This window comes from Nipponia nippon, unplaced genomic scaffold, assembly GCF_047370975.1.
Source record: "Nipponia nippon isolate SJK-2023a ecotype South Korea unplaced genomic scaffold, ASM4737097v1 scaffold_1, whole genome shotgun sequence".
NCBI lineage: Eukaryota > Metazoa > Chordata > Aves > Pelecaniformes > Threskiornithidae > Nipponia > Nipponia nippon.
The window spans coordinates 82,313,391-82,585,922 of NW_028262290.1; the positions used below are offsets into that span (position 1 = coordinate 82,313,391).

General features: G+C 42.1%; 1 protein-coding gene across 1 annotated transcript; it reads right to left on the reverse strand.

The window, feature by feature from the left end:
- Positions 1 to 4,746: 4,746 nt before the first annotated feature.
- Positions 4,747 to 178,221, reverse strand: MYO10 (myosin X). The gene is made up of 41 exons (XM_087761123.1): positions 177,900 to 178,221; positions 143,597 to 143,695; positions 101,955 to 102,113; positions 85,212 to 85,399; positions 78,115 to 78,249; positions 76,999 to 77,123; positions 76,082 to 76,095; positions 75,873 to 75,957; positions 75,101 to 75,204; positions 72,795 to 72,924; positions 71,754 to 71,872; positions 70,869 to 71,015; positions 70,589 to 70,689; positions 70,289 to 70,355; positions 68,824 to 68,916; positions 68,007 to 68,075; positions 67,739 to 67,821; positions 66,184 to 66,292; positions 62,970 to 63,050; positions 39,388 to 39,512; positions 39,114 to 39,228; positions 35,655 to 35,761; positions 34,441 to 34,650; positions 34,099 to 34,138; positions 32,766 to 33,668; positions 31,345 to 31,468; positions 29,783 to 30,026; positions 27,441 to 27,536; positions 23,904 to 23,997; positions 23,060 to 23,115; positions 20,481 to 20,623; positions 19,834 to 20,028; positions 18,535 to 18,692; positions 17,165 to 17,288; positions 15,089 to 15,386; positions 13,264 to 13,471; positions 12,528 to 12,664; positions 11,445 to 11,565; positions 8,458 to 8,910; positions 7,888 to 8,079; positions 4,747 to 7,604 (listed from the first exon to the last, which is right to left on the reverse strand). Exons 1-41 carry the CDS (start codon positions 177,918 to 177,920, stop codon positions 7,494 to 7,496), a joined length of 6,183 nt encoding a protein of 2,060 aa, XP_087617249.1. The 5' UTR covers positions 177,921 to 178,221; the 3' UTR covers positions 4,747 to 7,493.
- Positions 178,222 to 272,532: the final 94,311 nt, after the last annotated feature.

The window sequence follows — 272,532 nt, forward strand, 5'->3', positions numbered from 1 at the left end:
CGTTCGAAGTGGGAGTAGGTCATGGATTTAAATAGTTTCATAACAATGCTCTGTGGTGTGCTTTATGCCTTTTGTAATAATTTCTAATGTCTTCTTTCCTTTTTTCCTTTTCTCCCCCTCCCCCCCAGTGAAAAACTTTGAAATGATATTTTCCTGGACCTATTAAAACATCACAATTTTGTCCCTTAGTGATAACGATCAGTTCAGCGCTTGTTGTTGTATGGTCAAATCTGGGATTGAGTTTCCCCCTTCCACCTCACCTGCCTACCTTTGTCGACTTGGAATTTATTCCACCATTTTACCGGACAGTTGCTCAGTTCCCTAAAGTCACGCAGTTCTTTAGTCTGCCCTTGTCCTTACTTTCCTGGATAACTTGATGTCATCACTAAACTTTGAGCTTGCTGTTTGTCATTTTTCCAGTTCACTATTGAATACTTCAAGAGCACAGAGCTCCTGCAGAACTTCGTGGTGGTTTCCTTCCCTTGTTGAGAGTGGACCATTTGCTCTTTTTGTCTGTTCCCTGTCTTCTTGCCAGTTATATCTCCACATCAGGACTTCCCTTCTTATGTGGCTACATAGCTTCCTTAAAAGCCTTAGGTGGTGAGTTTTGCCAAAAGCCTTTTGGAAATCCAGGTAAACCAAATTGCCCTCATTCAGAGGTCATTGACTCTGTTGAAGAACTTCAGCAAATTTCTAGGGCACAGCTTTATTTTACAGAACCTGTGCTGCTTCTCCCAAGTAGATCATATTTCTCCAGGTGTCCATGAATTGTATTCTTTATTATAATATTTACTAATTAATATTTAAAGCCTTTAGTTGCCTGGATCACTCAAACTCTTTGAAGACCGGTGTCGTATGTGACATACAGACCACGCACCTTTCTTCAATCCTATTTCTGCTTGAAGCTTCAGGCATGTTTTTGTGGACTTTCTCACAGGCCTCTTTGCCAAACTCTGATGAGTTACTGTGTAAGTGCAGAATAATTTTCGAATTAATAATTGGCAGTTTTCTCCTTTGATGCACACCCTCTTAGCCTTTCAGCATCCAAAAGGCGCATTGCTGAAACTACATCCCAGACTGTTTATTCTTTTATTTAACTGTAATATATCATAAACTATGGAGCAGGAATGTGTTAAGTGTCGTCCTACGTTATGCAAAATGCAATTAGGACTGTGACATACCTTTTAAAGTATTTTACATGCAAGTTTGTGTACCAGTTAGAACAGCAGGCACTAACAGTCCTATTCTACTCGTCCCCTGCGCCATGCTTCAAAACCACAGCATTCTGTTTAATCCTCCAGGGTCTGGGCTTCAGTACAGCCACGTGGGTTGTTGCAACGAACTAACTAACTAATTAATTGTAGTTAAAGGAAATGCAGGGAAATTCGGAGGCGTAATTGCCAGTTAGTCTGAGGGAACATCAATCCAGAAGCACTTTATTTTAGAGGCTGCCCTCTGCTGTTCTCTCAGCCATCAGCCTTGCTTCTTCCTTTTTTTTTTACCTTCTTGAAATAAACACAGGGTAGCAAAATGAACATATTTTTAAGTTTTGTGTGTCAAATCCGGCAAAGTACATCTTGTCCCAAATTATATTTTTGAAAAAGAACTTTAGTCACTAAGGTCTTGTTTGGTACTGTATGAGGATTGTGTGTTGTTTTTTTCTTATTGTCTCCTTATTTTTACTTCTCATGTGTTCATAAATCTGTGTTTTTATCTAAAAAGGAAGGGCAATTTATGGGAGAACTTAAAAAAAAAACCTCTAACACCTTGTCATCAGCAGAATGATGCTGTTTAGAATGCTTTCACTGCCTTTGCTGGCTTTTTGAAGTCACACTAATCTGGACAATAGAGCACTTGCCGAGAGTGAAGAGACCTGCATTCTCCTTCAGTGCTCCCGCTGTTCTGCTGCGTGAGAGGGGGAAGATTGCTTGTATCTATCTTCCTGGTGCGCTTAATATTCCTTGTATCTTCCTGACCTGCTCTTTGTCTTCTCTGTTTGATTGAAGTCTTTACAGATGGGGGGGACCTCACGTGTTTGTGCAGCGCCAAGCCTAAGCAGGGTGCAATCTCAAACAGAATTCCCAGGTACTTTCCCAATATAAATAAAGAAAAAAACATGAGAACTTGTAATTTACAAATCAAAACCCTGGTTGATTTATAAAACGAATCTTAAGAAAGGTCTGTGCTTGCAAACGCTTGTAAGTGACCTTAAAATGAAATACTTAGTTGTCTGAGGTTATGAGACTGCTTAGCATATAGATAATTATGCTGGATTGTGGTAGACAACATTAGCTGGTAGGACGAAATTAAAACTTGGTGCTTTTAACAGTGGATCTGCAATGATGTATATTTAGAGGAAAAATACATCCATGAGCACAGCATGCTAAGCAAAATTAAAGTTTCCCAATTCAGACTTTTGAAAATGCTCGTATGTTACACTGAAATGTTTAGCTGTTGGGCAGCTGGAATTCGTGAGACCTACTGGCCTTGTAAGCTAAAACTACCGGGTGGTACAAGATGAAAAAATGTAACAAGAGAGTAACAAAATTATATGAATGTTGATGCTGCTTCTTATCCAGAAATATTAATATTTAGGGTGTTTTTCCCTCTCTGCTAGGTTATGCTGCTTCTTAATGCCAGTGAACTCAAAGCTTTAAGAGTAGAACCCAGCAGTGAAGTAATATATGGAAGAATCATGCTTATTGTTCTGTTTTAGCTTTTCTGCAATACAGATCATGACCAGGATGCTCTGATACCCCTGCATCAGATATTCCTTTTTATATGGTTAATGTGTGTGAGAACAGTAGTAAATGTTCCATTCTCAAATGCAGCGTTGTTCTTTTCTGAATCCAGGTTTTATAGCATTGAACTAGTATAACTATAAATTTCTACGTTTTGAGTTGTTGGTGTGGCATTAGATGGATAATAAAGACAGATCAGCTTTAAATTAGAAAGGACGATATCTCTGATGTAACTAACTGTTTAGGACCTGAGACAAAGCAATTTGCAGAAGAGAAGGGTATTAGTACTGTTGTTACAAAGCAACAGTAAGGTGTTTAGAGCACTGTATCATTCCCACCTCCTTTGTTTTTAAAAAGAACTTTAAACTGTAATAAATGCTGATTAGGGAGAATGGAAAACATGCTTTTGAGAAACGTTTATTTAAAAAAAAAAAGTTTTAGCTTGAGTAGTCTTACCAAATGAAGGCTGCAAGATGACGCAACTACTCCTTATAAAATGTATTGGGACGGAGGAGTGGGCAAAAATATATACATGGAGGAAAAATTACACTACAGATAGAACCTCTCTCAGTATAGTTCACTTCTTTGGACTGCTGCTGCCCTCTTCTGCTTGCTTCCTCTGACTGTTGTAGCATGTGTAGTTTTTGATGTGTTGCACTGTTGTGATGTGTTGTGGGAGATATTCTCATTGGATTCCTTCAAGATTAAACTTTATTAGATGTTTGCTTGTGATGTAAGTTTAGCTTAACATTAATAACTCGGTAGTTTTGAAAGTAATAGGGGTAGATGGAAAGTTCCATGAATGAATTGCAAATGCCTGTTCCCACGATCTTGCCCACCTTGCAGCCGTGTGTGTGAAAGTACGGTTGTGCCAGAGCACAGCTGGTAGCTGTATTCCTGTATCTGATGGAGTGAAATGCCTTGAGTTTCTAGGGCTGGGCACCATGCAGAATTAGTTATATTCCAGACAGCATCATCATATTTGGTTAGTACTCTTCTGTATTTACTTCAAAAAGCTGTAAATGATCTGGAGTGCATGTGCTGTGAGAAATAGCCTCTCAGCACTGAAGAAGCTGCTGCTGTTCTGCCCGAGTTGCTGTAGAATGGACTTACGCCAGCACGACTTGCAATGCTGTAGCATGTCTGTTAGGTGTTTGTACTGGTGCAGACCTGTGTGTACCTGTTACTGCTGTATGCCTCAGAAATGTGGGGCTTGAAACCTAGGTTTCTGATGCAACACTTTTTGGGTGAAGCCATTTCCTGTGCATAACTCATGTAATTAAGTTTATTAAGAATTCTGGCAGCCAGACAAATGGATGTATGCGTATTATGAGGCACAGGGAAAGTGCTAGACTGAAGCCTGAGGACATAGGTGGAATTGAGGCACGGCCAGCTTTGAGGCGTGCTAAGACGACGACACACAATTGTATTTCCATTGCAGCTGCCACTCTATTCCTAGGCCGGACTGCATAGTTTCTGCCCAGCATGTGCTCTTGCAGTGTGCTTGGCTGGTGGGGTCCCGGGGCTTTTCTCGCTGTGGCTGTGTTCGACCAGGCGCAGTCAGAGGGCGCGGGAAGCCGCCGTGCCCTGCCGAGGGTTTTCATCAGGGTCAGCGTAAGTGACCGGCAGCAGTGGATCTCCCTAGGCACCCCCAAGTGGGGACCGGTCCCGAGGGCAGGGACGGGCAGTGGGGCCATGCGAGCTGCGTGGCCCAGCGGCGGGAGCCAGGCAAGGGGGCAGGAATGACTGCTCTTCATTCTCTCAGAAAATATACGATAGTTTCAAGTCCTGAAGACCACAACACATAGAGTAAAATTCCCATTCTCTCTAGAGGGACTGGACGAGGCATGGCGTTTCTCCTAGAACCTTTTAATGCCTAATACTCAGTTCTTTGTGATCTCTGATGCACTTAACTTACAGCGTGTAGCAGTTGCAATACAATGGCTCATCCAGAAGTACCGATCTACTCTTCCTTTTATAAGTAGTGGTAAGCGTCTACAATGTGTGTTCTTTCAAAAACATAAACCTTTATTTCAAAACAAGAATAAAAGTAAAAATGTGTCCTGATTTGTGATGAAAGACCCTCTCCTCTCTTCAGACACACTCAACTGCTGCTGTAACAGAAGAGATCATAGGCAGGAAAGAATTTCTGGCTCTAGCAAGAAATTTCATGTATCCTTAGAATAAACTTCTACTGAAGCAAAACAATTTGCAAGAATAGATTACCTCCTCCATCAATTTTAAAATATGTTATAATTTAAGGAACACTGTTCTCACTCCCAAACCCAGGTATATCTAGTATGCAGTATTTATTTTGACAAGCTGTGTATTCTTTCTTCTGAGTATCAACAATTATGAAAGCTTTTATTTGCCTCAGCAATAGTAATTGAAGAAAGATTCGCATGGCAGGTTGGTAGAATTGGCATGAATGAAGAGAAGTTCTTAGATGTAGTGACCGGCACTTCTGTGTATTGACTAAGAGCAAACATCCCTGCTAATGGTTGATAGCATCCAGAAGTCAGTCAGGAGGTAAATGAATTGGGACGGGAGAAGTGGTGTCAGCTTCTCAAGACTGTGACCCTGAACAAGATTGTCACCTTGTCTATTCCTGTTTTTCGGATCAATTAATGATGATGATGTGGCAGGGACTTCTCTGAGCATGTCTACAAACTGCACCGAGACAAACTGAACCCTCCTGCTGCGCTGGCTGAAATGTATAAACTGTGTCAGTCCAAGGATGCCTTGCTAAGGGCAGCCAAGTTCTTTCTAAACAACTTGTATACGGAAAAAAAGCAGAAATGTTGCGGTCTCAGGCACTCTCTGTGTGTGTGTAGCTATACGTACTGGAGTTACAGTTCTCTCATTTTTGTCTTCCTTAGATAAGTTCACCTTTGCTGGGAGGGTGGGGACATGAAATCAGTAGTGTTATTTAGCAAGATTTTAGGGACTGAGGGGCAGTGTCACCGATGGAGTGACTAAAAGTATCTGCCAGTTGGAGGAAGGTGGAGGATTTCTCACAGCAAGCCTTGCAGTCGGTAAAGGCTATGTACACTTACAAGGGCAGCGCACGCTGCACTACCATGCTGCGGCTGGCTAGTGAAAACAAGCCATCTTACATCAGGGTTACACAAATAGTGAAAGCTTTACTTGCACATTCCTTGTGGAGAGGAATTGCTCAGCAGTCCTTCCCCTCTATCCTGATGGTGTAACTGACACGTATCACATGATCAAGGAGGTAGCTGTGATCACAGACGGAAACTTGCCCCATTACAACACAAAGCACGTGCAACTTTCCAAGCAAAAGCGTATGTATAGCCTACGCTGTGTTCCTGGCTTGGCTCCTGAGAAACAGATGAAATTAGGGCTTTGCTGCAAGTCCAGCTCAGCATGAAGTGACAACAGAGCACATCACATATTTTCTTTATTGCTGGCCTTTTTTTTGTTGCTGTTTTTAGTAAGTAGGCACGATTCCTTAAAGGCTGAGGTTTTTAATAACAGTAAGTTTTTTCAGGTTTCTTTTTTTTTTTTTGCTGTGGACAAAAAGATACCTTTGATCAAAGTTTTGCCTTATATTACAGTATTTCTGTACAAAAATAAAAGTCCAAAATCAACTTCTTATTAGCTGATATTCCCCAATGTATTTACAGGGTACTGTCAAGAACCTTCATCAGGCAACCAGGTAAAACAGAGAACTCTATATTAAAGCAGTTCCGTTGTGTAGCTTCGCGTTCTCTAGTCAACTCCGAAGGGCGCTGACCTTTAGCAGTCAGTCTGGGTTGGAGAGTCCAGCCAGAAATACGAGAGTGATGTCTTTAAAAGAAAAACTTAAACATTAAAACATTAAAAACTTAAGCTGACATTATGGAGTACTGAACTGGTAATTGTATTTCCATATTAGGGTAGGCTATAAATATTCTCAGCTACATCTCTCTTTATAATACAGCAGATACAGAATGCAGCCTTCTGCTACTTATACGGTAATACATATTTGCAATAGTAAAATCAATGTATGAAAATTTTGGAATTTACTTGTTAATAAAACTGCTTATAAAGTAACCATACAATTGTAACAACTATAGCTCTGAACTATTAAAATGTACAGAAAGACTGTTTACACCATTGCACGTACTTATTCCCTTTGCTTCAAGAGACTTGTGAAATACAGAATAAAATTAGTCAAATTTTACTGACAGCTCAAATACACATGCACAATGTGCACATCCATGGAAGCAAGGGGAAACAAAATGTTGGCGTCCATCAGGAAGGCTGCCAGCAGCTCTCCAAAAAAATATACCTTGCTCTTCTTCCCTCCCCCTTCCCACATGTATACAGGCTAGTAGATTAGTGCAGAATTGATGAATATAACTTTGTTTTCAGTGTTCTGGAAGGACAAAAAAAATCCTCTTGCCTTTCATCAGCAATTTTAGGTCAATGCAAGTTGGGTTTAATATTGTAAGGCACTTATTACTGCTTGTATTGCAGTGGATCAAGTCTTAAGGCATTTGTTACATCAACTGAAGATAATAATGCTTTGGAAAGTTTTGAACGAGCCAGCAGTTCTAGTATGTGACTATTTCAGCTGATTTTCCCCTCCCCACCCTGTGGTCTTTCTAAAACAATGTTTGAAGATATTTTCCGTGGAAACTCTGGGTCTTTGTTAGCTTGTCAACAGACATGATCAGTATCATCAGGTCGTTTTGAGGCCAAGCAGTGATATGTTCTATTTAGAGCACAGCAGAACTGGTTTTCTTTTCACCTGGAGCTGCCCTGACTTCCATGACTACTCACTGATCGAGAGGTGCTGTAGCGTTTTTTCACGATCATACTGATGTAAGCTTTCATCAGCTTTGCAATGTCAACCACCTGCCAAAACAGTACAAAGAGCAAAGTTCTTAGTAGGGTAACAGTACGTGAATGATTTTCTTTAGACGCTAACAATATAAAACTGTTGAGCTTTCAACAAAATCCTTTTCTCGTTAAAGAAATAAAAATACTCAGCACTTCTATCCATCTCACTGTGTGTTCCCTTTAGCTTTACAGGGATCTGGAATAAATCTGTAACATTTGCAGCAGTTACTTAAATTACTAAGTAGCCTGGCTATCAGAACAGGAAGACCACAATAACAAAATTCCTTCTTGCTCTTACCTCACTAGTTTCAAAAAGCAGTTCTCTCTCATCCACCACGATCTTGTAGGTGTTGGCAAGCGGTGCACCAAATGACAAGATATGTTCATACTGAAACACCTCCAGAGGCCTTCCTTCCCCACGCTTGTAGACAGAAACTGCATCAGCGCTGACTCCAAGCCACAACTCCTGTGGGAATCCCCCTTCTTTACACTAGAGGGAAAAACGTAGGTTAACAGCAAAGAGAACAGCGGGAGCCACACACCACTTGCTGTTGAGGTTCTTGTCTGTAACCATTTTTTAAAAAGCGCATATTGCTTGTCCCTCTTTGAACGTAGCCTTTTGCACTTCTAAACTTGTTTGTAACCCCTCAGGCTAGCATTCTGTCCCTCTGTATTTTATGGTTAACTAGTGGATTTAAATGGCTACAGTGCCTGCTAACAGGAGTATGCTGTTAATATCTAACACTTTATTACATCAGCTGTTTGAGCACTGTGATACTGCATTTATGGTTTCCCTACTCTGTAATGAAACCACCATCTATCTATACAGTATAAACTGTAGTTTGAGGGTTCAGGAGGTCATACTCACCTCTACGTCAAAGAGTGTTGAGCCATAGCCAGGCCATTCCTTAATCAAAGCCATATACTTTGCCATAGCCTGCTCCTGGTTCATCCTCTGGAGTTTTTTCCATTTGTCAATAATACTAGTCCTGGAAGCTGAGATTTCCTCTTTGACCCACATGTCTAACATCTGATCCTCCTCAACCTTCTGTTTGCTGACAGAGCCGCTGCGAAAACTCCTCCGCAATGTGCCTTCAAGAAAGCTGGCTCGTTTCTTCTCAGCCTTCTCTGCGGCAGTAAATGTTTTGGTAGACTGTGTAATCCGAGACTTCAGCTTTTGCAAGGGATAGACTTCCTCCATTTCTGGTACAGTGGTATGCAGAGTGTAATCCCCCTGAAGGTACTGAAGACGCAACGCTGCAAGGACCTGGAGGGTTTCTTCGGGAGCAGGATAATGTCCTCTAATCACTGCTTCATGAGCCTATCAAGGGGAAAAAGATAGCTTTTTATGTACAAACCAGTTTTTGAAAGGACTGAGAGAGAAACGGGAAGTAGATTTACTGCCAGGCAAACCCAGGATCTGAAATAAATGATCCATTAAATAAATCAAATGCCGTAAATCTCTTGGCAAATTTGTTAAACTGGGTAAAACGGGGTTTACCAGAAGAACTGCAAGGCAATCGAGGAACTTGCTAAACGGGAATTACTGTTACTAGTACAGCTCTTAGTGAACTCACATATATAAAAGCAACTACATTCCTAAAAAGGAAAATAAAATCTAAAGGGGAGAAAATCAGGATCTAAACACCTGATGATTGGGAGGAAGCCATCTATGTTCAAGGGCATTTGGAAGAAGCGGATATCTAGTTTTGCTTACTGCTATCACTAATCTGGCTGTGAAAACTGATGTTTCCAGCCAAACAAGCAAAGCCCTAGGACAGCTTTGTAATAAACCTCACTGAGGGAAAACAGTAAATCTTCAATGGATCCCATATAAAGTTAGTAAAACGTTTATATGTTATAGTGGTCTGTAGCATCAGGGATGTGATTTTGAACCAAGACGACTCTTTCAAATCCTAGCTCTTTGCACACCCGTTCAAACCTTCGGAAATGTGCAACAGCTAGGATTTTGTTTTGTTTTGATATGACACTAGTACAGGAAACAAACATGCCTCATGTCTGGAGATGCAGGAATTGCAAGCAGTTTAGTAAACACACAGAGAAAATTCACATCTAAGTAAGAGCTAGTTTCATGTAGGTGTACAATTAGGATGGAGACAAAATGTGCCTTTAAACATGCAAGTTGGTTTACCTGGGATTGGACACATGCAGAAGAAAGAGCTGTCTTGTGGAAATGGAAGGACAGTATTTTTAATGAGAAAGAAGAACTAAAAGATTTTCTTCACCGCCTTATGAATTAAAGCATTCAGACTTTAAAATAATGGAGGTTACAGGACTGAAACTGATGACAAAAGGGAACTTTCTTTATTGGCTAAAAAAGGTCGATGACAGAAATCAAAAGCAGACAATTAGAAAAAAAGAACAGAACGGATGTTAGAATGTAATAAGTCACCTCAATAAGGTATTGCTGTAATACTAGTTGTAGGGATTGGATGTGCCGTGCTTTATAACTGAAATACTCTTGGTCTTGGCAAGACATAAAATATTTGGCTAAACACCAGTCAGCCCAGAATGCTGTATGAAAACAATCTGCTTCAGCGAATGTGCTTGTTTTAGTTGTTCATATGGAAAACCAGCTAAATCTGCCTCTTAAACCAATAATGTAATGTAAAATGTCTGATGCAGAGCTCTCGTGGATTTTCTTCTTACTGTTTAAACTTCATCCCAAAGCAGAGGCATTAACTGGCTGACTCCTCTCAATGTAAAACCAGGCAGACAGTCAGAATGGCAACGTTTCTAAGCCCAACAAAGGCAATCTATTGCCCAGATCCTTCAGCCAGCAATAAGCAGCTCTGGATTGAGCTACAGTAGTAGGCTCTGGAAGGAGACTTTTGGTAGACTCATGACGTAATATGGTGCCTTAAAACCTAAGCTGTGAACAAGGAAGAAATACTCTGTTACAGTGAAGATGTTTCTGATCTTGTGGAAGGGGAAAAAGCTTCATACATATGAAAATTGAAATATGTCAGTTCTTGATCACATCGGGCTTGCTTACCAACAGAACATCAGTGTCTTGGCATTGCAAATAGCCTTACACAGAAATCTTTATCTGTCTCTGGTGCCCACTTGAAAGAAGCTGGAAGAATTTTTAGCCATTTGCAATATCGTAGAAAAGGAGAAGGTAAATCAGCAATAATAAATGCCATCAGTGAGAGCTTCTGAGCAACTACAGGACTTCGTATAATAGAAATCCAACTGCAGATGCATTTAATTTTCATTATAAATCAATTTCACTTATTTTATGTTTTGCAATATGGTCTCATTCTGAGCTCAGCACATTCATTAAGTGGATTTCTGCTCATCATAGCTGTCTTATGGTTACTGCTGAGACCGGACTGATTTGTTTTACTATGGTGCCTATGAAATACCAATCAGTTTTTAAAAAGAGAAAAAGCTATTGTTCGATTAGTTCTGTACAGTTGCCAACATGGGCCTCTAATCATTAATTTTCTTGCCAATTACATATTTTTCACTTTATTTCTTGCACTTTCTTAAGAAAATGGTTTCATAAGAGCAAAATTAAAAGCACGTATTACCCTTTTCTTTTTTATCCAGCTTGCACCCAGTTATCCAATTTTTTTACTGCTACGCATAAAACAATTCACAAGTAATGCAGAGGTAAGAAAAGTCGTAACACTAGCTAAATCATTTGTGCTTCACTTATGTCAGGATAGGCCTATTTTGACCACTGAACTGCTTTCTTCGCACTTGATGCTTGAGTAGTAGTGCATTTAGTTAAACGGAAGCATAATCAAAATTCTATCTGTGCTGCCTAGATCTCTTGCTTTTTCCCTCCTCTTAAAAGTGTCTCAAAACAGAACCTTTGTTCTTTACCTGCTCAAACATAAAGGCAAATTCCACACTATCTTTTGGGACATTTTCTGTGTCCAGGAAGCAGTAGAGCTTGAAGTAGAACTTCCAGTGCACCTCTCCAGCTTCAGCAGTGGCAGCAAGCCTGCACAGGCGTATAAAGAGGGAGAGAGAGAGCAGATCTGTGAAATCAAACTCCTTTCTAAATTTACACCTCAAGAATCTAAGCAAGGGATCAGCTGAATTTTGCTTTGTTACACCTGCTATCAATCTGGTATTGTTGACAGGAGCTAATTGTTTTCAGCAGTATACCTGCCTGATGTCATATGGAGATATGTATCTATGTATATATAGAGAGATATAGATATATATGGGGGGTGGGTGTGTGTATTTAGGGCCTACAGCAAAATCAAGGACTTACAAATGTTGAGTCAGTTCTCAGTCAACTGTTTCCAAGCCAAACTTAACAAACTTTTATTTGTGGCTCAGTCAGGTGTTGATAAAAGCAACATTATAAAGTCCTGTTATAAAATGTAATTGCACAACACTTTAGACACTCCTTTTTCCCCCCTCGTTATTATGTGGGTAAAGGAGGCTGACTGCCATGTATATACCATAAGGATAGCAAAGAGGTATTTAGGCTTGTATTACATTTTCTTACTACGGTGCTATGGGTGGTTTCAATTTTACTAGTAAGAAAAATGTTGTGAGCTGCACTGTGGTGACTTCCACGTGAAGTTAGGCAACGGGTAGTCAGAGTGGCAATGACTGCCTGGAGTCCAGTTCTCCCAGTACTGGGGCAGTCACAATGCTAACAATGGTGGAAAAATTTGTACTACTGGAAAAGAAAATGTGGAAATAGTGGTGAGAAACATTACTCTACTGGTGTCAGGACAGAGGAAAACCAAACACAAGTGAATAGGTGGCTCGTTAATTCCTTTAAGAAAAAAAATAAAGATGCTTTTGTTCCAGAAACGGCCATGTGTGTAATTCAGCTGCATCATCGCAAACAAGCAAGAGAAAGAGAAAATTCAGCATTATTGACATTGGAAATTTATTTAATTGCTACTTATTAGAGTGGTGAGAGAGAAGGAGAGGCGCACTCACTTTTCAAACTTTGCCAAGACATCAGCCACAATGGTTCTGCTTTCAATTGCTTTATCAGTAGTTCCATTGTATTCAAACAAAGCAAACATATTTCTGCTATCCTCCATGGCCAAGCCACGAATTAACTTTTCAACCACCTAATGAAAAACCATGAGAAAACCATAGAATGGAAAAGCAGCACCACAGAGTAAGTCAAATAATTAGAAGAAAATTCAGAGCTAGGTTTTACATGAGAATAAGAATGTTGCTATCATGTTCTCATCATCAGTATTAATTGTTGTCAAATTCCACTTTAATTTTTATACTAAATAATGCTGATTCTTTTAGAATATGCGTGTGCTATCACCTGGCCAGATATAACCCCTGTATTTCACCAACTCAGCAAGAGCCTTCCAGCTTTAGGAAGCAACTTGATTCTCAAAAAGACCAATATCTGCTGAAGTCATTCCAGTAACGCCTCTACTGAACCGCTTAGTCTTTCCTGTAATTTTTCCTCTAAGAGGGAACTATAGTTAGGTAATCCTCTAAAGAATAAAGACAGTTTTTATAGCAGGGATTTCTTCAGAACGCACTGGGGTGTTGGAGGAACAGCTCTGTAAGCTTTCCCTCCCCTGAAAGGGGGGACCGGTAGGGAAATCCCTAGCGCTTCCAAAGTTTAACGCTACTACTGGCTGGAACTGGCACGTAAAGGGACAGGCTGATTTTGTGCCAAGGCCGTTCTGTCTCCACTTCTCACCTCTCCGGCTGTAGTGTGTGAGTTGATTGTAATCTTACAGGAGCCCCCACCATGGCAATAAACTGTGGATGTCATTTCCTGCCTGCCGATGAGAGCTTCGATTTCATCCCGCGATGGCACAAACTCTCTGCATTTGGTTTTCTTCAGAGATTCGTAAGTAAAAAGTGCATATTTCTCCATTTCAGTTCCTGGAAACTGGTCACGAACCCTGTGAGATAAATATTATTACTTTAAGCTGCCCGTCTGTGAAATAGAAAGCTTACTTATTTGAAAATGGATTTTTTTCCTGAAACTACTTATGTATCCAGTAAGCTATTTAAGGTTTATCTTCACTGCCAAGGAAAGTGTACCAACTTGTGAGTTACTGTGGGACAACTTATACGCGTTCATCATTTTGTTCTACAAACCTAATGGAAAGCAAAAACTGAACTACCTTTATAGCATTAACTACCAGAACCTTGTAATGGCTCAGATTTGACAGCAAGATAACTATAAAAATCTTCTGTAATCAACTCCCCTTTTTGGCAACAACAGTTGTTGAATTTCCATTCAACATCCACAAAACTGCACGAAGGTACTTCAGAAAAAAAGCAATAAAACATATTCTTGACTGTTCAGTTTTGTGGTAGTGTCACTTAGGATACTTGATTCCTGTTCCTGATTTTCTTGAAGATTCTCTCTAGACCTTACTGTTCAGCAGTCAGTATTATGAGTATTCACTAACAACTTTAATGAACTCAGGTCTTAATTATTGAAAACTGTTGAATTCAGGTAGCTTTCAGCACAGAGTGTTTCTATAATATTTCCAGTGATAAAATACCAGCTTCTTAGAGCTACTAAGGTTTCATTTATGTGAAGAAGTACAGTGATTCGTGATCTACAAGGCATAAAAAGATTGCTGCAGGATTACAGCAATGCTGCAAGATGACTATGCACCTGTAATATTGAAACCAACCTACAAATTTTGTGTCAGCTGCAATTTTTTTATCTGGGAGACCAGTTTATGAACTGATTTAAATTGAGAAAGTGAATCAATGCTGGGTTTTTTTCATTTTAACAGTTACATAAAGTGACTGATGTGTTTCACTAATCTTACTTTGGCTGAAAGGTATATCTTCAATAGAAGCATTTTACAAATATTTATAAAATAATTACATTTAGCAAAGTGATTTACAAAGTCCATGCTCTAGTACACACACAGACATGACTTTTACATGATTGAGAACAGTTTGTTGTTAGTGGTCTAATGACACACTCTTTGCATTCTTCTGCTGCATCACAGCAAGAGGAACTAACTCCACATTCTGGTTAGTGCTGAACTGTCAAAAAGGATTTCTTTAATTTTTTTAATGGTCACTAATGTCTTAAAATTAGATTTGCAAACAGTCATTTCTACCTCAAAGACATCTTTAAACATTCTAATGTGCTTTTATGTGCATGATGCATACCTCACCAAACTAAGGTAAGACTTTTTAACAGGTTGGACAGTTGAGAATGGGACCTGGGGGTACTGGCTGCAAGTCACTTAAGCAACTTTATACAATCACAGAAAGCCCCTGCATTGGTCAACGTTAACAAATTATGTATTCAGTTTAGTGGGATTTTGCTTGATTCTTCAAATGAGAATAATTCCACCTAGATCAACACATACACGCTTTTCTTACAACATTGTTTTTAGGTTCATTGTTTGGCATAACCAGTTCACTAAGAGAATGCATCTTCCAAGTCTCACTTCAAGATGTTTAAACACTGTTACAAGTTGTGGGGAAGAAAACAGTGAGTGAAGAAACTTCTTTTCTTGCTCTAGTAGTTCAAAGCTTCTCACCTTTTGAGATGGAACTTAAGGTATTTGAGGATGCTGCGACTCGGCAGAAATGTGCAACTCATGCAGGTGAGTATCTGCCAGCTATACAGGTTCCCCACGCTCCCAGGGTTAGGCACTTTATTGGTCTGCTTGATGAGCTGACAGTAGAGCTCATCTCGAAGAGGTCGTAAATCGTGTCCTGTTTGGAGGATACCTTGGATTATAGGGATGGGATCAGACATAGACTCCAGCTGCTGTAAAGAATTAAATATCTTGATGGCTTCATCCTGCAGAGTTGTGTATCCTTTGTCTTGCAGCACTACAAAAGAAAAATAGGGAGAATGGTGCTTAGACTGAGATATGAAGGAGAAAGCACTCAGGCTTAACGTAGGAATTGCTTAATGCTATTCTGTGACCCTTATTATGCAGGATATTAGAATGGATATTTTCCATTTCAAACGTATGATGTGAACTCGTTTTATGAGCTATTTTGCTATTGAGATTTGATCCAAATTTAATGAAATCCCATTTTGACATTTTCTGACAACATAACTCAAAATGTGTTATCTTGCTTGATCTGAGTTTTTTTGATGGAGAACCTTCCTTCCAGAGCAATCCACGCTGCTGAAGTGTCTATCACTTTTCACTGTCACAAGAAAGTGAAAATCTAATCAGATCGTAAGTGAGGTAAAGCATGACTGCATGACAGAAAGTGACAAAGATACATGGCATCACTTTTGTCTACAGCAGTAGCATTTCACTTCAACCCAAACAATACTACTAAACTAAATCATTGCCATGAAACTGCAACTTGCTTTTTGAGTGCTGAGAAAGGTGGTGATTGTTTTTGTACTAAAGGCTATTCAGCACGGGCTAACAACTTTCACAATCTACTTAAAAGCACCATGCAGTTCTTGGGTTCAAGAGATGGAAGAGATTGCTCTGATGTCTGAAACCATCACAGCACAAACCAGTACAGATGTATGCTATGAATACTAAGTTTCTAACCTGACATTACACTATTACAGAAAATAACTAGAACTCAACTACCAGTCAAGGCAATAACTGAGCATCAGTCCACCTGTGGAGCTACATTTAGTATGGGAAGACTTTGGCAAGACTTCTGCCTCAGAGGGCCCTAGCCGTTCCTGTCCACGGGGAATAGAGAGCAACCATGCTGCACTCCTGCATGGGACAACCAGCTCAAGTGCCGAGAAGATCAGAACTGTCCCTTGGCACTGTACAGGAGGAGGAAGAGGGGGAAAAGAAGGGAAAGGTTTCTGCTAGGATTTTCCTTTTCCTTGTCATTTGAGCAGAAGGATATCACTTGAGTTATCAGGAAGCCTTACCTGAAATACCTTAGCTTTTAATCAATTGTGACCTCCCACCCTCCTCCCAAGGATGAAACTTCTGATCTGAGTCATATCTTGTTTACTACGCAGTTGCAAAATAAGATAAGCAAATCCATTTAAGGACACCAATTTCACAACCATCAATAGCTCTGAACCATTCATTCAAAACAGACTTCTCAGTTAGTGATTGAGCCAAGGATATTAAAAGACATGATTACACCTGTTTCAGGAGTAAATGACCCATTACTTTTTAGAATAATGTCCACTCAAATATGGTTTCACATAAATAATGCTTCCCATCACAACTGATGAAACTTACACTTGTTGTTAATTGGAAGTTGTGGCTGCTGCAGCTCCCCTCATAAGGTAGGAAGCAATAATAATTTGAGAAGGAGAATATGATTCAAGGAGACTAAATGAATTGGGTTTAGTTGCTCATTTCAGTGCAAGGTTTTTCAAATTCGGTGGTCTTAACTGCGGTGGTGAGGCCAACGAACTTGTATTACAGCAGCAATAGCAACCTTCCCTTCTGTAACACCCCTGCAGGGGCACCACAAGCCCATGGCTCTATGCTAGACAAACTGCTATCCTCTACCTCCCGAAAGAGAACAGGAAAACATGTCTATTTGTATCATAAAAATATATTTCACCTACCATTAGTTCACTATAGTCCATTGACTAAAAACTCCCATCCTCTGGTTTAGTCTTTCATAAAGTAAAGTGTTTCTATGACTGAAAAACTTACAGTTTAGATTGATGTCCCCATATGGCAGTGGCAGTAGTGGCGAGTGCAACGGATGATGAGTGTAGCGGAGGATAGGGTTTCTCTTATATATCTGTTCAACCACATCAGCATTCAAGCAGTTTTCCTATTGGGGTAAGAAAAAAGCAGGATTTGGGGTCCAGGATTAACAATAATGCAATGCTTTGTGCCTTTAGGTTGGCTGTGGAAAAAATTAGTCATCAGTGTTACCAACACTATTTGGTGCTAAATCCAGCTGTGGGTGCTGTGGCTCCCGTGGCACTCTGCGGGCTACAAATGCCCAGTATCTGCTAACCTCAGGCCTTGCATAAGCTTACTTCATCTGTGCCGTAAAAAACAAACCACAGCAGAGCTACAGGAGACAAAAATGTAGTTTTCATTAAATTTTTTGAAGTACGTTTTCATTTTACAATCATTTTTACTCCAGTATTTCATAACTGGAATTAAGTCAACTGTATTCAAGTTTTATTTAAAAATATTTCTCCAGCATAACTAATTGGCCTTTTCAGTTAGAATCTACAGGAGCTACCATAACAAAACAGTCCAGACAAACTGCTGCTGTAAACCTGATGCACCTACTCTGACATCTAAATACTGTTCTTTCTTAGGCCAAGTTTGACAGATGTGTGACCGCTGTCTTCTACCAATCCTGAACTTCCACACATTTCTACTGCTCTGAAGACCAGCCTTCGTAGTCTTGGAATTTAAGACCTGATACTTTTTTTTTTTTGTTTGATCTCTTCTGAGAATCATCATCCTGTCTCCTGAAAACAGATTAGCAAAATCTCCAGAAATACCTTCTCTGGCTATGCATGCAATGCCTTCAACAGGACCATAAAGCAGTAAGCATTAATTGAACATGTTTCTCATCACGCAGAGACACGAGAGGTTTAGCTTGTGCTATCACAGAACAAGAAATGCAGCATAATGAAAAAAAAAAACAACCTGCAGGAGCTGTCTAGTCCACATCCTAGTGTGCTGCTCACTGAGGACATAGCCAAACAGGTCTGCTAACTCATAAACCTCCACACTGCTCTACTGCCTGCTGTAGCAACTTCGGTCAAGTTACACAAACCAGTAAAACTCGTTACTGTTTTCATGGAAAAAAGTTTTCCCTCTTGCCCTCCAAGTTGCACTACATATTTTGCTGTTTTACTGTTTAGATAGAAATTCCTTTATCAGGTCAGTGAATACATTCAGGTTCCACAATTTCAGTCTATGTCACTGTGTGATTAAAACGCACATTTTCTGCTTTTTTACCCCATAAGGCAAAGCCAACACAAAAAAGAGACTGATTTCAAATATTGAAGCAACCATTCTTTCCCACCCCACGCCCTCCTGTTTGTGCCTACCTTAATATCCTGAATAAGTTGCTGAGTTGGAGTATCGATTGGCGCTTTTGTGTCAATCACATTCTGGATGGCACTTGACCAGCGGGTCGCCTCATTAAGCAATTTTGTATAGAGACGGTAGCAATGTTTGCGTCCATATACAGTTACATTCCAATAACCTAGCACAACAGTAAAAATTATTAATCATAGAAGCTGTATCTGCCCCAACTTCTATCTGAAAACAGCTGTAGTCCCATCAGCCCTTGAGTGCTGCATTCTGGATCATGGTGGCAGTTTTTCAGGAACTAAGAAGGCATACAAGTAATTAAGTATCACAATATAGATACTATGGTATTAAAGGAGGATCTCTCCTTTAAACAAGCCTAGGAGTAATCTCTGAGTACAGCCACCATCATGCAGCCTCCCATTTTGTCCAGTAATCTTAGTAAAAGTGACCATAAGACAACACTATGGAACACTGTTAGCTACCTGTGGCTTGTGGGCCCTACTTCTCCAGTCCTGTCTGTAACAGGAAAATCTGAGACAGTCTTGCTTTGTATGCGAGAGTCTTTCATCGTCTGTGGCACACATACAAACACGTATAACGCATGAACTACCTCTTCTGTAAAACAGTCATTAATTTCATACCAATGAAATGGCAACTATGACAGGAAGAGCATTTCAGTTCGGTTTCTCTCTCTGCATCAGTGTATAGGCTTTTTATGATGCAGATTCAATTAAAGAAAATCTATTTCATCTTTCACTAGCGAAAGCCTCTTTGAAGTGTCAATGACCCCAATGAGATTATGTAGGGCTGTCAACAGTTGCGTCTCATTTGCAAATGGCCAATGCCGAGTTGAAAACCAGTTTTGAAAATGCACAGGAGAGCTGACTCAGATGTAGTATGTAGGTTAGCACAAACTGGACTCTTACTCTACATCTCCCTATATTGGCTCCACCAATGTTAGTCCTCACAGTTCCTCAGCACATAAAATAATGTATGAGGAGAGCGCTACCCATGTCCCATGTGTCTTTTCCCAGGTCTTTGATGTGTAAGCGTAAGTGTTCATGCTAACTTAGCAGCAGTGTGAGTCTACAATAACTTGACTGTTGGCGAGAGCATGATTTACTCCTGTATACATCATTACCTCTGTTCTTTGCCCAGTAATTCCCTGTAAGATGCCTCAGTGAATTAGGAACTCGATTTGTTCATCAAACTGCAATCATAATAATCCGTTTAAAATGTTCTTATGCACCATTTGTTACATTACTAGGACAGAAGGCAACTGAAAGCATATTTGAACAAAAGCAAACAATTACCTGTCTCTTTGAAGATTTTTTCATCAGGTGGGACCACTGAGCAGAGGCTGTTCAGGACCAGCGTGCCCAATTTCAAAGCATTTTTCTCCGAACTTTTGTAGTAGTCCAAAGAATTGTGCGTCAAAACAAACCAACGCTTCTTTAGTTTCAATGAGGACATCTTTGGATTGTTCTTTACTTCCTTGTGTAGCCACCCTGTTAAAGTCACAATTTGAATCACACTTTTTTTTTTTAAAGAGTTGGACAAAATTAGGGTGTTAAAAGTTAGTTGTATACTTTCAACAACAACAAAAATATGATGTGAATTGTTTAGCCCACATATTAAACAACTTGGGTAAAATTGCCAAACAATGAAATGAAGATATAATAAAATTAATATGAAAACTTTTCAACTTTGGTGTTTACCTGGAAAAATTATTTTGTCAACTTACAAAAATGCTTTTGTCATCATTACAGTGTTTTCTTACATGGCATAGCAGGAGGATAATTACAGCTGTATTAATCTGTGAGTAAACACCACCATACAAAGATGAGGCTCCAAGACTGCCATGCCATGCTAGCATATTACCCAGATAGTATTGTGGGAACAATCTCTTCGAAGATTCATGGATGTTAATTACTTTGGTACTGCCCCACTCAGTTCTTACCCCTCACAATGAATTCTTGTCCCTCCACTCTAGTGTCCCCCTTCGACCTTTGCAGCAGGGTTATCCAGTGATGCATCTCTTCAGGAGTGTCAGCATTACAGTGAAGAACACGATTAGCAGTGATGATCACAAATGAATTGGGCCTATGAAAATAAATAAAGGTTGAAAAAGCCTTTACAATCAACATATGTACTGTTTACCTCACTCACCATAACCATAAACACTCTCCGTTGTTTGCATTTTCTATTCAGACAAATACTTCCACCTCTAAAGCATTTATTTCAACACCACTAAACCTAAAGAAAAAATTAAGCATTTGGAAAGACTCAGTTAGGTTGGATTCACACCAAAATGTTAGGGCTCTGAATGGTGGGAAAGTTTACATTAAATTGCAACTTGTCCTGTCTCGAAATAAATCTAGGGTGAGAAAAACCTCCAATCTTTAATCAGCTTTGGATGTGAATCAGAACTCTATTTCAGGGTCAGATCTATTTTAGAATGTCTGCTTCAGCAGATACATTAGCTGAACCCAGCTACAATTTACAAAGGTCTATAGCGAAGCAGCATGTGAACACGGATTCTTTTATTTTTTAATGTAGTGCAACCCAATTTGCAGAGAGTACAATCTATTTTTAATGAGAGTCTGGCTTTTACCCAACCCTACCTTGGGATTCACTGAAGCATGAAGAACTAGCCCAAGTGAACTGTGCTGATGGCTCTCTGGATTAGAGAGGCAGGTTTTTCAGCCTACAAACACTTGCTTTAACCCTTTACCATTAATTTTTTCATCCTGGAACACACACAGTTTTTAAGAACTGTATCAGATGTAGAAAATGGGAAAGATGCAGTCTGGGCCACCCCATGCACGAGAAGCTCACAGGCCTTCCCTTTACAGTGCTTGCAAGAAGGTAACTGGGTAGAAATTAGAACCAATCAAAAAATTGTTTATGGGGATGGAGAGGTTCACCCCAATATGATGCCATTCTCCAAAAACAGTGTGTGCCATGTAAAAGCTAGATGGATGACAGGATAAAGAAAAAAGTCAATAAAATGATCAGGAGGAAAAATTAGAAAACTGTGTGAAGGGAGGTTACAGTAAATCAAGTAACACGAGAAGTGTGTAAGTTATCTTAAAAGTTATCTAAGAGTTACCTACAGCTCGTGCTCACCAGTGCACAGAAGGGGGTAAGGCAGTGATCAGAATCCAACCTTTTGGTCACACTCACTGTGGTGCTGAAGAGCTATGTTATTCAGGAAGAGTGGTGGATGAGGAAACAAGTGGGCATGTGAACTGAAGAATTTTGTTGACCATTTTTTAAAATGTGTGAAGAGGAGGTAGCTTTAGACTGAGCTACACGAAGCACGCTCTAGAAAGGTGGATAATGTGATATACAGGACAGAAGCTATAGCTGTAGTAAGAGAACTGAAAAAGGAGAGCACTAAGGTATAAGCTAAGGTAGATAAAGCTATCAAACAGGAGGTTATGATCAACAGTGGCCAACGTTCCAGGCGTCCCTCGCCTCCTCCCCAGTTTAGGAAAATAACAGAAACCCCGTTCTTGGGATTCTTTCTGAATACAGCCTCAAAGGGCTCTCTGCTCAGCTTCTCTCCTTTGAGCTTGCAATAGTGGGTTCATGTGTGTCAAGATAAAAATAATCGAAGTCAGTCAATTAGTCAAATTTGTTTCCTAACTGAAAAACCTTCCATCACTGATTTAGACTCAGAGAACTAAAAAAAAAAAAAAAAAAAAAAGAAAAAAAAAATCTGTCTCAAAAATGCTTACAGGAGAAATGCGTTTCTAACTTAACATTTTGAAAGCTCTGGACATTTGTGTTATATTGTTTAGGAATCCTGGGCTTATCATCACACTTACTTGTGGTATCAGTGTCTTGGCAGGCCAAGGACAAACCAGTAACTTAAACCCAGCTGTTTCGCACATGTGCAATGAGGCGACTGGAATGAACTCCTACACTACAAATAATACCTCACAGCCAGTAACCTGATAACCAGCGTCATAGCCTGAACCCAGATTACTTTTTATCCCCCCAAACACTGTTACTTGTTCAAGAACTAAGAATATCCTGATGGTTATAACTAAGAATATCCTGATGGTTATTTTTTATGCTGCATTGTCTTTTTTGTTATAAGACACTTTTATTCTGGGAAATAATTCTCATCCCTGTAGAATATAACATTCTTGCATGCCAAGCTGAACAGAAAAATGTTAAAATGAATTTTTTTGCCTACTGTATTGCTAAAGGACTCAAAAATAAGCTGCCATTTTTCATGAGCATTACTTATATAAAGAAATATACAGTCTTCTACTTTTGGATTACTTTAGTAGATGAACAGTTCATATATGAAGCAGTGTCGGGGAAGTTAGTGAAGCCCCCACAAAAACCACTGCCATTCCTATACCGTGTTTTAACATGTGGTGTTTAGTACTATTGAAAGGGAGACAATAGTGAATCACTTTAATGCAAGGTTAGTCAGTAGAATACAGAGACTAAAGTATAAAGCATCCAATTTTGGCTAGAGAAAGGAGAAAAAGAAAGTCACCAGGCATGGTTCTGACTTACCTGTCTGGATTGTCAGCTGCACAGACAGAATCAATTAGTCCTACATCGAGTGTACCCTATAAACAAATATCCGACAAGAAGAGGAGGAAGACATTTAATATTACGTTACTCACAGTACTCCTCTCAGAGACAGGTGAAAGGAGCAGCAGCTTTGATCAAGCAAAATGAACTGCAGATTTGGGCATCAGTTTCTCTTAACCATTAAAACTGCTGAGGGGAAAACTAAGATGATCAGATAAACAGATCCAGTAAAAGACTATCTCTAGTTAAGCTGGAGGCAGCTCAAAAACTGCTCTTATTTTTCTATGCTTCCAAACCTGCTTGAATTTTTCACCTAAAAGTGCCATCCCAATATAAATGGCATCCTCTCAGAACAAACTTCTGAAGCCATTAAGCAGAAGTTTTTATTTCCCTTTGCTTGATATTAGGGTCCAAATTTATCTCATTAATTCCCAGTGTACGTTGTACAGAATGATAAATGCAGGACCAGAGAAATCTCAATTTTTCTACTCTTGGGTTTTTAATTTGCTCATTAACTCTATCTTTGCAAAACTTCAAACTCAAGCATACATTGTGGTGTGATAGGGAACTGGACCAGAAAAAAAAACAGTCCCCAAAACAACACTCATTTTTCATCAAGGTGAATGACAGGAGAGGAATCAGAAGTCAGACTCTCCTCTTGTATAGCTACAGGGTCAAGGACATGGAGCCTTTAGCCAGTGTCACAGCTATTACCGCATTTGAGGAAACCTAGGTTGTGACTTTCCAGAAGCTGTGGCCACCACAGTGCTCCTTGTTTTCTACAAAATATTTGCTTTGAAAAGTTCTTCAGATTTAGACTTACCACAGCATTCTGTGGATTTGCCTGCTCATCATGCATCTCTCGGATCTCTTGCTCTGTGGACGCATGGACTTGACTCAGTACACTAAACCACTGGCTGTGGAGAGAAAGGCAGCAGCGTAAGTAAAATGTTGCTTCTGCACAAGCCTTTTGTCACCTTTGTTCTGCAGAGATCTAGCAGGTTCTGCAGGTTTTTGAAATTGCTTAAGATTCCTTTTGTCAATATGCATAAAAGCAGTAAGGCTTTATGTCAGTTCAAGTAATACTGGGTACAAACAAGCCCCTCCAGATCTCCCATCCAAGCTCAGGTCATACCCTTCTTCCTAAAGACAAATACCTTATACAAAAAGTGGAGTCTCTGAAAAACTGGCAGCAAGCACACTGAAACATCTGAGTGCTTAGAGAGTATTTATAACACATTCCACACATTATATCTGGAAAAAAATACTAGCTACACAGAAAGCCTTTAATGAGAAACTCAACCTTCAGATTATAAATTCTGCTGCACTGATAGCATGACTGGTGATAGTTTCTTACAACGATACTTCTGCAAAGACCACCTGAGTCCGTCAAGTCCTCTGTAGAAGCACAACTGAGAGGGGAAAAAAAATAAAAACCCCAAGCAAATACCTCTATATTTTTTTGTTCCCTATGGAGCATTGGAACATCCAGCTGCTGGAAGGACCAGTGAAGTTGAACCAGAGCCAATCTGTGCCACTCCAGTAGCCTTGTATGTATCCACAACAGGAAAACTGGCAGAGAGGTTTCCAGTCCTTTGGCCCCTAGTGCTGAGCAGCAATTGCAGAAGGATTTAATTCCAACCACACCTTCTGCTTCTGGGAAATCTCTACCCTCTTGGCACTTGTATATGATAAAGCTCAACTGCTCTAAGCAATCCCACTGAAATGTGAGGGCAGAGCTTGGCCTGTTGGGCAGGTTCCTGAATGCCAGTCTTTGAGATACAAATTTGCCATTCTAATGAAAACTACCTGGGGCCAAGTTTTCAAAGGGCTCAAAAGCCCAGCCTTCAAAACAGACTCCTCACTTTTCTGCAGAGGCTTCTCCACCACCAACCAGGTTGAGGAAACAAATGCAAAACTACCTGCTTTAAATATAAAGCTATCTTTTCTGCAAGTGCTTATAGTCATGGAATTTAAGCCTATGACACCGAAGTGCTGTCTCCTTAACTCCAGCAGTCAGAAGCCAGCTGTTGCCCATAATGTAGGTATCTGGAAAGCAAACTGCCAAAATAGCTTGCGAAAACCTGTGTAGTCTGTCAAACAGTACCCTCGCTGCCATATCCTAAACCCTTTCTAGCAGCTTATGCTTTCATTAGAAAAAATGCAAAGCATGAACTAAACCGAAGGTTTAGAGCACCTGACAATAAAGGAGAACTTATTTAGTTCCGATTCTTTTGTTAAGACTCAGAGATACCCACAGAGAGGCTGTGCTTAACACTTACTTTGCTGGATGTAAGATGACGTCACAGAAAACCCCTCCAAAGGAGGGAAGGGACATCTAAAGAGAAGGAGCCATCAGCTGAAGAAAACTAAACCTCATCTACCAAAAGATTCCCACAAATTAAATTCAGCTTCCCGTTTTGGGCTCAGGAATTGCAAATATATCTAAATGTCAATCTTCTATTTAAAAACAAAAGAAGACTTCATAGCACTGTATGCACAGTTAGCAACAATTTATTATTATTGACTTTAAAGAACAATTCAGAGTTTTCAGAGTTTCATGTAATCTTTGTGTAAACAATGAAAAGAAATTAATCACGGCACTTTGCAAAAGACAAAGGCAGATTTTACTCTCCTTTTGCTTTCTTCCCTCTCAGGGCCTCCTTTGGTTTTCGGCTGAGTCCTAGAACCCAGGAACAGGGAAGAAGACAGACTACGGGTTTGAAAGGAATAAACCCTCAGCAATGGCTGCCCAGTGAAGCATTACTTCTTTCCTCAAATACATTTCCACGATCAAAATAGTAATTCCTCTTCTGGGGGGGGGGGTCAGGTTTCTCTTGCTTTTTCCCGTCATTTGAACAAAAAAGCAACCTCAGATCATGATCTAGCCCATGTACAAAGTATTTTTTTTTCAATAGCAGATGCAGAACCAACACAGTCCAATTATTTTGTACTTTACTTTTAACAATGCGAAACTTTAACAACGCTTTGACTTAAGCCCATCTGCAAATCCTGACACATCCCCTCATGAAAGTTTTCTGGGATGACTGAGAAAAAAAGAAACATGAAATACACTGGTAAAAAGTATTTAATCTGGATGGTGTGTTATGTGTACTACACACAACAACAGTGTATAGTGTCTCCTCCTCCACGTTTAAGAAAAAAAATGAGAGGTGCATGACAACAGAGAAGTCTTTATGTTGACAATTTCTTATTGGTCCCTAGGGCATGTACACAAGTCTAATGGAAGAGACTTTAGCTAAGCCGCCATTTTAAAATATACTCACATCACACAAGAATCTTAACAATGAGTACTGGAAGGCTCATACTTATTTCAAGGGTAATTTTAAGGATGCCTAAAAAATGAAGAATGATTCTGCACTGTAAGCATTGCTAAATTTATGCTCAGGATCCTGTGATATAGAAAGGTATTACACCTTTAAAAAGAACAGAATACGAAGCAACTTTCAAGGCTTCAGAGCAAAACTAGCTCAAGTAATGTTGACATAGGCATCCTGTATTCTGGCCTTGGGGCAGTAAGGCAGTGGATAATAAGCTTTGATTACTAAGTTCGCGTTATTTAAATACTTGATTTTTATGGGCAAGCATATTATTATCTCACATGAACTGTAGTGTGGGGATTTTTTTTTTTTTTAAAAAGATGCACTACAATGGATCTGACAAGTCAAGCTTGCTCCTCACCTACCAGCCTCCCCCTACAGTATGATATGGATCCTTTAGCAACAAAAGCAAAACCCTTTTTAAATCAGCAGAAAGGGAGACACTCTGTTGCATGCTCTTCTTATTCATGAACATGCTTTCACCCTAAAATCCAGTGACCACATTACAAATTTTATCTGAAAAAAATTTAGGCTCTCCTTAGGCAAACAGATCCCAACCCTAAAGAACAGTACTTTATTTCAGGCAGATTACAGGGTCTTAAATATTGATTTAATCTACGCAGCTAAACACAGCAAGGTTATGCACAATGCATCAATGGCTGACAACTGCCTCTCTACAGACATACTGTATTTCAGAAAGTTGCTAGTAATGTATGGGTAACAGCCAAGTTCTAGGCAAATTCTCATTGGCAGTCTGACTCTTCCCAGGAATGTTCTGCCACAAGATTTTCTCCTCAGCAGGCCTTTCAAAAAAAGTGTTAAATGCAACGTGTTTAACACAGCCTGAATATTTTGTGACTGGGCAGACAAATTAATGACAAGCACAAGTCAGAATGGCATAGAGGTTAAAAAGAAAAAGAGACGAGAAAAAAAAAAAAGACGAGAAAAAAAAAAGATGAGAAAAAAAAAGACGAGAAAAAAAAAGACGAGAAAAGAAAAAGGCCAAATGATTTTCATACCTTGCATCCTCAGGAGACTCGGCAATTAAGTGGTAGGTCCTATCACCCATTATTAGATCAATACCATTTTCTTTGCCTGTATTATCAACAATCTCTCTGAAAAGAAGAAAACGCCAAGACTGAGTATTAGGTATTGTCAACATTTTGAAAATTCTGTTCTGCTGAGAGGCTCGCAAACTACTGATACTTAAAATAACAGCAGTCAGCCTTAATCAGGGTCATTTGCAAGACTCACAATGTGATTTATCAGAAAGTATTAATTCACCAAACTATAGTTGTTGTATTTTCTGCCGATACGGTACAAATATTCAAACCACTATGAATACCACTATACCAAGTTGACTATTCTGTTATTGTTTTAAGAAGAACTAAAGAGAAAGCATTATCAAACCTCAAGAGAGGCAAGGATAACTGATTTGACAAATGGATATATTTCTGAACTGATTGCATGCCCAAGTAATTTTTGGAGTGGTAAAAAGAAAGCTCTTGAAGATCAAAAACGAAAAGCAAACAAAACCTAGATTGGTGATTCTGTGTGGTTGTGAGTCAGCATAAAGGCAATTCCAAACATGATTTCTAGAAAAAGCTGAGCACTCATCTGCTGAAAAGTTGTATATTTCTCATTTGCAGTTTGGACATCTAAGTATCAATATATTAAACAATCATGAACCACAAAGCCCAAGATTTTTAAGGAGAAATTTAAGTATTACATCAGGTTTTCCTGAAGCTTAAGAAATCAACTTGATTTCCTTTTTGCTGTTTTACTGTATTTGTCCAAAGCTTATTATCCTTAACTAGCTATACTTCCTTATCAGCTATACTATTCTCACAAATCTCTATCCTATAAACAATATATGCAAGCTCTGCTTATCCGACTCATGAGGACAATTTATCTACTATTAAACCAAAAAGCTGTAATTCTGTACTGTTTTAATTTGGCTCCCTTCCCTCCCAATAAGAGTGTCCAACAGAATACCTCCTTGTTCTGTGTTTTAAGTGAATCAGCCTAAGATTTATTTAATTTGAAGGGGGTCCCTAATATGGAGTGGTGAAATACGTAAGTCACATGATATGTTAGGAATGCACTCAGTGAATATTAAAGTTACCTAGAAAAGCTATTGCTTATTCCTCATGACATACAGCTCTTTAAATACAAGTACCCTTTGTTTTAGCTATTTTATACACAAACAGTCATTGATTGAACCTACAGTTCAAGTTAGGTTCAACAACCTTTACCTGAAAATTTTAAAGGTATGTTCAGCAAAGAACTTGTACAGGGCACAGCCCATGAAACAACGTGGTGACACATGAGACAGAGTCAAATTCAGTTTCAACAAAAAAAATTGTGGTGGGAACGTCAGTCGCTATTCAGAGATTTATTTGACAGCCAGCAGCCCATTAGTTTTACAAGAGCAAGTCAGGAAGCTCACTGAAACTATCTACTTTGTCCTGCTTGAAATCAGGCTCAAGCCAGGACTTCCAAAGGAAAGATTAATCTAAACTTTCAATTTAGTTCAAGTACTTTGTTAAATTAACAAAATAAAATGGATAGTTGCAGATTACAAGGAGCAGAGTGGAATCAAGTGTTACAACCATTTCTATTTTTCTCTACCTTGGAAGAAAGTTTAGGTACACTTCTGTACAGAAATGAGACTAGCAACGTAAGCACACTCTAATTTTTAAGTTAGTTAGATAATGCATAAGTTCATAAAGCATACTGACTGTTTAGAAGGCAAAATACTATCCCTTAGAAAACTTTTTCGATGCATGGTTCAGGAAGCATAGAATTTCAAGGCATAAGGAACTTTAGTTAGCAAGACATAAGTTATTCAGTTAGGTTTAGTAATTCTATTCTTTTCAAATGAATATACGCATTTAAAGACTTTTCTACCACTATCACAATTACTTCAAACATGAAAAAAATCATAAATGCATACAGAAGATACAGCTTTGACCCATGCTAACTTAAATATATTCAGGGCCTATTAATTCCACCCTCTCCATTCTAGGTTTGCCTGCAGCTATGGACTTGGCAACATGCCTCAAATTGCCTTGGGAATCATTACAGACTAAGTAGGGCCTCTAGTCTGGGAGAAAGCATAGATGGGTTCATTATAGCAGCAGTTTTCTGAAGTTTTTGGCACTGTCTTAGCTCTGGAGCACTCCGTAGACTTAAGAGAGAGCCAAGTAAGGACAACACTTGCTTTCAATAACTTCATCACACACACTCTCATGCTTGCATTCACACAATTTGAAGGCAGGGCACTCAACATCTTCCCAGATTAAACCCCAAGAAGTATTTAGGAGGAACTATGGCTAACATATAACACATATAAACATACTTGGCTGTTCGGACATCAATGGCACCCTTTAGCTTTTCTTCACTGTCATTTTCAAAGTACATCAACCTGGACTGTCTGAGAACAAACCATCGTTTCTTCCAGTTCCTTCTGGAAAGTGTAGACGATCCACCTCCCTTTTTGTGAAGCCAGCCCTGCTTAAGTGCTTCCTGCTTGGAACGAAACCACAGGAAGGTCTCATCTTTCAGGACACACCAGCGTCGCTTCCATGTGTTTATTAAGCCACCTGGCAAGAGAGACAGATGTGGGCTTATACATAGTTAAGACAAACAATTATATTATAAAACAGAAGCTGTGACCAAACCAACGCTGGAAGATGCTGACCAACAATGCTGTACTTAAACTGAGTCTCTGCTGCAAGCCAAGAGACCAAAGATCTCATTTTTGCCTATCCTTAAGGCCATCAATATTGTTGGCAATCTAAAGACCCTTAAATTATAAATTATAATAAATCTCTAGATAACAAAAACATATACGTAACATATATATGATTTTCTATACTTATATATAACATATATATAATAAATAAATTCTTTAAAAGTCTTATTGCATATGAGAATCAGATCTTCAAGACTGTTTCCAATGTATCTCTATAATCTAAGAAAAGCTTGGTGTTAAACTCTTTCGTCTCTCCAGGTTATTAGGAGGTAACAATGTTCAACTCAAAACTGGAAAAGCTATACTTAGAGTAGGAAATATACCAGCATGGGCTCAGTCATACCAAAGTGTGGCTATACTGTGTAAACTTCTTGTGAGTTTTGTTACGGTAGACAATACACCTTGCACTGTAGTTACATCAGAGTCATAAAAACCTTAACCAAATCAATTGACTCCTTTCATTCTACAAAAACTCACTGATAACTGTGTCAGAAAGCAAAAGCTATGCTAGTGATGACTGCATTATTTTCACACAAACATAGCTGTGCGCACATTCATCACTGTTCCTATTCCAGGAAAGTAAGTTATGCTACAGTGATGGGTATCATACAAGGTTTCATCTAGATTATAATTTACTGTCAATCATCAGAAGATAAAACCAAGAATCTTAACCAGAGACCTCCTGTGTATATTCTTTCAGAGTCTCTCATGCCCCTTTGCTACACATACCCTTCCTTGTGTCTTTTGGATCCAAAATGAAAGTCGACTGAGGTCAGTAAAACTGGCCTGCAATGTAGAATGCTGTCTATGTTACAAGGTTTTGGGAGGAGGAATCCATTTCCCTCAAAATTTGGTACAATTTGACTTTGTGAGTTATTTTGCTCTACTTATACTGGATATTCCATTGTTTACAAGCCAGCAAAGATGTAAAATGAAGCAGAGGCAGCCCAAAATGTTGATGTTCCTTTGCAGAGGGGAAAAACACCACTAGATATAAGACACTGCAAGTAACTTAATTTGAGAGCAGCTCAGATTAAGTTAAGTTACTTTTCCATCACCCTTTGAAAAATAAGAAAATAGCTTAACTCTACAGGAATTGGAGTGCAAGGTATAATAAACATTTCTGGTTATTTTGTGTATTTAGCGAATTCTGATTCACCCAGTACCTTTCATGTACAGAAAGCTGTGGAAGTAGGGCAGGCTGACACAGCTATAGACTGAATCCCTCCGGTAGGAAAGTTCATCATCTGTATCAAACCTGGAGTCAAAATCTTCTTCACTGTCTTCAAACTACAGAAGAACGGAAATGAAGGTGAAATGATCTCTCAGGAAAGAGGTTGGATAAAATTGGTTTAGAAGCCTTCAGCTAAAACATTTTATGATGTATTGGAAGAACATGATTCCTCGCTGGTTTTCGTGCAGCTAACGAAGGAAAGAGTACATCGTAGTAAGTTGCAGCCTGAACTGTTTGATTACACACTAGCCCTAATGTCATGTAAGAAACATATGAAACAGCTTTGTAGCTGCTCAGGAAAGTTATCGCTTTGCAAGAGCATGGTCAGGGTTTGCCACCTTGCGCTGCCTCCCTCCATCATTGAAGTTCTGTGGGTAAGAGTTTAGAGAAGTCTTGGAAAAGAAACATATTCCACAAGCTGCGGTAATAGCTTTCCTCCACCCTCACCCCAAATAATCAGAATTTCTGTTCTGTATCTGACACACACCCAGAGCTGTGCAACAGGAAGGAGTCCTCAACAGAGACAGCTAAAAGCATTCTCCTTCTAGGGAAAAACTGTCAACTTATCCCAACAACCGTGATGGCTCTTTGACTGGTTTCCATTACCTCAACTGTAATAGATATTTTAGCGTTAACATTTTCCTTCCAAATAAGTCAGTGTTGCTGAAATACTTCTTCAGTTTCCCAGCCATGTAGTCTCACAAAAGTATTCTGTGAGTGGTCGAGGAAATCATATTCTTCCAAAAATATATGTCAGAGTGAAGCCCACAGCATACTCACTAAACAGCACTGAAAAAGAGCTCTTCAGTATGAGTGTCTGCCTCGCTAATTCTAATATTTGCCATCATGCAAAATTTACTCTCCAAGTCATCTCAAAATACACCTGGCATTTCAGGGACTTCTGCAAGCAGCTTATTCCATACTGTTGCAACTTGCACGCATAACTGAATCTGTTTTTACTGAAATCAATTCCCCACTATGCTGTCTGGTGCCTCCCCTTGAAAGACACACACACACATAGAAGAATTTTGCTTATGAATCGCATCCAAGGCCACGCACCGAGCTCCTCACCAACTAACATGCAGTTCTGCATTAAAACTGACGGAACCATATCCTGGCATAAGCCTAGGACTGCAAGCAGCACCTGAGCTGCCTCTAACTCTGATGCACTCACTCCAGTGGCATCTAGATGGCAACAGGCAACTGTGTCCATATGCAGTCTAAGCAAGTCTAACTACACAACACAGACATTTGTATGTACAGCTACAGCGACTCTATGGCTGCAGAGTGAAAAAAAAGAAAAAATCAGAACACACATATCAATTATTAGATAATAAAAACAATGATACTTACAGAAGACTGAGCTCCTTCAGAGCTAAATCGGTATGCTCCAGAGCTATTGTATGTCCCCACGGAGCATCGGTAGTCTGGTGACCATTGGCTACTGTGCGAATTAGAGAAGGTCACACTGCTACCAGAAGTAATAGCACCATCTTCATAATCGTCCTGGTCGTAATCGTAGTCTCCATCGGGAGAAATAAGTTCCACAGAATTTGGCGGTCTACATGATACATTTTCTGGCATGCAATATGTGGATTCACCACTTGAAGAGTTGTGGAGACTGACTGTATCATGGGTAGGAGGTATAAGCATGGTGTTGCCAGCAGCAGGAATTGTTGGCACCACAGTATCATTCATATAGGGATCCTCTTCTGAGGAATCATCGCTTGTTCTGATGCCACTGGTCCTTTGATCAGAATGGCCATGCTCACTTGGGTTGGGCGAATCCTTAAATGCATCATCATCAGCTTCAAAGCCCTCGTCTACCTCCTCCTCAGGATATGGCTGGCTGAAGTTAAAATTGGGCTTTTCACTGCAGGCATTTCCAGTCTGTTCAGTCAGCTCAGCAGGATACCCGTTGCCCACAGAGAGAGACCGCTCAATGTTTCGGACACATTCATCAATCTCGTCAAAGTTCAGAGACTCCAGGAACTCCTGGGCTGCTCGACATGCTTCATCCTCAAGCCGCCGGAGTTCCTCATCTCGAAGCTGCTGCAGCCTCTGTAATGAAGCCTCTGTCAAGGACAGCTCCTGCTGCTTCTTCACACGCTGCAGGTCTTCAATTTCTTTTTCCAGACGCAGGATTTCTTCCACCTGCCTGCTTTCTTTCTGCTTCTCCACCTCTTGCTTCAGCTCTGCCTCCTTCTGGGCTTTCTGAATGGCAGCCAGTTCCTGCTTCTTTCTTTCTTCTTCAGCCTGCATTCAAAATAAAATAAAAATAAAATAAAATAAAGGCCCTCACTGCAAGATTCCTTTTAAAAATTTATTTATTTCTAAAGCACTACGCTCCCACCATGCTGTTCATTTCAAAGAAGGACCCTTATGCCTACATCAGAAAGAACAGAAAAGGAAAGAAAAAGAAAAAATGAAAGCATGATTACATTTGCTCACAGATACTGGAAAGCTCAAGTACGTGCAGAAAATTCAATCTTTGCCAGAAATTAAATGAAGCATGAGGTGAAAGAAATTTCCATGCAAACAACTGTATCAAGTTTCTTTTGGCTTTATCTGCCAACTCCTGTAATAAGTTTAGTTTAAATGCCACAGATGCCTTTTATTTCTTTAATGGCTGGGTTAAGAAACTCAAATAAACAGGATGGCTGAAAGCATTAAGAATATCATTTACCTGCTGGGCAAGACGTTCTGCTTCTTGCCTTTGTCTTTCCCTAAAAGTGAGGGAAGAAAAGAAGTTAGTATATCAAGCTCAACATAAGCTCATCACATACCTTTGCTAGGGCAATAGCTCAACTTACAGAGATCATCTGCCACATGGAAAAGACAGCCAAAAATAAGGTCACCAAGGATGTGTTTGTGAATATGAAACTACCATGATAGCTACATGCATCTTTTAGCAGAAGAAGCAAAGGTTTCCAAAATCACTTGATCAAGAATAGCCTGAATCAAAGGCTATTCAGAGCAAAACCTAATATGGCACAGGCAGGAGAGTGATGTGAACAGCATTTTGCACCTTTCTTCCTCCTCTTTTCTTCTTTCCTCCTCTTGTCTTCGCTTCTCCTCTAGTCGCTCCCTGTAAACACGTCGAGCAAGCTGGCCTCGCCACTGCTTCTGAAGGATTATGGCTGCTTTCTTCAGACACAGGAACTTCTTCCTACTGCAGAATGCTCTGTAGTTCTTCTGTATCACAACCACATAGTAGAGAACCTTTCTATACTGCTTTCTGGGAGAAAAAAAAAAAATTTCTAAGGAAACAAGGAACTAACGAGCAGTCGTGAGAGGTCTTGCTATGGTGACCTGCAAGAGCCCATGGTAGTAAAACAATTTATTATTTCTAGCTCTGTGATTGTTTCTCCATTGTTGTTCACATTCTCCTCCCTAGGAGAGGAAAGAGATTGTCTCATTTCTATGACAGTGCTGTCTGTGTCTTCATTAAGGAAATGCACATTACTTGTCTTACATGTTATTATGCTCCTGACAAGGAAATGCTAAAAGGACAGCTCTGTGTGTGTGCACACATGCAGAGAAAAAATATACATAGATAGTCATCCCACATCTCTGAAAGGAAAGATCATGAACAGCAGGATAGCTCTGTCATTAAAAAAGGAATATAGTTTTTAAGTAACATATGGGTCAGAATATAAGGACAGGACTAATGAAGAGAAATTACCTCATTATGCAAACAAGTTTCCTTAAACTGTCCTCAACTGATTTGTAGAAAAAGCAGAGAAATAAACAGATGGGATGAGCAACTCCACCTAATACATAATGCATGAAGCCAGGTAAACAAGCGAAACATTAATCAGTTACCAAATGTCATGGTTCTTTAAGAACCAAACTGATTAGTTTTACTTGCCTTCTCTTTTCTTACCATGACAAGGCAAAGATAAAGCTGAATCTCAGCTGGTAACTTGCAGCAGTCCTACTAGGTGCCATCCAGCTAGAGTTCCTACCATGGATCTAATGCCGTGATACAATTATAGGGATACTGGCTGACCTCCAAACTTCCATACTGTCCTATTCATTATATTAAAACAATTCAAGCTCCATTTTGTTTTATTCATGGGTCTGGCAAAGATACCAGCTGGTATTTTCAAAAGCCACTTACAGGACTTGGATGCCTGGTCCCTAGGAAAAGTTAAGAATTGTGCCAGAAGGATTTAACTCCATGACACCCCACCCATTTATTCCAAGCTTAATTATTAATATTCTCATTTAGTCACTTACCGGGCTGCATAACCTAAGATGTGCGCTCGGATAATCATTGCTGCCTTGGTGACTTCCACCTCTCGCTGTTTCTCCAACTTGTGTTCCAAGGACTCCCGCAGAAACACCTAGACAAGAAAACTTCTGGCTTAACAACTTGCAGAGAGCATCATATGTAAAGGACAGCCAGGCTGCTGCCAATGTCAGTCCGAGAAGCAAGCCTCAGCTTGGAATTCAAAGACAAACCTACCATTTCCTCAACAGAAAAGAAAAAACCAAAACGTACTCTCTTAAAAAGAAAATACCTGCAGATGATCCTCTAACTTTGGATTTCAGTGGGAAGAGCCTGATTACAGTAATGGAAATTGTAATTAGGAGCAGGGTTTTTCCAAAAGCAACATAATTACTGGATTCATTAAACAGCCTTTCCCACCAAAGAGTAACACAGGCCAAACAAGTTACAGGACTTAGCCTGAGCTTCCTGATTTGAGGGGCAGAAATAACCACACCGATAATTTAGCTGTTTCACAGTAACATCAAGCTCCACAACCCCTTACAAGCCTCACTGCTTCAAATGACATTTCTATAATCCCACAGGAGTAAGCAGAAATGAGAGTGGTTTCACATTTGGGTTGATTAGACTGTGTTTTCCTGTCGTAACACGGGGAGGCAGCTGCTGGGCCCAGGCACTCACCGCAGCCGGCCGCCCTCCTGCAGGCAGACCGCTCCCCGGGCTCTCATCCGAGCACTAACCTGCATCATTCGCCCGGGCTGCCTAGTGCCTCTTACAGGCAACTTTAGCACGCGGCATTGACATATATTGAGCTAGCCCAGCTTATTTTGCCTTAAATGAATGAAACTGCTTCCCCAGCCTCAAGCAGAGGCATGAGGGACGCAGCTTCATTCTTCCACCTGCCTTGACGTCTGCTCTGTACTGCACGCTCAAAGCGGTGAGCTGTCTGCTGCCAGCGCTTTTTCCAGGTCTTCTCAGCTCTTCCTTTTTGATGGCTAAGTCTGCCGGTATCAGCTATAGGTGGCAACAGCCTGGCATGCTGCTGGCTAAGACACAGGCAGCTGGAAATAGCCAGTTCAGTGACACTTCGATAATCTGATGACGATGAGAGCCAGGCTGCACACCACAATGTGGCGATGAGGAAAGTGCATGGATAGCGTAGGCTCTGCTAAGGGAGGAGGGCTGCAAAGACGTCTAAAAGCAGGAATGCTTCCTTGTAGTGTTTTGGGTTTTTCTTGCTGTAGAAAAAAAACAAAAAACACACACAAAAAAAACACCCCAACGGACTTTTGAGGGTGTTCAAGTAGGAAAAAAAGGTAGTTTTCCCCTCTGTGTTTAGGGGGAAAAAAGCCCATCAAAGCCAAAGCAGCAGCACTCCTGAGGAGAGGCACAGTTGTGAGTTTTGAATATAGCTAGAAAGGGACTACATTTTACCACAAATTACCCAACACTAAGGAACATAAAAAGTCCCAGAGAAAGTCCCAGCATTCCAGTATCCGAGTTGCACTGGGCAGCTCTTTCTATACAAAGCTTTTACTTGTGGAAAAAGCCTTTTCTTTCACCCAGGGGGCAATCTTTCTTTGCTCTACACACACTGGCTTTAAAACCACACCGAAATTCTGCTTCAGAAAGGCATTCAGCTACTTCCTGAACAAAAATGGATGTTAAGCACATGTTGAGCCCAGGCTAATGCCTTTTCCTGAGCAGGTGCATTGCAGCTTGAGATGTAAAAGACAAGAAAAATTCACGCTGAAGCTAAATCGTCGCAATGTTGTTATTACCCCTTTTAAATAACATTGGCAGGATAGTGCCCCATCCCGTGTTCAGTCTGAAACCAATGCCCTCTTGTTCTCTTCTACAATAAGCCATTTATGAAGACTCGTACAAATGTGCAGGCAGCTCCTGGAGGGGGGTGAGCCCAGGCCCCAGTATGCGAAGTTACAACAGAGCTCTGGCTCCTGACGAGGTCCTGATGAGCAGCTGGGTAAAACAATTTCGGGTTCTCACAAATATATGTCCCTAACATGCCCAAGCACTGTCCGGGGTCTGTGTATAAATATTGCTAATACACTACATCTGAAAGTATAACAGGAAACACAGCCTAGCTCTGCGGGTGAATGTTATCACTGTATTATTTTTAAGCCATCGTCTACAAACATGGGATGAAAGATGACTTCAACTGCCATCGGAATATTTCCGATTCTATCTCTTACAATAACTGTAAAATGATTAAATCAACTTTCCCAATAGCATCTCTGAGACTCCTCAAGCGTGGAGAGGAATGGAGGAAACCCTTCAAAACTATGCAGTTGGGAGGAGAAGAGGATGAGGAGGAAAGGCATTTCACACAAAAATCAATCAGATTTTACAAAATATTTTTGCTACCTTATGGTAATGAGAAAGTTTTTTCACAATTCTAACAATTGACAGGAAAACCGCAAGTGTAACAGATAATTCAGCAAACTTTACTTCTGGATCTGTTTTTCGTTCTCTCTCCAGGACAGAAGCCCTGGGAGCGCCAACAAGAGTTACCCAGAGCAAAAAAAGAAGAGAAAGCCATCTGCAGAGGCCTGGAGGATGATCCTTGGCAGTGATGGCCTAATGTTTGTAATCCACTCTCTAGTACTTTGTGCCAGGCGTTTTCAATATTTAGGATATCTCAGATCCTGCAATGGGGAATCTTCTCCTGAGTACACAATACTTTCACATCATTTGTTAAGTCCAAGAGCACAAATTCGCAAGAGGGAGGGTAGCTCTGCACACAGCTGTCGTCCAGAATCAAACTTGCAAAACAAACATGCAAAACCACCTGAACTGTTTTGTTTCTTAAAATAAAATTCCATTCTTTTAATTAAAATAATTTGAAATTTTTTTGGAAGAAAAAAGTTGTTGGCAAAGTTCAGGTCGGCCGGTAGGACATGTATCGAGGTCTAATATAGCTCTGAAAAAGACTCTCAGACTAGGATGGCAAACACATTTAGAGCTCAACTCTGCTACATGAACACTGGCTGAAATTCCTCCCGCTGATTTCAGCCACTGAGCAGGTATCATGCAGGTGGGTTTACTAGTATAAGTGGAGCTCTCTGCAGAACAAACGTGTTACCTCACATGCTTGATACTTCTAAAAATGATAAAATCCAGCTACCACATTTTAAGTTCTGATCCTCACCAGCACCATCACTTGCAAGCAGTGGCAGCAAATTCAAGCGGACTCTTTCTCCGTAAGTGAAATCACCAGTCAGTGTCTAAGACAGTGTCTAAGTTGGCCTTAGACAGCAAATTCCGCAGCACAACCATTAATTGTTGCTATAAGGGTTTCAAGAGCACCAACAGGCATGCGTGGCTTCTTTTAAGGACAAAAGTAATTATCATTACAACTACCTCTCTGCAGCTGTGCAGTCTAAATCCTGTCCCCTCAGCTTTGTACAAGCAGCAGCCCCACAATATGCACAGTCAGATTATTTTACCTTATTTTTTCCAAGCTGCCATTCAGTGCTTGTGTTGTCATACAGACGAAGTAGGACGGCACATTTCTCATTTAAATCTTCGGGCAGAGTTAAGTTTCTCATAAGGACTTTATACCTGGCAACCAAAAAGTATTTATTACTTCATTCAAGAGACAAGTTCTATTTTTGCCATATACCTTTTTTGTTGTTAGATTTTTCACTTTATTCCTCAACACAGGAATGTTGATTTGGTACTCGTGACTCACATCTGAAGCGCTCAAGTCAGTGTGTTTACCTTTTATAAAAGTCTTGAAAGGGCCTCCGGACCGGGAAGCCAGCCCTCCGAATCCTGACTGTTTCCAACATCCCAGAATAGCGCAGCTGGTTAAGCACCACTGTCTGATCAAACTGGTCTGGCATCTAAAATGATCAGGTTCAAAACAAGGATTTTAATAGCAATGGTTAGAGATGTCAGGGGAAATAAACAAAAAAGGGCAAATTATATGAATCTGAAATGCACAAAGGCTAAAAATTAGCTACACAATGTTTTAAAGGACATCAGCAGTACAGAACATAAAATGATGGGAATACATGGGTAATTACAAAATATAATTTCCATAGACAGAGCATTTACAGCCATTCAATCCAATCAGCTATCTTTTTCCATTTCTCATATATTTGCAGGCCATTGCTGTGCAGAAAAAACATCAGAAAGATGCACAGGCAGCTAACAGGTCAACAGCTACAAGCTTGATTATTTTGTTTCTTTAGCAACTGAATTTACCGTCCCTGTAGATGATTCCAAAAGTTGAAAATACATAAACACAGTAGCGTGATACAATTTTAGAAAAAAACAAAACCAGAAGGTCAGAAAAGATCTAATTTTTAGTCTAGTAACACTTCATCTGCTATGGATAGAGATGGAAGTTTGCCAATGCTACCTCAAATCTTAAATAAGCTGTATTTCAATGAATGTCTGTTTGCTGCTATTCTGAACAGCAGAAATATTTTCATCTGTAAACAGAAAAAAAAAAAATCTGCTTATCTGAAATAAGCTTCCCTTAGTTTGCACACAGTTCTTTCAGCATCATTTTTTATTTAAAAAACAGATAACCCCAGCTACTCAGTCATGAAAACCTGTGAATACCGATCAGTACATTCCTGCCCTTGGGAGCCTCGGGGATCCTCTCGTCCCATCTCAGAGTCCCTGAGTCACCTGTGCTCTCACCACGCTTTGAGGTAAACCAGCCACAGCCACGCAAAACTACTCAAGATAGTTGACAGAGAAGTTGTAGATGCCCCATCCCTGGAAATATTCAAGGTAGTGCTAATTGCTACCTTGCAAAACGCTGGCAACCCTGATACCGAAATACCACCACATGTAAATACACCATTTAATTCATCAGCCCAAAAGTCCACTTAAACACACCAGTTGGCCATCCGGCAGTCATCTGCAGGGCTGGAGCACAGTGCTTCGTATTTTGCAAGAAGTTTGGAAGCCAAGATCCCATAGATAGAGTCAATGGTTTATAGAAGATCTGAAGTTCTTCAGCTGATAGAAATGACAGCAAGATCAAGCCCTGAGCAACTGTAAATCAGAGGACTCTCTTGGTATTTACTCACTGGCTTTAATCATGCCTCTTGTTCAACTTAGCAAATAAATGACTCCTCAAAATTTTAACATTTCAAAAGTAATTTCAGGAAAGCACAGACTCAAAAGTTAATTAAAAATATCTAGTCTAAACTTTTCCATCAGCATCTTTGGCATAAAACAAAACACTGTGTGCCAGTGATAACTCAGATTCATTAATTAGGTAAGTTCAAGAGTATCGATAGATTAAGCTTCTACCTCCCTCCTGTAAAAGGCAAGATGTCTAAACCAAAACATTGCTATTCTTCCTTTCATTAATGTCTTTTCTGGAGCAGAGGTGGGAGACTTCTCTGTAGGTGCAGCAGCCCTTCTGCACCCAGCTGTCACAGCGCCGCACGGGCAAACACTTTGCCCGCACTCACCGTTCCTCCAACAGCGAAAGACCTTCCAACCCCTTCCTTTGGTACTGGGGCTAAAATTCATGTGGAAAAACACCACAGCCCAGTCCTTCCTCTGCAGTCAATAGCACTGAACAAAAATGAAAACAATTCATGTTTTAAAAAGTGTCTGGTCACCGTGGTGAGCCCTGCCCTGCCCGGGGTAATTAGCGCTGCGTGCCGGCAGGACCTCATCCAGCCCGAGCAGGCGGACGGGGGCTACAGAGAAATTCAGCCACCACCAGCAGCTGCTTTTGCCCTCCCTCTGAGACGGGAGCTTTGCATCCCAGGGAGACTCAGGAGCTACATCCACTGTGCCGCTCCGGCCGTTGTTACGTCAGTGGCTCTGTTACAAACGTGACTTAACAATTTATTTCCATACCAGCACATATAACAAACTAACGTTCCAGAAGGGGGAAAAAGGCCTTTGCGAATGATGCAAACTCCCTCTTTTTTCTTAGCGATGTGTCTCATTTGCATTTTGCCACCACCAGTAAACTACACCACAAGCAAAATCTTTGTATTTTACTGAACGCATGGTATGAATGCTTACAGTAAAGGTATCAATACTGTCATGACTGGGATTGCCAACAGTGTTTTCCATACGTGCCCACCCTAGGGCAGTCAGGTGCGTTAGGGAACTAGAGCCTTGCAAAGCTGCCCTTCAAGTGTCTGTGCACTCATCTGCCTGCCTGCTCCTGTGCAGGCGCCTGATGGAGCCAACAGGAAAGGGAGGGAATGGATGCATACACAAATCCCGAGGAAATACATATTCACTTTTCACCTTGCGTAACCCAAGGCTGATATGTGCCACAAGCAGACACGGTCAATATATCGTTTTTCTTCAACACTACACCTGCTTTTAGTCCTTTTACCCCACCCACACTCATTGGCTTAAAAGGTGACGTTCTTCGCAAGACTTGTGAACAAAACTATTTTTGGTGCGCTGAGGTGGGGAGGCAGATGCATGGATGGGAGTGGGGATAGACCAAAGCCAGGCAAAATCTGGACGTCTCTCTCACAAGGCAGCCTCTTAATTTGCAAGGGAGCACCTCCTGCTTTCAGAGCCAGATGGCTGCTGCACCACCTAATCCTTTTATTGCCAGCCCCAGGCACTTAGAAAGTCAAAAGTCAGCCACGCGGCTGGCTTGAAAGCTCATGTTACTTTTTAAAAAACTGTCTCTTTCCATCCCTGTTTTGAGTCGCAGAGGAAGAAGCAACATTTTCATGACCTTTTCCAGCAACTACAGAAGTTAGAAACAGCCCTGCTCTGTCACCAGAAGCTGGGACTGTCACACAGTCGCCTAACTTCAGAAGCCTGCATTTTAAAGAAAAGCATGAAACACTGCAAGAGATGTTAACACGGTATCACAGCACGTCACCATAAAGACCATCGCAATTTTAATTTCATAAGCATACTCCTTCACTTTACATTACTAGTTTTAATTACTCGCATACACATGAGGCTATTAAATTGGAGGGTCAAATCCTGCCCTGGCATATCACTGGAATTACATCTGCAACAAGCGTGGCTGCTTTGAGTAAACCGCGGGTGGTGCTAAGAGGTGCGCTGGACTCCTGTTCTACACTTTGAATATGGAGTACCAGAAGATACTCCCCATCACCTGGGGGTTTTTGACGGAGCCTTCACAGCAGCTCTCCAGTCCTCACCCACTGAGGAGAGCTGCAGCCAGTCAGAGAGGCAGCCGAAATCCTAAACGCTAAAATGCATCCACGGTTTCCCACGTCTTATGAAAACCATCAGGAGAAGTAACAAATGCACAACACCACAGCATCCAGCATATCCAGCATATCCATCTTATGACTTGGCGATGCATTGCACCTCAGGTAGATGAAGACAATTTCAGCCTCAATCGTACACACACTTGCAGACAGGGATAACCTGAAGCATAACTTCCAGTCAGCAGGACTCCTCATACTTAAAAAATCAATTGCATGTGCATTTATTGAACCAGAGTGCAAGTACTGTATATACCCGACTATTAAACTGCAGATGGCTCTAAGACAGAGAATGATGGCCACCTCCACTTGAATGATGCTCAGTGCAGCACTAAGGAGTTAAACTTACAACAGTATAAAATCTCCACGCAAAGGGTGACCTATGCAGTTGATGCTCAGTCGTGTATCATTACTGGTGCTCCTTCAGACTTCCTGTGGTAAGCAAGGTAACTTTCGGATTTACACCAAAGTAACACAGGAGAGGACTCATCTCTGGGGTCTGCTAAATTTTTACCAGTGTTGCTGTAAAAACTGGACTTGTTTCACAAATGAACACTTGGGAAGAAATTATATTCTGTGGGAAAATTTCACATAGACAACAGAACCATAACTGATTTTAAAACAATATGTCTTCCAAAGTAAAAATTTGAATTAATTGCTAAAAGTAAGACTCCTGCAAAGTAGGATCAAATTTATGAAAGAGAAGGCAACAGAAAAGCAAGTCAACTGATAGCTTGCAAAATAGTCTGCGAGATGCAATCAACTCAATTTTCAATAGATATTTCACTTTTATCAAGGAATGGCAGCACTAAACCACTCTGTCATGCAAAATCTCCAGACAACGGCTGGACTCACGTGGGTCACAACCACGTTAGGGCACTGAGCAACATCGACGTGAAATTAATAGCTACGAGTCAGGTCTGTTCTACTTGATAAAGGTGGTTTTGTGATGCACTCTTTCATAGCACAACTTGCAATTTATCATATTCTGAATCCAAAAGTCTCCACTGAATTTGCACCAGACAGCACTGAAGCCGAGGCTTTAATGCAACCTGGAGTCTCTGCTGGTGAGACTCTAGCTCCTTAAGCTGCTAAATGCTTGCTCTGATCTGTTGTGAGCCTCCTAAAGGGTAAAGCTTCTGCCTGTAATCACAATTAGAAGCAGCCATTAGGACAGACATCTAACACCTACACATAATTTTCATGATAAAATAGTTCCTTCAATTACAGTCTGACCAAGGCCCGAAAAAGCACCATCCCTTTTCCCTGGACAGCACCCTTAGTGGAGACCCCAAGCATCCAAATAACACACACAGAGAGCACAACATTTTTTTGTTCTGCACATCATTTGCTCCATTCAAACACAGAGGATACCTGACTTCGCCTTGCAGAAATCCTTCTGCCTCCCTGAACTACTGGCTGCCTCAGAAGAGTACAGGCACAATAACGGCAGATTACAGTAGCCTCATGGATTTTATGTAGGCAGGAAGAACTTCACAGAGATACCGGGAGGGGAAAAAAAAAGAAAGAAAAAACCCCCTGTCCCTTGTTCCCAGGTTTCTCTGTGAGAACTTGAGTAGGACTATGTCAGCTTTGTTACTGTGTCTTAAAAGTGTTGATTTTCCTGGCTTAGGGAAGTGTTTTGTGGAAGACAGGTACAGAGAAAGAAAAGATTAAAAACAGGTAAGAGGATGTGAAAAAGTAAATTTTTATTTAAAAAACAGTAACTTTTCTCAACGTCTTAGTTTTTTAAATCTGCTCCTTTACTCCTAAAATGAAGTCTTGGCAATTTTACTCTAAAGAAAAGCAGCAGAAATTAAAAAGAGGTCAGTCTTCCCCTGCTTTAGAGTGGGTTTTGAACTTGTTTTCACATCCTAACATGTACTGATAATTCTTCAGAAATAGCCAGATCTTTCTGAAACAGTCCCCATGGTCTTCCGATCTCAGTTACCAGCTCCACAAGTCAAAACCAATGCCAGGCTTTCCTCTCAGACAAATTTGAAAAGCGTGAATAAATTAACTTCTAATATATAATCTAGCTGAACTGATATGAAAATTTCTGCATGCCCATTGTTTTCCTTGTTTAAATCACAGTACTCTTAGCAATTCCTATCCATATGTACTGCTCAGCAGCCTTTACTCATGCGGAGGATTCAAGCCAGTAACCTGAAAGACGTGAAAGGGAAATGCCTGCACTTGCAATAGGGAAATGCACTGTAAAGCCAGACGGGCAAGGCGAGGGCAACCTCCCTGTCAAAGCCAGAGACCTCAACTGCAGTGCCATGTTGGTCACCCTCTTACCTCCCACAAAACCTTTTCATCCCCTGCTCTTTTAGCCATCATTTCTTCAGTCACTTGCACCGTAAACTTTGATGGCATCAGCTTATTCAACAGTTCCAACCTCAGAATTGCTGCGCTTCCAGCACAAGGAGCGTGAAAACCTGTGTGTGTCCTGTCCAAGGACCTGGAGCTTCACGTCCCACTGACCTAAGAGCACGTGTATTTCGAAGAAAGAAACACTCTACGGTCTTCGCCAGCATGCAGCTAGCTGTAACTGGAACAGGTTCAGGTTAAAACATAGACAAGTTTGATGCCTGCTTTGTTTTTGAAGACATTCCCTTACTGTCCCAGAGCACTTGTGTCCACACAGAAAAACACCATGAGAGTACAGGAGAATAAAAACAAAGAATGTGCCACAGCTAAAAAGTTTATTTGGTATTTCTACTGTATGGCACTGGCCAGTCAAGGAATATCTGGATAAACCTGAAATAACAGTGTTTTGCATGTCCGAAGTTCTCCTGGCCTTTATCCACACACCCACCTCAAAAACCCCTAAAAAGCCTTCAAAAATTACTAACGCTGCTGGTGATAACTTGCTAGAAAAAGAGCATGGGTATACTGCAACAACACTTGTGCCTCAAAAAATTCTGCTGCACACTCCAGGCCAGATTTCACTGCAAACGCACTAATGATATGCTGGCTCTTTTATACACTCTCTACAGGTCTGAACATGAAAGTAGTGCATTTACCAACAGCAAGCATTTACACGATTAGCTGATCTTCTCTTCAACTCCAACTACTGCATCTGACCTGCGTGACTCATCTTCCAGCCCCGAGTATTTCAGATAAGAGACAGGCTTCAGAATTAGCCACTCTCATGCCACAGCTTAGAGTTGCCCGTGCTAAAAATAACACTGTATAGAAGCAACACTGTAAATTTAGAGTTTTTCCACTGTACCAAAACAGTCCAATGAGGAGACTCAAAAAACAAATAGGAAAATGCTTTTGTATTTATATTCAGCCTGTCATACAGCTTACTTTATAAGCAAGGACATCTCAAGGATATTTTTAAGACAACAACCTTGAAGCAATACATTACCACAGTGACCATTTGCACTAGTGTTTAAGGGTTTCAACTAGGTCAAGACACTGCTGAGTTAGGTCCACCTACAAAGCTGCTGTAGTCGTATTTCAGGTCCTGCTTGTCTATATATAACAAAGATAAGAGCTGGAACTAGCTTCACTGTTGGAGAAAAGATGCTCAAATGATTCTGACCAGCTTGCTGTGATATCATGCTTTTGTCAACAAGGATCAATAAACTCACAATCCTTGAGCAATTTAATCTACTTTTTATTAGTCGTTGTCACTGTACTCTTGCATTTCAGAGGAATCTTTTTGTTTGTTTGTTTGTTTGTTTGTATGAGCTAAATGCTACCCCTGAGTAAACACACAACAGCCTCTTTGTGAACCTTCCTTTCTAAAGGTATATGGAATTTCTTCTAAAGGAAGACAGAATTTGTCTACCTCTCATATAAGCCCAGAGGAATGCCACCTCCTCAAAATGACAGTGTAATTTCTTACACGCTGGTTAAAACTTCATGGAATAGGAATGGATTGTTAAAGGCACAGGCTTGAACACCGGAGATATTTAAGTTTTCTAAGTGCATGTTTAGAGGTATCTATGTGGTTGCCTAATTTTTCAGCTGAAGTGAGCCCTTGTTGCTTGAATACATTATGCAGAGAGTCCATTGAAATGCACAGCAAGTCTCACCGGCCGGCCGTTTGTCCCAGAACAGCAACTGCAGGACCAGCCATCTGAGACCGACAATGAAGAGCATTTGGGAAAAGAGGGATTTAAGGTTTCAAGCCGCTCTGGCAGGGTCTCGGCGTGCTGACAGAAGGTGCGACTCACAGCATGGACCCCAGCTGGAACTTTTCACGGACCCTCCTTCTCCACCTGTGAGTAGTCTGTTGCCATTTCATTTGAGGTCATCCTCACTAAAGCCTCCAGTCCCTGCAGACTAAACCCCGATCTGGCCTCATTCTCCCCACACTGTGACCGGTCAGCAGGCTTCTCCTGAAGAAAAATCAATCAGGCTGCCCGACAGCCACAGACGTACCATGGAGAAACACACTGTGAGGTACTAATTGCAAGGACAGCTGTCCTTCCTTACTGACCCCATGTCCAGATAGCCAACACCGACATCACCACTGTTTATTACAATGGTCAGGAAAACACCTGTACACACCGCTCCATGTCTGCTCAGGCTGCATACAGACCAACTGCAGATGGTGAAACCCTGACCTTCCAACTCAAATAACTTACATAGACTGAGACTCCACCCTTATTTTTTGTTTTGTTTTGGGTTTTTTTTTTTTTTAGTTTTTCCACTGTACTTTCACTCTTCCATGCCAGACTTTTCATCCGCACCTTACAAGTTTTTTTTTGTTATTTGACAGTTTATTGGCAGGCTGGGCATGTAAGTTCATTTCTATACTTAAAAGCAGTAAATCATTTTTTAGGGTGGTTCCTCTTCAGATAATGGTGTTTGGTATCAAGCATTTATTCCTGGAAAATAGGAAGTTTCATCAGAGGATAGAAAATTAGGATGGAAATACTTGAGAACCTGTTTAAGATGAATTTCATCTTGCATGGCCAAAGTCAGACACAGCTGTAGAGCCTTGTCTTGTAACAATCCATGTAAGAACCTAATCCTGTGCACTTCTAGTACCTAGTGTAGTGTTACTACAAGTAATCTCACCCTTGAATATGTGAAACCCTCCATGTAGCTAGTTCTCACTGAAATGCTAACACAGTATCACTTCAGCAGTACATCCTGAAATAGTATTGCAGATAACTTTGATCCACATTATCACAAGTCTCCTTGCTTTCCCTGGTGATACAAAACTCAGCAACCTTTTTCCAGACCGCAGCTCCGTGCGGGGAGGGAGAGAGGATACGGGGATGTTGCCTCCTCTTCTGCATTGCAGGTAAGTAGAAAGAAGGAGGTGGAAGAACCCCGCTTCCAGCCACAAGAGCTCGCGATGCACGGGTGGAGGGAGCCAACATCGCACTCCACACAGGGACAACAGATATCAACTCGTGGAGCACAAGGAGAGCAGAAGAGGACTAAATCCAAATCTCACTTTATCCTCTGCTTCAGTCCCGGGCACCCACCTGCTGCTTGTCTAGATCTGCTCACAGCCTATTCCTTCAGAACCGCATGCCTGAATGCCATTTATGTCTTGAGACTCTTCTGTTTTGGGGCATTGCTTTAAAGAGAATACTAAAAATTCTCTAATATTTCAGAAATCAGTTTAGTGTTTCGTGGGCTGTCCTGCGATCCTCAGCTATGTGACTGCTACTGAAATGCTATGTCCAGTTTTGGAGCACAATAAAGGAGACCGCTACACTGGAAACCATTTAGATAACAGCCATGAGAATAAAAATCTGGGTAAAAAAACCCAGAAAGGACTTCAGTGAAAGCCTTGAGGAGCTCATCAATGAGAAAGCTGAGGGGCCTTGATAGTAATCCGTGAGCTATACCAAGTGCATACATTCAACAACAATTTCTAAAATACAGCAGATAAAGACATGAAAAGCATGAAAATCAAAGCAAAACATATCCAAATCAGAAGGCACACCTTTTTCTCACTGAGTATATTCATTGGAAGAGCTTACCCATGGTGGTGGGACCATCTACAGCCACCAGACACTTCAAAGAAAACACGGGATGTCCTCCTCCTTCCAGCAGGCATTAATGGTTTCCTTACAGCTTGCCACGCAGTGGGTTAGACTATAAGATCTAACCAGTCCCCTTTCACCACTCCAGTTGTGGAAAAAATACTACTTTTGTTTATTTGAAGAAGCTTAGTGCTGACTTCTATAACCTTTGGTACCGGGACTCCCAAAGACCAACTCTGCACCAGAGAGAGGAACAAAACACACAGCTACTGGCCTGAAGCACACGGTGCAACCCAGAACCACGCTTCCCACATGGAAGCTTCGGCTTGGCAGGAAAAACGTTCATTACTTATGCAAGTATTTGGCTGTCCAGCAAGGGAAGTTTGGCTGAGATTTTACTGTGGCTGGCTGTCTGCAAAGACACAGGCTGCAGCACTGTGGACTAGCTTAGATTAAGTCATTACAAAGCCTTCACACATTCACCACGAAATAATAAAAGACTCCTCCACATTATCAGCTCCAATTGTTAAAAATGGGAAAAGCCCTGCAACACCTGTGAATCGCACTTCTGCAAACTACAAGGTTTAAAATAATAAAAAAGTTTGAGTTGTCTTTAATTGATTTAAGCGTAGAGTGTACATGTTTGTTGTACGGCCACGAGGGCCAGCAACTTCCTAGCTCGAAGTCAAAATCAGATTCAAGCAATGTTAAAAAGTTAGCAGTTGATCGCACCCCTTTTTCAATATTGAGGCCACAAGCAGTTTCTCCTTCTCCAATGCATTTCGCCCCCTGCACATGGTCCATTCCCTCAGTGGCCGATAAAAGACGCCTACAAGCACGAGGCTGACATAAAGCGCAGACTTGCTTCTCGGTGCTCTCTCAAGCAAGGAAATGTTCCAGTGCAATTCCTACACTGAAAAAATACATGGTTTATAAAATTATCTCCTAAGTAGCCCCTTCTCCTCTCCTTCCTGTATTGAGCCTTTTGTTTGAAAGCCGTAATGGGAAATCAGCCAGGCTTAAATCACAGCCAATATCTGATATGTGTAAATGAGGAATGCCACAAAATATTCAGCCGAACAGCTTTGGGTTGCTAGGACACCGGAGGTCGGGCAGCACTGAAAGGGCAGATTATTCCCACCCCGGCGCAGGCACAGGGCTCCATTCACGGCAGGGCTGCTGCCTCCGGGCCGCTGCCTGCAGGGGTGCCACGACCCAGCCTTCCCGGAGCACCCCTGCCGTCTGGCTCCCCCGAGACTCCACACCGAGCCCCGCCAGAGCGGCTGGCATGGGGGCCCCGCTGCACCAAAAAGGCCCCGTCGGGCTGCGCGCGGTCCTTGCTGTTTTTCATCATCGCCGAGGGCTTGCTTCAGCCTGGGGGCTGCCCAAGAGCTATGCTGCAGCAGACTTGCAGTGGGTGGTCTGGGGATCTGCGTTAAGTTTTAAAAGTATGGGGAAACCCGTAACACTGCAGTTAAGATACTTCTTAAGTCTAGAGAGGGGAAATTCAAGTTTACAGAAGGTTATGGGGATCCCTGTGATCAGCACAGACTCTGACAGCAAGAGTTGCATGATGGCCCAGATAAATGACCCAGCTCAATCCCATGTAATCAGTATGTTAATTACCCCTACATCTTATATCTCAGCACATCTCAGATAGCATCAGTGTAACTTCGGCATTTTTCTGAGAATTTGGTCCTTTGAGATGCTGCTCTTGTATCCCTACACATTTTTACATTATAAATTCAGGACTTGCCCTGCAGATCTGCAACCAACCAGATAAGGAGGTATCAAGACTAGTGAAATGTGTATGTGTGTGTGTTTGGGGGAAAGGGACAGAAAATGAAGGTAGTTGTTTGTTCTTGTGTACATTCATTTCACAGAAAAAGGCAAGACATATGTTCTCCTTGGACTGCTTTCTTATAACACAACAGCCCTGTCCCATCCTGTCCCATCCCCCCATTAAGAGTTGGAAACTCTCCTACTCGAGTTCTTTGATGTTTCCGAGAACCACACCAAAATCAAATTAGATATTTCTGATAATCCTGAAATTTCCATCCTAAACCAAATAAAAAGCCCCTTTACTAATTTCTTCATATATTACACAAACACAAGACGGAGGAGCTCCGCAGATCACAGCTATCTGTGCTGCCACAGAGGCCATGCTGAAGGCACAGGTGAGTCAACATCATCTTGGCTCAGGTAGCCAACAGCAGGTAGCTCCTGTGCTTCCTGCAAGCATTTGCTAATAATTGCATTTGCTAGAGGAAAAAAACATGCGATCTCATTGCTATAGATTATATATTGGCAATCATTAACACTTGCAATGAAAGTCACCATATATTTTTCCCCTCACAAAAAAATTGCACAAACTACTTGTTTGTTTCAATTCCTATACATCTGTGAACTAAGAGTTAACTATAGAGCAAATTAACTTTGCTTCATTAGCATGGTGCAGAGTTACCCAAAGTGGATGGCAAGAAACCTCCCTTAACACCAGTATGGTTATCAAACTGTTAACTGATCTAACTACACACACACACATATACAGACAGAGAGAGAAAAAATGAATTACAATAGATGGTAAAATTACATCAGGACCTAACTAATTTAACATTCAACCACCTTCTGCGTGATTTAATTGTGATGCCACTGTTCATCTCCACAAAGCCTGCAGAATTTCCAGGCAGGGATGCTGGTCAATGGCCCTTTGTTTCTCTAAGGCAAGTTCCGTTTTTTCTTAGTTACATGAAGCACACACTTAGTTGACTCTATTTTTAAGATGATCCTGTGGAGAAAAATTCTGCCCTTACTTATGGTTTTACAACCTGCTGTGTCACAATTAAGTGAGAATATGGCTCTTTCTGCCCCAGAAGTGGATTTTTTCTGTCCCTCTTCCAGATTTTCTGATCATGGTGAAAACACGCTGTTGAGGCTCCACGATGAGTTAGAAGCATTTTCACACCAGCACTGTGCTCTGCTGGGACTGGCCAGCAGCTCCACGCCACTGGAGCAATGGATGTAAGGAGTCTTCCCTCCTCCTCTGCACAGATGGGTCGCAACTGTAGCCTGGACAAACAACTGTAAGAGAGCTGTCTCACTCCTCTTCAAAGCTGTGTGACAAGAGGGATCGCGGCTCCAGGTACGCTGTTATGTGCTGCCCAGCACACCCACAGCAGCCTAAAGCCAGTAATAACTTAAGCAAAGCATTTGGATGTGCGCTTAGAGCTCATCGAGGCCAATGAGATGTACATGCCCTTTAAGAATCTGGCTGATTTGAGATGCACTAGGTTGTGCACGCCAGTGGTCACAGGGAAATGGCAGTTTTGGATGGCTGAACAGCCATTTGTCCCCTGAGAAGTTCCTAGGCTGGATTAATATACAACAAAACATAGCCTTTAATGTTTGAGTCAGAAAGAGACACTGAAGACAGAATCAGCTTTCCTAAACACGACTTTGTTTGCTAAGTGAATTGTTTGCTTATATTAAAAACTTCTGTGAAGCTAATTTAAGTGCTAAACCACTTTTAACAAAAATCATCATTTCTTCCTTTGAAAGACTACTTAATTAATGAGGCTGGACACTGTTTCTTTTTGGCTAAATATGCACAAATGGTGTGGCTGGCAAGCTGCAGATGGACATACTCATCCTTTTCATGCTGAATCTGGGGCAGCCATTCATTTGAGAAAGCCAGTATCGCAGAGGATTTGGCATTTATCTGGCTTTCCGAAAGCGGATGTCTTCTTTCAACCCATCTACTTTATCTCTGCTTGACTATTAAAAGTTTTTAGAGCCCCAAAAGCCCCTACTTCCCATATAGTTAATGTTGAAGATTTCTAGATCTACAGAGAGTAAGTTTCAAAAATGCCACGATAGATATAGATCTCATCATGTAAATGGTGGAAATATAGCATAGCACTATGAGTTTGGTGACAAAAACTTGCCTTTTCTACACGGAACATCACACAGTGTTCACAGGTGTGTGTGACTATCCAAGGTAGCAGCCAAAACAAGAAACTTCCCAGTGTCCTGAATGATTTACATGGTGCAATGATCTTCTTGACTCACCAGCAACTTCACAGACCTGAACAGAGTGTACACTCACCCTGTGCTTGGGACTGAACAACAAAACTAATACTGTCTGCAGAGCCTGAGGAGTTGTGGTGCTACCACCTCCCCAGCAAAGGTCCCGTCAGTGGCATCAGCGGCCCAGATCCCTGTTGCCTGAATGGTGAACGCGCATCAGGAACGTGGAGGAGACAAACCAACAAGAGCAACCTCAAACCTCATCATGCATCAGCCAAAAACTTTCTGTAGTTTAGGCTGACTGCCGTCACACAGCTACGACTCAGCTGATGTCCTGAAACACAGACTTTACAGTTACTACACTCCACTTCATACAAGTGAAACCACAACCTCACTTCTTTAATTCTAATGACAGCGTTAGGAATGGACCTGCCTTGCTTCTTAGGCTTATAAACTGCCTAAAACCACCAGAAACAGTAAATTCTGAGTGTAAGTTAAACAACAAAGAGAAGATGCTTTGATGCGCTTTCAGCAAATATTTTATGTTTCAAGTTTCATCTTACGAGGTGACTGCAGATGTTCTGAAGTGTACTTAGTCTTTACAAATTCATCACAGTGAGGTTTTCCCCCATGAAGTCTTTGCTTCTTCGCCACATCCTGTGACTAAATTAAGAAAAGCCACATATATATCTATACACATAAACAGACACAAACAATTTAAGAGAAGAAAGTTTAGCAACTGACCCAAGTCTAGTCTTAAATAACATTACCTTCTGCTCTTGACATGGATTTTGTGTTCTGAGGGTAGCTCTGACAAAGATCTGTGAATAGTTGGGACACTACTATAACTTTCAGATAATTCCTAGCTGTACTGGAAAAAAATCATTGTTGTTAGCTTCCATTAATGTTACAGGTTGTAAATACATTTTTTTTAATAAGCCAACAAATAAGAAACAAAACAAATCTTATCTTTTTTGAAACTAAGCAGTTTTAGCAAAAGAAATACTGAATACATATCATTGGTGTTCCACAAAACAAGAATACCTACATTTTGACCTACCACTGCTGTTACCACTTGAGGTTTAATACAACACATCTTAACATCAGTGAGAGAACAACTACAAGTTAGGAGAACCCCCTTTCCCAGTCCCATAGGCGCTTTATCAGATCTTATCTCGTCCATCTGGATTTGCAAGGCAAATCTAGGGTTGCTCTTCTTGAGACCAGAATAAAACTCCCATAGACTTCAATGATGCAGGATAAAACCTATTCCCTTCATAAACAGGTTCTCTCAAGCAATTTCACCCTAATTTTCTACCCTGCAGCTGAATGCTAATGTTTGCAGAGGCAAGCTCTTTAAGTGGGAAAGCAAGGAGCAAAATGCAGATCCCAGGAGCAAAGGCAATCAGTGGTGAAGAACAGAGCTATTTTACCTGCTGGGTTGGGGGGTTTATTTCAGCGGGGGTCAAGGGGGGAGTTGACACAGCAAACAAAGTCAAAATATACTGCTTTTATAATATCTTTTCCATTACTACTGCAATTAATTTTTTTTTTTTTCAGGCATATTCCATTTCCTATATTTCTATGGTGAAAGAATTACTGTCTCAAATGTGCCCCATCAAGTTTCTCCAGTAAAACTACAAAATTAATTTAGACTTCTGGGTGCTGCAGATATCTTGCTGGACTCCCCCCACCCCCCGACACACTTGTCCCCAGTGTCACTTTCTTATCATGTAATCAAAGCAAAACTACAGCCTTGCCTTCTGCCTTCATAAATTACAGGAATACTACAGTCCTAAACTTTACATAGCTGGTTTTCCTGAACCTATGCCATGGATTGCTGAACAACAGAAAAGATCTTTCTCCAGAAAGCAGCCCATCACTACAACACGTCCCCCCTCCGCACACACAGCTCTACTTCTGCTGAATTTTTCCCTGCTCTGTGAGCAATCACTCCTTTAACTTTCAAACAGAGTGTGATATATTAAAGCAGATCGCTTCGCAGCAAATCTCTCCCGGCGTTCGAAAATATGATTAGACCAGTAAGATTAGTCGTTTTTTCATAAACCTGATTCTGCATGCATTTACCCTCTTTATAAGAAAATACAAGCCCAGAAACATTTCCAGTACAGCTTGCTCAGCCAAACTGCAGGCGCTTTCTTTTCTCTTTCAACAAGTCCACTGCAGCTCCAAGTATGCAAGATTAAAATTATTAAAAAACCTGCATTAATTAAACCCCTTACCTTTTAAGGCTTTTTCACCCTTCAGCGTTCGCCCATTGTGAAAAACTCAATCTTTAGCAGTTGCAGCTATGCACACACACACAGACACACACAGAACAGGGCTTTCTTCAGCTCACTGGTATTTCAAGTCTTTCATGTGATATCTTTGGCTGTACTTGCTTAATTCATTCCTGGTGCTACTCAAAGGAAGTCAAGCCTAGCGAGGGCTGGCTCTACAGCAATCGCTGTAGCTATTCCTGACTAACAGGACACGAGGGCTAATCTTACCTTATAGGCATCAAGAATGTAAATATATTTCACAGCCAACAAATTCCTAAACCTTAAGCGATAAAATGCACAAAATGCCCTAAGACACAGTTTAGGAAGGGAGTTGCGAACATTAAAGTTTTTGCTAGAGAACAATACTCTGTAGCCCAGCTATGCTTCTGGAGCTCTAAGGATGGCTATTTATCATGGACTGTGCATATTCCCTTGGAATAGTTACCATGAGAACACAGCAAACAGGATTTGAATGTAAATTGCCATCTAGAGATGTGGGGGGATTTTTTTTTTGTTGTAGTTAAAAAAGAAAACTTCCAAAGCTTGATGAAGTACACACTTTTTCCATGCATACATTTGCATGACAATGCTAGCAATTCAAATACTTGGTGGAGTGCACAAGAAGGAAAAAAAGCCAAGTTCTTTGCTTGGTATTTATAGAAAGCAAATACTTCAGACTTGGACAAATGCCCATCCATGTCACACAATCACATATGAAGGAATTCATAAAACACAAAAAATCCATCAGGTGGCACAAAATGCAGAATTATTGCAGTGCCTGAGGTCAGCGGGAGGCAGTAAGACCCTCTGCTGCTGACAGATCAATTGCTGCAGTAGTCAAAATTCTTCTCACGTCTAAATATTACACTGAACCACACAGCAAGTGTTGCACTTTACAAATACCCCACCCCTAGGCATTTTATTTTTCCCCAGAATTGTTCTGGTACTTTGCTGTTTGGGCCACCTCCTCACAAGTCCCTCCTGAAGCAGCGTTTGCTCCCCATGTGTCCGTGTCCCCCCTCCTCCCCTTACAAGAGCACACCGCCACGGTTACTGAGATCCAAAAACGACTCTCACCACTTGTGGACAGACTCCTACCAAATGGTCTTTCTGGGAAACTTGGCAACTGTGCATGTACGTGCTGCAAAACATGCAAAAAATCTGTTTGCCAGCACTGCCTGGAGTTTGATGCAATCTTTACAGCACAGCATCTGCTCCCTCCCCAGCATCTCAGCTCTGTATCCCCAGCTTTCAACACCTCAATTTTAAACTCCTTACACCACGGTCGCTGTAAGACAAACTCTAATACACTTAGCAAAGAGATGCCTAGTCAGCCCTGCTTAGCAAACAACAAACCTTGATGAAGAAGGAGGACATGCCTGTCTGGGTGATTGCCTGGAGAGAGGAGTGACCTACTTCAGCCCAGCGAGCAGCAACGCTCTGAGATGGGGACAAAGGGAGAAGCCAGCGGCTCCCGGGCAGCGTAACCGACGCGCTGCACCGCAGAAGTGGTGGGAGCGATCTTTCGGAGGCGACACAGAAGACTGGCCCTGCCTGTGCATGTGCAGCATGAAACTCCTTGCAGGAATCGTCTTGTTCTTTCAGCCAGGGATTCAGATCCACACGTAACATTACTGCCGGCACTTTGCGAGCAGGAGCGATTGCTTTCCTCACACCCACTATCCTTATCACTTTTACCTAAGGAGTCTTCTCGCGCCTGACCTAATTACCCAAGTGATGTGCCAGAAAATGATGCAGCTGGGACATAATCCACAAGTCTTGATTTGAAGCTATGTAATTCTGCAAAACCCAAGGCGACAAGATCCAGGTAGCTGAATTAAGAGGCGTCGGCTGGGCACGATGCCGCACCTTATGACTGCACCTTCCTGATTACAAACAATAAAGCCTTATGAGCTAGTTAAAGGGCTAAGGATAAATAGTTTATATTTGGCCCCATGCACTTGTTGGCCTACGAGATCAGGCCAACACGCTATGTTTTTGGGAAATGGTTGCTCTCCTCACAAAGGATAAGCCTGAACAGCAGCTCCCTGAGCCTGGCCCAGGCTGCCCCAGCAAGCCCGATCTGTGCTCAGAGCCTGTGGCTCTGCTTCCTCCAGAAGCAATGACAGCAGTAATTGGCAGCCAGAAAGCCTTCTTAAAACAAGTATTTATTGAGAACAACTGAGATTAAAGAGAGATTTTTAAAATAGGCAGTAAGGATCTCTAATACATGAGCTGCTTATACAGCTGTAAATTACTACTACTAGACCTTAACTTTCTACAGATAGTACCGCACATGCCCAGTAGCTGTATGTGGGCCATATAATCTCTCCCCTCTACTTTCAAAGTATGACAGAGTAGCTATTAGCGTGATGATCAGGCTTTCTATTCCCATTTTCTTACGGATAACCAGTCAAATTTACCCTGTGATCTGCTAGGTCCCAGCACCAGAGAACATTGCAGCTTCACTACAGAAGGGCTACCCCAGGGCTCTGCAACTAAATGAGGAAACCATAAAGACGCCTCCATTTAGGGCCTAACACGTTTTAGCTTTTAACTGCTGGGCTCAGCATCTTTAAAACGCCACAAAGGCACCTACTCTCCAGTAAGGAGACCCAGAGTCTGCTGAGTGACTGAGGTTGGTGTATAAAGCAAAGTATAAAGTAAAAGTTGCGGATACAACTGCAGTAGGATGTTCGTAGAAGTTTGAAGCCGGACCACTTTATTAAGGATAAGTTTTTAAAATAAAGTCTATTTTTAAAAGTAAAGTTCTATCCAGATGCTTAGCAATCCTGTGCCGAAGGTATAGTAGAATATCCTTGAAGCTCAGAGTCTCCCTCCCTGCCTCTTTCAAGGTTTTATGTCAGTGCTGTTCTCAGTGCAGCGGCATTAGACTTGCCCTGTCCTTATCCGTATTTCTGCAAACTCAGTAATTCATACAGTCAAGACTCAATACGACAATACTGCAATTCCAGCTTGACAACCAGTTCACATACTGCATTCACTGAACTTGTACCTGCTCCACACCCTGCACACAATCATCCTCGCAGATGGGGCCAAGCTGTTCTCTCATTGTTCCTTTGTACCGCAGTCCGAAGCTGTACTTCTAACTGGTGTTTAGGCTGATATCATGCTATACTTCCCTTTGTAATGATTCAGAGCTATTTTAGGAGCACAAGTTTAATTCAGACGCCAAGTGAAATAGGTTTGCATCTTATTTTGTATTAGGGGACACACTGCTTGCTATTCCAGGGTGTCTCATGGCTATTAATGACCTGTGTCTCAAAGTACATTGCAGGTGCCAAGAGCCATACCTTGATCCCTTTAAATGGCTCTGTCCCCAGAAGTGATGTTAGCAATCTTACTGCCTTGACAGTAATTTTCCCAGAATGAATATGCAGCATGATAGGACTCCTAAGCAGTAGTAAGCCTCACAAAATTCATTACAGACCTTTTTCTACCAGTCTTCCTTTGAATGGTGAAGTTATTACTAGTTTCACTTTTTCTGTTGCTCCCTGTAATCCCTACCCTGCAGTAGGTTTAAAATACAGGTTTAATTTTGTCTCATTTCTTTACCTTACCTAATTAAATTTTAAGATTAAAAAAATTAATATAAAAAACCTGCAGAGGAACAGAATTGCCCCTTCAGAGCTTCAGAGCTCAGAAGCATCAGAGAAGGCAGCTTTCAGTGGCAAGACCAACACAGGAATGAGACAGACAATAAATGAGCAGACAAGGAGGTGAGTAGAGACCCTGCAATCCTGTTCAGGTGGCACACACCAAAACAGGTTTTCTAAAAAAAAGTTAAATTCTTGTCTACATCAAATATTTCATGCTAGCTCTAATGAAGCCAGGATTTTGCCCATCAGGACCAAACTGGACTTCGATCTGTAATCAAAAGAGATGGGCATGAGGGAACAGCTATGTCTGAACCTGTTGAAGTCTCAAGACCAGGGAATTACAGAAGCAAGCTGTAATAATTGAGATTTTAAGAGACCAGCACAGATGAGGCCATGCAGATGCTAGAGGTAGGGGCCACTCACAATGATTATGCCAATATTATGCCACTCGCTAGGATTATGCTAATATATATTTTCTGAAGCAAATTCCTAAATGGAGAAGGGAACTTGAGAAGGCACTTGACCCAGCGTGCCTGAGGCTGGCTCCTTCTGGCCAACAGGAAAATTTCTGCCTCTGAAACAGCTTGCATAGGAAGTTCAGATCTAAAATTTACCCCCAACTGTCTCCTGAGAGGCACCAAGGCTTAGCAACTTTATTAATAGCAGCAAGCTGGAAGAAAGATGCAGCTCGTGGCTGTAGCAATGGTTGTATTGTTGTTTTAAAAAGACAGTCTTTTTTGGTTGTTTGTTTTTTTTTTTTTTTGTGGTGGTGTTGGTTTTTTTGAATTTAAGGTGCACAAAAAAGGATAGATGGAGATCAGAAAAGGCAAGGTTGCAGGGAGGAATCATTATCGAATAGAACAGGAGGCAGGAAAAGAAACATGAGACCAAGAAACAGAGAAAGATGTGTCAAAGTTCAAAAGGATGAAATGATACACAGTTCTGCAAGCTGCACTGAAGATAAGGGCAGTTGAGGAGAAAGACCCTTCATTAGCAGAAAATACTCATTAAGCATACCAAGTGGAAAAGTTTCCACGTTATGGCTAGTTCAGAACAGACTGGAAACTGTGAAAACAGATACACTGATTGTTCAAGGGTCTCCCAAAGATTAATGGGTCCTCTGTTCTTCTGTCTGAGGCCTGCTCGTTGAAATGTCTTGTGACAAAAGGTCATGTACTCTATGCGCTCCCTTTAGGAAATTGCTCTAATGAGTGTAGAACCTGCTTTGATATGTAAATGTTCAGTGGTTTACTGCATATGCTGAGTTGTTTTTGCTTGCCACTGTAACATATCTAAAAATTAAGCTTTTGATCAATTAAAAATCAAATAATTACTGTAAATTATCACATCTCTTATCCAACATGAATACACTTTAACGTCTAGAAGAGTAGAGGAAGTACTGTCTGCTGCACGTTCTGCTTTTCAAAGGCTTGCATGTGTCTTCCATCTGCTCAACCTCATTCACCTACAGAATTCAAACATCCAGAGTAAAACAGGTCTCAAGCACCACCACCTCCTCCCCTCCAGAGTTATAGAGGATGCTCGCTGAAGGTGTATCACCTATTCGTACCCAACCCAGAGAGCAATGAGAAGCTTGAGAGGCTTCGCTCCTGATAAGACAACTTCTGCTCTCTCCTTACTGAGTCTCTCTGGTCCAGCTCTCCTTTAATGCTGCATATTTCAAAAAAGCAATTAAAACCCCCTTTCTTTCACTTCATTTGTTATTTGGCAAGCACTGTTTAAGTACCTTCTGAAGAGTGACATTTTATCATTCCGTATCACCATCACTGCAGAGCAAAAACTATGGATGGAAAACACAGAGGAAAATGCTCAGTGAAGATTTTTACTTTCTTTCAATCCCAGTTTCTCCGAGCAGCTCATCTGAATGTTTCAAGCAGTTACGTTTCTAACCAACCCTCCACAGTGAGTCACGTATGCAGTAATCCCTGGTAGTCCATGCGCGGCTAACGTGTCTCTGAGCCACACTGGTTCCGAGCTATGCAAACTGACCCACCTTATTTTCCTTTGTCTAACTGAAAAGAAGCAACAAGTTGTATGACAGGATAACCTATGAAATGTTTAACGTGATGTGCATCCGCAGAATCCAGCTGAGCTACAGAGCAGCCAAATGCCATTCATGTGCCTGCTTCTGTACCTGCACTGCTGCAGAAGGAGCAACACCAACAACGTCACAAGATTGGCACTAAAAATCACTGTGTCTGTGAGACATGGGGGAACAGAGAGAGCAGTGCACAGCGGACAAAACTTAAAACAGTGAATCCCAAAAATGCTTTTTGAGAACGCTTCCTTGAGTGAAGGATGCCATCGACAAGTATTATATATGGCTTTCCTTCTCATTTTCCATCAAGTCTTCTACTGAATTCACTACAATAGGTAAACTGTGTGACCCTTTTCTCTACTGTTGTTCTTCATATAGAATTTCTTACTTGGTAAAGCCGTCGAATCAGGTTAAATTTGCAATCAAATCAAAGCAAATGGAAAACAAGGACAAACATTTTTGTGTAAGATTTCAGTGACATTTTATACGTACTTTGAAAGGGATCATCTGCAGGAATTTCCCAATCTGTTCCTGCATACACTCCCGCAATTACACATGGTTTCCTGAGACTGAGGCTGTCTCAAGCTCCTTCTGCTTGCACAGCTGCTAATTCTGTGAGAACTTTGTTTTAATGATAGTAAAATATATGTGCAGATACAGTAGCATATGCCAAATCTGTCAGGGATGGAGCATTCTAGTGGGAAAAGACTGGTAGAGCAACAAGGAACATGGGAGTGGGAACTCTGGTTTCCTTGCTATGGAAATGCAACAAGCACCTGGTTCTTTCATCAACCACAGCAAATCCTTGTGACTTTGGTACTGTGGAGATGAGCCTTACTCGGATGCAAAAGGACAAATAAGGAAAACGTGTGAGCTATTGAAATTCTTCTCATAATCCAGTGGCAGCAGGTGGGCTTTAAAACGGTCATGGGGCTTCCAGGCAGAAAGAGGAGCAGGGAAGAAAACAAGCCTTTCAAAACTGCCCTCTCCCAGTGATCAGGGGCTTTGCTACACACATACGCTCATTGACCCCAGCTGCTGGGCAAGGCGCTGTCATCCTTGTGGGGTTTGGCTACCTGGTGGCTGCACACCTCAGAGCACCAAACACTTCAGGACGCAGAAAGCAGGTTGACTTCGCTTCCTGGCTGCTCCCTCTTGCCAAGGTTCCCGCAATCTGCATGTTATTTGACACACTAGGAGCAACAGTGCAAAAGCGGAGTTAAAAACAGTTAGCAACGGAAAACATGTGAACTCGAGGATGTACCACACAAATAATACAAAAACCTGCAATGCAATCTGCCTTGTTTGATGTTTTAGTGTCCTGATTAACAAGACATGCCAGAGAAATTAATATGTAAAACTGGATTTATACCAAAGTCATTTATTTCTCCGTTGCAATGTGAAAACCATAAATCAGATTTGTTAGCACCCCTGCCTCTTGCATTTTTGACCTTAGCAGATCATACTGAACAAGAGTATAAAGCCAGAAACAGATGTGCAAAATCCCAGAACATCAGGACCAGGCTAACAACATTAACTTCAGCAATTACTATACCATACTTCTTCTTTTCTACAGAGCCCTCCAACATATCTAAAGAAGTCTTGACATTGCCTTTCATTATCTGTGACTCAAAAACCAAATCAATAGAGTAAGCCTTAGTTTCCAAGTCTGTTTTAAAAACATAAGTCTGTAACAGAACAAAACAGCCAGCAGGAGGACACCTAGTATTGTACATAAATTGAAAGACTAAGAGTCTGATGACAGGAAGTTGGTCATTCACACCAGTTTTGCTATATGCACCACCATTCACCTCCTATCATGATTTAAAACAAACTCTGTAGTTTTGACATTTTCTTCCTAAAAAGGCTCTCAGAGTTGTCAAACGTGCAGCGCAGCCTTCTACCTTCCTTTTATAACCATCCTTAGAGCCAGTCATTTATCAGAGTTGTGAGCAATGACTATTAAAAAGGTGCCCAAAGACACAGCCCGCCTGCAAATAAATCAAAAGCCTTTCCTGGTGCCTTCACCTTGCAGAGCCTTTTACAAAGTCAGTGAAGAACGCTAGCCTCTGCTTTGCACAGTGGTAAATAACCAAACAGGCAGCGAAAGATTAGGCCTGAGACATACAAAAGATGCGTGTGATTTTAAATCTTACCTTCTGCATATTGGGTTTGATGCACCGCACAAAGAAAGGATTTGAAGAACTCAGCGTCGCCATTAAAGAATGAAGTGATTCCTAAAGCACAGGTAGAAAGAAGACAGCACTTCACAAGCTGACTTTTTGTACAGGCAAAATACCCTGGCTCTTAGCGTTGCAGACCACATCTAACTGCAACACCTAGTGGTTCACACTAGAAATTACCGTCCTACGTAAGCTCCTGCTATACAGTGAACATACAGAAGCAATACATGCATATTTGTTTCTTCCACTGGCCCTTCTGATCAAAACTATCATAACCACTTTACAGTGAACAAGACATAAACAAGATATACAGAATGACATGAAGCAAGTTATTCATAAGGAAACACCAAACTGGAAAGTTGCTGTTTCGGGGATCTTTTGAATGACTGCTTAAGACATAGGATGCACATTCCCAAATTGCTACAAGTCACAAGGAAGGCTAAGGGGACTAAGGTACAGCAGAAGTAACCACAAAACTAGATCTCCTCTTTTCATTTCAACGACCCCATACCCACTCATTTTCTGTTTTCCCTGCCATCAGCAGCATTTTGTGTATAGGGGTTTCCTCTCTCCTGTGTGGTTCTCAACCTTTCTTACTAAAAAGACACTCTGATAATAAATTTACATCAACAAGAGGATAGAAAAAATGATAAAAATTTATGAAAAAAGGGTTAGTTTAGAATACAGTAGCCATTGTTTTATCAATACTAGATTTTAAAACACTCCCCTCCCAAAATTAACAAAAATTGAGTCAAGGATAGGGTGGTAAAGAAAACACATCTTACTGAAAGACAATGCTAGCAGCATTAAGCAGACGGTTTCACAGTTATTTCACGTTATAGCTAATTGCATTTAACAGTGAAAAGGGAGATTATAATGTTCAGTTTAAAAAAAACATAGAAGAAAACATGGGGTTTTTCCTAGTTTTAGAACTCTGAATGACCCAATACACATTAGACTATCAGTTGTCTGAACCTCAGCCTGCAGATAAAAATCACAAAAATCCCTCAGTCCTTTTATGATTATTACTTTAATTACACATCCGCCCCTTTCTCTCCTGAGCCGTCATTCCATGTCTTATTCCAGCTTGCCTCATTCTGTGTCATTACCATTTTGAACTGAAGTCTTGCATGTACTTTGTAGAGATACAAATGAGCGTACAGCAGCAGAGCCCAGGCTGTGAAGAGCCCAGAAAGCTAGCAATGATAATGTTTCACCCCTCAAAGGTGGCACTGGGTGCCAGGCAGCAGAAAGAATACAGAGCAGGCTGCCAAGGAGACAGAAGATTCCCTTTTCAAAGGAGCAACACTGTGTGTCCTACCATATGTTTTGGAGCGAAACTGCCAATGGCAGTCTGTTACAACAAATTCTTGCTTTAATCTGCAAACCAAGGGCTTTCTTGATGATTAAACATGAAGTGATAAAGGCAACAGGCAGAGTTGTGTCTGTGCACAGGAGCTGGTACAGAGCAAAGGGAGCAAATGGTGAAGTGACTGGGAACATAAAAGATAGCTCTTGGTTCATTTGCCTTTGCCAGCCTATGGGCCAGGAGTCGGGGGCAGCAAACGTTAAACAGCCAGAAGATACAAAGACAAATATTTTTGTGTGAAGACAAATATTTATAGCTTCAAAAAGTAAAGGCTTAATCTGTATTAAACCTGTGTGAACATTACAACATCTATGGACAACCAAGCCAATTCTCAGACTTTTAGCAACACAGGCTACTACTTAGACTGGAAAAGTTGGTTGGTCTACAAAAAAATTATTTAATCTGTTTTCACATCCATCTGTGGTTCAGACAGCCAGATTCTGCACAGTGCTGAACACCTCTAAGTCACTGTCAGGTGACGAGATAATCTGAAGTTTGTCCTGCTTTAAGCAATAGGCTGAAGCAGATGGTAAACAACCTCAGCTGTTCTGCTTGCACCCCCAGGCCCACATTAGGCAGGCTGTCAAATGAAAGGAAGAGTTAACCAACCTATCATGAGGATAAAACTGTGAAGGCAAAGTTCTTCTCTTCAGTTGAAATGACATGGACTAACCCCTGGAAAGCTTTAAAACCTGGAAAAACCACCCAACCGAATTCTTTGGGAACAGGATGATGTGAAGGTCAACCTCTTGTAAAGCAGCTCAGCTGGTTAATGGTCAGTTACTGCAGCTTTAGATAAGAGGCAACAATATCTTGATTTCATGTTGTATGATGCTTTACGCTAGCCAGGGGCCCTGACGGAGAACAGAAGGAATGCTACACTGTGCTCTACCTTGCAAAGCGGGTGCAAAAATATGGTTAATTTTTATACAGTAACATCTTAAAGGTCCACTTTGCACAGGTATCCCAGAAGGCTAGCAAATAATACCACCTTATCACAAGAAGTGGGTCTTGTCCAAGATGAGCAATGATAGCACAAAGTAAGGTGTCCAGGGAACATAACATTAGTGTTTCTTAATAAAAGAGACTGTGTGCCCCAGCATTTATTCCTTGCTGTTCTGTCCAACAGTCAGCAATAGTCTATTAGGATAAAATCTGCCCTCAAGGGGTTTGAGTCTGCTCCCTTTTTTATAAAAAGTGAATTAACAGTGCAAATGTATTTTAAGTCAAACAAAATGAAAGACAACTAATCCAGACTTGCACTCATGCAATTTAGAGAAGGTTTTGTGCCAACCTTTCTCTTTTAAATAATTTGCAGATAGACTTTATGCTAGATTTCAACTTCGTGCCATTTTTGATGGCAGGCCTATAAGGCCTCATAAAAAGATATTTAATAAAAATGCTTTCCAAACTTTAAGTTAAAAAGCAAGACAACACCTTAATGAGGTATTTATTCAGTATTCATTTTTCTTAGCATAAAGCACTGCTGTAAGGCTTTCTGCCATTTTGTGGTTGATTTTAGATTAGAAAGGAAAGCCAAGACCAGAGAGACCAACTTCATAGATGAGGTTTAAAATAAGAACAAGTAAGCAAATGGAAAGCAATAGCTTTGTGTGGATGGTGTGATGTGAAGGTTAGTTTCTGCTTGAAGCTAGCTAGTATGGCCAATCAATTGATTAGTTAGTGCAGTTTCACAGAAGAAACAGCAATGTTTTGATGCTGAAGTTTTGCTTGTTTTAATCTTCAACTGTTCCTTACTGAACACAGGGTTTATCTATCACTGATTAGCTACAGAGCAGAGACAACACATTAACTAACCTTGAACTGGAGACTGACAGTGGGTTTTCGGTGCTTGCTTCCACATTTAAGAGTGTCTTGATTGTTGCGACTTGAAACATGTTCAAATAGATCATAGATGAAATCAAGACTGAAATGGGAAGAAAAAAGAAAATTGCTAAAGTATATCTTAGCAGACTGCAAGGTTTACCACTATAGAATGCAAAGAAAATAATGTCCCTTAGAAAGCCGCTCCTCCATCCAGAAAACGCCTGTTGATTTTCTCCATAATCTTTAATAAGCAATAGATCTTGCCTTTGCAGAATTTATGCAGGGGAGCAAAAAAAAGAAAAACGAAACCAAACCAAAACAAGGAGGTTCTTTCTTCTCCATTCCCAACACATCATTAGGGAAATGAAGTGTGAAGTCCTAGAGTCCTTACTGGATTTTACTCCACTCACTCAACCAAAACTCCAACTGACTATAATGGGAACTGTACCTGAATAAAGCGTAAAAAACAAGACTTCCAGTATGTCTGGGGCTGTAACACAGTAACCACCCACACGAGCTTCACTTTCAGATACCAGCTGTGTATGCTGTTTTCTACACTTCCAGTCTGGTACCCTCCTCTTACCACTTCTATAGAAATGCAGACCTTTTAATTTAAATGGAGTCGCTCCAGAGAGACGTTGGTGCAAGAGCAAAGCCAGGCCCAACAGCTTTAACTCATTTCTTACTTTTACCTCCATACTTCAGTTGGCAGATGTTATGTCAGATACATCACAAAACCAGTACAAACAACACAGAGAGGGAAACGCTTATTAACAGTTTCCCCTGCACAGAAGGGCTTAAGGGATTTACAAACAAGCAACTCCCACAGCCAGGCAGGATGACTGGGCGGGACCCGTGAGGGCAGCAGCCAAGACAGCGACACCGGGGCTCAGCTCCCTCCTCTTCTGTCCCCCTCTGTGTGTCCTGGAGTCTCAACCACACGCCTACAGAAAAGGACATGGTACCGCTCTGGCTCGCAGGGTACCACTGTAAGGATCCTGAGACCTTACACAGCAGAATGACAGGAGGCAAGCAAGTACCAAAGACATCCCAGCTCAGACTTGCAGTAACACAAATCTTTATAGAAATTCTCCCTTTTAAGCAATTACTATATGGCAATTTGCACTGTAATAGGTCCTTGACACTAAGCTTTCTCCCAAAGTAGGGAACGCCAGAAATACAAGCAAATCAGGCTCTATATGAAGCAAAAAACCCACGCATGCACGCTGCCTGTGAGGCACCCTGAAACAGTTAAAAAACATCACCAGCTTTCAGCATCCTTACCCACCACTGAGTAGCAAGTGAGCTCTCTAGCAACCCCCTGGACTGAACAGGGATGAGGAACTGTACAACATGGGAAAACCCGTGAGTAAGGACCGATTACAGTCAGATCTGCTCACAGGCACCCCTGATATTTCTTCTATGCTCCTTTCAACTCTGTCAAGAGTTGATCCTATGCAACATCTAACATATTCAAACCCTGGTAGAATTAGGTGATATGACACCCCTTAACATCATGTCCTAAACAAAAAACACAGAAACGTACCTGCTTTCACGTAACAAGTTCAGGAGATCATCTCTGAAAGTATCTCTGTTCTTCTCCAGGATGCCCCTGACATCATACTGGACCTAGCAGGAAACAGAGCTGACTCAAACAACAAGCCAAGCAGTCAGGCACCTCTCACAACAGCGGTACTGTAAAAAGCACTGAGGGAACAGAGTGCTTTAGTTAATTTTGAGCAGCCTCAGGGTAAAATTAAGCTAATGAAAACTCTGTTTGGAATAATTTCAGCAAATAAAGAAAAGAAAATTACCTCCCCAGCATAGTGCTTCACTCCGAAGTTGTGAATGGCAACTCTTGGTTTCACATAAAAAGGATTGTTCTAAATTGGAGGGAAAAGAAAAGAGAAAAATATTTGGGGGGTGGGGGGGTCAGGGAGTAGAGTAATACAAAGGATCACATTATCCTCTCAACCCAGATCTAAACAAACCATTGTCTTCCAGTGAACTCCATGGAAGATTAGTGCTCCAAAAGCAAACAACCAACATAATAATAGGATTTGTTAGTCTGGGCTGTTTCAAATGCAGTAATAACAGATTTATAGTATCTAAAAAGGCATTACACTAAACCTGAACCCATCTGGCAGAACCATCTATTAAAGGCACTTTGAAAAAGAAGGCTCTGTCTTAAACTGGCAGTTCTGAAAATTGGTGGACATATGCTTGTATCCCAGAAATTCTCGAAAATAAGTCTAGTATCACAAATAAAGGTAACACTAATCTGAACAGAGGAAACAGCAACCTTTTGGTAAATGACATCAAGGTGAATACTTCATTAAATCAAGGGAAACTGAGGATCCAAATAACCTGAGTTACTGCAGGTTGTCAAAGCTCCAACTAAGAGCAGAATCTGGCTTATTCACCAATACAGAAACTGGACAGTAACAAGGATATGTTCTTCCAGGTAACTGACTCAGTCTTGACAGCAAATGATATGGATTGCCATGGAAGTAGGATCACATCCAAAATAGCCTCTACAACTATGCACCCGTATATTGCTACATTAATTTCTACAGAAGCAAAGAGACCCTCCATAATTTGCAGAGAATACATGAGCAAAACGTCACATACAGCATGTTGGGTATTCAACTTCTCCAGCAAGGTGGAGTCAGTAGCTTGAGGAAAATGGCTCTCTTCATTGATGAGCGCCAGCAGGCCCAGTTTCTAGAACAGCAAGAACAGGCAGAAGATTAATTAGTGCACAGATGGACACAGACCTTGTCTCCAGTTTGGAAAAACCACAAAGTTCTTGAAGTTACTGTGTGCAGAGAGGTGCAAAACCACCTATATATGACTAAAAACCCACTCTCATAGAGGACTGCCATCCTGTTTTTCTGGCAACACTCCTTTTGAAACATATAGCATATGATCTGTGGGCAAAATAAAGAAAAAGAAGCTACTGAAGAAGCAACAGTTCTCCTGACAAAGGGAGTTTTTAGGTGCATACAATGAGATTGCCCCAGAATACGTCCCCAGCCTCCAAGATCTCCAGTGATCAGGAGTCCCTTAAATCTGAGAGGTTTGTGTAAACAGCCTTTCAAAAATTTTTCTTCCATAGAATTATCTACTTCCTTGTTGAACCAATGCAAACTTTTAGCACCCAGAGGGCCCAGGGGCATAGCAAAAGACACACAGTTTAACTACACAGTGTGAAACGCAACCTCCCTTTGCTTTGCATATGCTTCTGTGTAATTTCCTTTGATGTTCCCTACTTGTCATACTAGAAGAGGCTGTAAACAAAGCAAGCTACCCTGCAGTTAATGAATGTGTCCAGCAAGCTTCAGGTTGCTACAGCCTCTCAGAAAAACACGGTTCTCCAGGTGCACATTTTAATAAGCCACTTCCCATCGGCCCAGAGCAGCTCCTGACAAAGCACACCGTCCTGACTGCAGTCACGTCCTGGCAGCTGGATCCCCTGCCTGCTGCCATGAGTTTCTGTGGTCGTCTAAACTCACACAGCCTCACACCCTGCTACGGAGATAAACTCATGCAGCCCATAGTACTGCTGGCAGAAATGAACATGGATGAAACTATATATAACTTTGGCTTTGCCATCCAAATTAGACCTCATCTGCCCGTCACCGCTAACATTCCTACCAAAAACTCTGCAGAAACTTCATGCTCTTTTGCATCTCTCCTTAGTACAAATCAGAGCACAAACAAAATTATAGATGAAGCAAAAATTGGCAGGCAAAAAATGAAGATTACTCACATCTCAGGAAAAGCCATTATGGGAGTAAGTCACTGTCATTCCTTCTGCCCCCCCTTTCTATTCTTTTTAATCATCTCCAAATATTGTTCTTGTATACAATCATACACTGTTAGAAGTTACTACAAGGAAAGATGCGTATATTGAACTTACAAGATAATGTAGAATACGCTCATGCATGAAAATGATTTAATTAAAAGATCACTATTTTAAACATGCAAGAGCCACCATTCTCTTCACTTGTTCTTTGTGCTAGCAAGTGTTTTAAAAACCTATTACCTCAAAACAAAAACTAAAAATAGGTACTGGTATGAAATTTTTTATTACCTTTTCAATAAGATCCAAGCACTCTCCATTGTCTGTCCAGTCAATATCCTCCCAAACTAGTCCTTCCCTAAGGAAAATAAGGAGGGCCATTTTATTGACAACTACAAACAAAAGATTGTAAATACAGAAATAGGAGGAGCTGATGTATTTGTCTTGCAAAATACAGCAAAATCAGCTTGTTTTAAAAAATGCATGGCCCCAGACTAGATTTTCAAAGGAAGGAAAGGTAGCTGGGAACCCAGATTTCAAGTGAACACTGATATTTTCAAAATTCTTTCACAGTTCATCTATATCTGTTACCTGCTGTATTCCAGTTGCTCCAAGGAAAAGATGTGCTTGTTGAAATACTCCTGAAGCTTTTCATTTGCATAGTTAATATTGAACTGCTCAAAACGGTTTACCTAAAGAGACAAGAAATCTTCAAAAATGCATATGCTCCAAGTATTTTACTTTGCAAACAAGGAACTGGTTTAAGTCGTAACATGTTTAATAATCAAGTTCCAGTGAAGATGACAAAGATATGTAGAACGATGAAGCATAAATATCAGACAATCCATCTGAACAATATTTTAAAACCTACCTCAAAGTTTTCAAATCCAAATATGTCCAAAATTCCAATGGACTTGAAGTCTTCCTTGCTTCTGATTCTGCTGTTGATTTTCTTAATGACCCAAGCAAAACACTGAGAATAAAGTGCCATAGCCATAGAATCTCTGCTGTCTATTGCCTGCATTAAAGAAGGAACACACAACTCATCAATCACCCCTGTGACTGTGAACTTACCAGACTTTGCTGGACAGTGTCCCTTGCACAGCATACAGCAAGGTGTAATGCAAGCAGGTTTGTATTCCTATGTACCTTGACAGTGATTGTATTAACAGTTACAGAGAGTCCCAATTTAAGCTTTAACAATGTAAGTTATAACAGCTGTACACCTATGTGGCTTTAAAATTACATTTCAAAACAAAAACATTTGAAAATTAGGAAAGTGTTATAAACTTAAGGCGTGGAGGAAGAAAAGAGAAGGGTAGGAAATAACACCTTAATTTACCCCTTTCTAGAGGTAAGCATAATGTTATGTATACCTTTTTCTAATCCCCTCCTTGTAAATAACAAAATTATTTTTGCTGAAAGTTTTCAAAAACACACACGTGACACAAATGTCCATAATGAAAAATATCAGCCTACATGATCAGAATTTGGAAAAAAAAGCTAAGCAATCAGGCTTAATAAGAATAACAAGATCCAAGCTACAAGCCCTGGCCAGAATGATAGGATGCAATACACAGAAATTTCTAGAAGTCCAATTATACCCTTTCCAAAAAACTACCTAGTATTTTTGATAGCAACTCTGATGCATGACCTAAACTTCTGTTCCTGAGCAACCAATGACTTCACTGGACTCAAAGTCCGAGCCATATATTTAACAGACCCTAAAAACGTGTCAAAACTGAGATGCCTTTACCTGTTGTATACTAAGAGGCGTTAGGATTTCTTCTCCCCTGAGTATCATTGACCTCTGTGTCAACGCTTCAGTTAGCTGTGTGGAGTCCAGCCCCAGTAGTTCAGCAGATCTACCCAGAGCTGGTAGAAGAAAGAGACAAATACAAATATGTCCTTAAACGTATAAGGATATGAAACAAATTATTATTATTATTAACACCATTTAAGATGCTTCTAAAATGATGGGGACTGGAGATAGAAACACAACTAGATAATCCAGGATATGTTTTTGCTGCTCGTGAAAAGGCACAGTATCATAAATACGCACAACTGAAGGAATTTAGCAGTAGAAATCCATAACAAGTAAGTCATAAATATTTGTTTTCCTCTTAATGTCAGATGTGAAGGATTCAAACAGTTTACTGCTTACACTGACATACTTTTCCAGATAGAAACAGTAACTCAGTCTTTGTCCACATGAATGCATTTCAGCTTCCCTCAGGATGATGAGGATAAAGAGAACCAGTGAAATTTTTTTGTACATGCATAATTTGCAGTTTTGCTGTAATGTGGTATATAAAGCAGTATGTAATGCTAGTCTTTATTGCCGTATTTGAGCAAACATTTAAAATGCTCACCAGCCCAATCTTTAGACATACCAGCACATACTTTCAGATTTGTAACTGAGGTATTGAAAGCTCTAGCAAAAGATACCTTCAGTGGAGATCTCTGTTAAGGAACATACTTAAGCACTTATGTTTTATCAGTTTGCAAATATTTCAAAGAAGGAATTAGATTAAAAAGGAATTTCACTACTATTGATGGAATAAGTATGTGCCCAAGGTCTTCCCTAATTCAGACCTAGCATCCAGCAGCAAACTAATTTTACTTATCTGTCAAAAAAAAACCCAAAATAGTATTTTAATCAACATTTACATATGCTAAAAAGCAGTAAGACTCTTTTACTGTTTGTCCTTGCTATGGTCAGATATACTAGCAATGAATATACCTTTCACAACCTCAAGAAACATTTACATACTACAAGGAAGCACAGCCTTCTCACCTGTTTTAAAGGACACCTGTGCCCCACCAGCAGTGATGAACTCGACATTTCCTAGATGCAAAATGCCAGCCAACAGCCTCAAAACTTCTCGCACCTCCTCCTTGCTGAACTGCATCACTTCCATTGCAGTCTGGAATGACATGTGAGCTTCCTCAATAACATGCACACTGACTCAAAAATGGGGACAAGGACAAACCACCAACTGTGTTGTCAGGCCTTAGAAAGGCAAGTCGGGACCAACAGAGGGCTGGCAGGAGGTAATTCCTTTGGTGTCATCCCAAATTGAGTACACCGTAATACATCACGGGGACAACTTGGAACATGCAAGTATCACTCTGGTTATAAGAAATCTTCTTTTCCTACTGTAAGGATCCTGTAATTCACTTTCGAATTCTTCTGTATAAACATTGAAATGCCCTACTGAGTTATGCATCGGATGCAATTTCACTAATTTGCATGAGTAACTGATAACCTCTTCTGTGTTTTTACCGAATTTTGCCAATTAGCCTTATAGGTAAAACAAGGCATGGGGGAGGAAACACTGCAACAGGTAAGATTTGCTCATTTGTTGTCTCAGCCATGGAGAATCCAGAGGTGGCCTTCTGCAGCATATTCTGGGCAAATCCCAAAGCCCAAACACACATCTTACCAGTGCGGTCTGACATCTTACAGCAAAACTGAGCAAGAAAAAGAGTTCTATATAAAATGTGTTGAATTTATGAATAACCACTATTGCAACAATCAAGGCTCAACTATGTAACAAGGAGAACGGCAAAGCCCTATCTAAAGAAACATTAAAACAGGAAGAGGAACATACACCTTTCTCTGACATAGATGGGGTAAGTAATTGTATGCCCCTGGAAATCACCAGAATTTCCCAAATTTGCGTCTAATATGAGGCTGTCTGAGACCAGATCACAGTTTTATACCCTTACAGCTAGATTCATCATGTTATGGTCGCTGCAGGTGTCTGACAGATGACACAGGACACATTTTATCTTTCACAAATCATCAGTTACAAATGGAAAAGCCTCAGACTCATCCCACAATTAGAAGTAGAGAAGAGATAAAGGTTGAAGGTGTATTTTGTATAGAAGACCTTTCACAACAGAAAGGCGGCAGCACTGTGAGTTCGTCTCCACGCTCACCGTGCAGTTCCTCCCTGTCTCCCACAAAAGTTTCACTTAAGCAACATTTCCAGCACTTAAATCACAATAAAAATAGGAAAAGGGGATGACTATAATAGGAAAAGACAGGCGAGGGCGAACTGCAGGGTTTCTGCCTGCCTCCTGCTGTGGGCACGCAGCCTGGCAGCCTCAGCCCCTGCTCCTGCTCCGAGCCTGCCCACACTGCAGGCAGCACACAAGCGTCACCTGCCCAGCTGATTTCATGCTCTGCCTACCCTGGGATGATTAGCACAAATTAAATGTCAGGCTAATCAGCTTAAGCCGTGTGACTATAACGTAGATAAGTCATAAACTTTTCCAACACCCCTCCGCTCCCACCATACTATAGATGAGGATGTTTTACACTAAAAAGAACTGCTGCATCCACGACACATTAACTTGTCAATTTGGCAAAGAGATTAACATGGCTAAGCAAAAACATTTTGGTGAAGGGCATAAAAACCATTATTTTGACTGATTTTTAAAATCTAACACATATCACCTCAGTGATATAGTAAGCAATTAGCAATTATCCTGTCAGTATAGACTAATTGCTGTAGCTAAGTGGGGTGGGTATAAGACATAAAGCCATTCAGAGAAAGACTCCATCAGGACCTATGGTTTTTAATCCGTGTTTACAGTTTCTTCAACTCTCTTGTGTAAGTTACTCCATACAACTGGATTTCCCAGCTGCAACTTAGAGAGTCACAGAAGCCCAGCTGCTTCGACCCCATGTGCTGCACTGTGGACTTGACCCAGTAGATGCTACATGATTTTGCCAAAACTTTAGAATGGAAAAACAGCGGAAGCAGACATACCTGTAATATAAAACCATGTAGGCAAGGGCAAAGGCACGTAAATGCCTTACTGTCTTCCTAACTGATACTCTTTGCATTTCAAACCTTAAACATTTCACTAAATTATAGCACACTTTGAAATGATAGAGTAAAAATCAAGTATTGGTAAGGAAGGTAAAGAAAATGTAGGTAAGCTTAGTTCTTCTGAGAGCTGCACATAGAGGCAGAACGGCAGAGAGTGCAGGTAAGCACAAGAAGGCTTTGTCCCCTGCTCTCTCAATGGGCCCCAGGCACCTGCACCTCCAGCATTTTTAAAGCATAAAGAACTAGGGAAACAACTCACAATGACTTCCTTGAAAGAATCCTTGTCATTGATTGTCTTATCCGCTATACATCCAGACTGATTCAGGTAGTGGTAGTTCTCCGGTAGAGATAAGTAAAAAGCATCTAATGAGGAGAGAAAAGAGGACGACTGAAAAAAAACCCCAAAACAAAAGCACTCCACAAATTACTATGTCAGAGTTAAATAGTTCACAATTCATTTGCTTAGAAATCATGATGATGCACAAAACAAAGTTTAATATTAAAATCAGATATGGGGTTTTATTTTGCTGTTTTTTTCCTTTCTTTAGCTGCACAATGGAGTTTACTTTTTTAGCGTGCAAAGACAGCAGGCCCAAAGGGAGATGCTGAGACAGCTTTAGGCAATTTTGCACATATACAAATGCCATTTCTTTTTTTCAGTGTATTTATTCTTTATGACAGAGGATTAGAGGAACCAGAATTATTTCTCGTTGTTGCTGTGGAGTTATTTAGTACCAGCAAAAATATTCAACTTGAACAAAATGAAGCATGTTTGTCCTCAAGTAATTTTCCCAGGGCCACAACGGAAGCTTGGAGAAAAATTACCGGCAGCTCGGTGACATTCTTCAACGGAGCAGGTTGCTTTATCAAGCTGAGCTCAAATTCACACCCATTGAATCCCAGCTGAATAAATAACCTATTTCTCTGCTTGGGTTAGCGGGTTTCTGCAGCTAAATTCTCCACTGCTGCCACCATGGCTGACTGCTAGCAGAGAGCCACTACAGTTGTGTGACTTGTGCTTTGGCACTCACCTTTCTCTCTCTCTTCTATCCCTGCCAGCAGAGCATAGAATATATGATAATTCCTTTCCCCGGGGTTTTGTCTTACTACACGATTCTGTCAAAGTAAAAAATAGTTTCCATTTAAGCAATCATTTTTAAGGAGAATTTTTTTATCCACAATTTCAAAGAAAATATTAAATCAAACAAAATTAACTGAGCAAAAGCAAACATCAACTTACTTTTTCCAATAAATCTATAGCCAGGAAGAAAAACTTCAGTCAAGGAATAAAGTAAAAAGCAATTAATGCACAATCTATTTATAATCTTCCTTAATTCTTTCATTTGAGACAACCAGAAGAGCATCATGGTCTTTTCGTACAACATGCCTACTGCCATAACAAGATGAATAAAGTGGCAACAATGATAATATTGCAGCAGTTCTAATACCAATGTGTTCCCACACCTTCTTTTCCTCCACCCCATCAAAACTGGACTTCTCATGTTCTGGAATTTAAATGGCATCTGCTTTCCTTTACTTTTCCCTAAAGCTTGGGAACAGCTTTAAGGATTAAATTTGTCCCACTGCAAAAGAGGCTTATGTTCAAAACACTAGGTAGGATCACCTTGGTATATTCCTTATCCCCACACCTCTGGTGCTCTGGTAGAGCTGGCTCACAGTCCAATTTTGCCAAATGCAGGACAAATCCAAGGATTTGCCCCACCCATGCTCACGCTGCAGAAATTCAGCAGCTCCGCTCTTTCAAGTACTTTTCCAGAACTAAGCAGCTGATCTTTAGATATAATAAATGAGGGCAATAGCTGACAACTGAAGTTATCCCCAAAACTCAGGCTGTTTTAGCTCACCACGTAGGAACACACACATGAGCCACGCTAGCAGTAGCAATACAAAATCCTGGTCCTCTGAGAGTATATACATCCCACCCCGCCACAAATGCATGTGTGCGTGTGCACAAATACACGCAGAATTTGTTGTTACTGCTTCCCTTTCCCACCTACATCAGCTCAATTTAATTGTGTATGTTTCAGGATCGGGTGAAAGGACAGACAAAGTTGAGCCAGTTCTCTCTCAGCCCTCCACAGAGCAGGTACGTGGGGGCTGCCCACAAACAGGGGTAAAATTACCAAATGAGGATACAATCTATAATTCTTCCTCCCTGAATGTTTCCTTTCTGACAGATGTTCAGCTGAATAAACTTCCCAAAGCGACTTGAGTTGTTGTTGTAAACAGTCTTCGCATTGCCAAAAGCTTCCATAATTGGGCTGTGAAAATACAGAAGAACGACCAGAGCGTTAACATGTGACCAGCATGCCAACAGTTTCACATGGGACTGGTGAAATGAATAGCACTCTGAAAAGCTCGCTTCTGACACCCTCCTCAGCCAATGCCTACATCCTCAGTGTTATCCTCAATTTATTAACAACAGGCATCTCCATTTTCTATCAAAAGGTGCAAGTATTCAAGCAACAGGAAGATTAATCGTACTGAACTACTCTGCAGCTTAATCTGTCATGGCTCAAAAGATGCACACAATTCTCATTGCAGTACTCAAATTATAGAAATAAGAAATCTCAGCACATGCAAATTGCTAGACAGATGTAGGGAAAATAGTCCTTGTCCTAAGGCGATTAAAAAAATAATTACATCAAGCTACAGCAGGTAAAACAGAGATGAAGCATGATAAACAAAAGTAATAGCATCTCAAATTGTCTTTGTTTTTAAACAGTATAGAACCATGTGTTACTTCATTTGAACACTGAGGGTTTTTTTTTTTGCTTGCGTAGAGTGTGCCTAATTTATCTGATGCAGTGACTCATCTGTCTTATCAGTTCTCCTTATCCTCCCTTTCGTCAGCATGCTTTTACCACCTGCATACTTTATCCTCACCAGGCTGTATCTTGTTCTACCTTATCCTCAGGCTATACAAACCAAACCAATGGTTTCTCCCTCCCATCACCCATTTTCCTCACTCTGATTATCTGAATTCAGCCCCAAACAAAAATGAAAGCCACCACTAAAGCGTCGTCCATCGCAAAAGTCTGCATCTTTTTGCTTCATTAAGATATCCCACTGTGCTCACAACTCTCTAGAGCAGCCAGATAATTTTGTTTAATGGAAAATTGCCCCCTTTCCAATTTTCATTTTATTGTTCAGTAAACACACCCAGATCTTTAATTACATTCCAAGCTCTTATTTCAATGACAAGGCTTATGTCTTCTGGAAAAAATACCTGTGTATTGAGAGATCTAGTACCTGCTCTCAAGAATAGCTTGCTCCACACAGGAGGTCTTCTCTCTGCAGGACAGCTCCAGCGAATGTTGGCTCATTGCAGACAAGAACTTGAGAATCAGCTTAGTGCTTTCTGTCTTACCAGCACCACTTTCGCCACTGAAAGAAGAGGAGGAAAGCGTTTGCACAGTTCCAGCTGCCAGGCGAAAAGCCCTCTGTCTGGCCAGCCCTCCAAACTCTAAATTACTGGCGGTCAGGAAGACCAGGGTGATTAGAAATGATACTGAAATGGCAGCAGGATACCCCTTTAAGCTTGCTGAATGTGACATTCAACACAAAATGCAAGCTATCTTTAGACTTCATATCACTGTTCAGACAGCATTTCAAGGCATTGATTGTGTAAGGATGTACAGAACACCTATGAGGCAACTAAGAGCTCCCTGAATACAAACAACTACCCAACAATTCTGAGCAAGGTGGAAAAACAGTTAGAACAAAGGCATGGCGACGGTCGGGGAGAAAGTCCAGAATATGAATTAAGCTGGGAAAGTTTGGGATTATATTGCAGCAATCTTGCTAAGGAGGGAGCCCTGCTGTGAGAAGGAGGCGGTTAGGGACACCAATGCATATTATAACACATAAAGGCTACCAGTATAATTAATACTGATATTCTTAGTGAGCTACATATTCTTTAAACAAACTTTTTATATGCCCATCCAAATAAACCAGATTCATGAGTTCAAAATATACAATTTTCATCTCACATCACCATCAGAGAACTAAAACCTCTCATCTTCACCCACAGCAGAACAAAGCTGTTTGATAATGCTGAATTGATATTTTAAAAACAAACTGTTAATAAGCAATCTTGCTGATACAAACAGAAGGCAATATACTCAATTTCTCTTCAAAACTAACACTCCAAAAAAGGAGGGTATAAATTTACCTCATTTCCCCAATATTATTTCCCTTCAAATATGTAGCCTTATAATCAAAAACACACCGTGAGCCATTAAGAAACATAACTTGTGGTTAAAGTTTGTCTAGTTTGCTTACTTTTCATCTGCAGTCATAGCATTATACCCTAAGCTGCAGCCTAATTCCTAGTTTTCCTAATTAAGCTGTGCCTAATTCCAGTTTACTCCCAATGAAAGGAGGTACATTTTGGTGTTATCCTACCCTTTTCATTGTAGCAAGCGTGAGTTTTGTCACTGACTTTGATGGAGCACAACTGGGCATGTGGAGCAAGCTTAGTTTATTCGACAGTCTTTTGTTGTGCCGCGGCTGAGTGGTGACCCTGGTGATTTTAGGTTACAGCAAAGTACAGTGATGCTTTCTAGTAAGAAGCAAAGAAGAAAGGTACAGCCCAAGAAAGCGGCATGGAATTTTCCTGCAAATGAATGCCAACAATTATAAAAATAATCAGGGAAGAGGCATTCAGAAAACATAATGAGACACAGAGTTTTGTAGCTGAGATTTAAGTGCTTCCCAAGAAGAATCGGAGAGTCTTTAAAATGTTTCATAAAACTTCATACAAGATATGCTACCTGCTGATATGTTCCAGCGAGTATGATTCATCCATCATACCATCGCAAACACATTCTGTAGTATTTTTCATTTAGTTTTACCCTTGATGTCTGGCTTTTTTGGTATTCATTCCCTTTCTCTTTACAGGCCCTCACCCACTCATGCTCCTTTGCCAACAAAGCAAATATTTAATATTCCCCGTATTTAATACTGGCTCCTCGTACACTAAAGGACTAGCAAAACATTTCTACTGCTAGTTTTGAAAGACCTTCACAAACCCTTGTGTTATCCTTGCCTAGTGCAAAAAATCATCGAGTGATACAGACCTCTTCCTGCCTAAATTCTCACCCTCTGAGCAGTGTATAGCTCAACAGCAGGGACATGGGTGCCAAGGAGAACGCCAGCTCTTTCACTGACACCATCCCTCCTCTGCCCCCGCCCTCTGTCCCACACTCTGGAGCATCTGTACTTCTACGGAAGCTGAGAGATACCCCACCATAATCAAGAGCAATTCTACAAGTGAGATATTCGAAGCTGATGGAAAAATATTTCCTGTGCCCATCTCTGGTACAGTTGGTATTATACACAATTGTATGTTCTTGATTTTTTCTTAGAACAGGAGCGGCTCAGAACCGGGTCAGGCCGAAGATCTACCTGCCCAGTGTCCCGTCTCTGACAGTTGCCAAATGGAGATGGCCAGGGAAGACATGTGACACTCCCCTTCTCTGTTCTTCCAGCTTCCAGCTGGAAGCTGTTATTTGCTGTTCAGAGGGTTCCTGATCTAAACCTGGTTTCTATGTGTCTTGTAACTGTTGACGGGTTTATCTTCCATGAGTTTCTAGCCATGCTCCTTTAAAAAGCATATGAACAGGTCTTGTCATTTCAGATCTGCCTCCTCTTAGCTTCACTGGATGCCCCCTAGTTCAGGTATTGGAAGGAGAAACCAACAACTCATCCCAGCGCTCCCTCTCTCTGCTGTGCATGACTTCATGGATAGCCTCCCCCGTTCAAGTTGCCCGTCTCTGTTAGCCATTCCCACATACGGAGCCATGCTCTACTTTCGATCACTCCTTTTTGTTCTCCTCTGAACCACCTCCAGTTCCACAAAGTCCTCCTGGATATCAAGCAAGGGGGAAAAATACTCGCGCAAAATACTCCAGATATCAGCAAAGGATGAACTTACCCAGTGTTCTCTATTCATTCACTAGTAACTGCTCTGTTCTATTTAGTTTTACAACTACTATTGAGCACTGAGTGGATGGGTTCCTGGAGCCCTCTGGCATGACAGTAAGATCTCACCCCTGCATGGTGTTACTCAGCTCAGGACTCATAATTTTATGTGCATCAAGTTGGCTCTGCATTTTTCCTTTACAAAATGCTTTATAAAAGACAGTTGTTATTAATGAGATGACAATCAAGAACATGCATGCTAAACTTTAAAGCTGTTTATTCAGCCCTACAGTACACACACTAATGGTAGGTTAAGTGAGATCAATCTTTCAGACTCCTTAGAAAGCCTACGCTTAAAAGAAGCTGCCAAGGTCAGTAAAAGGGTGAATTTTTTTAGTGCACAGCCAACCTTTCCAGCAACCTTTCCACCCCATGAGTTTAAGTGCCCAGCTCATTCCACATCACTACATTCAGTATTGTGAATATATTAAGTGTGACAGCAACCCACAAGGCCCCCACTTAGGAGATCTTTAGACTTTCTCCATGACTTGTTCTATGCAGGGCATCTTGCTAAGGGCACAGCAGCCCGGACTCCAGACTGCTGCAGTGGAAAAAAGGGTCACAGAGAGACTCCTCACTCTGAAGGATATAACGCGAGTGAAGCAGTATCAACACTACTCTAAATCACTTCTCAGTTCTGTCTGCTGGCTTTAAAACCCCAAAGACTCATATGCACAGACAAAATAGGCTTCTTCAGCAAATATAGTTCTTAGACACACATGAATTTTGATGTGTCAGTCTCATAAGAACGTCTTCCCATCACAAGTCTGGGTCTCATCCAAAGAGTACTTTGGTTCATGTTGATTTTCAAGCTGAACAACAACAAAAATGTCAGGCCATCATATGATGACAGAGAGAACAAACTGGTGTCAGACTGTGATTTACCACTCACAGCACTGACTTGAATGTAATTCAAGGTGACTTGCTGCTCCTTCAACTGCTCTACACTTCTTTTTGAGTACTTTAAAGTGGATCAACTGCTATTGTATCTGAGAGAAGAGCATGTGTTTGCTTGTGCACGGACTAGACCACCTTAAACAGAGCAGCAACAAAAAAACCGCCTAAAGATATTTTCCTATTCTTACAATAAAGGGATGGAGGTTTGAACTTGATCCCAACTTCCAAACATCAGCTAATCATGGGGGAACTCAGTCCCTTCCCTACATCAGGACAAGCTGTTCAGCTATTACTTGAGTGAGATGGACTCCCTTCATGCTCCTGCCACAGCACCCAGCTGAAAAATCAGATGTGATTTTTTTTTTTTTTTAACATGTCTGTTGTAGCATCAAATTTAACTGTTGTGGGCTTTTTTTTTTTTTTCTGTTTTAAATGAAACTGGACTCTGAGGTAAGGTTCAGATCAACACAAAACCGAGCATTCGTTAATGTAGACATTTTTGTCTACATGAAAACTCTAGTTCAATAGCCAGATAAGCAATTTTAACCTCGGAGAGTGAAAATACCATTTCACAACTGTGTACATATTCTAATGCACAGGTTGTGTGCAGCTTCTTCAGTGTGCCATTTTCTTGACATTTTAGGCTGCTAAGTCATTTTTATGCAGCATTATCATGAATTAAAATAAGCCTGTGTAACACAGACCGATAAATAAGCATCTTCGGATGACTCCATTTTATGTCCTGTCTTCTGTGTTTCTTTCCTTTTCACCTCTGGTCTGGGTGGTTATACTGGAAAAATTGTCTCGCATTTATATTACATTTTGAGTCACTACTGATGACAGCTTTTAATTCAGGTTCTTGCCTTAACCCTCTCATCTTACCCCACCCAGACAAATATCCCAAGCATTTCAAAACAGCAGAAGCTTTGTCACAGGTTTTTAACCCGATGCCTCAAGAAAGCAGCTCCGAAACAAAGCTGAACTAATTCTGGATGCCAGCAGGGGGCACTTCAAGTCCAGAGGATGATAAGAAAGCGGTCGGTACCTTGCTTCATGGGGCTGTCACAACTTACTGCCGCGTTTTTAGACCCCAAAGTCAGGAGCTGGGAGCTATCAGAAGAGCTGATATCAGAACGTGAAGCCTACACGAACAATTCACTCATTTTAAATGGATGTAACTGTGTATTGTGGTTTTGTGAGAGAATAAAATTTTCCTTTTTATCATCTCTTACATTAAATACAAGACCAGAATATTTGCCTGAATTCAGACATTACAGAGGTCCACTTGACCATTTTTTTTCAAATGCCAGTAGTAACCAAGAAAGCCTGACAGTGTCCTGTTGCAACATCTAATTCTAAGCCAGTAAAAGACGCAGGAATGACCAGGATGCTGAAGATGACGAGCACACTGTTATACCTCCACTTCTGAAGCCCAAACTAAGTATATGATCACAAGGGACTTTTCTAAACCTCATGAGGGCCACTGAAAATCTTCAGTAATTTAAAAAAATCCTGCTCTGACTCCTTCACAGATACAACAGATAACAGTGTTTTAGCAAAGTAGATTTGACTTTTTATTTTTTGTCTTGAATTGCGTGTTCCTTCAATTTCTGTAGAAACAATCTACCCTTATTAGGTTGTAGTACGGCACTTGTCTGAAACACTGAACTTATACAAATCATTAATCCATGACCACAATAAACAATTTTAAAAGGAACTGCTAATGCAAAACTTCTCTGTATTATAGATTATCTGTACCAAGGCACACGGTTTACAGAGCAGGGACTGCTGGAGACTCCACTGGAACATCAGAGACTTCTGCTTATGCCCTTTTTAGGACACAACCTGCTTCTCTCTTGGCAGCTTGTGGGGAACTGGAAGGAAAGGTAAAATGCTTGGGCCAGTATAAAACGGCATTAATGAAAATAACAACGGCCACCTTCTAGGCAGCAAAAATTAATTTGGCCCCCAAAATTTGGGTATGTGGGCTATTCACAAGTTATTACCAGACATTACACCATGAAATCATGATTCCAGGCTAGCTATTTTGCATGACAAAGATCTCTGTGCATTTCATTTTTTCTCGGAGTGACACCTGGACTCAGCTTTATATGTACAGCACTATGTATTAAATAAAAAAAATTAAAAAAAAAAGGAAAAATACAGTTGAAGAAAGCTGAAAAACACACACAGCCCCCTCTGTCTTTGTGCCACTGCCAGGCAGGACCTGCCTAGAGGTGAGGGCAGGCAGGGACTGCGACCTGAGAGCTTGCAGAAAGTTGGAACCAGACCTAGGTGTGTTGCATCTGATCCACATTTCTAACAACAGCTTGGGTGCTGAACTACATGCGCTAAATCGTCCTCTTATCCAGGAAGCCTTGCAAACTGGCCTGTAATCTTAAATGCCAGTAGAAACTGCCTATTGCAAAAGCTGCTACTCTCACTCTGCCTCATCTCCTCGCTGCCCCATGGGCTGCTCCGTGCCATGGTCCCGCGGCTGGCACAAGGGCTCCCATGGAGATCAGGAGACAGACAAAATCATGTCATCCTGTGTCTGAAGAGCTCTCCACATTTAACTTGTGCTGGTTGGCTGCAGGAAGATGAGAGCAAACAGGCTTAATCACAAAAAGGCAAGAGAGGAGAGGGAGGGGAAACACAAGCTCTCTCAGTCCCCCAGACATCACCCCCGCCTGGGAGACTGATGGCTGGTGCCACACACTGCCATCACCACCGAGCTGCTGCTCCTAATCCGGCGGGCAAGGCTTCGGTTTTCGCTGCCCACTGCAAGCCAACGCAGCTGAGCTGGCAGGCAGAGGAAAGGGAAAAGAGCTGGCTGCATTTTTGGCTCCTCTGGAGCAAGAAGGAAGGAGGAGCTGAAAGCAGTGAAAAGCTATTGAAATGCCAACTGCTCTCAACGTACATTCAGCAGCAGCGAGATCCTGAATACCAGCGACACAGTGGATCAAATGGGAAGCTGTTAAATCACCATTAAATTAAAGCACAACGAGATTAAGTAAGGAAGATAAATCAGGCTGAAATGAGGAGGGTTTTCTCTTTTGCTATTGTTATTTATCGCATTTCTCAAGACTGGTGGGTTATTTTTTCTTTTCCTTTAGATCTTTCAGGGTCTAGTGGTGACAAACTACTGAGCTGCACAAGGCCGTTTAAACCGATGGGGAAAGCGCATTTAGGGTAGAATCAGATGTGTGAGTAGCAAAAAACACACAAAAATACAATAGATTTTTTCACTAAATTAAACTGTAAGGTGCGTAAGAAAAATTAACATTTTGTTAGAGGTCCACAGAACAATACAGAGCACATTCAGAAATTTCTCCCAAAACTCTTGATGGTTTAAAAGCCTGCTTTCTTTGGGAGTTCTCCTCTCCACATGGCCCAAATCCGTGTCCCTAAATCATCTCGAAAGGCTCACCAGCAGGGATAATCAAAGCAGCAGCAGCATCATTTACCTGATGAGGATACACTGGTTGTCATGGCGCTTCCAGAGGCAGCGGTAGCACTCGTTGGCCACAGCGAAGATATGAGGTGCAATCTCTCCCATGTGGTGCTTGCTGTATCGCTCCACGGCGGCGCAGTCGTACAGTCCCGCGATGCTCTTGTAAGGGTTCACAGAGGCAACGATCGAACCAATGTAGGTCTGCAAGCACACAGCCCCCCCCCCCAAGCTGTTACTACACACAGGGTGGAACAGATTAACACTTCCCAAATGAAAGACAACAAATACATGTTTGCAAAAGCCTAGCAATCCTTGGATAAAGGTGGCTAGTATTTTTCCCTGCTTTCTTCCTTTCATCAAAAGCAACAGAATGGCAAAAGTTGTTTCCACCTCCGTCGTGTTTTCATGCTTACCCCACCTACAGCACAGAGCTGCTTGGCTGCTCGAATCCCTGCCTTAACACCACTTACAGCTGCACAGCAACGCCTACGAGCGCTGGTCTACAGCTGCTTCTCACACGTTCTTAGGGACTCACTGAACTTACTAAAAACCTGACTGTGTCCCAAGTATTGGTGCAAGAGTCCATATTTCCATGTAGAGTATCCAAGTCCTTCTCTGCTACTTATTTTTAAAACAGAAGTATCAGACATTATGGTAGACACCAGCACCATTATATGGTAGCAGGCCCTAAGAAAAGCACATGAACTGGCAGGTGTTCCCAAAACACTGTGTTTCTGCAGCTTAATTTATTACTAGTTTGATGCACAACAGCAGCTGACAAGGCATTTATTTCCATCCCATTGCAATGAGAGAGCACATCAGTTAAAACCACCCAGGTAGCAGCTTACACCCATTCCCATTGCCTTAACTCATTAGGCTGTGGTAACATGATCATTTGCAACAGTCTCTTTGCAATGCTGTTCATTTTCTCAGTCACCCTCTATTCACTTCAATATATTTTTCAAATAAAATCAAATTAAGTGAGGTAGGAGGTAACATTAAGCATGTTATCTCCAGAATTTCCAGTACATTTCTGGGGCACGTGAAATTAGTTGATATATCATATGGTGTGTAGGGTGTTACCGCTGTGATACTAATTTCATTTTGTTAAGCACCCTTTCTGCGGTTACAGGCAGGAAGCTGACACCTGGCTTCAAGAGCCCTGCTGTGGACTTGCTAAGAGCCAGGCTGCAAAGCCTCCAGCCCTGTAACATGGTCCCCCTGTACAGACAGATGCTTCACCAGCAGTCAACCCCTTCATCGCCGACGGGAACCAGCTGTGAAGTTGACAGCAGGACTGGAGCTTTCTTCACCTCTGCAGCACCCTATCCAGAAAGGGCTGGGTAAGGGGAGCAGCATCTTGCACGCCACAGAAACGCAGCCCCACGTGCCCCTCCTGCAGCTGCCCCCTTCTCCAGCAAGCCACCGTGGGGGCACTCACTGAGACCCAGGGGCCATCAGCTCCCCCATGTTTTCCCTTCCTCTCTGTTAGTCTCTTCCACAGCACTTACATTCCACATCTACCTGCCTCCCTCTTCTCCCTAATTAACATGTAATTATCGCTGTGTAGCAGCTCTCCTTTCTCACTGTTACCCTGCTGTCATGTTCCCCGTTATCCACCTGTTCGTCCTCCATCGGACGCAACACAAGTAGCAGCTTTGAGCTTTTGCTAAGGGGACTACAGCAGCGTCCTTGAAATTATGACAATTTTATTAGCTGTGAGGGGAATATTCCTCCTCACTGTAACTCAAGTACCTTTTACAGAGCTATGAACTTTCAATGTGTGTGTTTTATAAAAAAAAAAAAAAACCAAACATGCTGTGCAATAGCTCAGAAGGTTCCATCTAGAGGAAAGATACGATTTCAACGCAAGATCGTATCGCAGGGCAATTACAGCACTGAGACAACAGCTTAATTTCCTGGGATCATCCCCTCTTGGGTTCTTAAATAACTAACGAAGAAGTCTCCAAGAACAAAATTCCTCAGTTTGATACGTATTTCAGCACAGATTGCATGGGCAAAATTTGAAGAGATTTTTTTTTTTTTAAATTGCATGAATACAGTGCAAGCGTGACCAATAAAACAGACTGCTACAGATCTTCCTCTTTACCTTATTAAAGGCTGACTAAAGTCTTACTAAAATGTAGGAAGAGTAACTTGAGGCACACCATCACAACAGATGCCGTAGCAAAGAAGCAAATAAAAAAATCCCCACGAAACATGATACCATCTAACTTTAAGCATCCACTCTATAGCTTCTGTGTGATCAAGTACCTGACAGAACAACATCACCACACTCCCAGATCTTGCTTGATAAAGCACTGGCAAAACTGCACCACCACTGGCTACAGCGTGACTTTTCTTGCTTCTCCTATTTCAAAAGGTAAATATCATAAGAGATGACAGCAGCCCACTTCTGCACAGACTTGCTTAACATGAGGCAGTCTTTCCCATGGCTTAAGTATAACTTTTTAAAAATAAACACTTCCAAATATTAGTCATTACTGCGAATAAGAAAAGTTTTTTATTAAATAAAGTCAGCTGGCTTCATTGCCTTGTAATTCATGTAAGGTATCATAGAGAAACAGGTAGTGTATTACGGCAATAACAGAACCCTGGTGAACAGCAAAAACAATGCTGGTGAAAACAATTCCTATAACACCTCATGGACTAATGCTTAGGACATGTCACTATTTTAAAAATTCCTTCTCTCTCTCTTTTTCTTTCAGCAAAAACGTGAAGAACCGCAACCTCTACTGAAATAGCTCCGATTTTGTGGTTCCAGTCTTCTGGTGCTTTGAGTATGTATTACCTCTTCGCAGAACAAGTTAAATGCGTGCACAGATTGCCACCAAATTATAATGATACAAGACAGAAGAAACTCAGGCCCTCAAAAACCAACTTCCTCATCCCAAGGCAAGATCACAAAAAAGCTAAATTCTTCACAGACACAGTGGATCAGATTTATCATCTACCAAGTGTCATAACCCAACCCAGGAGCAGCCACAACTAGATACCTGCACGGACTGACTACGAATTAGCTGGCCCACGTGAAAGTTCCACCTTAACTCAAGGTAGTTCAGCAAGGTATCGATGAGCTGAAGCAGCACCATTATTAAAAACTATTCCCATTATTAAAAAAAGTTCCCATTGGAAGACAAATCTTCCCAAAGTCTTTGTAAATTTCCCCTGGGATACTCAACAGCAGCAAGATCTGCTGCAAGAATAATTTCCTACATCACTTCCAGGCTTACTACTTTCCCCATCCAGTAACTGTCACACACTCTTACTCCTAGCAGTATTTTATAAACAGTAGATTCTACTCCTGCTAGCCTCTACCCTGGCACCTCTAAGAGCCACAAAGCCAGGGATTTGAGGCATGGCACGACCTGCACCCATGTGCAGAAGAGCACTGCTTCACCACCTCCCTGTTTGCAGGGCTCTGCTTTCCCTCCCCTTGGGGACTCTGAGCAGCCGCCCAATGCTGCCCCTTCCTTGGAGGGCAGGCTTGCTGGTTTTGCAAGTGCAAGCAGCTTAGCAGCAAGTTAAATGGGACTAAAGATACACAAAAAACGCAGGGCTGTTCAGTGGATGGGTATTGTCTCCTGAACGCTATTTCTGCACCAGGCATCATCATGTGGCAAATTAAAGCAGTTAACAGTCAAGTAGGATCTCTAGATTACTTTATTATGCTAACATCACAAGGCAGCCGTTTGGATGAAATTTCAGAAAAGGTATTTTCACATAAGAATGTCACTTCCACTTTGCTTAAAAGAGAGTGAATTAAATTTTCTCTTTGTTCTTCACAGTTTCTAATCTGACTCTTGCAGTCAATAATTACTTATTTTAATGAAAGCACTCCAAAGCAGTTATGAATAGGAAAAATGCTCATGCATCTGCCAGAGCACTAGCAAGCGGACAGGATTTCTAAAGATTTCCAATTGAAATAGTTTGAGGGGTATTTCAGAAAAATACTGTGTAGAGCTCCTATCACAAGCCTGACTTGTTAAATCCGTGGCAATGAACAGGACAGTTTACTTTTCCTCTGTTAAATGACCAACTCAACAGTTCAGATAACCACACGCAAACTCTTGAATTACTTTGTTACAGACTAAACCAGCAACAACTTGTTATCAGATCACCGCTAATATATCTATTTAAACCCTAAAATAAATGAAAGTTCAGCCTGAATCCCAACACAGTGCTTTGGTTACCGTATTAAAAGGTTGGGCTCCTTTTCCACTTCCAAATTTTTACTGAAATTTTACATTGATAATGTATCTCCCAAAACACTTTTGGTCACAAACCACAGAAACTCCTGCTCCCCCTTTTAGCACAAAAAGAGGAAATAAGATTGTTTGCTGATCCTGTAAGAGGACTTTCAAAATTAGAAGCTCAAGCTCTGTCTTCTCAGCTAGACATTCAGCAAGGCAATGGCATCGCAAGAGTCAAAATGAAAGATGTACTTGAGAAAGGAAGAGGTTTTTCATTAGTTCTCCGAATACTTTTTTTTTTTTTTTTTTGCTTGTGGCCTTCTGATAGCAATCAGCTTTGAACCTGTGTCTTGAAATCACCCCCAGACTTCTTGGAACACTCAAAAACGATTAGCTCTTTAACAAGGTTCAAGAGCTCACAAGGATTTCTGATATCCACAGAAATACTCTAGAAAAACTTGCAATGGTCAGAGTAGTCCTGTCTAACATGAAGGGTTTGGTTGTGTTTGTTTGGTTTTTTTGAGGAAGACACAATCATTATAGTTTAGTTTGATGCCAAACAAATGTAGATTAAAAAGCTTTATTGGTTAAAATACACTTTTTCAAGTTAGCTTAAAATTAGAGGAAACAAGTTTGCAATAGATGCACTAAAGACGGTTTGAAATGTCTTTCCTTCCCATGTAGAAAAGGCTTTCGGACTAAAAGAGGAAAAAGTAGAGTAAGAAATTCCCCCTTCAAAATTTTTTTCAGGTTCTCTACACAGAAAAAGCAATGAAAAAGGAAATTGCCCTAATGCAAGATCACTTCATTAATCCTATAAACCAAACATACTAAATAAACCGGGACCACCTTGCTCTCCATCTTTCCCCCTTCACAGATGCTTTTTTGGGTATATCCTTTCGGGTTTGCTCCATATCCAGCAACCATCCACCTTCCCCTTCCTCCCTTTTATGTCAAGACTTCTGCATTTCCACAGTAACTTGTCTATTTCTGAGGATCCTTTATGATTTCTGTGTGTTGCCCAAGCTTGCTCTTCCCATGTAAGGCCATCAATTTTACCTCACACTGTTTTTCTCATGACCTCCTTTCAACCCTCTACATCAAGGTACCCCTCTGTACTTCCCAGACTTCTAGCATCTGAGACATCCCATTCCTCCTCCTTTCCTAAATAAATAAATAAATAAGGGACAAAAAGTGGGGCAGGGGAGCATGAGGGGAGGACTTCTTTCAGGCTTTGTGTATCTCATGCTACAGGGAGGGTGGGAGAGAAGGCAGCAGCAGGCTGGAGAACTCTGGACTAAGCCTTTGATCAACAATCACAACAGAAGCTAAAACTGCTTGCGCTATTAAAACAGGCACAAGGAAACTGCATTCCTTGGTTTCTATCATTGTGTTTCTTCAGAGACACCAAAAATCAATATACTCTTCACAACCTGATACTAGACATGTCAGAACTGATCAAATACAGAATTAAGATGTTTTGTTACAAATATATATACTAACATTGAGAAACAACACTTTGTCCAGCTCTCTTAAGAGCACTTTCAAGACTTTCTGCTTTGGGACAGGAAAAATCTGTCTCATTACAGAAACAAAAACATGTTTACAGATGCCTCAAAAACGATGTTTCTGGATTTTTTTTGAGCAACCCCTGACTTCCCTGGAGTCACTTAAGGAACCGATTCTGTGTCTGAAAAGTAAGGGTATTTTTTAAAAAAAGGGGTATTAGTATCAACCTGACAATTTATTCAACAAGTATTATTTTCTGGGCTTACCCTTAATATATGGGAAACTTAAAATAAAACGGCAGTGCAACTGGCTGACTAGAAAGCTACTTATATGTCACTTCTAGAGAATGTATGGGAAAATATTTTTATCACTGTTCCACACAACTTGCATGTGTCTCATACCTTTAAATCGTCACGGCTACAGTAACATTACCAAATTACAATGCCAGTGCTTTCACAGAACACGCAGAGGCAGACAACATTTGAAAGACCACAAAAGAGCTCTCAAACTTCGTTATGTTTTCAACACCAAATTTCAAGGCATCAGGATGCAAAACCTGGGAACAGAAGAGCTTGCCCCACACTGCAGATACAGCCTTCATCGCTCCCAGTTCTCTCGGGTAAAGGGATTGACGGTAATCATGACTGAGTTTATTCTGAGGCAAAGATAACTAGGTCAACCACCACATACACGTCAGCATAAAAAGGAGAAAGACGGCTGGGCCATATTTTGCCACACTTTTTAGGGGAGGCAGCAGAAGGGGCAAGGGTATGCCATAAACAGGATAATTAATGCCCTTGTTCTTGGTAGGACCTTGATATATCCTCTCTGTGGTAAGTATACCCCATCTTTCAGCTAGTCCCATGCTAATTTCAGTGGGATCGAATCCAGTTGTCTCTCTAAATTATAAACTAAAATATCTGAAGCCAAGCTCCTTTCTTAAAAACCATAATCAAAGTGAAGTACTAAACTACAAGTTTAGATGTTGTCAACCAATCAAGCCATTTCTAAGATGGAAATGTCATACTCTATAATCATCCTTACATGCTTAGGCTTCTGCAGCCCTCGCCATGTTTGGTGACTCACGGTGGGTTTTCAACCGCCCAAATTTACATCAGCTTTGCTTTGCTTTTCTTTATCTCTGTGTTCCTTGTCAATGCGCACAACATTACAACCCCTAAATTGTCCTTCTTTCTTCTTAAGGTCAGTTGTAGAATTGATTGCAAAACGAGCCGTTTGTAAACACACAGGCCACACTACAAATTCGAGCTAGAGGACCTTTAGAAAGGAACTAGAACACGACAGAGAATGTCACTAAGATCAAGTGCCAACAGGCAGCTAGCTACCTCCAAGACCCACCTGCTAAATATTCTCCTTGTCGTTGTTTTTGAAAAGTATCTTCTCAGGCACATTCACGCTGCTTAGCTGCACTTTCCCATGTTCTTCAGTCCATGATGTAAGCTGCAGCAGTCTCTTCTACCAACTACCTTCCTGGTAGCCTTTTCCCTTCATGTGCTGAGCACAGATCACATCCAAGGCATGACAGACCAAGGCATTTTCAAAGCCACGCTGTATGCTTGTTTTCACTGGCAGAGCTCACAAGAAGATTTTTGGAATAATTTTGTTGTTGTTTTTTTTTTTGTTTTTTTTTTTTTAAATTCGTGATTTCAGATGATCAAAGGCAACTGTTGGGCAACAGGATACCCTATATAGATGCATCCTTGCCTGTTACGTTGACCCTTCAATCCAACTAATGTGACCTTAAGCCTCCCTTGGGACAAGAGCATTAAGCAACACCATCCTGTTCCCAAGCCCCTCCAAGGGCAAAGGCTACGCTACCTCTTGATGAAAAAAGTGGTACTTTGCAACCCAGCTACCTTAACTTCTAAACTAAGCGAATACTTCCAATCCCTACAGCTTCAGCCTTGCACATTCATAGTGTCCTTGTCCTAGGCAGCTAACTGAAGCTGCCTAGATCTGTCTGTTTCTTAAGGGTGAAAAACTGGGTCTTGGTCACCTTAGCTGCCAATGTAAATACCCAAAACAGTGCACAGAGGCAGTCACATCTTTCAGCTTAACTCCACAGAAGGCTTGGAGATGGTGAAGAACCTGCACAAAACTAAGAGCTCTCCACCGGTTAAGAGATACACTCATAGCTTAATCTCATCTTGTTTTCCCATTAATTTTCTCCTACTGAACAGACTGTTCCATGCGGATAGAGATACTCAAGGAAACTCTATAAGTGTTATCCAGAATCTGCACAAAAAAATCCAGTTGGGAATTATGAAATCAATATAAAGAAAAACTGATAAAAGAGCACTGTTACAGCCAAAGCTAAAAAACAAAACAACAGACAATAATATTGATGTCAGACATCTTTCCTTATTTAAGAACTTCACAGGTTTCTGGCAGTTTTTCTCCTGTATAAAAAGGACCGAGTCTCTCTGTTTTTATTGTTTTCTTTTGCCGACTAATACAATACAATCTCTACCATGTAGCAGTCCTATCTACTGGATGTCAGCATAATGATCTTTTGTGCATAGACTGTTTATATAAACAGTTATGGAAGAGTATCTCTCTTCACGATTGCCAAGTGGAGAGAGGGGGTGACCTCCTGAACAAAAAAATGCGATCGATCAGAATGAGACATTGATTTTTGTCATTTTCATGGGCTGCGATACAGCATGTGAGTGTAGGTTTGCACATCAGACTGCAGCAATCTGTGCGCATAAGTGCACAGCTTAACTCTAACCAGGCAATCTCTAGCTCAAATCAGAAAAGGCCCCACAAAGAGCGGAGACCCCACGGCTCGTCACTTCATTTCAAGGCCTGTGGCCACAGACTAGTAGTTCTTCCTGCTTTATTATTGCACAATGCTCAAATGAGTTTTTCAAAGCTGTCTGAAGGTCATCTAATTCACCCTCCAGCAAGGAAAAGACAAAAATGGTCTTCTTCCTTCCTATAGATTCATCTTGGGAAGATGAAGGGGCCTTTCAGAGAAAACATACGCAGATGAACACAAAATGCTGGTAGATGATATACCAAAAAGCAGTCTCTCTAGAACACCGGAGAAATATTTTTAATATAAAGCTTTGGAGATCTGTTTCATTCTGCCTGTGTTTTACATACTGATATCCAGATTTTCGTAACTTCCATCGTCCTTTACCTTTAATGTTTTAAGACCTCTTCTATAGAAAGGGTTTTTTAGGAGGGGGGCAGGAAGAGCAGGAATTACACTTTAACAGAGCATGAAAACAGAAATCAAAAGCCAGCATAACTGAAATCTAAGTCTATGCCAAGTAGTTTGTTGGATGGCACTGAACTGCTGCCAAATAGCCGTGGGTCTAGAAATCAGCGCTAAGGTGGCAAATGGTATTAGCAGTCAAAAAATCTGCTAAATGGAACTTTTGGACTCCATGTGCTTTTAAAAGGAAAGACTGACAGACATCAAAAGGAAATAGCTGAAACTGCTTGTGAGAAACTAACTACATCTTTTAAAATAAAAGTAACAGCCTGGCTATGAATCAATAGTTCATTTACGCAGGTAGACAATAGCTATAAAAGTAATTTAATTCATTCTCAACTTAAGTGGGTTGTCTGTGGCCTTCCTAGTATTAAACTGCTGGAATAGGTGAATAAGGCAGTTGGACAGTGTAGCACAAGCAGTAAATTTTGTGCAGCTCGCTTTACAGTCAAAGCCTAACTTACATAAAGAAAACACTTGCTGGCGACAGACAAGCGGCTTAAGTTTCGGAGTCCAAATTCCTGTCCTCCTCTCAATGCCTTTACAGGACTGGGAGCAACAGACCTTACAGAAAGAAGCCAAAGCTTACCTGCAAGCAAGGCAAAGGCGCACACAGAACCGTTCAGCACCATTTGCAAAAGCTCTGACTGAATGGCACTAAGCTGCTGCCGGCACTTACACAAACGACTGAAAAAATTTCCTTTTGATTCTGGTCTCCTTTTGGTTCTCAGCTCAGTTAGCAGTGACATTCAATAAACGTGTGGGGAAAACAACGTGCAAACAAGCCTTCAAATCTGAGAAGACATTAGCAATATATACCATCACCAATGACAAAACCTGCACAAGATGATAGATCTCTTACTTTGCAGTTTTCGATACGAAGTTATCATTAAGTAGGGCTTAGGTATCATTCAAAACTCATGGAAGTCAACAGGAGCTGACCCTGTTGACCCTGCATGTATTATTTATTCTCCTACCAACCAACCAAATGAGAAGAAAAATACTGGTATAGAGCAGACAGAAAGAGCAAGTTTTTTGGTGTTTTAATAAAACTTTGACCTCCTCCGCCTCCCCATCTGTCTCACTGAAACAACCCACTGATAATAGAGGGTAAGATCCCTATTGCAGCATATACACACAGCATGTTACCAACAAGCACCTAATGTGCTGCAAACCATAATATAAATTTGTGTTTGTGTAGCCGTTGCTTACATTGCAAAGTGTTTGTGTAGCTGTTGCATACGTGATAGCATACTCAGTTACACAGACCTTTCTGAGCAGCTCCCTTTTTAATGATATGCTGATTGCAACACCTCAAGCCAAAATATTTCCTAAGATCTGAAAATATGCACCTTTAAAATCTCTAGTATTTTCAGTTGTGAGGACAAAGTTCAGGCAAACATTCTTTATTGTTGTTGTTGTTATTAGCAGCAGTCCCACAAGTTCTGCAGTACAGAAGAATTCAGAAGCAAAGCTGGTTAACCAACCGATGGCATTTGTTTACTTCTCATATCATTACAGCTACATTCTTCCTCTAACACGTATTAAAAAGAGAAAAACAAATAAAAAATAGTGATAATTGGCCCTTGGCAGACAATTGTTGATCTATATAACTGACCGTCCTTTAGAAATAGCAATCACCCGAAATAAATTCCACTAGATTTCCAATTAAAAGCCTGCTGTGTTTATATAGATCTTTGTCTGCTGCTTTCTAGTAACAGATGTGAAATGGAAGTTGTAATTAATGCTTGGAGACAGGAACTCACTTTGAACTACATTTTGAAAACATTATCTGATGTGTGCAAGCATAACATGCTAATTATGGAGGTAAGTAGCTACGTACAGACACTTGTCATGCATTCTTAGCAGCGGCACTTTCTGCTCTCTGCACCTCCACTGAAGGAGCTGGTGGAGAGAATTTTCCCCATCTCCCCAGTAGCATAGAAAGGCATGAAAAACACTGATTCATCAGCACACTTTTAAAATGTCTTTACTGTAAAAGCAGAGCAATTAAATAAACAGCAGTTTCCTTAGTGACCATAGAGCAGATCCTGCAAACCGGTTCCTTGGGACTGCTCTAGAGCATTGGATCCCTGTGGAGAGGAACTGTGCAACCACAGCTGGGTTGCAGACAAGACCAGGATAAATGTAGTTCTAGGAGCTAGTGTAATGACTAAGGACTTGGTCTAAATGTACACGTACAATATTTATATATATTTTATGGTACTAATTAACAACACAATTTGTGTGTACCGTTGTTTGGTTTTTTTAAAGTCAATGGCCCACACTTATTTATACCACAGAGCATGACAGGCCAAAGACAAAGGCTTTTGAGCTGTCCAGGGTGGTGTATGGGTCCTTGATACACATCCTTTTTAGGTTCAGTTTCTGCAGGGAGTGCATCCAAGTTTTTCCGTTTAAGAAATCAGTCATTACAGTTTTTGTCTTTATAAGTAAACACTTTGGGGTTATTGTCTTCTACCGATCTTCCTTTGTCTCCCTACTTCCACCTACAACTTGTGTCTGCGGTAGAGGACATCTGAACAGGAGTGCTTTCAAAGTGTATGAGTTATGTCTGTCTATCTGTATTTAATTAACCATGACTTTAGTGTGCCCTGCTATTTTCTCACTATAACATGCAGCAACATCCACTTCCTGCTGACCATCGTAACATGGCACAGAGCAACTGCACCGGATCTGAAATGAGTTTTGCTGTACTCAGAAAAAAACGAATATGCAAAAACCTAGACAAACAAGTCAGAGAGAGCAACTGACCTAGATACTAAAGTGACTGTGTCTGCAAACAGAATTTAAAAAAACCCCGATGGTGATTATTGATTAATACTGCACAAACATCAACTAGTTGCCTCGGGGAACCTTCATGACTTTGAGGGACGTAAATTATCCAATTACTGCAAGTTTAACAAACTACAACTGAACATGCTGCTGAAGTAAATAAACACAAATAGATTTAAAAATTGATACATAAATAACTGAACATACCTCTTAAGAACAGATAACTGAGCATTCAGTGTAATGAAGTGGCTAGAAGCTCTGCAAGCAACCTTGTCAGAGAAGAGACAACTTTTCTAGTTTAACACCTTTTTTAAAAATTGGAGAAATGTTGCTTTCTCATCCAAGTTATTCCATGTTTGTTGCTTCAGCTGAAGAGAGAAAGGAAACCAGCACGAAAACTGAGCTCCTAATTACCGTCATCCTCCCTCTGATGTGGATGTGGCTGGTACAGCACTACATGTCTACGTGGCTGGTACAGAAGTTTTTATACATATGCACACAAACCTAACAGATGGTTATAATTACCAGTGGGCAAGCTGCAGTCGTCCTAATTTGAAAGAGAGCAAAAATAGGTTATATTCTCTCTCACCCTTCCTGGCCACCACACCCAACTTCTGGACCACCTGGAGGCCACTCTCCCCATCAGGGGAGGGCAGCCATGGGACCGCCACACCCCACACGGCATGCCTCTCTGGGCACGGGTACACATTCTCCACCTAAACAAGACAGGCACGCGTCAAATCATCACCACTTCAAAGGGGAATGTGCCTGCCTGGCACTTCAGAGCTTAATTCAAAAGGAAAAAACTAATCGGATGTGCTTTGAAACTTGTTTACTGCTTGAACTCGGGCAAACGTGGGTGGATCTGATGCTGACCTCCATACTGACCTACAGAATGTATACTGCAGGTATTTCTAACCCGCCTCTCACCTCAGCAAAAGCTGCTCTCTAATCCTCTGGTCTGCTCTTCTGAAATTCATTCGCCTGCATCAGTAACTAACCGCTGGCCGCAGGGACAAGACAACCGCAGCTCATCCCGGAGCCAGCTCGAACACCATAATTTGTGCGTCTTGCAGCACAATCCACGTGGTGTGGTTTACGGTGTCCTCTCCAAGGCTGAGCCGGTCTCCCCCACAATGTGTACTTAACTAAAAGTAAACAGGAATCAACAGCTTTGGAAACAACTCGCCTTTGAACAGCGACAAGAACGGCCGCCGCAGCACTTCCCTTCTCCACATCGTGCGCCCCGTGCTGGCCCTGCTTCAAAGGCGATGAAATCCCTCATTTGCCTTCACAAAAGGCTCAGTTTTCAAATGTGGGCACCTTCTGCTTTTAGCACTGGTGTTTATCTTTCCATATTTTGCCACATACCAGCCTAGCACGCAAGTTAATCTGAGCATTCACAGACAGACATTAAACCTCGTATGCCGATGTTCAGAAGCTGGACCTCCCATATCAAGTTGCTCCTGATGGACTAAAATGGGGGAGAAAGTAGCAATGAAAACCCCTGCAACATATGATCTCTGCTGTCCTAACTCGGCTCCTTTCCTGGACAACAAAAGCGGTGATAGCCCAGAAGCAAACTTTTAGACAGAAGCAGTATTAATCAAGAAACCTGAAAAAATACCAGACAGGAGCCTGCTTTAAGTAATCAAGAAAGGGCATGTACATCCCATGCTTCTCACAGGCCAAAAAGGGAAAGTGTGCACTCCTTTCTTTTATGGAAATTCAGACAAAAACTATCACAAGCAGATGTCAACAGGCTTGACACTGACACAAAAAGATGGTTGCACATAGACACAAACAACTTTTGTCATTCACCTTCTCGCTAACAGCACAGATTCAGCTAAGAGCCTCAACTCATTAAGTACAGAGCCAGGCATCATTCACGCTATGAACATAGTCTGTATGCTAAATCAATATTCCTCCCTCCCCACAAAACAGCAAGAAACATAGAAAATTCTCTGCTGACCCTTTATAGCTGCAGTTGTTGGCAGCAGCAAAGAAAGTCATTGACATGTGTGACAAAACTTCGCATCCAGAGCAAATATCTTTACAGTATCAATCAGGAAGGAGTGAAGAGTTTAGGAACACGGGTATGATTATGTGAGACAAAAGTGTTATTAAGTAAAGGAAGATTAAACTGAGCTCCAGCTTCTGAAGATATTTACTTAAGTGCTCATTGCTGGAGAAACAGCTCTTCAAATACAAACACACACATTAACAGTGGAAGATTTGCATAAATAATTGTCTTCCTGAAAAAGCAACTGTTTAAATTTCTTTTTAATTGTTTCTTCTGTATTTTTTCAATTATATATACTTTAAACTACAATTTAGTATATTGCACTTCATATAATTTGTGTGTGTGTGTGTGTGAAGAAGCAAGCCCGAAAACTTACATCCTAATTAACTGCATTCGTCATTAAGCGTACAAAGGTGCTTCCCGGTTTCATTGCCACCGACAAAACTAACAAAAAGCTGCCACACTCAAGAACCATACTAATATGCTTGTAATACTACGAGCATATAACTCAAAAAATGCCAGCATAACACTTTGCATACCTTTTCCCCCCACTCAGGTTGTGGACAAGGAGGTACACAGAGCTGAAGTAAAGAGAGACAAAAACACTTGTGAGCTAAAAGCCAGGACACGGGAATTATATGTTGGTTTATATTTGGGGATGGCAAGAAGTCTTTCAATGGGATGACCAGTCCCTAAGCTCAGCGTGGAGGGGGGCACATGCCTTCCCAATTTATCCCTAACGCGCAAGGGACAGATACAGCCAAGGTGCCGAGGTGGATACAAGAGACAGTTATGTGCTCTACACTGATGAAGCAATTCCTGGCCAAGGGAGAGGACTTTTTGGAGGGAAGGGAGAAGGCAAATGTACAATCTGGAAAGTTTTGACTGCTCCTGGCATGAACTCCAATAGCTTCTACTGTACTATACAAGAACTAGTTTGGTCCAAAGCAGAATGACCAGGAGCTTAATTTCTTCAGCTGCAAGTATGCCTTCGACAAAGGTAAACTTAATGCACTTTCCAGTCCGTTTTTTTTTTTTTTTAACATCAAGCATTAAAATATCTTTGAACTGTTCAATACAATTAAGAGATTTTGGCTTGAAAAGACACGTTCATTTTGCAACAACAATACTTCCTCCTACAACACATGCTCATATATCTATGATGTTTCACAAAATTATTCAAGCTACTTAAATCGGCTTTTGCTGGGGTTTCTGTTCCTGGAGCCCTGTCCTGCTAAAACACTATCATTGGCAAAGCAGGAGTGGGGTACCAATAAGGAGGGAGAAAAGATGCTTCTTGCATCAGGTCTCGGTTACATGTATAGGACAACAGAGAGGCTTTCATATGCATTTCAAAACACACCTTTTTTTCCCCGACCACCTTTTCAATAATTTTTCAGGTGAGGTGGACTCAAAAGAGTAAACAGTCAAATTAGCAAAACTGAAGGGACAATGAGTATTCAGCGGCAACTGAAGATGTGTCATCATTAACAGCACACAAACCTGTTTGTCTAGAAACGTACACTGCACTGAGCACCAAGTATCAGAATACCCTAAACTTGCCTTGACAAGCTAAGAAATAAGCTAGGACATGTCTCTTCAGAACAAGGCTATTCTTTGCCTCTACAACAAATCACGCCCTTTTACACACACGCTTTTTAAAATGGGGAAGTGTCCTCCGTCTGAGTACTCATAATGGCTCAGAAATTTTTTTTTTATTTTGACTCACGCCGAGTATTATATTCTAATCTGATAACACTGGTGGAAAACAAAACTCTTACCAAGTAGCTATTTTTCCCTGCACGTGCAGGATTGTTCATACATGCTATTCATTTTTTGTTCACTGATTTTTCTGAATGGAAAAATGGTTCATTTGTTTTGAGGAAAACACATACATAAAGACTTCTGTAAAGAGAACTACCTCAACCTTTAGGATTCCCCATACTAGCTACTTTAAAGGTAATGTGCAAAGGAACATCATTTCCTTGTGCCCTTTTTTGATTTTTATCATGAAGAAATTTCTAAATACAGGGAAAGTTTATTTTTACATTAAGATATGTTCATGTTTAAAAATAAAGAAGGCAAACTTAATAGATGAAGCTTGGAATAAAGCATGTATATGGCCAAATCAAGGGCCTAGACAGGTGATGCAAACAAAAATAATGTTCTGCAATTATTAATTAAAAAAAAACAAAACCCAAAACCACCAACCATCAAACCACTGAAAAGTGAGGTTTCACAATCTGTAACAGCCACTAATATTCCTTTTATCTTTCTTACATTTAGTGTAGTTCCAGTTTCAGGGAAGATTCATATCTAGTCAGTTCAAGATTAATGGAAATATTTAAAGAGCAGGTAAATCTAATTACAAAAACTTCCATTACAGAGCTGAGGAAAAGAATGTTGTGTGGACTAATTCCTAGTTTTTGAAACTGACGAACAGCTGCCTGTTCTCATATACCCCAAATTCTGACTATCTGTATTTAAGAGCACAGGTTCTCAGCTTGACGATCGTAATACCATCCCCTTTCTACTACAATAGAAAAGGGGAAGCTGATCAGAATTGGATCTTGGCCTGACAGGATCTCAGACAGCAGAGAGAGACTAAATCCCACCGCACCCCTTCTGGTGACGTACACAGCACACACTGTTGGGGCAGAGAGTCTAAAGGAGAAGGTAAAAACAAAAGCCCTTTACACAACCCCGTTGCTGGAAGTGTAAAAAGCATACAGAGCACGCCAGTTTTTCAAGGTTTCCAAGGGATTGCCTGGCCAGCCCTGAGCTACCTTCTCCTTCCACTGTTGTTGGCAAGAAGTCGCTAAATGAGGCACGCTTCGGCTCTATGTGGATACACAAAGAACTGGAGAACATTAGAAGGGGACATACCACAGAACAGCAAAACACACACAGCACTTATGCATTCAAAAACATTCCCTCTGGATATTTTTCTTAATTTTAGAAGAAACTTACATAGATTTTATCTTGTTGATATCGCTGGAATAAGTTGTGCATAATGGAGCCTTCATGGAGATCTACGAGTGCTGCCATGTCTTCCACGCTCTCTGCGCTTGTTTGATGCATAGGCGTTACTTTTTGGCGTGTGATTGTGCTCTGTTTATAAGTGAATACCTGAAAGAGGGGAAACAAAGAAAATATAATAATCAGAGCACACATTCAAAAACTCCTATCTGAGAACGGAGCTTTCATACCCATTCATATTCCCTATCCAGTTTATCAGTGCGCAGACTTGTAAAATGTAATAGTCTGCCAGTCATACCTTCTTTCGAAAGCTTCTCTGACAACAATTGAAGCCCCAGATATGTACAGCGGGGTCATATGAAACTAGCATATACTGACAATGCACTGAGGACTATGAGGTTTTTTCCTTTTTAAGGGTAAAGGTAATCTCATTTTACACTGGACTACTGTTGGACTTTATCAGGAGAAAAAATAAACCAAGCAATAATTGTTCCCAAAAAATCCAAACCCAAACAAACAAAAAACCACTCCTTACGGTAAACTCCACTTATACTCAAATTACTCTGGGAGGAAACGTTTTACAGTGCAAAGCAGCAAATGAAAATTATTGCTCTAACAGGCTACAAGTGTTTAAATGTTTGACCTGAAATCCACTTAAATGTTTCCATTCAATTCTCCAGTCAGGACCGCTATTGGGTCAGGTCATTACTCGTAATCTAAGTAGCACACTCAATTCAGTCTGCTGCAGATATCTGAAAATGAACAGGTGAACCAATTTCTAATTTATGGACTTTTGAAACGAATTTCTGAAGCCTGTTTCAAACAGACAGTAAAAGCTCCAAAAAAAGCCATCATTTAAATACTCAGTCAGAAAACACTTCTACATATCTTCTGTAAAACTATCACAAATACGCTCAGAAGACGTACACATGCCAAATCTAGTTAAACTTATAGGAATACTAATGACATCACGAAAGACTATAAAACAATAGCTTTGGAATTCAGCTTCCCATTTCCTTTTAATTTACATCTTGGCAGGTCATCCTTACAGACATACGCCTGCATCTCATAGCCAATGCTACTGAGGCAATATTAGTCCCTGCTAATGGCACCATTTCAGTGTATGAAAGTCAGGCATGGGGTTAATGCAAATATTTTAATGATGTGGAATATTCTAAAAAAACCCTTCCAAAATCCTTTGAAATAATATCTATAAAACTGATGGAAGAAGTGCAGTAACCGGCAGCCCAAGCGCTGGTGAGCACTGCAAGATTGCCGCTGCAGGCTGGGGATCACACAGCACTGCCCGAAGCACGGGGCAGCGCAAGGGGCCGTGTCTGTGTGGCGAAGAGAAAATGCCTCAGGGGATTTCAGCACAAAAACGTATGTGTGGTTCTGGTAACGAAAGACTGAACAAGGACAGCTGTGTCATCATAGGAGGCCATTCAGGAAAACAGTGATTTTGTCTGTCTTGCTGAGACAAGTGAGAAAAAGAAGCTGAAGAAGCAAGAGGCTGAATGCAGACCGCGCTTAACATCGAAGCTCTGTACTCAGATATCCCACCAGCTGACAGAGGAGAATCGCCTGATGAAATTTGTTCATTAAAATCACATCCTGGGTGTACTGAATGCTGGCACAGGCCGTTGCACCGTTACAGCTGTCACTGGCACCAGCACAAAGCGTACTGGGGGAAGGCTGGGGGAGAAAGGAGATCTGGGAAACAGATTTCTCACAGGTGCTGGAAGGCAGCACAGATGTCAACAGGACACACGAGCAAACATCAGAAAGTTCCTACAGATTCAGAGCATCCAAAGCACAATCCCTACCTAACTACAGGGAAAAAGACAGACACTGAGAGATCTGAGCCATATTTTGTGGTAAACAACCGTCAAGATGACAGGACAAGCATTTGTACAGGGCAGAGAGATGCTGGCCAGGAGGGAGAAAACAGCCACTTGTACATGATCCAGGTCCAGATATCTAACAGACAGAACGAATGTGAACAGCATCAATTGACAGCAAAACTTTTGGGCTGAAAACAGCGTTAGCAGTCCCAAGACTAACCACACAAATTGCAAGGCAGCACTAGAGGTAATTACATCTCAAGAGTAATAAACTGCAGTTCCTAGTCACAAGAACCACAATAAAAAAAAGAAAAAAAAACAAAGGTCATACTGCAGAACAAAATATTGTAAACTGGAAGACTTGGAAATAATAGGGATTTAAGGAGAGCAAATCCTAGAAAGCAAGTTACTTAACAGAGGACATGTATCCGCATGGAATTAAAACAGAAAAATAGACACAATATGAGAATTAGGAAACCAAAAGGGGATGGCACATATCCTGTGAGTGCGGCTCATGTGAACACAGAAAGGAAACAAAACATCACTTCTAGGAGGAGAGTTTTTGTATTTGTGATTTCTGTTCTTTGACATGTGATGCACAGGTTAGCAGGGTAGGCAGAGCACTCCACACCTCACTAAGCACGTTCATTAACATAAGGAATTAATAAAAATGCACTGAGAAAAACAACGTGACGATTGACTTGTGGGTGGCAGGACTACTGAAGATGGGCTTTGCAGATTCATCCTTCCCACTCAAACCCACTATTTTCTCTTCTTCAGGCGGGTTGTTCTCACACTTCCAGCTCTTCCACGCATTGCCTCCTTGTTTGGGTGAGGAAATGGCTCTGTGAGCTGACTCAGAGATATGCCCGTGTGTCGCCCAGCTAGAAAACACACTGACTGGTCATAAGGGCTGCCACCCAGACCAGAAAGAAAGAGGGTCTTCTTCCCCAACGCTAGGGAGTTACAGAGTTAAAGGAAAACCATCCTTTACTTTTAATTTTTACCAGAGCTATGCAGCCTTCAGATTACGTAAACCCACTGTAAAACTTGGTCAAAATCTCCTAAGAAGATCAAAGTCATCAGACAGGGCAGAAGGATCACATGCGCAGACCTTATTTCCTTAAAACAGGCTTTTAGCAGTCCTGCTGCTCAAGCCCTGAAAGGCCTGCTTCATTTTATTTCATCTTCACTAACGCCTTTATTAGGATAAGGATGTAAAACAGCTACCTTGAACTTTATCGTTACTAATTAGAAGGTCACATTATGAAATATTACAGCAGATGAAATTCTCAGGAAATGGGAACCAAGAGCCATTCTGCAGGGTCAGCATGCAGAAGAGGAAGATGAACAAGTTGGCTCCTGAACTTCAAGAGGAGTCCGTTCGCAGAGTGCAGGAGCGTCCATCCTCAAGGATCTTGCCAGCATTTCTGGAAGGTCAAGTAAAACATGCAGGAAACTTGGAATAAGATTTAAGACAAGCCTAAATGAGAATTCAGCAAAAACTTCTTTCCTCTCAAGATATAAATGGTCCAAGATAACAAACATGCTGAATACATGGAAAACTATAAATTAAACCCTAAAGAGACAGCACGCAAAATAAGAACTCTCGAAGTTATTATGGAAGTGAAAATTAGAGGTTCAGATAGGAAGGAGTAATGCAAAGAACAACATAAAAAGAACAAGCTCAAGAAATACAAGACAAAACAGCAACCTAGCTAAACAACAGTAAAGAACATTTCACTGGGAAAGGAAAACAACACTTCAAAACCGCTCGACTGTCCCTACCACAGCTTACTAGTGCTGTGGTGAACAAGCCAAAAATGGACTCAAACGAGGAAGCAACCTGAAAAGCCAGGGGACCAATGCTACCAAGTTCCCCGGGTAACACGAAAAAAAGCTCTAAGAGGCACTCTGAAGTTCAAAAATAATGCAGGAGGGAACTATCGGACACCCAAATATTAACAGCTTGCTAAAAGGGGAACCCATACCCGAGGGCTGGAGGAGCACTGTTTAGTGTGTCTTGAAGAAGAAGAGCAAATACGACTAGAAAAAAGTAATCACATGCTCCTGAGTCAGATTTCTTTCTCTAGTAAAAAAAGAAAGATTGAAGACACGGGTGAGTGAGGACAGGAATATTTGAATGAACATTAAAAATAGGGTGACATGCAGAAAGTGTGAAAACAAACCATATTGGTCTGGTTGTGAATGCCCATTTCAAAGCTTTGATGAAATGACCCCATGTCCTGATTCATGTCAGTTCAGAAATCAACAGGATTATAAGCCCAATTCTATTCTCTCCAGAAATGGGTAAAATTCCTCAGCGCTGCTGTGGCAGGGACATACCCAGAGCAGTGCCAAGGTCTGCCTGCTCAACCATCGTGATACCTGCAGCACTTGCCAGATCTGCTTTAGGACACAATGTTAAGCCCTAGACAGTGAGAGTGAGAACTATACTCACACTTCCCAAAAGTGCTACCCAGATGAGAAAGGTGGAGAGGTAGAGAAAATGAATTCATTGTCTCACAATGAGAACATTAGCCTTGGGCATGGGACCAAGGAAAAAGAAGTTAGCAAACATATATATCATTTTCCTTATTCATAAAGGCCATACCTATAAATACTGCTGCGTGAGCAGTGCAATACTGTACTCCATAATGTGCACGCATTTGCTAGATGAGTCTGTATCTTTATATTCGGTTCATAAAAGCATTTCTTGTGCTCCATGCAGTTTGGAATAACTAGTATTTTACATGAATACACTCTTTTAAATCTACTAGTGAGCAAGTAAAGAAAACAACCCAGCAACAAATCAGGAGTTTGAGGCATATGACTGCAATCAAATTAATTTCACTGATGCTTTTAAAAGAGCATGAAAACCACCAGCATGAAGACCTTAATATTCCCTACTTCTTTATGTTGAAAATGACGTTTTTATCCTGTGCAATTAATCTGGCATGACAAAAAATACAAAGTCTTTAAAGAATTCCATTTAAGGGGAATATCACAAAACAATGCCTAATTAATTTTCTGCACTGACAAATTACCCCTAAGCTCAAGATCTAACGGTAATTATATTTTAACAAAAGATTAAATTTGTAATACAATTTATTAACACCAGGAAAGAACGTCAGACTGGGCCCTCAACAACAGGAGCACACATGCTTTCTCTCGTACTGGATCATTTTGTGACATGATGCCAAGTGACAAAAATCCCTGCTTGAATAAGGTCATTAAATGGTATCAAGGGATTTCACAACAGCTGAGCCAAGTGAGTTTAGGAAAATGCTGAATTAAATGCTTAGGTAAAGTACACCAAAAAGCCCCGCACAATTCCCATTTCTTGTAAAAGCTACAAGTCACAGTTAGGCTTTTCCGTCTGCACCGAACCAACACAACCAAATTTCTCGGGGTGTTTTTCACAAGCAGCTGGGATTTTGGTCTGATGCTGATGATCAATATCGGATGGGAGGAAGGCAGAAGGTCCTTTAAAAGTTTCCTAATCAACAATTCAGTATTTGACTGATGACTGAATCTTCATCGTTTTAGCAAGATTTCTGTGCAATTTTTATTTAAGGGCAGAAACAGCTTTGCCTGCATCTTGGAAGCCTTGACTAAGCTAGATTGTTACTGAATCTGCTCTCTGAAAATGTGCAAGATCATCAACTGAAAAGTTTACACGTTGTGAGCATTTTAAAACAGCCCCTTCTATACAGAGACCTGAACCCTCACCCCTCCCAAGCACAACTCCCAATCAGTGCAGGCTCAGGTCTCTTCCTTTAACCGAAAGATTGAGATTTGGATTAGAGCAAAGGGTGGTGATGGGCACTGGCTCCCCACCGCCGCTACCTCTAGACGGGGACGAGACGCCTGCCCGTGGCCTTGAGGCGGAACATCCCTCACAGCCATCGCCCACCACGCGGGCAGCAACCGCTTCAGCCGGTCAAGTGCCATCAGCTTCACCATCGACAACACATGCCAGACCTGGTGGCGTCTGACTGATGCCAAGTACTGCGTACTCCGGTGCACAGGAACGGTTATGCAGCTTAGCACAACCCTGTCGCTGGTGGTGTTGCAGTAAATCAAAAGGGTTTTTTTCGGTAGGGGTAACAGAAAAGGAGAAACCAACCTCCCTCCGCTGCCCATTTCTACATAAGAAAACTTCTAATGAGCCCTAGGTGTACTCTACAAACTGCAGGGTATTACAGAAGATAACACTGATATTTGTACATGGAAAACAGAAATATCAAAGTCTTGTCACGCGCTCGGTTTAAATTAAGTTGCTCAAATCCATATAACCAGAGGGATAATGTAAAATATAGTAGTTTAAACATAAAATTCTGTGAGATAGGGAAGGAGAAAGCAAAGAGGTATTGTACAGATGTCATCTGGGAGACAGGCTTACAAACAGTAGAAGATACAACAAAACAATCAAATTTTTTTCAATAATGCCTACGATACTAGCAAACCAACTGCTACAGCACCTGGCCAGCCCACAGACACCAGAAAGCAAAGCTAACCATGACCCAAAACCTGAAGTAATCAGCCTTCCTGTCGTTGCCCCAGGGGCTGCTCTATGTGAGTTCTTCCACAGACTTAAACCCAACCACCACAGTGATGCCCACGAAAATCCACACGACAGCAGCTCCAGAAGACTTGGCTCATATGTTCAAGACATCAGCGCCCTCGGTTTTCTAAGGCATCTTTTTGCTTACGATCACTGACACCGCAGCAGAGAGATGAGCATAGCCCAGCAAAATACACAGGACTGTACAGAGAAACATCCGCTTAAAAATATAATTTTTTTTTCATTCTCCGCTGTTGGTCTGAACTGAGGATCATCATTTGTGTTTCCCTCATATTTAGAAGTTAAAAGAATGCAATAAATCTTACAAAATGTCTTTATACATGAGTCCAAGCAGAAAAAAGAGGCCTTGGGCTCACATTACAAGCTGTGGAATGCAGCGTTCCAGGGAGAAAAATAAATCACGACAAGCCCAAGGACCCAGAGATTAAAAACAAAAATAAAAATCTGGTAGTTTACTCTTTTTTCCTGGAAAGATCTACTGTCTAAGTAGATACTTAAAATATAGGACAAGGAGAGTCTCTTATAAATCAAAAGCAATTTAAAACCAAATGTAAAGCAGATTAACTACCGACATTTTCAATTCTACAGCTAATCATGACAAGAGTGTGAGTCAAGTAATGTTTTTGTCCAATAATTTACTATTTCTCTGTAACAGCTGACCTTAGACATCCATTCCATCGTCCCAAAACAATCTTTCAGGCAACAAGATGCACCAGGGCCCAAGGCTTGCTTTGATGCAATGTAATTTAATCTTTTTCAAAGCAACACAAAAAACTACAATGAAGTTTCTTATCTATTAAACTATGGAGGAAAATGAAATAATTCTATATAAGCCATTTATTGATGTCAAGAAAAAAAATATTACCAACTAAACTGACGTCATTACTACTGTGACTAACACTGGCCTTTTCTTCAAGCAAATATCCCATACACACATCAACTGAGCACCAGCGTATTTCCCATCTGTTTTGTAAAATTCCTCCCTATTTACCCTGGGAATCACCCCACTCCCCAGCCTCTCTTCCCAGTTGGATGTTAATCTTTACCTCTAATGCAAAATGTGTAAATGTCCACTTTGCACGTTACTGGACCTACCAAATCAGTTGAGTGACACACAACCCAGAAATTGTTCATAATCCTCTATTTTGTCCCCTGCTCACTTCGGTTCCAGCCATTTTCAGTCTTCGTTCCTCCTCCTATCAATCAAACCTCTTCCAAACCCTTCCCCTCAGTCCCCCTTTCATAAGACCTCTCAGACTTGCCGGGGCCTGGGACACCTGGGTCAGGAGCTGCTCCCAGGTTCAACTGCTGGGAGCCTGCCCTGGTGTCTTCCCCCACCCTCTCCCCAACCTCCAGTGGCAACAGCATTAGCAATGGTTTGCAGCACCTCCCCTGAACAGCTTTCCTACTACAACACTCAGGTTGTCACACCCATGCAGAATATCCCTCTTTCCTCCTGAGCTCCACAGTGTGGGGAAGCACGCTGCCAGGATCGTAATCCTGGTCATTGCTGCAGCAGAGCTCAGCAAACCCACTAAATCGCACCTCTTTGTTGTTTCCCGGTGTGTTGACCGCTGTCAATAAGCTTGTCTGATCAAGACTTCCCACCTAACGCCTGTTCCACAAGAGGTATTTCAAGGCAGTTTGTTCCACACGCCGACCTGTTTACGTTCGCAGACAAGCTCTATCATCAAGTACGAACAAGCTTCCAATTACAGGCTCAGTGCTTATGACCCTTCAATTGGGCTTGCCTACACAGACAATAAAGAAATTTAATTCAAATTAAACACATCAATTTTACCTAGATTATACTATAGTAAGCCTCTAGGCAGTCCATGCTTATTCTTACAAGAAACAAAAAAAGTGCATCTTTAATTTAACTTTCTTTGCAAGCGACCTTGCATAACCTATAGTTATACAGCACCTGAAGACATCGCAAAACTCAATTTTTAAGAAGTCCACCCACCTACAAATACCACGACCGGGGCACTGCAAACAAGGTGAAACATTCCTGGCATGTCACCAGCGCGTGCTTCAGCATGGAGAAGTGCCCCTTTCTCTCTGTGAGCCGAGAAGTGGAGAGATTGCAGCTGCCCAGGCTTTCCCAGAAGGCCAGACCAAGTGAAGTAGTCCGAGGGCAGGACACAGGAAACGTACCGCAAGACGGGCCTTTGGCTCCCTGCCAGGCAGCTGGTCAACAGCAGGGTCTCAACTGGAAGCCAGCTTTGACGGCGCAGCAAGCCAGGGAAGAGGCCCCCGACCTGCAGGGCACTGAGAGACGAGGCAGAGAGCAAATCCCAACGTGTAGCAGAGGAATGGAGGAAGGTCTGGGCCCACCACCCCCATGGGTTCAATCCTCCGTCTGGCTTAGGACACCCCACCAAAGGCACCCCAACTCAGTGTTATCGTAAGCAGCACCCGGTAACCAGGCATAATAGCAATACTCCTTTTGCTTTCAATGCGTATCCCCTTAGCTAGCTCCAAGGACAAGGGGGTGAAAATTGATGGTTTCCGCTTCTCGGAAGGAAAACCAAAACACTAAAAAAAACCCACAAAAAGCCCCTCACCCTTTATCCATCATTTTCCACATAGTGGAAAGTGCATCTACGGACAATGTCAGGCACTGAAAGCATTAGCTTGACTGTCAACATCAGTTAGAGCTCAAGTGAAACTTTCAATTTCAAACTCATATTTATTCCATGATTCATATGAGATAAACAATGACTATTTGCAACTGAATGAACAAGACTGAGTTTGAATAAAATGCCCCACTATCAAGAACTGGAACAACTCTGTTCAATAAGCAGCCTACAAATTACACCAGCGTTTTTGAGTCACAAAGAAACTAATCTCAATAGGTCTTTTTCTAAAAAAAAAGAGAAAAGCCCGACAGGCAGCTGAGCGGACTGCCTCCGAGTCTAAAATAGGAGCAGCTTGTGTGCAGCGCCACAGTAATGAAACGAGAGGCAATGCTTATGTGGGAGCTGGAGCTCCGAGGGTCCATCCCTGCAAAGCAAGCCTTGTCTTGAACCTTCAGGCTCACTGGAGAAGGCAGTACTCCGACGCGGCCCTCCAGGATGCCAAAAAAAGCCCTGAGCAACACCAATGTGTGTCTTTTGGCCTCATCCCTCTACCTTCCTCTCAGCCCAACACTTCGTATGAACGGACCCTGCCCAGGCTGCTGGTGCAGCCACCGCGGCCTGTGGGTACAGATGGTGCCCAGCCCTTGCAGGGACTGTCCCGCCTGCTGCCAGCCTGGAGGCACATGCAGGGGAGACCAGGGGGCTGCCTGAAGAACAGCCGCCAGGCACAGCTGCTTGGTGGGAAGCTCTTGTCAGGAAAGCCTGCGGCATTTATCACCATCGTATTATTACCCAAACCAGGAAGACTCCACCACAGCACCAGCTATCAAGACCATTAGGTCCTTGCAGCGCCCCAGCTCCAGCCGGTCCCCCCCGCGAAGGGGGACCACAGCTGCTGGGCTGGGGCGCTCCCTCAGCAGGGCTGCTGCAGAGGGCTGGGAGGAAAGAAAAAAGAAAACAGAGCCAGAAGAAAGGTTTTTACACAGAAACGGATGGTCTTGCTGGCAAATTTCAATGTGCTGAGACAACATAGGGCTTAGGTTTCCCTCACTCCTCCTGCCAGGTAGCAGCCAGCCCCTCAGTTCTGGTCAGTCGCAGCTGGATACCGCAGTTTTAGCTCCAGCTTCACAACTCCCTCATCTGGTGTTGGCTGGGGGTCGCTGGCTGACAGACCCTCTGGGGCTGCTCCACCACAAGCTGTGAGGCAAGCGACACGGCCAGGAGCCGGGCTGGAAAAGGGCCAGCACGGGCAGCACACAGCTATTGGCCGCAGGATCTGGCATGCTCCTAAGGCAATGCACCGGTCAGGGAGGCGTGCGAGGTCTCGCAACCCAGGACTACCTCTGTCCTGACTACCTCCGTCCTGAAAGCCATCACCCACAGAGGCTTGAGCAGTGACCCGCACGGCCCCAGTTCCCTCCCACCTTCTCCTCCTGTGGATCTTACACCACTGGCAACGTAGCAAACCATGCTTCTCCTCCAGGGCTTTCCAACAACAACCATCTCTGCGTTCCTCCTGTGAACCTCCCTTATTTGCATTCATTTCTCCTCCCCATTACATTCTCAGTTTCCCTCCCTTGCCTCCTGGTGCCCTCTCCTGCTGCCACCTCCCCACAGGGAGACCCGTCCCTTTGAACCCACCCTATCCCAGCCAACCCTCCTGTGCCGGCCAGCCTGGCAAGGCAAGAACTTGCTTTCCAATCCACGCCTGCATTTAATTTTGAATTTAAACTGCCCAGTCCCTGAAACGCATGCAGAGGTGCACATAAGTTAACTGGTTCCCTGTCTGTCATGCCCACATGAGGAGGGTCCAAGGGAGGACCTAACATTACAGGTAATGCACCAGTGCTGGCAGACAACGAAGCAGAGGTCTTACTGAAAACAGAGAAGTAAACATTACATGAGGTGCCCTAAAACATCAGGGCAATAAAATAATATAAAGCAAGAGAAGGATACTGGCAGGCATTATTCACAAATCCAGTGCTGAAGGCAAAAATGCCCACTGCATTGAACATTTCTAAAGCCATCTGTGAATTAAAGACATGACAACTTCCAGCTGCACGGAGGAAGTTCATATACGTGCAATCTCAGCTTTCAGATCTCCTGACAACATTTAACTACAAAACTCTCATAAATTACCTATGTTTCCATTTTATTGTCATTTCTCCAAGCCTTGGCTTAGTTTCTCTTACTGTAAACACTGCACACCTCACAGCAACAATATTCAATTGTACTCAAATCCCTTTTTAATCAAACAACATTTTGTTCAGAACAGCAATGTGCCTGCTTCAGTAGGGCTTTCGCGCCTTTATTTAAAAACCACCTTTTAGATCTTTCCATATTGACAGGTTTCCAGAGAAGCAGAATAGGCAAAAGGTTAACATGACAGTGAATTGGCAGAGCTCTGAAATGATCTTTTTAGGGACTAATTTCCAAGATCATTTGATGCAATTCTGATGAAATTTAGATAGGAATCTAGTATCATCTTTGCTTGTTTAAAAAAAAAATAGTTTTAGTTTTCTTTGCTTTTATGTTGCAAGAATAAAAAAATCTGAATATGTGAGATCAGCACAAAGCTCTGTATGAGTTTGTAGAGATCCTTTAAGTGGAAACCTGAATTGAAGCATAAGCTACTCGTTTTAATGGACGACAAAGGCATTTTGATGATGAAACCTCCTCAGAAGATATTAAAAAAAAAACAACACCATTTTTTTTCTTACTGTATAGAAATTCAGAATTATTCCAGGTTCTCGCTCCCTTCCCCTACCATTCACCTGTCATCTACTACTTCTGCCAAGTCATATGAGAAACGGTAGCAGCAGAGGGACCTTTCTCCTTTCTCCTTTCTTTTTTTTTTTTTACAGTAACTTTTAATGTTTTTTCTATACTATCACAAAATAACATTTCTACAGTATCACCAATTGCCTTGTAAAGACAAGCCAAAAACCCCACTTCACTGGCAACCTGCACTCCTTGCTCTTATCCATACCCTTGCCACTACTTACTGTTGCTTTAACCCAGAAAATGGGAGCCAGGTAACAAGTGATCCCAACACTGTGCAAACGCCCTAACTTGAACACAGTCTCTTGCTTACACTCTTTTTGTGTTTTAAATGATCAGAGGGACTTTTCATTAAGACAGCGTTTACTACCTGTTTTATTCTTGCAGGTTGCCTGCGGTATGAGGTTTTGACACAGCCATACTGCTACCAAGACAGCCAAGGACATATTTTATTCACAGCTCAAAGCTTCTTCACTGAAGCAGTCCTTTAACAAGGTAGCTGTCTATTCAACTCCCCTTCCCCAAAAACGGTAGGTGTATAATGGTAACTTACATAGGAGATGAGAGGTAGAAAGGGGAGGAACTCAAGCCCTGAATACAGTAAGCTCCTAAGGACATCTGTCTATGAAAACAAATATGTACATGATGACACATAACACACAACGGAGAACATTCAAAGCAGAATTATGGGTAGGTGAACTTAAAACATAGCATTTTCCCCAAACTTAAGTGTACAGTACAGTTTCTATGGTAGCCTTGTTTACAAGGCTATGCTATTTCAAAGTTAACTTTTGTCACGCATGCTGATCTCAAAAGAATTCATCAGCCTTTCAGGAACGGGCTAACTGAGGAGAACACTGCAAGGCCACTCCCTCTGTCACTATAGCCATTAATTCAGTTAAACAGCAATTGGGATTTTTTCCAGCTCTGACTGAAGATAACTGGAAGATGCCCTCAGACGACAGTGGGAAGGGGTGACCCCTCCTTACCTACATGGCTGGTTCTGACACGCAGAGGTAATTATAGTGTAGAGAGCGACAGATCAGCCCTCAGCAGGTCTCCAAAGCTGCCTTTCAACCTATCCAAGTTAGTGCTGGGTCTCACAACAGCATAGTTTCCCCTGCCCAAGAACCCACCCCAAATATCAACAAAATTTTTTTGCTAACATGGAAGTACTGTCAAATCAAAAAACAGGTGGAGGTAGTTTATCCGTACTCAGAATTACCCAGTGCCATTTGTGCGGCACATAAAACCTATATAAGCATTGGCAAGAGCACAGTCTAGGGGCAGAAGATGCTTAGCTGTATTTCACAGCCTAGGCTGGAGCTAAATCTCAGCTGGCACCATAAAGCGCGAGCAGTGTTTTCTCCGAACAGTGTGTGACCCAGGACCCTGGTACGTAGAGTCCAGAGACACAGGAGAGTCTGTGTGTGGAACCAGCCTGGGTCTAAGAGGGGATGGACCGTTCACTCGGCTTCGCTACCGATCTCCCCGGACCCAGCAGTAAAGCTCACTACAGCCCATGGCAGCGCCAAAAGGGGACAAGGAGGCCGTGAGGGCAGGTGGCTTCATGCAGCACACTGGAAAGATTTACTGGCTTTGCCACAGTGCAGCAGAGATGAAGACAAGCAGCACAGCTTCAGCTCTGCACCGCAGTGAGCCAGTCATCCTGGAGCCTGGGACACTGTGAACCGCAACACCCCGGTCCACAGTGCTGTCTCTGTGGCTAGGAAGGGCTACGCTGCTGCTCTTCCCAGCATGTCCTGCATGAACCTGGGGTGTCTCACACTAAATTAGACATCCCAGCTTCCATATGCTGGAGAGGAACCTGCCAGTGTATGATTTACTGCAGGGATGACTGCCCAAGTCTGCAAATCCTCTGAAATAATAATTCTGCAATAATTCCTCCTGAAGGGCGCTGCTCTCACATGCCCTGCTAGCAGGGCTGTGACAAAGGACTCTGTGTCTGCAGAGGGAAGGAGCAAGGGACCCTGCCTCCCTGCCAGCAAGCAACCATGGGGCACTGCGCTGATCGTGTGGGCAGCATCCACTGGTCTCAGGAGGGACGGGGGTCCCTCTGCTGCTACCGTCTCTCAGACAACTTGGCAGAAGTAGTAGATGACAGGTGAATGGTAGGGGAAGGGAGCGAGAACCTGGAATAATTCTGAATTTCTATACAGTAAGAAAAAAAATGGTGTTTGTTGGTTTGTTTTTTTTTTTTCTTTAATATCTTCTGAGGAGGTTTCATCATCAAAAATCAGCATAAAACTCATTACTTTCAAAAAGCACAAAGCCACCTTATTTTAAGGTCTTACAGAGTGTATTTTGCCCTTAGATTCTTGCTTTTCTCCAGGCCTAGTGCGGTTAGACAACAGCAGTAGGCTCCAGCAGATGACCATTGGCAGCTCCAGGAGAAGCGCTGCTGGTCAGTTAGTATCACTACACACATCAGCTTCTTGCAGCAGGGCCTTGTTTCGCTCTCTTTGACCACGAGGTTCTCCTAAAAAGCCACCGAGGCACTTTGCTAGCTATGGGACAAAGCAAAGGTTAAAGCTTCGAGACACTCGGGGCTCTCACATTTGCATGATGTTCTCGCAACAAGGCGCCCACCAACATGTCTTGTTAGGTTGAACTACCACGGAGAGCCACAACCATTGTCAGTGAGGAAATCTGAAACTTATTAAATAGGTATAACTGGGACTGGCTCTCCATCATCACCACCCCCCAGCACTGTTCACTGCAGCAGGAGGAGAGCTTGCTGCAAGAAAGAACAGGTTTGGACAAGCATGAAACAAAGCTGCACGTATCTTAAGATAGCAGCTGAGTCGGTTGAGCATTTTTCATCACAACCACGAAACCCAGATCCACGCCCTGAAAGCCCAACCAGCTCCCATCGACTGAGATCTCCCGTCCCTGCACATGGCTGAAGTCGGAGGGTTCCTGCAGCCCCATGCCAGCCTTCACCAAGTCAGAGGAGCCAAAGTGCCCCTGACAGTTCATTTATATCTTCAGATTTTCGTGTTGTACCTACTTTTTTTTCAGCTGTTTGTCTACTTTTATGGGTAAAAATCATCACACAAATGAAGTTTTCCAGACCTCCTCTGCCCAAGAATTGCTCTGGTTTAAGATCAACAAAAGCAGCTGAATATTCCACAATGCTTCAAACATCATGAAACTATGGTGAAGAGAAAGGCAAGCAGGGGAGTAAGAAGAAAAGAAAAAAAAAGGAAAGAAGACAGACACATCAAATAAATAAACCCCCCTCTATTTTATCTTGTTTTGAAAAGGTACAAAAATGAGAGGGAGGTTAGACTTGAAATGTGTGAACTCACACACATTTAAGATTTTTGTGTATTTGTCTGGACCGCAAGCCCACATGCAACTTTCATTTGTAAGAAAATACTGCAGTGGGCATGAATGCATACTTATCCCAAAGTCCAAAATCTTTAAGTTCAGACTGGGAAAAAGAGAAACTGCTTAGTTACAAGCAACACACCACAGTCATCTTCTAATTTGTACTGAAAAGGAGCATTAGTGAGACTGATTACATAGTCAGGCACTAATTACTTAGGTTCTCTCAAATGCATGCTAGTAAATTTGATTATTACTCAAATAAAGTATACATTGTTAGGTATGCCAAAGTGAGCTCTTTCTTTGACTCAAAGCTTTTTAGGAAAAAAGCTACCTCTTTGCTATAAAATTTTACAGTGTCTGGCACAGAGATGGAAAGACCTCTTGGAGATACTGAAGTACAAATATGAAAACACTACTGCATTTTAATATGTCTGGTTTGGGGAAAAACAATATTATGTTCTTTTGCTTGGTTCTGTTACAAGGAACAAGAATATAGCAGGCCCAGGAGCCATAAGAGATTCACAGAATGGCTTAAAAAAAGCTTTTCTTCTGCCTTTCTCAGACCCACCACAAGTTCCCCTTTTTACATCCTTAGGGACAATACTGCATGTATTATTGTTAATTTTCTGTTACTGTGCAGGTAAGAATCTCGTTTCATTGCACTTCTGAAGAGCCTGTGGATGTTAAATATGAAACCTTAAAGCTTTTATTTGGGGGGGGGGGGGGGGGGGGGCGGGGGAGAAATGCAACAGGTAGAAGGTTTGAATATGCCCAGTCTGGGCCATACTCCTGTAGTAGACTTAAGAAAAAGATAAGTAAGTGGTGCTGCTAAAACTTACCCAGGAGACTGGAGCACCCATCAGTCATTGCAGGGCATGAATCAACAGGTATGGGCAGATAGAGTGGTCAAGAGACGCAATACCTTTCAAAGCCACGTCATAAGTCTTATTGTATGGCATGGATATTGCTTTGACATGTGTGAGAACACGCATTATATACCAATAATGAAAAGAAGTTTATCTTGGCTGCAAAAGTTTGACAGACTGTTCTCTAAGTCACTCCCATAAAATCAGCATACAAACTGTCTGGTTTGCATTTGAACTATGAACCTCCTGCCTTGCAAGAAGCAAAAGAGCAAATTTAACACATAAGAAGGTGGCCCGCTTATTAAAACGTGTGTGTGCAATTTAATTTTCCACAGCTAGCCTGTGCTTACATTTGAAAACCACATTTGTATTACATACCAGATAGCGTGTACGTGTATGTTGGAGAAGCCCCATTACAACTGGTTCCCATGATACAAGCCAAGAGCAATTCATAGCATCTCCCTCCCCGCCCCCCCCGCCCCCCAAGGGCAGTACTTCTTCAGTACTTGTGTCAGAATTATGAAGGAGGCAGACAAGAAAGATGTCTTATATTCAGAGAATTACTTGGTAGCTTTACACATAACCATAATATTTATAGTCCTGGAAAGAAAAACCCAACCTTTTGCTGCAAAGAAAAATACACCAGCATTTTTCTGTCTTTGTAAGGATACTGTTGTTTATTTTTGAATTTGCCTTGACAAAACTCAAGCACATGAAGCTGTAAAAGCCCCAGTCTATATTCTTTAAAATGAGGGTTGCCCCAGTCTATATTCTTTAAAATGAGGGTTAGATAAGTTCAACAGGAAATATGGTGAGATTACCCTGACATGTTACTAAAAACAGATTAGAAAAAGCGGATTAAAATTGGACCACCTTTTCTGAGTGCTTGCATGGGAGGAAAGGTTGTGGGAGATACATGGACACGGCAGTCTTGCATATTAGCAAATAGTGTTGCCCTCCACTTACCTTCCCAGGCTGCTCTCAACTATCCAAGCAGATTTATTTTACTGTGTTTTCTGATAAATATCACATCTTAAAAGTCGGCTTTAGAGATCAATGGGGAAAACCCTCCTGCAAGTGACAAAAGGTTGTCTCTTCCTATACCAAAATCAATGTTCTTTTCCCCTAAAGACATGACCCCTCTCACCGCCCAAAACACGCTCGGCTTATTACATGCACAATCTTTTCAAGGGTGCAGTCCTCCTGTTAGCATACCAACTAGCTATTCTTATTATCACAGGCACTTATAGCACATAGGCCTTAACGTGAAACAGGCTCAGAGAGCAGGGAATAAAGCAGCATGTCCACCTGGGACAGAACTGAACTGGTGGTGAATAAGCCCAGGCAAGCGTGAGTTCTGACGGTCCGCACCACAAGACAGCGGAGAGTGCGCAGATTGCCTGTCTTTTTACAGCCCAGCCCCCATCCCTTGAAACGCTAGAAATCACTGTAAATTTCAAATAGCCTGCAAAGTTCATTATGTTGTTCATTATGACTTCTGGTGGAATGCAAGGTGAGCAAGGACTTCTATTTAATTTTTCCTCATTTTACAGTGAAAGGAAGGAAAGCAACTTCCGCTGCAAGGGATGTAGAAGAAAAAAAAATTACTGAGTGATTTTTGTCCACATAACTTACAAGCTGATGAGTGCATTTTCCCTAACCTATTTCAGTACAGCAAACAAGCTGTAACTTTGAAAAATCCTCCTACAGAAAAAACAGCACCAGATTAGAAAAAAAAAGGACACATTAAATTACCATTTCATTTAGCTACCCAGGGCCCTAAGTAATGTCACCTTACCCTAAAAGTATTTACCTAACATTAGCCAAGCGATTTCTGCCCCCTCTTCTGTCTCACCTGTGGATGCTTTAGAACTGAGACCAAGGCTTAGACTCACTGGCCAAGTCCAGCGACTTAGTTCTACACATGATTTTTGTTACATGTATCTTCAGCCTGGCAGATTAAATCAGAAGTTTCTAGAAACAAAGGCATGGTTCAATCCTACAGCCAAAAGATTATAAAGTTAGAGGGACCGCTATGATCTTTTAATCTGAGCAGCTGCATAACAGACATACCTAGATTCAATTTCTATTTAGCAAAGTCTCAGCCCTGAAATATTGCAAATCTCTTTCCTTCGCCCTAAAATATCTTGCATTTACTATCATCTGTTTGGATATTGCCTTTTATTATGCACAATATTAATTTAAACTAGCAGTAGAAACTTTTCTGCAGGCACAGACATTTCTTGTACAAGATTTATGGCTCCCAACTCTTCTCCCACTGATTTTTAAAAGCCTGGGTTTAGCAATGTTTTGTGTGGTACCCAGCCTCACTTGTCCTCATCCCAGAGCCATTAAGCCCATGGCACCAATAACGTACCACAGTATACAACATGCAGGGAAAGCCATTATTGTGGTGTGGAAAGTAAAGAGCCCAGGACAGACATAACTGGACAGTCATATACAGCTGGTGGTACAGAGGTACCACCTAATACCGAAGTTTGAGCGTGGCCATAGGACAGCAGTTCTGCTTAGTATCAAGGCAATTACAGAAACCTATCCTCACCAGTAAAGAAAGATGCCTGATGAAGCTGCAAATGAGCAAAGCACATCTGCAGACACTGCAGTGCAAGACTGGCTCTCGCTACACCAACACGTGCAGCACATGTGGGCTCTAAGAGAGACATAATCTATTCTCAAAACTCAAATGCTCTGGATTAAAGGCTAGATTTGTGCCTTCAAGTAAGTGGTTACGCTCACCATATCTAGGACAAAAACATGAAAGTAAGTCCAAACAAGAAGGACAAAAATGTGCAACACATTAGTAGGACTTCCATACACAAGCATCTCCAATAAGTATTTTATCTGGAGTCATTTTATTGCCCTAAACACTGCCTGAAGGTATGGAACTGAGGCGTAACAAGCCAATTCAACAGAGGGTCATGCTTCCTGTTAACAAGAAAGCAATAGCGCTCAGTGACTTTGGAGTTGCAGTCCCAACTAGTATCTCAGAATATTAAAAAAAAAAAAAAAAAGAGTAAAATGATATGACAGATTAGTCACGCAGTACTGAGCTGACTCACTACCAAGTGACTCATAACTAATGACTGACTCTGTCAACCGCAAAATATGAAAAATGCTGTGATCCTACAAAAAAAGCCTTAACATATGTATCACAAGCTCTTTCATCATCAAAACACGCACCGGCACCAGCACTAAAAGCAGGTTTCTTCCACCGTAACACAAATGTTTATAAAGTATTTAAACTGCAAAAGAGGAGATTATTTTGTAAAAGAATCCATTGAGTTATATACATTCCTTCCATTCAGCACAGTAGAACGCTTGCCAACTATTCAAATAAAAGATTCATTATTTATCTGTCATTCTGCATTACAACAGCAACAAATACAAATCTTTATACTGGTATCTTCACACATTTTTCTTTAACGTCCACACTGATGAATGAGAAATGAGTGACCAGGCAAAGCAAACAAAGTCCTGCAACAGTCAGTTACATCCATGGAAGTTCAGCACCAGTGAGGAATTGCAGAATCATAGAACAGTTTGGGTTGGAAGGGACCTTTAAAGATCATCTAGTCCAACCCCCCTGCAATGAGCAGGGACATCTTCAACTAGATCAGGTTGCTCAGAGCCCCATCCAGCCTGGCCTTGAATGTTTCCAGGGATGGGGCATCTACCACCTCTCTCGGCAACCCGTTCCTGTGTTTCACCACCCTCATCATAAAAAATTTCTTTATATCTAGTCTGAATCTACCCTCTTTCAGTTTAAAACCATTACCCCTTGTCCTGTTGCAACAGGCCCTGCTAGAAAGTCTGTCCCTATCTTTCTTATAAACCCCCTTTAAGTACTGAAAGGCCACAATAAGGTCTCCCCACAGCCTTCTCTTCTCCAGGCTGCACAACCCCAAATCTCAGACTGCCCTCATAGCAGAGGTGTTCCATCCCTCTGATCATTTTCATGGCCCTCCTCTGGACCCACTCCAATGGGTCCATGTCTTTCCTGTGCTGAGGACCCCAGAGCTGGACGCAGTACTCCAGCTGGGGTCTCACCAGGGCGGAGCAGAGGGGCAGAATCACCTCCCTCGACCTGCTGGCCATGCTTCTTTTGATGCAGCCCAGGACACGGTTGGCCTTCTGGGCTGCCAGCGCACATTACCAGTTCATGTCTAGCTTTTCATCCATGGGTACCCGCAAGTCCTTCTCGGCAGGGCTGCTCTCAATCCCTTCATCCCCCAGCCGGTATTGATCCTGGGGATTGCCCTGACCCAGGTGCAGGACCCTGCATTTGTCCTTGTTGAACCTCATGAGGTTCACATGGGCCCACTTCTTGGGTGGTTGGGCCAAGACCCACTTGGTTGGACCCACCCACTTGGCTGGGTCCCTCTGGATGGCATCCTGTCCCTCAGGCATGTCAACTGCACCACTCAGCTTGGTGTCATCTGCAAACTTGCTGAGGGTGCACTCGATTCCACTGTCTATGTCATTGATGAAGATATTAAACAGTACTGGTCTCAATACGGACCCCTGAGGGACACCACTTGTCACTAATCTCCATCTGGACATCGAGCCATTGACCACTACCCTCTGGATGTGACCATCCAACCAAGTCCTCATCCACTGAACAGTCCACCCATCAAATCCATATCTCTCCAATTTAGAGAGAAGGATGTTATGGGGGACCATGTGAAAGGCATTACAGAAGTCCAGACTGATGACATCCGTAGCCCTTCCCTCGTCCATGGATGTAGTCACTTCATCATAGAAGGCCACTAGATGGGTCAGGCAGGACTTGCCCTTGGTGAAGCCGTGCTGGCTGTCTCGAATCACCTCCCTGTCCTCCATGTGCCTTAGTATAGCTTCTAGGAGGATCTGTTCCATGATCTTCCCAGGCACAGAGGTGAGGCTGACAGGTCAATAGTTCCCAGGATCCTCCTTTCTACTCTTTTTGAAAATGTTTCCCTTTTTCCAGTCACTGGGGCCTTCACCTGACTGCCATGACTTTTCAAATATCATGGAGACTGGCTTGGCAACTACATTTGCCAATTCCCTTGGGACTCTGAGATGCATCTTGTCAGGTCCCATAGACTTCTGTATGTTCCCATTAATCAGGTGGTCACAAACCTGATCTTCTCTTACAGGGCAAGGGACTTTGCTCCCCCAGTCCCCGTCTTGTGGTTCATCTGCTCAAGAAGTGTGGGAAGAGTGGTTGCCAGTGAAGACTGAGGCAAAAAAGTTGAGTACCTCAGCCTTCTCCTCATCCATTGTTACCAGTTTGCCAGTTGTTTTCATTGCAGGAGGTATCCTTTCTTTGACCTTCCTTTTCTGACATACTTATAGAAGCCCTTCTTATTCTTTGCATCTCTTGCCAAGTTCATCTCCAGCCACACCTTGGCCTTCCTGACCCTATCCCTACACAACCAGGCAGCATCCCTATACTCTTCCCAGGATACTTGTCCCTGCTTCCACTGTCTGTGCATCTCCTTCTTGCCCTTTAGTCTGATCAGCAGGTCTTGACTCATCCATGCTGGTCTCTTCCCTTCCTTGCCTGATTTCTTACACCTGGGGATCGAGAGTTCTTGCACTCTATGGAGAGCGTCCTTAAAGATCTGCCAGCTCTGTTCTGCTCCCTTGTCCCTGAGGGCAGTTTCCCAGGGGGTCCTATTGACTAACTCATTGAAGAGCTGGAAGTTTGCTTTCCTAAAATTCAGGGTCCTGACTTTACTCTTCACCTGACCCATATCCCTCAGGACTGTGAACTCCACCAGTGCATGATCACCCAACACCTCATGTAGCTCAAGACAGGTAGGTACAAGAAAATCATACTTGTTTCTGGTATGGTTTGAAAATTAACCTCTATTAAGTTATTCTCAGGAGACCTTTGTATTGTAAAGACTATAAAAGCTACTGTTATATTGGAACTATTTAATTCTGGAATTCACTCATCTGAAAAGCTCAGTTGACCCAACAAATTTGCTGACACCACCATCACAAAACCTTGCATGCCTAGCAGATGCAATAGAAATAGACGTTCTTGTGCTTTTATGCACAAATATTACTACGCTATGGGGAGGAAAACACATCCCACAGGATCATACCTTTAGAATACCCACTTGCAATAACCTCACAGGCATAAACGTGTGTTTCCAATGTGCCAAATTAAAAGACGGTCCCCATGATTTTGCATCAGCTAGATTCCTTTGTAGCTGAAATTTTCTGAGAAGGAAATGGATCAAAAAAGAGAAGGAAGGCTCAAACTCAGGTGCTGGAAGTCAAGCACAAAATCTTAACATGAAGTACTGAGCAACTGTAAACAGCTAGGAGGAAACTTAGCATCCCTAAAAGCAAGCTATGCAGGTTCCCATCATTATCTAAATTAAAGCACCTGATTTCACTTACCATTATTTATAGGTTTTGATTTAACTGATCTGCCCAAGACCAAAATAGGTACCCTTATCAGAGGTTGCATAAAAATTGAGAATTCCCACTCCACCATAAGACCATGTCCATTAAACACTGCTTCACATTCCCAGGCAGGGAAACAAACTGCATGCAGCCCAGGTACCAGCAGAGGAAGCCTGTAGTCTGTTGGTGAGGGGAAGGTTTACTGCTAGACTACCCGGACACACTTCTCGAGAGGACAAGTCAACGAAAGCACATGCCTGGCGTACAACCTTTCAATTAGATTAAGTCACATAAAGTTGAAAAAGCACTCATTTTGATCCCCTCCATCTGCTGCAGCTCAGAGCAAGGTAACTCAAGCACTCAGATACATTGGGCTGCTGACAGAGCATAAGCAGGCACTGGTCTCCAAAGAAATCCACTTCTCTATGTCAGAGGCTTTTCCCGTTAAGACAGGTCTGCACTAGACCCTGCTGATGCAGCCCTGTGAATCACGAATACGGGAGGTTTTCCTAGCAGAGGCCTTTGACCTCAGCACAATTACACAGACGGTGCTTTTTTGGTGAATTTTCTTTTGTTCACAGGGCTACTAGGGTTACTTGTTTCAGGGTTAGCGGGCTGTCCTCTCAGCCGGGAAGTGCTAGCTCATCTGCCAAAATCTTTTTCCAGGCCCCTTGAGGCACAGTTCAATCCAATCAAAACATGCACAAAAGTAATAAAACTCAAAAACTATTCCCTTGGTGCTGTGGCCTCCAGCAGTCCAAAGGTCCTTCACTCTACTACAGCACCAGCAACTGAAGTCAAACCCCTTCCAACAAAGTTGTTTCAGCTATTACTGACATCCCTTCAGCTTTTCCATGTGCATCTGAGACTCAAACCATGCTGGTAGGCTGGGGTCCTTGGAACTGACAGGATTTTTCTACCCCGTTGCAAAGGAACTGAGAATGGCTTTGCCTCTGCAAAATTCAGCGCTTAACTCCAAGCACGTCCTTTTGCTGACAGAACCATACCAATGCAGTTAAACCACTCTGCTGCATCAGCTGAAGTTACAGTGGTATCAGTGCCCACACAGATATTTTTATTTTGACTTTGTACAAACCGCTTCCCAGAAAGTGAAAGACAAAAGTGCCGGGAAGAAAAGGGGTGGGGAGAGGGGAGTGTTAAATCAAAATAAAACACTAATGTCAGATTTGTATCACCGTAGCTAAAACATTCATAGTCACAATTTGGCTTTCAGCTTTCTTCAGACATGCCCCCGGTGTTCAGCAGTTATTCTGTAAAACATCCCTCCAAAGGAGGTGCTCGCATTTGGCAGCAGCTGCCATTTCAGCAGAGAATCAAAGAAAGAGGTGTATTTCCCTCAGACGTGAAGATCCTCCACAAAGGACCCAGAACACGGACGCATGTTCACCTATCTGATTTGGTGAGAAAGACAAAGCTCCTTTCCAAACAGTGGTGCCAAAATGCGAGTTAGGGTGCAAAGCCTCATCAACTCAGCGATGTGAAAGATGTTTTGAACTGTCGGAGAGACATCCCCCTGGAGCACAGCGTGACACGCAGATGCTTCAAACAGGATACCGACTACAGGGAACGCAGATTTCTTAGTTCAAGCTATTGAGGCACGCACACAGCAACCTGCCATGGAGGAAAGGCGTGGGACAGGCTCCCGAAACACAAGGGAGTTTTACATGTTCCCATCTCTGGTTCAAGATCACGAAAGAAAACACTGCTGAGACGAGTTCAAACAAGTGCTCCCCACAACTGCTGCTGGATCGTAGGACGAAGAAGCACGTTCAGATCAGCAACCAGCAAGTGTTCATCGCCAGTGGGAAGAGGCCATCAGGAGTACAGACTCTGGCTACTCTAGCAGCCGCACTCAACAAGCTGTGCTCACATCAGGTACACAGCTTTCACCCCGGCTGGATGCTTAACCTCACCAACCCCAGGCTCGATCCAACCCGCGGGGAAGGCAGCGGGAGTCTCTGGCTAAACCCAGCGCATGCACGTGGAAACGCAGCACAGGTACTGCCCAGGGTATTGCTGCACATACAGCTGCTAAACTTACCAGGAGTTGAAAAGTTCCTCTCAACTTGGAACGAGGTGTATTCGTTAGTATTTTCTATGAAGAAAAATGCTTACACTACCATGATTACAGTCTTGTTTCTGACTATCTGCAATAAGAAAAGCTGCAATACTTCTCAAGTGGAACGTAAGAGCAAAGAGCACAGTTTGGGGACGGTTTGGGTATTTTTTTTCTTTTTGACCCACAGACCTATTTTCAAACACAAAGCAAGAAGTGAACGACAGGCCTTTTAATGCTAAATTTCTAGTCCCAGAAACTAAGTTTTCCATGAGCTCAGAGACCAAAACTCAGACACCACCACAGTGTAGTTCAAAACACTTGTAATGGATTCAAGAGCTTCTAAAAGGAAGTTCAAATTCCATTTGTACTCCAACAGTAAGAGCTGGCTTTTCTTCCAAGCCTCTTCGCAAACCTGTTGTTCACTAATGAGCTTTCAAAACGATGTCTAATAGTAAAATTCATTGCTCCCTTTATACTCATCTTATTATTCTGGCCTCTTGCTGTGCTTGCTCCTTTTAACGGATGGAACAAGTATTAGCTTGATTTCCTACCACACATCAAGTTTTCAGCTGAGCTTAGCAATATACATCTTTAAGAACTGGTAAGATCTCTATTAATTTACTATTAAATGCATAAAGCTAGAGATTTTATTTTTGCCTTGTATCTGACAGATAGTGAAAGCACACCTTACTTTCCTGACATGCTGTAACTTCTGCATGCAGGCGCAATTGGTAAGAGGAATTCAAATCAAGGCCAAAATTCAGTTATCATAAAACAAGTGAAATGAATATATCCATTTGCATCCATATGTAGAGGACCAAAAAAAAAAAAATCAGAAAGAAGAGCCCCAGGAATACTACACTCGATGCATAACAAAAGACATTTTTAATACCTGAAGTTAGCAATAGCACACAACTTGATGAGAAAATGAAATCAAAGGACATGGCTGCTCAAAATATGGCTTGCTGAGAAAGTTAAAAAAAAAGTAAAAAAATAACTTTCTTACTAAGCCTCTCAGATTTTATATTCCTGAGACCCTGCACATTCAGACAGGGGTAGCCAGGTGTGAATTCAGGTGAAGCAGCATAAAAGAAAACGTGGAAGGAAGCTGGAAGCGGTGCTGACGGATCATGGAAGTCACACCACTCCGGCTGACTCCGAACTCAACAGACGTGCCAGGACAATGTTACTAGATGCTTTGCTGTTGGCAAGCCTGTGCTGACATAGACACTAAGAATTTTTCAATTGGTAGACCACTAATTTTTTTCTCTAACAGAAACGTGGATCGATTCTTAAGTTTCACAAGTGGGAATTAGCAGATAGTATTCATGAACTCATTTCTGCCTCAGTCACCCCGCATCCTGCGGTGCCTTTGGCTGAAGGCAACAGCCAGAACCTGCCAACCACCTAAACGCTGGAAAAAGTTAAAATCTTGAGCATGAAAAGCCTGGTATTCTCTCTAAAGCTAAGGAATCCCTCTCCTGCAAGTCCACGGGAGCAAGAGCCAGCCCCTCTGCCAATACGTATGTGTACAGCATATTCCCTTAAAGGAAAATGCCAAAGAGGAACTTGCTCCTTACAAGCACAGCTGATACCAGGGCTGGCTGCAGGAGCCCCAGCCATCCTCTCTGCTACAGCTCATCCTCCCCAACTGCAACACAGGCAGACGCTGGCCCAAACCTGCCGTGAGTTTTCCAATTGATCCGGCACTACAAGTTCCTCACTTCTGCCATTTGCCTTTATGCACTACTCGGTACAACGGTGTAGCAAATGGATGAGGATCTGCACATGTTACTGCTCTGCAGTAAACATAAAGCAGCAGTAGCTGTTGCACACATTTACTTGTATTAAATATGTACTTTTAAGTACCCAAATCTTTTCGAAGAGTGAAAAAGAATCACCACAATCATTTTCAGAATTCCTCCCTACTGCAAGGACAAGTCTGAGCCTATCCGTACCAATCAACCTCATTTTAAATAAGCATAACAGCCCCCACAAAATTTGTTTATTGAAATTAACTGTGGGGCTGGGGATAAGTTTGGTTTATTTGCTGCAGTAATTTGCAAAGACAAAGCCGTACACTCAAACTATTAAACAAAGCGCTGGAGTCAGCAGGACCCGAGGTCCAACTCAACCACCAATTCACCGCCTGACCTTGAAGTCCATCACCTTGTCATAAATCTGTCGGCCCAGCTGCGAAACTGGATGAAAGCAGGACTTCCCTGGAAAATGCATGCTGCGTCTAGCTTGGCCTTTTATTAAATAAATATGACGCCCCCTCAAAACAAAACTGAAGAACTAAACAATGTGTTTTTTTCTATATACAAAGCATTTGTACTGTACAAAAATGGAGTACTTCAGCAAGTGGGAGGGAAATAAATGCAAATATTTACACATGTACTGCAAAGAGCTGTTACTCACTCTAGGGAAGTGTACGCTGGCAGCTGTGTAATTCAAGAACTAGATCAGCATAGTGGGGGTGCCTTTGGTAGGCAGAAATAACATGCTCAGCTCCAGAAAGCATCCACTGCACTAAGAAGGGTAAAGAAAACCTGACATTAAAGGGACAGTTTCTGCCAAACTGGAAACTAAATTAGCTTCAAACAAAACAGATTCAACAAAGCTACAAGTGCTCAGGGCTTAATTATAGCAGTAGATGAAACTACTAGGTGAGCATCCAGATTTTTTTCCGCTTTTCCATCATCTCACAGTCTCTTCCTAAAGGCAAGTATATTTTGGACTGGGAATTAAGCCTGGAAGCACAGAGGGTAGCTACTTCTCCTTATGCAACTTATGCTTGATTGCCCTTTACACTTCCCAAGAAGAAAAGTTCATGCAAAGATCAGGATGAGAAGGGCCACCTCAGCCAGTAACTTGGCTGCTTCAGTTGTGTCCTGGTGCAAAGGCAAGACCTGCTACTTTACATCCCTCCGTATGCAAGTTCCTACAGGGGTTACAGGACACTGTTTTCAGACTGACACTTCTACTACAGTATTTAGATTGGTGACACATAAGTCCAAATGCAAATTAAAAATGGATATAAAATCTGTGCTGTGGAAGGGAATTAGGTTAACTGGATTCCCTTTCACATGGCAAAGTCTGGCTCCATTAACTCATGGGTACTAGCAGCTCAGGACTGCAACTTAGAAGCGATGAAAAAGTCTGGAACCAGGTTCCAAAAAGCTTCCTTATAAGTTAGTTTCATCGTTCATTATAAAAATAAATCTGTCCATTCAGAAACCTCTCAAGAAAAGAGAAGTGGCTACTGTTTTCCATTGCTATCACTTCAAAGGTAAACTTGTTTTACAAGCATCAGTGTAGTAATGTTTGCCCCTAGTTTGCTAATCACTTGCCCATTTCTAATCAGCCATTTCTTTCCATTTTCATACATAAATAGAGGAAGCATTGCTTGTAACTGCATGCCTGAACCACATCTGATAAACTGCTTAGTATTTGCATAACGTCCACACTGAAACTGATAAGTACATCACGTTGCACACAGGTTAAAAGTCATGCAAAAAATGCATGACTCGAGAGCAGCTTCAGCAGCTCTGAATCTCTGTGGTGTCTGAATCTTTGTCTACTTCAAGCTGCCTAATCTGCTCTAGGGACATCAGGTACAGCAAACAGTTTGTTCAGCTTGTGGAAAGTCAGATTTAAGGATTTCATATTCAAACAGCACTGACCCAGGTAGCGATGTTCAAGGACTTTTCAAAGTGCAAATGCAGAGCTTATCAATACCACAAGGTGAACACTGCTCTACCTACCCGTGTTTTCTTTAGCCGAGCCCTGGGGTTTTGTTTTAATCTAGCATCAGCATGGTATTATAACTGAAAAAAATCAGGCCTTCCCTCAGAGAATTTCTGTAGGCTGGTGCTGTCCAGGATTTCATCTACAGAAATGGACATGCATGTGATGCAGAGTACACACATTTTAAGACCGGTGTTTTTGGGAAGCAGTACATGTATACAGCTGCCTGAGCACCTACGCACACATTTCACCACCTCATCATCTACACGGCATATGTACACATGACTTAACACTTTCCAGAAGAGCCATATCAAGCTATTAGAGGCATTAAGATACTGCATTGCATTGCAATAGCTCTGCTTGTTTCTGAAAGCATTTGAACAAATGCATTTGATACATACACCGCGGGCATGCCTGGGATTAACAGACATCAGCAACTGATTCGGAGTAATTGAATATGCACAGCAGTGTCTGGTCTGATCTGTTAACACCATCATACATCTGGAATACAAGGCAAGCATTTTAAAAAATGCCCAGAGAAGCAACCCAGAAGAAAACCGAGGGTGATGCTTTAGAAAATGCGGACCCCTAGCAGCCTTCTGCTTCTTGGCTTCCCCTTCACCTTCTGCACAGGCTTTGCTGGATGCAGCTCCTGCCCACATCGTCAGTTTTGTTCATGTACAAACTCCATGCAGCAGGCACATTCTCCTTAGAAGTACACGCTCGTATGCTGGACTTACCAAGCCTTTGTCACGCTGCTGTTGCTTTCCTGATCGTGCAGAAATACTGCTCCGTCTTCCCCCCCACCGAGGACATGTGAAAAACATTAACATATCTCAAATGCCTAGCAGACCTTGAAGTATCCTTGAGAGAACTTTACGTTTCCTGGGCAAATCTTGTGGTGACAGAAACCCTGTGTAATTGCGTTTAAGCCAATGATGATGCACAGATAATGCCAACAAAGTCTGGCCATCAGATTTCAATGTATATTAAATGCCTGCCTGAAAGCAGCATTAATAACAGAACAGATTTTATTATTTACTTCTAATTAGAACTCCTTGTTGATGCTAGTGAAAAAATGCACTTTCAAAAGAGAAATAATCAGCAGTAAAAGACACATCGTTATTTTCATTACAGGCTTGTGACACTTCTAGCAATTAAGATTGCTCCCTCCCAAATCTGTTTTCAATGGCTTACAGTTCTGCTATGTGTGGAAGGCTGCAGACAAAGCATTCAAGGGCAGGTAAACATCTTACTAGCAATGCATATATTTTCAAATGAGCTTATTTTATCACCATAGGCAAAACAGTATTTTTGTCTCGTTCAGACCTACAATAATTCTGGTGATTCGATATGTGAACACTCGACCAGACTGTTCTTTGGAGAAGGTAAGTTTAATTTAAGAAGGGAATGAATTGTTTCCAAGAGGCAAGATTTTATCTTTCCTGTAAAAGTCATCAGTTCGACAAAGTTATAAATCACTGGAGAAAAATCCCACAGTGAGTGTTCAGCAGAGCCTCAGACATTTAGCACCTAAACACCTTGGGAAAGTCCGCCTGCCCTTGGTGTGCTCTAGCCGCTGCTGAGCGAGACCTCCCCGTGCTTCCCCCTGCAGCTCCGAGATGCCACTATCTACGCCAACCCAGACCAAAGCATGTGAAAGGAGGACGGGAAGACCATCTGACCCTTCTGCTTCTCATGAGCCGAAGAAGGCTTGCTGAGGTTTTGTGCTTGCTGAGGTTTGCTGGGTTTGCAGGGATGTGCCCGATACCCAGGGCTGGGACTGCCCCAGTGCCCCCCCAGCACACGTTACAGAAAGCAAAGTTGAAGCAGAAGCTTGGAGAGACCAAACAAGTGAAAGCACAGGAGGCCATGCATGGAAGACAGGACAAAGGGTAAGTATGAGACATCAAAGAAAAAAAAAATCAAAAACAAAAGAAAGGGCTATTATGGCGCTTTCAACAAGCACCCTTTACTTCCACCCTCATATATACTCATCCCCATAACCCTTACAACATCCAGAAGTTGCTTAGAGCCAACTAATGCTGCTGCCCCTGGCACAGGTCCCTCTCTGCCATGCGTGCCACAACCACCTAAATGCGGAGGGGCAGTACGCTGCTTTTCCTACAGTGCAAAAAGAGGACTCTGCAGTATTTCCTAACTCTCCAGGGCTTGACTTCGCAACACTGGTTTTTTTCCACGTAGATTTTATGATTGTGCTTAGTTAAGTCAGCTTGGATAGATAAATCTCCTTAAATCCTCTCTCAGCTCCATCATGTGTAGGCTAAACAGGACCTGGCTTGTTTTACAAAATAAAGTGTGCTGGACGAGGAAGAGGCATGTGACTTATGCTAACATTTTCTTCCCCTCGTTTAGCAACCATAAAAGCACCACTATGAAAGAACACTTAAAGTTCCTTTTGCAACTAATGCTGAAAGAGTTTATTATCACATTGCAGAAATGCTTTAGAGGAAATCTCGCTCTGATAACCTTCTCATGAGAAAGCTTGATGCTTTCAAACAACAAGTCCCTTTGAAATGTTGAAGACTGCAAATGTCATGCAGCTCCCGAAGGTGCAACAACACATTTTATCCCACTGGGAAGCTCCTGTGTTCCTTGCTAAAAAACCCTTAAGTTCTGCGAGAAATATTTTATCTTGCAACCAGAAAGTATTTAAGACATCAAGCCTTGAAAGTAATCTGGCATCAAAACTCCCATCTGACTGCACAGATTTAGTTTGTGAACAAAGTTAACTTGTGCAGTGAAGGGCTTCTGGAGACGCGGAGGATCCCCCTTTGTTTCCGTATTTCTCAGGTACACAGAGGTAATATAAACCTTAAGAACCACTCGAGTGACCACAGGGGAAAGATCAAATGAGCTTTTCATCTACAGAACCGGCACCAAGCAGTCAAAGCCACCGCAGCCTTCCCCAGAGGACCTGCCAGTGGACACTGCCTACTTCCCTACGCATTAATTACCCCCACCTCGCGATGCCTGCTAAGGGGATGTGGGCTAGGACCACCGGCACACCTAACAGTACCCTACACACCTGTCAGATGGCTACATTTTTTTAAACTACTCACTTGGTTTGAAATAGTAACCTAAAAGGATATTTCTCAGCTCGCACCTCCAAGCCCAGCCCTCTGTCCCCGACGGAGCAGCGGGGCAGGAGTGGGAGGTGGCTCTGCCAAACAGCGGCTCCTGGGCGGCAGGACATCACGGAGAGAGAGGGTAGCCTCTTCTCACAACTCTCAATACTTTTTAAAATGGTTGCTCGCACCCATGCTAGTGTTTTCTCACAAGCCCTCATTGTGTAAAAACCCATCCAGAATTACCCAGTCATTTCTTTGACTTTTTAATTTAAAAAATAAATAAAGAATAATAAAATAAATAATCTATAATAATAAAAAAAATTAGGGCACTCTATACTACTCGGGTTTTGCTCAGCTCTTAATGGGGATAAGTTCATGCAGAAGTTGATGGGAGTCTTCTCAAAGTAGAAATCTCGGTGCCCATCCGCCATTTATCTGTGCTGTAAGATACAAAACCTCACGAGACCAAAACTGAGCAGCACACTGTTGGAGAGCAAAGTATCCCAGCGCATAATTGCGCTTAACCTAAACCACGTGTTCCTAAAAACACTGACAACACTGAACAATGAGACCAGCCCCACATCCGAGGGAATTTAGGAACAAGACAACGACTGAAGTGACAAGCTTGCTCATCACAATGCTACAGATTCATCGTTGTCGTTTTTTGGCAAGATGCAGACTGAATTCCTTCCCATGTTTTGTGAACAGCTGAACTGTGTTCCCTTACAAAAGAAGTTAATATGGCAGCCTGTGTACATCTGCTTTAATCTTAAAACAAAAGCAGTTTTGCTATCTTTAGTACAAGCACAATAAAAGCATCAAAAGCACAGATGGTTTGGATTTTCTCTGCAGAAAGCAAGAGAGAAGACTGACATCTCAACTGTTTCCGTAGCCACAACCCCTTATGTGGCCACAGCAAACCAAGGGGGGACACAGTAAGTACCTCTTTGTCAGCATCTCAGATTCGGACTGCTTTCAGTCAGGTCTTATAAAAAGCATAAAGCAACTCTCTGCTCAGAGATAAATGCTGTTGTTCATACAGATTTAATTTATATTGTTAGTGAAACACTTAACAATGGCCACACTAGTGCCAAACAAATTAATTTCAGTAAAGCTAAAGCAAACACTATCATTATGTTTAGGAAACACAGAACAAAACCCTTGAAAACCTAACATTAAAGGAGTTATTTATGGTCATTGCTCAGCCCTCCTGCCCCCATCGTTTGGTGCGTTAGAAGTCTCCGGGCTGCTCACGTGCAAACTCCCTGACTTTCTGGTAGCCAGAAAGTTCATTTTACAGGGATAATACAGTCAACTTGGCAACTTGGTCTGGCAGTCAGGGTTGGCTTTTTTGGTTTGGGTTTGGTTTTTGTTTGGGTTTTTTTTTTGCTTTTTTTTTTTTTTTTTTTACAATTCAACCTTTCTTTTAAAATATCTCACTCCAGGATTAAAACTTTCCCCTTCCTGGAATTAATCAGTCTGATGGTTTTGGCAGAAAAGGCAAGTAACAGGAAAAAAGTAAGGACAGCACATGCTCAATGTATCCAAGAAGTACTTCATAACCTGCTCTGTATTTTTTATGTAATCAATACACAGTAGTTCAGACAAACACACACACAAAAAGAGGCTTTTCCCTATCACTCTTTAACAAATATTCAGAGAATAGCAGTCATGTAAAAATAGCGCTCTCTATATAAAGCAGATAAAAAGGTAAGCTGAATTAGCTCCTGAATCAGGAAAAAAAAGTTTTCTGCTATGGATACTGCTTTTTTCATTATGAAATGTCTTAGTATTTCTATGCTATGTATTTCTGTTAACATCTTGGAGAATTTAAGAGACACAAACTAATGATTTTTCCAGTTAGCAAGTACTTAAAAAGTAAAAGACGGCACATCAGAAAAAAACTTGTTCAATTTATGAGCACTTTCACTTGAACCAGTGATCAAACATCGTACTTGTAAGTAACATTTAGGGGTTTGAAGCAGCGTTTCCATTAAGGAAAATGTTTGCTGCGAGGCCCTGTGGTTGCATTAAATCCTTACTAGGCACGAGGAGGCTTTTGTGCATTGCAATTACACTCCATTCAACGCTTCACAGGAGGGCCGGGACGATGCAGCTCAGTGGGCTTGCGGGACACGTGTGGGCTTGCAGGACACGTACAGCCTCTGCAGTCTTGCTTGGTTCATAAAAATCTCTTTCTAAAGAGCAGAGGACGGAGAAAGCATGGGCGAGCGGGGCGCAGCCCTCCCTCCTTGAAATCCCTTCCAGGCGATGCCCCAGAGGCTGGGGAGCCAAACGCCGCTTCCCCAGGGACGGCGTGAGCGTGGGCCCTGCGAGGCGGGGAGGCCTGTCTCCCTGCGAGTGCTCCCGGCGACCGGCTCTCATCTGTCACGAGCTCTGTTTACAGGCGCGTCAACAGATGCTTGCAGCGAGAGACGCTGAACTTTGACATCCCACATAAAGATGTAAACACTTCTCCACAGAAGATAAATCCTGACTACTAAAAGGCACTCCAGCTGACTTCTGGCCCTTCCCATCCCCAGCCCATCCCCCAAACCCAAAATTCATATACACATCCCTTAAAAACAATAGCAATTAAAAAAAAAAAAATCAAACCGCAAAAAACAAGCCAAGAAGCCTATGTTCAAATAGCCACAGCACCAAGCTTTTTAAGAACACCAGAAATAATGAGAATTACTACACATATGCCAAATATAACTAACTGCAGAATAAAATGAACTTTACAGTGTTTAGACAGATGGAATCCGATTTCCTGGTGTAAAGCCACTGAATTTGGCATTCGCCCTCAGCCCCAAAGGCAGGGGAATCTGCTGCCCGAAACACACATGAACTACCCAACGGCCGGAGTCGGCGTTCACTACCCTTCATAAGCACCATTAAATTAAAAAGGATGAAAGTCTTCATAAATAAAGTTTGCAGAAAGAGATGGATTCATTTAACACTAGGAGCAGCCAAGACCAAAGTCAACTGCATATATTTGTGTATTTTCTTAGGAGGCTGTATATACAAGGGAGCACACAAAGGGCTTCTTTAAAATGCTCCCTTGTAAGGGTGTATTTCAAGGGTAATAGATATTGCATTCAGTGAAATGTCCAAAAAAAACACTGTTTGGAAATATTGTCAAGTCTTCACATGGAAGAGCTAGAAGCGAGCACGATGCGTTTCAACAATAACTAAGAAAATCCTTGTCCAGAAGGATTTACTTCTCCGATGCCTGATCCTATGAACCGATGCAGCCAAGGACAGCATTTACTGATAAACAGTCCTACTGACTTCAATAACTTAAGCCAAGTAACTTCAGTGGTGTTATTCATGCCCTGTGAATATGAACGGAAGACTCTTGTTTAAAAGGGCTCCTCACAGTAGAGAAGGCTAGCACAAGAGAGTCCCAAACGAGGGTGAGAAAGGACACAAGGCGAAGAAAAGAGTCATTATGAAAAGTGCTTAACCATTTGCCTGCAGGTTTGGGACTTTTTAAAAAAAAAAAAAAAAAAAAATAATGAGGAAAACATGAACTCTCTTGGTATAACCACATGGTAATGGTAACTCCAACAGAATCCTATTGTTAACTCAAAAATCAAACAAAAGGAACCCCCCAGACCAAGCAAAAAAGAAAAAACCACCCCAAACCTCAAACAAAGCCCAGGTCTCACTTTTCTGAATGAGATCATGATGAGAAACTCTCCCAGCTTTCAAACCAGAAGGAAAAAAAAAAAAAAGGTGAAAACCTCCATGGAAAACATACTTGAGCTGTGTTTAACAAGGAACATCTGTAGCCTTCCCATTCTTGAGATGCAGAAATGCCCCAGAAGAGCCACATTAAGTTAAACACACAGGAAAAAATACTTTTGTTGCTGACCAAACCATTTACAGGTGCCTTTGATTTGAAGCTAAGGATACTGAGCGGCACTCTGCTGACATAACACCATGCCATGAAGGACTTCTTTGTAAAGAAAGTTCACAGAAACCTGGTTTAACTGACAAAGCCTTTACTGGTGAAATGTGACATCTGTTTTTAAAGAGCCTACATTTTTGGGATATTATCGCTCAGCTGCTTCTATTTATAACATAATTGATTTAAAAGTTCCTCTCAGTCAACTAAGCAGGTATGCAATTAAATATCCTGAAATTTCAGTGTCAGACTCAGGACAGTTTGCGGTAATCAATTCAACTTTTACTTCTCCCTGGATGAGTTTCTTCAGAGCAGATTTCCCCAACACACACACATTATGTCTTGCATTTATAGAAAATTTCCCTCGAAAGGGAAGGGGCATTACTAAAATTGTGTGCTCTTAGGTGCTGTTCTGAAAATTCATAGGCTTAAACACAGCGCTACTTACACAAATCACCATGACTACATTAAAAAAAGGGGGGGTGGGGTGCTGATGATCCATTTGTACATCCAAATATATATAAATATAATGCCAAGAAACATAAGAAAAAGTAGAGAGTCCTCGGTAGGAGACAAGAAAGATGTTCTTGAAATTAATGCCATGCAACTCAAGACAGCTCTTCTGAAAGACTTCACCCCCGACAAGCTTTTTCTATTTGCTATCTATGCTTTCACTGGGGACAGTTTCAAGTGTGTCTGCACAAGTTAAGAGCACAATGCATTCCTCTTCCATGCAAGGGGAAAAGTTAGTATTTTATCTGAAATAAGGTAAAGTTCACATTATTCAGAAAAGGAGAGAAACTGGAAAGAGGTATTTTTCTCAACAGAACCACTGATTCTCTACCAAATATACGCAAGTAAGTAATTTCAAACAAAGCGTGCAGTGACAGAAGGGCTTTTAACGTTTTATTTAAGCATTCGCTTGAGTACTTTATAAGCTCACACAACTTCATTAAAAATTTATAGAATATGACCATGGGGAAACGTCTGCTTTACTGTAAATAAAACTGTTAAGGAAGAAACCATTCTAACCCTAAAAATAGAGGTAGGAAAAATACCCTCAAACATGAAAAAAAGACACAGTAACTGTAATGCCATCTTTTATATATACATATATATGTGTGTGTGTCTATACACACAAGGAAAGATTAGGACTTTTTTTTTTTTTAAGTCCAAGTATTCATAGACTGCACTGACATACTTTATTTACACATGGTGTTTCCAAAACATTAGGCACAGAGTCCTTCACCACTTCTGTGCACGCTAATGGAACAAAAAACAAACCAACCAACCAACCAACCCACCCACCAACCAGCAAATGAGTACAGCATCTTCTCTTCTGGAAAACATCCGGGAGGTGCTTATAAAGAGAAAAACATTTACAATATGAATTGTCTACTCGTTGCAGCTTCTCAAGTCATTGCAGACCCTTCGTTTTGAAGGCCAGCCCACAGACGGCCTTCAAGAGGCACTCCAGAGCCAGCTGCAGCTCAACGCTATGAACGTGTGCTGAGAGGGATGTTACCGTTTTCATCTCCCACTCCTTTATCATGGGCCGGGGTGGTGAAACAGGGCCCAGAGGTACTCTTCCCCTCCCTGTATTTAATGAGGCTTTCATCTACCCCCATACAGTGCCATGTTTTTCTCCCCCTGCCCCCCCTCCCAAAGAGTTAAGACTGTTTTGTAGCTATTGTTCAGAGAAACCCACACCTGCAGCCCAAAATTCCCTTTTTTAGTGTCCCATATCATATGTATCAGATATTCCACTCAGCCTACCAAATCAGCTACTTTTACAACCATCTCACACAGAGGGTGACAACAGCAGAAAGCAGTACCATAATCATCTTTAACGGTAATTAATAAACGGACTGCTTAATTGAAACATTCAGGCAACACAAGAATACTCAAGGAGCAATTACATCACTATGCGATTATCAAGAAGGGACTCAATACCTGATATGCAACTTGTTAAAACATTGAAAGGTTATGGCATATTCTTGCAAGAGTATTGGCCTTGGGTACGAAGGTACACAACCTCCCTACAACCAACACCCCTTCAGAGTACAACCATATCCTGCCATGTTTTTTCTGGCATATTTATTTCCATCACACAGAAGAAATTAAGAACTAATGTACCGTGCTATGATGTTTCCATTATTCTGCAAACTGACATTGACAAAGACTTGAAGTCGAAACTGATAAAAGTAAAACCTGAGCACAACTCCAGCAAGCACACCTTCCTAGTCCCACCACCCCATCAATCACATCTTGGTAAGTCATGCAAAATGCTCAGTGGAAAGGCAAGAAGTGCAAAATCTAGTAGAAGCTACTGAAACAGAGAAGATGAATAACACTGCTGTGCTTTGATAAGGTCCCAACACTTCCATCAGTTTGTCATTAGACTTGAACACGAGCTGCAGCTGTCAAAAGGGTCTGGGAATCAATACGCCAGCCATGCTTCAAAAATCATCATCGCTCCATATTTCTGCAACCTCACCCCTTGCTTCCCCTGCCTCGTTCTTCAAAGTGATATACAGCCTTGCAGGGATCGCCAAGCCATCAGAGGTAATCGTTGGGCATTATCTCAGTTTCATTTCACCCACTTGCAACCTTCTGCAGCCTGCAGGTAACCAAACAGCAAGGGCAGGATGGTCTAAAAGCGCATCAGGAAAAACTATGGGAGGAAAAATATTAATTGGCCAATGTCAGCTGGCATGGTCCCTTCACACACAAAGTGCACTCCTGAAAACATAAGCCTTGAAAAGGATTAAAGTTATCAAATGCAGTGAATTGCTAGTATGCCTTCAGCTGGGCAGCAGCCAGCTCAGACCTGCTGAGGAGATGAATGCCACGTCACGGGTCTGAAGGCTGCTCCCTACGTCCTTCCTGTTTCGCACCACCTGCTTTTAACACAAGCAGGCTGAACCAAAGAAGTTTAGGATTTTTTTTTTTTCCAAGTGATGTTTATAGTACCAAGGTTTTCTAAGGAAATGTAATCAGTCAGATGATATCACAGTAATGACTTGAAGCTTTTTCCATATTATCTGAAGTTTGCATTATGTACACCCCAGAAAGGCAGCACCACCACACGTAACACACACACGCAAGACCATTAGCAAGCAGCTTTTCCGCTTGCGGATGCCAACATTAACTCTGCCATTCTTTCCTAGGCACCAAAGCAAGCTGTCCATTTTACAACAGCATCTGCGGTACAAGGGTTTTGCAGTTCAAAACACTTCTAAAAGCCAAGTTCTTCACAGCTACATGTCCAATTACAAAATCTTATGAAAATTACAGGTAGCCCCTCCTGTAAGCATGTGAGTCAGTCCTACTAGAAGCTGGAGAGAGCTTATGCTTAAATGAAAAGCCCAACGCTGGACACTGCTTGGAGCACAGGTTAGTGTAAAAACTCACATGGCAGCCTTCCTACTCTGCAACCCAAATGGAATGGTGATGCTTTAATGTGATGGATCCTTCTTTTTTCAGATTCAAAGAGCCAATGGAGTAGACAGTCTCAGCCTTTCCGCTTCACTGGACTTCAAATTTCAGTAGGACAGGTCGAAACATGCAACCTCCCAAATCTGAGCAACACTAAATGCACAATTTAATATGCAACCCACAGAAAACACACCAGCACATAGGTGGCCACCTTGTTTCTCTGTGAGGAGGCTTTGCACCTAGTGGTAGCTGTTCTCAGTCTAGTTTTGTGGATGTCTTCCCCCATACCACACATATCTGGGTCACCAGTCCAATGTAACTTGGCACAGCTACAAAGGATCACAGAACGGTTTGGGTTGGAAGGGACCTTTAAAGATCATCTAGTCCAACCCCCCTGCAATGAGCAGGGACATCTTCAACTAGATCAGGTTGCTCAGAGCCCCATCCAGCCTGGCCTTGAATGTTTCCAGGGATGGGGCATCTACCACCTCTCTCGGCAACCCGTTCCTGTGTTTCACCACCCTCATCATAAAAAATTTCTTTATATCTAGTCTGAATCTACCCTCTTTCAGTTTAAAACCATTACCCCTTGTCCTGTTGCAACAGGCCCTGCTAGAAAGTCTGTCCCTATCTTTCTTATAAACCCCCTTTAAGTACTGAAAGGCCACAATAAGGTCTCCCCACAGCCTTCTCTTCTCCAGGCTGCACAACCCCAAATCTCAGACTGCCCTCATAGCAGAGGTGTTCCATCCCTCTGATCATTTTCATGGCCCTCCTCTGGACCCACTCCAATGGGTCCATGTCTTTCCTGTGCTGAGGACCCCAGAGCTGGACGCAGTACTCCAGCTGGGGTCTCACCAGGGCGGAGCAGAGGGGCAGAATCACCTCCCTCGACCTGCTGGCCATGCTTCTTTTGATGCAGCCCAGGACACGGTTGGCCTTCTGGGCTGCCAGCGCACATTACCAGTTCATGTCTAGCTTTTCATCCATGGGTACCCGCAAGTCCTTCTCGGCAGGGCTGCTCTCAATCCCTTCATCCCCCAGCCTGTACTGATACCGGGGGTTGCCCGAACCTAGGTGCAGGACCCTGCACTTGTCCCTGTTGAACCTCATGAGGTTCACATGGGCCCACTTCTTGAGCTTGGCTGGGTCCCTCTGGATGGCATCCCATCCCTCAGGTGTGTCAACCGCACCACTCATCTTGGTGTTGTCTGCAAACTTGCTGAGGATGCACTCGATCCCACTATGTCATTGATGAAGATATTGAACAGTATTGGTCCCAGTACAGACCCAGTACAGCCTGAGAACCAACTGGTGATGTTAGGAGGGCAGTGGATGGGAGTGGGAACACAACAGCTATCAGGGAGTTGGGTTCCCTGACTACATCTTCAGATGCTGAGGACAGCAATGACTTTCACCCATCTCTCTGCCCCCCCAGGGATGTAGAGCGTGACTAATTTTTGCCACCAGAGACATGACCAGACAAAGGTGCTTGGATGCGACCTCCTCTCTGTCACCCCGTTTCCTTTGCCACATGCCCAGGGACTCTGAAGAGAAGGAAGACACTGTTTTCTCTGCCTCAGACCGCTGTTGTTTCACCCCCATTTTCATCCCTCACTACCAGGACATCAGCAATTTAACCCTGAGTAGGTTTTATCTTGCCCATCAAAAACCACTCTGCAACTCTGGTTCCTTTCCCACCTGGAGACAGGCATGCAAGGAAAGTAAGGGTTCCCTGGCTCTGAAAGACATGCTTTCCACCATGCTTACCCAGAAAGACGTTAAGTGAAGGCAGCGAGAACAGGCAGCATGTTTTCCAGTCTACCATGCTTTTCTCAGCCTCATTCACTACCTGAAACTGCCTTCATCTTGTGCAAATAACTAAGAAAAGGAAGCAAAACAGAGAGAACAAACATCCTCCAAAAGTCAAAGGGAGTGTCCTCCGGAGGCTGGTGACTGTCTCAGCATAACTGTTTATATTCAACTCAACCTAAAACTGAAATTTCTTCAGGGAAGCTGCAGGAAGCTAGGTCTGGATAAACCATGGCCTAATGGAGAGTGCAATAAATAGATAAATAAAAAGTAAGTGCATGAGAAAAGCAGAGCACTTCCAAGCAGTCAGCAACTGACAGTGCTAGTTTTGCCTTCTTCTGGGGGTTAAAAAGGAAAATAATTAAAACAAACAAACAAACAAACAACAAAACAAAACAAACACCACAAAAAACAAACAAACAAACAAAAAACCAAAAAAACCCACAAAAAAAAAAAGAAACCACGTGGGGAACAAGCTCCACACCAGCTGGCGGCCAGGCATACAGGCACGCACTGCCTGAGACGGCCAAGGTAACCTGAGAAGACGCTGGGACCTATCTCCATCCCTGCAGGCAGGCAAGAGCCAGGAGCATTTGACAGCCAGGAAGCAGTTAAAATGTAAAAAAGAAAAAGAAACGAGAGGGGAATAAGGGTCTCCTTCCTTCACAATCCTCTTGCAACAGGAGCTGGTGGAGCTGCCCTGGTTTTGCTCTGGGCAGTGTGCCTTGCTGCCTCCCACTGAATCAGTGACACCCCACTACAGTGATGCTGCAGTGCCATGTGCCAGCCCCCCCCTTCTGTTATTGGAAGGGAATACAACCATGGAGAGGCCACCTACCTCCAGTAAACTACATAACCACTGACCTATGTGGAACAAGGCTCTCACACCTGGCAGCACTGCTTCAGCTTTGTCAGGCACAATCATAGCAACTGACCGGACAGGCAATGGAAAGAGCTATTAAAACCAAAGTTGTGCACTCAGGTCATACAAAATGAATATTTTATTCACAGACCTTAGGCTTTTAGTTCCACCTATGCCCTCCCCACAAGGAGAACAGCTTCTTTTCCCCAGAGTGGCAAAAAGGAGAAAATACAGGGGAGTGATGCCCGTACCTGACCATAGTCTGTCCTGAATACGATGACTCCTTCCGCACAGGAATGAACAGTACTGGGATAATGCTGATTATTTTCTCGCAGCCAGACACGAGACCCCTACAATAAAGAAAAGAGAGTTATAGATGGCATAACTGAAAAAAAAATTTCACTCAATATTTTTCTCTGGAAATACTTATCAAGTAAAAGAAGAGAAAGTGAGAGCAAAATCCAAATAAGCAAGTGAAAGAAATAAAATAATCACTCAGCAAGTATTTGTTGGTTTCTGCCAGAACAGTAAACACAGAAGAACTACACTGAAGTGCCTTTTTTTTTTTTTTTTTTTAGTAGAACTTCCTAAATGCCAGCAAGAGCAGCTGGAGCCAGTTCTCTGAGTCATGTGCCTCATGTTAGCACATGCAAAATTACAAAGCAGTGTTTGAATTTACACACAGTTTAAAAGATCCTCCTCAAAGCTGACTGGCTCCCTACCTGTTTATTTTCAACCTCTGTTAGGCATTCACAGCACTTCTCCCCCTATCATCTTTCACCTTTTTTCTAAACCACTTTGCCCTTTCTACAGTCGTCCTCTTTTGGCTGCACAACCATGCAGAGGATTAAAAAAAAAAACAAACACAAATAAACCCCAAACCCAAACCCAAAACTACTAGCAAGAAAGGTTACAAAGAAATGACATTTCCTTTTTAGAGGTGAGGAGGCAACGGAGACACTATCAGTGAGACACCTAGGTCAGTCTAGTAAGACAGCATAGGTGCAGATTATTTTAATTTTCACCTGGCTGGTAAATCCAGCAGCAAGGAAAGAGAAAAATCCAGCACTGAGAACAAGGGAGGAGGATGTGGGAGGAGGAACTACAGCTGATGCTGCAGCTGCAGCAAAAGCCATCCCAATAACGATATCCACTCAAGTTGCTCCAGCACAGGAGAAGGCTTCAGCTGGCATGAAAATATTGAGCAGCAGCACCCCATGGTCTGACTGCCAACCCAAACTATACTCCCGTTCTCTACAAATCCATAGCAGGCTCTATATCAGAAAGACTATTTTAGTGGTATTTAGACAACGGAGATTCTTTTTCACCAGAACAGTCAAATTCTCTCCTAAAGAAAAAATAAAGGGGTCGTAGAAAAGGGCTGGGATATAACACTGATAATGACTTTGGGTGTACGATCACTGAAAAAAACAATTCAAATAATTAATTGTTCATGCTAGCATCCAAAAGTTGTCCTTGCCTGAACTTCTACACACAGAAACCAGACTTACAGACTTGTTAAAGTTGGGGTGGGTTGTAAGGTCCTGATTGACAGTCACGACAAATACAAATTTTTATTTCTGTTACATATTTAAGGCAAGTGGCCCTTGAGTCTACCACAGACTTCAGCCATGTTACGAGTTGCATATGCATTAGATAACGTTGAATAAACATTATTCTTCTCTCTATGATGGGAGAACAGCAGCGCTGAGACAGAAAATAATGCTCACAGAGAACGCAAAAATTCTTGCTGCTTGGTTTCTCTGAATGGTAAGAGCTCAGCTGCACATAGAGGACCATGTAAGAGCATCCCTCATTATTTTTTCCCCTCCATCTTTTGACAAACTGCTTTCCATTTTAAATGCTGCAAATGTCTGTGGAGCTGTTTGCCCTTTTACCTCTGAAACCTCGAGCCAGATGGTTTCCAGGTTTACAGCAAGTCCAAACCAGTTCAAACAGAGGGTATGTCAACTCAAAAGCAGAGGGTGAGGGCAGAAGGGAGTGGAAAGGAGGGCGCTGGCACCTGAGGTGGGTAAGGGGAAGCAGAGGACTGGGAAACAGCGGGGAAAGGACTCCCCAGAAGTGGTAAAAGCAATAGAGAGGACTTGAACATTTAATTCAAAACCCAGTGATAGCAGTGGGAATACTTCCACCCACTCCCTTGGGTCTGCATCGGACTTTGGCAATCAGAAAACCCAGGGCACCGCTCTGTTTTTAATCTTCTTGAGCAGCATGAACACCCTCACGCTGACAGGTCCAAGGGCATGAACACCCTGCACTTCCCAGAGGGAAGAAGGCTGACACGAGGGCATTGCTTTTGGGCTTTCTCTGGTACCTCCCCACCAGAGCCAGCAAACAGAAATATCCTGTGTCCCTTAAGTACAGGCACGGGAGCGATGACAACTTTGAAGGCAGCATCCTTGGTATTAAGGAGTAGCTACCACAACCGCCAGGATGGGAGACAAAGGGCTCTTTCACGTTAACGCAGTTGCTACCGTCAGCCCAGCATCCCCAAGAGCACCCGAGAGTGAGAAGTTGAGGCGTGCAGCTGCCCGTCAGCCCCGGCGAGGCGGTGCAGTGCAGTGCTCAGCCACAGCTGCTGCCCGCCCCACTTTGTCCACCACGGTGCGGGTCTAAAGCCTGTAAGGCATGAGTGCACAGCACTTGCGTAAGACAGATCACATACCCATGCTGTATCATGCAGTACACTCAGAGCAAGGTAAGCTGAGTCTTTTGCCTCAGATTCCTGTATGTCCTCAGCCACCTCACTTCCCCTGTGCATCACAGAAGGCTGAGGTTGGCAGGGACCTCTAGAAGGTATCTGGTCCAACCCTCCTGCTCAAGCAGGGCTACCTAGAGCTGGTTGCTCAGGATCATGTCCAGATGGCTGTTGAGTATCCCCAAGGATGAGAGACTCCACAACCTCTCTGGGCAGCCTGTGCCAGTGCTCGGTCACCCTCCCAGTAAAAAAGTGTTTCCTGATGTTCACTGGGAACCCCCTGTGTTTCAGTTTGCACCCAGTGCCTCTGGTCCTGCCACTGGGCACCACTGAGAAGAGCCTGGCTGCCTCCTCTTTGCACCTTCCCTCCAGGAATTTATATACATTGATGAGATTTTCCCCCTGAGCCTTCTCCAAGCTGAACAGTCCCAGCTCTCTCAGCCTTTACTCATAGGAGAGATGTTCCAGTTCCTTCATCATCTTCGTGGTCCTTCATTGGACCTTATCCAGTATGTCCATGTCCCTCCTGTACTGGGGAGCCCAGAACTGGACACAGCACTCCAGGTGTGGCCTCACCAGTGCTGAGTAGAGGAGAAGGATTGCCTCCCTCAACCTGCTGGCAAGACTCCTAATGCATCCAACAGAAATACCAACAGAAACCTCATGAGATGCAATACTCCTGAGTTAACGTAGGACATCAGAAGAAAGAATCATCAGCCCACAAAACAACCTCGTTCAGTCTGACAATCGCTGTTTCATGTTTGAATATTTTTTTGTTATTAGTGGAATCTCTCTGGCATAAAACAGAAGGACTACAAGGTTGTGCAGCTCATAGCAAGTTTTTACTTCACTGGGTTTTTCTGCCTCAACCTAATAACCCCACAGGAGCAAGGCATAGCAAAGCTTCCCCCACTCAGTAAATAGCCATAGTTTTTAAACCATACAATTCACAAATAGTAACTGGTTTAATGAAGGTGGCTACTGATGTCACCAAGCTCTGGAGACCTGACAGCTCCAGGGGTGAAGGTATGTGCTACAGTCACCAGACAGCAAAGAGAATTTGGCCCCAGACTTCCCACCACCCAGGGAAATGCTTCCACCAGCCTGCTGCTGAGCATTGAGTGTCTGTACCAGTCAGTCTTCACCTCCTCCTCCTAAATGAATTCAATCCATCTAAATGCACACATAAACAGCAAAAGAACTATTTGTCAAAATGCAGTCAAGTTCTTCAGGACAACGAAACCCCTGTTGTTCCGCTGGTTTATTATTTGCCAAAATCTCCAAGCTCAAGTAACATGAAGTTTATGCTTTCAAGGGCAATGAAAAGCTTATAAACATTAAGCCGCAACAAAATTTGCCAAAACCTCAACATTCAAAATAGCCTCTCACAAGGAGAATGTTTTCCATCTTTCAATTAAATAATTAATCCTGAATTTTTTCTCGCTATGAAGGGAAAAAAAAAAAAAAAAAGAGGCCTGCACAGAAGCGTTCACTTGGTTGGGCTGGTCCTAAAATAAGCTTTTTAAAGCAAGTACCAAAGGGTTTGATTTAAACAAATGTACATTGTTAGGGGTCAATAGCTGCTATTCAGGGGAGGCTGGAACAATGCAGTTCACAGAGCCAGAGGCGTCTGAAATGCAAATACAACGTGTTCCCTGGCAAGGTAGCTCAACAATACGGTATCTGTCCATGGGCTGTGTGCACTGCAAGGCCTTCCCTGCCGGGGGAGGGAAAAAGCAAAAAAAAGTCTTGGCAAAAGATGCCTCACAAGCTGTGCAAGTTACAGCCACCTCCTGTGCCCAGGTAGCTCTGCAACTGGGCTGCAGTCCCTCTGCGATGCATGAGCTATGCGCAAGTGACAGTTTTGAGAACAAAATCTTCACTAGTAGTTAATTTATGGACAAGACTTGTCGTACAGGACCCGCCTGAGGAAGGACTCCACTCAATGCACATGGCAGCACGTTGTATTGATCTGAACATGTTTTTGGGGGAGAAGCCTGGTAACTTGGGTTACTCCAGAGCTCCCTGACACGCCGCCCTTCTGCAGTAAGGGGGCAAACAAAGCCACGGAGCACTCACTAAAACCCAATGGTTTTTATTTACGTGAAGTGAGGTTGTAAAAATACTTGGAATAGCATTTGCAGCAGGGCCACATGCCATCATTTCCATAGCAAAGAAATTCCTCCCGACTGCAAAAAAGAAAAGCAATAGGTTTGCAAATCTCACAGCTGTAAGACCACCTGGAGAAGTCCCTGCTCCTTCTACCTCACAGATTTTGCTGCTGAAAATGCAAACACTACCTCTTACCTTCTTCTGTATTCTGCTCTTGGAGATGATAAAAATCCATTCTTTTTTACTTTCTATTGGACATATATGCTGGAAATCAAAAAATTAACTAAGAACTTCATCTCAGCTAAGTAAAATGGTAGCGCATTTGTTGCAAAACTGTAATTAACAAGCTAGACTTTGCATGCATACAGGTTGTATGCTGAATAAAATAACTGTCTGCACATTGATTACGTTTTTATATATATAGTATATAACTCTATATATGAAAAAGCAGATATTGTATAATAACTGTGTTCTCATCCAAGTGAAAATGCTAGTCATTCACATGTTATAATGTAAAAATCCAGTCAACTCATCAATGCAGTTGATTCAAAACAGTTAAAGCTGCTTTAAATTAAGGACAACGAATGTAGGTTATGCTGCACCTGCATTCAAAAAGCATTTTCCTATTAGGGCTTGGCAAAGCCAAAGGAACAATAGTCAATATGTATTTAGAGAATCTTTTGTTTATGCACCTCAATAGCTTGGCTCCAAATACGAAGTCTGAGAGACAGGAAGAGATGTTATTAACTAGGTCAAGCTGGACATAGCTTTTTAATGCAAAAGATAGCCAAAACCACATTTATCTTCGTTCCTCCTCTTTACTAATTTACACACTGACAACAAACAAAGAGGGCTACAGCAAGAAAGAAGCTATCCAGAAAAAAATACAACTTTGCTGATTTCATATTAATGAACATTTTTGCTTCTGAAAACTGACCCTTCGTTGTTAGCTTAGGACCGCTGAGAATGCTTCAGTTTGGGTACCCAAAACTCTTAACATGCCAAGTGCATGCCTGGCCAGACTACTCAGTGGCAAATTCATGAAGTTCACTGGAAGCTGGATATTCCTCACTGACTTCAACCCAAAAATGAAGCGTTCAGCCTCTTCAGCAGAAGACCAGACCTGTTCTTCCATACCTAAGTCCAGGGAAACAAACAAGTAGTAATGGCCACTTGTCTGATATATTACTCTGAATTACAGAGTACTGACCTACATCCCCTCTTTTGCAGTGCCCGGCTCTCCCAGTGCAGCTTTCCTGCGCTCATCGACAAAAGGCTTCCACAACAGCTGGATGTCAGCGGTGGCTGAATATGAAAGCTACTACAAAAGCCTGTGTATGCTAACGCCACACAACATACAAATGGGAAATAAACAAATACTCCAGAAATCACACCAAGACAGTGCCAGGAACGGGCTCCATGTCTCTCCAGCCAGCCTGCCTCCCCTCTGCCAACAGTCAGAAACGGGCAGTTTTCATCCGGGGATGGTGGGGTGGGAAGGGATGGACAGAGTTATGGAGAAGGACTAGTTGAACCCTAACTCTCTGTAGATAGTGAGAGAAAGCACAGCTTTGGAAGGTACTTGAGCATGTAATCTAAATTTCAGTACCTTAAACTCAACTTCATGAACTGACCACGCACTTACGTTCACTTACTTACGTTACTTTACTTACTATGCACATACTTAATCCAGTTGAATGGAGTAAAATTCATTTTCAAAACACTTAGAGCATTAATCACAATTTTCTCAAAGAGCACAGGAGTAAGCTACTAACACCTTTCTCTCAGCAAATTTAGTTCTGCCTCCTGAATAATACCTCTTTGCTTTACTGTTTTAAAGCAGAACAAAGCCATGAAGATGTTTCCATGGGATATAAGGTCAGTTTAGGGGGTTAGTTTCCTGCAGAACAAAATCTCCTTGAAAATGAGATGTTTCTGTTGTCTGTTCATCCCCCACACCAGATCAAAGCACCAGCTCTCCTGCTCCCGAGGTCTGTGCAACAGCTGCTGGTTAACCTTGAACAGGCTCCATCTCCTTCTGTTTCAGTAACTGGAGATTGTGCAATGCCGACGATGCCATACCACTTTATAAACAAGAAACTGGATTAAAACATATATTATTGCTATTACTGACTTGAGGGGGAACCGGAATAAATTTCTCCCTTCCCCAGCCCTTTGAAAGCACCAGTACTTTTTGCAAGGCTGCTGCTTCATATAATATGGCTTTTTTTTAATTAAAAAAAAAACAATTTAAAAAAATTTAATTAAAAAAAACCAAACAAACCAAACAAACCCCAAACACAAACAGCACACAGAGATTACCCTCTGTATATGCAGGAGGACGAGCACACTCCTCCCCACCTTCTGACCTTCTGCTGCTGAGTGTGAAGACACACATTGCTAACAGACCTTGCTCAAAAGCCAAAAAGCAATTGCACTTCTCTGCTAGAGCTCTGAAGACGTGCTTGCCAGCTCCTGAGGATGATGAGGTTTCCATACCACTAGGGAACAACAGCTTTATCATGCCCTCAAAATAAACCCAGCAATGAGATGCCATCAAGTCTTTTCTGGAGACTTACCAGTGTTGCTACAGTCCGAATTAAGACTTTCATGAGAAAGATTCAAGCATTACTTTTATGTTTTGACAAGTTTTGTCAAATAGCTTTTTCGCTTTCGAGACTGCCTAACCTACATGATGGCATCGTGGCTGGAAAAACATGACAACACTGAAATTTGGAGAGCTTATTGTCAGTTGCAGTCAAGTTCAAGAGGGTGCTATGGGACAACAGCTCTTTCTCGTGCCTGCAAGTTTAGGTAAAGAAATACCAGTTTCTGGGCAGTCAAGTCAATGGCATTTCTCATTTATTCCAAAATTGAGCTGGGGGCGGGGGGGTGGGATTTTAATCTGTTAAAACTCAGTAAGGAAGATAAGTAATTCAAAAAGATAACGTGGGTGAGAAGGAAGAGAGGGCAGTTACTGGCGGCATCAGGGAGATGTAAGGAACACAGGGGAAAAGAGCTTGGGGCCACTGTACACCTTTCCATCACCGTCTATATTGGGGCTGGGGGTAGCAGTGGCCAGGCAAATGACAGACCTCCTGGTACATCCATAGTCATCTTGCAAGTAGCATGTAATTCTCTCCCCTTATTTCAATTTCTAAAGAGGAATACACAATACCTTCACAAAAAACCTTAAAACTTACCCTAAGAAATAGACAAGCCCTAACTCTGCCTTCACAGATTTCAATAGTAGTTGCAGTTCTGTCTTTGATGACAACACAGTTTTGCCAAACACTCAAATTTTTCCAAAACCACATTTTTTATTAATTGCAGTCATGACTACAAATGTAAAAAACACCCCAAAATCCAAAACAAAACAAAAAAATCCACCCAAACACAAAAAAACCTAAAATTTCATTTCCTTAAAACCAACTGAATTTAACCAATGTGTATACAAGCACACACCCCAATTCTTCATCCATGGGAGTTGAGATTTTTTAACCTCAACACGTATTTTAAGACAGACAGAACCAAGGAAGGACCGTGCACATAAAAGCAGCAGGGGAAGAGAGACTCTCCTGTAAAAACCGTTCACCAAAGCCTACAGCAATATTGCAAGAGTAGCTATCCCAGCATGACTGCCCAAACAGGTCAATTTAATTCACTGCTAGGTTCTGCCAACATAATCTTTTCCATATTGTCTAGTAAGTTGTTACACTGCCATGCAGCTCTGTCACTGACTCGGGGACAAGAGGACAGCCTGCCAAAATGTCTGTAGCTCATCCACCATGTTTGGTTGTGCTTGGCAGTCCCCAAGCCAAAAGCTACCAGCTTGGCAACTTTTTGCTTATGCTACATGACAAGCTTATAAATTCACATCAAGGTGGAGAAGGATTTCTAAATCGACCTGTGCAAAGTCATGCTAGCACCCTCTTTTCCTTCAGCTACCCTCTTGGGACTGGTGTCTCAAAGACCAACGAGGCAAAGCGATGGTAGAAATATCTTCTTCACTACCCTCTTTATAGGGGCTCAGCCACAAAACTTTGCTCTTCTTAAGAAACTTTGACCTTAAAACCTCCCAGGTGCCAAACTTGTCATCTGCCACAAGTTGCTAAGGGTCTCAAAACCATTTTTCACAAGTGTTGTAAAACACCCTAGCATTTTCTTCCACCTTCCTCTTGCCTCTCCTGTCTGAGCAACACGCAAAGCAAAGGCCAGGGCAGCTGACTCACGAGCACCAGCCACCTGGCATGGGAGAGACCGACCACTCTGAAACAAGGTTTAGTTTGAGACTGAACTTGAAAGATGTTTCTCATTCACGACCTGCAAAGCCCATGGAGATTGTTTGCAAAATGGGAACTCCAGCTTGCAAAGATAGATGTTCAGTCTCATTTCAAAACATTTTGTTTAGGAGGAACATCTTTAATTTGAGTACTTTAAAGCTGATTAAGTGAGAAAAAACCCAAGACATTCCTTTGACACATGGATCCTGAAGAGAGGCATTTACCACTTATTTTCATAAGACATGGATCTCTTAGGCTCATCAGTCAAGGACCTGTTCGGTTCTTAGCATCGTTCTACATGTCCTTGGACATTAACTTTTCAGAAAAAAATCTAGTACGGAACAACTATATAGGACTAGTTTTTCCACAGATACTAGTTGTACTACACAAGCATGTATGTGCCCTGTCTAGAGGGACATTATACTGGTTCAGTTTGATTTGAATTTGCAAAGCAGATGAAATTTCTGATCAAGATACATTTTCTACCATTGACCACTCTTTGCCAGTCATCTGATTTTATTCTGGTAGTATTTATCAAAGCCTTCTTGAGTCAAGAAGCATCATTGATAAAATGCCAGTGTTGCACCTGAAAGCACACAAGAAGAATTGAATTTAGTAAAGCAAGGACCATTCCTGCTTTCTAGGAAACTCAGTGTTGTTTCTCTCTCTCTTTTTTTTTTTTTTCCCCCTTTCCTTTCCTCTCTTGTGCCAAACAAGCAGGCAATTCCAGGAAAACTTACCTTAGGTCAAGTGGAATTCTTGTGTGAAAAAGATAATCCATATTAAGCAGCAGACAGTGCAAGGTAGCAAGCATACTTAAAAATTACTCCCAAGAATAATACCACAGCTTTCACTTTGCAAGTTACTGGCATCAAAGGACAAAAGGTTCCACTTTAGGTCTTACTTCCATATTGTCAATTTTCATGATCCTTTTACAGGACTGACAATATTAGAAGGATGTTTTGTTTTGTTTATGTCTCCCTGCAACTCAAAAATATCAGTTTACACATGAATAATTTTCCTGGGTTAGAGTAGGGATGGGCAAGAAGGGAAAATATTTCCAGCCTTAATTGTTGCAGAAAACAGCTATAAGTTCAGGGCCTTAAGACAAAAACAAACCAACCCACCCAGCCCACATTTTTTATAAGTGGCTTTCCCCCCCGCCCCCCCCTCTATTCCAAGCTCCATATTTTCTTTAAATTAAAACTCAGGATTTTGGAGAGACACAGTTTACACTTTGGTGCCATAAGAATTAGCAAGACTGTATTCCAAGGCTAAGAAAGTAAGTATGAAAAAGAGGGAGAAGAGAGAGTAATGGACCAGTCAGCCCACAGTTCTTTCATTCATTTATTTCACCAACAGAAACATTGATTATTGAAAATAGGAGAATTTTAAATATCAGGTTGTAACTTCTTTTCCTAAGTTGTATTGATCCCCTCACATTGAATTCACAATAGATGATTCAGCAGGCTTCATTTGTCTTTGCAGCTTCGCGTTCACAATATGATCACTACATATCTCTATTTCACCACAGGAACACAGGTATGTAATTGCACTAAATTATTTCCTTACATTGCTAGTTCATGCTTCAAGGTTTTTTTGGATTTTTTTGTTGTTTGTTGTTTTTTTAAATCAATCTCATTTGGCAAGCTACATGGGGTTTGTCCTACAAACACTAGAACCCTTTCCTAACTTTGCCCAACTACCACATCCTACAGATGTCAACAGAACCCTGCATATGGGTAAACATCTGTACAACAAGGACTTACTATGGCTAATACTTAATAGAATACAGAAACCAGGAGGAACAGATGAAAAACACTGGACAGCTGGTAAATTAGGATGTGCTTTTGGACCCGTTCAGTAGCATTTCCAACAATCATTTCAGCCTTGCCTTTCTCAAGGCCCATCTGGCCGGTCTGACCTCACGCTGAGGAACAAATCCCAGTTACACTTTGACCACAAGTAGTTGACAGGTTTGGGCTGCACCAAGCTTAGCAGACGGAGCTCAGGTCCTCTGTTCCCACGAGCCACAGCGATTCACCCAGCAGCTTTCAGCAGCAGCACCCACTCGACCCTGTTCATATGCCCTGTTATATATCAGGGGCAATGTCCTGAATCCAGGACGAGTGCCTCTCTGCCACACCAGCTCCAACAGCTGAGACAGCTCCACAGCCCAGCAGCCTGCCCCTCGCACACGTGGTTCCCCAGGGCAGGCGCAAGGCAGCACACCACAGTTCAAAGGCAGGAGCAGGAGCCCAGAGAAGCTTGATGACAAATAAACACATGCCATGGCTACACCTAGCCAGGAAAATGTGGTTTTCTGGCCTGCAACAAGTGACCGCAGCAACCGGGTAGCAGCAGCGCTGAGGCTGATTTGGGAAGCTCGGGCAGATGTTATCAGACTTGCAGCATCACACCGAACGAGTCCAACATAGGTTATGACACAACTTGAGGTGGTGGGTAACCAGTACTACATACCCAGGACCTAACCATCCTTAAAAATTAATTAAATAAAAATTAATTAATCCTAAAAATCCAGGAGGTAAGCAACTTGCCCTGGGGAGGTGTACCCCTCTATGTCCAAAGCCCACCTGTGGTGCCTGGCTTTTACAAGCAGGTTTGGAAGATGGGATGATCCTTCATCAGAGCTACACATGGACGTCCCGACAAATGGCGGGAAGCATGGCACCCATCTGTGCTCTCACCCTCCTTACCTTCTGTGCTTCATGTGAGCACAGAAAAAGCCGATCCTGCCACTGAAGTCATAAGTTGCAAGGCTAGCGTTAGCAACTTCCCACACTAATTTGTATGCTGCAAACCACAACAATCACTGAGCAACTCCAAATTGCCTGTCTGGAGATCACCTGATGAAAACACATCCAATTAAGCAAAATGTAATGGCATGCTTTATCACTAAAGGGCAGAGCCCTGGCTTATTCCCATGCACAGGCGACAGAAATGCTGGCCGTTGGCGGCTCAGGGCTCATGCATACAAGGGAGTGCCGGGGATGCAGAGGGACGCTGCTGTGCCCGGCGAGCATCGGCTGAGCTCAGCCTGGCTCCTCACACAGCACGCACACAGCCAGCTTCATTGCAGGCACCCCTCTTTGAGCAGGGAGGACGTGCACTCCAAACAATACACAATCTCTCCCTTCTTTGGGGATAACTCAAGACGTTTGCACTTTTTATGGCATGGGATATCCAACACCTTTTGCCCTCTGACTTCCTGAAGCTCACTGCCTTGCATAAGGCAACAAAACGCACAGCTTAAAAAACAAAAGTGAGCAGGCAACAGTATTTTAATTAAATCCTAGCAGCATGTTAAAGCACTCACAAGCCCACTAAGTAACATGTATGATAGCTCTATGGAGAAAGGGGCAAGCATGTTTGCTGGAGAGTTATAGGAGCTTCAACCAACAGGACAGAAGTAAGCAACTAAAGGAGCAGTCAGGGTATAGACTATAGACTTTTTTAATAGATATTCTCTGTTTTCAGAAAGACGGGGCGGGGGAAGAAAAAAAAGTCTTATAGTGACCCTCACTTAGACCTCCCTAGCAGACCTGTAAAGAGGACCACAGGACTACATAGACAGAAGAAGAGAGTTTATTCCCCTTTCCATTTATTCCCATTCCAGCAGGACCAGGGAGGTGACAGTGCCCCTGTACTCAGCACTGGTGAGGCCCCACGTCAAGTACTGTGTTTGGTTTTGGGCCCCTCGCTACAAGAAGGACATCGAGGTGCTGGAGCGTGTCCAAGGAAGGGCAAAGAAGTTGGTGAAGGGTCTAGAGCACAAGTCTTACGAGGAGCAGCTGAAGGAACTGGGATTGCTCAGCCTGGAGAAGAGGAGGCTGAGGGGAGACCTTATTGCTCTCTACAACTACCTGAAAGGAGGTTGTAGCCAGGTAGGGGTCGGTCTCTTCTCCCAAGTAACAAGTGATAGGACAAGAGGAAACACCCTCAAGCTGCACCAGGGGAAGTTTAGATTGGATATTAGGAAAAATTTCTTCACCGAAAGAGTTGTCAAACACTGGAACAGGCTGCCCAGGGAAGTGGTTGAGTCTCCATTCCTGGAAGTATTTAAAAGAAGGGTAGACGTGGTGCTTAGGGACATGGTTTAGTGGTGGACTTGGCAGTGCTAGGTTAACAGTTGGACTTGATGATCTTAAAGGTCTTTCCCAACCTAAACGATTCTATGATTCTATTTTAGAATTAATTTGCTTTCACAGCAGTTGAAAAAATGATACTAACAGAACCCTTTGAAATTACTGCACCTGTCTACAACCCTAAACAGGTGTCCTTTCTTCTGTTTTCCTAAGCCTTGTTTTCTTTTGTCCTACCTGCCTCCATCCATAGCCTGGGATGCCTGGGAAGAACCACCCCCTGAGACGTTGGTGGACACTTCTCCTGGGTCTGGAGCAGGCAGGAGGACTGGCTGTCAGCAGCAGCTCTTCCTGTCTCCTCCATCTCCAATGATTACCTTCTCCTCTTTCCCAGGTCAGAAACTCAGGAAAGACTCCCAACAAATTTTAACACTCAGCTACAAACTGAGATCTAAAGCACGAAAGATTTGATCACTGCTGTATTTCAACATCCCCTTGAAATATGAAGAGAATGTATCAAACTGTGGAGGACAAAAACCTATGACCTTAAATAATTTCTTATTCAATTCAAAATTCATTCAGTTTTTAAATAACTCAAATATGATCTAATCTACTAGACCTGAACCAAACACCAACGTGTCAGTAAATATGAAATAGCCATTCATGGGTTACTTCTCAAACTGTGATCAAATGTTTTTAAACAAAAATCGATTGCAACAGGCATTTGAAAACACCTAATTCACTTCCCCAACACAGGGGACGAGGAAAATTAGGTGGCAGTTGTGGAAGAGAAATCTAATCCCAGCCCAGTCTCTCTCTCAGCTGCTGAACGGTGCGAGCAGAAGACTGTCCATCAGGGCTAACTCAGCTTTGCCAGAGCAGGCTGCACCGGTAGCGTTTTACATCACCGTAATACATGCAGAAGGTGCAACTTAGTAAAAAAAAGAGCTTGGGATCTATACCAACAGCAAACTTAGCAATGAAGCTTATATTTTAGGTAAAGTTAGAAAGCCATGAAGTTCAGATAAAAGGCAGCGTTTCCTGCATGCGCTTTGAACAGTTTTGCACTTTATCGGCTTTAAACTTCTCTCAGAGGTGATGCTTTGCAAGGCTTCCCGCTGCAGAGCCCCATCACTGCTGATGAATACCAATGGTATGCAGCAGTTTCAAGGTAAAAAGGCAGCCTGAAACACTGCATTCATTATATTCAGCCCCTCAAGGTCACAACCCTCTGAAAAGCAATCTCCTGCTTTTGCTTAGTGCACTTCTTCTCCCGGACCAGATACATTTCCTTCCAGTAATGCTACTCTTATTAGCATATGTTTTGATTTTTCTGCACTTGTGCAACTATAAAATGAAGCATCTACAGAGCGAGTCACCTGAGTCATCATGGCAAGTCATTTTTTCTTTTATTAGGATTTTTTTCATATACATTACATATAATAAAAATTGACTCCTTTTAAGTTCATTCACCACAAAACTGCCAGAAGGAAACACCTTTAGTAGAAAACCCAGAAACAGAGCAGGTATTTATATCAGCAAACCTTCTCTTCTCCTGTCATAGATACTTTCACGCTATACACTGGACTGAACCCTGTAATTTCATACTGCTTCCCACCTCGCATCTGTAGACAAATCCCCAAGGCAGGTCATACAAAGCAGCTCACAGGTTCCTTGGATGTACAACAATGCACTTTTCCTCATGGCTTATAGCATCTTTCCAAAGAAGCTAGAAATCTGCACTCCACCTTTCAACAAAAAGGTGTGGCACGGTTCCTCACTTGCAGGCACACCTAGAGATTTGATGCATTCCCGTTCCGCATCCTTGTTTTCATAACAGGGATGAACATTTCCTGCATCGCTCTGGCGCTGATTTTTTTTTTTTCTCTTCAATGCATGTTTATGTGAGCTAGTAATTGTTAAAAGGAAAAATGACCACCTCAACCTAGTACTTGTGGCAGGAGCAGAAAAAGCAGAAACACAGAGCAGTTGCTTCTGTAATTTTTGTTGCATGCATACGTGTTTTACTGTACTGCGGGTTGATAGAAGACTTAACCCAAAACGAAACCACAAAGCAATTAGAAGAGTTTAACCAAAGAGAAATGATTTAAAGCATTAACACCTGACAAAATGGGCATTTATCCCAGAGATAAATGAGGAGTACAAGGAAACGCATCTGGGCTGAAACTGTCTTCTAGTTTACTACGTCCAGTGTGCAAAAGCGTAATAAAAACAGGGTTGAACAGCTGCATGCCTCAGCAGGCAAAGGACCTTCTCAGCCAAGCGATTTTGACTATACATTGTAATCTCCCAGAGGTGCATCATTCATATACCAAGGTGGGAACCCCTTGTACCCAAGTTCTTCCCATTAGCCAAGGGGATTAGCTCAAGCAAGAAGCTGAGCATCACTGCAGCAGAGAGGGAGACTTTTTTTTCCCCCCACTTCTCCAGGATCAGGTCTGAAATCAGACCGCATTCTGTACTACCAATGTGACCTACTTGGGCCAAGACACTAAACTCAGCTTTTTTGGTCTAAATCCAGGGAGGAGATCCCATTTCCTTCACACAAAGACCTGCCAGTTGTGACTAGCAGCCACATCTCCCCCAGCCTAGAAGCGCCTGCAAGCACCAGCTGTGGAGAGCTGTGCTTCCCCAGATTAGAAAAACTCATGTGAGACCAAAGAAAGACCCGGCAAGAACACAGCTGCTTTAAGACAGAGATATTCAAAAGTGAAACCCAGCAGACTTTAAGGCTGGTGAAAGTAATGAAATGATGGCGGAGACCTAGGGGGTATGAAATGTATTTGTGTGTGAAGCACAAATGTCTTTGTGGAGAGCTCGGGACGTACCAGCAGGCAGGGGATCGTGCTGCTAGCAAGAGCATACCCAGGAGCAGGCACCTCTTTCCACTCTGGCCACCTTGTCTTCAAAAAGAAGTCATATTTCAAAACACACTATCCAATACCTTAGGCTACCCATAGAATAACGTACACCTCTATCAGGCCACAGACAGGCAACATACATACAGTGCAGCAACTTTAAGACGAAAGCATACTTTTCTCCTGTAAGGAAACTGCTCCAGTAGGTTTACACATCCCTGCTCTGCATTTCCCAGCTCCCCCCCTCCCCCTGACACCCAAAAGGTCTGCTGGAAGCTATGAGTCAACACACTGGACAGCAGGCTTTCATGAACAACCCTTGTTGACCCCAAAGCCCAGGGAACCATGATTTTTCTCTTAGCTACCTCTGAAAGCATGTCTACTCAGGAGCATGAACCTTTACACAGCAATTTATTTTACTTGGCAATGAATTAAGTCAACCAACTCTTTTGTAAACGTCAGCCCAGACAATTCCATAAACATCTACTTCCCACAGCGTGGTGCAGCTCCCCAGGCTGTGAAACCTGGGAGGACTTTATAGGCTTTCCATCACAAGCGTGTGGCTTTAAATTATTTATAAAGAAGGTGACTGCACAGTAAGTTCAAGTCAAATTAGCAGGTTGCCTAAATTAAAATGCAACTGTAGCACTCAAAATGCAGTATTACTGATTCTTCCCTGCCCAGAAAGGTGTTTTTTCTTAAAGAATAAAAAAAGAACCCTAAAAACAGAAAAGAAAAAAAAAAAAACAAAAAAACCCAAAAAAAACCCCAAAGTATATGGACTTCATAGTATTCAAACGCCTGCACAAGCTCAGACTGGGAATTTTCCATGACTGCTTGACATAGTGCTATTAAAACATACTTAATCTTACTTACTCATAATTAGATTTTTATGGCACCAAAGAACACAAGTCTAAAACAAATATAAATGTCTTCCTCTGCCTAAACACAGACAGTATCTTTCACTACTTTTCATACTAGTAATAAAGTCACTCCTCATATTACTACACTGTGAGTCAACAAAACAGCTATTTATTGGGTTTGGGTGGTGTTTTTTTTTAAATAACTCTAGGTAAAATGAAATGACCTAAACACTGTTGAAAAAACAACTTTTCCACAGATGCTGAAGCATGGAATTGTGCAAAGAGAAGTACTATTGGCAAATTACTGTGGAACAGAAGAGGATTCAGGAAAGCTTCCTTAGTCAGAAAGAGCATGTGCTTGATTTCAGCTGATGTGAACGTGATGCATACCCAAGAATAAATGACTGCTTCTTCAGCCCAGACCTCCTTTGGGAAAAATGCTCAAATTTGGGTCACCTGGAGGGGTACCCATCCCTACTGAATTACTCTCAGAAGCATCATTTCTAAAAAACTGAATGTTTTTAAGCATGTTACTAATTATTCAGACTGCTGTAGCCAAAATGATATTTTTACTCTTCAAAAATCAAAAAACAGCCTGTTATCGTTAATCTCGGAGGAGCAGAACATCTGAGAAGCATCTTGCTCATTATTACCAGAAAACCCAACCCCAGGCAACAGTTCTGCTGAAGCTGGTGCCCCTGCGGCGCTCCTTAACTCTAGGACAGTAGGAATCATGAAAAGCCACTTATGCTTTATTGCAAATAAATGTTGCAGTAGCAATGCCTTCCTCCACTGCCAGCTTTGTATTAGCTTCCTCCAAGCTTTGACTTGGCTGGCCAAAAAGACTTGGACTTAAATAGAACAAATTTGCTTTTAAAAGAAGTCATAAACAATCTCAAAAATGGAACAATAACTTTCTTCTTACTGCACTTACTACCTTTAACCCCCTATGCAGCATATAAAATACTTCATTCTGCAGGAAGGAACAGAGATTTCCTCACCTGTACGGAAATGAATTTTGAGTCCTTGGAGCTCCACACCACTTCCATGTGTGCAGCAGAAAACATTGCAAACCCCAAGGAAGTCACCCAGAACTTTGCCCCTTGCTTTGCATAGGTGGTAGATCTGGTTTTATTTGTATTGGCACAAGGAGACAGGGAGGGCAAGAGCCTTATGCACTACACCTCTCTACGCAGGAAAAGGGAAAAAGATAATGGAAATGGAAAATCCTGTAGTATTTTGCAACTAGAGAACCAAGGCAAAAGCAGATTGAATTACTTGTTGAAGGCTGCAAGTCTTTGGCAGATGCAATGATGCAGTTTAATCATCCAAATGCCACGACAGCGTTCACATGGCATCACCTTCCCTCTTGCTCATGAGCCAGTCTTCCTACAATTTCCCTGTTGTTTCAAGTATCAACTTGTCTTTGTTTCAAAGAAGTGACTATAATTTCATCATAATTCTAGGTGCTCACGCATACGATGAGCACAGCTAAACTCTGGCAGCATGTTTATCACCAAACTGAGATCTTTTGAAGCAAGTACCTATACAACATTGTTTTGGTCAAATTTTCAGTTCCCTTTCATCTTCAGATAGCCACGAGCTTGTTTGTTTATGCACAAATGTGACTGTCAGAACTTCTGTGTATATTTTCAGATATTATACATGCTTTCATGACATTTTCTTCTCCGAGTTAAATCCCCACCTCATATTCACATAAGCAAGACCCCATTTGTACATGACAGCTACAAAATCTAGGCCCATAGCTAGAAGTATGCAGAGAGACATGCTTCATTTTAATTCCTTCAGATCACGTTGAGACCCATTCTCAAACATACCCAACTTCCTTCCAGAGGTAATACACAACTTCAGCCAACTTGCAAGAAGATTTTTTGGGTTTGATTGTTTGGTGGGTTTTTTTGTTTGTTTTACCCCAATATGCTGTACAAGTCTCTCCCTCATGTATCCATTTATTTTTTGTCTAAAAACAATTTATGGACACATTTACAGAAATAAAATATGTGATTACATTCAATGGTCCTTCTGTTTCGAAAAGAAGCTTCCAGCAGAAATTTTTCCCAGCGAGTCGATTCCTGAATACTCAAGAGAGAGCATGGGCCGGTCATGAATCACCCCGTGTGCACACAGGCACCCACACCCGCCATTCCCGAGGCAGCTGTGTGAATGACACGGGCAGCACCATTCACGCCACAGGTGTTGAACATTACTTGCCCTGTAAAACTCAGTTACTACTTTACTTTACACAATAATGTATAATGTCATACACTGCTTCTTCCTGCTCGTTTCAATGAGAGAGCAATGTCCAATTCTTCTTTAAGTCTATTCTCTACACAATGCCTCCAACTGGAGACTTTTTTTCCTCCTAACAGCAGGTCTCATGATACCATCTGGTGCCTGAGGGACACAGGCTGGCGTGTAATTACCCCTATCCAGTCCTAATGCAATTCAGTGTCTTCAGCACAGTTAGGAACTACAAGACACCCTCTCCTTTACTCCTGACCATGCACTGCTGCACTTCCCTTCAGCTAAATTAAAGGAAGCATCATGGAAACTCAGCCTTCTGTGAGCTAATATGTAAGCAACATTTGCACCCTTCCAAAGCCAATTCTCTCTTATGACAGCTTCCTAAAAAGCCAAAAAATCTCCTATGCAATTTCAGAGTCAATTCTGAACACCTCCACTACAAAAGTCACCAGTGGTAGATATTCTTCCCTCAACACATGCCACGCACTGCATCAGTAAGGAGATGGCTTGACAGCTTCATTAAAAAAAAAAAAAAAATAAAAAAGGAATAAAAAAACCCCCTCATTTCTAGCTTTCCAGGAACATGTCTGCAATAAAAGCTGTTCTACAGCTAACATACAAATCAATGTAACAATGATCCTGAGACAGATTAAAAAATGGTAGTAAGTTAGACGAGTCATTTGTTAACAAAGCTGCATCTGTGCAGAGAGCACAGAGACCCGATTGTGGCAGAGACGCCTGGCCTCCTCCCTGACGGTACGGACATGGCTGCAGAGGCCGCGCCAGCACTCCTGGCTGAAAGGGGACGGGGCAGCCGGTGTGACGTGGGGCTATTCCACTGGCTGTTACCCGCTGGGGAGTTACAGCGGCCATGCAGAAGGGCACTGAGGTAAGTGTAAAAGTAGCACTGCAGAAGTTATGCTTGAACCATGGTCACTAATACATAATTTGTACCAAGATCAGCAGTAGTTACCTAATGGATTTTAGTCATTTTGACTGGTTACTGTTAAGTGGAGTTTTGGGGGTTTCTTGAGTCCCAACAGGGATAGCATTTACAGAGTCAGACGGGGTTGGGTTGGAAGGGACCTTTAAAGATCATCTAGTTCGACCCCCCCTGCCATGGTCAGGGACATCTTTCCCTAGATGTTCATTAACTGTCCTGTGGCAAGCTTGGACTGTGATGTGTAGGAAGCCAAGTGACTTGTACCCATCTAGAAGCCAAAACCACAAGGTATTTCAGAACATGCTTAATTTTAAATACATTACAACTCTTCTCTAATTCAGGTGGAACTGTGTCTGATATTCATCCTGGGATTACCAACCTTGCTGAATCAAGATGTCTTTACTTATTTTAAGTAGAGCAACATCAGGAGCTAAATCTCCATGGAAGAAAATTACACAACCCAATATTATGGAAGTCAAGGCACCTAATTTTAGAAACGCAAGCCTCAACACTGTCTCTCACTGCTTGGTTTGGGTTCATTTACCTTTAGCCATGATCGCATTGCCTAGCTATAGGTCACTGAAACCCTAAAACTCTCGTGTGCCTTTAAACCTACCCACCCGCATGCCTGCCTTTCGCCAACAACTTCCCCCTCCTGCCCAGCCAGGAGCCACTATCGCAGCCGCTTGTTTGGAAACTGCCAACGTCTGTTGATAAGAGAAGCAAAGCTCACGATCGGGAGTGGTTTGCTCACCTCTGCTACCCATGGCCCTGAAGAGACCTTTGTAACAGCCCTCTCTGCTGCCGGAGAGCTGCTGTGCTAAATGCACTGTACGGAGCCACAACAAGTAGGACACTCAAAACCAAACTTCCTCTGACTCAGGGTAAGCCCAAGAGCATCGCATCTTTATCATTACTTTCCAAAGGAGCCTGAGAAGCGCAACACATTCACAAACGCACTTGGCATTAAAGGGGAAAGAGGACACGACAAGTGTCAATGCTTGGTCAGTCAACGCCAAGGTAGAAGAAATCTAGGTCTGAAGATGAACATCCCAGTTCTGCACTAGGGAAGTCAAAGAGAAATTAATTATTATTTAATTATTCATGCGAGTCCCCAGGTTCCTCACTTAATTAGGCTGAAACACACAGCTAAGTGTAAAAGCTAGCCACTGCTTTAAAGACTTTAAATGGAAAATGTAATTTGTGGGATCAGCACCGTATGCAGTACAAGAAACCCAAGGACACAGACTGCACAAGGTGCCCCTCTGGACAAGGGTAATCCCAACACCTGGAGACTAGGAAAACCTGCCTCTCCTCTGAAGCTGCTCCCAAACTCCACAGAGGCCCAGGGTCCTCAGGGCTCTTCCAGGGTCCCCAGGGGGGTCTCAGCGCATCGCTACTTCAGGCTGGTCTGTGGCATCCTCCTCACTGCCACAGAGGGTGTCCCCAAGGAAGAAAATCAGCCTGCTCCTTCACAAGGTTGCAAACCAGGTTTTATTTTCCAAAAGACAAGACCTACTGATGCACTGGGTACACATTAGCTACTCCTCTACACTGCTTCCGTGTTGCTCACACGATTACAGATATTGGCTTGGAACAAAATTGAGTGTTTTATCAAAACTGTAAATGTACTGACAGAATAGAGACACTGCCCTGCAGGGAACACAACTTATGCTGTGAAATGATTCATAAATTCATGTATTTATTTCAGACTGGGGCCAAACAGCTTTTGCCATTTATGCAAATATACTTGAAGACCTTTCTTTGAGCAGAAAACAGCACAAGTGCAGCTATTTTTAAAGCTATCTAAAAAATGGCAAGGCATGGCATACATTACTTTTTACCACACGATAAAGATGAAAAACTGGAACAAGCTCTCTTTTATCCGTCCGAGAGCCTAAATGAGTAACTCTTTATTTATAGCCACTAATGGTTACCACTTCTGAACTTATTTTTTCTCCTCAAAAAACCACCTTTCCAGCAGGGAATTTAAGCTTTCAGCTATTCAGATGTTTTTGTTAGTTTTGCTCAGTATGGCTTTTGAGCTTTGTCAAGGAACTTCCCAGGTCATTGAAAAATAAACAAACGGCAAATTTTTTTTTTACTGTTTCAGTTAATTCCAACTACAAAATCAGAAAGAGAGAGCAAATATACAATTGCAAGTTTTTTGCTTTTAAATAATCCTGAAGCGACTCATCATCATGTTTCCTCCTAGGCAGATATTCCCCCAGCTGCGCCAAATCATTTACTTAAATTTAAGAAATGGAAAAAAAAGCACGTGCAATATACAAGAATGATAGATAACATCAGCATTAGCAAGGAACAACAGGTTACTATAAAAAGAAGGCACAAATACCATAGTTAGATCTGCACCAGCAAAGAGTACAAGGTATTATTTTTCCCCCACCCCTCTCCTCTTCCTTGGTAATAGGGAAAGGAAGCAACAGCACACAGCATTGCAGCTGGACTACAATAAAATATCAGCAAGCTAAATAAATATACACACCCACAAAAGAAGCAGCAATTTATACAGCCATAGTTTTGAGCTTATTGACATAGCCTTTTCTTTTTTAAAGCACATACAAAGAGCATCCTAGCTTCCAGGTGGTCTCAGACCCTTCCACAGGTGAAGATGTAAAGAGCGAACTCCCCAATGGTCCTAAGCACAGGCTACCTCCAGCAGCCTCAGGTAACGCTCTCGCCATGTGACAGAGATCTCTCGAAACTTCTCCCTCTTCTAACAAAGATTGGATAAAAACCCAGCTCTTTCCTGAAGAGCAAGTGGTAGCACCATGACTGCTCTTCTGGAGAGAAAGAGCCACTCGCTGATTACTAGTTACTCTGGTACAACATCTGGAACACAATCAGGGGAAAAGATGATCACATGACAACAAAAAGTAGGAATTTCAGTGTCAATAAAACTAAAAAGGGCAAATTTTACTACAATAATATTGCCACCAACAGAGCAGTACTAACAAATGCCAAAGTCCTATTTTTTAAGACATATATTACTGCAGCTTTCTCGAGAATAACCCCACATTTCTCCAATTAGCCTATGTGAAACTCTCCAGAAGCACGTCATTGCTCAATACTGCCAAAAAAAAGATTTAAAAAGACAACTCTAAAAATCAAGACTTTCCAAAATGCTGGCATTTATAATACCAGAGACCCAACCAGAAAAAATACACTCAAAACCTACAGCTAGGAAAACTCCAGCTGGCCTCAGGACAGCAGCAGCAGATTATTCTCTGACTTTGATAGGAATTGCAAAGCCAAAAAAAGCTTAATTTATGCATTTTGAAGCAGTAGCTATCAGATATCATTATCCCGTCCAACAAGGAGACCCCTTTGAGAAGCCGTCCTGCTAAAGCATCTGCTCTTGCGCAGAGCCTGACGCCAGCTCCTCTCCTCTGCTCTGCTTCCCCAGGAGCACCTCGGGCAATCCCCGCAGCAGCGTGACCCATCATCTGCTGCTGCAGGTGTCCAGACCTTTGCCGCCTTGAGCCCTTCTTGCCCCTTCAATTTAGCCACTGATTAACATGCACCAACTCTTCTTTCCTAATGAGAGACGACTCCTGTCTGTATGCGGAGCGGTAGGCACATCCCTGTGCTCTGGGACAGCCACAGCTCATGCTGCTTACCAAAAACTCTGATGCCTTCCAGCAGAAAAAACAAAAATCCCAGGAAAACAGCAAAGCTTTTGTGTCCTCTCTGACTGCATAAAGTGACTGTGCACTTTTCAAATCAAGTATTTGCAAGCAATATAAAGGAGTGTTTCTGTAAGCAGCACGCAAGTTCAAGAAATCAGAATTCAGGATTACAGCCTGTATTCGCCTGGCTCCAGAAGCACCTGGAACACAGGAAATGCTGAATCGCTATCCGAAGGAAAAGGATCCCACAGCTCAATGTTTTCCCTTTGCGCTCAGTAAGGACTGCTAAGAACAAGCCACTGACAAAGGACCACTGGACTCTCATAAGAAAATGCACAGATTTGGATACCACCTTTGGTCCTCCACCAGCTACTGATAGCATCTCCACCTTAACTTCACGGTACGAAAGCATCCTACTGTCAAAGGTGTAACTATACAGTAAAAGTTTAACACAAGTATTTCATTATATCACAATTATGTTTATTCATAGGCTTCCATACAAAAACCCCAGGGAGTTTACTACTGCACCAGGACTGTAGTCATTTAAGGTACTGAATCACCAAAGCAAAACGATGTCAGAAATGGTGCAACAGAAACACAGGAATTGGGAGCGGAGACTCTCAAAACTAACACAAAACAGAAAATCACCCTTTTGCTGCAAGCGCTGTGCAACTTTACGCCAAAATCCCATCTGCCATCTGTTAAAACTCTGATTTGGTGCGCAAAATATTAGAAATGTAATTGCAGGAGGGGGAAAAAGGGGCTGCTGTGCAAATTATATTTTCCAGCTCAGATTTTCTGAGTTTATTTATTCCTTGAAATAGCTTATCAAGTATCACACGGCAGAATCCAACTCTTGGAGTTTCAACAACAAAGAGCTGGCTTCATGGGACGCTCCTCCTGGTACAGGGTCTGAAAAGCAGCAGGAAATGCCACCCTCCAAAGCCCTGCTGTAAATGCCGCTCTCATTTTTGTCTAGGGAATATACTAACTGATTGCACACACCAAACAAACCTATCCATCGTACCCATCGCCAGAAAGCTGTAATGAGGAGATAAACCCTAATCACAAAACCACAGTCTATATTTACTAAGGGGAAGAGATCCAAGAAGACAACCAACAAAGCAAGAAGTCTGACCTACAGAATCAGCATCTACTCCTTGTCCCGATGTGAACTCCGGCGTCCTGCCAACCTGGCTCCTTTCTGAAGCAAATAAAAATATACCCTAACCAAGACACACAGTTGGGTTTTGACCCACTAAAATGGTCAAACAGAAATGATCTCCACTGCTTCTGTGAACTAGACGGGTACATTAAACAAAAGGATTTGACTTTTCCTCAGGATAAACAACTTCATAAGAAAAACAATCCTATTCTCTTAAATATATTTAACTTCATCTGAGTAAACATTCTAATGGCACGCTAAACAACAGCAACTAAAATAGGACCAAATAATCCATTTCCGTTAACACTGTAAACATCAATACTTTTTCAAAACAAGGAATAAACTTCTCTTATCTCCTGTCCCCAAAACCAGAGCTAGTTTGGTGGAATGCAAAGGGGAAGCGTGAGAATCTTTCCAGAGAAATCCTGCATTTCTGTTTGCAAGGTTGGGAAGAAGGACAATACAGGCATGCAGTGCACAACGTCAAAGCCATGCAAGACTTTGCCAGTCGCACCACCTTCACAATCCAGCATCTTTTCAAGAACTACAGAAATGTTTTCTCCAGATGCTGGAAAATTCATCTAAATGAGTTTTCTAAAGCCTTTTGAAGGTTTGTAAGAGAAAGAGGCAGAAAGAGGGCCAAAAGGTTTAAGGTGTTAACTTTGATGATGACTTTCAGAAATACACAGCTTTGTAATTCCAGCTGGAGTTAATGGCAGCTAGCCCTCATCAATCACGTTAGCCTCAGGTCTCTACCCAAGGTTATGCTACAGGCACCAAACTCAATCCTGACTAAGACTGTGATGGCAGGCTTGGGCAGCAGGGTGTCATTCTGCCGGCATAACGGCGTCAAGTAGTTAAGAACATAAAAAACAACCCAAAAACCCTGTAACGCCTACTCCAGTACAGAGGCAGACATGCCGCAAGAAAAAGCCCTTGGGTAAAGTTGCTCAGGGTGGGAATGTAGCTATGCCCCCAGAGGAAAAAGCAACAACCAAACATTTTCCTCTGCTAAGGTGTCCTTATAGCACCTCCTGCAAGGACATTCTCCAAAACAAAACAAAGACAGCCTCCTATTAACACACTCTCATATCACTGGCCTATAATAAAGGATTATGAATAGTTTCCCAAGAATATATAGGAAGAGGCAACACTAACACATCAAAGTGCACTTAGCCTTTTATTTCCTGAGTTCTCCAAGACAACCGTTCACCCTGAACGTGCCATCAGCCCGGATCACCTGTGAAGGCACAGCTTAGCTCCTGAAGTCTGCTGCTGAGCTCCCCTCTCTTCCTTCCTCTTTCCCTCATTTGGAACAAAACAAAACCAACCCCCAAATAATTTCACAGAAAGATTTAACCCATCTAAGAGGTGGGTTAAAGAGAATATTGATTTCTTCAGTATTCACCTTTGCTTAATATTCACTCAAAAATGCCTAGCGAGGCTTGCCACAAGATGAAAATTACATACCTTCAAAGAAAAGAAAGTCTGATACCATAAACCAGATGAAATGCCCCACTGAAGTAATTTAAGAATTTGCTAAAATGTATTAACATACAAATACTGGAACCCTATTCAACTCTGAAGTCTGATAGGCCACTAGATGGTACAGGAGACTGATAAAGTCTATCCTCCAGGATGTTTTCCTTCAGCATGCCATTAATCCTAGGAGTAAAAGGTATTACACTGACTCCCACATTTAGGCCCTGCTCCAGTGTACTTATATTTACCCACTGGGGGCAGGGCCACTGAGACACATAAGAAATCCAGCTTAGGATGTATTGGATCTGAATTTTCACTGCAAGTTCAGAAAACCAGTAGCAACCAGTACCTTTCCCTTTTGAAGACTTCCTTCCATACAAAAGCGTAAAGTTTTCCTCAAAGCCTCAAAAGGGCTGGAGTGTTCTTTGGTTTTTTTCCAGTTACTGACTGTGGCTGCTCCTTCTTAGTGAAAAATAACTAAGCACAATTGCTCACTAGGAAAAATTACAAGATCTCATATAGAAACTGTGTGTTAAACCCCTATAAGGAAGAGTTTATGCAAAATGGAGATGTTAAATTTGGTCACGAAAACCAAACACATACCAATTCCTGCCATGTTTCAAATCTGATCCAAAGTCACATCTGTTCCTAGTAAAGTATTCGACAAGGAAAAACATGTATTATCAAGTTCCTCCAACATCATTCATGTTTGAGATTTCAATAAAACAACCCAACCCTCTAAATTTTCTGCCAAATAAAAAGGCTTTTACAGGCTAGGCTGAAAAACAGTTACTTGGCCACAGTGGCCTTCCCCAGTCAGTCACTGGTTTGCAGTGGGAAAGTGTCCAGCCAGTCACAGGGTCCATGGAACAACAACACCACAACACCTTGCAGAGCCACTGCCAGACACCCCCTGACCCAGCTGTATGCTGGCTGTCCAGCTGAGGACATCAAGAACAAGCATAACCAATATTTGGACCTGCCTGAGATGGCAGTCTTGATCACTGACTTTGCAGAAATGAGTCTAGAAGTGGACAGTACGTTCTCCCCCAACGTCCTCCTACTTCTTACAGGTATGTTTAGAAATACTAGTAATCTGTACTCATTCCTTCCATCCTAATGACCCTTTCCCAGTATAGTTTTCCAATATAATGCTCATGTTTTCCATGTAACAAAGCGTTAATTTCTTCTTCAGCATGGATATAGTTTACTTCACAAGGCAGATCTGGAGGACAGTTAACATCAACTCCCATTCTGCATCCAAACTTTGAGAAGCCCTATCTTTAAAAAAATTGAGTTTTTGAGTTACTTAATGGACTTCTAACCAAAAGAATAATCCACTTAACCTTTCTTAATCAGGGAATTGTCCAAAACAAAGTTGCATTACAGTAAATATGACCAATGGATGATACTCAAATTTCAGGCATACATAGGACATCTTAGAAAATCCTAAATAAGTTTTTAAAAAAAAAAAAAAAACACCGTGCAAAATTTGTACCAATAATACCTGAACAACAGTCATTTGCCTGTAACTGTTGCCCCAACAGCTAGCCATCCTCCTTCATGTCTCACTTGCGGTTTAAAATGTCTCATAATGACAAATAACAGGAAGATCAAGAGAAATGAGAATGCTTAAGTCATGACCCTCTCATACAAGCCTGAAATTGTAATCAATCCAGCAAGTTCTGAGGTCACATCCCAAAACTTGTAAAGTAGCCACAATCAGAGACTTAAGGCTGGTAATTCTTTTTTTTGCCCCTCAGCAAAAGTCTTAATTCAGTGACTTTTCACCTCCTGCCCTTCTACCAGGGCTCCACCCAAAACTACATTCCTGCCTTCAGACCACAGCTGGGGACTGTGATTCACTAAGGAAAAATACTGGCCCTGCAGCCGAAAAGGTTGGTGAGATCAAACTACCCAGAGGACACGCTTCCCTCCAGAAGTGCAGGGAGCAGCATGCATAGTGCTGCTGGCCTGCGACCGGCACACATTCACCACGCCGGGCGTGCAAGGGATGGAGCTGCTGCTCCTGCCCCTCGCAGGAGACTGCAGCATCTTCCGCTGGGGCTTCATCCACCCAAGCGATGCAAAAAGACATTTCTTTTGCGATAATTTTTTTTTTTTTGAAGTTACATCAATATTCACTGACCATATTAAAAGGAAAAAGAAAAAAGCAGGCATGCTATTCACTTGCTAGTGGTTAGGTCTGCATTTGTTCTGTGCAGAGTGACACTATATAAACACACACCCCCATGCACCCAGAGCCAAGGACGTACCAATTCTCCTTGAGCTATCTTCTAAAGCCAAAAAACAGATTCAGGAGACTATATTGGTCTTACCAAGCTGAAGCCCAAGATTCAGCTAAAATCACTACAGAGCAAGCTCAATGTGGTAAAACCAAGCCAGCCGGCTGTGTAATTATTGAATGGGGGTCCCAAACTTCTCCTTCCATCTTTTGCGGCACCCTGGGGCAACCAGAGCACTGAAAGATTGCAGGGTTTCTCGGTTTACTCATGGGACCAGCCCACTAAACTCTCCAGGCGACACAGAAAGCTCAAGCTCCCCTTCCTTTCGCCTTCCCTCTCTCCCACAGAATCATGGAAAAAATTGTGGAGCTTTTCTGATAAAAGCCTGTGCCACTTGGCTTCAAAAATAAGTTGGGACTGGCCGTGCTTTCAAACACAATTCCCTTTTACCAGGCAGCAGGCTGTGCAACAGCTCCAAAACCAAAAAAGAGCCAGAGAGGTTCACAACCTTCAACATCACCTATACACAGGGCTCACCAAATGAAAATACGTATAAAGAAGAAAGTCTAGTTAGAGCAAAATAGCTTACACACAAAGCGCTGACACAAACACAGGACTAGAGAAAAGGCAAAAAATAAAAATGTAACTATTTCAGTGAGGTGTCACCAGAAGGTAAAAAAAAAAAAAAAAAAAACAACCAAAAAAACCCAAAAAAACCCCAAGACTCAGAAACAGCCAAGACTTTTGTAACGGTGGGGGTTTCACAGCTCTCCTGGAGCTGGAGTCTGACTGAACATACCTAAAAACCTACGAGCAGGCCCTGCACAATGTAGAGCCTCTATTGCTAATTTCAGTAGTTATGTGTTTTGCAGCTTTAAGGGAATTCTTGTGTCATTTTACAATATTCGTGGTGCCAGCAGGGCTGCTAGGCTCCAGCCCAGTGACGATGGCTACGCTCCAGTTGCGCAAATCTATGTTATGAAAGGCACACGTGAAGTATGTGTAGTAGGCAGTTATGACAATGTGCTACCGATGAGCTGAACACGATTTCCCGACTCACAGAAACAAACCTACAAAAACTTTCTTTTCTTTCCGACTCGGTAAGGTAGTCCTGAGTCCCCCTTGAAATGTTTTCCACTCAAAACATAATGCTCTCTAATTAACCTAAAAATAACTGTTGACAAAACAACCATCAGCTTTTAAAAAGCCTAAATACGAGAAGTAGTCACAGCTCAGAAACTTCGGAAAACGCAGCCAGTGTCAACAGCCAAAAGAGGCACCGTTCCTTCTTGGCGTGACTTGGGCACTCAGAAGTCCTCCAGAAATGTAACCTTTATGCCACCGCTTATGGGATGATGGTTTTGCCCCACTGGTCTGAACTGCAGCTTTGCTGGTGTAAGCTACATCAGTATCACAAGCTGGAACATAAAAACCCATACTTGTGCTATCAATAAAACACTTTTAACATAAACCGGGAGACGTCCGAGATTGTCGTAAACACGTAAGCTATGCTGCGCAGCACAACCAGAACCCTGAGTATCGAAGCCAAAATTTATTAGCATCACTAGATTTTCACTTTAAGAGCAGAAACTTGGCAGTGCCAAGGTCATCTGGCTGCAGGGCATGCCGAACACCTCGAAGGTCTCTATGAATGACCCTGCACTGGGAGGCAGTGCTCTTCCAAATGCAGCAGCACAGGAACACCCAGGAAAAGTTTGCTGCAAGCTGCGTATCCAAAATAAGAGCTTCCAGGCTCAGCAGATACCACCTCTGAAGCTAAGCTCAAAGCCTCAGAATTAATTTTGGCCCCATAGCCTTCCCACAGAAGGAGGTTCAACACTTGCTCCTTCAGGACACATGCTGGGAGCCCTGCCTTAAAATAGAGTACACAAGCAAATATGTTCAACTGTGGAAAGCAGAAATTATGGAAACCATCCTGAACTCTAGGTACCAGCAGTACTATTATAAATAAAAGCACGATGGACACAGAGTATCTGCTGTGCCTCAGAGGAGGCTACCCCGCAGCTCCCGGTAAGCCTCTGTGCAATGTGAGAAAAACATCAGCAGGACCTCCATGATGATGATCATGCTTTTAATAACCTCTCCTTCAACATCACCTACCCAGACATGCTAGACAGAAGGCAGGAGACAGAGTTTTCTTCCCCCTTCTCTTCCAATTGTGGAAATTAAGGGTGGAAAAAAAAATCCTTTATCTTTTAAGCTTAGCAGCAACTAAATGCAGCCAATCTCTGAAGCCACCGCTGTGCACACTGTGCTGCAAGCTCCCCAGGAGCTGAGCACCAGCTCAGAGGGCAGGTTTGGACAAGATGACCTCCACAAGTCCCCCCCCCCAGCCTCAAGCACTCTCTGACCTCAGCTGGGCCAGCAACTGCCACACTTCTCCGGTGACAAGGACAGCGACCATGGTTCAGTGCAACACACCGCATATATTGGGCAAAGTGACTCCCCGTGTAAGAGGAGGAAAATGAACTTGACTTCTGCACCTACTTCCCCTGCTGCTCTGGTAAGCACTGCTTGGGAGCTTCAGCTAAAGAGGCAGTTTGAGCTTCCCTCTCCTGCCTTTTTTGTGCCAAATTTCCTTGTGTTCCTTCTCATCTTGAGATGACTCTTCTCCTTCCCTCATGGCATACATTCCCTTTTAGCAGGGATGCATTCTCACTGGAAAAAAAAGAAGTTTAACCTCAGCCACCACAAAGAGACTGCTCCCTTGCGAGCACCCTAGCTGCTGGTAACACATATGGGAACGATTTTTTCAGGCTGTTTTGAGCAACACAGCCAAATGGCTCTATTGCACACATCCATACTTTTAATTCTGATTAGGGATCTCCGGGATTTCTACAGGTTTTAACACTTTATATATGAAAATATGACTATGTAAATATACTGAAAAAGTTACGATTCCACCACTGACCTTCCTTCAAACACCAAAAGGTAGCACAGATCAATCAACAGCCTGAAATAGTTTTAAAAAGCCTCAGAAAACACTTCACTTCTGTATTTCGAATGCAACTTCGTAATCACTTTAATATCTCAAAAAAAAAAAAAAAAATAAAAAGGCATTTTGGGGAGTAAGTTCCAGGGCTGACCCTTCTAGCCTAATTCTTTACTCAGAGCAATTCTTTTTTAATTGGCCAAGTTAGAAAACTGGGACAGAGATGAAAATCGAGGCTCCTCTGGAGACAGGTACAACCACTTGTTGTCCTAGAAGAATAAAAGCTAAGAATACTAAGAAATAGTAAAGGAAGGAAACTGGGCAGCAAGATGGAGAAGTCAAAAAGCTGCTAAGTCTCAGATGACAGCAATGTCAGCTGATCGGCGGGAGCTTGGCATTATCCCACATCACATTTAACATGGCAAGTCCCAACAGGACTCTGCAATGCGTGCGTTCCTGCACTCCAGGAGTATCTTCCCCAGTTGCCTCATTTTGTTCCAGTGAGCATTGTCCTATACCTAGAGCAGGTTACAATCAGCATCGAGCTATGGAAAGGTATGGGATAAATAGTAATGCAGGTTTGGTCTTTTTTTTTTTTTTCCTCCTATAAACCTTTTAGTTGTACAGTATTTTTCTGCAACAGCCAGATTGAAGACACCCTTGCCTCCAGCGCAGTGAACAGGGGTTTCTTGGTAATGCTGAGGAACGACCCCTGTGAAGTGCCAGTATATACCCTTCTCCCCTACCAGCTTTTCTCCCAAAACATAATTATATCAGTGGACTTACATCGCTGACAAACGAGAGCAGAGCAGACCAGGCTTTTTACCTGTGCCTTTCATCCAGCTTCCTCTTCCTTCCACACACTACAACTTATTTTAACGAGAACAATAATTCTCTCAGATAAGTCAGCAAATATTTTCATAAAGAGCAGCTGCAGGATGTCTGCCTCGCACAAATTAAATTAGCCAGCTAGTGGCTCAATCCAGTGCCTTCAACAAACGTTTTTCTGTGCTAGCTAGGTCAGGCCCAGTGCATTTCTGCTATTGTGCCTTATGCTCCCTATATGCCATTTACATATGCTCCGGTGTGAGGAAAGGAAAATGTTTATACTTATGGGTGGGACTTTGGATGCAGATTAAAGTCAAGGTGCTGTACTTACTGATCTTTTAAAGTAATATCAACATGTTGAAAGGGAATAGGAGTTCTTAAGAAAGATCAAAGTCTGCATGCAGCAACCACAAATCAACATAAATACATGCTGAAATACTAACACAGGCTGGCAAAATTTACTTGGTTTTTCCCTGGGGCAAGTAATTTTGGTTAATAGGGGAGTCAAGACCATTAACTCTCTTCTTCACCTTTATGTAGGGCACGCTACAATACTTTGTGTCAGAGCGAATGACTCTTCGGATTAATTTTGCAAGGCTAGGCTAATACTACCATATTGCTCATGGCTTGCAAGCTTTTGAAAGGCAAGGGCTACATCCTCTACAAGGGAGAAAAAAAAAAAAAAAAAAAGAAAACCAATATTACTACTTAACTCAGACTTTTTGAAAGTTAATCCTGTGTTTCTTCCTTCTTATTGCACTTGACAGAACCTTTGTTGTCTGACAAATGAAAAGCTAACAAGCAGTAAGGTGTATGACCTTCTTTTATTTGACTAATTATTACTCCGGCAAACAGATCACCTATTTTTCTTGTGGAAGCATCAAAAGCAGCACCGAGAACATGAGGAAAGCTATTTCATGAGGGCAAAGGACGGTTTTGCAACTTAATCACAGTCCTATAAAACAGATGTCTGGCCTGTATTTACAACCCTGACAGTGCAACTGCTTCAGCGTGATTAAAGCACTCGTGCAGTCAGTCACCAGAAGTCGCAACCCAGACACAAGCTTTGCCAGCGATCTACAAGCACAACACACGCAGAGAAGTCGCTGCATTAATACCAGACACCTTATGTTCCTAAGGCCGTGTCAACACTAGGTGGGCTGAACCGATTTGGTAAAATACTGTTGTATAACGTTCAGCTAACTTAGCCCAGGAGAGGACCCAAGTTTTGATTTTTAGAATATACCCTGAATAAGTAGCAAAGTGTCTTTGCTTTGGTTTCCTCACCTAACATGATGAAGTTGTCAAGATCCACAAGATAGCGGTAAGGCTCAAACCACCTTCAAGACTTAAGCCTCATTACTTTGCATTTTGTATCGGAAGATTTTTGTCTACACTTAATAGCATGCACTTAATAAACAGACCTTAAAAAAAGGCTGCTTAACAACAGCCCTGCTTCTGAAACCTCCATCGTTTGAAGCCTCAGACGCCCACGCGAGGTGGAAGAAGCCAGCTCCCCGGGTTTGGGTCTCACGCAGGGAACCCCTGCGGAGGGAGCTCCCCGCTCCCCCCGAGACCCAGTTGCAGAGGCAGGAGGGAGGGCAGGGACCGGCACCAGCCCCGCCGGAGCCCAGGGCAGCCTCCTTCCCGCGGGGCTGCTGGCCGCCGGCACCCCCGGGAGCTGCCGCCGGCGGGGGCCGCGGCGGGCAAAGCCGCGGCACCGGCGCCTCCAGCCCCTGCCCGCTCCAGCGCGCCCAGCGCCTCCCCGGCGGAGAGCCGGCGGCAGCCCTCCGCTCCCGCTCGCCGGCCTCCGGTTCCGCCCCCGCGCACAGCCCAAAACGCTGAATAATTCGGGGGGGCGCCGCTCGCCCCCGCCCGCTCACGAAGCCCCGACCCCCGAGGGGCTGCTCCTGCAGACCCCCGGCAAGCCGAGGCGCTCGGACACGCACACACCCCCCGGCCACTTTTCGGGAGCCGCCTGCTGCCGGCGCCTGCCCCACAAAGCCACCCCAGGCTGGCGGAGGAGGAAGGGGGGGAGGAAGGTCCCGCCGGCCCGCGCTCACCTCCGCCAAGAAGTTGTCCATGGTGGCCCCTGGGCCCGCCCGCGGGTGCGCAGCGCCGGGCTCCAACCGCGCACCATGTGCCTGTGCCGCCGCTGCCGCCCGGCCCGGCCCGGCCCGGCTCGGCCCCACCGAGCCGCCTCAGCCGCCGCGCCGCTCCATCGCGCCCCAGCGCCGGCACCAGCCCGCAGCCTTTGTCCGCCCGCCCCCTCAGCGCCGCTCGCCCGGGCGGTCCCGGCAGCGCATAGCCGCCGCTGGGAGCCGGGGGAGGGGGTAAGGAGGAGGCGGAGGAGGAGGAAGAAGGCTCTCGCCGCCGCCCGCTCCTGCCCGGGGCCGCCCCGTCCCGTCCCGGCGGGGCAGGGGCAGGGGCAGGGGCAGGGGCAGGGGCGGAGCCGCTCCCGGCGCCGCGCTCAGCCGCGCCCCCGCCCCGCCCCGCCCGGAGCGCGGCAGCGACCCCCGGGCGCCCGGTCCCGTCCGTCCCGTCCCGGGCCCTGCGCCGGGGCGGCGGGGGCAGGGAAAGCCGCCTCCGAGCTGGGGTTCGGAGGAGCGCGGGCGCTGGGGAGAAGGGGGAGGCCGGGCGCCGGTCCGAGGGCGTGCGCCGCTCCCCTGTGCGGCCGCGCAAAGCCGTGCAAAGCACCGCCATCCAGCAAAAGTCACCGACGAAGTTACATGACCTTTAAAGAATATATACCTGCAGGCTTCCGTTGCGCACAACAAGCTCTTATTTAAGTTTGTGGCAGGTTTGTGTACGGGCTCTTGTCAGCCGCACCTATATTCCTCTGCTAAATACGCACTGCAACAGCCATTACTTCGCATTAAGAGAACAGTGCCGATGAAAACATCCTGCGGGCCACCTCTCTAGGGATGCACTGTGCTTCGTCCAGCAGCTGACTCTATAGCTTTTTCAGTTCTTTACATTTCCACAAAGCAGATATACAAAGTATTCATTTGTTTGGAAACAGTTCTTGTTCATCATTTTACACTCTCGCCCTATGGTAAGTAACAGCAGAAGAAACACAGTAACGAGAATCAAATCTTGCAGGTATATTTTATTAAAGTGGGCCTATGTCATTCATACTGCAGGAAGAGCTGTACTAAAAAATAAGTTACAGACATAAGGAAAGTGAATGTAGTATTCAGTCTTGTGTTCTCAGGCAGAACCCTAAAATTGCTTTGGGAGCTTTAGCACGTGAGTAGTGATATGAGAGACCAGCCCTTGATATCAGAAATAATCACGAGTGTGCAACTCTCATTTTTTCAGGTGTCACAGGAGCTAATGTGTAGAGCACAACAAGCAGGGCTAAAAAAGCAAGTATACCTACACTATACAAGGAAAAACAGTCGTCTTTCATCTTTGTGTTCGGAAAAAAAAACCCTGAATAAAGAGGAGAGCCGGTAAAATAGGTTTGGCTTTGAGATACGTAGTGTCCAAAGTGGGGTTCTGCTGGTCCTGAAGGTTCACACGCTGACATCCAGGCAACCTGCTGTGCCATCAAGGTCAAAGCTGTGACAAAACAGCACAAGAGGGACTTTCTGTCGAATGGCTACCTGTCAGAGCCTGTGTGGGGGCTGTGGCTGCCCGCCCTGTCAGACAGAAACAAGCCTTCAGGAAGGTGGCAACTGCCTTGGACATGGCCAGCTTCTGTAGATCAGCAGCTCCCCCAGCTTGCCGTGCCATGGCCAGCCACAACGGCTCCTGGCAGCAAAAGCAGAAACGCTTCCCACCTTGTCTGTAGCTCAGCATAGCGTCCCCCGGGCAGCACCCCTGTTGCAGCTTGCAAAGTCCAGCCAGCAGAAATCCCGTAAGATATCTACCCTGCAGCCTCCTGGGGACTGCCTGGGGGGTCACTTCTCTTGCCAACCCCCCCCTCCCCCCCCCCCCCCCCCCCAGTTTCTACACCCAGGTGTATGGTTCATACCTTCATGTCTTGCTTCGAAACTCAAGGTTTGCCCAGGATTTCACCTGAATTCACCTGTCTACACAGTACCAACTCGCAGTGAAGTTAGCCTGAAGCGTTATTCCACTGTAGATGATATGGTATAAATCCTGATGTGGAAGCTCTGTAACTCTATTTCAAACTACCGCACTTCCAAAGTTACTCCAGGGGAACGTTTTTTTTCCACAACCACTGTGCCAGAAAGCTTCCCCACTCAGACAAGCCCTAATCTGGGGAGGGCTGAGTCAGATCAGGGGTATTTATTAAGTTATTTTGACTTCTGATTGAGTACTTTGTTTGACACTATGCTATTGGAATGTAATGCACATGTCTGGCTACTGCATTGCACGTACTCAGGTCTATGAAGCACAACAACGTAGGAATTCATGAAAACTTTGAATCTGTCATCCAATAAAAGCAGCCTGTGTTGTTTTAAATGAGTATTTCAGTAAATTACAAGAAACCATTACCAACAGAATAGGACCAGATTTATGCAGCCTAAAAATATATCACAGAAAGAACGAGTATTCTCTTGTGGCGTGGATGTATTGCAAAAGACTGTAAAACTCTTAAGACTTTTCTTAGGATTTAGAACAACTGCAAAGGAGCACGAGCAGGAGGGGTCCTGGAAGAGGGATTTGGGGAGCAGAGGGGAAGGGAAGAGCAGCTTATACAGTCACTCCAACAAACTTTTTCCTTTACTCCTCCTTTGTCTTCTTGTGTCAGTCCCACTCACAGTTTGTAAGGGCTAGCATCTGTGTTTCATACGAAAGGGGTTTTGAAACACAGCATTTCCTTTTTCCACTCTGAAAATGACCCCAAACTGTTTTCTTACTCATTTTATGCAATTGTTTTGAAATTTGGAAAACCCCACAGATATGCTGCACAAAGCTCCATACATATGTGAACATCTGGGGACTTGGCCAGTTCCGCACAGCTCCAATTTTCTTTTAATCGGTAGAAATTCCGTCACTGATTGTGTGCCTAAGGTAAATTACTTCCTTTTGAAGCTGCTCACATGCATGCCAGCTCAGTTTTCAGCCCGGGTAAGGACCAGGAATGACTGCAGGCTCAGCTCCACCTCCCCGATGAGACACCTCCTTGCTTCCCATAAAGGTCTTCCCACCTTGTGCGGGTGGTCAGGGGTGAGGTGGCTGGCCAGCCAGCCCTTTCCCCCAGCCTCTCTCTTGCTCCGTGCAGTAAAGCTTCGGCTTTGCCAGATTGGCTTTATGCTCAGCCAGTCTGTTAGACCCTTTGAATATTCCTCACTTAAATTCACTGCATTACATGGGTCAGGTCGCATCTTCACCCAGCTTTTCTGACCTTTCTTCCCTCTACCAGTAGTTGCTAAAAAGTCCGTATTTGACCAAAATGTCCGACAAAAGACAGACATCTCTTCCTTCCTCCACTCCAAAGTAGTCTTAGCAACTTTCATAAGACCCTGGACTTTTAAAACAGATTTCAACCACTCCTGTCTCTGTCGATGACTGGAGATCTCCCATAGCATGCAGCTCTCTCCACTTCTGCTCTGGATGCAAAACCAACTTACTGACGGAAGCCTAGTTATCTATAAATCATATGTTTCATCTGAGCCATGTTTCTTCACAGGGAATTTCCACAGACCAAAACTGTAGGACCTTTTCTTAAAGATTTATGGCACCTGAATTTATTACAAAGTTCGTAGACATGACTGCATCTCAACAAACCATTAACTCATTCAGTACCGCGAGCACACTTGGTCAAATTCTAGATGTCTTTTTTTCGACATAACTTTTCCTCCCATTCTCATCTACCAAAAGTGTCAACAAAATCTCAGAGTTCAAGCGCAAAGCTTTATTGGAGGAGCAAGTATTTCTGTAGTGGGTGACAGTGTACAAGCAGACTGCCAGCACAGAGCACAGTTTGCTGCCACACAACTTTTGAAGGTACAATGAAAGAAAAGATTGCTCCAGCCAAAATTGTCACTATCTGTGCAGACCGAAAAAAACCAGATTCCTTACATTCTTGTCCATCATAACTCCTTCGCAAGCACGTGCTTGGGTTTCAAAGCCAGTGCCAGGTCCTCGTCCTCGCTTTCAAAATAATTAATGGATTCTCTTCAAGTGAATACCCAACAATGGGGCTGAACCGCCTTCTTTTTCTGAATCCTGCTTGTAGTAAGCCAGCTCTCCCTGTGTACTGTACCGGGGGCTAAGCGTCTGACTAACAGTTATGAACTCCATGAGATGCGAGCTACTTTAGCTTTAGGTCCTGTTATGCTGAACTATGTCTGGCCAGCATGAGCCTAGCCCTTAAGCATGACAAGCAATGGATCAAATTAATTATTCATACTCACATATGAACTTTAGCTATTAACCTCTAGAAGTAATAAATAAATAAAAAGTGAAGAGCTGGCAGATTTTTGTAACAGCTTCATTTATAGCTACTGTAACATAAAGTCATTTCAACATTTTCTTTATATGTAAGCAAACTCCCAATAGGAATGAAATAAAAAAGCTGGGAGACATTGTCTTGGCTTCTCCAGCCTCCCTCTCTCTTCTGGATTCCAACAGCTTCTTCCATCACTTTGACTTCTTTACACCCTAATTCCCCTGATTGTAGTGTCAGTCCAAACACCTTTATGGAGTCCTGGATGAGAAAAAAAATGACAGCTGTAGAAGTCCCACACAACAATCACAGACACCATGGATGTGATTTCTTCTGTGCTGCTGGGCTGACCACATATCCAAAACAGCAGGGCCATTCTTTGTTTGGGATGTACAAATCCAAAACTGTTATCACGGAGCTGGATTTCCATATTACAGTGCATTTAGCCCTATCAGCTTGGGGTCTGGTGAAGGGCATTAAGTATGTGTTGCTATACCCAGTTTCTGACCAGAACCTCTACCTGGGGGATTCTGAGTTTTATTTTCCACATAAAAAAAGTGGTGTCTATTACAAGATTTCAAAATACGATTTCATGGACTCCAACCTTTTTTTCCCAATGACATAGAGCCACGTCTTGCTTTAACAGCTGGCAGCACGCATATGAAGATGGACAGCTTTCCAACTCCCCATATTTTTGCCTATTTCCTGAATCCTACTCAACACCCAGGCATCGCCTTTGCAGAGCCTTGTTCTCCCTTGCGTATCATCCTTAGGCCACCTCTTCACGCAGTCCCTCATATCATGAAGCGACCTGCTTCCTTCTCGGCCCTTCAAGTGGCATCACTGATCCCGAGGGCAGGCTATTCCCTGCATGCAGCTTATGTCACCCTTGGCTGTCTCAGCCTCATTCACCCTTCATCTCATTTAAGATCACTGCTGCATTTCTTCCTCACCAGCATCTCTTAATCCATCTCTTCTTCTCTTACAATCTTACTGGCAACCTATTCATTTTAATTCTGTTTATCAGCTTGGAATGTAGTTTTTAGAAAAGGTACCAACAGAGAAAGCTGTATTGTACAAGTGCATTGGTTTACCACATGAAGATATCTGCTGGAAGAAAACCAGAGCTATCAAAAAGCTTAGAACCAGTTAAGGGATAAAGACAGTGGGGAAGCATAAGAAAAAGCGTAAAAAGAAATGAAAGCTTTTCTCGTCTTCTTCTGAATCAGGTTGTGAATACATTTTCCTTGTCTTTACCCAGGAAGCCTGTTTAAAGACATGTGTTTAAAGGCAACTTATAGTTGCAAACCCTGCAGTCACAATTTATGTACGTGTTCGTTTATCAGGTAGTCAGACCTGTGCAAAACATTGCCACCCCTCTCTGAAGGTTACCACCCCCAGGGCAGAGCCCAGTGGGGCAACCTGCGAGGGCACCTTTTGCTGCCTCAATGCCGCGTAAACCACGTTAGTTCAAAACACCTCCCCTAGCAATTTCAACTAGGTCAGCCTTGTTTCTACTGAGGCAAACAAGGAACACCCACGCTTTCCGTGCCACTGGCAGTGCTATGGAAGGAAAAATCTTCAGTAAAAGGGCAGCAAACCCCAGCGAGGGCCAGTCATATCTTAAGCCACTGCAGCTGTTCAGTCAGCAAATATAAATCAAAGGCTGCCTTCTCACTTGTGGTGTCAGGCCAGTTTAAACAACGTCCACGCTCTATCCCCACCATTTATCGCTCCCTCAGCTGTAGTATGTGCAAAGGGTAAGCCTGCCCTAGCACTGCAGCTTGGCACCTTAGAAGTGAGTTTCCAGGTCTCTCCCATTTCTCATGCTTCGGTTTGCACTGGGGTGCAGTCCCAGAGCACGCAAACTGCATGCCCTCTGTAGGAAATTAAGCTAAAATATATGCTGCAGAAATGCTCTTCACCAGCTAAAGGGTGTTCAGGACATTGGGTCAGATTAGAGCTAGTCTGAAATGCAACCTCCTGAAATGCACTTAGGAGGGACAACGGGTCCTCAGCATGAGGTTTCACTCCATGGATACGCTCCTGTTTCCCTGAACTATTGCTTGTGTAGTGTAGCTGTTATGTCTCCATGGGTCAGTGCAGCAAATGGGATGGGGGAACTGATCCCAGCTTTTTCTTTTTGTTTGAGTTCTGGTTTTGTTTTGGTTTCTTAAAAGAGCCTTGACTGAAAAAAGTTTTGATTGTGACTAATTCTCTGAACAGGGGTGCTCTGCATTGCTGCTAGCATTTATTCCTCGTACCAGATCACAGCTTCAAAGAGCCAGGAGAAACAGCCTTCGCGGTACCTTGTGCTTCAGGGAAAGTTTATGCCTTTCAGATACTTAGACTTCATTGGCCTGTGGTATAATTAATACGGTCCATCAGTGCTTCTCTGTTAGAAGTTTCTTTCCATGCATCTGCCATGGTAAAGAAATACACTTCCTCCTTGCCCCTAGATTCCTTCCTGCATCTGAAATCAAGGAATCCCATCATAGCACAGGAGAGAGAGCAAAATATTAATTTCAAAGCAGACAGAATTTCCCACAAACTCTGTGAGGGCTTAAATGACAACGACACAGTCTTAGCGATACACTCAGAATGCTGCAAACTTACACATTATAGACGAGTTATAGAGAAGTGTGTTAAAAATTGCATTTAATAATGCAAAAATGAAATCGGGTCATTGCATCCTTTCATAATCACATTTACAACTTAACAAATCTTGCCTGAAATCCTCTTAAAACCTTCCCTGGTATCTCACTGATGTGATATGTTCAATTTTGGTAGCTTAGATTTTTGGCCAAATACACTTGTTTTGCTTTAATATCTTATTCATGTGTAATTTTAGGATGTGTTTAGGTCTTGCTTGAACTACAACTTTATAGGTTTGCTTATTTACTGAATGCATTCAGGTGAATAAACATGCAATTTCTTTGGGACTAACAAAAGCAAAGTTCCTGGCTTACATCAGCTTCTTGTACCAGAATAGAATCAAAGGCTGCTGAGGTAGTTTATGTCCCTATTTAGAAAGAGGAAAACCTTTGTTTTGTGTACACAGATACTAAGCACTTGAGCTTGAGATGGTAGAGGAAGCTGGGGAAGTTAGCAAGCCTAGTGCTAGCTACATTCTTGGCATGCAGTCTGCCTGTAGCAGTGTTTGGTGTTTGTATTTACTTGCAACATAAGACAATTAGTAGACTGGAAAGACATGGTAGTGATGTTTAGTTCCAGACCCGTTAAAGGACATATGAGACCATATCGTCTATTTCCCTTGACTCTTATCCCAACTGCTCTACCGTATACCATTCCCCCAACACCCATAAAATTGTAGCAATACTCATTCTTTTTTTATTCAATGAATTACAGGATTTGCACAGGATGCAGCAGCAAACTGTAAACAGAAAATAAAGTAGAGAACAATTCCATAAACACAGTTGTTAACATTTGAGTAACAAACACGACAGCAAAACAGGTATTTTTCAACAATGTGACAGTAGCAAGCCCCCTAATTCTAATGGGCTTTCAAAGGGAAACTGGGAAATAACTTGCATTTGGATCTTTGCAAATTCTTTCTTGAAACAGTTAACACCTGTGGGGATGCATCCAAGCAAGTGTACTACCAGAACCTCATGGCTTTTCTGTCCAGCTGCTGCAAATACGTAGAATTCCAGATACAGTGGAACATAGTGACTAGTGACCACTATTTTCTCTTTTCTTTCCCCAACTACTTCAGAATTCCACAACTGGAAAGATTTTTTTTTGTCTTTGCGGGCAGAAGTTTGAATACAACAGTGTGGTATATGTGGGGTTTGCCCTTCAGTTATTATTTCAGCAATTTTTTCCATTAGAAAACTACTGAATCTTTGCAAGAGATTTTTACTCAAAAGCATTCCAAAGCCTTCTAGAAACCCTGAAACACAGCTAATCCCTTCTTCTGCATCTAGCACAAATTCTCCTCCAAGTTTAAAAACTTCATAAGCAAGTGGAAACTTTTTCAGAGAGGAAGCAAAGACCAGCGTAGTCATGTGAAAATCCCGGCAGAATCAAGTTAGATGGAGGGAAATCATCTGAAGTGAAATCTGGCAGAATAACCAGCTGACATCTAGAGGATGAGCAGAATAGTGGTATTTCTCCTAGTCACAGTTATCAGAGTAAAAACCATAGGAAATCAAGCCCTTGCTCTGTGCATGGGTAAAGCACTGCAGCCACTGTTCCTCTACTGAACAGTAACCTGGCAGCATGGCTCTGCCTTGGCTGACAGAGGCAATTTCTAAAGTCTTTTCATAGAATCATAGAATCATTTAGGTTGGCAAAGAAGACCTTTAAGATCATTGAGTTTTCTAGATTAAATTTCTTGGTGACAACAAATCTCAAGGATATTTTGTCCTGACTAAAAATAAAAATGCCTGGTTGAATTCAGAGCAGCCTTTGCTGCTGACCGACCTAAATAAACTTTACCAGCTGAAAGGGACAAGTAGCTCAGCTTTGTAGGTTCATATTTAGTGAACAGTAATGGGAGAAGGTTTCCTCTTATCTTCAGAAAAATAGGTGAATTCTGCCTCAGGAAAAAGCTAACAAAAAAGTAAACATCAAAAGATGAAGCTGAGTGTTGTCAAGAGCAAAATGTGTGCTAAATTAGGGTTGTGTGTTTTGTCTTTCCTGTTATTAATGGCATCCTCAGAGGATACTGACTCACTCGATGACTGAAGTGCTTGTGGTTTGGGACCCATCCTGAGCCAATCATGCTGGAACCAGGGAAGCTCTTCCCTTTTCTTTACATAAGGAAGCTTCTAGAGCCAGTCGCCGTTTGTTGCAACACCAAGAAACATGGGCAGTGAAGGACTCAAGCTAGGACTCTCTAAAAGGGACCAAGTTATCATCTCATGAGGTTATGCAGCTGCTGGCAGGATTGTCTAACAGGGAACAATTAGGGTTTCAGCAGCCTTTGAGTACTCTTCCCTTCACACCCAGTCAGACCAAGGATTGATTTTGGAAGTCGCCACTTCACCCTGTCCCTGTAAGCAGGGATTTGTCTGCCGTGGGCACAGACAGACCTTACCTGTGGTCTGAGGAGCAGAGCTGAGGAGCCCGGTGGGGTGATTTGTTTGCAGTGATCTAGTCTGCCTTCTCTCTAGATTCTCTCTCTGACATAAATTCCTGTCCCTTCTCTTTGCACAACGCTAACACATTTGCAGTTGTTTTTCTTTTGTTCCCAGGAAGTGATAGATGAAAGGGCTGCACATATCAGGCTCAGCACTGTGTTTACACTTGGGCATTCTAGCTTGATTAAAAATTCAACTCTTCCTGTTACTCAGGTGGCTGGATTCCTGCTGTGGAAAGCACCTGCCTTTAGGGAAAGGAGATAAATAATTCAAACCTTGTACTGAAAGTCACCTTCATCTACCACTATGCTTGGTGTTTGCTGGGACCTTCTAGCAGTCAGAGTCATTGCAACGTCTCCACTGTGTGATACTGGCACTGCTGAAATGGGTTAGTATTTGTAAGGCCTCCTCTGCCTTCATGCTGCACTAAGTACGTGGCATGTAGGAAATGGACCTTCCAAACGGTAAGATGATAAAGGGTTCTCCTTGTTGGAGTGCTTCAGTCAGAATTGTCATTTTATGTTTTCCCAGTACTTGGCCTGACCTCAGCAAGATAGTGATCCAGCTTTAAAATCATAACTAATCCTACAGAAAAAGCATGTATTTTTAATTTTACATAGCAACATTTAATCATTCTTAATAGTCTAAGTGGTTCTAAAAGGACACAAGCTGAAGAAACTTTAAAACCAAAAAGGTTTCCATATTTAGGTGTAAAATGTTAATTGTTTAAAAAGTCTGAGCAGGGTTCTGTTGAGCAAATTAGCTATGCATGCAGTGAAAAGAAGCCCTCAAGATGCTTACAAGCTACGAACCTGGTCAAGCACTCCTAGTGTTTTCTTCTTATTCCTCACACATTCACCTCCACATGTTTGTTGCTGTTGCTAATAGGTACTTTTAGTTTCCAAGCTATTGCTGGGTAAGTGGGCTTTTGGAACTGCCTGGAGCCCTTGCTAAGGCAGGGAGTCCTGTGCATATGCAACAGCAGGCAGCCCGGGCAGCGGTTCACAGACTTACACTTCACACTATACGTCTGGCTTGGCATGGTGTCTCAGCTGCATGAAGATGAGCTTGTGCTTAAGTCTTCACTGAACTGGATCGAGTGACAGTAATCTTGCCTAAGGTTGCCCTTAAAACACCTAACTACTGTTTAGCAATAAAACCCTGTAACCTGAAGTGATGCATGAGCAATTTAAAATGTTAATTTCAAATCCTTCCTGTTTTAAACTTTCACAGTAGATAACAACATTTATGAAACACATGCCATGCTATTATCTAACTGGAATTTACTCCTGCAGTCTTAATAGAAATGTGCTGGGATTTACAGCTGTGTAACTGAGAGACAAATTATGTTCAAACAGTTGGACTGCACTCTGAACAGCAATGCAGTGGGAAAATAGCTCCAATTTCAGATGAGAATCTGCAATCGCTCATTCGTACACTCTGCTTCGTGGGAATGGCAAATCCGCAAATCCTTTCACTTCTGGCTAAGCCATGCCCATCCTCTATGCTGGAGCTTGGAGAGCTCCCAAAGAGGGAGGTTTTGTGCTATGCTCCTGGTCCTGTGAGTATTCTGGTGTTCTTCTGCACCTATCTGAGCTCTGAGAGCTACTCCCTAACCTGTGCAATGTGAGATCTCAGCACCACTGCAAAGCGCAATGCTATGCTGGCACAGCAAGGGAGTGGGTTGGCCTGTAAGAGCATAAATTTGGCATGAGGCTTCCCAGTTCATACATATCAAGAGTGTTTTGTAGTTAAGAGGTCTCTACTGCTTTAAAATTGTCACTCAGAATGGGTTTCTTTTTTGGGTTGGGGGAGTGGGAGATTTTGTTTCCTGAGTGACCTTAAATTACCCAGACTATACAATGGATGGCATGATCAGGACACTCACAGTGACCACTTCTTCCTCTGGAGTCCTCCCCCAGCATCTTTTGTCCAAACTACATCAGATCCATTCATGAGGCTTTCTTCTTCCAGTCTTACACTATTCCTGAAAAATTCACAAAGGCAGAATTGATATTCCAAAAAATAATGCCAGCAGGAAACAGAATGGAGACTGAAGCATTCTCATCTTGAGAAACAGGCCAACAAAGAGAATATTGTCTTCATTTTGTAAAAGTTTATTGTCAAATTGCTTTGACCTCAGCTTCAGACTTATCTATATGTTGCTCTGTAGCAAAATTTGAAATGCTGACAGAACGGCATCCGTGCTCACAATACAGTAATCTCATGACATCTTTTGCAGTTGGTCTTTATGATCACCATGAAAAAACAGCAGCCAAAAAGGGCACATTATGTCTAATTACCCTGACTGAAACTTGGATGTTATGCAGTGGAGAAATACAAATCAGCAAACGGTTTCTTGACTCAACTGCTGGCAGTATTCAGCTTTTGAGATCTTTCAAAATAAAGTATTTATGAAGCTTTTTCACTTAACAAGGTGCAATCCAGCTTCTAAATATAATCCAGCTTTTGTTTGGAAGACTGCCATGAAAGGTCAGTCCTAAACATTCCTGATAGTAACACACAAGTAGCTTGTGAAGCAGCTGGTATTTCTTTAGAGAGCTGCGCTTTGTCAGGAACATCACAGTCTGCAGGGATGGTAATGAGAGTGTGGTCTGCAGACATGAATAGGTCATCCAAGTAGTGACAGTCAAACAACATCAGATTTTTAAAGTCTGGAAGTACAGACTTTATATAAAATCAGCAAATGGTCCCTGTTTCTACTAAACTAGGGTGAAATGAAGAAAACACTGCCAATAAGGAAATTCTGAAACAGCCCTTAAACATTCACATCTCAAAACTGGTACCACCATAGTTATATCTAATGACTTGGAGTCCAAATAATTCTGAAGGTAAACTATGTTTTAAAAGATCTCTCAAAACCTATTGAGCTTTAGGTACTTTAGTTATGCAGTGATGGAAAATGTGCACTTCAGAGCTACTTCCTGGGCTGAAATTTATTCAGTAAGAATGGGGGAACTGGTTTCTGAATACAACTTTTTACGGTCATCTAATTTTACTTAAACAGAAAAGTGATGATGTACAATGCAGACCTAGTTTTCTTTCACTTACACTTTTTTCCCTTGATGATAATTCCGTTCAGTTAAAGAAGTCCTAAAAATAAAAGACAGAAGTGTACAGGATTCAATTTATTAAATATCAAAACCGAGATTGGGAGAAATACCACTGTATACAAAAGCTACAAGATGAACGTCATATAAATTTCTGTGGTAGTTCATAATGTTGCAATGTATCTAATGGCAATGTCCTGGGGGACAGGGCAGAATGAACATAGCTCTTTACATAGGACAGCATGACAGATAAGCTATCAGATTTTCATTACAGAGCAGAGGTTTTTTTTTTTCATTTCTACTGGATTTATTATAGTAGTTATTAAGGTCAATAAAGCACATCATTGACTCCAGGGAAGATGAGAGAGTTGGGGTTGTTCAGCCTGGAGAAGAGAAGGCTCTGGAGAGACCTTATAGCAGCCTTCCAGTACCTGAAGGGGGGCTATAAGAAAGCTGGAGAGGGACTTTTTACAAGGGCATGTAGTGACAGGACAAGGGGTAATGGCTTTAAACTGAAAGAGGGTAGATTTAGATTAGATATAAGGAAGCAATTCTTCACTAGAAGGGTGGTGAGGCACTGGAACAGGTTGCCCAGAGAAGTTGTGGATGCCCCGTCCCTGGAAGTGCTCAAGGCCAGGTTGGATGGGGCTTTGAGCAACCTGTCTAGTGGAAGGTGTCTCTGCCCATGGCAGGGGGGTTGCAACCAGATGCCTGTTCAGGCACTGGAACAGGCTGCCCAGGGAAGTGGTTGAGTCTCCATACGTGGAGGTATTCAGAAGAAGGGTAGATGTGGTGCTTAAGGACATGGTTTATTGGTGGACTTGGCAGTGATAGGTTAATGGTTGGACTCGAGGATCTTAAGGGTCTTTTCCAACCTTAATGATTCTATGATTCTATGATTCTATAATCTTTAAGGTCCCTTCCAACCCCAACCATTCTATGGTTCTATGATGGCAAGAGATACAGCAAACAAGCTGTTATTGATTTGGCTCAGGGACAATGAAACACCCAGTGACCCATTCCCAAATCAGTTATTTACTGCTTTTGCTTATTGCTAGAAGACAGCTAGCATGACAGATGTCCTTTATGTTTGTTATATATAAATATTATAGTTTGCTGGGATACATATGTTTGTGATGCTTCAGAATCTCATGATACACAGATGAGATGTAATGATCTGTGCAATGAGATGCACAGATATAGATCTGCAAAAAAATTAAAGAGTCTCTTGTTTAGCACAGAATGATCTTAATAAATGATACCTGCCATCAAAGGAATATACTGGACGTGTATGTTTACATGTGTATGTGACATCTAAATACAAGTTTTCACCTTCCCCATGTATTATGAAAATTAATGGATGCCAGTACCTTGTCCAATTATAAACAGTGTCAAGATTTTAATTTTAAATTTTGAACAATGCTCTTATAGTTTATGGTATCATTGAAAGCCCTTGACAGATTTATATTATGCATGAATTACAACCAGCTGTGAATTACAGGGTTGAAGTTCTGTCAAAAGATTCAGATAATGTCGTAAACCACAGGGGAGAAGCCTGATTCACTACAAACCCAATGGAATTACAGGTCTGTAACTTCCACCTTACTTGCAATTTTACATACAAGGTCTATGTGATGAAATATTGATACATTTACACCTCCTTGCCCAGATTCCCTTCTCTCAACTCATCCTGCACCATCATTCTCTCCTTTTTGTGACTTCTCACATCCCTTCGTACTGGGCCACAGTACTTTGAGTGGCAACTATAATCACTAGCTCAGCTGCAATTTTAAGGCTCATGCATCATAATTTCTGTCTATTCTATTTTACATTATCACTGTTTGAACTGCCCCCCGGAGAAAAGTAGGCAAAAGCAAACATGGGACAATTCATGATATACACAAGTTTACAGGCCAGTGAACTGGCTTAACCCATCAGCGAAAGTGTCTGTGCTAACCTGCTGGGTGGAGAAATCGCGCATCTGGGCTGTGGTATCACCCCTGTCCTGATATTTATGTATATTGATGCAGATTCCCAGGAGCTGCTGGAAGCCTGTCCCGCCCTGGTTAGCACAACCCTGGGAGAAAGGATTTCCACCTTCTTTAAAGGAGGAGATAAGCCAGGCCATTCATAAATTTAGCCCTTTTGATGATCTACTTTGCATTTTCCTACCAAGTTTGAACTGCATGGCACAGTACAGAAGGGAATTTTGCTTCTCAGCAAGGATATATCAAAGTAAGTCTGGCACGTTGCCTGCATTTTCATTGTGACATTCTCATCCAGCCCATCCATGACTATAATCTGTGTCTGACTACTACAGACACGTGGTTCCTTCCGTTTCTAACATGGAAATAAAAAGTATTTAATATACTACTTTTTCCTGTAGAGTCAGGGGACCTGGAAGCCAAGAGGAAGGACCAGTGACATGTCCCCTGCCAGTACTCTGGTAGGTGCAGCCCAGTGCCAGCAAGTCACCAGGGCTCCGGGAATCCTGCTGCTAGCCAGCGGAACAGTTTCAAAGCACACCGCCCTCTGCACGTCTTGTCAGTGTGACTCAATTGTATCAATTAATGCCCTCCTACATTTTAATGAAATGTCAACAAATAAAAAATGATACGGTTGACATAGTTTACACCTGGACGAGCTACACCTCAGCTTGTCTTCCCCATTGCTCACAATTTAAGATTTTTGTAGCTTTCTGAAAATGTTGCAGGTCAAGCCATATGGAAAAAGTTAAGTAAATCTAATAGCTAGCGAGGGTTAAATAAATCTAATAGCTAGCAATGAAACCCCGGAATCCAGAGTTGCAAAAAGCCAGGACTTGCAGAATTTGGCACTTGAAAACAGATTGTACAGGTGCAGAAATACGACAGCTGTGTACGATCGTAGCCAAGGAGCAAATTAAAATTGCTCTTGAAATTCCCTTGTAATTAGTGCAGGGACACTGCACATCATCAAAGTCTGCGCTCGCAAGTCCAGGATTTCACAAAGTGGAAAGAATTCTTATGACACTAACTATGTTTTGGTGTGATTAGCAGTAATTAAGCAGTGGGGAAAGTCTCTGCAGACCAGAAGATCTCGGACCCCATTTTGAAGTCTGATACGGAGAGGCATTTCAAAGAATGTGCAGGCCACCATTTTAAGGTGGAAGCCACATCTGCCTGATTTACAATTTTAACCTTTCATTGAAAGCACTTATTGAGACTGTAAATGTCCATTAAACAGTTTGTTGGACATATCACCTTTGTCCAAGTGGATTAGCAAAGCTCAGATAATTTCCCAGTACTGATACTATACCTTTTTCACCACCAGCTTATCTGCAGATGATTCTTTTAGGAGAAAGAAGACAAACTGGCATAAGAGAATAACCTAATTACAGTGAATTTTTTCCTCTGGATTGTAATTGGTCAGAGGAAAATAAATCAATACAAAAGACCATATTAATTTTTAATCTTTGATTTTTCAGAGGAAACATACATTCAGTGTTTAAGCACATGAACAGTCCCATTTATGTCAACAGAAAATTTCACAAAAATGAATCACGGTCCAATTTATGTTGAGCCTTTACAACAACGCCGAAAAGAGTGGGTTTTTTTTGAAAATTCAGGTTTTTTGAAAGGTTGTCCTTGATGTATCATACAAAACCTAGACTAACTTATTGTTAAAACAACCAACTAAAGTCATAAAATAAAATGCAATGATCATAAAATCATAATAAATAATCATAAAATGCAATAATAAAGCTCCTACCAAGATCATTGTGTGCTATATTGACTTTATTTTTTCTTTAATATAACACTAATCCTATTTCTCCAAGAGAAGGAATTGGGGGAAAAAATGTGGAAACTGTATCTATGAAAAAATGTTGTACACTGGCATAGAGAAGGCAAAACTACATCCCGCTGAGTGGCCACTGTATCAGGACACAGTGTTAAACACAAATTATGGTAATATTTTTAAATGAGCATGTGGGAAAAAATTTGTCAGCCTCTGTCAGACTTCTTCCCACATACCACCTTCTATTTCAAGCATTGCAAACGTGTAAAATATGTATGAATAACAAACATAATCTTTGGGTCATAAAAATTTGAAATGAAAGGTAATTAAGTTGATCATTGTGTGCAGTTCATAATACTGTTATAATCTTAAGTTTTCTATGACACAGCAGAGATTTATGCCCATGCTTAATGTTATACATTGTTCATAATATCATCTACAACATGTCAAATTGATCATAATGCATGGATTTTCATCAGGATCAGAGACCTACTGTGCTTTTTGAACTGCCTAACCCTAAAAGTGCATCCGCATCACCAGAATGAAGCATGCCTGTGGGATGTGGGATGTGGGATGTGGAGATTTGAATTCTGCAGGTGAGTTTACCAATGATTTTCCTCTTGACCTTGGGTGACTCACTAAGAAGGTCTACTGGCACACTGCCAGGCATACTTGACTCCCACGGGACTTAGTAAGATGTGTGGGAGGATTAGGCCTTCAACGCGGTGTCCCTGCATCCATTTACATAGTTGGTTCCTCAAAGGAAAGATTAGCTATCTTGTTTGCAAAGGTGTCCCTGACAAACATATAAGACCTGAAATTTTAGCCGATACTCTTTCCTTCGACTCATCCTAAACAAAGAAAGACAGAGAAAAGCAACCTCCTTCACTGGCAGGCCTTAATCCTTTGTTGAATATTCTTGATAGATGAAGCTTCCCAACGCAGCTGCTTTCTGGAGCACCGGCTCCTCATCCATGGTGAGAAGAGCTGAGAAACTGTTGCATGAAAAAAAGAGGGGGGAGAATTATCTTTGGGACCTGTGGCAAGACCTTTCACTTTAGGACATAGTTCTGTTTGCAGTTTTAAAGTCCTGAAGCTTGCGTACATGCAGATGCCATATCAAAATGAACAAACAATGAGTCTGCAGAGCGAAGCAGGGAGTGGACAGGAAATGCCTTAAGGTAACCCAGGCAACCTTAATTTTCTCAATTTGTGTAGTCTTTAATTTTGTCATCACACAGTAACGACTCTCCTTCAGCAGACTTTGCTGCCAGATGCTTATAGCAGCACCAGCAACCACCAGGTTTAAGGTATCTAGGTGATCTGTGCTGGAAAAATAACAAAAAAACCAGTGGTAAAGCCCACATGGAAATTTACTGATCTTTCAGCTCTGACAAGAACCCCATAGTTCCTGTGCATTCAATTTTCACTTGTAAGACGGGGAAAAACTGAAGAAAAGGGAGCATGAAGAAACCCACGAATGGTCCATCCTATGTAGAAATGATACTTCTAGGATGTTGACACAAGTTTATCCAACTCCTCAATACATCTAAAAAGCAGCTATGTTGCTAGAAGTCCAATCCTGACCACTACCAAGCTCCATCTCTCAAGGTTTCCTAGCCATCAAGTTTATTTTTCAAAAAAGAGCTTGCTCACTTAACTGAAAAAAAAATCATTATATTAAAACTTTATTTTAAATACACAACAAAATGTTTTCCAATATATAAAATTTTCAAAACCAAATCAAATTCTTTATAAAGTCCCCTGGAACCCTCACAAATGTGGGTGCAACAGAGCAACAGTAACTATTATACTGTTTATATAGTTGTTGTTTATAGTAAACACCATTGCTGATTTTTTTATTTTATAGAGAGACTGCAGCTGGAAATGCAGTAAGATTGTTCTCCCCACCTCCACTGGATTAGCTACGCTAGGATTTTTTGTTGAGGAGACTAGCAACTGGAGTTTTCCCCAGTACTAAAACTATAAGCAATAATCCCCTCCTCTTCTCTCTAGCCAGTGGAGCTAGTAATCAGGCTAAGACGAGCTTCTAGAGCAATTGAGAAATATCTGCATTAGCATTTATGAAATATTAAGTACTAAAGAGCCAGTCGGCTACTAATTTATCCAAGATAAATACTTCTGCATGGAATTACAAAAGTAAAGATGGTACAGAGGAAAAAAAACTTTACCCATTCTGTCTAAATTGTAGCATTTTTACATGCTGGCTGAGTAACGAGCCACCTTATTATGTATTTGTGAATACAAGGGTTCTACATGTGTCAAATTCACTATTTTTCAGTTATAAGTGGACCAAAGTTGTAAAGCAGAAATCTGTACTCTACTCAAAAGGCAGTAGGAGGCTGTGATCTATTACTGTTGAAGCAAGCAAAAGGATTGCCTTTGAAAAATGAGTCTGGGGTATCCACTGTTGAAAGAAAATACAAAAGTACACAAGCAAGAGTAATAAGCAAAATAGAAAAGATGAAGTAATAATAAATCAAGCATAGAAGTCATCTAAGAACCTTACAAACTGATGTGCAACTACTGCAACAGCTGGAAAATTCCTCTGAATTCCAGTCCCAACTTGAAGGCTCTGAAGAACGAGGCAAGCAGATCACAGGCGTGCATTAATAATCCCTCATGTCTCTTCTGGGGTCAGTTATCCCTTGCAACAGATCTCATCTTGAAGTTTAGCATGTTGGCTTCAGAACTAAAATCAGGTTATTAATCAAAGAGTTTGAGAAGTATTTATGACAATCTCTTTTCCCTATTTTATCTCCCATTACAACAGGATGCAAAGGCTTTCATACCCAAGGACAAATACAGTCTTGGTACTTTGAAATGAGAATTTTCAGTGTGGAATTTAAAATCAACTGAGAACATCAGTCCAGTCCAAAGATATTCCATCCATTTAATTAAAACAATAGGATAGGGGTTACACATCACTTGATACTGAAAATTTGGTGTGGTTTTTTGCACGTTTGCAACATTTGTTTCTAAGTTTTCCAGTAAGGCAGGGAGCACAAAGGTCTCTCTAAACTCTCTGCCTCTACTTTTTCTCCTTTAAAATTATGATACGGGCTGGTGTGAGGTGCTTGTAGATGGGAAGGGGATGGCAAAAAGTATCTTGTCTTGTCAAGTTTCACCAGGGTGGGTCTGCCACTGCTCACAGAGGCGGTGTTTCCCCTGCCCCATGGTGTCAGGAGCAGGGCTGTTGCAGATACCCACTGACCACTCTTGCTCCTCAGGCTTGGCCGCTCTGCCAGGCCTGGGCTGAAAGGGGCCAGGGGGGATGCTGGGAAGGGGAGAGACCAAGAGGAAACCAGAAATGTTGGGGTTTGAGGGTGAACTGGAGGAACAGCTTGGAGACTGCGGCAGGGACCCCAGGGGGGGACTGCTGCTGAGGGCTGTGGTGGAGCAGATGTGGGGCTTACAGAGCCTGGAGAAGAAGGTGCCCTGCAGAGACTGCTGGGCAGCTCCTAGATGGACTCCTTGCCAAAAAGCCCTCCCACCAAGACAAGATGAAGCCCCATCTCCAGGCGGGCCTTGGCTCAGGCAATGGCCATCACATGGCTGTGTGTGGCTCATTGCACACGCCAGGCAGGGAGCAAGGCTGCGACACAGACCCCAGCACAGAGAGAAAATCGTGTGACTTCCCCTGGCCACTGGCTCCATGGGTGGCAGGCTGCTAGGGGTCGGACTTTGGACTTGACCTGGCATGGACATCCTCATGCTCTAACTAGATCTCTGAAGGGATCATAGCTAACTTTGAAATATGATATACAATTCTTGGAAGAATCCCTTATCAGGATTCCTCTTAGAACCCAGATATCCCCTCCATTGGCAGGCACTGCTTCAGCAAGAAGACAGAGTACTCTAATAGTACTTCCAGTAGTTTCTGTTAAGTGCAAGGGGCTTGGCGTTATAAACAAACAAGCAAACAAACAGATTTTGCCCAAAGCCACCTAAAAGCATAGCTGTTCTACTTTAGAGGTCTGGTCAGGAAGATGCAGTGTGTTGGATCCAGCTGACTCCATCCATGTCTAGGAGCAGAATGAGGTGGGGGGAGCTTGTGTGTCTTCTATCCCCCCAGCTGCTCTCCCAAGCACTGGTGAGCAGCAGGGGACCTCCTACGGCGATGTGAAAAACACCACACATTTGGGACAAAGGCAAAATCCAGGCATGTTGTAACCAAAAGGTTTAGAATACAGATTCACTTCACTAGTTCTAGTCATAGGATTAGAAACTTGCAAGAATCTTTAAAAAAACTGTCTTTGGACAAAATTTTTTTTCTAAAATATACACTAAAGAAAAAAGTGTAATGTATTTCCTGATATTTTCAGTCCAGAATAAAGTGTCAGTGGAAATGAGGAAGACGTGCTAAAAGAACCAACAGTTTGGTGGTTAAGGCAGCTCATCTTCTGTGTGGGATAATAAAGTCCAGATCCTGCTTTAAATTAGGGAATGTGATTTTCTTGCTTTTAATTTAATTGTTTTTTTATTCATGCCAGGAGCAAATTTAAATTTACTTTTGGGAGGTCAAAATTCACTTCATGTTCTTGCAAATGGGATAAATTATTTATAGTGCATAATGTTAGTAAAAAGATTAGTAAAAAGAAGCTTTTGGGAGGGATAATCTACATTTGTATTAGCTAACCAACTTTGGGTTTGACCTATTTAGAAATAGATCCATTCAGAAACAGTAAGAAATTATTTACTGACAATTAATAATGCTGCCCACATTTTTGCAAGGCTATAAGTGCTTGAATAACATTCACCAGATATCAAATGGCACAAAAGAACACGGGAAAGTGAATTACCTTCGCCATCAAATTTACATCCATATGCATAACCAGCATTTGTGTTTCTGCATTCTTCTCATTTCCCCATGAGAATGCAGTAATCCTACTATTCCCATTCAGGTAAATACATTTATTTATTTCTTTATTGTGAAAACAGCAACAGCATTTGGCCCATGGGGAAATAAAACTGTAGCAATACTTTTGATATTTTATGCATTGTATCATTAATGGATTTTGACAAATAGTTTTGATAGTGGAGCTCCCATCCCCACTGCTCCTTCAGCTTCTTGATCTGGGTTTGTTCTCCAGGTCAGCAATTCAACTCATCAACACTTTGCAGTCTTCATTAACCTTGGTGATATATTCACTTGTTGGTATTTTCATACTTCTTATATTTCTTAAAAACTTCTCCAAACTTAAATTAAAGATTAATGGTACTATAAAACACTTAAACTGGTTTACAACTAATGTAATGGAGTTTTGCTTGTAAGAATAAGGTGGTTTACAGTGGTACGACATACAAGTCAAGCTGACATTCCCAGCTAACATAGGCTAAACACCACATCTCAGCATTTTACAGTTCAGCTTTGATACAAATTCTCTCTGAAATCAGCTAGGATTTTAAATTAAGTGTAACCCGATAGCAGGGGCTGAAAGAGCCAGTGCTCATTCCCGTTTCTGCAAGCCCTACTGGAAGCAACAGGACTTAGCCCCAGCGGGGAGCCAGAGTGGACACCTGTGTGAGCAGCTCCCCAGATACCGGCATGCGTGCTGCTCTGCTGCTGCGAGAACGCTCTCGGAGCTGTGGGAAACAGTATAACCACATCCCTGGGGCTCTCCGTCTGCACTAATTTACATGCTCTTCCCAGTGTCTAGAATCAGTTCACTTATCTCTCCATCCCTAGCTTTATCTCTGTATAGAAACCCTTTTAATTCAACCCCTTTTAATTCAACCCCCTTTTAATTCAAAACCAAGTTTGGCATAAGCTTGGCTAGAGCTGATGATGTATTCAAGGAGATTTAGGGTTGATTTTTATTTTCAGTTTATAAAAAAATACTGAAACCAATTCATATATACAGGTACCTGGAACTCTTTAGTATTTTTGGAAATAAATCACTCGTGGATAAGTAAGTCCAATGTTTATAATTTTCTACAGCATCTTTTATGCATGGATCTCAAAGCCTTTTCCTAATATTAAATATGCTTAAACACCATATGTGTTATTCCCATTTTAAGGAAAGAGTGACACACAAAGAGGTTGAGTAATTTGGCAAAAAGGGACACATAACCCAGACATCCTGGACTCATGCCTTAGTCAGAGGACAATTTTATTGGGACTAGGTATTCAGCCTGCCCTGCTAAAATTAGCTAATTAATAGGATTATGAAGTGATAGACTTAATATTCCAGTAAGACCTGTAAGATGGCTCTAGTTTCTAATACTTGAAAGAGTGTCTGGATTGTGATACCATATGAAGGAGAATACATTCACCACCCACCAACATATCACCATTCACCAAAAAAAAAAAGAGAAGTTTGTTTTTGTAAATAGTGAACACGTGGACAGTAAATAAAAAGAAAAATCATAAATGTTAATCACCAGAGAACCAGAAGAGTTCAGGGAATCCATCTCCAAAAATGTAAGCTTTTATAGCAATATATATTTTTTAAAAAGCTAAGTTAAATTTTCAAATGTGCATACGTTGGAAAAATAAGCAATAATACAAAATGATATCTCATGAGAGATTTATAATAATAGAGATTTACAGTGATGCTGAACATGTAAGTTTAGTAATTAAGTGAACAGAAAGTGTTCAAGTTTAAAACCTAGAATGTTATTTAAAAAAACAACAGGTAGCTAACGCATTATATAAGTTAGGAAAGATTTGCTTCCGTAAATTCAGATACTAATTTTCAAAGAAGGTTTGAAGGTAATAGCAGGTCAAAATACAGCTCAACAATGTCTAGGAAGGTATGTCTTCTTTTAATGTGTTATTAACAACGTAAAATTATCCTAGCCTACACAAAATATTATTATTCATATTATTATATGATAAGGCAAATAAACATATTTACTGATAATATCAATTATCTTGTCTTCCACAAAGTAATTTATTAGTAGATTAACAATCAAACTGGCTCTGACTACTTCCCCTGGAAAGCCTCTCTCTATTTCTCAGTTCTCTTTGGCAGTGACTTCTAGACATTTTATTTTCTTTCGGCATAAGTGAAATTGCACTGAACATACCCTTCCTATGATTACTTTTCATATATACTGTTGCTCTCCATACTATCATATTCTGCTCTCCATATTATCATACTCTTCTATCTCTTAAGGTTATCCCATGCTATTTCCTATATTTCCTTGTGCTAGGTACAGTTAAGTGTAAAGGACTGAAGAGTAAAAAACAGGTCTACATGAAGGTCTAAAGCAACAAAGTGTTTCAAGTTATCCTGGATCCAACAAATTTAAAGAATGAGGATATATTTGCATCTCTTGAAGTGTTCTGATTGCCAAACAGTGTACTTTCAACATAGGTGACCACACAGGCAAATTTGAATATTGTCTGTGACAAGGCTTAAATGGCTTGTCACGAATTTTCAGGTTGTTTTCCTTTGTCAAGGTTTGCCTGGAATGAGTCTGCTGGGCTAGCACTGTGACTGATTCCCTTAGGTCCCCACCAGGCAAAGAATAATATGTTTTTTCCTGTACCCTTGGCAAACCTCTGTTAAAATTAGGAAGTAGATTCAATTAATGTCACGTTTGTATTTTGAGCAAATTTAGGCTGCTGTTAATTCTAAGGGTCCTTTTACATCATTAAAACAGAGTAAACAGGCTATGGGAGGTGATGGGCAGATACAGGCCTGCTAGGGAATACCTTATGGGAAAATGATTCTGTAGAAGATGCAAAGCCACCAGTACAGTCCTCTGCTAGTTCTCCCTGTCAACAGGTCCATGACTAGCACATCTCCTTTCCTCCAGCTCTTATTAATTTCAGCTGGTCCTACAAGTCTTTGGCTATATTTATACTGCGCCATAATTAATGTCCAGTACAGATGACTGGGAATTCTCCAAACAAACCAACAGAAGATACCAATGAATAAGAATAGGTTGTGGGAATATGTTAATATCAATGGAAATTTCATTTGGGAGGACTTCTGATCCAAATTATATACCGTACAATAGCGAATAAACTAGGCTCAGTTTTAAATTACTCCTTGTTCTGACTCAACTCTGCCACCTAACCACCAGGCTGCAGGTGAACGCCAAGTGGATTTCCCAGTCTCTGCTGTTGAAACACCCCACTTCTCATGATTTCTGTTATGTTCTATGGAGCAAGGACTTGAACCTTAGTTCCCACCGTCTCAAGTTATAGTCCTCACAGTTGGGCTTACCAAAAAATTTAATTACTAACACAGAAACACTTCAAAGGGAGAAATTGAAACATCCTGCTCATTTCTAGTTTTTCCAAGAATAGTCAGCCAGGGCCGGGGTAACATATTCCTATATAAATGAAGACACAAGAACAAGGACTTAACCCAAGTGGCCTAGAGGATCACTCAGACTTAACCCAAGTGGCCTAGAGGATCACTCAGGCACATTAGTTATTCTGGGACAACTTCCTTCACCATCTCGGTGGACTGGGAATAATTTTTAACACAAAAATTGGTATGATATAGGAAAAAAACATTCCCATCCAGTTCTAGCCGTGTGGCTATATGGAGTTGCACCAAAAGCGCATCTGGCTCCCAGGCCTCTGAATCTAGGCAAACACAAAGTTAGCTTAAAATTGTTTCCTGCACTGAGATTACCATGAGTTGGTTTTGGCCCTTCATAAATTCTCTTCTGCATCTGCAGAAGAAACAGTTCAGGGAAGATTTAAAATATACATTCGACTTAATCCTAGCTTGCTTTGCCCACTCCTGCATGATCCTCAAGTACAGACTTTCATATGTGGCTCTCACTCTGCCCGTGGGTATAAGAAGAAGATTTGTATAGCAGTGATGCCCAGGAATGCTGATCTCAGGTACGGTCCTACTGTCCTCACCAATGATACTGTGAAAAGGAGGTCCCAGTCTGAAGAACATCCTCTCTCACCTACATCCTCCAGTACTTATTATATCATCCAAGGCTTTGGGTTTTGGTTTTGTTTTGTTTGTTGGTCTGTTTTTAAAGTAGACAAGCTAGGAGACAGAGGACAAACAGTGACTGGTCAAAAGCACAGTCTCTCTGCAGGTTTGGAGGACTCCTGTGTGGAAATCTGGGCAGGAAGCAATGTATTTGGGAACTGTAACAGCTCTGCAGGTTTCCTATTCAGCTGTTACCCAGGTGGGCCCTGAAGGAATTTCCTTTTAGAAATGAAAGAAAAACATATGGTAGTATCTACATGCACTATTAAAGAACTTGTATATAAACACAGCAGCCTGAATTATTTTTTATGCAAAACAGATGGTATTTAAAAAGGGAACACAAAGGAAGTACTTAAGGTGGGATATACATGGTACAAAACAGGTGAGTCAGAAGAAAGGTTCCAGTCTTGTTTTGCAAATTAAATCTCTTGCTGGAAAAACATGGCTATTCACATTCTCAACAGATCAGTAGCAAAAATAAAATTAGGGGCCTCATTTCCAGCCCTTTGTGCACGTGTCAAACATTGACACTCTTTTCATTCAGGAAACATGATAGACAGGACTTGCAATGCTGATGCAAATCATGACTGAAGTGTACTGGCAAATAGCTGCAGGGGGTGAAGGAAATATGCATAATGGCCATGGAGTCTGGATCTGCTCCATACTGTTAGTCACCCAATGCTGCAAGAACTGCTGCCGTAAACCATCAAAGAATGGGGGATGTTAACCTCCTGCAACACTGGCTGGTGATGGGAGGATGGTTAAGTCCATCTTTCTCATTCTCTGACACATCACAATTTCATCGCTTCATAGGACTGTTGCAACAAGTCACTGATAGATTCTTTTAGATCATCAGCTCTTCTAACGTCATCAACTTCTTATGTGTCAAAGCACTCTCTCACTTTTTTTTTTAAGCAACCCAGAAGGGATTACTGTATTTATGGTGCAGAACTGGGAGTCCAGTGGTCCATCTTCTACTCCCTGTAATACTGCTAAATTCTCATCTGACCTTGGCTTAGGATGTGGTGTAATGAGTCAGTTTTCTTGGATTTAAAAGAAACTAAAGCTTCCCTGCATCCCACAGGACTTGTCAAGTCTATTTAATTTGATGAAAGAAATAATTCTTTTTGTTGCAATGCATGCAAATATTTTACACTTCATTATGTTAAAGTCACAACCACAAACATGACATGTTGCCCAATACGAACAGGGAATCAGAAAACATTTCAACAGAACAGTTCTTAACGGTGTTTTAGCAAAGATACCTCTGCTTTGTAATTTTCCTTTTGCAGCAGACGGCACAACTAATGAGAGCTTGTCCATTGATATAATCCAGCTTTGTATCAGACAATTCAACCTACTCATGAAAAATATTCATTTGTTCATCAAAATCCAGGTGAGGAGCTTATCTTTCAAGACTTGGATAATCATTTTGGACTCCTTTTTCTTTTAGCCTCCTACTCTTCAGATTCTTTCTAATGTTTTCAAGTTTTTTCTGTAGCTACAAAGACATGCAGTACTTTATTTGAAAATACATTATATTCTTTCATTTCTAGTGTTGTCTTTAAAAAGCACCTATCACTTCATCTATCCTTGATAATATCACAAGATTAACCTAATATTAGCACTGAAACCCACATGACCTTAAGAATTAAAGTTCCAGTGAGGAAAGGGTCATGTGATAAAAATGTGTGCCATAAGGCAGCATGTAAATGTACAGGTACATAGTCCTTCTAGAGGACTTCCTCATTTATGTATCAATAATATATATTATTGAGATTCAGTGGGGTAAGATTTGTTTTTATAATTCAGGATATACAAGCAGCTTCTAAATTTCCATGTTTGCTGCCATGAAATCAACAGCCCTGCTCAGCGAGCCCACATCTCCTTGTTTGACCTTTTACTGCTCATGTAGTGGCTGAAGCTCTTCATCTTGCCCTTGATGTCCCTGGCAGTTCAAGCTGAGCTTTGGCTTTCCTAATCCCATCCCTGCATGCCTGGGCAATATTTCTAAAGCCTTCCTTTGAAGCCTGGCCCTGCTTCCACCTCCTGTACGTGGCCGTTTTGCAGTGGAGTTGTGCCATGAGTTCTCAGCTTAGCCAAGCCGGGATCCTGATACACCTGCTTGTTTTCCTGGGTATCAGGATGGTCCGTTCTCATATCTGGAGGATGCAGTCCATACAGACCTGGCAGTTCCCCTCATCTCCTTCACCCTTCAGAGCTGCTCCCCTATGAGCCCAGCTGCCCGCTCCCTGGACAAGCTGCAGGCTGCTCGCCTGGTGCCCCACATCTGGGCTCTGTGACTCTCCTCCTTCCCTCCCTCCCTTCCTCCCTTCCTCCCTCCCTCCCCCCTCACCTCAGGATCTTCATCTCCACTCTTTCACACTCACCATGGCCAACGCTACCACGGGTCACCACCTCCCCTGCCGGTGCCTCCTTGGCAGGGACAGCAGATCCATCAGTGCGACCCCTGGGCTGACCCAACCAGACCCCAACAAGAAGTTGTCCCTGACACCCTCCAGAAATCTCTGCGACTGCGTGTGTCCTGCTGTGCTGCCCTTCCAGCAGGTGTCAGGGAGGTTCATGGCCCCCAGGAACACCAGGCTCTGCCCTCCCCAGGCTTCCTCAAGGGGTTTGAGGAAGACATCCACTCCCTCACCCTTAGTCTGTGGTCGGTAACATGCTCCCCACCACGCTGTCGCCTTCCCTGGCCTCCCTTTGGATCTGACCCATGAGCTCTCACCTGACCCTTGTCCATCCCACAGGAGAGCTCCATACATCCCAGCTGCTCCTTCGAACTGGGAGTGTCCCCCCTCCTCTTCTTCCCTGCCTGTCTTTCCTGATCAGCTTGTACCCTCCATTGCAGCACTCCCACCATGCAGGCTGTCTTGCATGCTCAAAGGCACATGATTTGATGCATTAAGTGTTGTTCAAGTTCAGTCTCTGTTTCTTCTACATTTTGATCCCACAATGTGGTATCAAAACAACAACAGATTCAACAACCTGCTTATCTGCTGTAGACAAAATTGCTCCTCACAGGTAGGTAGGTAGTTAGTCTCACTATGGATTATTTGGATTTTGAGAAAGGCTGGGACAGTCACACTCTTTAAGAGGCCACTCAGGATGAACGTTGCATAGAACAAGACACAGTTAAACCCCAAATGATCCAAGGTTCCTTCCTTCCTTCCTTCCTTCCTTCCTTCCTTCCTTCCTTCCTTCCTTCCTTCCTTCCTTCCTTCCTTCCTTCCTTCCTTCCTTCCTTCCTTCCTTCCTCTCTTTGTCTTTCTCTACTTTTCCCTTTCTTACTTTCTTTCTTTTACTTCCTTTCCTTCTTTCCTTTCTTCTTATTTTCCCTATATCCTAAGGAAAGAGTACAAAATAAATAGGTTTTCCTTGATGCTGTGAAGGGTTTGATATTTCTGCCAGGAAAAAATCTCTAGATTTTGCAACTGAAACCCATATTTTTTCCTTACAGAAGAGATTTTTAAGTAAATTCATATAGACTGGTGATGAACCTAAATTGAAAAATGGTCAAGTCTTTTGCAGAACAGCTAGTGTCAGAGTTCTCAGATAGTCTTCCTTAAAGACTACTAAACCTTCAGTCATCTTGTAAAGAAAAGGCTAACCATAACTAATTTTTGTGATAACATGAGTTCAGCAGGAAACAGACACCTTCACAGAAGTCAGCTATTTTCATTTTCTTGGAGAAATTTATCAAAGAACTGGTGTTTGCTAATATGGTCAGTAAACAAAAAAAAATAGTCAAAGAGTCAAAATGATCATATATTTCAGTGCAAAATTTCCCCAGTAATTTAAATTCCTTGTTCTGTGACTTGAAAGCCATGAAAAATTATTCAGACTCGCAGTATTTTTTGAACTCTGTGCCTCGTCTTCAGCACTAAGATTTTGTACTGTATCAAAAATTTTCTCCCAGCTTTGGCTCTTTTGGAAGCTATCTTTCACTACTGTTCAGTACAGAACATTTGTAAGTGAGAAATGAGGTATGCAGTAGCTACACAAGCTCTACAGCTTTTAATCAGTATAATACTACGAATGCTGAGTGAAAAGTTGAGAAAAATGAGTAAAAATATTGCTTTTGATCAAAACTACCTAGGAGAGAAGTGAAATTGTACTGAATGGTAAATTTCCATCATGACAAAGAGGGGGTGACAGAGGGGTCTCAAATACTACACTTAGTCTCCTAATAGTTATTATCACTGTGTATGTGGTGAGGAGAAAACACCTAACCTGAGATAGTGACTTTTTTCAGGTGATAGGAAAAAGTCAAGAAGAAAGATGTGAGAAAATTTAGGACGGCATCAGTAAGTGAATGGACAACATGCTCACGCATGAACTTCCGTACTGACTGGTGGGCAAATTTAGACTACTCACACCTGCCTCGTATTTTCTGCAAGGGCAAGATACACTGGTGTTATCATTCAAGCACTGCATTGGGCATACCTTGCTCCCTGCTGCTATCCCCCCACCCTCCCACCCCCCCTTTCCTCTAGAAGCTGCTGCCTTGAGCTAGTCTCAGGTAACATGAGCTTTTCCCTGCTAAAGTTCAAGCTGAAACCCAGCTATCTCTACCCAGCAGGGGAAGGAGAGCCCAGTCCCTCTCCCGCTTCCCTTCTCCCAGGAAATGACATGTGATTTCTACAGCCGCACCCCTGCCTACAGCATTGTAAATCACTGCAGGAAAGGGAGCTGGCTGCCAGTTGGGCTTCGAGGACAGCACAGTAACAGTCTGTACCTGATGCAGAGCTGCTGACAGGGCAGTCAGATGAACAAGGAATAAGGCAAATAGTGCTGGAGAGACACAGCGGTCCATAAACTGGAGGTGCAACCTCACCTGGTCATCCTCTCTCAAAAAGGATGCTACACAACTGGAAGGCTGGAAAACCTTTCAAGGAGTGAATGTTAAGACTACTTAAGACTATTGGGGGAACATGACAAAATGTGTTTTTAATGAAGTTTTGCAGAAGGCAGATAAGGAGTTCATGTTGTCCCTGATTCCCTTTATCATGGCAGAGATGGGAAATGTCTGCCAAGATATTCTTTTATTATATTTGACAAAGACCTGCAGGAAATTAATATTTGTGATTTTCATGCTTTTAAGCTAATGCAAGGCAAGGACTGAGGGGACTGGAATTTTGTACAGAAGCTCTCCTAGGGCATGCAAGTGCACAATGGAGTAGGGCCTGCGTATCCTAGAGGCAGTCCCCAGGAAAGGAAGCAGTACTTACGGGTCAGAGAATTTCTGTGCTTGAGGTCCAAGAGACTTCATGTCCAAGAGGCAGGTTTGCTTTGCTTCCAGTCAGTGCAACTCCAGAGGAGTTACATGGCTCCCAGAGCTGCTTCACTGCATTGCATGGATACATCAGTCTGCTCAGCTTGTTCAGGGCTCCTTTTACCATATGTCATTCCGTGATGAAGGCATTAGCCGTGTGTTCAATACACAGTGGACTTTTATCTCACACAAAGCAGTTTTAGACTTGGGATTGCTCAACTTAAAAACCAAAGAGGACATCTTCACTGTGAAAACTGTAGTGACCTACTAAGCTAGCCTGGTCAAAAGGAACAGTGATACATTGCAAGACTTGACCTGAGTTGGAAAGCTCCCTTGAAAAACTATTTAAGTAATGGGGCAATTGATGTGTTTTATGCCCAGTGCAGTTGCAAGTGTCTGTGGTACTTCATAGGCCATGCTGACTACTTTATAGCTAGTTCAGCCAGGCCTACATTATACTGTCTTCACAGAAGTGGCTGTAACACAGACAACCTGTCACAAAGGAGCCCTCAAAAGGCATTAATGATTTGTGCTTTTCCTTCTATCACTCAGCTTTTGAATGAGACCACACTGATGGGACTGAAAGAACAAAACACACTCATAAACTTTTACAGACCTAGGTGCAGGTGCATGCTCAGCATCTGGAGCTAGTGGTTTATGGTCTTCACAATAATTCTCTAATATTAATTACATTTGAGTTAACTTTCCTATCAAAAAGAGTACTCACCTATGCTATCAGCAGTTGTGAATGATTTATAGGATCTGTATCCCATAGCTAGGTGAGAAAAAAAGCTGGAGTACATTCTGCTGTTAACACTGTCACAGGCAATGTCATATCTAAAATAGATCCTGTCAGTTTTAGTAAAACAAGTGCTCTAGTGAGTAATTTTAACCTTAACTTCTTAATGCAAGCACAAATTACAGTTTATAGGAACTTCACAGGATTTTACCATTTTACAAAATACATGGATAAGAACACACTTCCCTCATCCTCAGGTGAGGATATACTTTAACCTCTAAAAGGCTTCGCTGGAAAGACTCAACAGTGTGCCAGAATTAGTATTTCCAAAATAAGACTTGACCAAATATGAGTTATGAGTGTTGAAAAGGACTAAGTCATATAGAGACATAACTATAGGAAAGTATTTGCTCATCCTTTAAAGTCCTGCGTATTGCGTACATAAATCTCTTCCTTTACTCTGCTGACTTAGATGTGGAGGTAAAGTTCATATACATATTTAATCTAGCAGTATGAAAGTTCATAGAAGAGACCTGTACTTCAGGACTGAAAATCAGATAAGTCCACTGTTTAAAGAAAAAAACAAAACCCAAACTCTTGTGGCCAACTTGGGAAAACCACTCAACATACGTATTTATGCTAATAACAGAACACTGGTATTAAAATTAGTGTTGGGTTATGCAACACAATGTATTCTAATAGTGAAAACTTGACACTAGCTAGCAGTGTTAATACATGGCATCAGGTAAAAAGAGTTCCTGATCAGAGTTTATGAGCTAAATTAGACTGGTAACATAAAAGTCATAAGCACTGGAAGAAGCTGCTAAGGGTGAAAAAAGGGAGGTCTGACAAAAAAGTAGAGGCCAGTGGAAAAAAAGATAAGTTCTGTGTTTGTTTCTGTTTAGTTTATTTTCAGCAAGGTTAAGAGGAATCTTGATCCTAGTCAGAAATGCTGGGATGGAGAGAAGATGTGATAGAGAGCTCATTATCAAAGAAAGGACTTCCAAGATTTGGTGGCCAGAGCTGAAGCTCACAGAGGTGGAGTTTACACCACAAATCAGGTACCAGCTTTAAAGTAAGTTAGCTATTCATACTATTTACACAGAGACATTCTGTTTTCCTTTCAGAATGCTGTGCTTTTACAGTATGTTACAGTTTACATAAATTACCACGCTGGATGGAAATTGCTTGGTGAAGATGTTGCATGGCCTCTGTTAAACAGATAAGACAGAAAACAGTAAATTCTGACTGGGCAAAGTCCAGTCTTGCTTACCAAGATTAGTTTTTGTTTATTTAATTTTCAAAACTGTTTTCTGCAACTATTAGGAACTCAGGGCTGGAAGTCCTGCTCTTACAATCTCCATCAGTGATGAACAGTTGTTTAATCCATACAGGCCTGTTTGAATCCCTTCCCACTTCTTACATTCCCCTCTTTAAAACTACATACGGAAAATGAGAAATTTTCAGATAACAAGTTAAGAGGCTACACAGACTGTTTGGAGGAGAGGTAACATCCCTAATTTCATTTTCCTCTTATCAGACGGGCAGCAGTTCTGAAATGGAGCTCTCTGCAAAATGTCTGGTAGAGTGGCATCCCCACTGCGCATGTAAGTGGTGTAGTTATACACATCCAGGACTGAAAAGTGGTGGTTCTGGGCATGTCTCAAGAGATTTGGCAGTTTGGGTCAGGACTGGGAGCTTCAAAGAATTTGTCAGATTTGTGTTCACCACACCAGCTTCTCCTTGCTTTTGCATGTGTCATCTTCTTTTCACCCATAGGTGCAATTGCATCTAAGCATTACTTCTATGTTTTCCTCCCTAGATGTGCAATTCTGCTTAAAGGAGGAAAGCACAATTCCAAAGGGTAGAAATAATCTGTTTTGTTTCCTGTCAGGTTACATATTTTAATAGAGAATTCAAATACTTTCTTGTTTGGTTGTATTTTTCGTAGCATAAATATAGTCCATATTAATCTTCTCTACTCTGGGCTGTTGGAAGTCCTCTAAAATCAGATGTCTAATTTTGCAGTCTGCACATGTGATTATACAACACAAATAAAGTAACCACGCTTTTTTTTCTGTAGAAACTCAAGAAAAAAAAGATGGTTAATTATCTTGAAGCAACATCATCTTTTAGCCACTTGATAAACAACAGGAACAAACTCAAAAACCACTGTGTCAAGAACGTGTACCCACATTCAAAGGTACTGGAGGACACCACATATCCTAAATTTGTTTAATGAATAAATCAAATAAGTCAGAAGGATTTTTTTTTCTATGCTCATTAAATTATATCAGTTACAACAACTATGAGTCATCTCTGCTCTGGAGTTTGTAATATTCTTCGTAAGAAGTAAAAAAATTGGCAACAATGACTTTTAAGTACATTTAGGAAACTGATGTATACTCTGAGGTGTGGTTAACTACAATGATCTTTGCATTACACAGAGACCAAAATACCTAACATAAACTTCCAAGGTTAAGCCTTTCACCCCTTGAAAATTCAGAGTGTGCCATTTAGGATTTCTTTTATAAAATGCCAAAGTATTTTTTGAACACAACATTTCTGAGCACTTCAGAAGTCTTCCCTGCTTTGATGGGAGTCTCTTGGATAACAGACAACTGAAGTCATTCTGCTAAATCATTAAAAACTGAAGATACCTACTCCTTAAATATATTCCTTCTCTAAACAGTTGCAGGGATTGAGTTACAGATACTGGGCTAAGCAGATTAGTCAATATAGTTTTAAAATGCATGATTAAAGGCATCCTTGTTTGTTCCTCCTCAGCACCTCAACTCTTTCTTTCTGATCACTCTCAGAAAGAAATGTCATGGGGCTGAAATAGTACTAGAACTTGTGGGAAAACATGCCAAGGAACACATTTTCCGGGCCATCTTCATACAGTATAGTGGAGTACATAATTTACATAATTTTCTTCTTTGCAGGTTGTTTTTACCTCTGCCACCTCTGAGGTTTTGCAAAGATTAAATCTATCTCAATTATAAGAAGAATGCCACAGGAATAGTGGATAGTAAATATCCCCCCCGCCCATGGCCCAGGACCCCATGTCAGACCCCAAGGCCATCAGCCCCTGCCCCAGCAATGCCGCAGCAGGGCTGGTCTCCGGCCCTGACCCACTCGGGGAGCCCCCAGCGCTCCCAACATGTGCAGTGTCCTGAGCATATTGCAATCATTTAAGTAAGCTGTGTTATTAACAGCATCTCTATGAAGTGGAAAATAAACCATACTTTATAGAAAGTAAATGAAAGTCTTTAGTTTCATCTGCAATTATACAACTATTTGGTTAAAAATCCCAAGAAGGAAGCATGACTCACTCTCATATGGTAAAACATAACTAAAACACATTTTTTTTAGTAAGCAATTTTATTTTTATCTAAGTGAGTTTTAAGTGGGAAACTTACTTTTAATTGACTTAAAAAAAATAAAATAAGTTATCAGACTTCTACTAGTGTTTCTTTCCCCAAGCTTTTCAATTGATTGGAAAGAGGAAGAGGAGCTGAGGCTGACCCCCCCCCTGCCAGCCAGCCGGCTAAAAGCAGGAGAGCAGGCTCATAGCTCCAGGCTGGCCACAGCACATCCCACCCAGTGCCCTATGGGGACCTCTGACCAGAAAACTAGGGATACTGTTATCGGTGAGATACAGGGAATATGGGACTCCTTTAGAAACCAGTCTTGGTTAACTCAGTTCTTTATGGAAAACTTATTTTAGACAGCTCTTTGACAGGCAGCTTGCCATAACTATGTTTTGTTCATCAGCAAGTACATTCCAGTACTTAACAAATGAGACTGTCTCACTATCGCGTATAAATTCTCTATAAAGCAAACAATTAATCCAATACAGTACTATAAAGCAGTGGTAGAAGCAGAAGAAAAGTAGGAATCCCAATTCCTTCTTCCCTGACTAATCATGAAATTATACTTCCTTTAATTTTTCTTTATTGTGTAAAGTCTATCACTCTTTACAGAGATTACAGATCTACCTGGATTGATGAAAGAAACTTGCCTTTACTATGCTTGCTATCAGAACTTCTCACAGCACAGTGCTAAGGCACAAATCTTATTGCTGGGCTACTTAAAGGCTGACCGACACAACTGTTAAACAGGCAGCTTTAATAAAAAGCCTTCAGTTTTACAGTTTCACAGTTTCACAATGCCTGTGTTCTCGGCATTTAAGGCCAGGCTGTAGGTATGGAGGAGCAAAATTCTACGGGCCTTAAAAAAAGAAGGTAAACAGTGTGACCATGTCATGAACCATCTAAATTCCTTTCTGCCCACACTCTCCTGGAGCTATTTATGACAAATTCAACAAGTTCAACAATGGGAAGAATGGACCAAACGGATGGTGGTGTGTTTCAGCTCTGACTGCTGTCCAACTGGGCTTTTAACCAAGGTGGACCTGTGTTGTTCTTCCTTATAGGTCATCACTGATCTGAGAATGTGCAGTACCTACAAGTGCAATTGCTCTCCCTCTACTTGCAAGTTATATCTTTGTAATGCAGAACCATCAAAATGGCACTGATAGACCCCTTGTAATTACTTTGCTTTAAAATAGATATTATAGACTGCTCACAAAATCTGTCAAGGCTAATGAAGTCCTTTAAGTTTTACAGGTGGAAAAGTACAGTATTTGCCCCTTGTTTATGTGCAAATTTGAGAAATGGCTTTGCCAGAAAAGTGATTTTTAGCAGCACTTGGTGCTCTGACCTATCCACAAAATAAGAAATATTCTCTTGCCGATTTAAAAATTAATTGCTGAAGGAAAAAAGGTACCAAAGTAAAAACACTTCTGCAATCATGCAGTATATGTCAAGAATACATTGAGAAAAGAACACCTTATAGACTGTTGACTACTATGGGTGCCCCTTTCTTCTGCAGCCACATGTTGCCAGTCCCCTTCTTGTACTAGCTTCTGCCAGTTTGATCTGGCAGTAAACAAGTCCATAGCAAAAAAGAATAAATCGTTTCACATTTTTGCCAGGTTGGTTTTTGATTGGTTTCATGCCCTAGAACCAATTTACCAAGAAATTACCTGAGCGATATTGTTGTTGCAAATGAGGGGATTGTAGCAGTGCTGGTTTAGATAAACTTGGGCTGCCTTGAAGCCACACCCTACGGCTAATGTCCCAACCATAGACAACAATATTTCAACTGTATGCAATCTTAGCTGCCGATCTCCATTTGATTCTATATTTGGTTTCACTTTGCACCAGCATTTATTTTCCTCTGATGGTATAAAAAGCCACTTAGCATAAAAGTTCTTGGAGGAGAATAACGAACACGTTATATATAGTTTTCTTCTCAGAGTTCACTGTGATGCAAAATGGCTTGTTATCATGCAATGAGAAACACAGTACCAAGTAGCACCCAGATTATTTCTATTGTATTGCGATCCTGGAGGGATCTGCCCAACAATGCTGTTTAAAAAAGTATTTAACTTTTGCGGGAAATGTCAGAGACTTCCATTGAAGCTTTTCCTTCCTTAATACAGCAGTCCCAAGCTTAATAACTTTAAGCAATATAGCCCTCAAGTTCCCACAAAGAAAGTATTTCGGAGCATTTGCTGGTCTGCTGTAGAAAAGCATAGCATGAAACCAACGGTAAATGGTATTGTTTTACATCACATGTGTACTTATTGTTTCATAGCATAATGTTCAAAGAGGAAATACCTCTGACAGTGCACTATGAAAGCATGGGATTAGCAGCAGAGTCAGGACTAAATTAAATAAAGAAGGGCTCTAAACATGTATTCTCTCTTCGAAGACATCCTTCATTGCAGGTCACTATGAAGCGACACACAAAGGATAAGAGAAGACAATTGTCTTATAAGGCAAGTTGTTGAGGACAATAAAGAGAAATGTCTAACTGAAAGATGTTATGAGGTTTAGTGAGTGATAGAATAGCAGATGAAATTCAGATAAACGTAGAGCAATCCTAACTTTATATACCCATTAGTATAGGATCTGAACTCAATGTTTCCACCCAGTAACAAGATCTAGGGGTTATACTTTACTGAAAACCTTGGCTCAGTGTCCAGTAGCATGGGTTTGTGAAAGGGAGGTCCTGCTTCATAGCTTCCTGCTATGACAAGGTGACGCGCTTAGTGGATGAGGGGAAGGCTGTGGATGTTGTCTGCTTGGACTTTAGTAAGGCCTTTGACACTGTCTCCCACAGCATTCTCCTGGAGAAGCTGGCTGCTCACGGCTTGGGTAAGTGCACTCTGTGCTGGGTTAAAAACTGGCTGAATGGCCGAGCCCAGAGAGTGGTGGTGAACGAAGCCAAATCCAGTTGGCGGCCGGTCACCAGTGGTGTGCCCCAGAGCTCGGTGTTGGGGCCGGTCCTGTTCAATATCTTTATTGATGATCTGGATGAGGGGATTGAGTGCACCCTCAGTAAGTTTGCAGATGACACCAAGATGGGTGGAAGTGTCGACCTGCTGGAGGGCAGGAAGGCCCTACAGAGGGACCTGGGCACGCTGGATCGTTGGCCCGAGGCCAACTGCATGAGATTCAACAAGGCTAAGTGCCGGGTCCTGCACTTCGGTCACAACAACCCCATGCAACGCTACAGGCTGGGGGAGGAGTGGCTGGAGAACTGGCTGGCTGAAAAGGACCTGGGGGTGTTGGTTGACAGTCGCCTGAACATGAGCCAACAGTGTGCTCAGGTGGCCAAGAGGGCCAATGGCATCCTGGCTTGTATCAGGAATAGCGTGGCCAGCAGGACCAGGGAGGTGATAGTGGCCCTGTACTCAGCACTGGTGAGGCCCCACCTCGAGTACTGTGTTCAGTTTTGGGCCCTTCACTACAAGAAGGACATTGAGGTGCTGGAGCGTGTCCAAGGAAGGGCAATGAAGTTGGTGAAGGGTCTAGAGAACGAGTCTTATGAGGAGCAGCTGAGTGAGCTGGGGTTGTTTAGTCTGGAGAAGAGGAGGCTGAGGGGAGACCTTATTGCTCTCTACAACTACCTGAAAGGAGGTTGTAGTGAGGTGGGGGTCGGTCTCTTCTCCCAAGTAACAAGCGATAGGACAAGAGGAAATGGTCTCAAGTTGTGCCGGGGAAGTTTTAGGTTGGATATTAGGAAAAACTTCTTCACCAAAAGGGTAGTCAGGCACTGGAACAGGCTGCCCGGGGAAGTGGTTGAGTCTCCATCCCTGGAAGTATTTAAAATACAGGTAGACGTAGTGCTCGAGGACATGGTTTAGTGGTGGACTTGGCAGTGCTAGGTTAACGGTTGGACTTGAGAATCTTAAGGGTCTTTTCCAACCTTAATGGTTCTATGATTCTATGAAATTCTAAGTAAGGAATGGAGAACAAAGCAGAATATATCATGCCACTATATAAACCCCTACATTTTAAATACTCCTACTAAAGGTAGTCCTACATTTTAAATACTTCATATAGCTCTCTTACCATCTCAAAACATATGCAGAAGAACTGGAAAAGGTGTAGAGCATGTGGAGCAGTTTCCATATGGGAAGTGATTAAATGGGCTAGAACTCTTCAGGCTCAAAGAGAGACAATAAAGGAGTAATGACACTAGTAGATGGCATGTTCAAAACAGAAAGAAACAGTCCTTATACAACATGCAGTTAAGCTGCGCAACTATTCACAGCTTTGCTGTTGGTACTAGAATTGTAGATGGATTCAAGAAGCACCGAACAATTTTATGGACACCATTCTGGCTGAGGACACACCTGGGTACTTCATGAAGGTATGCCTTATTATATTCTTTCCCAGGCATCCACTGTTGGCCTCTGTCATAGGCAAGATATTAGATGGACTTTTAGTATGAATCACCATATTTGTCCTTATGTTCTTAATCAGATCCTGAATCAGATAAAGCTGTCTGCTGCCATGTAGTTGATCCAATTTCACCTGTGATTGAAGAATGATGATTTTTTTGGCAACAGTAAGCATTGTGCAAGGGTTAAATAATGAGTATCATTTCTATTTTGGATTATTAGACACACCTAACTGTTTCAAACCCTAGGTGGCCTTGACCACAATAAAGCATGTTGTCTGAATGATTCTCTAATTTTAAGAATATCCTTCATAAACCACGATTAAATTTGTTTCAGTGCAGATAATTCATTCAAGTCTCCAGACAAGTGAGGTTGATCACAATGATTGATATATTTTATCCTCCTAGAATAATCACAGTGGAAAGCATACAGTGAAGCATGCTCATTGAGAATCCAATACAGACCAAGTGTCCTTCTCCTTCATAACCTCTCTTAAACAGTGGCAATAAACAGATGCCAGTGAAGAGTAAGTATAGGGCACAATACTTATCTCAAATATTCTCCTAGTTGCCACATATTTTCGGATAGGCGTAGTCTAGGCCTAACATGATTTGTCTGTTTAGCAACCCTGAATAGATCTTTCCTCCAAATACTTATCCTTTTCAACTCACATAAGCTTTCAGTATCCACAGCATCCTTTGGAAAGAAGTTCTACAAGTCTACCACCCACTGTGCCAAAACCCACCTTCTTTCATTAGTTTCAGATCCAGTTCCTACTAGAAACCTCTCTTATACTGCAAGAGACAATGAGCTGTCAATCCTTACCATTATCTCCACACAATGTGTGATTCTGAAGACCTCTATCATATTGCTTTGTAAGCCCTTTCTTTTCCAAACTGACAAACCCTATCCTGGTCATTCTTCTGGCATATACTCGATCATCCTTGTTTATCTTCTTTGTGCCTTTTCCAGTTTTATTCAACCTTTTTTTATAAGGGAGGCAGAAATGCACACAGTATTAATGCTGAGGGCAAACAATGCATTTATGCATCAAAACAATGCTATTGTTTCACTCTTCATTCCTTTCTAAATCATGCCTAACTTATTTCGCCTTTTTTTGACTGCTGCTGAATAGACATTGAATTGACATTTTCCATTGAATTGCCTCTCATAATCCAAAGGCTTCAGTCCTGAATGTCATTGGCCAGCACAGAGCCCGTTATTTTATGTAAAATGGGATTTTTCCTCCTTACTTTTACCTGCACTGAATTTTATCTAAGATTTTATTGTCCAGTCACTATTCTCAAAAAGTCCTCCTATACTTCTTAACTGTGTGTCTTCGTCCATACTATCAGAACAACTTCAAATGCTCTGTAAATCATCTCACATCGCTCACTCTCTCCCTTGTCCTTCCCCTCCCCAGTCATTTCAGCAGCACAGGTTTGGGCATGGACTCCCACAGACTTCTGTGACTTCTCTCAGTTGCTATAATTGATGTTTCCCTTCCATCCCTTGCATCCTATCTCATAGCCAATCCATGTCTTGCCCCATGGCTCTTTGGATTCCCAAGAGCTTTTAAAGGAAACTAGATTGACTGTTATCAACCAGCCATTTTGTCTCTTCCCATATAGATCACATATATTCACATGCCCACTAATTCAATTATTTCTCAGAGTTTTACTGACTTGGTGGGTATAAATCTCATGCTACAGATGTATAGTTAGTTTTCTTCATTCTCCCTGGAACCTGTTTTAAAGACTGGCATAACATTTGCCATTGGTCCAGTCCTCATGTACCAAAATAGTTTTAATCTGAAAGGTTAGACGTTGCCATTGGGAATTCAATTATTTCATCCTTGACTTCTCTTAAAGCACTTGGGTGAACACTGTCCATCGCTGGTTAGTATTTGCATTATCAATGTTTCCACAACCTCTTTAACTACTTCAGTGTCAGACATACTCTCTGAGGAACATCCTCCCTCTCCAAAGGCATCCAACATGGATCTACAGTTTAATCCACAGTGAAAGCTTATGTAAAGAATTCATTTGGCTTCTCAGCAGTGGTCTTGCCCTCTCAGTGCTCCTTTAATGCCATGAGCACCATTCGGTGATTTCTACAGCCTCTCTGGTATGCTTCCTGCTCTTGATACGTCTGAAGGAATATTTAGTATTCATTTGATCCTTTTTGTTCATTGTTCCTTGAGCTCTATTTTGACATGCACTATTGCATTTATACAATTAATCTGCCAGAGTTTACAGTCCTTTGTCTTTTCCTCATTTGGATACAATTCCAGCTTTTTGAAAGGTGTCTTCTTATTCTAATAACCTACTTATTGTGCTGATTAGACATGCTTGCTTTCTTTTTACCCTTAGTCAACCCTTTCTTAACAGGTGGTACACAGTACTGCTGGGCTTCCAGTATGCTGTCCTTCAGTAACCTCTTTGTAGCCTGCAAAGATTTACTCCCTTGAGGTTCAATTTAACAAATTCCTAATTTTCATGTATTTCTTTTTGAAGTTGTGTACCACTGAGGTAGTGATGGTGGGGGGTGAGGCTGATGTTTTTATCTCTGTAAGGATGCTGAATTTGAATTTAGGACTTGTTTGCACTCCCATTAAAATGAACACTGGTTGTGTCTAAGGGGGGATAGGTTAAGAACTACAGGTCAGGACTTCCTGGGTTTTAAAGGAGCAATTTCTATTGGTGTCTCAAAGCTGCTTAAAAATTGGTAGCATGATTAAGACCTACTCAAGGATTTTGGCCTAATGAAGGTCAGAGGTACTAAAAACTTCATAGTAGGAATGAATTCAACAATGGGCTACATTAGCAACATTAAGAGCCTTCAAGCTAAAGAATAATTTATATAACTAAGAAGAGTGTCCTTTTGCCATTCGTTTAGTAGTGCCATTTATAAACTATAATCAACAATCCCCTCTTTATTAACTTTATTATGTTACATATGTTATTTGGAGTATGTCAACCATAGTTTTAATTAGCTAAAAGATAGGGAGCCACTAAAAATACACAGTAATCAGTGAGAAAGCCGAGACATCAAGCATTCTTTAGCTCATTTTTAAGCTGGTACTTTACTAAATCCCTACAAGCTCTCTAGATCTTCTGCTACGCCTGAAGAACATGGTAGTTCAAAAACATCAAATTAAGTTTTGTAAAAGCCATTTTATAAGATACATTTATTTTTTTATGGATGACTTCCCTTTTTTAAAGCTGAATCCTGTCAGGAAAACAAAGTCATCCTAATTTGTTTCACAGAGATAGCATCTTCTTATGGTGCAATTCAAGATATTATTCAGTAAAGAAATTTGTTACAAATTTGGCTCAGATTTGCATTATGGTATAAGAAATCATTAGTGCTCTAAAAAAATATTTGCAATGCCTCCAAAAGGTTTTACTAATGCTTCTCTATATATTGGAAAAAACCTGACAGTCACTAAAGGTGACATAATTCATGTTAGGCAAACCTATGAAGCTGTAGAGGGGGAAAAAAGTGATACTATGGTCTATTTAGAAATGATGATAATGTATGTTACAGACAATCAGCTTAAAACACTACAGGTAACAATATTTCTGGCATGGTTGAAGAGAGCTTGATTTCACAGACTTAATATTCTTCATATGCAGTATTTTGCATACCATTTTCCAGACCTTATAGAAGACAATCCTAGCAGTGCCTATCAGCAGAGCTAGAATTTTAATATCATGGCACAGCCCTTTGTCATTTGAGCCAACAGAATATTCACAGCAGACTGCTCTTCTCTGTTCAGGCAGATCACTGGAGGAGACACACATGGCTTTTGCTGAGCCTTTTCAGATCGTAGAGTCCAATTGCTAGCTCCTCACAGTCCCTACTGCCTATTTGCTTTTATCCTACTTCTGTAGACCTTTTCTGTTTCTGTCTGCTCACATCCACATCACTCCTTGTTCCTTTCTTTACTATCCTCTCTCCCCACTCTGATCCCTGTTGCTACCCCATCCTATCCTCTTTATTCTTATCTCCTTAATCTTCTCCAATTTGCTTTATTTCTACTGACAAAACTATGTCTTTTTCTCTGGTATTGGCCATAGAAACAACTGCAATATTTAAGCTGATGCTCAAAAACCTTTTCTTCTTAGAAAAATACCCAAATGCAGTTCAATCTCAATTGCATTTGCCAAACATAAGCATTTGGTAAATAGGACCTTATATAAAACCCCAGCTACCAAGCTGTCTGTAGCAGTTAACTAACCCTTTGCCAGTGTCAGGAAAGCCTGTAATAAAGAAGGCCCTCTAAATTTAGCTTGGAATCCTATCGTTAAAAATGAAATCTAGGAGCGAACCTTCCCCCTCACTGCCACGTCTGCAGCCCGGCTCTGCCTTCACCCAGTGATGTCTGTGCAATGCATTAGCTTCTGTGGAGAAAGTGGCAATTTGATATTTTTTTCTGAAAATTTCAAAAGGCAAGGACAAACTGTAGCACCCTGCAGGCGTACATTCTCTTGTACATGCTTCTATTTTCATATCAAAAAACCCTCCCAAACCCAAAGCTAATGAATGGCAATTGGATACACGGGTAAGAAACCCCACAATTCATGATTATTGCTCTGAATTGAGCACTGCATGACATTGAATGTGAAGTCAAAATAATCATGGACACCCTCCACTCTGGGCAGCATGAATAACCCAGACTAATGCTGTCTTGGGAAAAAATACTTTGAGAACAAACATGTGACCAATCACATTATCACCCCTTATTAATTTCTTTCACAACCTCTGGCAACCTGAACATTTCAAATTCTTTCCTAGTGACATCTGTATTCATGAGTCTAACTTAGATTAAAACCCACAGCAACAACACTACCCTTGTGTAAGTAAACATCACTGTCAGCCCTGTTCCTGTACTCACCGAAACCCATTGCCCTTTGGAGCCCCGCTATCAGTTCTTTCCTATTGGTCTGCTCTGCATGACCAGATACAAAGGATATCCCACAGCCACCTGTAAAGCCTGCACCTTCTAGTTTCCAACTCAAAGCAGTCCTGCTCACTCATTATTTCTCTGTTCTTTCCTCACCAACTCGTAATACCTATCAAACGCCCCATTTCTGTCATTTGGGAGTTGGCTTAAAACTGCAGGACAAGCAACAAACACAAATAGATGGGAAAGGTTTGCTTGGAGTTACACGTACTCCATCTGCACTCTATCTAGGCTGAACAGTGCAGTCTGCTTAAAGCATCTTACACAACATGGCAGGGAAAATCAACATCAGCATCTCAGTTATACAGAATTTGTTTCCATCATGCTAACTGACATGAGAATACATTTTCTGTCTGAGCTAATAAGTTTTTGCTGCAAAGTTAAAATCTTTTTCATATTACACTGGACAACATGCTTAATTCAAATGTTTTATTTGGGTTAGGATTTTAAACTGTCAGCTTTTTTTGGTTGAAATGTATTCTTTGGACTCTCTCCAATTAATATCTAAAAGTAAAGTGTTTTCACCAGCACTTAACCTGAATATCAGCTGCAAACTAAGACAACTTGTCAGGAACAAAAATGCAGACTGTGCAAACAAATCCACAAATTTCACCAATTTTTGCAAGAGCGAAATAACTATACTGAAGGTCACTGGAACTGTTCCAAGAAAAAGGGGTTATTTATACTGGTTTAAATTCACACTTAACTTCAGAGGTTGAACTTCCCTGGGTATACTTTGCATTTTGGAAGTACTGTAGATAAGAACATCAAAGCTAGCAAACCTGAACAGGAAATGAGGTTTCACAGACTGGTCTGAGGTACTCGGCAGCAAACCTAATTTAAGATAATATTCAACTGTGCCCCAGATAGAAGCACTTGAAGTATGACACAGCTCCATTCTCCAACTCTTATGGACATGCCTACATGCCTACTTCATCAGTCATACATCAGAGACTATAGCTCTTTTGTCTTCCATGTGGCAGTTTTCAGAAGCTGCCAAAGGTCATAAAAGTAACAAGGATAGGCAAACAAAGAGAAAACATGTTTTTCCTTTAGGGAAAGGCAGATTCAGGACTCTAGTTCAGAGCTGAGTGACTGGTGGGAAAAAAAAAAAGAAATGTGGGAGCAACACTTATTACAATACAATCAGTTTGACTCACTGGATTTAGCAACATTCTTTGCAGTGGCATGGCCACATGCAATCCTAAATAAATTTTCCAAAATGTAAGTGTTATGAATTATGGCTTTTTGCTATGAGTTCAAAGCTCTCTATGACAGATCTACAGCCTGACTCATTATATTTGGGGTAACGATTATCCTGTATTACCCACAAAAACTTTCTCCTTGGGAGATGCAATGGAAGTTAGGCAATTTTTCAAGTGCCTAAACCTACTACTGTTATCACTTAAGGATTCACAGAAGTGGTTAAAGGGACTTTTTCAAAGTACCCAAATTCTTAACTATCCCTGGAATAAAAGTTCCCCTCAATATCGACACGTAGATGTGCTACCAGGAAATGTCCTGTTTTAATTCACTGAGACCAGACCACTCACATACCTTTAAACACTTAAATACAAATATTTTGTAGTTTTCCCCATTGCTCTGTGTATTCAAAGGAGGGTATTCAAGCAACCTGCCAAGCCACACACTCAAAACATAAAGTATATTCTTCTGCCTCAGCAGCTGACTACCTTTTGCTCTGAACCCAGTTCCTGTCAGTCTTTCTCTACTCCTTTCAGGAAGCCCATATGGATTCATCAGTCTTCAGACCTAGTCACCATTTCAATTAGGCTTCCCTGTCTTCGGGCTATGTTAGCATTGGAAAGGCCAGAGGCTCTTTTACAGTAATGAGGTATAGATGTGCCTCTGCTTTTTAGTCTGTCCCATGTTCCTTCCCTGCCCTGACCTAGTAAGGTAGAAACTTATGCTCTTTACATGATGTGGTATGAAACCCACTGTAGGACAATGGTCCTAATTCCCTGCCAAATCTGTAATTGGAAAACTTTCCTAGGGTTGGGAAGCTTTGAAGAATACAACCACTACCAGCAAACTTCAGTTAGGCTTTTTTCCTATAAAAATGAGTAGATTTCACTTTTTGGATGTAGATTACTTGCAGAAATGTCATTGTCTAAATAAGATAAACTGTATCTGGCAAAGCAGAACACACATTGCTGAAGCTGCTTTATCTCAGTGAAACAGGGGCAGTTTTGTATTCACGAAAGTGACCATCAGAAAGAGTGCCAGTCTCATATTATTTAGTCTAACAACTGAAGGAAGCAGAAGACCAAGCTCTTTAATTATTTTTTTTTAAAGCAGCTCTTATACAGATTGCGATGGGAGTATTTTGAGAAAGACACTCTCACATCTTAGTTGAAATCAGGTCTAGTCAGGGAAGGAAGCTTTTGCTTCCTTTTGCTGCTGATTAAGAGTCTAGGGCTTAAAGGGCAATTCCAGACAAGGAAGGAGATCTTTATCGCTGCCCTTGGAACAGTTCCCACTGTTGTGCTCATTTTTTCCCCTTTTAATCACAATTTACAGCTGAAAAACATATCTCAGAGAATGGTACCAGCATACCAGCTGTTCCATGAAGATGCTAGATCATTCAGCATTGTTATGTTTTCAATGCTTATAAATGTTTCTAATAATATTACATGGTTTCAATCAGTAAACAGTACTTAAGAACTACCACAGCTGTTTTCTGAGTAGCTAAAGTAGATCAGCTTGTAAGAAAGCAGCACAGGAAAGTCCTCCTCTGAAAAATGCAGTGTGGGCTGAAGCCATCTGGTGAGTATTACAGGTCACCTTCTCTCAGCAATATTCACCTAAGGTCCAGTCCATACAGGAGAGATGTTTTATGCCAAACCAGGAGAGATGCAAACCAGGAGGAAACTTTAGGATCAACTCTTATCATTCAGATATAACACATCTCTCTAATCAGTCAATAAAGTCATGTGGACACGGTTTCCATGCTAAATTAGGGGGATGACATGATAAATGGCAGAACTTCAATTCACAGCAGCCTGAGAAACTCGGGGACTGGGGCAACGGAAAACTTATGAGATTTGGTAGGAAGAAGTACACCCGGAGCAGAATAACCCCAGGCATCAGTATGGGCTGGGAACTGGCTGGCAGAGCAGCAGCCTCAATGAAGAGGACCCAGGCATTACAATGGATGCCAAGCTGAACATGTGCCAACCATGTACTCCCATCATGAATAAAGTAAACCAGTAAGGGTTACGTTAGGGGGAACATGGCCAGCAGATCAAGGGAAGTTATTCCTTGCTTAATCTGCTGCTGGGGGAGTGGGGCATAGCTGGTCTACTGTGTTCACTTCTGGGAACCCACATACACTTCAAGAGGAATGTTAAAACCTGGAGAGGGTCTATAAAGTGTCTATCAAGATGACCAGGCACACAGAGATATGAGGAAAACCTGAAGGAGTTGTACTTCTTTTGTCTGGCAAAGGAGAGGCTACAGGGGGATTAAGTAGCAGCCTATGACTACATGAAGGGAAGTTACAGACATAAAGTAAGACTTCTCTTGGCAGTAGCAGAGAACATAACAAGGGGCAAGGGACATGTGTCGTGACTTGGGATATTCAGATGGGACATTAGGAAGAATTTATTCACCAGCAGGACAGTGCAGCACTGAAAGCAGCTGGGTAGAGAGTGGGTGGACTTTCCTGCTTTACAATATTCAGCTAAGCAAAGCCATTGCTCTAGTGTTGGTGATAGTCAATGATAGCTGGTGATAGATGTAATGATCTAGTCATGGCAGTAGTTCTTGTTTTAAACAGAAGGATGGACTGAATGACATACAGATGCCCACCCCAACCAATGCTTCTAAGATTGTGTGAGAATTTCTGCAATGAGAACTGATAAATGATGCAGCTGAGGTTCCCTGAGCTCCCACAGCCCAGATCTTCCTTATTACTTTCTTTATTTGCTGAAGGAAAAAACAAGTGGTTGAACTGTCTTTGTTGATGGGGAAGTTCACACAGGCAGGTCCACTTAGGGGTGACAGTGTTATGACTTACATCCCAGCCTAATTCCAACTCAATACTTACAAAATAGACAGTTGCACATCTTCCATAGCTTCTTTCTAAGTATTCCCTCAGCCAACTTAGTATAACTTACAGCTGATACCTCTTAACTGGCCTGTACTATACCATAAAGCTTAGAAGAAAGGATTCCTTTCCATTGATTTTGCTGACTTGCACAGTTTGAGAGTGACTGCCATGACTGCCATACCAGAACATAGGAATTTGAGGTTCCTGTTGGAGCTCTGTATTTGGCAGAGCTCCAATTTTTTTTTTTTTTTTGTTTACAGTCATTGTCAGGCTGCCCAAGGCCTGCAGTATGACATTGGCTGTCCCGTTGATTTGCCCCAAATACTACTGAGGCGCATGTCTCAGTGTGGGTGATTCTGGCCATAAACATTTTTGTTGCTCTGTGACACAAAATAGCATCATTTAGGCCAAAAAATGTGTGTGATTGGACAGGACCTGTTCTCCACTGAGAAATTTTCAAAGTTACAGAAGCACATGAACAAAGCATTCCTGGGAGGATGAATGTATCTCAGTGTGCAAGGAAGAACTAACACAGGAACAACTGAAGCCCATGTTCAGGCTGCTGCCTGTGCTAATGAGGTCAAAAAGCATAACTTGTGCTTTTGGGGTACTGTGTGAAATTATCAAAGCCAAAACGTGTGTTATTACCAAAGTTGAAAACTGCACAATCCTTACATTTTGTATACTTCACCTTATTCAAACCAACCTGGATGTACTTGCCATGAGTTCACAATTTTGCCTGACACCTGTCTCCTAACTTTACCTACCACATCAAAACAGAAGAGCCCTCTGCATTGTGGTTTTGGCAGCAGGCAACCAAGCATTGAGAATTAAGACCTTGCCACACTGGGATCATGTCTTATCGTTGACCAGTTTCCCAGAAACACAAAAGAATGCAGAGGGTTGCAAAACCAAAACTTGTCTGGACTCTGACACTTGGAGGCTGGTTTCTAGTCCACAATACTGAACTTATATGAACTCCTCAGAGTGCAGCATGCTTGACTGCACAGTGCAGATAAATGTTCATCCAAGGTTAAAATATAGCCATCTTGAACACAAATCTTCCAAATATAATAGAGCATCAGTAAAAATGAAGCCTGCCTAAGCTTGGGCTATTGCAGTTACTTTCCTTTATTCTCCAAAGCTGCTGACAAGTCACTCTTTCAACCGTAGGATTGGGACCTGTGTTAATATAAGAGTCTTAGTTGGAGTTTTTGGGGGAGGACAGTTCTTGTCTCTGCTGGCCATCAGTTATCAATACCGTGATCATCAGGTTTGCACAAATGCCTGTTTTAGGATAGTCAAAAAAGCTTCTCTCAGATATCTCCAGGTCTAGATGCCAACATCTTGACAATTATTCTTCCACCATCCCCTATTGCATATTGGGGAAAAAACAGCAGAATTTTTTTGCATTTGATGTTTGTAAGCTTCATATTATAGAAGAACTAGGAGTCACTGTCAGCTGGGAATGATATGGCAATTAAAAGCACCAAAGCCTGTCCTTAATGTTTCAGCAGGTGAAACATTAATTGTTAAACTGGGGACATGTGACAGATTCTGGAATTTAAACATACCTTATAGCAACCTGCCCATCAAGTGTTATAATGAGAGATGGGTAGTTGTCCTGAAGGTGGTCGTTTTCCCCGCTACAACTCCATGTTTGAGTTTTCCAAATCCTGTTTGTCCTCCCCCCAGCGCTAAGACAAAATGTGATATCAAATATTTTGCTAATAAGCTGTCAGATATATGATCTAAAGGGTGATCTGCGTTCTTTGATGTAGCACCCAAGACAAGGTAAATATTAAAAGGCAGTCCTCTTCTTCCAGATTCCAACTAATTTCCAGATTTGACATCACCATTTTTACCTGTGATGACTTCTACCTGGTTTTGTGTTAAAACATAATTTCCCTCCAAGGAGAGTAACAGCTCCAACATCTTCATCCAAAGCCTCTAACATAACAATATGAAGTAATAATATTTAGTGTTCACTTTTTACAGGGAAAGAATAATGGACAAGCAATATTAGGCACGCCTAGCATAATTTTTGGTCTTCGGCATAAGACATGATATATGTGGGTATGTTACAGCTCTTTTTCTCAATGGTAAGAGTTCAGCACTTCATTTTACTATGTGCTAATTTTATATATTTCTAAAGACTGTGTACAAAAAGAATGCTAAATTAAAGGAAACTTAAATCACAAGTTCCAGCTTGAATCATAGAGAAGAGAAAGGCAATTGATTAGTTCATGACTGCAAAAGTTAATTTGATTTAAGGTCTATGAAACTTACTTCAGATTCTCTCACCAATATTTATTTCCCTTTTCTTTTATTAACTGCCATTAGGGCTACAATACTGCCAAAATGCTTCAGGAGAAACGAAATAGATGGAAAAAAAGAAAATCTTACTATTCACGGCATAACATATACAAAGCTTATACAAAGCATTTTAACAATCTGTGAGCTTGATCTCTAGCCAATTTTAACTTTATTCCTGAGAATGGGATTGTCATCCAAGATTTTGGTTTGGTTCAGAACCAAAATTTGGATGTGAATTTCCACTCAGTTCAAGAATGCTTGGGTCCACACTTAGTCTGGGACTATAATACCAATGAAGGATATGTTAATTTAAGAGAGCTAAAAGGAAAAGACTGTAGAAAAATCTAGGATACTCTGGATAAAAAATGCATAGCACTGGGAGAAGTAATGCTTAGAGCAGTAACCTCACTTTGCAGTAGGACTAATATAACTTGCAGAGCTGAAGGTACAATTGTAAGATTCAAACAAGTAAATGATAAATTCATAGATTCTCTGCAACTCTACTACAGCAAAAAAATTATCCAAAGGGGATATCAAGTGGCTGCTGGAAGTCTGGAAGGTGTTTTCTAGGGCTGTTTATATTGGACTGCACAGTGATGAAAGCTATTTTTGTGTCAGGATTTTGTCTAAGCCATTAGGGGAAGCTATCATGCTAAAGCCAGAATTAGAAATCTTACATAGTTTGGGGAAAAAAAAAAAAAAGAAAAAGGTTAAGACAGAGTTCCCTGTCCTGGGAATTCTGCTACTATGTGACTTAACACACCAAGTAACCTCTCACAAAATGAAGGAAAATAGTTTTGGTGAGAAGAAAAACATCTTACACTCTCAAAGAGTGTACAATTCTCTTGCTCACTTTAAGTTGAAGTAAATGGTAAATTTCTGAAAATCCAGATCTCTTTACATGTTAAGTGTAGATTTAACAAGGAACGGAATGATGACCGTAGCTCTCCTTGGCAAGACAAAAAACTCCCCTCAGCTGTAATGCTTGTTCCTTGCTAGCTCTGATCTTACTCAAGAAGTGAACAAGAACAAATATTGCCCCCTGGCTTCATTTCTCCTTTCTTTGTTTCCTTGTCTTACAGGAATAATGAGATATATGACCAAGAAAAGGGAGAAGACAAGATCTGCAGCATCTACTACTAGCTGTTGCAGAGCACTTCAGGAACCAGTGGTGCTGTGAGCCTGACTACTAATGAAGTCTTATGTCCTACAGGTTTGCTCCTGTATTTCTTCTCGATGGGGTTCCCGATGTCTTATAAAGAAATAAAAAAAATATAGTAGGTACCCAAGTAGAAACTTCTGAGTCACTATTTTTTATGAAGTTTACAGCAATTATCGTAGACTTTTTCATCTCTGGTAAATTATATTGAAGTCTGTCAAAGAATCAAAGAGAGAATAGGGACACAGCTGGCTGGGGACAGTGTAATCACCTATGCCTTATTCTCTCAGGGAACTAAGCAGGATATTCTTTTAGAAGGTGAGAAATTAAAGTACAAATTATCACTGTAGAGTGGAACAGTCATGGTAGACCTGAGCTGATAGAATGATGGAAGGCACAGGATGATCCCTTGTGACTTGTCATGTTGGCAATCATTTGGTTTCATCTACCTGCCTTTATCTAATGTTGGTAACTACAGAAAGGCTCCTGAAGACTAGCCAAATAAAATAAAAGCCAAATAAAATAAAAGCTCCCCCAAGCCCTTCGAAACATAAAATATTTTCATAAAATAAGCCACAATCTAAAATTATCCAGTATCAGTAGCTAACAGAAAGAGTTGAAAACTATTTGGTCTTGTAAAAGCATACTTACCATCTACCCAGTGTTATAGAGGACTAAACAACTGATCATGGTTGATATTCTGTAACACCATTCTAAACCAGAAAAATCTTTTCCACTGATTCAGTTTTGCTGTAATTGACGTTTTATGCTTTTTCTTCTATACTGAATAGTGCAGATGGAAATATATCTCATCATGCTGTTAGAGGTACTGTCTTTTCTGTAGTGAATAAGCAAATCCAGCTGATCAGAGCTTGACATGAGTGTGTATGTAATATAACAACAGAAGCAAATGCTGATCCTCAGCTTAACAGCATGGTTCAAAATAAAGTGAATTGATATAGCCTACAATTACAATGTTTTCAGCCTAGATTCTTATTCCAAGATAAATTTCGAGCTGATTTGAGTTCCAGTTATCATCATTTGGCCAAAATAATTAATGGCATTATTCACAGATTATCATGCTGTGGCATATATGTATGACAGAGGCAAGAACTATTTGTCTGGAAATAATTTTATTTACAAGGTAATTTGTGACTTGAATCTAAAGTAGTATGGTTTTGCATTCTCCAGTCTCTCAGTCAAATGGACTGCTGTCTAAAAGACCGAAACTCCATGCACCATTGTTTCTATTGACCTAGTTTAGTCACTCCATACTGTTGATCTGCAGTAAGCTCTGGGAAGGACACCAATAGATCCCCACCCTACACAGAAATATTGGTTCCCTTCAAAAACTGACGTTATAAGCTAAGATACAGAGCTGTGGTATTTTCTGGCAGGGTGGTGCGGCTAAGCCCAAAGAAAGCCTGTTAATGACTGTAAGGATATGGCTGTACTCATGAGTAAGTGAACAGACATTCAAGACAGCTCTAGAGAAAGTAAGTATGTGGAGGAGGTGAAGATGTATCCATGTTAAGGAAGAAAAACAGAGGCTGAATATATTTGTCCTCAAAATCTTCACTTAAAGTATTCATAATGAACAACTATACTGGAACTATATTAATGCTTAAAGATACAGTTCAAAGCACAACAAAGACAATAGGAACATTGCCATCACCCTAAGAGGGAAGGAAACTTGTTTAGATGATATAGGAACCAGTTTGAATTTTCCCTGAGGCTTAAATCCTATCATTATTTTTCTACCTAAAAATGTTTAAGGTTTTTTCATCTTTTCCGATTCCCTTTTGGCAAACACCTCATCATGTTCTGTGCTGCTGGCTCCAACTAAAATTTACTACTTGAATGTCTATGAAAAGACTGTTCTCATGGTATTTCCTCCCAAGCCAAAAATCACATATTACTGGAAATCTTGCAAGAAACCCAAATCTTGCAAGATTTCTAGCCTAATTAGACTTGGATAAAGAAAACAGTCCAACTTCTGGCGATCTTGACTCCCACAGTTTGTCAGTTCAGGTGTATCTACAGCTATACCAACCCTACAATTCTGCTATGCAGAGAATTTGTGGTTTGTTTTTTTTTTTTTTTTTTACACCCAGCTGCAACCATGGATGCAGAAATTTTGTGTTCTCTGCCACATCATTATCCAAAATTCATGGCTATGAGCAGAGCTTACATGCTTAGGTGCAGCATTGGGCTATCACAGTTATGCCACGTCAAAGATAAAGTAATTTGCACATGCTCAATTTGCAGTAAGTTACCACTATGAAAAAAAAAGTTAGCTCCAGATTGCAAGAAATCATGCAATTTCTTTTTTTTAAACTAATCTTTTGTATCTCTGTAGGAGAATCAATTTTTAGCTAGTTGGCTGTCTTTTAAAGGGTTGCTAGAAGTAGATACGTTTGTAAGACACAAAGAAGCAGAACAAACAAGGCTACGCTGGTTCTTCTTTTTTCTAAGCAAAAGCTCCCATCCTACCAGAAAAGCCTATCCACCTCTCCTTAGAGCTACTCTGAAAATGTATTGGAAATTTTCTTCTTGTAGCACGGACTGATAGAGTGCAGAAGTCCTTGATAAATACTGCTAAAGGTCAACCTGAAACTGCTCCTCTCCCTGAGCAGTTCCACAGTTCAGAGAAAAAGTTCTCTTGACCACATGATTAGTGGATACAGTTGTACTAATCATCTCCAGGAGAGCCAGGTAAGTTGAATCAAACTTTTTAAATATGCATTGACCGTCAGGTTTTTATCGCTCACTTGTTGTAAAGTGCAGTCGTAACACTCAAATATGAAATCTTTCATTGGCAGTAACTACACGCATTTGACCTTTTGGAAAATATCAAACACACCTGGCTTCTGAAACTCTGAAAACAGCAGAAATCATTGAATTATTAATCTCTCTTCCTCAGCCTTGCCTGGAAACTCGATAGAAATAATTTCTTATGTTAAGAAGTCATACCTGAGAATTTTAATGCTGAGCTTTGAGAGACAGGAAAAAACAGAAGGAAGCATCCAAACTGCACATGCTAAACACCCCAACTACTTGGTTGGTCCAGTGACAGTAGGAAGTGTCAAATATGGGTGGAACAGAGCCAGCCTGATGATTTGCTTGTGTCAGGGTGACATATACAACCTCCAGAACATTATTATTGCATGTGCATAAACTTACTGGGAAAATCCCATATTCAGAAATAAATAAGAATGAAAGACTTATGAAAAGTTCTTCAAAAGAGGAATTTGTTTATGAAGGAACACAATGCAGTCCTTTTAAAACATATGGGGTGCTGTCCCACAGGATCTGAACACATCAGGCTGGTATCAGGGTCCATCGGCCGCCCCAGGCACAGCAAGTGATGAACCAGGGTCAGGGTCCCTCCAGGGGGTCCAGTCTGGAGCAAAAAGAGACGAAGACAGAGACAGGGCTGGAGACAAGGCTGCAGTGTGGGTTTGAGGCCCATCCATGAGGCAGGGCTGGAGACCAGCACTCCTCTGGCATAGCTCCAACCAGGTCTGGGTGCCCCAGGCTGGGCTGAAATGGGGTTCTGGGCCATGGGCAGGGTGGGGGTGGCCACAGGGGAGGCTGGGCAGGGACAGTCATGACTGGGGGTGCCCTCAGGGCCATGGCACTGAGCTGATTCTGCCTAAGGATATCTTTCATAAGTCTGAGGGTTTGAGACCCAGTAATCAAAGAGTAAAACTTTTTGATCCCTGTCATTAAAGCCTTTGGAACCCATTCACTTTTCTATACATTAATAGTCATTAACGAATATATACTAGAAGGCTGGCTTTCCCAGTGTAACCTTAAAGCTGTTCATTTCTGGGCTGTATCTATCCAAACATTTCCAAACATTTACCACTGCAAATTTCATGGTAACAATCAGTTTAGGGGTGTTGGCTATTCCTTGCGCAGCCCAATTGCCCAAGGGAACTGAGGGAGAAAACAGAATCCACTAGGCTTTATTCAATACAATATGATCCTGAAAAATAGGTCACCTTTTTTTCCCTTGCTAGAGCTACACTAGGTACTCAAAACATTAAATTTATGACCTGCTTGAACTCCCCAGTTTCCATGCACAATGAGGTCAAATTCTGTCTCAAAACCAGCTTACTTTTATGATAAAGTAACTAGAGGAAAACCGGTTGTCTAAACTTCTCCTATGACTCTATTTCCATGCAACCATGACTGAGAAAATCCTTCCCTCATTTGGCTCCATTCATGCCTATGAAACTCGTATTGTTCTCTTGGAGGAACAGCATGGCTGGATCATGCATTCCCAACATGTTAATGAAGGTACCAGACATTGCAGGACGATCTCACTTCCACCCAGATAAACATAAGAAAATCAGATGTCTCCCATTCCACTGAGCAAGACCAGGTAATAGGACAAACACAATGTAGAAATGCCTAGTGAAGATAAAACTCACTTTTCTGGTATTCTTTCCGACCATCAAGTGTAGGCTGAAAAACAGAATCCTTATGCTGCCCATTACTCCCTGAACTTCAGGTCCAATACCTGAGTCACCCTGAATGTGAAGACCAACACAATATTTGACTCCCTTATTTTTGTAGTTATAATAGCAGAATGTTTTTAATTAATTTTTTTTTAAATTTTGGACTCAATTTCAACATGACTGTTTCACTCTGTGTAAGCAGGTCCATTAGCCTTTAGCTCCACGGAGGTGCTGTGTGCAGCACTCCAGTGTGTAACAGCACATCTCCCAGGGACGTACGAAGGGAGGCAGCCCTGTCTCCCTGAGGCTCAGTAAGGAGTCATCCTGTTAACCAGAAGCTACTGTACTTTCCTACCTTTGAACTCAAGTTGTTTGGCAATTTTTCTCATAATAATTATATCCTCAGAGAGTCTGGAAATCCCCAGCTCACGCATTTTCTCAGACTAAACAGTTATCCGTTCTTTTATCTCCATTATTACATTTATTGCCAATAGCATTTTTCAGTCTGTATTAAGACAAACTAAGTCCCACCTCAGTTCCACCCACTTTGATGTCAGCGAAGCCTGCTCACCTCCCTTAAAGCCAGCCTTGTTTGTCATGAAAAATGCGTTACATTCCTTGTGCTGTGGAAGAGGGATAAACTAGTACAAAGGAACAAAAATGACTGGGTTTGGCAAGGTAAGGATTGCTTGGAGAACCTATGCCGTAGGAGCTGTTGTGGGCCTCCTGCTCCTTGCCCTGTGCCCTTGCATGCTCTGGAGCAGCACACAGGAGGGACAGGCTGCAGGACAACCCTGGGGGATTCTCTGCAGTGGCTGAATTAGCAGGGAAAGGGTGGGGGATCTCTCCTGACTTGGAAGCGGCAAACCATGTGGGGAGCTCGCTCCCAAAAAGAGATCCATTTCTCAATCTCACTTTATTAATTTTTGTGCGTTTAAAATCTGTTTTGTTACAGCCATAATGTCATGCAGAGTCTTAACTCCTGGAAGAACAGAAGCATCTGTAACGATGCTGTTATTTATTATGTGACAAGTGATGCTGTGCTCCAGGAATTTGCTCTGCTTTATTACTTTATTTCATTCTCTAGGAAAATGTTCATCATCTCTCTGTGTGGGCGAGCACTGATGAAAACAGGTATTTAGTATTCTACTCAGCTTCCATTACAGTGGCTACTAACTCATTTCATGTGCATGCTGGTACAGTCAGACCAAAATATAAGTATATAGAAGCAGAGTCTGAAAAAGTAAACCGGAGCCATCTATAACTGATTTTAACATCTGTTCTACTTTGCACGCTGACTATTCGGGTATATTGTCAAATTCACTGACAGTTTAATCACTTCCCTCAATAGTTTAAAGAAATTCCTCATTTGTATTATGAGCACTATAAACTGAAAAACAAACAAATAAAAATTAAATTAAATGTTCTTTGCTTACACTCCAGAGAAAAAAGAGGACATACCTTGTCACTCTGTGCTGCATAGGAGTAAGAGGAACCACTCCTGGTTTCCAGAGGTTCCTGCTGAGCACTCAGTCACCAGCTCTCAGCCAGCCCCTTGGGAAGGTAAGCCAGACCAGATGGGTGGTTGGTCAGACCTGAATGTGAACACAGCCTTACTGAGCAAAGAGCAACAGTGAAAACCAGCAACACCCAAATACTCAGTCAGCAAGACTGCGGCCTCTGGGCACCTCAGTAAAGCCCTGTGCTGAGCTCTACTCTGAAGCTTTTGAGTGACTATCCCTCTGGCTAAGCTATGTGTTGTACTCTGCTCTTCACTGATGCTCAGTAGTGATCCTTCAACAATTCACCTCCTGCAGTTGCGGGATGCAGGAAATTCTTGGTGGTGCTACTCCCAACATCTGGGATTTAGGAATGGAAGAAGAAAATCCTCTGTGAAGGTGCCGTATGAGCTGTGACAGAACTGTCAGTGCTCAGTTATGCCAAGCGGGAGGGAACTATTGCTTCGGCTCTCCTTCCGTGCTTTTATAAACTGACCTAGACCCACTCACCCTGCAGGTTTTAACCCTGGTTGGGCACAGCAAACACGTTATTTGTCCCCTGTTTCAAACATGAATAGCAATGTGCCCAGTTTTAAAACTTAGCAGTTGTAGCACAAATATTTCTGCAAATCAGGTCTGGCCCACCCAGCCAAACCCACCCGTACACTAGCAGCTGCCAGCAGACAACCCCCTCCCTACACTAGCAGGGATTTCTGCCCATCTCAAAGACTTAGTAAATGACTGCTCATTTCCCATAAAAGGTACCAATGAGGTTTCAGTTGCAGGCGTTATGTCAAACTCTTACTTCTCAACGTAAACAATGAATGCACCTACAGTAGTCAATCTGATGGAATTGTAATGAATTTCTAGTAATTCTCACACACTGACTATCATGGACTTATCAACTTAAAAAAAAGGCAAGATGAATACTAATTATTACATCCCCAGTAAAAAGGCACTATGAAATAGGTTGTGTCACCTTGGTACAACATACTGGAGTAGAATGAAATCAAGAAATAAAATATTTCTATATTTTGATCTTTATATTCATGAAGATTGATTTTGGCCTTGGGGATATAATTATGGTCCTATTAAGAATATTTGCCAAGAAATATTTCCCTATTCATATATTCTAAGAAAATGTTATATAATGTGTCTTTTCTTTTCCACATATGTAAAGATCCAAAGTCCTTTAACAAGTTAGGGGGAGTAGGGATCTGCGACTGCTCCAGTGCAGGAGCATTTGTGATGGGAGCTCCAAGAGCCAGGAACTGAATGCTCACCATGCTGGAAAGAATAACTTACCTGTGTCACCAGATGTTAATTTCCATTTTTTGCCACTTGTAAAATGGGTATGATGCTTTCTAGTTTAGACAAAAAGCCTGAGATTTACAAATCCAAATTTCCTTAACAATATTTTTGTTACCTCACACAGATATTGTGATGGTAAGTTCACTGCCTATATCAACTTTAAAAGTTAAGAAAACACCATATGTGGTATTAAGTTTATTGTTAAAGAAAGGTAAATATTAGGAGCTGGTTACAGCAGTTTATTGACATGTGGCAATCGTGGCTCCTTCAGAAAAATAAAGGAATCTGCCCTCAGGAAGGGTAATGATGCAGTATCCTGTTGACTCCAAACTAATATACAAAGGGATACAGATTCAAATCAAAGAGGAAAGGACGAAGAACCTGGCACCACTATAAGCCTTCTGGACAAAGGTTTGCCTTTTTGTTATAACTATATACTTTTCAAGTATATCAGAAGTGTATAAAGAAGACACATGTTATGAAGGGCAAGGACAGGTCTTCTGCAAACCAAGGTTGTTGTCACTTCTACGTATCATTAGTTAATATTCTCGACAAGGGACAAAGATAGCAAGAAAAGAAAAGAACATAAACACTAATGCCCCACATGTTTTTAAACTTCACTCACATGTTAAAGCTTTTATCAAAGGGAAAACAGTTTATCTCATTCCTGAGGAATATCCCGAGGAAAACCTGAAATACCTATCAGCAATCCAAAGTATTGAGACGCTTGCAAAAAGGGAACAAAACATACGTGTAAAAGATTCTTTAATCCTTCTCAAGGGCTTATAAACTTTGGATTTTCCTGCTTAAGGCAGTGCATGCAAGCTCTCTGCAACTAAAGTTTTCTATCAATTTCTCATTTAAAGACCAGTAGTAGGTACTTGTTCTCAGAGGCTCCAAATCTGGATGCAATCATTGTGCTGCTGTGTGGAGTCAGCACTGAAATGCAACTGCACTTGGAGCTGAGGAGCACAAAATAAACTAGGGGTTCAGGTTAGGATATCTAACCTGTTCTCAAAACTAATGAGTACCCTGCCTTTAATTTCTGAAGTGAAAAATAACTGACAGTCTCTCCATCTTCAGAAAGTCAGTCTCCAAAGCCTCTGTCAAGGGATTGCTCTTAATATTTGGTTAGCTTAAAAAAACCCAGCTTCTGCTTTAAAATACAGGTGCATGATTTCAGACTGCACAGTCTTGTCCTACGCACATGTGGCAGTTCATATCAAACAGTTTGCAATGTTTTTGCATTTAGGGATTATTAGTAACAGTCCCTATTCCCAGTTACGATCACATACTTCTGTAATATGTTTTCTTTTAACAGAACCTGCTACTTACTAACGCACAAGTATGTCCTTGGGAAGAGAAGCGCTCCCTGCTCCTCGGCATGGGACAACTCCTCATCTTTCACCACATACAGTTGGCAATCCTCTCTGCTGTCAGCACAGGCAGGTCTTGCCATCCAGTGCGGAAACACTTCAAGGCCTGAGAATAACAAATCATTTTTTTTTCCTACTAAGTTTTAGTGCAAAGTGCAAACTTTAAGGTTTGCTGTAACCCTTGGAAAAGCAGGCTGCGCCATTTACAAAACCAATTAAGTGCTGTGTTTGCACAGAGCAAAGAATGAGTACTGTTTGAAAAGGGCTGCTCTCTCTTGGCAACGACGGTGTGTGTCAGACACCAGCCAGAAAAAGAGATCTTAATTCCCTGCTCTTAGCGATGAGAAATGGAGGTGAGTCCAGGAGACAAAAGCTAGATGTGAAGCTGGGACAATGCAGCAGGCAGAGGAGAGCAGCGGGGTGGCAGAGCCTGGGGGAGGAAGGCTGGCTGCCTCAGGGCACCAGGCTTTTTTCCAGTTGCTTTTTTTCTGCTGATTAGGTCCCCACAGAGCTGACAGGTAGATCTGGGCTCCCTTCCATGGTCCTCTGCTTTGAAAGAAAAATCTCACTAGTCTTCCTGGTCTGCAATAGTAGATGGTTGTGTCATGCAGACCAGGGTGCAGACTGGTTGGAGCTACACAGCATATTTGGCGCTGACTTCTCCTCCTGCCAAGTTTCTGCAAACCCACTATACCATGGGAACTGCCTGCATGTAGTCTTTGATTCTGGAGTACAAAGCACTCTTTATTTGTGCGGAGAAGGAAAGTGAGCTCATATGAGCCACTGGCTGAGAACGATCATATGGTCCAATGCCTGTAGCAGCTCCCGTCTCACACGTCTGCTCCTCTGCACCCTGGATAGGGACCGCAGGGGTCAGGCTTCCCAGTGAGAGGCACGCCACAGCTGCGGTAACATGTACAGGATTCAGATTTGAAGTCAGAGGGAATGAGCACTAGGTCTTGATTGAGGGAGAGGAGAAATGTGGGAGGTGATCTCCAAATTGATATGGTTCTCAGATGCATGCATTTAGCCCACCTCATACATTCAGGGTCAAAGATAACAGATGATGCCAAGTTGGGATTCTGAACTCCCAACACTTGCAATGTTTGCAGCTACTCAGACTCAATTTTAATTTGAATTCCTCTCTATTTTATGTCATTTCCTGAAAACAACAGTTTTGGTAATGTTGGGGAGGCAATAATATTTTAGCTGTTCTTTTCAGCCTATCAGGAAGGTTATGATAAATTAAAATATAGTGACCTAAATTAAGATTGAGCCTTAGCCAACTGGCTCAAAGCATTTCTCACCAGTATGCTGAAGAAGCAGTTAATTCTATCATTTGCATCGAAGGGCAGAGCTAAAATCTCATCCATATATGGTAGAGTTCCCAAGGTGCAACTTCTTATTGTTTCCGATAGTGTTGCTATGTAAATGCAGATGCATACTCACCAAAAAGGGGATGAATTCAGGAGACGATGCTGTGAGAATGAAGAAGGCTAAACAGACAAAGCTAGGACAAATGCAGTCTTATTTCCAAAAATAAATTATGGTAGTATTGCCACTTTCAAATATGGAAGAAAAAGCTTTATAGTATAGTAAAAGGTATTTTGATCTCTTGGTGTTGTAGTCATGTTCAATGGCAAAGAATTGGGATAAAATAGTACTTACCATTTCAATTTTTTTCTGTCAAGAAGTCCAGATGTTCTCTACAACTATTAACAAAGTAACCCTCACAATACCTGGGAGACACTGGAGTACCGTTATGGGGAGACTTTTAATAGGAATAATTTTAACTGGATGCCCAACCACAAAAACATTAAGATAGCTTTACAGCTAACACAAATATCCCATATCTCACAATTTATACACCAGAAATATACCCTCTGCATTTCCTAATTCACTGTAACCAAGTGCTTTCAGAACAGCTTCCTTCTGTCTTCTGTGACTGGAAAAAGCACTATATAGTACAGAACATTATCTCAGAGAATTTTTTCAAGGTCATTAAACAAAAATTTCTTATTATTGGATTTATGATTTGGGGTGCTAGAATATGACATATTTGATGTATGTTTTTCTACAGATCAAAGAGCTGTAACATGTAACACCTCATGCAAAACTAAACGTCCCACTTTGACAAATCAGTGAAAAAATGTCCTTGCCCTTTTTGAACTTTGGCATTACCATGTAGTAGCATGCATGCATCTCTAGCTGAACTTAAGAGAGCTGGAGGTTGTGGGAAAAATTGTGTTTGGCCAAACCCTAGGGCTATGGAACACCCTACTGGGTTCATAACGTGCAATACAGTGAGGTGGTAGCATCTTGAGTGTGGATTTCTGAGCATTGCATAGGATTAGCTTTCTTGAGAATTAGCTTAGTTTTTGAGAATTAGCATACAGATCATGATTTTTACGGCTTTGTCAGAGGAAGTATTAGCTAGTAAATGTAAGAACAGCCATCTCAGCTGAGATCAAAGCATTGCTTAACAAGGATCTAAGTTGAAAACTCAACCATAGAGTGACAGGCATGGCTGTGCTGTCCGATTCATGGCATTGTAGCAGCAAAGGGGAAATCCTACTGTATGGTGTACTGAGTGCCTCAGGCTTTCCTCTGACTCCAAATCCTGTTGCTGAGGTTCTGGCTGCACTTGTCCGCCTCAGTTTTTTGACACCTGCCTCTTTCTGACGCCCACCAAGTCCCAAGACACATGCATGCTGTCCTTATCCTGACTGAGCTGACCACCCACTGCAGTGGAAAAAAGCAGCATGACAAGGGGAGACCTCAGCAACTGCAGATCTTATTTCTGTTCCCTTGCCCTGTCATGTCTCCAAGTAGAGCACCCTGGCAGCATCCACTCGTTCCTCAGACATTTTCATGGAGCAATGTGCACTCTTGCAGATCTCAGCTAAGCACCTCCTCTGGCTATTTTGCATTTTTGATTCTTTAATCCTTCACCCCACCCTTTTTCCACTTATCTCCTGTGGGATCACTTGTGCTTTTTCCTCAGCTTGCTGTCTCTACTTCTCCCTTTTGGTGTTTCTCTGCTCTCATTTGGTATACTGGGGGACTGGTTCCCGTGCTTAAGGGAAAACCAATAGCCCAGAGCAGACATAGGGGGAATTCAAGAGTGGGGCCATTATGTAATGACACATCTTCAAATGCTCTCCCTGCCTCCAGCATTTTGTGGCTCAGAGACTCACTGAGCAGGAAGATGTGTCTTTTTATATTATAGAATTTGACAGATTTGTTTTCCATTTGCTTGTCCAAAGAGATGCTTTATCAGCATTAGTCAAACTGTGGCCACACACAAAGTAAGAGAAGTTCTTGCATACATGCAGTGTAAACCCTGAGTGTGTAGCATCTAGTTCTCTTTGGCAATAACTCCATAGCTGCTCTCAGATCCTTCAGGAAGATTTTAAACCATGCTTTAGAAAATCATGACTATAAAAGAAATATTTTTCTTAATAATTCTGACATTTTTCACTGCAGTTTAGAAGATGAATATGCACAGGCTTGTTTCAGAGTCAGGAGCTTAAGTCACCAGTGGATAACAGTAATGGTTAGATCGCCGGCTAATGAGGTGATATATTTAGATTGCCTGGAAATCTTTTTACATTTGGCAGTTTGTCCCTGACCATATTCGTTCCCAGAACAACAACGGCAGATATTCATTGTTCCAGCATATCAGAGGAGTACAACAAAAACCTTGCCGAGATTAAAGCTTCCATTTCCCACTGTAAATCCTACTGAAAGGTGAGAGTTAGTTATATATTAGTTACACACCACAGTTTATGTAATCATGCCCCATTGGCCAACTGCCCCTCCAGCACTGAAGTCACTTGACATTCATTTTTTGCAGCAGTATTCCAATGAATGCAAACTTCAAAACATATAGCTCTCTTTTCACATTGTAATCACACTTTATGGGTTCACACTGATGAGTTTGAGGCAACATAAAATGTCATTTTATGTTGCAGTATTTCCAGTTTGTCAGTGGCAACAACTACTATTCTAATTGAAATATTTAAGTAATGAGGAGGATCTCCAAGCAACTATGCTTTAAAAAAAGCGTAGACACATAATAATCCTCTTTTCAGAACAGGGTGCCCAGAAAAGCTCTTGCAGTGTTTGGTCAGCATTTTTGCAAATGTTCACAAAGCCCAGTTCACAGGGTGCTGCAGCATCTGAAATACCACCTGATCAGGGGTGGTGGGATCTTGTGACCTCTCATAATCTGTCCTTAATGCTTTGTTTTCTAGTATTATATTTGTAATACGAGATGAAACATATCTGCTTTATCAGTCAATTACCACTTTATGGTGCCTTGCATCCTCCCTTGGCTCAGGGGCATCACAGGATTCCCATGTGCTCAAGCATTAATGATTTTTTTTTCTCACAGTGAGAAAGAGAGATAACGTAGGAGTTATCCCCAGCTGATATACCTTTTTAGAAAATACTGATTCTGAAGGAACATACATACCTAATGTGTCTGTAATGACTGCTGTAGATAAAGACAGACTCCCTTGAACTGTGTATTGGCTTCTGAGAGTCTTTTATCCCCTTTCTATCGCTTTTTCTTCATTTTCCCCTTCTGCTTATAGTACTACTGTGAATTAATGAAGGACAACGCAGAAGACTTTGCATGCTAGTGTATGGTTTTCCTGAATACAATCTGCACAAGATTTCAGCAAGAAACCTATAGACATCTTGATTTGTTTTGGCTAGCATGCAGATTTTTCCTAACACGTTAAAATTATCTGTAGAAACTTCCTTGATGCTTTTGCTAAAAAGAATTCCAGGGGGGATTTAGAAAACTCTATCAGTGAGTTGGCTGTTGCTGCAGAGCTACGTTTGTAGAACCAGTAGAGAATTAGTGCACATATATACATACATGACACACTTCAGAGGATCAACATGTTTTTTTGTAAAGGAAGTTACGTCTCATAAATGTCTTGAAACTTTTTGAAGGTGCAGTCAAGTACGTGGCTGATTTAGTCTTCCTGGATTTCCAGAAAGCTCATAAGGAAATGAGGCAGCCTTTGCATAAAAGGGAAGATCATTCCATAGATAATTAAATAGTTAATATACGAGGGTAGGAGAAAAAGGTTAATTTTAGCTATGGAGGGAGGACATCAGCAGCACGTTATGGTGAAATGTGATAAGGCTGATGTGATGAGATCTGCTGTTCAGCACAGTCATAAAAAATTGGAGGGGCATGAGCAGCAAGGTGAGAAAGTCTTCCAACTATGTCAGTTTATACAGTATAGGAAAAATTAATTGCATCCAGCCCTGACTGGACTGAGTGACTAGAATTTCAAATGATGGATGAAATTCAGTGGTAGATCAATATTAAGTGGTGTTCATGGAAATATGCACTCCCAATTTAAATATTAACTGATGGATTCTGAACGAACTATTCTAACTCACAAATGAGAATTTAGTTATTAATGTGTGGATACATCGGCTCAACAGCAATCAGAAAGCAAGCACAGTGTTGAGAGTTATTAGGAAAGATATAGAAGACAGATTATATCAGTATGTCACCGAACACTTCCATGGCACACTCCCATCATGAATATGGTGTGCAGTTCTGCTCTGTCAACTCAAAAAGGAGAAAACAAAACTAGAAGACATCTAGTGAAAGCCAGCAAGATATGGAAGAGCTTCCCTACTAAGATCAGGACTCTTCAGTTTGGAAAAGAGATAAGCGGAGAGAGATACAACTGAGTGCTTACAAAATCATGAGCAGCCTGGAGATGGTGAGGGGGAAATGGCTGTTTCACAGTTCTTCCAAGAGAAGAAGAGTTAGTCATCATGCCAAATTAGAAGTAAGGAGGTTGCAAATAAAAGGAAAAGGAAGGAGCTCCTCATCCAATGTAAAGTTAAACTGTTGCAGGAAATCCCTTGCCAAGGGGTGGTGCGGATACTGGTAGTGCACATGCATTCAAAAAGCAACCAAACATTCGTAGAAGAGTATGCATCAAGGGTTATCATATACAAAGTCTGTGACATCTACCTCTGGAAGCCAACAAACTGCAGATTGCTAAAGGATGGGAAAGTATCCTGGGGACACATCACAAGTACTCTGCCACACTCTTTCCTAGGTATTAGCTGTTAGGCTGGTTGTATCTTTGGTATAACCCTGCAGAACTGTTGCACCATTTTCTGTCCTGGCAGCCATGAGGATGGCCCCTTACAAATGTTTCTCCAAGGACATCACAAAGTTCTCCTTATTATTCCTTTCTTTCAGTTTTATATCACAATGCAGAGCAGAATAAAAATCAAACAGCAAACCAATGTTTTGGTTTTTAGTATAAAATAGACAATTGCAACATTGTTAACCTCCACTTTCCTCAGTATATCTGAAATGCCAAAAGCTCTGTCGTTCTGCAAATGCAGAGTCACTCATTAGCCACACATTGGCCTTTTCCACTGTGCAGTTCTGCACTGTTTGTGTATGCAGCACACAAACTATGCACAGCAGGTGTCGTGTTAAGCTCTTTTCTAATATGTTTGGATGAGCTGCTTCTAATTAGTTATCCTTGCAAACAGAGTAAGAAAATGTGGTAAATATGGTCATGCAGGTTGTCTATCTAATAGCCCAATTAAGCCATTTTTCTGTGGGGTCTGGCTGGAAGTTGCTGCCACATGCGAAACAGAAATAGGCTATGGACACTTTTTTAGGACAGTCCATCATGGCTTCTGGAAAGAAGTGTAACGATAGTTCAGGCACTAATGTGCAGACTGCTGTGTATTTTACATCTACAGTTAGTCTTTATTTGTTGCACAAAATATTTGGTAACACTTATTAATGTCAGAGCTGCAGCTGGATGTATTGAACAGTAGTCTAAAGACTACCCTAAAAGGTGAAGCTCTGAGCATTTCAAGTATCACCATGTCATCTAAAAGATTCAGCCAACATATTCTGGATCAATCAGAGAGGTCAACAGTGAACACAATTAATGAATACTGATTAAGTTGCCCAACATTTTCATCTACATGGAGTTTATTGTCCTTATTAAGTTTCTTGTAACACAGTTCTCATACACACCAGACTGTTTCTCTAGAGACCTGACTGGCTCATGAGTAAGCTGACTTACCATTATGAATGTTAGAAAATGGGCCCAGTAGTCTTATTTAAATAAGATGATAGCCCATTTAAAGCTCTTCAGTCCATAATTTAGATAAATGCAGATAAACAGAGAACAAATGTCTGATCTTCAGCTGGTGCTAGCCTCAATGTCACACATTGGATACTGGCAAAGTGTGATCTGCTCTAGTGCTAGACCTGCAGTGACCTAGCTGCAGCTCAAGTTGAATTCACACCTGCTTGAAAGCATGCTAAGCTCCACTGGTGCCACAGAGCTGCAATTTGTAACCTTGGAGGTTTGCGCTGATGCAGTTGTGCCAGATGGTGGCTATCTATAGCATGGAGAAAGCTGACGTGGCATCTGACTTGAGCTACTGAAACCCTAAATATGCTTCACTTTAAAATAAACATCTGATATGAATAACATCTAAATTGAGGGTCTTATCCAAACACAGTATCAAATGATGGTCTAATCCTATGGCTATTCTCAATTACTGAAAATTCAGGGTACATCCTTGTCTGGGATGCTATACTGGAAAGTCTAGGATTCCTTTTGTAACCCCTGAGACTAGATAGCTCCAAGCAAAGGACCTTTAAAATAGCAACTCTAAAATTGCCAAAAGCATACTACTGCTAGCTAGCTTTAGTTGAGTCTATAAAAGCAGTGATGACCTAGCTTGTGGCTTGGCATAATTTTAGAGAACATGGCAGACAATAAGGGAAACTCTGCCAATACTAATATCACATTTCTAAGAACTGTCCAAGCAATATTAGTTCAAATTAATTATATTTAAATGAAAGTTTACCTAATAAGTACCATTTTCATGAAAGCAGCAGTGAATTAAAAACGGACTAGTAGAAGCTATGTTGAATTTTAAGAAGTTCATGCTGCGAAATTCTCCCCCTCCATTCAGCTGAAGCTGATGGGATCTTCCCAAGAGTAAAACAAAATAGATGTGACTTGGTGGAGAGGGAACAAGTCTCATTCATGTGTGCAAAACTTTCACTTCAGACTAAATGGGTGCGGGAATTCCTTCAGTCAGGCTATCCTAGATGTCATCCAGAAGTGCCTACATGAAGAAATTTATTTGTTAAAAAAGGCCTGCTGATATGTCCTATGTGTGGACTTTTGTGCACGCTCCTTCTCCTCACCTGGACTTGAACACCAGGCTTTGGGCTGCATTGCATGCTGAAAGGCTTAGCTTTATTTACTTTTTAATTTTAAGCTGTTTGTGGAAAAGTATCTTGGTGTGGCATATTCTACTACAGATGCTTAGTCATTGCATTCTGTGATACAGTGACTAAAGGTTTTAAGATTGTCCCTTAACAATTAGACAAAATTGAAGAAGCGTCTTTGTGCCCATGAACCTAAAGCAAAATTTTGTGCTACTAAATGGGGAAATGGCAAGATTAACACAACTCACACACACCAAAAAAATGCCCCAATGCAAATGCCATTCAAAAGTAGGGATTTAAGTTCATGTTTGTTCTGAGAAGTATGAAGTCAGAGTTCACACAGTATGAACTCTGTTCTTGTTGGTTATGAGTTCTCTTGTACAAACAGCTGTTTAAGATACACAAGGCAGTGGAATATTCTGATGAAAATGTGAAACTTTGAGGAACTGAATTGCTCTCTAAGGACTCTTTCTTTGCCGGGTTTTCGTGTAATGCACGGACTTTTCATTATAAATCTGAGAAGATTAATTTTGCTTCCTTGTCTGCAGCTAATGGCTTCCTGCCAGTGCTCATGGTATTTCTAACATATTTAAAATACCAATTATCTGAAGTAACGGTGACCCTCTGCCCTTCTAAAATTTTTAGCTTTGCACATAGGGAGTGAAGTTAAACAGCAGATGGTGAAACTGGGAAACTGAATGCTGCTACTTACCTGACTGTAATTATCTAACTCTACTCACAGCGCTTTCTGCTGAATTTTGTGGGGGTTTGTTTTGTTTGTTTGTTTGTTTTTTCTTTCATGGAATTCATCTGGAGTCTGTATTTTTGCTTAAAGGAGAAACCTAGAGAGCAGTAAATCAACATAGTCCATGTTTTCTTAAAACATAAACAGTATACAGTGTGCTCCAGTTCCTGCTGGAAGCCTCTTAAACTAACAAGCCATTTGAGTCAATCATTGTAGTAGTTTAAGGGAAGTGCATGGCCTGCACAGTCCTTCCGTTTTCCTGCAGAGTTATTCGTCTTTTACAAACGAGTTTTTGGCACCCAGGACACTTCTAGACAAGTAAACCTGTTCTCTAGGAAAACATTTATTCAGTACTAAATTCTCCTTTCATTTGATGGCCTTAAAAATTATGTACCTACTTGCTGTCAAGTTCACACTATTTTTATATTTACCTAATGGAACTAACCAAAGTAAATCAACGCGTGATTAAGGATGTAGATATGCACACCTTCATGTGTAAAATGGCTTTAGCTACATTGCCCTGAGGTCACTTTGCACTTACCTGGCTGAGTGTTCCTGTGTTTCTATCGCTGCATCTGGAAACAAATTGGCATGAGAATAAGAAGACATGAGGGGCACAGGAGTAAAATGAGATCAATCCTAATGACCTTGCTAATGCACTCAGTTCACTGTGGGTCTCAAACACTGACAGATCACTTAACTGAAGAACCTGCAGGCAACCGAGCAGTGACAGTGAAAGCTCAAATCCTGGTCTGTAATCATTCACGCACAGACTGTACTGAAGACCACCCTGTATACATCTCAGTCAGAACTGCACTATTTTTTCCTTCCTGGTGAACAAGATGGTGACTGTTTCAGCTTTCTGTATTAGGGACAAAACTAAATTTTCCATGTAGGAAAAACTGGGGAGAGAAAAGGGACATTAGCAATTTAAAGAGGGGTACTTAAGCTTTTGGTGAATGCTATCTCCAGATGAGATGAACTGCCATCCTTGCCCTTACCACATTTGTACAGGAGATCTGTTCATCAACCATACCTACTTATGGACTGGTCTATCAACACCCACTGTATAAGAAGGCAGAGAAAAGCTTTATCAAAACCTAAATGGAGTGTCGTGGCTTCCAGTAATGTTCACAAGGTCTTTCCTTCTTTTTCAAAATACTTGCCATTTTTCTTTCAAAAAGCTAAGCTTACTTCTAGTTTTTCTTACCAGTAAATGTCTTAAGGCTTTATGCCCTGGAGATAACATTTTAGTTTTAATATCACATTTTAACCTGAGTGATAAGTAAGTTTTTTAAAACAAGCTAAGCAATAAAGGACAGGAGCTCTGCAGCATTCATTCCCTCCTTGTTCCCTCTCAGGGTACCTGAGGTCCTACATATTGACAAGATCAGTGACTATTTTTTGATGATTTCAGGTGAAACTGATTTTCTGTTGAGCTTTTCCTAGCTCAGTCTCATTCCAGTGCTGGAAACCTGAAGAAAACGTAACAAAACCAGGGTCAGGAACAACATCAGAAAATGATTAGTATGAATCCTGACACTAAACAAAATATATCCAGTTACTCTTATTGCAATTTTTTTTGCAAGTCCTGTTACGCTGGAGTTAATTTATATGTGACAGAGACAGTGATTAAGCTCTGTAGACTTCAATTCACTAAACAGACAGAATTTACTCTTCTCATTCTTAGCCATGGTTTTCAGACTTCAAATCACACATGTAGGTCTCGCTTTCCAAGTTAAAACTGCACTTTCAAAAATATTCAAACACATCTGGCAACAGCACACTCCAAAGTAATATAATCTTACTTGTTAGGGTTTTGTTCTCAGTTGTAGTATCTCGCTACTTAGTGTGCTTTGTTAATACACTGTGACTCTACTGATACTAAGGAGGACCCATATGCCAAAGTAAGTTCATTTAAGAGTAAGCCTCTTTTAATACTGTCAGATGCAAAAATCAAACATATTTTTCACTTGCTAGTGCATTCAGATTTTTTTTTTTTCACTTTTCTTGCTTTTATCATAAAACAAGAATTCTTGTACAGGATAACTCAAAAAGAAGAACTAAGAGAAAACAAATTGTTATCCCAGCCACAGAGATTTTATCACTCTATTAACTGTCCTGAGATGTTCTTGGGTTAAGGAAAAGTAGGTAAGATTAACACCACCTAATCATTACATCACATGCCACCATTATGGCTCAATAATGTTTTGGACTGTATGAGAGTACTAAAACTTACACACGCTGTAGATGGCTTTGTGCTAAGTGTGTGATGTCAAGAGTTTTGTTACTTCTATTTGCAAATACACTTCTTACTGAAATTAAATTTTTTTGTAAACCCCATTTTAAAGATGAAACCATTGATCCTACATGATTCCTAAGTACTTAAGTGCTTACTCTTCCTTTTTAGTCATCTAAATCCTTACTTAGCCTCCACTTTTATACTCAAGTTATTGAAAAAGATCTTGGCCTGCTACCTTGAGATCATAGCTTTTCCATCTTCCATTGCTGTTTCCAGCCATTCATCCACATTAGCTTCCAACATAAACTGCCTGACTTGTTCCGATATCACATTCACTCACTCATCCAGCAACACTGGTTTCCTTTTGCTCTCTCACAACCCTTCATTATTACAGTTTTTCATTATCCATTCCACTTCATATGCCTGGGAACTAATCTTCTTTACAACCATATCCACTGCTTCTCTAATACAAGCTGATCTATTGTCATGACTGAAATATGACTCAAACCTACCAGTCTTCCACTACTGAACATTAAGTCTGATTCAGTGCCAGCTGGCAGTGGATGGGAAAAGCTAATTACTTCACCGAGCTTCTGAATAAGTCTGGAAAATGATGATTTGCTCACATATTAAAACTCCTTATATTCAAGTAAGCATAACGGTGGCCCTCACGTTCTATGATACTTAATGTTTTATACCCTAGAAGTCCCAAATTATTTCTTAGATTAATCTGGTTACTGCTGACTCTAGAAAAAAAATTCAGATATTTGTATCACTGAATTTGATTGAATCTGCTTTGGGTGAAAGCATGCTGTCACCTTCTGATCTTGGGGGAAAGATATCTTAGAAATCATAGCAGTTCTGGCTTAAATTCCTCTTCTTGAAAAAAATCCTAACACTCCTTTCCCCAAGTTCAAAGCAGCTGGATCCTACTCTTACACTTAAGGAATTAACAGAGCTTGTCAGTGGATTATGAAATCATTTTCTTTAGTGTGTTTGATACATAAGATAGATAGAAAAATATTCTAAATCATGCATGTGGGAGTGTAGCAGGGACTAAAGGGAAAGGCAGGTGGGGAACACAGGCCACCCTACAGAGAATGCACTCTTAACGGTTTCTTCCTCTGCCTACTGACACCACATTGGCCACAGTACTGGTACCCTCAGGCTACAGTACTGATTTGCACCAGCAGAGCTGGGAGGACAGGCTGTGTTTACTCTTGAATGCAACACAGGATCATAGGATAATTCAGGCTGGAGGGACCTCAGGAGGTCTCTATTCCAACCTCCTGTTACAAGCAGGGTCAGCTGTGAGATCAGACCAAGCTGTACAGGGCTTTATCCAGTCTGGTCTTGAAACCGTCCAGGAATGGAGAGAGACTGTACAGCCTCTCTGGGCAACCTGTTCCAGTGCTTGACTGTCCTCAGAGTGAAAAAAGTATTTTTTTTTTCCTTATTCCAGTCCTTTTTCCTTTTTCTAGCCTGAACCTCTCTTGTTTCAGCTTATGCCTAGTGTCGTGTTCACCCACAGTCTGCTGTGAAGAGCCTGGCTCCATTTGCTTGATGACCTCCTTGCAGGTACAGGCAGGCTACTGTTAGGTCCCCCCGAAGCCATCTCTTCTCCAGGCTGAAGAAGCCTTGGTCCCTCAGTTTCTCCCACAAGGCAAGTGCTCCAGGCCCTGGGCAGCTTGGGGCCCTCCACTGAACTTGCTCCTGTTTATTAATGTAATTCTTGTATTGGGAAGTCAAAACTGGGTGCAGTATTGAGACATGGTCTAAGATATGCTAAGTAGAGAAGGATAAATCCTTCCCTTGATGTGCTGGCTGTGCCCCAGGAAGCTGTTGGCCATCCCTGCAGCCGGGGCACGCTGTTGGCTCATGCCCAGCTTGTGCCTGCCAAGGTCCCCAGGTCCCTTCCCTCAGAGCTGCTCCCAGCCAGCCAGGGACCAACCTGTGTCTTTGCACCAGAGCTTCCTGCCCAGGGGCAGCACGTGGTGTTTGTCCTTGATGAATTTCAACTGGTTTCTGCTGGCCCATTCCTCCAACCTGTCTAGGTTCCTATGGATGGCAGCCCTGACCTTGAGCGTGTCAACAATCTTCCCCCAATTTGGTGTCATTTGCAAACTGGATGAAAGGGCAGTCAGGCCATTGATAAAGATGTTAAGCAGGAGAGGTTGCAGGAAAAGCGCCACAGTACTCCACTTGTTACTGGCTTACAGATGAAATATGACCCATTAACCCCTACCCTTATGAACCTAATGAAAGAGTTTTTAGATGGATGGTTGTCCATCCATCCATCCAAACTGTAACATCCTAACTTGGACACAAGAGTATTGCATAAGACTGTGTTGAAAGCCTTGCTGAAGTCAAGATAAATGACATGCAGTGCTCTGCCTTTGTACAGAAACTGAGATCCTGATCACAGGAGACAATCAGGTGGGTCAGGCATAATTTACCCTCAGTAAATCCATGCTTAAATTATCTCCCCAGGGACCATCAAAGTGATACCAATTAGCCTGTAGTTTTTCAGGTTGACCTTTTGGCCTTTTTCGAAGATGCAGATGACTTTTGCTTTTCTTTAGTCATCAAGCACTTCCTCTGGATCTCCAGGGGTACAGCTCTAGATAGGCCTTGAGAAGGAGGCCTTGCCAGGTAGTGTCCTTGCTCTGTCTTCCCTTCAGACACTTTGTTTGGATGAACAAAGTTCACTTGGAACAGAAAACAGCATGTTGCTTTGGGTTTCCTTTTTTAACATGGTGGTAAACTTCCATCGAGCAGGGAGGAAACCAAAATTCTGCTGCTGTCAGCATAGACAGCACAGATTGAGTGTTGCCCTTTATGTGTGTGCCCACATGCACTTACAGGTAAAATGTCAGAGCCCTGCTGTAGAACTGAGGAACAGTAAGGGATACGAGGCTGGGTTGGGGAGCTGCTACTTTACACTGGGTAGCAGAATTTCCCATTCTAAACTTCTGCATCAAGCTGAAAAAACTCGAGAAACTTTCTTTAGTGACCTCTACAGAAAAAAAAGGCAAGCTCTAAATTTTCCCTCTGTTTATTTATATTTGGTCAGAGCATATGGCAGTGTTTTTTCACACTTGAATCATTCAAAAATGGCTCAATGGATTTTACTCAGACGTCCAACATAGTCACTTTTGGGCTGAAGTCGAGTGTGGAAAATTGAGGCCAAAAGGAATTTGAATTATGAGCAATGGGAAAAGGGATAGGGAGGCAGGAGAGCAGCTGGATTTCTAACTATGTAATTCTAACTACATCACAAACAGCCTCACAGCTTCAACTGCTTTCCTATTCTAATTCCAGATGAGTGAACACCACATATTGGTATAGGTAACATGGGAAGGAGTTTTCAAAGTTGCAAGGGGAAGCAGCCTGCAAACATCAAAACATTAGACAGTGTTTTGCTTGTGTGTAACCAATCACTTAGGGGAAGGGGAAAATGAAATCTTTTGAGGCGGTTGACTTAGTGAGCAGATGTAGAAAGTTTATATGATTCATGAGCTGGAGCAAACGATATCATCTAGCTAACTGTATTTACCAAGGTCTGCTGAGAAAGGAGAGTTGAGGATGTTGCATGGCATGGGTTAGCTCAGTGACTGTCCACGGAGTGGTGACACGCTGATGCCATACTGAAGTGAAAATTTACCCTACAAAATACCATATTGATTTATGAGAAGAAATAACTAAGGGGGAAGGAAAGCCACCTTGTCTGTGAGTGTTTCAGTGCAGGCTGAAGCATGCTACTTCACAAATAGTCTGGATTCCCTGTGTGAAGAAAGATGGCATGAACACAGGTAAATATGCATAGTGACAGCAAAGCAAACACTAATGTGTCTCCATAAAAGCCGCTGCCCCCTGTTTCTGTGGTGGTCCGTCTCTCCACACCTAGCAGGGAATACCTGGGGATATGTAAATTATCTCCGATAACTAAAACCAGCTGCCTTCCCGTTCTGTCTCAGTAAGTCTCAGGCTCACTGTTGCTTAGAAAAGCTTCTTGGCAGCTGTCTGTATGAATTTGAAGGACAGCTTGGAAAACTGAACTTGAGTGTTTTCTGAAACAGTACTGGCAGGCAGCCTGAGACAGTAGCTCGGTTAAGTGTGATATGCTCAGTTTTGTGTTTGGGTTCCAGAGACAGGCTAGGGTGGATTTTCCTATTGAACAAAATGAGAGTCTTACCACTTCCATGGGAGCCTTTGGGAAGTTCTTCCTTTCTGCTAATACAAACAAAAACCCTCAGCACTTTTTATGTATAGACAGAAATGAAAATGGTGTTATAAATAAAAGCACAAGAGCTTACTGACTTAATCCAGTGAGATTGCTGTAAAAATGTACCATGTGCTAGCATTCAGCTAAATCCAGAGAGCTGCTTTTAGCAACGGGGAGGCAGGAACTTCAGTTTACCTAAGTACTGCCTCCAAGGAAAGTGGTGAAAGCAGCACAAACACCCCGGTCAGGAAAAAAGGGATGAAAAAGAGATGTCATTTCTGTCCAAACTCAGTGGGCTATGACCTAGTGCAGCAGTTCAGTCTTGAAGGGTGCTCATTCAAAAATATAGATGGTTAATTTAGAATGTGATCCAGGGGAAATCAAAGTTTCCTGTAGACTAGACCTTTAAATATATTTCTGAAACATTGCAGTGACTTTTAATGAGTGAAATTTTATATAAGCTTTTCTATACAAGTACACATTAATGAAATGCATATGCATCTAAACATAACAAAATTCAAAGAATGTCTTAATGCTGCTTTCAAGCTCAACCAAAATTGAAACATCTATTTCCATTTTGAAAATAGTTTTTTTATTAAAAAAAAAACAAAAAACCAAACAAAAAAAACAGAAGAAGAAGAAAATAAAACTATTCAACTTTTTCCAGAGAAAATATATTTCCAAATATGAGGACAGGAGTCAAAGTATATAAATGTCACAACTTGTTTCTACTTCTGTACACTTTAGGCATTGCTAAGAAAACAACATGAGAGAACATACAGAGAAAAAAAGTATCATTTGTCATGCCATGTCATGTTGAGACCAGGATGTTCCTGAAAAATTGTTTATTCGCTTTTCACAGTGTCATTTCCAACATCAGTTACACCTGCATCTTCTGAGGGTGCATTAGTGATAGGGAAATCAGAGGAAATGGTTAGACCTACCGGATCTGTTCTGGTCCAAGGCAGCTGAATACTCAAGTGCCTGTCAGTTTGGAATTGCCATGGCCCAGAAGAAACTTGAATGCAAAAAGAGCCCTGGTCCATAGATGCCACACGGTCAGAGCAGCTGCGTGGTTCTCTGTTCCATCATTCCATAACGCCTGAGGAGATTCTCAGCTTATCAATGACAGTGTTTGTGCAAGCAATTAGTGCTGACTTTGTACATATTCTGCCTTGTCTAGGCTGTTTCCTACTATACTTCATTACTCTGAAATTGAATAACCTAATGCTTGTATATAATTGCAGTTCAAGTCATTGTATTTTCTTGAGAAAATAAATCCACTCTATGCTTGATGAGAGCTCCATATGCACAGTTACATTGTTTTGGTCATAGAAGCATCTGAATACACATTTCTTGTACACTGCAAGTAAAACTTCATTCTATGCTAGACTGGGAAGAGAAAATACAGAAAAGGAGCCAAACTCCATTGTTAGACTACCAAAGTTTAGCAGAACAAAATATTATAATTTATCATCTTATATGTTGAAGACAACTAAAGAGCAGTTTAACTGGAGGCCTACGATGTTTTCTGTCACTGGGCTTGTGAAGAGTTTGAAGTCATTATGTCAATCTCCCTGCAAGGAGCATGGCTTACTACTTCTCTGGCCCTTTTGGATTAAGATTTCATAAATGCCAAGCTCCTTAGAGCTTGTTTTTTCCATTGGAAGGAATTCAGGGCTCTAAAGTTTCACCACCCTTCTACAAATAGATCATACAGAACCCGTAGTAACTTGTTCAATTTTCATTTTTATTTTCACATTTTCATATGAAATCATAATGTCTACAGTTAAATTTACTACTTGCTTGAAGGACAGTCCTTGAACATGCTTTATATACAAAAATCCAACACCACTTTCCCAAGAACAAATATTTCCAAAGCAGCATGGAATTTTCCCAGAATCGCCACTGACTCACCAGGTCTGCAGCTTTGGCTGATATAAATTAGCAGAACAGTAATGAATGAGGTTATGCCATCTACATCAGCTGAAGACGCATCTCACTGCACAGCCTGAGAAATTTGATGAAGACATACCCATTTTATGATCTTACTAATGGATCGTACAGTCTACTACTGGTGTGCTTTTGTTACTCTTTCCTTTGTGAGTTTACTTGAAAGCTGTAGTGTCTGTGGACCACAAATAGAAGACCAAAAGACAGCAGCAGTTCTCTGTTAGCTGCTTTGTAGATGATTATAAGCCAGACCAGAACACTTTTCAAGAAACATGCATTAAAATCATGAGGGTTTCCAATCTGAAAACAATGGCATGTTCTGGACCAAGTCTCCTTCCAGAAATTAAAGAGTAAGTTACAAAATAGGTTAGTTCTCAAGCATTTTGGAATGACAACAGTTCAAGATTTTTGTGGTGAAAGCATAACCTTTGAAACTGTTATTTCACAAACAAATGGCAAGTTCTGTCCTTCTTCACACAAACACAAGATTTGATTGCATCTGTAAAAACTGCCCCCAAAGCATTTCCTTTGGCTGATGTGGAATGCTGACTATTCATTAAATCAGACACAGAAAGACATTTTTTTTTGGCCCTTATGAACTTCTGAAGCTTTGGGGCGCTAACAGCTGCTTATCTTGTGAACAGAATTTCCTGTTAGTATCCTTCCAGCCTATTTGTTCACTAGAAGCACAACAAATGTCAACAAAAATAACACACTATGTTCCAATTTTTAAAGACAATTGAGAAATCTCAGATGTTTTACACTTCCCAAATAGACTCCTGTTCTTTTAATGAATGTACTATTTTGGCCTTGCTCAGATCTCGTTTAGTTCTGGTGACTGTTAGTTGGAGTGAAATTATAAAGATGTTGAGGGACTGACTATAAACACCATGTTCTTGTAACATACAATGCACTTCCAATAGCAGTGCTAGCAATCATTTTAGGAAAGACTGAATATTTTTAATTGTAAAAAAATGGCTCTTTTCTTGCTATGACAATCAGATTCTGAGTAAATCTGTTTGTTGTTCTGACTCCCTCTAGGTTAGCTAGTAAGCAGTGATTTCAGCTGACAAAATGAGATATCTCCCAGTCTCTCTACCCTGTGGAAAGCTGCGCCGCCTCCAGAACTATATCTCCCTCGGCTAATTCCACTTATAGAATTGGTGGAGGACCTGTGGACTAACCCATTCAGAACATCAAACTATTAGAGTGTGTCCAGAGGAGGGTGACCAAGATGGTGAAAGGCCTTGAGGGCAAGATTTATGAGGAGAGGCTGAGGTCACCTGGTTTGTTCAGCTTGGAGAAGAGAAGGCTGAGGTGTGACCTCATCGCAGTCTACACCTTCCTCAAGGGGGGCAGTGGAGGGGGAGGTGCTGATCTCCTCTCTCTGGTGACCAGTGACAGGACACGAGGAAATGGCATGAAGCTGCGTCAGGGGAAGTTCAGATTGGACATTAGGAAAAGGTTCTTCATTGAGAGGGTGGTCGGTCACTGGAACAGGCTCCCCAGGGAAGTGGTTATGGCATCAAGCCTGTCAGAGTTCAAGGAGCATGTGGACAATGCTCTTAGTCATATGGTTTAGTTTTAGGCAGCCCTGCAAGGAGCAGGGAGTTGGACTTGATGATCCTTACGGGTCCTTCCAACTTGCAATATACTATGATTCTATGATTCTTGGGAGGGAAGGCAGCAAATGTTCTGTGGCCAATACTCCTGATCCTACAAACTATGCACTACAGCTTTCATTTGGCCAAGAAATAGGAGACAGGAACTGTTGCTTACTTCCTGTGTGTGGAAGATTGAGTGGGCAGGACAATGATTTTCCCGAAGTCCCACTCCAAGATAAGGCAGGGTAAGCCTGGTCATAGCAAGAGCCCAGGACAGTAGTACTCCCAAAACTGGGAGACAGAATTAGCTATCAGATCCTGCTCTAGGAGCATAGGACCACTGCTCATCCCAGCAGGCAGCTTGGGATGTTTGAATTCCTTGAGAGCTGGTTTTGGCCCACTTGCATGAGTTTAAAATAGAAAACAAAAGGTATCAGATTCAAACAGAGGGGAATTTGGAATCAATAACTGCTATTTTTGTAGGACCTAAGGATAAACATGCTACTCCTTCAAAATTTCATTCAGATTGCAAATAGTTGTAATGACTCGTTCCCCTCTGGTCAAAGCTGTCCCTGATGGGATCCTGCTTGATTTTAAGTTTGGTAAATGAGCGGAAGCAGGAAGCTTTCCGATAACTCCATTTCTAGCAATGCCTGCTGCATAGAATGGCACTGATCTATTTTCTCCAAGGGTACTTGTCACCAAAATTAAATCATCTGGGTGGCTCCCCAGTTTCCATCGGAGCGGGACACACAAGTGCAGCAAACAGTGCTGCTCTGCTTATTCCCAGGGAGGTAACCTGAAAGCTATGCTTGCTTTCTCAAAGGGGTAACCAAACACATGACAAATTATTTATTTTGCTTAAGACACTACTGGATAGTGTTCACACACTGCAGAAAGCCAAGAGTCTAAGAAGACCACCCACCTTCCTGGACTTAGAACTACATTGCCTTGAACTCCTTTGACAGCATTGGGTGACATTAGTAGCACACAAGTTTGTGGTGCTTTGTGATCCCACCCAAAAGGCAGGAGCCAATTGGGAAGCTATGAGAATTATGCACCATGGAGCTTCACTGTGTTTTAAGGAAGTGATCCTCCTGCTGGCCTTGCTTGATTAACAATATCAAGAGAAATGGCTTTGTGCAACAAAACAAGGAGCTCTGTGAGCGATCGAAGTTACTGTAACAAGTGGAAGTTTGTTTTCCAGATCCCAGTAGCTGATGTTCAGTGTCTACAACACACATGTTATGCTTCATGCACACACAGCAACTGCAAAGCACATGTCTAGTAAAATTAGACCATCCAACATCTGTGCAGCACATCTGGTCTTGTTTATGTGAGACGCTGACTTGCTATGTACAAGTGCCACAAGAGAGACATTCTTAACATGCCCTTAATAACTTCTTGCCTCCTGACTCCAATGTCTACCTAAAGATGTGTCCAAAGTTTTTCCTAAACCCAAGGCATTCAGGATGCTCATAAGAGCACTTTCTGATGTCCCTAAGGTGCAAGCCCACATTGCAACCTTTCCTCAAAGTAGAGCAAAAACGGAGTCCCTCTAGAAAAGCAGGTCATTTCTTCAATGAACACATGTAAGTTTTTCATGTGAGAGCTCTGTCACTGTTGGATAAAACTGCCCAATAGGTTCAAAGTTGTGGAGGTAGTGGGGGAAAGAAGTTTAGACTTTGCATTTCTGCTTGCAAACACTATATTTTCCTTACAAACGTTGCTACATATAGAGCATCAACAGTGGCACTGTCAATATTGTCCTGTACCTTAGAGCCCAGAAAGCTCTTTTTCTTGTCACGGTATGAATTCTTGGGCTTGTCAGCAAATAGCAAATGCAGAAATCATGCATTGTCCACAGTTGTCATTCACACTGAGACAATAAATCAAAAATAATCTAAAATGCATTTTCTTTGACATTAGTGCTTCTTAACTTTTCAGGGGATATCTGCTTATTCACACATATATTTGTACCTTTTCCATAAGGATGCTGTATTCCTGTTTGAGGTGGTGAGCAAACTGGACACTGTTCAAGATTATGGCATCACAAATTCAAGAGGGATCCACAAGCTACATACAGCCTGACTTACAGTTTATTACATGGAATACAAGTATAATTTTTCTTGCTTGTAGCTGAAACACACTTTAAATTAGCTGCTTTATAAATAATCAAGCATATAATAAAATTCACATGAGTACTAATCTGAAGGTAGCTCTGGATTCCCACTCACAAGCTCTACAGTCCAAACCTAATGTGTTTCCCATGTGAAGGGGGATAGTCAGCCTTTCCTGAGGATGCTTTGCCCTTATTGAGTGCATAGCAGTGTCTTGGGTTATGAAGAATTGATTCATTGTGTTCATTAGCATTTCAAAAGCATTTAGCTTGACTGGAGCTCTATAAAAGATTGCTGTGAACTGTATTGCTTTATGTATATAGGCACTACCGAATACAATAGGAAATAGGTTATATTTACATTTTTATGAAAGTTTCCTGAGTTAAAGGAATGTGCTTACTACTTTGAAGTTGAGAGCAAGTTCTCCTGCTGCTCTTCCTCAGCCTGAATGGTCATGTGTGCAGCATAACTGTAGTATCACAGTGCAGGTGAAGTCATTGCTCTTCTAACCATTCCTGTATTTTCTATGGGTGCAAATGCAGGTGTGGGTAGAAAACTGGATCTGAGTGCTGGGGCTTGTCTGGTGGCTCATCCTGTCTCATTTCACACCTTGTCTGTGCTTGTAAGCCATGTCACAGGGAACAGCTGTGTTGTCCCCTTTCAGATCGCAGCTTCATCTATCCCTGTTTGCAGAAGGGCAAGGAGGACAGGTCCTAGATTTCTTTTCCCTCCAAAATATGAAACAACATTTAACACACCAGGTTTTGCATAACTTGTGTAAGTGAACAGTAAGGTAGCTATGAACAGACATCAAGGTTGGACAACTTGAATGCAGATCCTGTATTCCCCACTTACATAACATAAATCCTTGGTGAACAGAGACTGAAGTCCACAGTCAGGCATGAGTAAAGGCTGTTTAGGAAGGACAAGCAGGTAAGAAGAGGAGGGGGGCTCGTGAAGAGTCTGACTGTCCAGTGCTCCAGTATAAAGCTGGAGGACATGCTCATTGAGCATGTCTCTGGGTCAAGAACAGAGGAGAAGGGTACTGTGAGGACGAGTCTGTAAGAACCATCTGACCAAGAGGACATAGCAGATGAGGCTTTCTAAAATGACTAGTAAAGGTCTCCTGTTTTTAGGCTCTCATCCTCATGTGGTTTTCAACCCTCTAGACATTGGCAACACGGCATTATGTAAGCATTCCAGGAAAATCCTAGATTGTGTTGGTGATAATTTCATAACACAGATGTGTTAGAGGCTCAACTGTAGGTAATGCTCTACCAGACCTACTGCTCACAATCTGTGAAGAACTAGTGGAAAATGTAGTCACAGTTGGCAGCTTGGGTTGCAGTAACCACAGGATGATTGAGCTCAGGATCTGAAGGAAGGCTGAGAAGGAAAGAAACAGGGTTAGGACTCTGGATTTCAGGAGAGCAGACTTTGGCTTATTTTTATGGAATTACTAGGCAGAGTGCCCTGGGAAGCAGCCAGGAAGGGGAAAGGTGCCCAGGAAAGCTGGCTAATTTTTAAAGAAAATTTTTTGAGAGCTCAGGAACAAGCCATCCTGTTGTACAGGAAGACTGGGAATTGTGGCAGAAGGCCTGCTTGGCTAAGCCAGGAGCTTCTCAATGAACTAAAACACACAAAAAAGGAGTGCACGAGAAGCAGAAACAAAGAGAGGCAATGGAAGAAGAGTATAACAATATTTCTCAGCAATGCTTAAGGACAAATGCTGTAGGGACAAAATCAGGATGGTCAAAGCAGAAGGTGGGTCTGGAGCTAAAACTGGTCAGGGACACAAAGGGCAACAGGAGATGTTACAGGAACATTAGCTGGAAAAGGAAGTTCAGAGGAAAGGTAGGTCAGTGGATGAATGAGGCGACAGTCTAGTAACAAACATGGAAATGACTGAAGTACAAAAGTCCTTTTTTGCTTCTGTCTTCACAGACAAAACCTGCTCCCAGAGCTCTGTGTATACCAGCACGTATTTGGAAGGAGGTAGTGGGTAGGGGGCACAACAGTTTAGGGGCTACCTAGAGAAGCTGGAAGTATTCAGTTCATGGAAGGAGGTGGGTGCTTACAGAGATGGCTGATGTGATTATGATGCCTCTGTCCATGGAAAATAATGACAATCAGGACATTTCCAAACTCCCAAAGGACAAGAAGGTAATGAGGACTAGTCGACACAGATCTCCAAAGAGCGAATCATCCTTTGCTAACCAGATTACATTCTCTGACAAAACGACTAGCTATGTAGGTGAGGGGAGAGTGGTGGGTATAATATACCTGACTTTAGTAAAGCATTTGACACTGCCTTCTACTGTATCCCAAATCTCACTCAGAAGCTGAGGAAGTTTGGGCTTGAGTAGGAGAGAAACTGGGGCTCAAAGGGTAGAAATCAATGGCTTGAGGTAACTGACTGGTAACTAGTGGAGTCCCTCAGAGGGTAACATATTATCCAGTGTTTCATCCACAGTCTTGATGATGAGGCAGCACACACCCTCCACAAATTTGTGGATGATGCTAATTTAGGGAGGAGTGACTGACATGGCAAATAGCAGAACTTTAGTTCACAGTGACCTGAGAAACTCAGGAACTGGGGCAACAGAAAACTCATGGGACTCAGTAAGGAAAAGTACATCTGGGGCAGAATAACCCCATGCATCAGTACTAGCTGGGAACCAGCTGGCAGAGCAGCAGCCTGACTGGAAAGGACCTGGGATTACAGGTGCTACTTGGTGTGACAGTGGATGCCAAGCTGAACATGTGCCAACCATGTGCTCCCATCATAAATAAAGGAAATGGCTAAGGGTTACCTTAGGGGGAGCATGGCCAGCAAATCAAGGGAGGTTATTCCTTGCTTTAATCTGCTGCTGAGGAGGCCATAGTTGGACTACTGTGTCTGGTTCTGGACCCTCCCCGACACACTTCAAGAGGGATGTTAAAACCTGGAGATGGTCCTGCAGAGGGCTATCAAGACAGCCAGGGACACAGAGCACATGAGCTATGAGGAAAAACTGAGGGAGCTGGGCTTGTTTAGTCTGGTGAAGAAGAGACGAAGGGGGAGATTGAATAGCCTATGACTACATGAAGTGAAGTTACGAAGATGACAAAGCCAGACTTCTCTTCACAGTAGCAAGCACAAAGCAGACAAAGGTAAGGGACATATGTTGTGACTTGGGAGGTTCAAATAAGACATTAGGAAAATATTCTTCACCAAGATGGTAGTGCAGCACTGGAAGAAGCTATGAGAGATGTGTAGAGTCTCCACCATTGGAAGTTCTCAAAACTCAGTCAGATGAAGCCATGATGGGCCTAATTCAGTGTTAATAATTGTCCTGCTTTTAGCAAAAAAACGAACTATACATCTCCCAAGGTCTCCTCAAAACAGCTCTTGTAATATGCTATGACGTGTCTCTAGTCCAAGCTGAAATCTTGCATTTCAAGGAGTTTACTTTGCTCATGTGCTATATATCAGTGAAGGATATACAGTTCAGATTGTCAGGGAAAACTTCTGGCTAAGGTTTCATTTCAGTTTATGGTCTATTTTCCCCCTCTATCTCAAAGCAGATATTTTTTAGAGTTGTTCGTTTGGAGAGAGAAGAGAAATATTATATGCAAGTATTATATTTTGAAAGGTCTCGGTAACCAATAAAATTGGATTGCACATAAATCCAGAAACCAATAATTCAGCAATCGAATGGAAAGCAACCTCAAGTCAAACTGCTGACATTTATTTTTTGTTTACAAAATTAACTCTAATATACCCTGGTAAAAATGGTCTGGTTCAAGCTTTCTGTCACAATGGTGCAGGGGCTTGCAGTATATTCTTCCTGTGGTTCCTTACAGCAGAACTACCTTGTGGTGGACTCAACATTCCTGTTATTTACTGAGTAATAAAGGTAAATCTTGTTCTAGCTTTTTTTCGTATGAGAAGGCTGAAAGAAATGGAGGCAAATCTTCAGCATCTTTCATTCATTGCATGGTATGGGGAATGAGCCGTACCAGCTTAAAGTGTCTTTGCAGTTTATGCTGAAAGCAGCTTTACAAATGTTGATGGTTACAGGGAACATGAGGAGAAGAGAGCCTTCCTTCAAGGTTCCTGTTTCTTTATCCAGTTGGGGCATCTAGTGGCTTTTGCGACTAAAGTTCTTCGTGGTTGTAAAATAAATTGGTGGCTACAGGTTAGTTCCTCCCTGAGAAAGGCCTACACAGTAACTGGTAATTTTGGCAAAGATTTTCAAAATTATGCTATAGAAAAGGCTAGCAAGTGACTGCTTCTATAGATAGAAGGAAGTGTTTGAGAAAGCAACATGGGAAAGTTTATGCTTTTGTCTTCTAATATTGCATTTCATCTGTGTTCAGAGGCTTAATTATTCAGGCCAGCATATACAGTTACTTTTGTTTAAAAACAGTCTTTTAAAAAAATAACATGCAAAGAAAGAAGGCAACAGGATTCGCTTTAAGCTACAAACAAAAGAAACAGACGTTGAGTAGAAATGGCAGAACAAGAAAACCAGACGTAGATTGTAGACTGAACAAGACTGGAGCTTCCGACCACACACATGGCATTGTATTCATTACATACCACTGCAAATTCACCATGAAATTCTCAAAAGTAAGTCTATTGCATCTGCTGTGGAAAAGCAATATTTACTCAGAATATGACTGCCCCGATATGCTCTGGTCAGCTTTTCTTTCTAGATGCAACAGTAAGGATTTTTATTCTTAGTACTGATGGCTTCCATGCCAAAAATCGGGCGTAGGTAGGCTTCTTCCTGAACTGATCTGATGGCCCCTCCAACATCCTTCTTCTCCTTCTGCACGGAGGAAATCATCTGCTCTAAGTGCAGTTCTGACATCAGTATATCCTCCCCGATGCATAATTTCGGTCATGCTGGCTATGTTGGGACAAGCAACAGGAGATGCCTGAGCCAACTGCACCCTTATTAGCTACCGATACAACAGAGGGGAACAGCCCCACAAAATCCAGCCTTGTTGCCTCTTAGGCTCTTTTATTCCCACCACAGGGGCATCACTCATCCTTATGCTTTTTATGACTCTTACACTGCACAGGAGCCTAGCCAGCATCATGATCCTACTAAACTATTTGACTTGGCTAGGACCTACAACGCACAGGTGTGTAGCAGCAGGAAAATTTTCTGCCTTGTCACAACGACCTAATGCTGCAACAGGACAGACTGCACAGATGAAATCACATGAAAGACTGAAAAGCAAGGCAACTGTAGCGATTTTGAGTTTTGATTATGACTTGATTTTACTTACATTATGAATTCCTGCAGATCCCTTACATTCCCTTTGCATTGGTGAAAGATGGTATAAACTCCTACCCTCGCCCTGCTGAGTACTACAGCCTCTCTGGCAAGAAGCCAAAGTGCTGGTTTGTAAGGGAAGGAAGGAGAGAGGGTGGGCAGGGAAAATACAAAGAAGAGCTGAAGCATCTCTCAAACTCTAAACAATTCATCATTTGTCTAACTGGCAACTGTTTTGTACTATGCCATTGCCCAGTTTACTATCTCAGTTCAAAGAAATAGCTGCTTGAAAGCCCTTCTGCTAATGTGGTGGCTACCATATTTGGAACAAAAACTCTTTAATGATTTGGCTTGTAATCTTTGTATATTAATAGCTCAGCCTCAGGCTTATGGAGCTCATGGAATTCAGGATACATTTACTGAACTGTGACTTACCTCCAGGTGTGGTATTAGCCTTGTTTTCCTAACTGATGAATTAAAACCCACAAGTTTGCTTGAGACTACAGAGCAGATGGGGTAAATTCAAGATGGCATCTATGAATTTCATTGATCAGAAGTCAAACCATATGCCTCTTTGCAGAAGTCCTATCAGACAATACATTGAGGAAGTCTAGGCTGTAAGGTCACACCCTGGCCCACTGGTCACAGCTCTTCTGGAAGGTGCTAGAGACTTTGTTCATCTTGGAAATGATGATGTTCCAGAAAGACTTGGAAAGTACTCCTTATAGAAACTTACAACTTTCCAGTCGAACAGGCTGCTTGTCCTGTGATCTTTCTGTCAGAGCTACCAGCAGTGGGGCCTCTTTCAGTGATTTATCTGATGAGAAAAAATGATGCCCTCCTTGTCCCATTGGAAAGTTCTTTCTCAGCTTTTAAACTCATTAAATAGAAGCTGGAGGTGCTGTTTGCATGGTCAGATGTTGTTACCGCAATTAACTGATCTTCACTGAAGGACAGACTGGTGGTGTGGTGACAATAGCAGCCCGTGCCTGTCACCAAGGCTGTTACCTGTCTCTAAACAAATATGAGCTGCTGGGCAAGCAAACACGGCATCTGTCTCCATTACATGAAGTCATTCAGTTTCACTGGTGAATGAACTGTAGCGGATAAAGCAGGGCATGTCTGTTATTAGCTTCTGGGTCTCCACAGATCCACTGGCCTTTATCTTTCTCTTTCTGAAGTTTTTCAGTAAAGCTTGAACCATTTTGTGTGTGTAAGCATTTGATTTATGCACTGTAACAACCTTGATCCTACCATATGTCAGGACTCCCCATATGTTCTTTCATTTGTAGTATCCACAAAATTCACCCAATAAAGGCAAAAGGTACAGCCTGGCTACAGATCCTCTGTCATTCAGCTAAAAACAGCTGGTAGTGCACATTACAAGGCTTATTTAAAGCTCAAGTACTTTCACCCACCCTCTCTGATAACTAAACTTGGCACGTAAAAACATGAAAATAAAAATATCAAAGTAGTGTAGCATTTCAAAGAAGCATTCAGGAAGCAGACAGCATGTCTTGCTCCAACACAGAGATTCCTGTGGCTGAACGCATGCTACATGCTTTGAGAATGTATCCATCTCTGGTACGGAAAGGACAGGTCATCTAGGTGTGGTCGCATAACTTACCATGGAGCTGCTCACACTGCTTACGTTCGCTAGTCTGAAGCACTGGCTGCTTTCTGTGACGATATACCGCTAACATTTCAATTTCAGAGAAATCTCCACAATTGACTCTTGACTGGAAGCAGAGGAGTGTTTTTGTACGTGGGAGTGGTCTCAACAACTCATGCTATTGACATGCCTGCTGGTTAGTTGAGGAATAATGGTTCTGAGGCATGAGTATTATCTGGCGCTCATTTTCTGAGAGAGCCACTTCCATCTCAACGTTTACAAATATTTTCAGCTTTAGCCACCTCAAAAGTAGTTATTTAATTTGACTCTCCACAAGTCATTTGCAGCTTGTGCTTGGCACAAATAGTGCAGTAAAGTACAAGAGGCAGACAGCTTTAAAACTAGTGCCTCCAGGTTGAAGAAATAAAGGGGACTAAGAAAGGTGGCTGTATAGGACTAGAGCTGCTGTAATTTATGCAGGTTTAAACTCTTTTCCATGAACACATCAATCACCAGAGATCCTCAGAACACCTCATTTCAATCAGTTCCTGACCTAGAAATCCCCTTCATTGGGAGAAGGTGGAAAAGGATGCGCGAGGTATATAAATGAGTGCTGCAACCTAGAGCAGTAGGAAGACAATCAAATGATCCCATAAATTTCTCATAAATTTCATAAAATAAATCTCATAATCCCATAAATTTCATTTCTGCAATGAACCCCCAGGCTTTCCCACAGTCAGCTTCCAGGACAGGAGTGGCAGCAACAACAGATAGGTGTCAGGAATATTTGCCCCTGTTAGACAAATTTGAGGTGGGTGGCCATCTAGTTCTTTCTCTGCTTTGACTCTGTGGTGACACTGGCACTTAGGAGAGTTTTAATTGTAAGACTAGGTTTGCAAAAGTACAGATGCAGGTGCTCCTGAAGTGGCCTCACGTGACCCAGTTTGAATCTGAAAGCAGAGCAGTGGTGCCAATGTCATGAGTGCCTTCACCAAGGAGCAATGTGCCAGGTAAACCCAATGGCTTGAGTTGGAGTTACCTCAAGGAACTGCATTTTGTGCTGTCTTTACACAACTAACTGGGCTGCCAGGAGGCCCCTGTGACAGACTGGATATCGGGGAGCAGCAAGCGCAGAGCTGCTCCACAAGGGAGGAGGAGCCGGGAGCTGAGGGGGGCAAGATGAGGAGATAAACCAGATCCAGGGTCCATAGAGGAGGTTCAGCCAGAAGCAGCAGATGGGGTCAGAGACAGGGATGGGATCAGGCACAACTGTGGCGTCGCTGAGGCAGGGACTGATGGCCCGGGCTGAGCTGGAACGGGGTCCTGGCCCATGGGCAGGGGTGGGGGGAGGCCCCAGGGGAGGCTTGGCAGGGACAGGCAGGGCTAACAGTGCCCTCAGGGCCATGGCCCTGGGGTTCACAGCCAGAAGTTCTCTCTCACAGTAGGAATCCAACAACTTGTGTTTCAAACAGAGCAATGTTTTAGTTCAGTAAGTAAAGTATATAAGCAGGCTTCGTTGCAGAGATCAGAACACCAAGTACCGGAGCAGAGAATCATGTTTTTCTTCTCTCAGGGTATTTGACACTCTTTTCTGTGCACCTCACTTCTCCTACCTTGTAGGAGGTACATCGTAGCTGTCACATTAGTTAGATCATCCAGTCCGTCGTGCATGTGATCCTACATTACTGACATTCTTGAATGAGAACAGAAGAAAATACTACACGAGAAGCCAATTCTGATCACTATCAAGATATTGATATAGTCACTCCAGCTGTTAACTGAAAGACATTTTTGTGGCCATAGAAGCCAAACAGCGAATACCTTATTCAGCTGTTGCTTTGGTGAAACTTGCAAGTGAAAACGGAACAAAGACTCCGAGATCTAACCTATAGATGGTCACAGAGAAGCCTGGCATACATAAATCATAAGGGAAGCTTATAGCAGTTGAGCACATTTGCTTCTTTTGTACATAAGTAACTCTAACTCTTCAGGGTAACTGGGGTAAGAGACAGAAATAACCCAGATAATTTTACTGTCAGAACAGCAACTATATCCATCTTTGGGAAAACTTGCATACAGACTTCTGTGGAGCAAGGAAGCCTTTTAAAATCGATGGCTAGCACAGGACCTCCTGGGAGGCACATATGCTTTGCGTTATAGATTGAGCTGAAGCCAGGAATGTTGGGGTAAAGCAGGGTTCACAACCCACATATCCCTACCTGTCTATAGGCATGAGGCACCGCTTTTTATGGTATAAACAGAAACACCCAGTCTAGTAAAACTAGACTTAGCTATGCCTACCACCATACAACTTTGGGTCATTAAGATTAAAATTGTTATCAGAGGCTTGCATCTGTCTTCATGCCAGGACTTAAATTTGGATTGGGGTGTTCCAGTAGCAGTTTATCAAAGTTGTTATTTTAGGATTTTATCAAAGCTGTTTATTTTATGTGCTTTGCCTGCAAATCTATGAAAAAGGACCTTGCATCTGCCTTTGTTATTGTAATCGGTTTTTGAAATTCATGTAGCTGGTATTCACATTTGTGAGGAGAATGATATCCACTGCAAATAGAAAATTCTACGTATGCCTTACACTGACGTCTTTTATTTTGCCCAGAATAAATGACTCTATAACCAGGTGAATCAACAGGGACTTAGACTCTAATTACATTTTAGATCTTCATTATAAAACTTACTGTAAATGAATAATAATCTTATGAAATGTTAAAAAATTGCATTGCATGGTAGAAGAAAAAATATTGCGGAAATGCTTATGGGGGAAACGGGCTTGGGGAAACCTCCACATACGGGAAACCGCGTTTATTCTCTTCGCCTCCATGCCGGGGAAACCAGGTTTTGCCACTAATCTGAACCAAACGCTCCCTCTTGCGGTGCAAGCTTGGAACTACAGCAGCAGATGGAGGCTCGGGGGGCCGCCCGCAGATGCAGCCGAAGGTGGCAGGTTTGGAAAGCCCTGAGCTGTTACGGCTCTGGGTTTGCTTTTGTTTTGTTGTGATGCTAAGTGCGAGGAAGGAGGCGTTTCTCTTGCTAGGCTGGCTCTGAAAGAGGAGCACAGGTGGGATTTTTAACTCGGTGACCTTTTTTTTTTTTTTCGTGCTTGCTGGTCATTTCTCTCTTCCTAGAGAGTAAAATGAAAAAGTGCCTACTCCCTCAGAGTCGGTGCTCCTTATTGATGCTAGCTTCTCCTGAGGAAAAAGACCAAAGAGCGATCAGGCACAGAACCGGAGGTGCTGGGTGACAGGGATGGAGGGATGTTGGTAGGGTGGGAGAAGAAGAGGGGAGGTGGCCTTGTGACTACTTTGGACTTGGGCTGTGATAATGCTGGGCTCAGACCCTTGCTTGTGGCTCTGTTGTCAGACCTAACATAACCACAGAGCAACGAGTTGATTATTCATCAGAAGAACAAACCGAATACAAATTAAAGAGGAAAAAAAAGTATTTAGGGTGGGATTTGTCCCCTAATGGGGAAGATGGAAATATGGCAGCGGATGAGACCTGGAAGAGAAACAGGGTTGAACACAGCTGGGCCAGAAAGGTTGAAGCTGGAGGGAAAGGCACTGAGATGGAGTCACCGGCAAGAGGTGACAAGAGGAGCTGGCTACGAAGAGGGAGGTAGCTTGGGTGTTTGTCACAGCAGAGTAACAGCGTGGACTTCAGAAAAGCAGTGAACTGTTACATTACACAGAAGGGCCTAGATGTACCTCCAGAACAGACCTGGTTCTCCATCTTCTTGCAGATGTCTCTGTTCAGTGCTTTTTCTTCTTCCTGATACCAACTATTTCTTTCAATTCCTTCCACATGAGGAAAAGGTGGGGATACTTTACACACTCTTAGCTATGACAAAGATGTTCAAAGGCTGCTTAGAATCCCTATTTGGATAAATGTACCACATTTTATCGAATAAGACATACAGATATGTATGATATCTTGATGCAGCAAAGTAACTAAAGGGAACATTTGATGAATTCTGAATTTGGGGGGTTGTTTGGAGATACATAATTTAGCATGTAGGTATATTTAAAAGAATACTAGCTGGTAAACCACAGTTATCATCTCAGCCCTCAAGCTGGTGAAAACAGCAAAAGGATCAAAACCCCTCTGTAACTGGTAGCAGCAATGACTATTTCCATGCCACTTTCGGTTGTACAGACTTTCCTAAGCAAATGACTCAGTACACACTCAGGAATTTTGTTTCCTTGATATACTGGGACCCCTGTGTAACTTGTCTTTCCCCTGTCAAGTCAGATAGTGCATGACTCCATGCAGGTGAACATTTACTGCCTAAGCCCACCTTCAAATACAGGCTTGAATACCAGCCTTTTTCTTTCCCTTTACTGTATTATTTCACACTGGTTCTGTAGCGGTTGAGCAATTTTACAGGACAATCTCGACAGTCTAAATGTCATGGCCCCGCGGGCGCTGTTAGCCTTGACTGTCCCTGCCCAGCCTAACCTGGGGCTTCCCCTGACCCCTACCCATAGTCCCGGACTCCATTTCAGCCCAGCCCAGGCCCTCAGTCTCCGACTAAGCTGTTCTGGGGGCATGCTGCCGTGCTCTGCTTGTCTCCGCCTTACTTCTTGGCTAGATTTTGGACCCATCCTGCCCATCACTTCTCTCCAGCCCTGCCTCACAAATACGCGTGGCGCAGAAACAAAGATGGGGAGCAGGATTTTCCCCCCTTGACCTTGCAGCAGCCCACCGACGGGCAGGCGCCAGCGTTGCCGCTCCCTCCGCAGGGATGCTCCCGGGAAAAGGAGCGGGTGGAGCCCGCCCCGCCCCGCCCCTCCCCCCCGCGGAAAGCCGCGCAGGCAGCGCGGGGGCGGGAGGCTCCTGGGCTCCGCAGGGAGCAGCTCCCCCCTCCCCGAGAGCTGAGGCGTGTCAGGGCGCTTCCCCCCCCCCCCCCCCTTTTTCTTTTTTCCTCGATTACCCAATTTAACGGTAAATGCCGCTTGCCTCACCCGTGCGGTGCAGCCGCTCCCCAGCAGCACGTTACCGTGAGCGGGGAGATGTCGCGGGTGGGGGGGTGTGGGGGGGGGGGGTCCCGCCTGCCCTCCCTCCCTCCCCCCCCCAGCTGCGGCAGGGCGCAGCCAGCCCCGCGCCGCGCCGGAGGAGGGGTGGGATGCTGCATTTGGGCAGGTGTGGCATGGCGAGATGCTACGCCCCGCAGCTGCAGAGCGAGGGTTAAACCACCGGGGAAAAAACGGAGATACGGAGGAGAATTAAGGGGGGGGGGGGGGGGGAGGGGGAGGAAAAGGCTGAAGCGAAGGCTGGCATGTGAAGGTTTGCACGAAAATACAGGGAATTGTCCCTGCAGTCGCCTGGGAACCCTCTGTGCCCGTGTTCGCTCCTTTCTTCCCTCCCTCCCTTCCTCCCCGCCCGGGGCTTTTGTGTGACCGCGGGGGGACAACCGGGGCTCCCTCCGCGCTGCCCGCCCGTCCCTGAGCCCCGCGTCTCCCCCGGCGGCTGGGGCCGACTCCCCGCCCCGGCAGCGGCTGGATGCTCGGCGCGGCCACAGGCTGCAGCGTGCGGTGCGTGAAACATAAAAAAACCCAAATGCATTTTATTGCCCGATAGTTTTCCGACATGGGAATGTACGGGGAGCGGGGCTGCTCGCGTCGCACACCGCGCCGCACAACCACGTCCCTGCAGCAAAACGTCCTCGCCGCCGCCCCCGCCGCGCCCTCTCCCTGTGCCCTGCGCCCCTTTCGCGCCGTCTCTGTCGGAAATGCAAGCCGGCATTATCCGTATCACGGCCCAGCTACGCGTCTCTCACGCGGTCCTTGTCCCCAAGTGAATGGGAAACAGCCTTCATTGTCCCTGCGCAGAGACGGTGCTGCTGGCTTGGAAGCCGTGGCGCGGCCGGATCGCGCCCCTCCGCGCCCCTCTGCCGCAGCGTCCCCGAGGAGACGCCGCCACCCCGGTTCGCTCCCGTTTTCCCGTCAGCAGCCGCCGCCCGCCGGCCGCTCGGGGAGCAGAGGGCGCCCCAGCCCCGCGCATCGCCCGCCCCGGCCGCCGCCGGCGCCGGGCTCCCCCAGCGGCGCGGAGCGGGCGCGGAGCGGGCGCGGAGCGGCGGGCGGGGCGCGCCCCGCTCCGCCGCGGCCGGGCTGAGGCTGGCGGCGGGGTTTTAAAAAGAGGGAGGCGGGAGGGTGCGGGCAGCGCCCTCGGTTGTGGCGGAGCGTGCGGGGGTGCGGTGGCGGCCCCAGGGACGCTCTTTCAACGGGGAGAACTGGAGGGATGCCAGACCTGCAGCCCCAGCGACGTTCGGGCCGGCTCTTCAGCTGCGGGAGCGCCCGGGAGAGATCCATTCTCCTGAGAAACGGGTTGCTTTCCTCTGTTTTTGTTATGTTTAACGGGCAGACCCGCTCCTTAAGCGTGCCGAAGTCATAAACGCCTGGCATTTTTCAATCTCTTCCGCCGGTGCCGCCCCTCTCCGGC

Coding starts and splice junctions, on each gene's coding strand:
- MYO10 (XM_087761123.1), bottom strand. CDS start 177,920: ATGGACAACTTCTTGGCGGAG. Junction 71,016..71,753: donor CGCCTCTTAGTATACAACAG/GTAAAGGCATCT, acceptor TCTTTAATGCAG/GCAATAGACAGCAGAGATTC. Junction 68,917..70,288: donor GCTTGGATCTTATTGAAAAG/GTAATAAAAAAT, acceptor TTGCTGTTCTAG/AAACTGGGCCTGCTGGCGCT.